This window comes from Ctenopharyngodon idella, chromosome 11 (genome assembly GCF_019924925.1).
Source record: "Ctenopharyngodon idella isolate HZGC_01 chromosome 11, HZGC01, whole genome shotgun sequence".
Taxonomy (NCBI): domain Eukaryota; kingdom Metazoa; phylum Chordata; class Actinopteri; order Cypriniformes; family Xenocyprididae; genus Ctenopharyngodon; species Ctenopharyngodon idella.
Genome location: NC_067230.1, coordinates 9,694,462 through 9,918,303, shown reverse-complemented (window position 1 = coordinate 9,918,303; position 223,842 = coordinate 9,694,462). Strand labels below are relative to the sequence as shown.

The window sequence follows — 223,842 nt, the reverse complement described above, 5'->3', positions numbered from 1 at the left end:
TTCAGATATCAAAAAATTATATAGAGTTACTACTTGGGTTGAAAAACAGTAAAGCAAAATGCACTATAGGTCTCTTTGTGAAGCTTTTATGTTATTTATATGATGATCTTATACCTGTTCTTTTTTCTTTTCTTTTTTTCCTGTTTTTATTTATTTATTTATTTATTTTACCTGTATTATTATTTATATTATACTGTACATTTTCTATTTCTTTGTTGTAGTTTATATTTGTTCAGTACTTGTATATTATATCCTGGAAATCCCCCCCAAAAAAAACAAACAAAAAAAAATCTCCTCCTCTATTTCACTTATTCTCCCTCTGCGCAGTACTGTTATAGGGGGGTTTAACTCGAAGCTCGAGCCGAGCCTCGGGTTCAAGCCTCCTTCAAGGACAGCAAGCCAAGTTTGTTTTACCATTAACCATTCAGACTGAATGGGCAGGTGAACTTGTGAATCCAGAATGGCAGCACAGCTGAAAGATTTGTTTGAGCTGCGCCCTCTACTGTATAGGTGTAAATATGCATTTCCTTCAGCCTGAGGCTTATTCATTTAATTTTTGGTGTGAAAACAAACAAGCAAGCCCAGCCCAGGTGAGAAAAAGTAACGCAAAAGTAATGGAACACATTACTTTTCATAAAAAGTAACTAAGTAACGCAATTAGTTTCTGTTTTAGGGAGTAATATTGTAATGCATTACTTTTAAAAGTCACTTCCCCCAACACTGTTAGTGATAAACTCTAGATTTCTAAACAGCCAAATTTCTGATTATATATTTCTAAACAAACAGACTTTCCCAGTCTCTTCCATAAGCAGAGAAAACTACTGAATACTGCTTCTCTTTCTCTAGATTACAGCTGCATGATATTGGTCATGAGACAAACTTCCTCTTTCTTACATTAGAGCAGCTGTTTTGATTTCTCAGCTCGGAATACTAGTGAAAACAACTTTCTCTGTTTTATTTTAAACAGGAAATATTTTATTCGCTTTGAATCACAAACTGAAATGTTCATGTTGTTTCAATTCTGTGTGTATATCTTGATGTTTTGGATCAGTTTCTCAGAGGCAGTGATATCCTGCTTAAATGAGGATGGCCAGCCGGTTGACTGGTAGGTTCAAATCTTTGCTTTAGGCTTAGTTTATGATAATGCATAAAGTGTTATGTACAGCAATGTTTTACTATTGTTTTGCTATTGTAACTCTCTTATGTTATTTTAAAAGGTTTGTTATTTACAAACTTCCCATTTACAAGATGGAGGTTAAGGGAAGTGGAGTTGATTACATGTATCTGGATCCGTCCGTCATGGATTTTCAGATGAGTAAACATACAGTCAACAGCAGTAAAGGAGCTGTAGGCAGAACATTGACACAGCTTTACTCTGGATATACAGTAAGAAGCTCTTTGGATACTAATTACAATCATCATCCATTGCTCTTTGCTGTTCCTAATGATTGTTTCAAAAGTTTATTAAGAGACACTACAAATCTTTTAATTCTTTCACTGGTGTTATACTGTATTGTGCATTAATAACACTGTAATGACACTGTACTGCACACAGACTACTGTACTTTCACTTTTCAGTCCAACAGATCAGTCTATATGCTTTACAATGACGCGCCACCAGTACTTAAGTACCCAAGCAAGTATGGACATACAAAAGGTACATTTATGTAAATACTCACTAATAACGTGTTAAGGTGGCAACATATATACAACGTATACACTACCATTCAAAGTTTTGGAGTCAGTAAGATTTGTTAATGTTGAAAGAATTGTCTTAAAAGACGGTGAAAAAAAAAAAAAAAACATTGTGAAATATTAATTTTAGAGTTTGGACGTTTGTCACTTAATACTGACCTGTCTCAACTCATTCAGAGTTATAGCACAAAGGGAATAAATTGTTTAGGACATTTTTTTTTAAAATCAGTCCTCTAAAGCAAGATGGCATTATTGCCATCAATCTGCAATCATATCATTCTCTATAGAGCACAGCTGATTGGTTCCTGTTGTATCAGTAGCCAATGAGCTCACTGCTCAACCTTCAAATACTTAGTCACCCTGTGCTGTAGCAGTTTGCAGGACGCTTTCAGATACCCTCCACCTTCCCCAGCTCCACCTGCATAGATCTGCGATAGGTAATTCATGTATGCTATTGTACAGCAGCAGCATGTCTGTGTATGTATTAGGAGTGTAACAATACATCGATATAGATCGATACATCAATCTAATGTCTAACGATACGATACATCGATGCAACGTGTAAAAAATCGATACCTGTGGGCTATTTATAGAGGCACCTTTGTTTTAACACTCTCCACATTTTCACACAATATCAGTCTATGCATTACTGCCAACGCGTGCATTCTCGTTTAAACGAACTTGTGAAAGACGCTCGGGACAGTAGTTGGAACTGTCACTGTCCCGATCGAGCCAGTGCTGAATCTTCACGAAAGTTTAAAGCCTTGCAAAATGCAGCGCGCACACATCTCAAACAGTGTCTGTTAGATCACAACACTGGAGAACAGAGCGCTATGAATCGTTCTTCACACACACTGTAACTGAAATTAAAACTGTTAAAAGAAAATGCTCAAACTGCTGCGTAGGAGCGCTGCGCGCTGTGATTCTGTGTTGCTTCAAGCGCATCATTCTGCACACGGGATGCGCATAAGTGCTCTGTGCCGCTCTGTATTGGAGCCTTTATAATACTTTTGCACAGTGAAAGAATATTAATAGCCTGTCTTATGCCCTACCTATAATATGTTGTTGCTTCATTACATTCGCTATACATTTAAAAGAAATGTCTTTTAATTTTATAGAATATAGGCCTATATACAATATATACACAATATATACAACATTTCCTTGTTTATCAGTTTTTTGACACAACACATTTTAGCACAGAACTAAAATACTTTCTTGAATGTTGTCATGTAATAAGCTGTCATTAGATTACTGTGTAAATTTTTTTTATTTGTGAATGTTCCAATCAGGGTGCAGGATGTGAAATTTTAAAATAATTGTTTATGTTATATAATTTGGTTGCAGTTGTGAGTTAATAAAAATGTAAGTGGTAGTGTAAAATAAGCACATAATATCGAAACATTGATCAATATACCCCTGAATCGAATCGTATCGTAATCATATCACAGAACTTTTTGAGGTATCGGAAAATATCCTATCGCTGGCTATGAGAATCGATATTGTATCGAATCGTGATGAACTGTCCGATTTACACCCCTAGTATGTATTGGCAGTAGCAAATCCTGTACTTGCTTTGCAGCAGCAGTGTAGCAGATCTATTCCACCAAGACCAAACATTAACATTGTCATATCTATACCATGCCAAACACTCTGAAAGTTGTCATGACAGAAATATTCTTACTCTTTGCATATTCTCAAAACCAACTTAAAGTGTCCCTATGATGAAAATCAAGTTTTTAATGTTGTTTATATGTCTATGTGGTGTTTTTAATATGCTGTAAGACAAACCATGTGCAAATTCATAAGTCATCACCATTGCTGAGCATTTTCTCTTTAAAACTGCAGTGATCTAAAGATCGTTTCAAAAACACGGTTTGAAATCGCTGGTGTTTGTGGTGTTTCACAAATTACTGTGTAACCAGTCGCGTCAACGTGCCAGCGGGCTTTTTATCATACCATTAACTATGACCACTCTGAAGCAGTGGAGTCTCAAGAGAAGCCAGGTTATCCTGGTATATTTTTTACAACACATTATTAGCAGTTATTGTTTGATAAGGTAGTCAAGCATATTAATTACCGTGATGTGTCTGACGTTGTAAAAAGTAATACCTATGTGCAGCGTTGACCTCAGTAAGTTGACTGAGTGGATCTCTGAGCTTGTGCAAGTGAGTGGAGGTGGGGCTAATTAGCATATTCATAGATCCATGTATACTAAATGAAGCAATTGTGTAGAGTTACATTCAAGCTATTTTAAGGCATGAAGAATTTTTTTCAACAGGAAAAAAATGTTTAAATATGTCATTTTGGTGATCAAAGATGAGCTTTAAGGGATAAAATTATTGACTACAGGGGGACTTTAAGTAACTCATTAAATACCCAGGCAACGTCATGCAACAACATGCTGAAATCTTTTAAAAAATTCTCCAGTCCAGTCCAGTCTGTTTTTTTTTTTGTTTTTTTTTTCAGACTTTAATCCAAATTCAAATTCACTCCAGCTCCCTCTTTTGTTTTACTAACATTAAAATAGTAGGCACGGTTTTGTGCAAAAACATGGTTTTGTGCTAGATGAAACATGTAAAGATGTATCCAACTGCATGAGGATTTAAGACTAACTGTATTGCCATGTGTATGGTTTCTGCAGGAGTGCTGATGTTTGACCAGTCTCAGGGATTTTGGCTCACACACAGTGTTCCTCATTTTCCTCCATTTCCAGAGAGAAATTACAGTTACCCATCTACAGGAAAATACTACGGCCAGACTCTGCTCTGTATTACATACAACTATACACAGTTCCCTCAAATATGTGAGCACATGCAATGTTTATTATATGTGACCCTGGACCACAAAACCAGTCATAAGTCGCACGGATATATTTGTAGCAATAGCCAACAATACATTGTATGGGTCAAAATTATCGATTTATTTATTTTTTTTTTTAATGCCAAAAATCTTTAGGATATTTAGTAAAGATCATGTTCCATGAAGATATTTTGTAAATTTCCTACCGTAAATATATCAAAAATGTATTTTTGTAAGTAATATGCGTTGCTAAGGACTTCATTTTAAAGGTGATTTTCTCAATATTTTGATTTTTTTGCACCCTCAGATTCCAGATTTTCAAATAGTTGTATCTTAGCCAAATATTCTCCTTATTTATTCAGCTTTCAGATGATGTATAAACCTCAATTTCAAAAAATTGACACTTATACTGGTTTTGTGGTCCAGGGTCACATATAAGATTAGTTTGATTTAAAGAGTGGTATCATTTAGTGCTCACAAGTCTGAAATAAGTATTCCTCTCTCTTAACAGCATGGCAGTTAGCATATCTTAATCCACGTATGTACAACTGCTCTGTACCTGTGGCATTTCGCCCAGATATTGCAGTAATGGCACAAATTTGTGATGGTAAGACACCAGCCTTGAAAAACAGGAAGAGTCTGCAGAAGCTGAAATCAGTTCGAGGACAAACTTTTTTCAGTTTCGCCAAATCACACAACTATGTGGATGGTGAGAGCTCTAAAATTCAAAAACTCTTCTACATATTTAGACTGGCGGCCCAACATAGCAGTTTATTGACATTACATTATTCCAAAGTTCATCACCGTGCGTAAGCAACTATTTACATTTATTATGTAACAATGTACATGACTCAAGTTCAACCTTTCATGATTTCTGGAGTTTTTTCATTCACATACATTCTTATAGACAGTATATTACTACAATGTTACACTACTCAACATCATGCTATACACACGTATTAATTTAACAGAAATATGTTTAGAGATATTTGCATATAAACAAAGCTGTTAAATATAAATCATATATTGTAGGTCTATCTAATGCTTTTATATTTTAACTAAACTTAAACTTAACCTTAAAAAAAATAAAACTGAAATAAAGTATAATGCAACACGGTTGTTGTAAAATCTAAACTGTTGTTACAATTATTCATGAGAACATATGCATTATAAGGTGCATTACAAGGCATACTTAATGCATTAAAATACTTTTATGGTGCATTATATATAAAGGCTTTAAGTAAAGTGTTACCTCTTACATTATGAGGGTAAATGATGACAAATTTTTTTGGGTTAACAGTTTTAGATTAACTATTCTTTTAGCATAAAACAGAGTTTTAGGATAATAAGACACTAATTCCATGCAAAATGTCAAACATTCTCTACAGATATTTACACAGGTTGGGTGGCTCAAGCATTAGGGACAGATCTGCTGGTGGAATCATGGCTGCACCAGGCACATCGACTCCCCTCTAACTGCTCACTTCCCCGGCACGTGATGAACATTAACAGAGTTTGTCTCCCAGGACCTCAGATGTTCAGAAGCTACGAGGATCATTCTAAGTGGTGTGTGTCCTATGCTTTCAAAGACCAGTGGACATGTCTGGGGGACTTGAACAGAGACAGTGGTCAGGCTGGCAGAGGTGGTGGGCTGATATGTTCTCAAAACTCAATAATTTATAAAGCTTTCCGTCAGGCCATGGCTGGGTATTATCACTGCTGAAAAATACCTTCAGTAGACTGAACCAGCTCCGGACTTTGGAGCATGCATTAAAATATGACAGGGGTTTTTATACTAGTTTTGACTTGAACCCAGATGTAATTATGAAAGTTGATAATAAAAAAAAAAAAAAAAAAAAAAATGGTACATTTAATTAGATGGGGATGGTAATTTTTGTTGTTGTCTCCAAACTCCAAAAACAAACAACAACAAAAAAGAAAATACAAATGTGACTATAAATGTTACAATTCCTGTCTCTTTTCCCATGTTTTGTGATTAAGGACTCTTATTTTGAAGCATATTTTTTCATTTCCAGTGTTTAGTTTGTTTCCATAGCTGCCTTGTTTGTTTCTATAGTTACCCTTGTTAAGTTTCCTTAGCAATTCCCAAATCCGGTGTTCCCAGCGCTCCCAAGTCTGGTGGTCCCAAGTCTCAGCACTTCCAAGTCTGGTGGTCCCAAGTCCAGTGATCTCAGCACTTGCAAGTCCTGTGGTCCCAAGTCCAGCATGCTTGGAGGTCCTTCCACTGTCATCTGTGCTGCCCGTGATGGCTACCGCCATTTTGTGTGTTTAGGGCACACAATGTCAGCAGTTCCTCCTGAGGCGGTGAGACCTACTGCAGCTCCTCCTGTCACGGCCAAGGAGGCCGTCTCTGAACCCTCTGCCTGCCCTGTCATGGCCAAGGAGGCAGTCTCTGAACCCCCTGTCTGCCCTGTCACAGCCAAAGACAGAGCTGGCACAAGCTCAACTGCCACTCTAGGCAAAACACAGTCATGCCACCCCCCACTTCACACTCATAATTAAACACTTTATATTAGGTGGCCTTAACTACTATGTACTTACATTTCAACTAATCATTTGATACAGTGCACTTATTGTGTACATACATGTTTTTACATTGTACTTATATTTAAAAAAAATACCTGCATGTAGTTACATCTGTAATTAATTTCTGTATTTACATTTATAATTACACTGTTGACCCTTCCCTTACACCTTAACTCACCCTTAAACCTACCCATACCACCAAACCTGTCCCTAACCTTACCCGTATCCCACCTCAATAGCAGCAAAAGTGTTTTACAGTACAATATGAACAGGGTACATTGTACTCTTACTGGCCTGTTCAGCTGAGCCATCCATTGAACAAAACAAGCCCTGAAAATTGATAAAAGAACAAATATTACACAGACACTTGATATTTAATCTTACTAGATGATTAGTTAATTGCATTTGATAGATTTTACTTTCAATACAACATTGCAAATACAACATTTGCAATGGGTTTGTAAAAGGTATTTTTATGCATGAGTTTTTGCATGGTTTTTGTTGTATTACACAGTTCTGACCATAGACTGTATAAAAAAAATAAAAATAAATAAATAAATAAAAAAAAAAGTAAGGTTCTGACCACCAGGGGTCACCAGCGTGTAGCGTTTCGAACGCTTCGGAACAGTGAATCACTTTGCGAAGCAATAGTTCAATTGATTCAAAGCTATTAAAAGCTTCGTTTCTCCCATCACTGGTAATCATATACCGTTGAAAAATGAAATTATGTATTTTATATGTCTATGCGCTGTGTATTATTGGTCCGAAATGATAAACGGTCCGTGAGGCACAAATGAGTAGCGTAGTTTCGTTCCGCTTTCATTTCGTTTGCCATTTGATGTTGGCCAACGTTGTGGTGGTCGCGCCAGCTCGACCGCTAACAAAATTTTGGTAGCACCGGCTGGGAAAATGACAGAAAAAAAATTAGCCACAGTCCGGAGCCCTGCATGGCCAGGGGTTGAGGAGGATGAATGCAGACAGTATTGTCGTGTTCTATTTCAGCCGTCAGGTGGCGATGACGATCTAAAAACTCATATTGTACTTACACAAAGATCGAAGAAGAAGAAGAGGACGAACCGAGACGGAAATAATTGTCCAAAATGATCGGAGATCTTCTAATTTTGGGGTAAATTTCACTCTTTTTATTAATGCAGGAATAGTTTTTTATGAAATTAAAAGTTATCTGTGATGTTCATATGTCTAGTATCTGAATGTCACAGTGTAACAGACGTTTGTTTCCCTGTCCACGTCACACATCTTACGTTTTCAGCACTCTGCTCATGAACGCTGGCGCTGTACTCAACTTTAAACTGTGAGTAAAGACACAAAAGTCATCTTACAGTTTTAGTTTGGAGGATTGCTTGTTAATAGTTGTGTCTTTGCGCAGAAAGAAGAGGGAAACACAGTCTCAAGGCTTTGGCGATGAATCTAGATCATCTAGCACTGGTAACAGCGATTCATTACTTAACGTTCCACTATGAAGTAATAGTTAATTTATTGCTAAAATTTAATTGCAATATTAATAATTCACTTAATAATAATTTACTAATGGTAAAACGCTTCCTCTTCAACATGCATTGTTCTATAATTTTTTTTTTTTTGTTTGTATTCATTTACCTTATGTGTAAACATTATCGTTATATATATATATAAATGTATATGTGTGTGTATATACGTGTGTGTGTATGTGTATATGTATATGCTTGTGTGTGTGTATAGATATAGATAGATGTGCGTGTGTGCGGAAAAAAAATGCCCATCACATACAACAAAAGTGTTGAGTGGTCTATGTTGTAAAAAGTATATAAAACTAGAATATTATGAAATAAATTAAATATTAGATAAAAGATGCTGCATTTCTGGCACCAGATTTTTTTTTTTTTTTTTCCAAGTAGCCCTGGATCATATTTGACTTTTATTATGCATTATTTGTCTTAAGGTGACAACATCAGAGAGTTTTTGCTGAGTCTGCGGTACTTTCGCATATTCATTGCCCTTTGGAACATTTTCATGATGTTTTGCATGATTTTGTAAGTATTGACTGTAAACATTTAGTTGTTCCTACTTTCATGCTGTCAAAAAAAAAGTCATGTTGTTTATTCAATATTGAAAGCTGTTTTGTGGAGAGTTGTTACTGTGTAATAGTGTGTGCTTTGTCATTTCTTTCAGGTTATTTGGATCATAATACATGGCTGTTACAGTGAGGATAACTACAGACAAAATATATAATGATTGGGCAGATTTCTTTTAATGGTTATTTTTAGAGCGGGATGTCTTTAAGTCTTATACATAGTCTTATCCAACGTCTTACAAGACGTCTGTATATTTTGTACAGAAGTGTGTATGATTAATATTGCTTTTACTTTCTTTGAATCAAATGAGGACAGCATATGGGAATTAGTTTTTGTTTTAAATAAAAATGTCAGTGTTAAATGCATTGAGGCTTCTTGCTTTCAGGTTAGGAACAAATATTGGAGTATCATGCACCACACTAAGGCAGGCTCACACTAAAAGATTTTTAAAATCTTACCAGATTTGTTGGCGCTGATAGCCTAGTGGTTAGTGCGCCGACACATGGCTCAAATGCGTTCACGGCGACTCGAGTTTGATTCCCGAGGTCCTTTGCCAACACTGCCCCCCCTCTAAAGGGATTGTTCATCCAAAAATGAAAATTCTGTCATCATTTACTCACCTTAAGCTTCAAAAAGTTCAAAAATAGATAATAAAACTAATCCATATGAATTGAGTGGTTTAGCCAAATTTTCTGAAGAGACATGATCGCTTTATATGATGAACAGATTTAATTTAGGCTTTTATTTACATTTAAATATTGATCAGTGAACATAAACAGCTCAACCGAACCTGCTTGACATGGAAGAATAAACCTCTTGCGGAGTCTCAAATGTGCTGGGTAACACATGAGAATGAATCTCATTGGTTCTCACACACGTCAAGCAAACATGCTTGAGCTTTCATTTATCATAACTGATGTGCGAGTTGATGAATGTTGCATGGTGAGTAAATGACAGAATTTTAATTTTTGGTTGAACTAACCCTTTAACATTTTTGTTCCTATAGTGTGTGTAAGTGCTGTGATGTGACCAAGACAGCACAACACAATCTCTCACAGTCAAACGTGACTTGAGTAAACAAACAGCCGAAGACGGGCTAGAAGAAACGGCAATAGTGTTTGTGCTGCTTTTTACTGAAAATTTGTGGGGCATCCGGCAGCTTGCTTTCTGATTTGGTATCATTTTGTTCTACGTGACAGTCAACAGCGTGTGCACGTTTGTCCTTGTGGTCCCCCCCCACACTAAACAGAATTCTTATTGTAAATATTAAACACATACATTTACAATTTGTGATTGGTGCTGCCCAACGTTCTTATGAACGCATACAGGTCACTCTCAACTCAAACCACAGAAAAATCTGATGAGATAATCTGTAGAATCATCAAGATAAATGGGACTTTATCTAGGATTGTTGGAAGTGGAGAATTGGGCCCAAAATCCCTGATTATCTTGTAGTGTGTGGGTGCCTTTAGTTTGCAGAAGCAGTGTCATTGTTGCTTTCAGCTAACAACAACAACAACAACAAAAAAAAAACCCACACACACACACACTCCAAAGCACATGTGATAGTTGGAGGATCTGACTGATCTTTTTATATTCGTTTTATACACCGTTAACTTCAATAGACCATTTCATGGTCAAAGATTTTAATAGCTTGTAGAAATCATTTGGCTCAATTTGAAAATATACATGGTTTTAAGGAAAAAAAAAAAAAAAAAAAAACCCACCAAACAAACCCCTACTACCACTTGGCTAAGGTCACAAACCAACCATTAGTTTTACTTAACTGGCCATTACAATATGACACATTTTCATAAGAATATGAGAGGTTGAAGGAAAAAAGTCTTAGTTGATATTTTGAGTTTATTGTAAAAACAATTAGGAAGTACAAGCTCCAGGGGAAATAAGTTAAATTATTCACTTAAACATCCTGGAACATTCGCAGCTCAGAATTAAAAGGCAACTGTTCTTTAAAAAAAAAAAAAAAAAAAAAAAAGCAAATCAGGTTCTTCCCCATTATTGGTAAATGTGGACTGCTTAGCAGAGAGCCATTATGCACTTCTCCATGTAGGTTTGGCACTGAAGGGCCTTCGGGGTATAAGTCTTTCAAAGCCCTAGAAGTATACAAGAAACCACAACACTCAATCTAAAATTACTGAATGGAAAAGTAGTTAGACAGAAAAAACAAAACCTCAAATACCTTCACAGGTTGCTGCCATCCATCAAGGGTCACTCATCATGTAAAGGGTCCTCTTGAATTACATAATTCTTCCTTTTGAAAGGGATGGGAAAAAAAGAAAAATACTTAACAAAAGCACCTATAACTTTGTATGTAAAGCAAGCCTGATGGTGCTTCAGATAAATTGGCTTAAAGTTTAGAGCAAGTTTCAACACTATCGATCTGCTGGGGAAAAAAGATCAGTCATCATGTGCACCAGGGACAAATGACAAACAGTGTCCCAAGAGAATATTGAGCCTTACCTGTTTGATTGTGTGTAAGACTTATGAAACAAAGCCTGATGAATGTGAAGTTATCCATTTGGTTCTGCATGATCTGTGGGGAAGGGAGTAGTAAAGGTAAATTGCCTTAAAGTAAACCTTGAATATCTAGTGGTTGCAACAGTCTGGTTGCTCAGTTCACTTGGCTTATTTTGTTTTACAAATGAAGTCAACAGAGTCGATCTGCTGGGGAAAAAAGATCAGTCATCATGTGCACCAGGTAAATGAAAAATTCAGTGTCCCATGAACATTTTCAGTCTTACCTGTTTGATTGTGTGTAAGATTTATGAAACAAAGCCTGATGAACGTGAAGTTCTCCATTTGGTTTTCAGCGTGGTCTGTGGGGAGAGGGGTAGTAAAGATCAATTACCTTTATATTAAAAAAAAAAAAAAGTCTAGTCTAACTGTCTGGTTGCTCAGTTCATTTGGCTTATTTTATTTTTAAAAGTCAACAGAGTCGATCTGCTGGGGAAAAAAATTAGTCATCATTGCTACCAGAAGTTCCAAAGTGGAGTTCTGAATCTGAACTCACCGAGATTAGAGTATGCACGAGAGCAAAGCTCCATTTTCCCAACAGCCCACATACTGTAAAAAACAAAATTAATAAAATCAAGTATATGGATAAAGAAGTAGGTAATTACAAATAATCTGCTACAAAGAATCTGAAATAATGGCCTATATGCAGCTACGATGAAACAATAGACTCACAATAATAGCATGTGTTTGTACATTTATTTACGTTATATGCGAGTAAACGTTACAATATTGTAATCAAGTTTCCAAAATCTAAAGACCCACCCGCTTGCAACGAAAACGAGCCACGTGGTCAGAGCAAAACTACACAAAAACCCTTAATTTTAGTTTTTTTATATATTTATATATTCCATACAATTTAAACACAATGCGTACTTTCCAATAACTTTATAGAATTTGCATTTATAAACACCTCATAGATAAATAGAAGTATATGCTGCTTACCCTGAAGAAAGAGGAAGGAACTGGGAAGAACGAACAGGCGAACACGCGTTATATAGTCCTTGCGCATGCGCAGTGATGGATTGTCGCGATAACAAAGACGTGGACAAGCTGTAAATCTAAAGGTTAGGCTATATTTTTGTATCATTTTAACCATTCAGCACGTGATGTTACACACAAAGCACCATTTGGTCCTTCTTTATATGTCATTGTGTTGTTATTTGTTTAGCATAAATTCAACATGCCTGGCGAAAGTGATTATCACAAAAAATATTTACAATGATCATGAATTCCAATATGCAATTATAGGCTAACGCTAAAAGCGTTTTTAAAAATACCTTTTTGTGATTTAAATTGTTAAATATAGGCTACTTTCTATAAAAAATCAAAGTGTTACTGTAGCTATGAACAGAGATGATGAGATCCAAATGTTCAATTTCCCCATAGCAACATAGCTGTAAAATGATTTTTACCTGAACTACATGGAATATTTTGGAAAAATACTTAAAATTTAACACACAAAAAAGCTGTAAATTTCATGGTTGACTATTCATCTCCTTGTTTTACCATAACTTCTTCGGAAGGTGGCAGTATAGGCTAAATTGGAAATGACTTTGCTTTCCTTTTAATAGGCCTACAGTTTTCCCCTCTGTATTCAATGAAAAAACAAAACAAAAACAAAACACACACACACACACACACACACACACACACACACACACACACACACACACACACACAACATCAACATCGCCAAAGAAAGCAGCTGCACATAAAATTGCATTTTTTTATTTATTTATTTATTTTTAATGTTTAGAATGTTTTTATCGCTCTTTCCAATAAAAAATCTAGCATGATACGACTTCATATAGGCTAGCCTAGAAAATGTAAGAAATGTTGTTTGCAAAGTGTCCAATAACTGTAGGCTACAGTTTCTTTGCATTGTATAATGTTATCTTAAAATAAAATTGCTAAACATAACCACAAAATTTCTGCCAGACAAAAAGTGGCATTCTCCCAAAATTATTTTCAATAACATGTGTCATATGACATGCTCACGCTTAAATTTAAATATTGTTAATCTTTGTATTATTAGGCTATAATTATTTCGCCATGTTATCCATGGACAAGCACGGGGGCAGATTGTGGTCACACTTTGAGACGCACAAAGTTGCACGCTCACTATAGGGCAATTAGCGCCTATTTGTGTGATTACATTAGCACATATCTTGTGTTTTGTAAGTCGAGTACATACATAGCGCTGGTGAATGTGTTGTCAGCACATAAGGGCGGCTCCCAGCTCTTTGTTTTAGCACAAAGAAACAAAAATCGCGAATTACCAGTCGTAGGATTATCTCCCATCAACAACTGATATTAAAAAGGCCCCTTCCCCCATGTGTCTCTGGTGCAAAACATCCCTTCAAAATGTGTGAAGCGCTGCTTTTAGTCTTGCTAAAAATGATCAATCACTTAAGGAATATATTTATTTTCGAAACTATGATTCAAACGTGATTTTTTTTTTTTTCACATATACATTGCATTTGATACTAAAGCATGTGTGTTTATTCGAGTGACTTGCAATTGAAAGCAGAAGCGATTATTCAAAAAAAATAAATAAATAAATAAAACAATACAAGTAGGCCTAGTGCTAACATTCTCAATTAAGTAGCCGAATATCGCAACAGGTTGGATAGCTATTCCAAATATGTTTTAAGAGCTGGTTTAAATGGTGGCTTATTGCATTTTCTGTAGATGATCGTGTTTGAGAGATCCCACCTGTCAATCACTTTGTTTGAGTACTCTGTTCGCATGTTAGCCTAATGTTGACTAATTTCTGACTTGTTTAACTAGAGAGAGGACTCAAGACTCAAGTCCCTGGGGTTAGTTGGTAAAATGGGAGGAAAACCATTGATCAAAATGAAAGGATTACCCAAATAACAAGAAAATGCATGTTTTTGCTAGCTATGATTTCTTCGCTTTCTTTTATTTAAATTTTTAAGCAGTAAAACCATATTGCAAAACCCTAAGGTGTCATATTTTAAATCATCAACATGATCTAAACTTTGCTGAAAAACTTGTTGTACATAATCTACTACATGCCTTTTGTCATCTGATGAAGGCATGATTTATACTTTTTTAGCTGTAAAAGGCTTTTAGTATTTGTAATTGTAATACACGCGTTATTGCGTCTCTTTTCTGTGAAATCTTTACTGTTATTTTAGAAAGTAAATGTATGAAGTTTTATATTGTTAGTAATATTTTACTTGACTGAAGCAACTTAGGTTTACTTGATCCATACATAATTATTTTTAGAAAAATCATGTTTAAATGTGAGTATTAATATGATTTTGAGGAAAGTTTATCCTCCCCCCATCCCTGCCCCCAATAATAAAAAACTAAAGAGCTTTGATCATAAAAGCATTTTAATATCTTAAGACATATTTTTGCAAAAAAGAGAGTAACAAATATATGCATTTTATGTTAGTAGTCTGCTAGACTGTTATAAAGATCTCAGCAATTTCACATTACTTTTTGGCTATGTAAATAACAACATATGCACCAAATTTTTGCTCAGTTTGTGCCTCTGGATAAAAGTGTGGCGTTTTTCCTTCTTATGGATGTATTTATGTATGAGTATGAGCTCCATATTCTCCTATATCATGCTCTATGAGCCATCAAAGCTTCAACAAACAATACATATGCAAAGGTCTAAAGATTCAATTAAAAAAAAAGTCAAATTTCCTGACTATTATATGTTAGGATTTACAGGTTTAAATCATGTTGATCGAAGTCGATGTCTTGTTATTCTCACGACGAATCCAAAAGAGCAATGCAATTATTTCCTGACAGTTTACATTTAATAAACACACAGCAGATCCTACCAATTGAAGTACACATTATGATCTCAAAAAGAGGAGAGGCGGCTTCAAAGAGAGACAGACATGTTTTGTTTTTTACAGTGAAACCAGCATCATGGATGTCTGCAGTAATTTTTATGGGTTGGCCCTTTTCTGAGGCTCAATGGGTAGGCTAACCTTAGGGGGCTGCCCTCATTGCAAGGCCCAGGACAACTTTCTGGGTTGTCAACCCCCCAACCATCATCCCTCACCCAACAACAGGTCTACAGAGGAAAAGTGTCTGGGAAGGACTAATAGTATAGGACAAAGAGAGTTGCTGGTGAGATCACTGGTGCCTTTCAGCATGGGCAAGTACGTATGAGCTAACCAGGGTGTGGGACTTGTTTGACCTTTTGGCTCAGGCTGGCGGGTGCACGCAGACTGGAAACACAGCAGGAGGGTGGTGCTGGTTGCCAGACTGCTGTCTCTGGGCTGCTCTCTATGGCATAGGGAAAAGGGGCCCAAACCACAGCAGGTGGTCAGCAACCTGGCAGATCACCATGCTGAAGCTTTCATTCTATTGACTTTCAGAGTCCCCAACAGGGTCCTGTCATGACTTGCCTGATGTTTGTTTCCTAATCGGACAGAGATTAAGGCAGACAGGGAATGTAACATGGTACCCTGTGGCGGGCTACAGGTCAAGGATGTGCTGGATGTTTTCATTGATCAGGTCAGGTGGTAATTGTGTGCTCAGATGGATAAAGCTACAATTATTAACCTTGAGAAAATAAAACAGAGTTCTGTTATGGCACTGAGCAAGCAATAGCGCTGAACAGTCAACTAAACTTACAAAAATGCATCACGGTACTGATAGTTTCTGCTAAAATACCACTGTTGTTACTACTGTAGAGCAATAATGCAGTAATATGGGATCTCATTATTGATTATTGATTATTATTATTATTAATTTATTTTGATAACTGTGGTGGCTAAAAGATACCCTCCTTTTATTGTAATAATAACTGTAACTGGTATTTTGAAGAAAGCCATGGCTGCCAAGTTCCCCATATGAACTAAATCCCATAGTATTAAAACTTATGACACATTTGTGACCAACATTGGTCCCCACTGACTGCCATATATCTATATCTATATCTATATCTATATCTATATCTATGGAAGTCAATGGGGAACAGAAACTGGTTACCCACATTCTCAAAAATATCTCCATCTATCTGAATATCTATGGTCACCAGAACTTCATACAGTTTTAGAACTTTAGGGTGAGTAAATTTTGACAGAATTTTTATTTTGGGTGAACTATGCCTTTAATGATGTTGTTTACTAAAAGACAGCCCAATGCATTTATTTATTTATTTTTTACAGAGTTGTCAACTGTGGATAAAAATGCTAATTGTATTTTTGTGCCTTTGTCTTAAAAAAACATTTACTTATTTATTTTTATTTGTTTGTTTGTTTGCTTGCTTATTTAATAAAAAGGACCAGCAATGACATCGAGCTATCACAAAGAGTAAAACTGATCCCTAATTATAATAACGTGGGCTACACAAATGTGCCTGTAGTAATTACGACAAAATTATGTTTATGCTGTTGTTTACTGAAAGACAGCCCATGTGCTCGGGCCCCACCCACGGTCTTCAGCGGGCTATTTAAAGCGTGTAGACATCAGCAGAAGCAATGAGACCATCAATGCAACATTACAGATCATGCTGGATTTATCTCCGGACTGGATTATTCAACACGTTCAGTATATTTGAATCAGCTCAATTTATGATAATCAAATGAAGTAGGCTAGCAAGACTTCAAGTTATCTGATCAACCGAGGACTTATTCTTTAGTAATATTTTTAAAGAATAAGTTATTAAAAATGATTCCAGTACAGCTGATCTCAACTTTGATAGTCGCGTGTGGTTGCAGTGTGCTCGCGGACGCAATGCAAGCTAACTTCACCCTGGATAATGACATCCAGTCCAGCTTCATCCAGCGGAGGCTGAAGAGCCAGGAGCGCAAAGAGATGCAGCGGGAGATCCTCTCCATCCTCGGGCTGCCGCACCGGCCCCGTCCGCTCCTGTACGAGAGACACACTGCAGCTCCCATGTACATGTTGGATTTGTATAACGCCATCCTGGAGGACGGGGATCAGCGCAGCGGGATTGTGTACTCTTATGAACCGGCGTACACGACCCCGGGACCCCCGATGGTGACCCAACAGGACAGTCGCTTTCTCAGCGATGCCGACATGGTGATGAGCTTTGTAAATCTGGGTGAGCACCTTTTAGTTTCAGCAAACCCTCTTCCTATCAAGAACCATTGGTTGTATTGGGTTATTAGGAACGATGACTTTGGTGATGACAATATATATATATATATATATATATATATAGTTTAAACCTTTATTTTATAATAAAGTGCTTTATAGTAAAAAAAAAAAAAAAATGTAAAAGGAATCATTTGGGATTATTTAGTTGTGAAAGCAATTTAATTAGTTTTACATTTTTTATATACTAAACTATATTTAGGAATAAATGACATTATGTATGTTATTAATCATAGCTCATATCTTAAATATCTTTAATATATATTTATATATATATATTATAAAAGTAAATGCTATAAATCCTTATAAAATAAAGGTGTTTATATATATATAAACATTTATTTATATAGTGCTTTATACAATACAGATTGTTTCAAAGCAGCTTTACAGTGATAGGAAAATGATTCAATGATACAAACAGAGTTCATTTCGGCTGTACAGCAGCTACAAGAAAACAGTGTCATTGTTCAGCTGAAGTTAGTTCAGTGTTGATTCAGTTGTAAAGTTGTAAAGATCATGTAAAGATAATCAATTATTAAATTATCTATAGAAAACAGAAAACAGTGATGAAATCATCCAGCTCAGTTCAGTTCTCATCCAATAGTGTCAGTGCAGTCAAATTTTCAAATGTGTTCAGCAAATGTATGCCCAAATCTAGGATAGCAGCTGACCATCAGTCATTTTTCATACAAATAATGTGTGTTTTGCAGTAATTTCTGCCATTTCAGAGAGATAAAAAATATATATATTAACTTTCCTTAAATGTATAGTTAAATATAAAGGCAGCAACAACCGTGTATCCAATTTCCACAGAATCCCCTCAAAGCTCTGAGACATGGGGTTTAATGGGGCTTTGTTTCGCATGACTAGGATTTAGGGAGGCATTTTTTGGAGAGTGCTGAGGGCAGTAGACATGGAGGGTCACATACATCATCCAAACACTCTTGCTTTCAAGACTAGACCTCTTGTATGTGTGTGGTCAAAAGAGATTCTGAATATTTAAAAGATGAAGCTTTTTTTTTTTATTCCGAGATGTGGACATGAATGCAGTTGGGTGAAACTAATGATACAAATGTGTTTGCCAGAGTGCGTATTTATTAAGTCCAGAAGGGCAAGATCCGGTCAGTGACTTCCTTGAACATTTCTTAAACCCAATTCCTGTCTTTGTTTCCCTTGGACAAGGAAAACAGTATTCCAGTGCGCTAGAATTTCATCAAATTAATTTAATCAAATGTTTTACACATTTAATGAGAGGGCAGGTTTATGATGTGTTTAGAATCGGTGTTGAACGGGGTGATCGGGCTGGTGTAGCACAGGGTGTTTTCTTTTTGATGACTGGCAAAATAATTTCACCCTGGAACCCACCCAGAACACCCTAGCAACTACTCAAAGCACATTAGCAACCACGTAGCAATCAGCTAGAACCTTTGCAACTACCTAGAAATCATCCTAGGAAACACTTTTAAAGGCCCTAGTAACTACCAAGCAACCAGCCTGTCAAGTAACCAATGTTGCAACCTCCATAGTATGTGTCCCTTCAAACCTGAAATCTCTTTTCAAACTACCAAAGAGTATAAGCACACAACCTTCAAACTTACACCTTTCTTCAATCTGCGCAATGTTTCTATAGCCTTCAAACTGTTTTAAACTTTCAGCCTAGGTTCAATCCAACTATCTGAATTTGTCTTGACAAACTTTTTCCTTTTCATATTGTCGAGTAAAAAGGCCTATATGGCCTTCAAGTTTTTACTTTCAAACTAAAATACATTTTAAAATCTTAAACAATGCGTTGTCAAGCTAACATAAATGTTTGATTTCCCAAACTTTCCTTTTCTAGCTTTAATTTATAAAGAGGTTGTGGTTTTCCAGCAACCTGGCTGTGACCTCATAGAGCAGCTTGTGGTAAAAATGACTCCCATTTTCCATGTTTATGTGTTTCACATGGAAGTTTGACACAGACACTGATGCTCCTACTAATGAAAATGTAAAAATCCTCCACAACCTTTCTTATTAGAATCAAGACCTTTTACATTATTTGACCTAGTACATTTAGACTGGCATGTTTTTAAACCAAAAAAGCTCAATTAAATGAAGTGTTTGACATGAAACATAAGGCTGCAGCAGACACCTAATCAGTTTACATTTAAGATAAATAGTCGACCAAGATTATCATAACCAAACAAAAATGAACAGCAATCCCTTATGTATGTGAATTGTTAATCCAAATTCCCTGCAACTCTAAACTCAAAGTGTTGCAGTGTACAAGCAGCGTACAAATCCACCTGTTTATGTTCATAAGCTGATTTTGAAGAAAGTAAGCAGATCTTACCTCAGATTTCTTGCTTCAGCATCAAAAGCTGATTAGACCCCCAATTAGTTTTTCAGCCATCTCAGAAAACACATTTGCCATTGTCTGATGTTTAGCATTTAGCCTAGCATTGAGATAATAGAATGTTCTCTTGTTAACTTCTAAAGCCACTATTTGTAAAGTTTGTTTTATTTATCTTTGAATCATCTTTTGGGGGCTTTTCTAAGCAAATATTGATATATGTGATTGATTAACTGATTGATTGTCATGTCATGTAATTAATTTGAGTAAAACCTTTGATTGATAGTGCATATCCCACAACGAAAAAGGCTTGCATCTGCGAGTGTATGATTGTTTTTACTCAACAGAGATTATAGCAATTAAAACTGTTTGTTCTGCCAAGTGTGTTGGCCCTCATTCCTGTCCTCAGATCGAGAATTAAATGTAAGAAAACAGCACATGGTGCAGCATGCATATCTGAGCGCAGATCATTGCATCATATGGTTTTTCACATAAACGCACCAAACCTTACAAGCAATTATTGCCTCTATAAAATACCCATGTTTTTCTTTCCACTGTTTAATTGCGGTCAAACAAATGACTCGCTATTTTGAGTATGCACATACCTCAGAGTTCTTCCTCTCAGAGTGCTTTCCCCAGTAATCGTGCTCTCGCAAGATAGTTAGCTGTTGGAAAAGTCTCAAATGCATCTGTTCCCTAGTACAAGATGTGCATGAAAAGATGAGAAATCATCATGACTGATTCCATGCATACCTGCAGGAGGTCACTTGAAAAACCTGGAGTGGGTGGAGGGGTGGTACTCAAGGACGAGTTGTAACAACAAGCATTGTAAAAACAGCACAATACCTCCAGGAAATGTTCTGCTCATGCCACCGTCAGACTGGAAATTCTGAGGACGACCTCAGCTGGGTTAGGGCTGGGTGGAAACAACACAGGGGTTAAGTCTGTGTCGGCCAAGACTTAATTATGATTTTTTTTCTCTCAGCATGCATGGAGATACTTTATTTTAGTCTCTCTTGCTGTTAATGGGTGTGGAATGTGGATTAACACAGATTCAGATGCCAACTGCCAACAAAAGGGGAAATTAGGCCTACCCCACTGAAAAGATTAGATTGGAACTGTTTGAATTTCCCGGCTGGTCCAGAAGGTTATTCTGGTATGGTTAAGCTCGTTTCTTTGGTGAAGCTAGTTGATCCCAGCATCCACAACCCAACATATGCTGGTGATATGGTGGTCTTTTCATCAGGATAGGAACAACCTTGTTCTAGATGTGGTCAGCCATGTCTAGAATATTTGGAACAAGCCAGATGCTACTCAAGACGGAATTAGATTAATTTACCACAGTTAACAGGTCTTTCAGGTTAGTGTTGCAAGGAGTCTCCATCTGAGCCACCAATATACTATCTGAATGTGCATGTGTATCCATTACGTATATGTATTTGTGGGGCACCACTGGTTTCCGGGCCAGGCATTTTACAGAGCTTTTCTTGTGGTTGGCACATGTGTGTGATTGAAGTCTATGGTGGGTGGGTGCAGGGCCTGTGGTTTCTCCCCCAGCTTCAGGCCCCGGGGTACCCAGCGCCCAGATCAATCACTGGCTTATGGAAGCAAACATTTCTTTTTTGGACACAGTGATGTGGGTGAGGCAATCAAGCGTAAGCATTCAGTGTGACTCCACTGGTGACTTATGCTGTGGTGTGAGTGTGTATACTCATTAGTTGGCAGCGCCATTGCGAAGTTAAATGAGACAAAAGCCTGTAGTTTACATTGAGACCAAACCAACTAGAGTTTTTAACCAACTCAACACATATTCTGACATTTTACATAGAAAACTTCAATGCAAAATACCAGTAAATATGAGGTCATGAAAACATTGATTGGGGGAGTCACTCCACAAACTCAGTATTGGTCAAGTCAAGTCAAGTCAAGTCATCTTTATTTATATAGCACTTTTTACAATGCAGATTGTGTCAAAGCAGCTTTACAGTGATAACTGGTATATAATTTTGGCTGCACAGCAGCTCTTAAAGAAAATGGTGTCAATGCAGGCAGATCAAAGCACTGTTGAATATCAAATGTCAAGTGTCCCCAACTAAGCAAGCCAAAGGCGACAGCGGCAAGGAACCCAAACTCCAACAGGTGACATCAGGTGGCAAACAGGTGTTAAAATGGAGAAAAAAACCTTGGGAGAAACCAGGCTTAGTTGGGGGGCCAGTTCTCCTCTGGCGAACAGTGCTTTGTTACGATTCAGATAGCTATCATAAGTCCGATGGGATCGCAACATTCAAAGTATTTATTCCAGTTCCATCCAGTTGAGGATAGTATTCATCACGCCGGTATGGACGGTTTGTTGAGGAACTGTGCCACTGGCTGTCGTGTCAATGAGGCCTTCACAGTGGATGATCTAGTTGACTCAATCTCTGCTGATACTTGGGGCTGCGTTATGGTCATGTCAAGGCGCAGGTCCTCGATCTCACCTGGATACGGCCCGGATCCGGTTGACTACGGTAAACCTCGGGATAAACAGAGAGACTAATATTAGCGTAGATGCCATTCTTCTTCTGATGTAACGAGTACATCTAGTGTTATAGGAAGTGTTCCCGGTTCTGTCTGACCTAGTTTATGCAGCCTAACAATCCTTTAACAGATTTGAAAATATAAATTGATAATGTGTTATGTGTATGCCAGGTTAAAGAGATGTGTTTTTGTCTAGATTTAAACTGACAGAGTGTCTGCTTCCCGAACAATGCTAGGAAGATTGTTCCAGAGTTTAGGTGCCAAATAGGAGAAGGATCTACCGCCTGCGGTTGATTTTGATATTCTAGGTATTATCAGCTGGCCTGAATTCTGAGATCGCAATAGACGTAAAGGACTATAATGCTTTAAGCGCTCGCTCAGGTACTGTGGAGCTAAACCATTTAGTGCTTTGTAAGTAATTAGCAAGATTTTAAAATCTATACGATGTTTAACAGGAAGCCAATGCAGTGTTGACAGAACTGGGCTAATATGGTCATACTTCCTAGTTCTAGTAAGAACTCTAGCTGCTGCATTTTGTACGAGCTGTAGTTTATTTATCAAGCGAGCGGAACAACCACCCTGTAGATTACTGTAGAGCGTTACAGTAATCTAGCCTTGAGGTCATGAACACATGAACTAACTGTTCTGCATTTGTCATTGAGAGCATATGTCGTAGTTTAGATATATTTTTAAGATGGAAGAATGCGGTTTTACAGATGCTAGAAACATGGCCTTCAAATGAAAGATTGGTATCAAAGAGCACACCCAGGTTCCTAACTGACGACGAAGACTTTCCAAAGCAGCCATCAAGTGTTAGATAGTATTCTAGGTTATTACGTGAAGAAGTTGAAAAAATCTCTGTTTTTTCTGAATTTAGAAGTAGGAAATTAATGGTCATCCAATTTTTTATATCATCTATGCATTCCGTTAATTTTGTGAATTGGTAAGTTTCGTCAGGGCGCGAAAAAATATAGAGCTGGGTATCATCAGCGTAACAGTGAAAACTAACGCCATGCTTCCTAATGATATCTCCCAAGGGTAGCATGTAAGAGTGAAAAGCAACGATCCTAGTACTGAGCCTTGCGGTACTCCATATTGAACTTGTGATCGAAATGACATCTCTTCGTTTACTACTACAAACTGATAACGGTCAGATAAGTAAGATTATTGGTGAAAAATTAATATGGAGTGTGACAAATAGAAGATAGACACCAATTAGATAATAAAAATAAATTAAATAGTATTTCTATCCACATAATGAGGAAAGTCACACTGTGAATAATTTCCACATTATCTTAAAATAGCTATAAAAAAACATTAAAATGCAGTTTGAATAGATAATTGTATGTTTATGTGCAGCTAAATTAAATTCTAATAGAATTTTTGTTCTTGAAGGACAGTTAAATTACATTTAATACATATTAACTGCCCATTAACTCCTTCATCTCCCTCTTTTTGAAGTGGATCCAGATGAAGACCTTCATTTGTATCATCAGCACCGTAGAGAGTTTCGCTTTGACCTCTCCCGCATCCCAGTGGGAGAAACCGTGACTGCTGCAGAGTTCCGTATCTACAAGGACTTTGTGCACGAGCGTTATGAAAATGAGACATTCCGTGTCAGTGTGTTCCAGGTGCTTCGACAGCAGCCCAAAAGGTATGTGATTACAAAATACATTTTGTAGCTCTCTCTCCACCCTCAATACCACAACTGAGGTGAGACCCTTGAGCAAGGCACCATACCCCCAACTGCTCCCCGGGCGCCGCAGCATTGGCTGGCCACTGCTCCGGGTGTGTGTTCACGGTGTGTGTGAGTTCACTGCTGTGTGTGTGCACTTGGATGGGTTAAATGCAGAGCACAAATTCCGAGTATGGGTCACCATACTTGGCCACATGTCACTTCACTTCACATTAGAAAAAAGAATTTAGCCATTCAGCCCATGACATCGCTCAGAACATTCCTTGTTCACTTGTGCATGATTCAACAGTGCATGCTATTCCAAAATGCAATGAATTGCTCCTTCTTGGAGGCTACTTTCTTTTTTGACTGACTTTACAAATCCCTTCTCAACTCCTCCCCTCCAACCTTCTGTTCCATTGTGGTATGTAACACCCACTTTCATGATCCAATCAATTACCAATGGATAATATCATGTCTTTCATTGAAAATCTGTTCTATTCTAAAATATGCCAGATTATGGAAGTAAAATGAGCATGGTGTTTCACGTTGACTTTAATTTGGATGTGCATCTGTTTGCCCTGGACCTTTAATGGTTTGGTTATTTATTGTGTGAGTAAAGGATATAATTTTTTAGATATGTAAAAGCTAATTCATGGCTTTGGTATGTTCAAGTTGGTTGGGTTTTTAATAGTGAAGTATGTAAATGCCTCTAGTCATAAAAAAAAGAACATTCTGAAATGAAACATATGCCACCACTCACACTTTAAGCCTAAATGTGGGAGGGATGGACCCACACACACAGAGAGATTTGTCTGCCCAACCATACATGTCTAGTGCCAGGGCTCCCACAGAATTCCTCGATCTGATTTACGGTGTGGCCGCTAACAAGCAGTGAGAGCAGCCGCCATTACAAAGCCATTACTGTCAATTATTGAGATGCAAAGTCCTAAGTGGACGGGAGGTTCTCCGCCCCAGACATCTGGAGAAACACCCCATTCCTCCACTCAAAATGATTTCCCCTTCAATCCCTCATCCTTGATCACACCTCTTTGGAAAGTTCTGATTGTGTCCATAAAGGGAAAAACCTGACAAAAACCTCTCCAGGTGAGACATGCTCAGACAGACTGTCTCTCTTAAGTTCTCCATTGCTTGTCCTAAATTACACGCACACTAAAGCATTATCCACCCCCGATGCACACATTCCCTGTGAAGACCACCCATTGTGAATCATCCTTCCTGCACCTCTCCCATTGTCATGCAGAGACGGTTCGCCCCGTTGATGCGCACAGACAGCAAGGCGACTAGACACCTAGTCTCCTGATGCCCTCAAGGTCTGAAATCCTACCTGTAAGTCAAGTCATTGTTCAGGAGAGCCATCTAGAAGCCCCCTGTTTTCATCACCGGAGGACAATCTGATATCTTTTAAGTAACGTCACATTTAATAAGAGAGAACTTTGAGCTGTCTTGGAAACATGTTGTTGCCTGTGCAGCGTCAGTTGTTTTTGAATTTATGGGTCATATGAGCCAGACCTCAAGTTCTTATCTCATGGAATAGAGCTTATTTTGTGTTATCTTTATCTGAGAAGGACAACAAGTTCTGGCATGAGATGGCATTTTAGCTTCTCATTTCCTTGTCTGCAAAGAAAACCTCATGAAGAATTCATGATGTTAATGCTAATGATGCTCAAAATCAACTGCATTACGAATGATGCTTTACATGTAAACTACACTGAAGAGAAAGTCTCATTGAGACATTTAAGATTTCTCAACAGGTTTAAGTTGGTCTCGCAGATTCGCTGCGTTGACCAGGAAGCTGCTTGTTTGAAAGTGACTTCTGTGTGAGCTAAGCTTAATACATTTCTACCGTGCTGAAAAATCCAGCATAATAATAATGATGGTCACCAGAATAAGGTATGTTTTGCATGCTAGGACCTGCATGGGATGCTGGTTGCTGGTTTGCTGGTCATGAGCAGGGGAAGCAGGAGTACCTGTGGACCAGCTACTCCAACTCAGTTTTGCTCGAGAGCAGCATGACTATGGTGGTCCACCAGCTAGACCAGCACTATACCAGCTCTACCCAGAATAAACCAGCTCAGAATTCATGCTGGGTTTATGCTGTATTTTTCAGCAGGGTACACTATTGACAATTTGTCCTCTGTATGTCATGTGCCCAGAACATTCTAGCAACTGCATAGCAACACTCAAAATATACTAGAATTGCATTTATATGTTTACATGGGCAAAGAAGACTCATTTTATTCAGAAAATGTAAAAAAAGATTTTTTTTTATTGTTTCAGTCATCATATCTACTTTTTTGATCGTAGTAAAGAGCTATTGACCCATATATGACCTCTTCTGACCCTGTTTAGGGAGCTGTACCTGCTGGACTCACGAGTGGTATGGGCGGCAGAAGAGGGATGGCTGGTATTTGACCTCACGGTCACCAGTAACCACTGGGTCATAAACCCAGGTCAGAACTTGGGACTGCAGCTTTCTCTGGAAACCGCACATGGTAGGTAACTTTAAATATCAAGATATCTTTATAATATAACCTGCCAAATTACCATCCTAAATGGTCATATGGCAGAAAAGCACTTAAAGGGATAGTTCACCCAAAAATGAAAATTCTATCATTAAATACTCACCATCATGTCGTTCCAAACCCGTCAGACTTTCGTTCATCTTCAGAACACAAATGAAGATTTTTCTGATGAAATCTGAGAGAGGATATAAATCCGATCTTCAATTACCAAGCTATATGCAAATTTAAAGGGACAAATGTGACAAATGTGAGCTGCATTTTATTGATCATCAGCTAATTTCAAAATCAAAGACCACAATAGGAGAAAGCGCGGCAATAGCACTGGTGACATTTAGTCTCATTGCTTTTAATAAAGATGATTGTGTTTTGAGCATCTGTGACTTACTTTCATTTTCATTTGCATTTGCGGCAGTTTGCATGTCAGCTTGCTGAAGAGATACTCATCTGCGGCCATGTGTGTTGTAGTAGCGCTGTCGTATCTGGCTATAACTTGTTATTTAGCCTATAACACGCTTGCACACATTTATTTTTTAGCATTATTGGGAGGAGTAAAATTAATATATGTCGTTTCAACAACCAGATGCCTTTAGACTTGTTCAGTTTGACTGGAATGCATCCCAGACCACCTCCTGAAGTGGTTTAAGCAATCTGATTTAAATCCGTCTCGAATGCGTTTCGGGGGGGATTTACACCTGGTCTTTTCACGAAGGGATAGCTATCCGATCTGAGAAAACGAAGTGACCAGGTGTAAACAGGCCCTTAATGAGGCAACATGAGTGCTTTGTTTGCACAAAAAACATAATTTACTAATTTATTTACAAAATAATGTAAATGTAAATCTCCAACAAAAGTGGTAAATAAATGGTAAATTTAGTGTTTTGCACAAAGCACTCATGTCGCTTCATAAATTTGAGGTTAAACCACTGGATTCACATGGACTACTTTAATGATGTCTTTGCTACCTTGCTGGGGCTTGAAAGTGGTAGTTGCGTAGGCCGTCAATGGAGAGACAGAAAGCTCTCAGGTTTCATTAAAAAGATCTTCATTTGTGTTCCGAAGATGAACACGAACGACATGAAGGTGAGTAATTAATGACAAAATTTTCATTTTTGAGTGAACTAACCCTTTAAAGGTATAGTTCTGGCAAAAATTAAAATTCTGTCATCATTTACTCACCATCGTGTAATTTCAAACCTGTATGCTTTTCTTTCATCTGTGAAACACAAAAGGAGATATTTTGGAAAACATCAGGTGGCTCCAGTGTTGTTCTGGACACCAAAAACAAACTACTGGAACAACATGATAACTCATAAGCAAAATATTTATCTTAAAGTCATCATGCAACTCACTGTCGCCCTCTGTAGGTGAAAGAATGAACCCAAGGAGAGCAGGTCTGGTGGGCAGCAGTGGACCTCAGAATAAGCAGCCTTTTATGGTAGCGTTTTTGAAAGCATCAGGAATCCACCTCCGAAGTGTACGCTCAGCATCAGGAGACAAACAGAGGGGTCACCACCGTTCTAAAACCCCCAAACCTGGTGTTGCACCCAGCCAGGTGGCTTTAAAGACAGCTGAGGCCACAGGTGACACTTTTTACATTAAAAAATGTTATCTTGTGTTAGTTCATTGTTTTAATTTTCAGCCTTATGCATTTTTTTTATTTTTTATTTCTACAATCGGACATACCATCATACTACCGAACCCTAATAAATATACAGTTCATTAACAAACAAATGTGCTACATATAATTATCCTTTCTCCTGTTCTCTGTAGATGGTGCCAGTGTAGACCCCAAACAAGGGTGCAAGAAGCATGAACTCTATGTCAGCTTTAGAGATCTGGGATGGCAGGTACCATGATGACCTTCCTGTTTCAGACTTCTCTTTCATTGTATGACTTTCTCTCCTCTAAACTTTCTCATCTTTCGTGTGTTTCCAGGACTGGATCATTGCTCCAGAGGGTTACGCTGCGTACTACTGTGAAGGAGAATGTGTGTTTCCTTTGAACTCTTATATGAACGCCACAAACCATGCTATTGTACAGACACTGGTGAGTCCCACAATCATTTTGTAAATGTATTAAAGGGTTAGTTCACCCAAAAATGAAATTTCTGTCATTAATTACTCACTCTCATGTCGTTCCACACCTGTAAGAGCTTCGTTCATCTTCACACAAATTAAGATATTTTTGATGAAATCTGAGAGTTTTTTTTTTATCCTCCATTGAAAGCAATGAAATTACCACATTCAATGTCCAGAAAAGTAGTAAAAACATCGTTAAAATAGTCAACGTGACTACAGTGGTTAAACCTCAATGTTATGAGTGACGAGAATACTTTTTGTGTGCAAAAACAAAACAAAAATAACGACTTTATTCAACTATTTTTCCTCTTCCCTGTCAGTCTGTTACGCAGCTGGTGCAGTGCTGCATTTCTGTGTTTACCTCAGAACGCCGGCTTATTATTGGCCGGCTCCTGCTTCAGCATCACCCGCATGCCTCGTGCAGCTCACGTGAACAGGCGTCGGCCAATGAGCCGCCGTTCGGACGTAAAATCTGTAAGCGCTGCAACAAAAATAGCGTAGCAGAATAACAGGGAAGAGACGAATTTGTTGAATAAAGTTGTTATTTTTGCTTTGATTTTGCACACAAAAAGTTTTCTCGTCGTAACATTAAGGTTGAACCACTGTAGTCTCATTGACTATTTTATCGATGTTTTTTACTACTTTTCTGGACATTGAATGTGGTAATTTCGTTGCCTTCAATGGAGGATAAAAAAAAACCTCTCGGATTTCATCAAAAATCTTGAACGAAGGTATTACAGGTGTGGAACAACATGAGGGTGAGTAATTAATGACAGAAATTTCATTTTTGGGTGAACTAACCCTTTTAAAATTTTGTCATCATTTACTGATCAACATGTCAGTCCAAACTTATATAATTATCTTTCTTTCATGATGATATATGAATGTTTCGGCTGTTTTTGTCCATACAATGAAAATCAACTGAGCAAAACAGAATAAAATTTATGTGGTTATTCACTCTCAAATCAAATCAAATTAATGATCAACTCAAGTACATAAAGCGCAACTCAAATATGGTGACACGTCAATAACATCAAACCTCACTGGTAGAAAATGTGTGAGTCATGGTATTCTAAAGGGCTTTTCACACTTGAAATAGTTAACCCTGGGCCATTCTAAACCACAGGTAAATGGAATCCTGGGTTATCTTGCTTCACGATTCATAATTTACCCAGGGTTAATAATTAATTAATCCTGGATATTCATATAATGATGTTTCTCACTGTAAATTCCTAAAACTTGGGTTAACATTCGAATTTGTATATTTGCTGTGTTAATATCATTGATTGGACAAATGCAGCACACAACTTGTTTGCATAAGGGCTCTAGCATTGTGGATCCTCAAATTACTGCTGACTTTACTATCAAGATTTTCCTGAATGGAGCACTCTAAAAAAATCCATAAAAATAGGACACAATGTACTGTATTCATTTGACGGAATTTTTCGTACCTGTATGTATTTTTTTTTTTTTTACAGGTGTTTTACCTGTATTTTGAATTTTGAACTTCATTGTGTTTTAGGGTTAACGGAAATGTCCGTAAAATTACTGGATAATGTCTGGGTAAAGAGCTGCCAGTACTTTTTCTGTTATTTTATGGATTTATTTTTTACAGTGAGCTTTCGAATTATAAAGGTAAAAATTACCAGTCTCTTCTCCAGTTGACTCATTTTCCATCACTATTTGACATTTTTCGCCCTCAAACGAAAAAGCAGGGTTTAGAATGACAATAACTCGGGTTAAGTGCAAGTGCCCTTAATTAAGCCCTTAATTGTGTGGAAATTTGCAGAGCTCTCTCCGTGGAGTTCTGTACAGGAGATGGACATTAGTAATAAAAGTTTAATTCAACTAGTAAACATTTATATACTTATGCTCTGCAGTTGTTATAATTATAATGTTTCACTTCAAATCATGTATTTCTCTGGTCTTCCTAGGTCCATTTCATAAACCCAGAAACAGTCCCAAAGCCCTGCTGCGCTCCAACTCAGCTGCACGGTATTTCCGTTTTGTACTTCGATGACAGTTCCAATGTAATATTGAAAAAGTACCGCAACATGGTCGTCAGAGCCTGCGGATGCCACTAATCATTACTTCTGCCCTTGGGATTCATAAAGGATGGAAAAAATATGGGATGCAAATACTGATTATTTTGACAATCAAGTGCCCAGGGAGGAAAGAGACTCATTACTGGAGCAAAACTGGACTTTTCTGTTAGAAGAGAATACCCTCAAAGCATACATTTTCATGTAAAACTCAAAACTCCTGGAATTGTATGAGGTTGACCACAGCTGAGTCAAGTGTGTGGTGTTCTGGCTTTCATTTCTGTATAGAAAGCCAAGTTTGGAGTATCAAAGAAGACATGAGCAGATACAGCGAGGAAAAAAAAAAAAAAAAAAAAACTGGCCTCAGAGATTTAACCACACTGATCAGGGAAGATGCAATTGATTTAAGCATGTTGCTCTATAGAGATTTAATTATAAAACCACTTGTACACACAATGGCATGATTTCTGTATATAATTCACTTAAGTAATTTCTGGATGTAAATCCTGCCATGACTAACCTTATCAATAAGCCTGAGACCACTAGTGAAAATGCTTTTATTTTGGTGAAATGAAAATGATTTTATTTTTTAATATTTTTACTTTAAAATTTATATTATAAGCATAACAATGTGAGTAAAAATTTAAATGAAAAACAAATATGAATTTGAGAATGTTTTAGTACTTGGCATGTCCCCCTTCCAGCATGATCTGAAAATAGAGCATCTTGTGTGCTTCAGTGGGAGAATTCATAATCTTTAATATTTATTTTTAAGTTTTACATCAAAATTTGTTTATTTCCAGGTTTAAATAAGATGTTAAATCACAGAAATTCCATGTGGTCACAGACTTTTAGACCCCACTGTATTTCAGCACAAGATCTGGTGTCCGTTACAATGAGTTGAAGCAATGTTTTCGCTCTTCACAAAATTGCACTATTTCAGGACACTCAACAAACCCTTTCACATATGTTTAGCACTCGATTAAACAGGACTGCAAAAAATATGAAATTCAGTTTCAGTCTTGGGTTTGTCTTTGGTTTCGTCACATACATGAAAGAACACATGTTTTCTCTCAGCAGTTATCAGTCATTCAGTCAATAAAAAGACATATGCCTGGATTTGGCCTTTCAGGCGTTTCAGAAGAGTCAAGCTCTTAGTTTTGTGTTTACAACTCCATTGGAAATTGATTTCATGTGAATATGTTTCAATTACTTTGGATCTCATTTATTAATAATTTTACATACTTTTGTGCACAGGATAGGTTCTCATGCTAAATTTCTGTCAGACTCAATATATGTGTATGTGCATACTTTGTTCCCACCCTCATTTTGCTGTTGGTGAATCCAGTGTTATACAAAAGTGTGAATGCAAGATCCTCATTCCTCAATACCTAATCAAAAACATCAGCACATTATCATGATATCTTGTTTATGCTAATCAAAAGGGCTTTTCTTAACCAGTTAGCACTCTATGCTAAGCTAGTAGGCTGTGCTGTTATCTTGCTAACCGGATGCTAACTGAAAACATTAAGAAAAGGAAATGTTTCATTGTACTTTAGTTATTATAGTTACTGTAATATAATATGTAATTTAAAACACAATAACATATTTTCTTGATTAAGACTAAAAAGATAAATGTAATTTCTAATCAGACACTAATAGAGTAGGCCTACACATTAAAAAAAAAAGTTTGAAGGAAACGTTTTTGGGTCCATTGGGGATAGTTTTCTGAAAAGATCTTGCACAACACCAAATCATTCTAAATGAGGGAACATGCTGAACCACAATAAACACCTTATGATAAATTAAAATTGATTAATAATATAAATAATCATTAGCTCAGTATAAAAAACTATTGCATATGGTAAGTCCTCATAATGAAGTGTACCAACATTTGTGTGTGTGTGTGTGTGTGTGTGTGTGTGTGTCTGGCAACTCATGTCATGTGTCAGTATTGCAGTACGTGTCCACCTGCAGTATCAGAGTCATCACTTAGCTCGTCCTCGCCTGTGAAGAGCGGCCAAGCCAGCAGGTGGGCGGTATCAGGGGAGAGCATTTGGTTATGATCTGAACATTGGGAATAAATCAAATGATAAAATGAAATGAATAAAACTGTCTAAAGAGGAGCAGGTGCGATAGATTTTGGCAGACGAAAATGTGACCCGTGCAGCTGTTCTTAATAATGTCGATACAATACAACATTGTAGTGGTGCGTTAAAGAGAGGCTCCAGTGATGGAAAAGATGACTTTCGAAACCAGATGTTTAGAGAACTGAAAAAACATATTATATGCCATACATTGTGTTTTTCAATGTTGTGCAGAAAATATGTTTTATCATTATGAAAATTGCAATACGAAAAAATCACAAAGTGACCCCTTCACATTAATCAAACAATGCAAATGTAAATATTCTATGAAATTATATGTTTTGTGTTGGTTTATTAGAGAGCTTTTGTTTATGGGGTGGACATGAGGATGTTAATGATTAACCCTCTAGGCATTAGGAATTACATAGACTCCCTTGTTAAGAAAAGAATACAAGTATACTACATACACCTATTTTCTGCCTACTATCTTTTACAAATAGGGTGTAAAACAGTATGCATTATGCAAATCGTTCAAGCAGTAGTATGCTACATTATTGTTATGCCCTCATTATTTTGCATGTTAAATTCAGCTATAGTGGCATCCATTTATATCATGAAGTCACGTACATCTGAACGGGAGAGCTAACAGATAGTTTCCCACAGATATTATAAACATCTGTGGGTTGTATACTATATACATGCTACAAAATTCAGAAATGCATTCTAGAGGGCATTTTATTGCACACACACACACACACACACACACACACACACACACACACACAAATGTATACACTGAGAAAGAAAATGATGTCATAAATATTTTCTTGCATATATGCTAAGTTTATTTTGATTTAGAAGTACACTAGAATATAGATTACCACCAAGCTAACAGAAATTAAGTCCAATGCCAAAAAAGTCAGATATTTGCACAGGGTTTTTAAGATTTTCTTTATACCAGTGTGTGAGCTTACAGGAAATTATACACTGCAAAAAAAAAAACAAAAAAAAAAACTATTGTAATACAAATGTTTTTGAAATATGGTATTTGTTGTTAGAAGGTCTGATATGTATTTTGTAACTAAATAAACTACCGTTCAAAACATTTGGGGTTGATAAGATTATTTTTTATCTTTGAAATAAGTCTCTTATGCTCACCAATATGGCATTTATTTAATCAAAAATACAGTAAAAACAGTAAACAGTATATTGTAAAACATAATTTTAAAATAATTATGTTTTATTATAACATATTTTAAATTGTAATTCATTCCTATAATGGCAAATCTGAATTTTCAGCAGCCATTACTCTAATTACTAATATGCTGATTTGGCTCAAGAAATGTTTCTTATTATTATTATCAATACTGAAAACAGCTGTGCTGTTTTATATTTTTGCAGAAATCATTATTTATTTATTTAAAAAAAATTTCAGGAATCTTTGATGAATAGAACATTCAAAAGTACAGCATTTATTTAAAGTATATGTATTTTTTGCCTTTTAAGCCTTTTACTGTCACTTTTGATCATTTTAATGCATCCTTGCTAAATAAAATATTAATTTCTTAAAAAAATATACATCTGGTCCCACTTTATATTAAGTGTCTTTAACTACTATGTACTAACATTTAAATTAATAATTTGATACTGTCACAATACTGAAGATTAAGACAGATGAAGACATATTCAAAATAAATGAGGTTTAATCCACAAGCAGGTGATAAGGCGTAACAGCGTGCAAGCATGTATACATACACAAATGACAACTGACAGTGAGCTGAGAAAAGAACGGAACTTAAGTGCAGATTCAAACAAGATATGTAGTCAAACACAGCTGAACCCAACAAAGTAATAATCTGTAACCATAGAAACAAAGGAGAAACGGGGAAATCACACAAAGGAACACAGGAGCTAATGAAAACAAACTAAAAGTCCATGAAAACTGAAACTAACTGAAAATAGCTGTGACAGATAAAGTGCACTTATTGTGTACAAGTTTTTACATTGTATTTATATTTTTAAAAAAACCTGCATGTGATTATAGCTGTAATTTATTTCTGTAATTACATCTATAATTACACTGTTGACCTTCCCCACCCTTAAACATACCCATACCACCAATCCTTACCTTAAAGGGATGGTTTGTCACTAATTACTCTCAGGTTTCATCAAAAATATCTTCATTTGTGTTCCGAAGATAAATAAAAGTTGAGGGTGAGGGTGAGTAATTAATTACAGATTTTTTTTGGGGTGAACTAAACCCTTAATCGTACTGTATCCCACCTCAATAGCAGCAAAAGCGTTTGCATACCACCAATCCTTACCTTAAAGGGATAGTTTGTCACTAATTACTCACACTCATGTCGTTCCAAACCTAAAACTTTCGTTCATTTTCGGAACACAAATGAAGATATTTTCGCACATCAAGCTAACATGCTTGAGCTTTCATTTACCACAACTGATATGTGAGTTGATGGAATGTTTATATGTGAATAAAAGCCTAAATTCAAACTGTTCATCATATAAAGCGATCGTGTCTCCAGAAAATTTGGACTAAACCACTCAATTCATTATGGTTACAATCTCTTTATGAACTTTTTGAAGCGTCAAAGTGGTAGTCACGTAGCTGGACAGAAAGCTCTCAGGTTTCATCAAAAATATGTTCATTTGTGTTCCGAAGATAAATAAAAGTTTTGGGGGTTTGGAACAACATGAGGGTGAGTAATTAATTACAGATTTTTTTTTTTGGGTGAACTAAACCCTTAATCGTACTGTATCCCACCTCAATAGCAGCAAAAGCGTTTGCAATACAGCATAAACTCAATAAGTGCATTGTACCTAACATTTTTATTTATTTATTTATTTATTTATTTATTTTTTTTTGGAATGCAAGCACATAGTAGTACAAAGTTAACCTCATATAAAGTGTGACAATAAATCTCAGTGACACCAAACTATTGAATGGTAGTGTAATTGATTAGGTAACATTGCAGTTACTCTGTACATACACATATATGCAAAAGATGGCAGTTACAATGTACACAGACTTATGTACAATAAAATAATTTCTTGAATGTAATTCTGATAAAAAACAAACAAACCTTTTGTTAAAATTCAACAATATATAATTCAGCTTTTCAATCTTGGATGTGGTGTATCTTGGAAATTTCCCTGAACTCAGGTGCTGTTAAGTGTCTCTTTCTTGATCTATCTTTTATCTGTGGTGTGGGCTTCTTTTCGGCATGACACTTCAGGACCAAGTGATCTCCACCCATTTCAGTTAGGCCCTGATTGGCAGGTTGTGATGAAGGTGCGGGCATATGCGTCAGTGCCAAGCACACGTCACCCACCTTTAGTTGATGGCATTGTAGTCTGCAGGATTGACTTGTGTGTTGAGGGTTACAGGAGGACCAGCCACGCCCACAAACGAAGAAAGGCAGCCCTTCACTCACCTCCAGAAACAACTGCAGAGAAAAAGTAAATATTTTAAAGGAATAGTTCACCTGAAAATGGCATTATAATTTAAAATAATTTTATGTCATAATTTCCATTTAGTGTTTAAAAAAAAAATAGATCCTTGGCAGAACACATATTTTATGTTCCACAGAAGATGGTTGGAATAGTAAGATTTACTTATTCCTCAATATGCTGCATATTAGGAGTATTTTATATGTGTTTGCTTACCAGTGAGTGGTCATGCTCAATCTCCACGTGCAAACAAGAGAGCGCAGGTGTGTGTGAAGGTGTGATCTTTAACACAGTGAAACGTTTCAGCATCAGCTCAGGATGTAATTGAGCACACTGCTCCAAATCCTCTGTCCTTAAATCCTCCACCCGCTTCAGTCGACCACCTTCAAGCTCCACCAAAGAGCCTTCTACAAAGCGACGGAGAATCCATAGGGCAGAAGAGGAAGATTTAGAGGGTGTGCTAGTGTTCGATTGGTAATTGTGTTTTTCTGCATCTCCTCTCCAGACCAGTAGGGGAAGCTCCTCTCTTTTATGCTTTTCACTTTGCCACTTTGATTCTTCAGGCACAGCATGAGTAGAACGGTTAAAATCAAGCGGCTGGTGATGGTTATACATTGTGTTTTGTTTAAAATGTTCCTTATTAGAATCTGTATATAGTAGAGAACCTAGCAGTGGGTTGTTTTTCACATAATGTCTCTCACTGTCTCTTTTAGAGCAGATTCTTTGACTTTGTGGTTTGTGGTACCAATGTGAATACCTCGGTCTCTCCTTTTGCATGCACATTTTGACTTCTTCAGTTGGAATATCTCTTTTTAGAACATCCCTAACAACCCCTGTATAGAAATATGAAGCTGACGACGGGTCGATTTGTGGATTTTGCAGCTTTCTGAAACCTTTGACAAGTCCGACTTCTGGAGTTAAATAACTCCAGTATGAAGTACCCCTTCCAATACTATGCAGTGTATTTGGGTCAGTCACAAATAATTTTGATGAAGGAGGCAGATATCTACAGCTAGTAGGGTTCTGACTCAGTGAAGGGTGGATCTGATTCGCTCCACACCTGTAATTATACAAGTTAAATGCATCTGTGACAGTATCAGGTGTGGATTCCCGGACATGTCTAGGTCTTCTGAATATTAATTCCTGATTCCAAAAGGGTGAAGGTGTTTTAAAAATGTGTTCGGATGACTGTTCATTGGAATTTGGTACAGAATCCCATTTTTCTAAAACTGAGAAGGAACCTGTATTTTTTGCCATGAGCACAAAAAAGACTACACAGTATCACATTTGACAGAAATAATCTGTTGTCCTCTTCTTTCTCTCTTTAAAATTACTTGCTTAGTCTTAGGAGACTATGGCATCACACTAACTGGAGAACTGTTGGGTGGCTTTCAGTGCTAAGAATTTCTGAAAAAGAAAAAAGAGAGAAAATGTAAATTAGCTTATGTTAGTGATTGATCTGTTTGTAGTGAAACCCACCTTTCGGCAACAGTTATACAATATCAAGTCTTAAAATGGTGACAATTACGCATGGGAATTTTCTACAACAGCAATGACAATGGCAATTTTAGCTTTTGTGTAATGCTGCATTTACACCAATAGATGTCAGTATAAATATATGACCACTGTGGTATTAGCTAACGAAAACAAACAAAAATGACTTTAAATTTAACATAAAATCAAATTAGACCTGCCTTAATGCATGTTCCTGGTCTCATGATTCATCAGTCATTTCATATAAAAAATGACTTTGTAAACTTTTATCAAAATGTAATAACTAAATCTGTCTGTGAAAGAAAAGACTAACTACAGTTTATCCTTCTTATTTTGTAATGCCTTCTCTCCAAAGACCTGACTCCGACTAACTTCATGATCCAATTGATTCAAATAAAATCAAGCCTTGTCTTACATTTTCTCTCTATGAATATCATGTTTCACTCAGAAATACATCAGATTACTTAAAAAGTGCATTTCAGGTTGATTTTATGCAAAAAAAAAAAAAAAAAAGAAACATAATATTGTTTTTCATGACTTGGTGGGTAGGCCTACTATCAAGGTATAGTGTTATTTTGTATAGTTATCAGCTGCTTTATTGCATGGCTCTTTCTTAATGTTTCTTAATATTTTCTTTAACTGCTGGATCATTTCTTTTTTTGTCCTAGTGTAACACTGTGGAAACGGTGCTCTATACTTTACAAGTGCCTCTTCACTAACAATTTGATAACTTAATGGTACACTAATAACAGCATTCAGCACCAGACGACCTGCCTCACACCAGCTTTTAGTCTATAAACTTCAGTCTGCCCCCGTATCAGGGTGTTTCTATGGCTGCAAATTTTCCATAATAGCAGTGCATGTTTGACTACTACAAGGGTTAAGAGTGAAATAACTATGACATAGGAAAGGTTACAAAGACACACCGTTCTGGAATGAAGTAAATTAAGAACAACTAAATATTTGCTCTCGTTTCTGAATGGGATACAATTGGTCCGTTTCTTTTGACTTTGAACCCAAATGCTGGACTTATGAAAGTTTTCAATTCTCACGCTGTCAGAAAAAACATTATACTTATCACATATTATCAATGATGTATGAACTGTGTGGAAAGAGGTATTTACCTATTCAAATTCCTCAGCTGTTTATTCAAATGAAATGACTAATACTGTCATTCAATATTTATAGCCCTCAATCTACACATACATTATACTTTAGAACATAAAGAGACCATTTTCAATAACACCCTCTTAGGTAATACTATACAAAACATCAGAACCAAATGGCTTATTTGAATGAGGGATATGCAAATACAAGAATTGCTCATTGCTGTAGGACAGCTAACAGCTGATTTTTACATGCAAAAGTGAATATTTTTCATGGAATTGATGCTAAAACTTAATCAGAGTTGCATAAACAACTGAATAATCTAAGAATCCTTCTCAGTTCTGCAGTTCATTTACAGCATGACTCTAGAATATCTGTAAAATGTAAGTCAGTGTTTATTTTTTTATTTTTTTTTTTATTTTTTTAAGTCTTCTATCCACATAGCTAGGACAGCACATAACCACAATATACCTTGCATATTGTTAAAGAGGAAGTTCTGGCAATATCATACTGCTCCCTCTAAAGCTAAATATGCAACTGTGCATTACATGCAAATGAAATAATGTAGGCTGACTTGTGAAAGCAAACATGTTATGAAATGTAATGTAAAACGAAATGAAACAACTGAATTGAACTATTTTTAAATAGTTTTAAAACAAAAACTTGTGCTTACATATATTCATATTACTGCAAATTAAAATTAAGGTTTATGAAACAACATTTTATAGTGCTAATTTTCCGACTATATAAAATGAATTATCAATTATAAAAGAAGTACCACTGCACCCAAAACACATTATTAAAGATTTATCTTACCTCTAGACACCCCTTGCTTTATGTAACATAAGGGTCTGTGCTGATGAAATGCTGTGCATCCAGTTGTGATGCTGACTTGCATATAAACTCTTATTTTCATTCCTCCTACTCTCTCTCAGTCTCTCCCACTCTCCTCTCAACTCTGTCTGACGCTGATGCGTGCTCTCTCTCTCTCTCTCTCTCTCTCTCTCTCTCTCTCTCTCTCTCCTGTTAGTACACATATTCTCTCTTTTCAATACATTTTATAGTTGATATGTAGCTATAGAGTTGCTTTACACTATTATTTACACTAATGGCGCCAAGTAGAATTGCAAAAATTACTTTTTGCATGTGGTGCTTGTCTGTGCAAATTATGTCAGTGTGTTCTGGGTATAGAACCCAAGGTGTTGTTACATAGTTGCTAAGGTGTTCTGAGTTTGTATACAGTTGGTAGGATTTCTGGGGTGTTAGGGTGTTCTGGGTGGTTTGCAGGATGTTCCTGTGCTGTTTCTAAGGTGTTTTGTGTGGTTGTTGGAGCAAAGCAGTTCTAAGGTGATGCCAATACATTGCTAAACAGTTGCTAGGATTTCTGGGTGGTATCTGTGTTGTAGGCAGTTGCTAGGGCATTTCTATGCAGTTGGTAAGTTCTGTATTCTGAATGGTTGTTAGAGCTTTGCTATGTCAAGTCAAGTCAAGCCAAGTCAAGTCATCTTTATTTATATAGCATTGTTATAACATTATACATTTCATAGCAGCTTTACAATAATAAACAGGAATGTGATGATCAATGATGCAAACAGAATTCAATTCTGAGGTAAAGCAGCTCTAAATAAACAATATATGCATCTTTAGCCATTTCTTGAAAGTGGCTAAAGACTCAGCTGCTTGGGTTTAGTTAGGCAGGTCATTCCACCAGCCAGCAAAAATCCAGGCCTGTGAAATAGATTTTTTTTGCCTTTTTGGGATGTCACTACAAGGCGCCATTCACTTGCAGAACAAAAGCTGGAGGGTACATAAGTCTGTAGTGAGTGGTGATTAGTGAGTTTAGGTATGGGGGTGCAGAGCCAGTGCTCATTCTGTAGGCAAACATCAGTGCCTTGAATTTGATGCCAGTGGCTATTGGCAACTAGTGTGAATTAATGAAGGTGTGACGTGTGCTCACTTGGGCTTGTTAAAGACCACTCTCATTGCTGTTTTCTGGATCTGTTACAGAGGTTTGACAGTACATGGTGGAAGGCCTGTCAAGAGAGCAATACAATAGTCCAGTCTGGATAGAACAAGAGCTTGGACAAGGAGTTGTGTAGCATGCTCCGATAGGAAGGGCCTGATCTTCCTAATGTTGTATAAGGCAAATCTGCAGGACCAGGCTGTTTTAGCAATGTGGTCTGTGAAGTTTAACTTATTATCAATCACAACTCCGAGGTTCCTGGCTGTTTTGGATGACGAACCTAACTGAATGAGGAAGTTGTGATGAAGTGTTGTGTTGGCCAAGATCACAAGCAGTTCTGTCTTTGCAAGGTTAAGTTGAAGGTGGTGGTCCTTCATCCAGTCCAAAATGTCTGTCAGGCAGGCTGAGATGCTTAGGAATGGGAGGTAGAGTTGTGTGTCATCGGCATAGCAGTGATAAGAAAAAACATGTTTCTGAATGACAGATCCTAGTGATGTCATGTAGATGGAGAATAGAAGTGGTCCAATCACGGAGCCCTGAGGCACCCCAGTAGCTAGATGTTACAAATTAGACACATCATCCCTCCAAGACACCCTGAAGGACCTACCTGAGAGGTAAGACTTAAACCACTGGAGTGCAGTTTCTGAGATGGCCATTGTCATGAGGATTGACAGGAGGATCTGCTGGTTAACCATGTCAAAAGCAGCAGACATATCCAGCAAGATTGTAAGTACTGATGATTTGGAAGCTGCTCTTGCCAGTCTCAGAGTTTCAATAACCGAGAGCAAGGCAGTCTCGGTTGAGTGGCCACTTTTGAAGCCACACTGGTATCTGCCTTTTCATTCAGCAGAACAAAGAAACTCATACAGGTTCAAATCAACATGAGGGTGAGTAAATGATGACAGAATTTTAAATTTTGGGTGAACTATCCCTTTAATTGCTATGCAGTTTCTATGATGTTCTGGGCTGTTGCTATGCATTAGATTAAGTGTTCTGACTGATTTTTAGCATGTTGCAATGCAGTTGCTAGGGAAGATGCCAGGGTGTTGTTAAATGGCTGCTAAGGCATTCTGAATTTGTATACAGTTGCAAGGATTTATGGGATGCTAGGCTGTTCTGGTGGTTAGCAAGATGTTCCTGTGCAGCTGCTGGGGTATTTTCTGTGGTTTCTAGCACATTGCTAAGAAGATGCTAGGGTGTTCTGGGTGGTTGCCAGGGCAACTACGCTGTTGCTAAGATGTTCTATGTAATTGTTAGTGTACTGCTATGCAGTTTCTATGGACAAAGCCAGGATCTAGTCATAAGGTTGCTAAGGTGTTCTGTGTTAATGTTAATGCCTTTCTAAACAGCAAACAGTTAAAACAGTACAATGTAGTTGTTGTGGGTTGTTGCCAGGATGTTGCTGTGCAGTTACTAAGGTGTTCTGAATGCTTGTTAGAGCTTTGCTATGTGGTTGCTTTTGTGTCTCGGTGCAAGAGTGTTTCTATGCGTTTTTGATAAGGTGTTGTGAGTGTTTGTTAGTTTGTTGCTATGCAGTTGATATAGTGTTCTGGGTGTTTGCTAGGGCGCTGCTATGCTGTTGATAATGTGTTCTGACTGTTTTTTAGCATGTTGCAATGCAGTTGCTAGGGTAGATGCCAGGGTGTTGTTATATGGTTGCTAAGGTGTTCTGGGTTATGTTAATGCATTTCTAAATGGTTGCTAGGATTTCTGGGTGGTATCTAGGGAGCACTGGGTTGTTGGCAGGATCTTACCACCATTACATTACTTGCTAAGGTGTTATGAGTGGCCTCTCATGCACAATATTGTCATCAGTGGTGAGTAAATGCAGAGATGAAAGAACCATTTCTTTCATTTTTTTTTTTTTTTTTTTTTTGTATTTCGCTATTCAGATATTGCAGTGGTTACTAGAGTGATGACACTTAATGTTTCTATGCAGTTGATAATGTGACCGCATGGTTTTTAACACATTTCAATGCAGTTGCTAGAGGGCAGATAGCAAAGGGTTGTTGTACAGGTGATTCAATGTTAGCACTTTGCTATGTGGTTATAGGGTTTTGTGTGTCAGTGCAAAGGTGTTGCTATGTGCCTGATAAAGTGTTGTGAATGCTTGTATTAAGTGAATATGCAGTTTCTGGGTGGTTTTCAGGATGTTGTGTGGTTGTGAGAGTTTTTTCAGCAGTTGTTAGTGTGTTGCTATACGGTTAGACAGGTTTTTTGAGCAATTGCTAACTTGTTTATATGTGGTACCAGGATATTCTTGTTGGTTGTTAGAGTGTTGATTTGGGGTAATCAGTGGTTGTTAGGGTGTTTTGGGTGGTTGTTGAGTAGTTGCTTGCTGTCCCGGTAAAGGTTTAAAGGCCAGGAAACACGTACTATAAAATGTATACATTGAATGCACTATAAACAATTTGCGTAAGTGTCCATCAAATGCGAAAATATTCTGCCATTTGGATCTGCTAGTGGTGCAGGAACTACACATTTGACCTGTTTCTACATTAAAATATTATTGTAGTTTGTGCACAGCAGATCTTTTTTGAGTGATGGGACTTCAAATCATCAAATTTTATGTTTTTCCTAACTGTGTGTTTTTTTTTTTTTTTTTTTTTTTTTAACATAGTTTTTTCCTCCATCAAAATTTAACCCCAAAATCAGACGTGTCAATATTATCACGGTAACCCTTTTTGCACATTTGCTTTATTTTGTTTGCATTTGAAACGTTAGTGACATGCTGCGGCCACAAAAACTGAAGTGAAGCCCACACACAGTCGCAAGGATTCTCTGTCTGAGTCATATAAGAACTCTATAACACCACACACCCCTCCAAACACACATGTCAGTCTGCATTGTAAAGATATGAGTGTGTGTGTGTGTGTGTGTGTGTGTGTGTGTGTGTGTGTGTGACATTTAGAGAGAACTAATGCTGATACAATCATGTTTTCCACACATCCCACACACTCATACAGCTGTGGTAAACTAATCTTCAGACGCAACAGAGCTTCAGCTGCACTTTTGAGGCTGTGTATCTTCTGAGGACAGTTGAAGGGCAGTTTCAGTACTAAACCGGAGAGCAACATTAACCTCAATTCTGATCCTCTCAGCCTCTCATGCACAATATTGTCACCAGTGGTGAGTGAATGTACAGATGAAACAGCCATTATTCGATTAGTAACAAAATAGAGGTGATTTTTTGTTGTTATTGTTTTGTATTTTGCTATATTTAGGTGTTGCAGCTGGACACTTGAGTGATGCCACTTAATGTTTTACACATTTTTAGATATATAGTTTGCATGTGGGTGTAGGGTTAGGGCTAATACTTACACAAGTGACAGATTTTAACTGTAAATTTACACAGTAACAAGCATCACAGTATTAAGTGTTGCACTTTACATCTAAATTTATTATTCAGGTCAGTATAACGGACAGCCTTTTTAATAAATAAATAAAAAATACACACCCTGATTTGACTGCTTTTGTTTCATAGCCACTAGATGGCGCTTTGTATGTAAAAACTAGAAAACTAAACTAAACTAAGTGCACAAAAAATCCCCCAAACCTAAACAATCTCTGTTGTACTTACAAATCATCATCATACCTTATATTGCAGCTGAAAGTGGTCCAAATCCAAATTTCTGCTCATATTATTATTCATATTTTTATTATTATTAACTTTGTGAGGTTATTTTACTACTTAAAACCCTTTATCTAGTTTGCAGCTCTGTATACTCTTAACCAAATGCATGAGGTACATCCCAGAATGAATTTTGAATGTACAACTAAAATTGAATGTACTGTATATACAGTATATTATAATATATATTGACTGCCTTTTATAGTTACCATCCAAAAACACACATTGAATGATAAATGTGATGAATGTGTGTATAAACAAATATACACATAAAATAAGTTTATATTTAATTTAAAATAAATAAGTTGATGGTCGAACTGTGCTTAGTGCACTTCATCAATTGTTAAAGAAACATGGTTCTCCTTTCATGGAATGACCTCTAAGACAAAGAGAGTTTGAGAGACAGAGCTGGCTATAATTTTCTTAGCACTTCCTCTCTCGTTACATAACCCCACCCTCCTTCCTCTGTCTGATCCCATCTGTAAAATTCGACTCTCCTCCTCCCACGAGGGTGGACTTGGTATGATCCACTTGCCCCAGACCTGAGGTCTCACTCTAAGCAGAGAGACACGGCCACTGGCGCTGCTGCAGAGGAAGTGCATGACTGAATCTACGGCCTAAAGTCTTAGAGACAGAGAGGAAGAGAGAGGGAGATGAGCTGTGTCAGAGTCCAGTCTTGCTCTGGGACGGTAGACTGACTGAAGCTGCCGGTAAAGCACTGAGTTTTCACAGCTGTGCATCTCCGTCACTCTGGAGTCATGAGCTCAAAGGGGACGAACCTCCACAACAAACGTCTTCCGTGTGAGTATTTTACCTTTTGTTGAATTGTTTTGCTCATAAAGATATGACTCTTCTTACACTCTGCCTGACAACAAGTATGACAGATGACCAGTCATTAATCAACAAAATAATCATTGTGTAATTGAAGAATATGTATGGCTAGTTGTCACAGTTTAGGTTTATTCTTCTTGATCATTAATTTCTAAAAAGATGCAAACCTTAAAGTCTTGAATACAAAAAAAAAAAAAAAATACAAAAAAAAAAAAATTAAAAAAAATCTTTGTTTCCCAAGTTTAACTTTTCTGACTGCATTCCCCACTGTTATTAAGCATGCTCACCTGTTATAAAATAATCATGAAACACAAAGCAATTCATGAAAAAGAATAAATGTAATATATATATATATATATATATATATATATTGCAAAATATGAACCACTGCATTTAAATATAAAATTACAAAATATAAAACAAATGTGACAACTTGCCCCAACCTGACATTTATAAAAAATACCATTGTCCTGAAAACACTATTTAACTTTGAACTATTTTACTACACTATTTAACTTTTGACTAAAAGCATATAACTTCTTGTGACAACCAACCCAGTCTCATCTACTTACTGTATGTGAATATGTGATAAAACATATTACCTATTATTCTCCTTGGAGTATCACCAATGACAACATTAAAAATGCTTCCCTTATTTGGACACTTCCTTGGCTGAAAGAACCAGGCATGGAGTCGAGTCACTGTTGTATTTATAACCTGAGCGTAAAAGGTTTTGCTTAGTTTCTCAAATGTATTTGTCTGTTATTTAGAATTTCTATTTCTAAAAAGCTTCTGTCATTGTTTTGACCAAACATTTAAAGAGCCATATTGACTTGATGAACCTGCTGAAGCTTACTTGATTCTAGATTTGTTTGGTGTAACCTGACTGAAATCCCTCTAAATGGGATTGTTTTTCTGCCATTTTTAGCAGATGGACTGTATACAATCCAAGTTCCCACACTCACTGGTCCCACACACATGCATGCTTAGAGGTTGAGATTGGAAATTAGATTGGCCACAGGAGAATTTGTCACACTATCTTTCAATTTTGCTCACATTATCTATGTCTGTCAAAAAGATTTGCACTCCAGATGTTTAGGATGGTGTCATTCAGGTCCAGAGAAATTACTCTTATCTACAGGAATGGCACTTGTACAAGTACTCTGTTAATTGTTTTCATTTGTGTGACTATAATTATGGTAATATTTCTGATTTGTCAAAGCAAGGCAACATGGTAAAATGAAATGACAGTTTGCCATAAAATTATATTTATAATTACATTTATAGAAAAACAGACTAAATGTATATGGTATGTCTTACTGGAAATCACACTTCTCATTTTAGCGACCATTAATTCCAAAAAGGTAGAAGTGCCTACTTGATTCTGTTACCTACTAATGCATTCAAAATCAAAATTGATTAATTCCGGGCTAAAATATACTTGGGTTTTATCCTTATAACTGTGTATGTGTGTGTGTGTGTTTGTGACATATCAGGACACAAATTTGTATAATGACATGGGTATGACTTAGGTATTACAAGGAGAGGGTGACTTATGAGGACATTACCCCATGTCCCCATGTTTCAAAAGGCTTATAAATCATACAGAATGAGGTTTTTTTTTTTTTTTTTTTTGAGAAAGTAAAAATGTGCACAGTTTTCTGTGATGGGTAGGTTTAGGGGTGGGGTAGTGTAGGGGGATAAAAAATACGGTTTGTACAGTATAAAAACCATTACGCCTATGGAATGTCCCCAAAATTCACAAAAACAAATCTGTGTGTGTTCAAGCATTGTGGCTGCTTCTGGGTTCATAGTTGCACTAATGGAGAGACTTTTAACAAATGACATTCAACTATGATAAAGACTGGAGTGAATCAAACTGACTCTACATTACTATCAAAAAGTCTTTGCCCCCTGTCTTTTTGAATTTATGCATAACTATACAGTATATGATCAGATGATAGTCTGTTGTGGATTCTATTCTGTTTTTTTTTTTTTTTTGTTTGTTTTTCAATTTAGATAGATAGTTCTTTCATACATAACTTGTAAGATGTAAATTGTTGTGTTTTTTGTTCATGAAGGGTAACTTTTATTAATTTGTATGTTTTGGTTGAAGATCTGACGCCATTCAGTGTAAAAAATAAAATAAAAATAAAAAAATACAGAAAATCAGACCATAACAAACTTTTTCACAGCACTCACTACATGTATCACTCACAAGAACCTACTGAACCTACTATCTTCTCACTTTCGGAGCTTGATTATAGTGTGGGCAAATGAATGTTAAAAAGATAAAAATACATTCCATTTCTTTTGGTCGACAGCACTTGCTATCTAGTTCTCTACTCCCTGCTTCATACTTTCCTTATGACTCATTATCGTGTCATTCATCTTCTAGAAATTCCATGTTCTCTGTGGTACTTTCCTGTGAATCTCGATGTCTCTGAAAATAGAATAGGTTGCTTTATTAAAGATGTGGCATTAAATGTCTAGCAGGTTACTGTAGCTTGTTAACAGTGACTTCTTTGTCAGATAGCTGGAGTTATTATGGGTGTTTCTGGGTTTCCTAATTTCCAAAACATACATTCCGGACACACAAAGGCATATATATACTCCCACTATTAACAATTCATTTTGTTCAGGAAACCACAGATGTGTATCCTACATAGGGCAAGGGGATTTCTCGGCTATGCAGTAACTATGCTTCTGTTATTTCTATAAAAGGGTTTATCAGACATTCAGAAATATGCTCTGGTAATACTCAGACACTTAAAGGTGCAGTAAGCAATTTCTAAAAAACACAGTTGATATTTGAAATCAACCCAAACAAATACACCCCACCTGCCTATGTACACAAGCCACACCTGCATATAATTATTGAATATTTCATATTTACCATAGTGAAAAGCTATAGTAATAATTAATATATAAAACATGAGGGATTTTTTTGTTGTTGTTCTTGTTTCTGAATTTTGACCCATGTTAATTACTGCTTCAAAGATGTTAGAAACATTCTTTTCCTTTGAAACTAGGAGCTGCCACCATGTTTAAAAAAAAAGTAATTTCATTACAACAGAAAAAACGAATACTTGCCTAACTAAGTAAAAAGAGTCCGCGACAAGTCCAAGTCCGCGAAAAATTGTACTCTAGTCCGGACTTTAGTCCGAGTTCGAGTATCCCAACTCTAGCTATAACATTATAACAACAGCTTGGTTCTGTGTAACAGCAAAACCAGTGTTACTCACGTATTAAGCAAAAACTATGCAACCTAGGCGTACATTTTCAGGTCTCTCCAGCTCTGGAAAGTTTTTTTTTAATATTAACGAGGGTTCTAAACCTCTTGTCTGATCATAAACCTTCTTTTTCCAGTGATATTCCTCTGATCTTTTCTCTTTTGTAGTGTCTCTCAGCAATCTCTCTTTCAGTCATTTTTCAAATCTCCCTCTTTCTCACTCTCTCTCCTCCCCCATCCTAAGTATACACGCCCCCTACTGCTGATTAGCTACAAATGTGTTGTGGTGCTTGGTCCGATCCACTTTCAACAGAATTTCTCAGAAATCACTTACTGCACCTTTAATTGTGATTATAACAAACAGCTAAAGTTAACTGATAGTGCCAAAGTAAATATTAATTTAAATAGTGATTATATCACATGCATGTCTTTTTGTCAAGAAGGATTTAATGTTTTAAAGTGAGACAAACCAACTAATAGGGTGGATGATGTTAAAAAAAGATGATTAAAAAATAAAAGATAAAATTATTACAAAATAAAACAATATTCCAAAGACAATATATTTTGTCAAGTCAAGTCAAGTCAAGTCACCTTTATTTATATAGCGCTTTTTACAAAGTATTTATTCCAGTTCCATCCAACTGAGGATCGTATTCATCACGGCGGTATGGACGGTTGTTGAGGAACTGTGTCGTGGCTGTCGTGTCGATGAGGCCCTCACAGTGGATGATCTAGTTGACTCAATCTCTGCTGATACTTCAGGGCTGCGTTGTGGTCGTGTCAAGGCGCAGGTCCTTGGTCTCACCTGGATACGGCCCAGATCCGGTTGACTACGGTGAACCTCGGGATAACCAGAAAGACTAATATTAGCATAGATGCCATTCTTCTTCTGATGTAACGAGTACATCAGGTGTTATAGGAAGTGTTCCCGGTTCCGGCTGACCTAATTTATGCAGCCTAATAATCCTTTAACAGATTTGAAAATATAAATTGGTAATGTGTTATGTGTATGCCAGGTTAAAGAAATGCGTTTTTAGTCTAGATTTAAACTGACAGAGTGTGTCTGCTTCCCGAACAATGCTAGGAAGATTGTTCCAGAGTTTAGGTGCCAAATAGGAGAAGGATCTACCGCCTGCAGTTGATTTTGATATTCTAGGTATTATCAGCTGGCCTGAATTCTGAGATCGCAATAGACGTGAAGGACTATAATGAATTAGGAGCTCGCTCAGGTACTGGGGAGCTAAACCATTTAGTGCTTTGTAAGTAATTAGCAAGATTTTAAAATCTATACGATGTTTAACAGGAAGCCAATGCAGTGTTGACAGAACTGGGCTAATATGGTCATACTTCCTAGTTCTAGTAAGAACTCTAGCTGCTGCATTTTGTACGAGCTGTAGTTTATTTATCAGGCGAGCAGAACAACCACCCAGTAGAGCGTTACAGTAATCTAGCCTTGAGGTCATGAACACATGAACTAACTGTTCTGCATTTGTCATTGAGAGCATATGTCGTAGTTTAGATATATTTTTAAGATGGAAGAATGCGGTTTTACAGATGCTAGTAACATGGCCTTCAAATGAAAGATTGGTATCAAAGAGCACACCCAGGTTCCTAACTGACGACGAAGACTTTCCAAAGCAGCCATCAAGTGTTAGATAGTATTCTAGGTTATTACGTGAAGAAGTTGAAAAAATCTCTGTTTTTTCTGAATTTAGAAGTAGGAAATTAATGGTCATCCAATTTTTTATATCATCTATGCATTCCGTTAATTTTGTGAATTGGTAAGTTTCGTCAGGGCGCGAAGAAATATAGAGCTAAGTATCATCAGCGTAACAGTGAAAACTAACGCCATGCTTCCTAATGATATCTCCCAAGGGTAGCATGTACAGAGTGAACAGCAACGGTCCTAGTACTGAGCCTTGCGGTACTCCATATTGAACTTCGATATGACATCTCTTCGTTTACTACTACAAACTGATAACGGTCAGATAAGTATGATTTGAACCATGACAATGCAATTCCACTAATGCCAACATAATTTTCGAGTCTATTTAAAAGAATATTGTGATCTATAGTGGTAAATGCAGCACTAAGATCCAGTAACACTAACAGAGAGATACAACCACGATCTGATGATAAGAGCAAATCATTATTAACTCTAATGAGAGCAGTCTCAGTATTATGGTATGGTCTAAATCCTGACTGGAAATCCTCACAGATACTATTTCTTTCTAAAAAGGAACATAGTTGTGATGATACTACCTTTTCTAGTATTTTTGACAGAAAAGTGAGATTTGAGATCGGCCTGTAATTGACTAATTCTCTAGGATCAAGTTGTGGTTTTTTAATAAGAGGTTTAATAAAAGCCAGCTTAAAAGTTTTTGGTACGTGTCCTAGTGATAAAGATGAATTGACGATATTAAGAAAATCATCAAGATGTTGTCAACAACATTTTGATGAGCCTAGAGAAAATAAAAAATTATGTGGATTATATAACTGATATAACCCTCCACCACCACATCCAAACAAAATAAATAATAATAAAAAACCAATACAAAACAAAACAAACAAAACAAAAACACATTTTAAATAACAATAATAAAAAAAAAAAAAATACATGCTGTTTTCTTCTGACGTACTTCTTACATGATATAACAAAACTGACACAGTAATGATATGACTAAAAAATGACCTCACCTCATATGTACTTACTTATGTCAGAGATGGTTTTTCAAAACTAAATTTGCAACTGATATAAAATAGTGTAGAGAGGACCAAAAATGGTAGTGTGAAGAGGGAGAAGCCAGGTCAGGAAAATCTTGCAAACCAGACTCAAAGTATCGTCTCACAGCTCAGTGTGTCAATACGTCTGTGCTAATCACTAGTCCATGGCTCCAACAGAAGCATGTTGTTTCTCTAAGTTTAGTGTGTAGCCTGTTATCAATTGGGAAACATCTTTGGGTACATCATCCTTCACATAATGAGAACATACTGCAAAGTGACGACTGCTATTTAAACCGAACACAGTGTGGCATGATTCTGTCTGCAGTTTGATGGATGACAGTTTGAAAAAGCAGCAGGTCAGAGATCAGTAAAGAAGGGAAACACTAATGAACAGCAGCAGTTCCAAATGACCTGACAAATCATGACATTGTTATGGCATGACATCTTTTATAACAGACCTGTGACATCACATTCTGCTTATGGGACTGAGTGTTACATAATGACCCAAAGAGTAAACAGATATGATAACAGACTGCTGTATGCCTGTTTGTCTTGTAAGATACATAGGTATAATAGATTGCTTTGCATTTCATCAGTATTAATACTTTAATGAATAAATGTATTCAGTATCAGTGTTGGGAAAAGTTACTTTGCACTTACAATATTGCGTTACTCCCTTAAAAAGTAACTAATTGCAGTACTGCTGGGTTTGTTTGTTTGTTTTTTAATAACAACAAAAAAGTTCTGTTTTTGGCAAATATTAAGGCCCTTTCACACCAAATGAATAAGCTTCAGGCTGAAGGAAATGCATATTTACGCCTGTACAGTAGAGGGCGCACCTCAAACAAACCTTTGAGCTGTGCTGCCATTCTGGATTAAAGAAGAATAGGATACAGTAGAAGGGATACAGGATACAGTCAACACTCTTATTTCTAAATCTAATCCAAGTAATTTTTGCTTACTAGTATGGTTGAATTAGATCATTGAAGGTCAGCAGCAAAGGAATTGTTTAATAAAGTGAGATTAAATACATAAAGTATATTTGTGTTATTTAATATAGTTAATTATTACAGGTTTGTGTAAAATTCATTGTAAAATGCATTTCACTGTTTTTATTCATTTTGAGGAAATACTGAATGTATTCGTGCAAGTGAGATGAGTAAATGCATGCTCACATTTAGTCTAGAACTACAATAACCATCATGCATACACAGCTTACACAATACCTCTGCACTTTATTTCTCTCAGTATGGGGACAGGAGAGCTGTCAGTCAATAAATGTGAAAAAGTAACTTGCGTTACTTATTTGAAACAGTAATTCAGATATTTTGTTGTAAATTGAAAAAGTAATGCGTTACTTTACTAGTTACTTGAAAAAAAAATCTGATTACATAACTCAAATTACTTGTAATGCGTTATCCCAAAACTGTTCATTAGCCTATTACATCCTGGATATGTATTTAAGTACCCCATGAGATCAAAACTAGAGTTTTGTGGCATCTTGGTAGCATGGTAGCATATTCCTTAGATGACAAAGCAGAAAGCTGCACCATAGCGAGTCTTCGTTTTTGTTTTGCATAGCAATGTTCTGTTATGTCAAGGACTATTTTCTAGCAGAATGATGCCACCTAATGCATTTACGTAATTAAATACTGTTTTAATGAAAATGTGTTTCCTTTATATATTTAATATGTAGTAGCATCCATTTTACAAAATCTAGAAGGCAGTCAAGTTTGTGCTAAATATTGCCATTGAATATACACTGTAAAGAATGATATGATCAATAAGTCACAACAACGTTTTTACATTACTTGAACACATCAAAATAAGTTAAGCAATTTTTAACTTTTTTGAAGATTCAGCTCATTTTTTAAAGTTGGTTTAAAATATTAAGTTGAAATAACTTATATAGCCAAGTTGATTGTACTTAAAAATTTAAAGCAGAAACTGAAGGTATAGTTCACCAAAAAAAGAAAATCTCATGTTAATTTTCTCACCACCAGGCCATCCAAGATGAACTGTGGTCCTCTGTGATTCATATAATGGAAGTCAATGGGTACCAATGGGTCACTGGGTCACAGTGAGATTAAAAAAAAAAACATATGCAGACAAAACAAAATGAATACCTGCGGCTCCTGATGATACATTGAGGTCTTAAGAAGTGAAAAAATTCGGTCTATTCAAGAAACTGAGCATTATTTATAACATTACTGTAATCCATAGCCTCTGCAAATGGTCCTGAGTGCATTCACGGCAGTCTGGAGCACAAGCTTCCTGTCGCATAATAATGTTTAAGCTCAAACGCTGGGAATCTGTGAAAGTCAATCTTCCGAACTGCAAGCGAATGTAATCGTAATTTTTTATATAGATTGCGGCATCCAGGATAAGTACCACTTTGATGAACAATACAACATACACGTCTTCCCTCTCTGTTGTAAACAAACACAGTGTCTGCTCACATGTAAGTTTGCTCCCACATATACGTCATTATGCGACAGAAACCTTGCGCTGCAGAATGCTGTGAACGCACTTAGGACCGTTTGCCGAGGCTGTGCATTACAGGTAATATTGTTGTAAATAATGTTCAGTTTCTTTCATAGGCCGATCGTTTCGCTTCTTAAGACTTCAATGTATCATCAGGAGCTGTGGGTATTAATTTTGTTTTGTCTGCATATGTTTTTTTTAATCTCAAAGTGACAGCACCCATTGACTTTCATTATATGAAACACAGAGGACCATGGTTTCAGCTAAAAATCCTCTTTACTGTTCTACAAAAGAAGAAAAATGTCACCTACATCTTGGATGGCCTGAGAGTGAGTAAATTAACAGCAAATTTTCAATTTTGGGTGAACTATCTCTTTAAAGCTGCTGTCCGTAACTTTTTTTGGTTAAAAATTATCCCAAATAAATTTTTGAGCAAATACATAACCAGCCAGTGTTCAAAACTATCTCCTTACCTTAGCCCGATTCACAATGGTAAACTTGTAATAATGTTTTCTAATTCAGGTGGTACAGGTAGGATTCCGCGGGAAATTCGAGCATGCCACCGTTCATCAATACACGTAGTCACGCAATGCTGATGTTGTTAACATTAACAATTTGAGAACAAAGTATAACAATAATAATAATTTGCACGGTTTGATGCAATATGAGCTAAGCGATCATTAGATTTAATCACCACTGGTTGCGCGATTTATTGTAATGCTTTTTTTCCCAATTGGTCAGAACAAAAGTGGCAGATTTGTTACTTAGTTGTTCAGATGACATCCTCCGCCGAAAATTCTTATTTTAATTCTTATACCCACGTAAAGATGATAATTCCACAAATAACTGCAATTGCAGGTTTCGAACAGAGATGGTGACAAAGAGGCAAAACTTACGGACTGCAGCTTTAAGTTTGTTTTTACAGTGTAGTGTCAAGCATGCAGTTTGAGCTTCCTTTGACCATATTTGATGTTCTCTATGTGCATTGATCAATGTTTACATGTGAAGAAGCAATCAAGCCTCTTCAGATGACTTGGATTAAACCGTTCAATTCAAATGGATTTCTTTTAAGATCTCTATGAACTTTTTGAAGCGTCAAAATTTTGATGGAATTATTTTTCAATGGAAAAACAGAAATCTCTCATTTCTGTATTGAAGATGAACAAAAATCTTATGGGTTTGGAATGTCATGAGGGTGAGTAAATGATGACAGAATTTTAATCTTTGGGTGAACTAATCCTTTAAGAGATTAGACAGCTGAATACCACATCCTGAACCCAATGTCTTCATTACTTTGGTTTGTGGGTCTGAAAATCCCTATTTCTGGTTTAAGGTTAACTTAATTGTCAAAATTGGGTAAAATCTGTTTTAGAGAAGCATTCTCTTGTCATTCTGCAATGAGAGAAATGAGCACCTGCTTTTTAGTTATATTTTTAAGGTATGGTTTCTTAGTTAGTAAATCAGGGCTTTTACTCTCAGTCCCTGAGGTTTAACACATGAACTTTTAACTCATTCATCTGGAAAATTCATTTCCCATGTCCTGTTTTTTTAAACTGTCCTTAGAGGGATGTGGTGGACTGGTTTTAGGTTGTTTTTTGGGCTGTAATGCTTCTGAAAGTCACCTCCTAGAAGAAAAATGTGTTTTGGTTAAGATGACTAGAAGAGGTTGATGTGTAGTTAAGAAATGTTTCTGCTGTGGTAAGAAATGACACAAACCTAGACTATTTATACAAACTGAATACATTCCTGTAAATGAGTCCAAGATCAAATCAAGAGCTGCATGAAGTGTTTATTTGTGTCTGAAAAGGTTAAGACTGTTGGCATGACTCTGAGAGTGCCTGTATGGATGCTGTGCCATGTCCGGAACCCTGCTGGATTATAATACCCAGAATGCCTTGGTATGAGAACCGCTGTGACAAAGAAAGCTGGGGTAGGGTGGGGTGGAAACAGAGCTTTGCCTTGTATAGAGGGAATGACAAATCAGTCCTTACAGACAATCCGCCTTTCTTCTGCTTTGATCTAACAAGTCTTGCTCACCCTCCCGGCCTGCTGCTGTGTGAATGGACAACACAGTGTGAAAAAGGGGGATGGAAGCGAGAAAGAGATGAGTCCAAGAGAGGAAAAGAAAAATAGAGTGATCTCATCCTCATGTGGTTGTTTACTTGCCTTATGAATGATCTTATTGGATGATTTGAAGCAGGGTTAGAAAGTCTCATGCTGAAGTCATTCACTTTAAATTAATCACTGATTCAGTCCGATTGGGAAACACTGGCTGATCAATTGTGGAACATACTACTCCACAGCACACTCTATCCACTACTGCACTGTTTCTTTAAGCTTCAACAACTGACAATCAAAATTAGCTATGTGGTTGTTAAGGTGGTTTTTGGGTTGTTGAATTGTGACAGTGGTTAGTATAAAGTTGCTAGGTTGTCGCCTGGGTGTTCTGAGTTATTGGTTTTAGAAGCGTTCCTACAAGGTTGCTTCTCTGTACTTTGTGGTTGCCAAGGCATTTCTATGTAGTTGCTAAGGTTACTGAGTGTTTTTTAGCTTTTGACCAGGTGGTTTATAGGTCAAGGGAAGCCAGCCCTTGAAGAGTTAAACTATAAGACAAAAGACCCACCAACTCAATCTCATGAGAACTGAGAATTGAAGTATTTTATGAGTTACCAATTTTGTATAGATTTGTTCAATCTGACTCTATGAAAACATACAATTTGTAGGTAAAATATCATGATGGAGGTCCACGCCTAACCACACCCCTAAAAGTAACCCTGGCATGAGCAGATTGTATAAAAACTTGAATTCGTACAAACATACAAATGCTATGAATTCCCTTGTGGAAAAAGAGGTGTGCTTAATTGTATTAAATATACATTCGCAGTGTAACTACTTCAAATCTAAAGCACATGACTTGTGCACTTGATTATAATTTTAACTGTAATGTGTTATTTGATATTACATTTAAAATTTTTAAGTAAATATTTTAAAATTTTAAAATTGCAAATTCATCATTACAAATGAGTAATCACAAATATACACTATATTGCCAAAAGTATTGGGACACCCCTTTATATCTAGAAGAATGGTCAAAAATTCACATAAACACACTCCTAAACCTTGTGGAAAGTCTTCCCAGAAGAGTTGAGGCTGGTATAGCTGCAAAGGGTGGGCCAACTCCATATTAAACTCTACGGATTAAGAATGGGATGTCATTTAAGTTCATTCGCACGTAAAGGCAGGCGTCCCAAAACTTTTGGCAATATAGTGTATTTAAATACATGACGTATTTCAATAGAAATTATATTCAAGTATAATTTAGTTTAACATAAATGCTTGTCAGTACATTTAACAGTACACTGACCATATTACAAAGGCAACAGAAGTAATTATGAAAAGATGTAGTCTACTTAAATTCTACTTAAAGGGATAGTTCACCCAAAAATGAAAATTGTGTCATCATTTACTCAAGTAGTTCCAAACCTGTATGAATTTCTTTGTTCTGCTGAACACAAAGGAAGATATTTGGAAGAATGTCAGTAACAAAACAGATCTTGCCCCCCAATGAATACCATAGTATTTATTTTTCCTACGATGGTAGTTAATGGGGGGCAAGATCTGTATGGTTACTGACATTCTGATGACAGAATTTTCATTTTTGGGTGAACTATCCCTTTAAGTGGGTCAAAAAAGCATTCATGTTTAAATAATTGCATTTAATATAAATTTAAACTATAATACATTTTCACTTAATTGACAAAGACATGCCCCTCTTAGTTACTTTTGCTTTGTCTGACAAGCCATGGCGCTCTCACACCACACATCATGTTCTCACAAAGCGAAAGAGGACACTGACAACGACAGACAAGAGAGAGCAGGTTACAAAGTTTCAGCTTTTTTTTTTTTTTTTTTAAAGAAATTCAAACAATAAATACCATTATGTGGCTCTTTAATATGTCATGACAGATCGCTGTAGCATCTCAATTCAAGCGGCACGTGAACCGATTATCTCTTCCTACTAGTGATAAACATAAATTAACATTAGAAGGTTGTTGTTTTAACCGCAGAAAAACATCAGTACACACCATTTTTTAAGTTCAGGTCCATCTATGTTAATTTATTAATTCTCCTGGTTTGTTTGTCGGACAATAATAATAACCATTATTAATATCTGAGCTCCAATAATAATTGAGCACCAAATTTGAATGATTTCTGAAGGATCATGTGACACTGAAGACTGGAGTAATGATGCTGAAATTTCAACTTTGCCATCAGAGGAATTTTACAATTATGTAATTATATTTCTACTCCAATTTGTTTTTTTTGAAATAGGCTACATTATTTAAATGGTGGCTGTTATAAAAACTTGACGGATTTATTCAAACATGCATTAAATATTGAAGAACATTATAAATTATAACGAATGTGTAATATGGTGCATATTTAGCAAAATGCTATTCTCTAGAGTTCATTTTTTATAGCTGACTAATGAGTTTATGGTCACTGAATATGGTTTTCATGTTTACAAGCTGTTTTATTGATGTCTTTCGCGTTTGAAACACTGATTGAGCTATTCCATGAGACAGGATACAGATTTCGGTAAGTTGTACTGTATCTTTGAACATACCTTTGGGTATTCATTAATGTTTGTTTCGCGCTGTAACTGGTATTAAAGCGGAGGAGATGATCAGTTCACGCGCACTTCGCGTTGCCGCCTCTCTTGATCTGAGGCTACAGCCATCTGTCACGCCACATGAAACAGCGCCAAAACGGTTATTTTTTGAATTTCGTAATAAAATAGACAGAATTTGAAATCTGAGACTTTGTTTCATATCAAAAGCACATAGCAAAGCACAAAGCTTATTGCCATTTATTAGATGGGAAGAGTGCTACAATGTTCTATTCATTCATCAACTGAAAACAGACTAGACTAATCGATTCTTGGGATTTAAGAATCGATATCGGTTCGAGTAGCATCTCCTCAACGGCTGCATAATTTGGGGTATCAATCATGTCTGTAGCACAACGTGTGCCTTAGTATACACCACAAATAAAATAAAGAGAATACAAAATGAACAGAATGTAGCTATTGCTGCCTACAAGTTGATATGTGACCCAGAGGTCAAGAACACTCATGCGCTCTGCCAGATCTGCCAGCTGACCTGAATAAACACCATGCCCACTGCACTGGCATTTTGCTAAGTGCAAGAGTGGCCAGGAAAATTTGTTTTCTAAGGACAATAGTCAAATCACATTTTCCCTGACTTGCTCCTTTCTCGATCATGTCAGAGAAAATGCGATTTGACTGGAAGGGAATACCAAAGAATAAAACAAACACTGCACCCCTGAGCAAAGTACTTAACCCTGTGTTATTTCAGAAGCACCAAGTCATCATTTTATTTTCACACACGCAAATATGCACATGGCAGATGTCAAGGACTGTGTCACACCACTCTGGTTATGCAATATCCATTCATGGCATGTCTATCGAGTTATAAGTGCCTTAACCTTTCTTAACCTTTTATACCGGCGTAAGTTTTAAATATTAAACTTGGACAAGGTCATGGAAAAATGGAAGAGGAGATCCCTGCAGTGTTCAAAGTGGCAAGTTTATGTGTTGAATGGTTTGACATTTGGATACCAGAATGCCACTGTTGGTGAATACTTTATTTTAGTCCCACTGTGATGAGTTCCTGCTACAAGCTTAGTTTGTCCCAGCAAGTTTAAAGGAATGTTCTGGGTTTAATTTACATTCAAGTGGACGTTTTCTAAATACAAGTCATTGATCTTATTGTGAACAATTCATCTATACATGTTTTATTTTTAAAGATTAAATCTCAAAATATTTAATCAAAATAAGTCATAAGTTGATCTTCACTGGTGACGTATGATGGACTTCCCCAATTATTTAGTCCACCAAAACCCCAGACCTTCTCATACAATTGACCGCAAGTCCACACCCACATTTTAAAGAACCAAGTCCCCACTTTACTTTTTTTTTTTTTTTTTTTTGATAACCCGTTTCTCTCAAATGTACATGAGTGAAACAATATGAGTCACAAAATGAAAGAAAATCTGTCGCTACTTTCATTTCATCGTAACTTTAATCTCTTTTGGCAGCCTCTGCGATGCTGTTGATTATCCAAAAAAAATAAAAAATAAAAAATAAATAAATAAATAAAATAAAATAAAATAAATAAATGTCCCTAGCCACCACTGTTAAAAGGATGATTTAGACAACTTTTCTGCTCAAATAACTATTTTTGTATAGGATAAAAACCAATATAAGCTCTGGAAGTAAGAGGAACAGTATCAGGGTACAACACAATCATATGGAGAATGTCTGGGGAATTTGAAGAACGTTATCCAACTGCTAGATCGCATGAAGGTTTTTTTTGTGACAATATTAGATCTTGTGATATTTGTAACAGTTTGAACTGATTTACAGAAATGAATAAAATTCACAAACTTTTAATACTAGTTTAAACTAGAGATTGCAACATCTCTGTTAATGTTCTTATACTTGCAATCACAAAACTGATTTAACAAAAGTACATTAAAAAGGAGCTTTAAAATCATTGCAATATTCATAATGTTGCTCAATTTTATATTGCACGATAAACCATCACAAATATATTTTAAATATTCAATTTATTGCCCAGGCCTAAGATAAACCCGTATACACACACTTTGTGCTGAGCCACACAGTACTGTCAGATGGAAACACAAATGGGACATCCGGCTCCCCCTTTGCCCATTCTGTTTGCAGTGGTCAGCTAGTGCAGATCTGATTAGTTACTCAGAGTGACAGCGCTGCAGCCCCTGGATGCCTCCCATCGTCCTCACTGCCACCACCAGGCGAGAGAGAATGACCCTGTCTAAATCTTACACAGCTGCCTACTCTGGCGGTTTGCCTGTCAAATGTGATGACTCATGGATTCTTTAACAGAAACAAAAAGAAAATGCAGTCATCGCTGTCTTACCCAGGTTCTCCATGATGCAAAAGTATTTTGCTACTCTAAGAGAACAATTGAGATATTAAAGTTTTTATTTGTGATCTTTCATTTTGGGAGATTCTAAAAGGGGTTGTTCATTCAAAAATGTAATTTCTGTCATCATTTACTCACCTAATGTCCCCCATTGACTTTAATGGTTTAAAAAAAAACAAAAAAAAACATTGAGACATTTTTTTAATATGTTTGGTATTCCACAATAGAAATAAATGCATACAGATTTGGAACTATATGAGACATCTGCTCAAACACTGGTGGTGGATGATAGGTCTCTGCACACTGTCTATAATGTAAACACGTGTTGGCAGTTGGTTTCGGAAAGTTACTGCACAGCAAAACCCCCAGTGTTAAATTAACACTGCCAGGGTTTATATAATCCAGATGGATTATATAAAAACTGACAGTGTTAATTTAACACTGGGAGTTTTTCTGTTTGGGAACTCAGTTGTACATCTTCAGTGATCTTTGCATTATGTGTTTTGCCCCACACAAAAAAACTACAGTGCTTTGATCATAAAACTAAGCATTTAAATATGAACATATTATTGGGATATATGTAAATAGATGTAATGTGTATGTTCTGTTTAGTCCCTGTTAAGCCTGCCTGAGTTTGTAGTTACATTATGTTTTTGATCTGCCTGCATTGACACCATTCTATGTGAATTGAACTGAGCTGGATGATGACATCACTGTTTTCTCCTGAGCTGCTGTATAGATAAATGAACTAAATTAATAACTAATGACCAGAAAAGCATAAAGGCACATCCGGAATGACTGGCGTTAGCTTCAAACAGCCGAAGCAAGTCGATCACAGGGATGCAGGAAGTATGGCAGGGCAGCATCTCGTTCTCTTCTCAAGGAACGAAGTTTACAGTCATAACCTGAGATGTTCACTTTCAAAGGAACTTGCGCTGTGTCATGGTATTGATGCTTTGGGATAATACCCAAACTGCCATGCTTACAAGTGCCTGTCTGTCTTAATACTGCAAGCACAATTAAGACCTAAACACCTGTGAACCCAGGGACAGAGCCCATTCCACGTTGTAAAACCTCACAAATGTGAGCAGAGAGGACCAGCCCACCGCATCACATATATCTTGCAGGACACCCCCAACAGTAAGGCCACTGAGGCTGCCATACTCCTGGTAGAAAGAGCTCTGACAGCCAGAGGTGACGGCTGGCCAGAGACCTCGACTATCCACTTGCTTAATGTCTGTTTGGATGCAGGAAGTCCTTTCTTAGGTGATCCAAAGCAGACACACAGCTGATCAGTTTTTCTCCACAGGGCAGCTCTGAGGACATAAGCATCCAGCGCTCTCACTGGACACACAAGGTTTGGCTTTTCCTGGTCCTGATCTCTGAAAGGAGGAGGGCAAAGGGCTTGCAAGATTATAGGCTGCGGCCTCAGGGACATAGCCCGGTTTTGGGTATAAGAATGCCTTAACCATCCCTGGTGCACACTCAAGGCATGTGGAACACCGACAGGGCCTGTAGGCCTCCCACTCTTTTAAGAGACATCATGGCTAGAAGGAAAACTGTTTTTTAAGGTCAGAAACTTTTCTGGAACAATCTCAATAGGCTCGAAGGGAGCCATATAAACCTTCTAGCACAATGGCCAGGTCCCAGGCTGAAACTCTAGTGCGACCTCAAATCACCACTGGGTTTCTCCCCAAAGATACACCACCTAAAGGGACATGGTAGGCAGCTATGGCCATGTACACCTTCAGTGTGGAAGGGGATAGCTCTGCGATAAAATGATCCTGCAGGAACTCCAGCACTGGACCATCCGGTCAGTTAACTAGATCCCACTGTCACATTCCACATTAGTAAAAACTCTCCACTTCAACGCATACAGTGTCCTTGTGGAGGTAGCTCTGGAGTAAAGTGTGGTCTCAACAACCTCAGTTTGTTGAGAGTCTAGGAGTTGTGCCCCCTCAGAGGCCAAACCCACAGCTTCCATAACTCTGGGTGGGGGTGAAGGATTGTGCCCCCTGCCTGAGACAGAAGGTCCCACCTGATAGGAATCTCCAGGGGAAAGCTGTTGAGGAGGGACACAAGGTCTGAGAACCACACTAGGGCCAGCCAGAACAGTGCTACTAGTAGTAGACTGACCCCGTCCTGGCGGACTCTCTCCAGAACTCCCTGGGAGCAGAGCGATCGGAGAAAAAAGCATACAGATGTAGCCTCGGCCATGTCTGTGCATGGCATCCAGCCCTAATGAGGCTGGATGTGTGAGGGAGAACCAAAGTGGACAGTGTGTTGTATCTTGAGATGCAAACAGGTCCACTTCTGAGAGCAGAGCATCCAAAAAGAAGGCTTTGTTTTTCTCCTTAATATCAGACAGATTAAGCCAGAGATGTCTCTCCATGGCCACCAGGGCTGCCATAGACAGGCCGATTTTTCTGGCATCTCCTTATACTGGGTACACACAAAAAGATTTTTAAAATCTTATAAGATTTTCAAAATGTGAGAGACCACAAACATGAGGACAAAAAATCCTAGATTTAACCGTTTTGCTCCTATAGTGTGTGGTGTGCTGTGACAAAGACAGCACATCACACACAAACAGATTTTCCACCAGAGTCCCGAGTGTGAACACGAGAAATCTCGCAAAATCTCTTGAGACATCCATTGCAGAAGCTATTTCTGACCAACTCTTCTCCTTGTCAATTCAATTGTGGTATGTTTTACAGGACATGTTGTATAAACACTTGTGCTGTTGCCACAAATCGACAAGCTGATGCTCCATCTCCATCCAAATCAATTTTACTTTGTGCTGCACCATGACTGTGTTTGTTATGCTTCTGTCTTCTGTCAGTTCGCTTTCTGATTGGATATTGTTTCGTTTCACGTGATAATCTCCAGAGTGTGTGCATGTTTGTCCTCGGGGTTCCCCACACACATCAGGATTTCTGATTTTTTATATTAACAGTTCGCGATTGGGGCGGCTCCGACGTTCTTCTGAGCAGATTCAGTCACTCTTAACACAACGCACACCACAGGAAAATCTGATAAGATAATCTGTAGAACTATCAAGATAATCGGGACATTACCTAGGATTGTCGGAAGGGGAGAAATCAGCCCGATTATCTTGTGGTGTGAACCCAGCATTAGTGGCCTGGAGAGTCAAATCCATGGCCCGATGCAGCTCCTGAATGCATCAGGCCCCATCCCCTCACCTTCATCGAGGTCTCTCAACATGTCGGCCTGGTACGCCTTCAGAATGGACACTGTGTGCAGACATGCATCGGCCTGAACTGCAGGGACGATGCCATGCTAGGGGACAGATAGCTTGCAAGCATCTGTTCCACCTTGAGCATTGCCCTATACTCGTGCTCTTTCAACCCCCTCATATCTGAATAGACATGAACCTGAGGGCTAAAGAGATGGGATGAGTATGGCTTATTCCACAACCTCAAAACTTCTTTGTGGAGGTCGGGAAAAAATGGAAGGCCCTGGGGTGGAAGTAATGATTTTGGGGATAGAAAATCTCGGCTGGTCAATAGATGTTTAACTTTGACACGGCACAAGCTATCACATCCACCAGCTCCTCATATGCAGGGGTTAGATGTGGTGAGTCTTCAATATCCTATGCCTCGATGCTCAGTACATTCACCTCCTCAGAGCTATACAGCTGAAGTACCAGCTCTCTCCTCGGGTGGAAGAAGCTGCAGCGTCTCTAACGAGATCCATTTGCAAACCACACAATCTCAACACGATCGCAGAGGGGCTGGAACCGCAAGGAACGTGAGCCTGAACATCCTCTTTGAAGAGTAACAGGTGGGAGCGCAGCGAGCGAAGCGGTAGTCTTTCACAATGCTCACAATCAGCCCCCTCGAAAGTTCATTGAGTGTGCTCCACTCCCAAACAAACAACTTACAAATTTAAATTTAAATGTCTGTTTGTTCACCATATTAATGTCTTTGCTCTGCACTATTTCGGGACAGTTTTGACACAGAATGCTTGCTGAAGCACAGAAGCTAATGCCGGTCATTCCACATATGCTTTCCTGGTCGTGACATTCCGTTTGGCCATTTGACTGATTTCACACGTGCTTCAGATGCAATCAAGCATAAGCGTTCCCAAATCATCAATACTATGATGTAGTGGGAATTCTCTCGAAAGGGAACTGTTCTATTTCCAAAAAGTAATTTTTTTTTTCTGACTATTGTTCCATATGTCAGACTTTACAGGGTTAAATACAGTTTTACACACATAGAAATGAAAAGTACTTATGAAATATGCTTACAATAATGTAGGAATGATGTATGCTATACTCACATGGGATGAAGAGTCCAGGCATATCAGTGGTCTAAAAAAAAAAAAAACTGGCCGTTTGATTTGATTTTATAATGGCAGTACCACCACATGGGCCTGCCATGTTAAGATCACATGACTAGCCTAAAACTACTCACTTTATTTTGAAGTGATGAAAATTGATTGATGACCAATCAAAAATGTCTGCGTATTACATTTATATATAGAGACTATATATATATATATAAAAATTTATAGTTTCTCTATAAACTGTTTTATAGGGAACTTTAGTGGGGCCCCCTTGTCACAGAGCCTGGGACAATGTTCACAGTTAACCCCCTTTTGACGACAGCCTTGTTCTACAGCACATCTGAAAGCAGCTGAATGGGATCAGCTCTCCTAGCACACACCAGATAATCTTCACATTATTCCTATTTTAGACCAGGTTTAAAAGGCAGATCCAATTATTTCAGGCTCAGCCTGTGCCTTCTAATTATGGTTGATTTGCGGGACACTGTCTCTGAGGCTGGATGTATTAATGACCTGTGAAAGGATAAGAATGCAATTCTCTAACACTTTAGATCTGTGGTGCAAGCTTTATGGCTGTTATTTCAGATGAGCTGATGCTTTCCCCGTGTCACTTTTCAAGGACAGTGAAACACAAATGTCAGGCTGAACATGTCATACTGGCAACCCATAATTAGCTCAATTGTTGCTGGTGTCTAATGTACAAAGATTCTAATGTAATGAAAAAATGCATAATGAATGGACTCTACCGACATCCTACCTCTATTAAGTGATAAAACTGCATCTGAAGAAAGCTGAAATTAAGTTTTCCACATTGCTTTAATTGCTTAGCTTCTGGGGTCAGGGTGGCAGATGACTCATATTGTCTATTTGAGATTGTTGTACATGTGCTAACACACATTGAGAGGTCTCCATATATAGACCAATGACTAACATCTCTGCTTCCAGGTCAAAGATCAGTTTTCTTGGCCAGCCAATATTACTTCCATAAATTACTGTCAAAAACACATTCATACACCTTTACATGTTTTTAATTTATGGTAAACATGTTTTTACTATCATTATCAAAACAAGACATTGACTTCCATGGTACCAGAATATGTGTTTACATGGCACTGCAAGATATATATATATATATATATATATATATATATATATATATATATAATACCATGATATTTCAAATAAAACTTGTTTTGGAGTAAATAAAGACATTATTTAATACTCTGGGGAATACTCTTCTTAGCAAATTTTGTCTCTATAAAACAGACAAGCAAACAAACATGTTTACATGCTGTCCTATTTTTAATTATATACTTAAGAGCCTTATACACACAGCACCTATATACATTCATTCCAGCTTGTCAAATAAGGCTTAAGTAAAGAAGGTTTATCAGCCCTCTGACTCATCAGTCATACTGAACAAACTGATGCAAGATGTAACACATTCTCGTATATTCCACAAATGTTTATTTTGTCTTAGCAAAGCATGTTTGCTTTCTAGCCTTTTTATTTTCATATTCTCTTTTCATTTTGCCACTCTTATTTACTATAGTATTGGCTGAAGTAAACAAGGCTCAAGACATTTTGTTAATTTAGAGAACCAACAAAAACTGTGAAACACAGGTCCAAATTGCATTAGAAAATACATGAGGTGATGGACATGCAAATCATGTTTTATACAGGATACATGTCTCTAAATTTGTTAGGCTCTGAACAATCAAAAACAAATGAGATAATAATGTAATGAGGCACAAACTGAAAATCAGATTCACTGAGTATAGAAATCTCAAGTAACTTATGCCCCCTGTTGGCGTAAAAATGTAGGTTTTTTTTTTGTTTTGTTTTTTGAAGGGGGTTCTAGAGTGTAGCTTGTTTGCTCAAAATATTGTACAACTAACTGTAGTATAAAAGTTTGCAAACGTGGTTTAAGCAAATATACTGTTAATGGGTGTTGATATAAAATGTGACTGAAGTTACTGTCTATGTTGTTGCTGATAGCGGAGACAGAACATACACAAAGAGTCCCAGACACAGAGTCTGCCCAGCAAATGAGGCTGAGAGAGAGACAACGATTCTTTGAGGAGGTGTTTCAACATGATGTGGACGTCTACCTCTCCTCTGCACACCTGCAGATAGATTATAAGAGACGTGAGTTTCAACACACATATGGGTGACTCTTTTCATTTTTTAAATCTACTTATAAAAATATGTGACAGCTTGAAGATCAACAGAGTAATCAATTTAAAAATTCTTAAACAAAGATCTGAAAGTAGATTTAGGAGTCATATAGACAAAATGTTTTTTTTTTATAAGTTCAAAGTTAATCAACTGAAAGCTAACTTGTGTTAGCTTCAAAAAGTAAGAAATGTCATTATCATCTCTCTCTCTCTCTCTCTCTCTCTCTCTCTCCCTCCCTCTCTCTCTCTCTCACACACACACACACACACACACACACACACTATTAATAGATCAATATCACACATTAAAGTAAAATCCACTTGAAAGTTGAAAGAATGTGATGCTACAGATGAAACATACTTTGAACAAGATTATAAGTAGCCAAATATGCCATATTCACATCATGTTCTTTTCATCTCAAATGTTGTGTCTGACCATCCTATTGCAGCTCCCTTAGGAAGCATCTCATCAATGGAGGTGAACGTCGATATGCTAGAACAGATGGACCTGATGGACATCTCTGATCAGGAGACCTTGGATGTCTTCTTCAGCGCCAGCGGAGAGGAAGGAGGACTGACATCTCCTCTTCCAGGTATAAATTCCACACCAGCCTAAACGGCTGTTCACACTGATGTGGGTTGACAAGTTTCTGTGTTGCTGTTACTGCTTGACTGCAATATCCAACATTATCAGGTGGCAGATGACATGGGCTCCATTGTATGCAATCCCATTTGGTATTTGCATAAAGTAGAACTCTGCTTCACTGCATTGCCTCAGTCTCTGTTGCTCATGACACCTGAAATTTACAACTTCTGGTAGCTTTGCTGCTGCAAATTGCTGGCAGTGTAAAAATGTGCATTGTCACCAGGTTACCAAGTTCCCTGTAGTATACAAAGTAGTCATTTTTATATCTTACTGAAAGTTAAATAGTGCTTGAAGTGATTGTTACTGCCAAAAAGATCATATTTTTTCCCCAAATATAATAGTATATGGAGTGGCAATGTGGAATAACATCTGAATTCGTCAACCTGTTCCCATGAGAAAACGTGACAATTTTAGGAGGTGGTGATTTCAGTTTAATTTGTATGATGTGATTTGCATGGGAAACATACAATTGTTTAAAAAAAAAGTAAGCATGAAGGTCCACCTTTAAACCATCAATTGACCATAAGCAGACTGTATGAAAACATACAAATGAAATCGTACAATTTCATATGAATTAGCCACCGATTCCTCAAATCAAAATGTAAAATAGTTACAAACTGCCATGAGAGTGTGTTGAATTTGTGCCCAGTGTGTGACACAACAAATATAGCAGCTTTGGATACTAGCATTCCATCAACAAAGCAACTTCATTTTCAGTGAGAGCTGACGATTTCAGAAGCATACCATTCCCAGAGTCCTTTGTTCCCCAGACGTACACTATATTGCCAAAAGTATTGGGACACCCCTCCAAATCATTGAATTCAGGTGTTCCAATCACTTCCATGGCCACAGGTGTAAAAAAAAAAACAAGCACCTAGGCGTGCAGACTGCTTCTACAAACATTTGTGAAAGAATGGGTCGCTCTCAGGTGCTCAGTGAATTCAAGCATGGTACCGTGATAGGTTGCCAAGTCCATTCATGAAATTTTCTCACTACTAAATATTCCAATATTGCCTGACTACATTGTGCCAAGTGTAAAGTTTGGTGGAGGGGGATTATGGTGTGGGGTTGTTTTTCAGGGGTTGGGCTTGGCCCCTTAGTTCCAGTGAAAGGAACTCTTAATGCTTCAGCATACCAAGACATTTTGGACAATTTCATGCTCCCAACTTTGTGGGAACAATTTGGGGATGGCCCCTTCCTGTTCCAACATGACTGTGCACCAGTGCACAAAGCAAGGTCCATAAAGACATGGATGAGCGAGTCCTGACCTTAACCCGATAGAACACCTTTGGGATGAATTAGAGCGGAGACTGCGAGCCAGGCCTTCTCGCCAACATCACTGCCTGACCTCACAAATGCGCTTCTAGAAGAATGGTCAAAAATGCTCATAAACACACTTCTAAACCTTGTGGAAAGCCTTCCCAGAAGAGTTGAGGCTGTTATAGCTGCAAAGGGTGGGCCAACTCCATATTAAACCCTACAGATTAAGAGTGGGATGTCATTAAAGTTCATGTGCACGTAAAGGCAGACGTCCCAAAACTTTTGGCAATATAGTGTATATGCACATAATGAACATAATATGTTCCTATAGGTCCTATGTTGTCCAACCATCTGTTTAGTTTCCTCAAGTCTAGGCCTATTATATTGAAAGCCATATAGCAATGCTGTGAAACAGAAAACTGTATATTTCATTAATTGATATAATTTTATAGGACATAGGACCCTTTTCATTTGTTCCTTGTGTCAGTCATATACATCTGGGACACAGGACCTTGGGAACATAGGACCCTTTTCATGTGTTCATTATGTGCCATATAAACCCTGGGAACATAGGAATGACCCTGAGGATTTCTGGTAAAATGACAGAGACCAAGGATGACAAGCGATCAACTATATGCAAATAAACAGTGATGCAATGCAGTGAGCACTGAAGTATAGACAAATGATTTGCCTCATACAGCTGCATACTGCAGTTGAATTGAAACACCTACAAGCAGCAGGTGTGTTATTTTAACTGGTTTGAGAAAAGGGGTGGGAGGTGACTACACCAGCAATTTAAACAATGTCAGTGTGAACACGGCTTAAGGCTTTCACAGAGACAGGTGTGATTTCACAGGACACCTATTTCTGCAATGTCTGCCAGGTGGTAGGAACATTTTCTATGCGTTGTTAAATAAAAATGGCTTACAGCACTTTTAACTGCTTTGCACTGAATTGCAAAACCCTTTTATTGTTAAACAATTTACTAGGAAGTGTCATAAGAATTAGTCACTCATTGTATGTTAAAGCCATGTGGCTCAGATCTGAGCATGACCACTGACAAAAATCTTGTAAAAAAAAAAAAAAAAAAAAAATTCCATAATGAACAAATAATCCATTTCTTCTCCAGCGCTTGGTCACACTGAAATAGAAGAGGATGGATTGCGGAGAAGTGACGTGTCCTTGAGAATTTCTGACACTTGTGAGATCAAAACACGTATGTTGTCCACTTCTTCCAACTCCACCTGTGACAGTCAGGCCTCCAATGAGGACGGATCAAACACTCCTGTCGTCCAATCAGATGATGAAGACGTGCAAGAAGATAGCCTGTTGCAAACAGGAGTGCGCACAGCCAACAATGCCGCAAAAGAGCCCCTGCCCTCTGCCCTCTCATTATAACCTGCCTTCCTATTTATTACTGACAGTTTGGAAAGTGTTTCAGGGTTGGGTTGAGTGGTTTTAGCCATAAATCAATCTACCAAAGACCTTCATGAAAGCTTGCGAAGTTCAACGCATTCAAGGCCCCTATTACGCCACACTGGGAGTGTCATGCTTCGACAGACCTGCATTTTTGTATTATCACTTGCATTTCATCAACATTTTACTATATCTTTCGCTGTTTTTGGGAAAAAAAATATCTGCAGGTATAGTGACACCACATACACACCACCAGTATTTTGCAATTTTCTTCACGAAGATTGAAGCTGATCTGTAGAGAGACCAAAGGCATCATTTTTTTTAAATTAAAACTGCTGAGGTGAGTTTCACAAAAATATTTCACCTCAAATATCAAAAGAAAACAAAATATTAAAAAATAAACTTCTCGTTTACACCATTAAAAAGCCAGTTCACATTTTCATTTTTGGTTTCATAATTTCATAATGAATAATTTAATCATATTCATTTTTGGTAGAACTACAGTATCCGTATAAGTATATATTTTTTGGCATCTTGGCATTATTTTAAATTCATGCATTTAGTTGACACTCTTTTCCAGAGTGTCTGTTGCATTGAATATATGCATTTTATCAGTTTATCCATTTCCTGGGAATTGAACCATGATCTTGACATTGTTAGCACCATGGTCATGCTCTACTTTTTCCCCTTTTCTTTTCTTTGTAATTTTTGTGAATCTTAATGTGTGATTCTCATTAAATTATTACTGCATTTTTTGTTATTACAATAAACATGTTTTTTAAATTTAAATCAACAAAAAAGGCAATACAACAAATACTAGCATGGTGTACAAATACAGTATTAATACAGTATAATAAATTCTTAATGAGAATTTAAGAAGAAATGTGCTTACTTGTTATGAAAATAATGTCACAATGCAAAAAAACCTTAATGGGCATTCATTTTATTTGAATGGTTTGCCTTTATTTACAAGAGAGTAAACAATAAAGTAGGGGTGAGAGGATGGGGAATGGACCCATAATTGAACCTGGGTACTATGAGCTCACTGTCATGTCATGACCTGTAAGCGTTTTCACTGAAAGAAGATGCAACTGCACTGATAGACTTCATTTTCTTTAAGCAAAATATAATTTTTTACCTCTGTTGGTTGTGTATTTTTTTTTTTTTTTAAATTGTCAGAATTGTAGCTTTCTTCTTCTTCTTCTTTTGATCATGTGCTGAGGATATGTCTTCCTCTCTGATGTCAACAACACCTTATGCTTTGCTATCAAAATAAAGCCAAATGCCAGTAAAAAGTATCGGTATTAATTACTTATTATTGGTATTTAATTATTTAGTATTTAATTGTTTATTTCCAAATATGAGTGAACAAGAAACTGATTGAAAATATGCAGGTCTGAGGTTAACCCTACCCTATGATTTCTTTTATGCAGTCAAGAGTATGGACGCACCTTCTCATTTTTCTTATTGTTATGTTCTACCTTTTAGTATATTAGTAAAGTCATCAAAATTGCTAAATAATATGGTTACAGTAAAGGTTAAAATGTTAAGGTAGCGCTAGTCATTTGATATGTTTTAAGCCAAAGCCTTTAGATCAAAATGCTCTTTGATGATGAGTAACAAATTTAGTCAGTGTGTCTAAAAAACTTGATGGCCTATAAGGACTTTTCATTGTAACTCTAATGTATGAAGTCCATGAAATGCATTATATTTTTTGCAACATCCTACTCTACAGTAGTGTTCAGACTGATCGGTGCATTCAGTTAACAAAAGCAAGAGAATGCCAAACATTTCCAAATCATTTTAAAGTCACCTGAGACTGCTCATTTAGACCTATAAGAATGACAAGCTAGCAGGTGTACCTGTAAAAAGTGACAGCATGTTCCTGAACAGTCTGTTAATGTGACTACTCTTTGCTGTCATGACCAAATACCTCACCAAAGGAATGCAGGGTGTCATTCAAGCAAATGTTAATAAAAGACGAGGGGGAAAAAAAGAAGAAAAAAAAAACATGACAGAGCTGTCAAAATCATATTTTGACACATTACAGTTGATTTTATAAAGGGTTGGGCTTACATTTTAGAAAAGAGGATTTTCATGTCAATCATAGATGTTGTTTAAGCAGTGACACCCATAGAGGGCTAGGAGTTGCAAAGGATCCAATTTTCAGTTTATACATCTGAAAATAAAAATGTAAGAGTAAAGAAAATTGTGGAATATCAACAGAAATAGCAATGAGTATGAGTTTAAAACTAAATGTGTGAGTTTAGGGCCATACATTTGTTTAATCTATGCTGAAAAAAGAAACAACTGTGTCATTATTTAAAAGTGCATTTTTATATTGGTTTTAACAGGTTTCCAGATTAAACCTGTTTTGTTCAGTTTGTGCAGAACACAATGGCTAGCTTTACTGACTGCAGAAATTACACAATGATTTTCACACTTTTTCCAAGTCATCTCAATAGCAAAAAGTGTCCCAATCACCCTGATTTTTATTTATTTTTTTTTTATTGTGTGTGTGCTTTCTTTTTGTTAGTACATACCATTACAATAAACATTAAAGGGATAGTTCACCCAAAAATGAAAATTTGATGTTTATCTGCTTACCCCCAGGTCATCCAAGATGTAGGTGACTTTGTTTCTTCAGTAGAACACAAATGATGATTTTTAACTCCAACCGTTGCGGTCTGTCAGTCATATAATGCTTGTCAATGGTAACTCCATCTATAAGAGTAAAAAAAAAGACACGCACAGACAAATCCAAATTAAACCATGCGGCTCATGACGACACATAGATGTCCTAAGACACGAAATGATCGGTTTGTGCGAGAAACCGAACAGTATTTATATAATTTTTTACCTCTAAAACACCACTATGTCCAACTGCCTTGTGCATCCGGTTGGTGAGGTCTGAACGCGCTCTGACAACGGAAGTGATGTCTTGCACTCATTGAAGTATAAGCGCGAGACATCACTTCCGTCATCAGAATGCGTTTTTAGACCTCACCAACCGGATGCGCAAAATACAGCGTTTTTTTTAAAAAACGAAGCATTAAGACATGTTAAACTGTGCCCCATAAACACAATCAAGCCAAGAAAAAACCCAGTGAACCACCCCTTTAATGCTAGATTCTTTTGTTATAAATTACAGACATGGCATATGTGGGCTAATTCTCATTTTCTCAGGTATTTTGCTTTATTTCCAGAGTCAATCAATCATATTTTGCTCAAGATAATTTATTCATGCAAACAACAAACTATGCTTCTAACCACAGGTCAGGAGCTGTATTTCCAACCGCACAAATTTGTGATGCTAATGTTCGTTGGAACTATGGTTTCAGGAAACACTGAGTCATTGAACTATGCTGGGGTGCTTTCCCATACAACAACTTAATGCGCTGCTTCACTACCATAGTACGATGCATCGTTGAACAAATCACCTAGCTAGTCACGACTGTTTCCCGAAACCGTATTGTCGCAAACCTGTCGTTCAGCCACAATGATGTCACGCAGGTGGTGGAGTAATAACTTCTTTAAATTAATCCGTTCGAGATTGAATTAATGCTAGATTTTTTTTGCTATAAATTGCAGACATGGCGTCTGAAGACTTATTCTCTTTATTTCCAGATTCAATCATAGGCTCATTCTTACCTACTAGAGCACGTACACACATGCGCACTCTTCAAAAACGGTGTTTCAAATCTCTTGACAAACTAAAGTATGTAAATGACATTTGTATATTTTCGAAATAAAAGCTATACATTGTACTTAATGTCAGCTTGCTTATTTTGCTCAAGATAACAATTTATTAAGTTTGTTGCGAATGTTCGTTTGAACTATTTCAGGAAACACCAAATCATTGAACTAGCAACGACGGAACTTGCGATGTTAGTTGGCTAATGATGCTTTTGGGAAACGCACCCCTGGTTTGCCGGAGTTCCCTGTTCTTTTAGTTTCCATAGTTCCTAATTAATTTACACACTTGTTCTGTTTTACCTTGATTACTTTCCCCATGTATTTAAGCCCTGAGTTTTCCTCAGTTCTGTGTTTGGTTTTGTTTGCATTTATGTTGTAAGTGGTTGTTTTTCCATGATTCTCCTGTGGGTATGGTTTTTATAATAATCTTTACTTAGTATGAATGTAAATGGGAAAATAAATGTTTTTGATTAATATTAAATCAAAATGTTTATGGTTCAAACCCTACATGACCTGACAAAAACTAATAAATTTGCCTGTAAGATATGTATATATATATATGTATATATATATATATATATATATATACGCTGCTGCAGAACAAGTATGACTTGCTTCTGCTAAATGCTTGGAACATAAGTTAAAATTAAATTTTTTTAAATGTTTCAAAAATCGGGCACTGAACAGGTTTGACATCAGTAAATGCAACATGCAATTTTGCATGACTTCAGAGTACTTGGACTAAGGCTCAAAAGTTAAGTGGTCTTTAAAGTGGCTTTAAATCATGGCAGAAGGTCAGTTAATCACATTAATGAGGTATGACTAAACTACAAAAATCTCCAGTAAAATAAATATTTCCAGTAAAAATATCTACTAGTAAAAATAGATATGGCGCAACTTTACCGACTCACAAGGTGTATGGAAACAAACAGAACAAAAAGAAATCCTGCAACACTTGTGGTGAAGGGAACATTTAATGATGTGTTTCGGCTTAAGAGACCTCCTCAGGTTATACAACAAACACAATACCGCAAACACAAAAAATAATTGTGTCTATTGTATACCCCAAGGATGGCTCAGGTTTCCCTTCACCACAAGTGTTGGTGGATTTCTTTTTGTTCTTATACAGTAAACATATCTAAATCATCCAAATGTCAGGCTTCAGATAAATGGAAGACTCAATTTCAGTGAACAAGTGAAGAAAGTTTATTTAGAACACTTAAGTACAATGTGAAAGAGAATGTGACAATGAGATGAAGTCACTCTGTATGGTGGTTCCTGTGCCCTCCGCACACGCACCAGCGAACACAGGGGCTGGTGAGACCACCCAGAGGATGCGATCCTAGGAGGACCAACTGATGATGAGCTTGAGTCCAGTAAGTGAAACAGTCCTACTGCAAACCTTGTCATAAGAATGTTTTGATATTTGTACTGAAAAGCAACTGAGTAAAAATCTCTCTCTCCTATAGATCCATATGTAATGTCTCTTTCTCTCTCTATAATGTCTACATGTGTACACTGCATACTGATTCTAACACTGCCCCAGGGTGTAGTTACCTGTGCTTCTGGTAGGGTACAGGTATGTGTGCGCTCAGTCCAAAGCAGAAGCAGGTCTGAGCGTACAAGTTCATGAGATTCCAGTGTTACTTCACTCTGCCTAAAATTATGAATTGACATTATTATGACTACAACGATGTTCAGCTCTTTAGTGCTTGTGGTAAGTACAGTTTGTGTTTCTGTCACAGTTATTCAATAGGTTAATTAAAGATTCAGTAAGATCTTTAAATCAAAATGTTTCGTTCCATACTTGTTTGGTATAGTTTACATTTTACATTGTTTTGCAAACGAAAGAAATACTAAATATGAGCTTCTGTTACAATAAGGAGCTATTTCTACCTCAACTGAACCTTAAATGACTTCTTCTCTTCCAAATACATAAATAAAAGTAAAATGTAACTAAATTTAATTAAAACCATTGATTCATGTCACATGAATACTTTTCTGTCTGTGTTTTTCCTTCAGTATTTGTTTTGACATTCTGATTTTTGGAAACTTTATAGTCTTGATCTTAATGAATAATCTGTGCAGGTGATTAGAATGATTATTATTAGACATTTTATGGAAGACTGTGTTTTTATATGTGCATTCCTGTAACATGAGACACTATCCAGGAGATTTTTCTGTCTTGGGGTCAGTTGAGAAAAAACAGCAACAAAGGAGAGTCAAGTATAACCTTTCCCAAACCTGTTTCACAACTTTGAATATTTTCAGGTAAACATACAGTACTAGCTCAAAGTGTTTCAAAACGTACGGAAAAAAATTATATGTCCTTTGACCCTGCCATAATGACAGAAATGGCTAAAAATGATCTGAATGTTAATAATTGAATGGCATTTTGAATGGTAAAGCAAAGTTTTTGCATCATAATCACTTCATCTAATGGCCTGCTTTTGAGAAACTTCTCTTACCTTTTGGTTTAGCAGATGGATTGTTTTGCGGCTACGACCCCATACACTTAACCCCATCTTAGAAATAAACAATGTCATGTCACGTTTCACTGCATATTACGTTTATTTCCAAAAGCAAATAAAATACTGATTTTGTCTGTGATTTGATCATATGAACTGCTCTTGATCAATATATATATATTTTTTTTTGCTTCTAATGTTTAAATCCATACAGTATATAACACATTGTTTGTGTTGAAAGGGAATTATCTGTCTGAGCAGCACAGAGCCTCTCAAACGCCATAAAAGAGCATGGATTATAGACTCGTTTGACATCGTGGAGGAACACCCGGGGCCTTTCCCTTATGAATTGGGGCAGGTATGTGTCAATGCTTGCAAATAATTTATTGCTGGTATTAAATCATAAACTAATACAAAACATTTTGATCTGGGATGGTATAGCCTTTTGGTTATTGCAGGACTCAGATTCACAAAACATTCCTAAGAATATTTGTTGTATTTAAGTATTGCAACATAACCCTTGTTATCTGAATTAGTCACACCAATGATTGATAACATAAAATGACTGTTCATGGTTGTGTGACGTGACTTTTTGCTGAATTCAAAATTTAGTAACAGCTTTACAAAAACGAGTCAAATAGGGACCTCGTTTTTAGCCTAATTAGGACATAATATTCGGCAACATGAAGCGCATGTGAGAGTGGTCACTGTTGGAGAGGAAAGGAGACTGCTTCGTTCTGGTTCTAACTATCAGCATTACACTCCTGGGGTGTTGGTCAGGACACGAATGAGGAGACTGGAGCTTCTTTTCAAAGTGTATTGAATATTAGTCTAAAAATAACAAAACATAACATTAGTATAAGTAAAAATAGGTACATAACAATTAAATCAGACATTTCTTATTCAAGAATACTAACATTTAAATAACAGCTGAAGTTTTAAATATGCAGAGGATTTGCAATTGGAGACAATATAACTCTTGGTCTGGTCCCATGAAGTGACTTCAGTATTAATAGGCAGTAATAAAAAAAAAAGGCAGTAATACTGGTTAATCCTTCCACAGTATCAAAACATGACCGATGTTGACTATATAAACTGTAACATCCAACTCTGTATTTAGCAGAAATTATATAGCATATCTTGTTTATCTATCGATGTCTTGTTTATCACATGAATCATTACATGTCCGTACATGCCTGTGCAAACGTACAAAGTTAAATAATACACTCAAACACATTTAAAAACATATAATGAAGAAAACTTACTTTATGGTCATGAACTAACATTTTGAAACACCAAACGCCAACAAACATCCAAATAACAGGCACAGCTGCCGCTCTCTTAGTAATAATACAATGACGCAGCAAGCAGGCAACCCTCACGGTCTTCCTCTGAGTCCGCACTTTCACAACGTAATGCCGCTTTGACTGCCGGGTAAAGTCCTCTGCGTAGCTCACAGTCTTGCGGGCTCAGCAGAAGTGCACATCGAGGGCGCATAGCAGCCACAAAGGGGGCACTCACGAGCACACTTCTTTAAGCTTAAATGACGAATGGGACACCCTATGGTCTTGTGGACTTAACGGACATGCGCACACAGCGGCCATTGTAAGTCCACAAGACCGAAAGTGCACATGAAGTGTGCCATTTGGGACAGGGACAGGGACAATGCCTGCAACATCCGAAGACACGTACCCTAAAGGCTTCGAGTTAAGAATAGTTTCCACCTCTAGGAGGACTGTCAGTCCTCTGACGAGCAAGCTGTTTCTGTAAGTCAGAAGCCATTTCAACGAAGGCTTCTCTCAGCTCTCTTTCACCCCTCTTTGAAGTTTGTTCCTCTGTCTGACCACAGTTCCGCTGGTGTTCCCCTTCGTGCAACAAACCGCCTAAGGGCCATTAGGAAGGAATCAGCATTCATAGTACTGAGGAGGTCCAAGTGTACCGCTCTAGTAGTTAAACACTTGAAGATTATCCCCCAGCGTTTTTTGTGCGTCTCCCAATTTGAATCAGCATTGGCCCAAAGCAGTCTACACCACATGAGTAAAAGGCAGGTTTGTGGAGATGGAGACGGGCAGAAGGCAAGTCTGCCATCTTAGGAATAGTTGGCTGTGCCCTCCAATGCTGACACCCTGGACACCCATGCTGGTGCCGACGAATGGCTTCATGGCGACGGATGATACAATAATAGTGCCACATTTCGGCAAAGACTCACTCAGGTCCTGGATGATGCAGCTTGCAATCATAATGCTTAATCAGTAGCCGGGTGACTGGATGATGAGCGTCCAATAAAATGGGGTGTAAGGTACATTCTTCTATGGACTCAGCTCTCCTCAATCAACCTCCCACTCGGATTAAACCACTAAATCTGACCAGTTCAGGAGCTAAGGTAAGGAGGTGACTGTCAGAAGACACTGGTTTCCCTTTCTCCAAATGCTGTATTCATTGGGAAAAGACTCCTGCTGAACTCGCTTGAGAACAAGGATCTCAGCTTGACGATAATCATCTGCATCAGGAAAGGAATGAGAGGTAGGGTTTACCTGAATTACCTTGGCAGTGGCATCCAGGAGTTCTTCCAAGAATCAGGGATAATGGATTGGGGTTGTAATGCCGTAGCTCCGCAGAAGGCAGACTTCCGTAGCTCCATGGGGTCATCTGTTAGGTCTGTTCTTGGCATCACTGGCCAGGTAGCTGAATCTTGGAGTAAGAATGGAGGTCCTTGAGACCATCCGTTTGTCTCTGTAAGGACATTCAGAGGTTTGCCTCTAGTGAGGTCATCTGCAGGATTGCTTGCAGAATCCACATAGTGCCAGGAACACTTCTCTGTTAGCTCCTGGATTTCGACGACTCTATTGCCAACAAAAACTTTGCAGTGGCAGGATTCAGAGTTCAGGTAAGGACAGTGGAAGAGTCTGTCCATAACACCATGTTCTCAGTCTGCAAGGTCAGTTCCCTCTGAAGCAATCTAACTAACTGAGCAGCCACAAGAGCTCCACAAAGTTCCAATCCAGGAATGGAATGAGAACGTTTGGGGGCCACTTGTGATCGAGCTACCATGAAAGACAGGTACACTTGGCCTCTCTTGTCAGTGGTCCTCATGTATGCCACAGCCCCATATGCCTGTTCTGAAGCATCTGAAAATATGTGAACTTCATGTATGGCACCATCCTTCTCCACCTCAGGAGGGACATAAGTCCTAGGGAGGATGATGCTTGGCAGGTACTGAAGTTCATTCTCCCAGACGCACCATGACTGCAGGAGTTCAGGTGGTAAGTTTGGATCATCCCAACCCCGCTGCTTATTCCATAGCTGCCTAATTATGACCTTGGCTTGGGTGGCGTAGGGCAAAAGAAGTCTTAGAGGGTCATATTGAGTGGCTAGGACCTTGTTCCTGAGGGTGGGAGTCTCATACACAACAGGTCGGTGCTTGTACGCTAGGGTATCAGTCTGCCAGTTCCAGCTTAGGCTTAAGATTGACTCTGGAATATCTGACTTGTCTTGAGCTAACCAAAGTTCCAAACTCTCAGCTTGAGCTTCTGTTGGTAAGTGACTCAGAATGCCGGGAACATAGCTGGCCCATTGTCGTATCTCAATTCTAGCCTTGGAAAGCATCTCTCTCAGTCCATTGACCAAGTACCTGGCTGCCTCAGGGGTGTCCAGACTCTGAAGACATTTGTCCACATAAAAACATTTCTCCACCGAGAACCTGACAGACTCATTTGTCATGCTGTGCTCTGTCACATGGTGCTGCAGATCATAAGTGGCACAGCATGGACTACACGTAGTACCAAATGGTAACACCTGCCATTCAAAGACTTTAGGGGTTTCATCCACTTTCAGATCATACCAGAGGAACCGCAGTAAGGGACGATCCTCAGGAAGGAGGCGGACCTGATGGAACATCTCCTTGATATCACCACTTGCTGCAACTGGATGCTCCCTAAATCTGAGGAGTACACCTAGCAATGATGCGCCAATTGTAGGGCCAGGCAATAGATACTGGTTGAGTGCCCATGATATTGGTGTGAACAGTTGAAAACAACACAAGATTTCCCATTATGACTGACAATATAGTGGGGTGTATACCAACATTCGTCAGAGTCTGTTGTCTCTTGAGTTACTTCCTGGACAGCTCCTGTCTGCATGAGCTTCTCCATCTCTGCTCTACAGGTTTCTGCTTTCACTGGATCCTTCAACAAATGTTTCTCAATGCTGCGCAGGTTAGGCATGACTGACTCCTTAGGGGCAGTGCAACTGAGGCATAACCTTCTGCCGTAGTAAGGGCGTTGCCAGTCGAAGAATGCCGTTCACTTCTGTGTGGATGGTCTTGGTTTCGAGTAACTGTAAAGCCTTCTGATCTTGTTTAGAACGAGTTACCTCTTTCTCATCCCTGTGTGGAACAGTTTCTATCTGCCATAGTCTTTGGACATTCTTGAAGAGCTCATCTTGAGGGGGAAGGACAGATGTCAGCAGGCATTGTTGAGAGAATGCAGGGCCCTGGAGGGTCCATCCCAAGCGTGTGTTGACAGCAGCAGAGCAGGTCCACCTGGATAACCTAATCTGATAGGCTCGATTGGTGTAATGAGATGTGGTTGATCTGACCCAATCAGAAGAAGAGGCTGAGCATCTTTCATGGGCAGGATGGGAAGACCACGTAAGTGTCTATACTTCTTCTGCAGTTGATACACAGGATAAGACTGTCGTGACAGATTGAGGCGATCTGCAGCAAAGGCATGTTGTAAAGGGTTAATCCTGTGAAGGGTTTGAGGCTTGTGGGTTGGGGATACTTGAAAGGAGATAGATGACCCATGAAGAACTTCAATGTCTTGTTGCACAGTGTGCAAAGGGAGATCTTCAGGTGTACCCTGTATGCCCAGGGCTTTGACAGCAGATGGGAGCAGAATGGTTCTCTCAGAGCCATCATCCAGAAGCGCAAATTTTTCTGAGGTACGGTCTTCATAATGGACATGTACAGGTACTACCTTGAGCATGACACGGTTCCCAACAACAGGTTTGTCCAGGTAAAATCTGTCTGGAGAGGAACTGGTAAGGCAACTCTTCTCGGCACTGACTATATCCTCTTGGGAGGATCTGACATGTACTTTGTGCAGAGGGCAAAGATGCAGGGCTTTTTCAGGTCACACTGATCAGCATGATGAGTCCTGGCACAGCGCCAACAGCAATTATTATCTTGAATCCAGTATCAACTGGTTTGGTCTGTTGAGTAGTACCCTTCTGAGGGGACAGGGAAGCTACATTGTGAAACTCTCCAACCCCATGAAGAATGGCTACAGTCTTTTTACTTTGTCTGTCGGTCTTGAACTCCTTGTGAGGCAATCTCTACATCAAAGTCAGGCACCAGGCTTTGTAGCGGAGCCAGTTTGAGAGATCATGCAGAGTAGGTACAGTTCCGGGTTGCCGGATATGTGACGGTGGAACTCAGCTCGCTGTTCAGAAGAAAGTTTGCTCAAAAGATGTGCAACATGTGACCCACAATTCAGTTCAACGTCACCTTCAGGTCCTAAAGTCTTCAACAAACCCACCGATGACTGTACCTGAAGAGCAAACTTCTGAAATGCAACAGTATCCCCACGCTTTACATCAGGGGCTTCCAGAACACTGGCAGTTTTCCTTAATGCTAGTTGGTGGGGCTGACCAAACTTCTCATGGAGGGCCACCATGGTGTCAGTTAACGGAGTAGGCGAGTTCAGAAAGGCATCTGCAATCAGCTTAGCTTCATCCAACTTTAAATGGTCCACCAGTATTTGATATTTAAAGAGTTCAGTCCCATCTGGAGGAAGCAGATTCTCCAAAGCAATTCGAAGTCTGGCAAACTCGCTTGGATCTGGCTAGCTGAACTTGGGAATAGTAGGGATAGGCCCTCTATACACATAATCTGACCCTGAGGTGTGGGTTAATTGTGGTATGTTGGATTCTACCTTAACTGCAGGTGCTAGATGACTCGACTGAGCTGGCATGGGTCCACATCGGGGAGAGGAAACTGGAATTTGGGCCAGTGAAGGTTTCCAATATGAGGGCTGTGCAGCTAAGGATAACAACTCTCTGAGGTTTTCAGGTGTTGGTGGCAGAGATAGCACATCTGGACTTTGCGAATAATACTGAGAAGGCCGATATGCTGGTGAAGGGTGAGACTGGGAAACCTTGGAGTACCTCGGTACCTCTCGTTGGTAGGTAGCTGTGCTGGGTTTTGATAACTTTAAAGTCTCCATACCCCTTCTCAGTTCTAACTCAGGATCAGGCCAGGGTGGAAGCTCAGGCCACTCTTCATCATCAGCTGATGTGGCCAGCTCTGTCTGATCTACGTGGCAGGAAGGACTGGATAGCAGTTTGGGGTCTGGTCGCACTGGAGGACTGTCATGGCTTTTACTTGGACTGAGCTCTGCTCTTAGGGTTTGAGCAACTTTAACAAGTTCTTTGAACTCAGTACGAACTGCTTTCAACTCCATCAGGTCAGCACGAAAGGCTTGGTGTGACAGCAGCAACTGTGCATTCTCTCTGCGAATGTCTTGGAGTTCATTATAGTATTCAGGTTCAGGGTATCTGGGCTGCTGGGCTGACATGAATGACTGAGGTAGGTTTTCACTGCACTCTGTCTAACTGAAGCTTGGTGATCTCAACCGAGGGCCTGTGCGAGGAGCAGCATCATCATAGAGGTAATCAGGATTGTCCCATGATGACTGGAGAGGTGTCACATGGGCAGGTACCTCCCGGGGGGTGGGACAGCATGTTCAGTTACAGCTCTTCCCCCTACATACTGCACTTCAAAGTCTTGGAGTCGGACTGGTGGACGTGTTTGGCGTTTTGGTCTGGCTGCCCCAACGATCTCCTCATCAGATTCTATGGTACCAGGAATGAACACTGTCTCCGGCTCGAAGGACCAGTTGTTGGAGAGGAAAGGAGACTGCTAGGCTCTGGTTCTGACTATCAGCAGTACACTCCTAGGGTGTCGGTCAGGACACAAAGAATGAGGACTGGAGCTTCTTTCCAAAGTGTATTGAATATTAGTCTAAAAATAACAAAACATAACATTAGTATAAGTAAAAATAGGTACATAATCACAAATAAATCAGACATTTCTTATTCAAGAATACTAAAATTTTCAGTATAATATTTAAATAACAGCTGAAGTTTTAAATATGCAGAGGATTTGCAATAGGAGACAATATAACTCTTGGTCTGGTCCCATGAAGTGACTTCAGTATTAAATATTGAGCTGTTTTATCCAAGATGGTTTATTCATTTAGACTCCGTCTGTTTTACTCTCTTTTACTCTCTCTCTCTCTCTCTCTCTCTCTGTAGTGAATGCGTCCTGGCTATGTGAGTTTGCAAGCGCTGCCAGAGTGACTGTATAAAAGGCTTCTGGAGAAATTAAGTCTTTTTTTTTGAGGGACACCTATTTTGATAGTTTGTAGAGCATTATTGTTAAAGTTTGCTGCCTGCTGCGTCATTGTATTATTACTGAGAGAACGGCAGCTGCACACTTAGTTTTTCCTGCCTGTTTTTTGGCGTTTGGTGTTTCAAAGTGTTAGTTCATGACCATAAAGTAAGTTTTCTTCAAATTCTATATGTTTTTAAATGTGTTTGAAGTGTATTATTTAACTTTGTACATTTGCACGGGCATGTACGGATATGTAACGATTCACGTGTGATCGTTCGATAGATAAACAAGATATATTATGTAATTTCTGCCAAATACAGAGTTGGATGTTACAGTTTAGATAGTAATCGGTCTGTAATCAGTCATGTTTTGATACTGTGGAAGGATTAACCAGTATTACTGCCTTTTGATGATGTTATCTGGGAAAATTGCATTGTTTGTTAATGCACCTGGATTTATTTATATATATTAAGTTAAGAAACAAAGTTTAAGTAAGCTTTTTATTTTATACTGTTACATATTTATAGTTTTTTATATATTTGAGTTAACTCATTTACACATTTAACTTAAAATTATCAGGTTATCTCAACGTAAATATTTTGCTTGCTATAACAAACTGATTCAGAAAATGCCAACTTGCTAATTTGCTAACATGTTGACATTAGCATGGTATAACACTTACTGAATGCGTACAGCAACTTAAAACATGTAACTTAACCTGCTCTCAAACCAAGCAGTATGCGCCACTTGTCACCATGATGGTAACTCTCCAAAAACCCACATTAAAAGAAACTCTCATTAGCATAACAAAACATTAATCACTAATAAATGTCCCTTACCATTAATCTTGCACAAAAAAAAAAACAAAAAACATTATATAACACTTTAATTTTAGCATTTACTCTCCCTTTCGATTGCTGTGGGCAAAGCATGCTGGGAAATAAAAAATCCCAGTTTCAGTTAAACTTAAGTTAGTCTAAATTAAAAGAAATTACAACTTCTTACAACTCAAAACAATGAAACAGTTTAGTTTATTTGAAATATGTCAGTCCTGTGAACTCAAAAGAAAAATAAAGTTCTAAATACTCATAACAGTTAATTTAACTGAACTAATTTGTTTAATTTAAGTTTGTCCTACTAAAACCAATTAAGTATTTTGAGCGTTAGGGTTTACAATAGTGACACTGAATATTAATATCTAGGGCAGGGGTGTCCAAACTTTTTTAAAAGGGGGCCAGATTTGATGTTGTGCACACATCTGGGGGGCCGGTTCCTTCTCTATTATATATATATATATATATATATCAGGGGCGCTTCCTCCGAGGAGGCAAGGGTGTCTCCTCAAAAAGAAAAAAAAAAATATATAGGATGAGAAAATAATCCATATTACGTATAAAACAATACAAATATTACAAATTATGACATTAAAAAGAGCGCAAGTCACTCATATTTCTTAAGGAACACTGCCCAACAGCGACACCCGCAGGTAAAGTTACAGCAGGAGTCATGCCTCCCTTTCCACTCATAGAAAACCATATATATATATATATATATATATATATATATATATATATATATATAAATATATAAACCACATATGGCACCTCACTACATGGTAAAAAGTAAAAAATATTGTTTCTATATCTAGAATGGCTTTATGGAATGTAGTATTTAGTATTTAAATACGAATGCACAAAACTGCAAGTTTATGACAAAAAACAGTCTGTAATTTGGCCTTTATTACTCATTTAATACATTAAAAATGTAAAAAAATAAATAAATAACCTACATTTCTAACAAAATACCACAGTTACAGGTAGTGTTACCACTGTAATTCCATGATAAATGTTGTTGAATTGTTGGTTTAAAAGTATTCTAACTGGATCGGCTCAATGCTTCTACTGATTTGCACGTTAGTGTTGTTAAGTCAGCGCTGTTTCAACTGACTTTAAACTGAATTAAATCACAGAGAGATTTGCAGCTTGTACCTGAGACCTCTACGCCGAACTCGAACACTTCTCGCTGTCTGTTTAGTGGTCGTGTGATCGAGACACTCAGCAAGTAAACACATTTGTAAACTCGTGAGTCGCGCCCTGTGCGGTGCGCACAAGTAGCACTGTTTCGTTCCGCTTTTGGCGCGTTAATGTTTCCCTGGCCTAAATTCTAGTACTGCCACCTTGTGTTGACATTGTGAAACTGCACGATTTGTAAATTATGCATGGCGGGCCACGTATAATAGATTTTAATAGACAGGCTGCGGGCCGTTTGAAATTCATACCCGGGCCGTAGTTTGGACACCCCTGATATAGGCTAATGTTTTTATTCATGAATATCAATGTTATGGGTAATAACATGACATACTATTAAAAACGACATGAATTTATTTGAATTTTGTTCAATTTAACTTTGCTACTTCAATTCAAATTTTACAAAATTCAGGAATAAAACCGGAAACAAATATTCAGGACATTTCATTATTAATGAAAAGGCAGTGCAATAGTTGTAATGAAAAATGTAACCTAAAATTCTTGCATTAAAGGGATGTTAATTAACAAATTAATTGTTAAATGACATAAGTAGTTATCCTTGGGCCACAAAAGGTGCCATAATGTTATAAAACTTGCCTTCCTGAGAAAATTTCTTTACCCAAATTCTAGATTAAACTGGACCGTAGCTATTTAGTGGAGTTCATGCTAAAAGGCAAAGGTGTGGATGAAGACCCAAAGGGTGTCCTGTCTATTGATTCGAGCACAGGAGTCATTAAAGTCCACCGTAAGGTCGACTTTGAGCAATACAGTGTTTTGATGGTAAGAGGAATCAGAATTTTTTTTTATCAGATGGTAGGATAAAAAGGTTATAGGTCTAAAACTAATCTCATTATCCTTTCAAAGCTGACCTTTCAAGCAAGAAATAAATCCAACTTGGCCATAGACACACAACTAGGCATGGAGGTCAACATACTGGACATCAATGACAACCCGCCAATATTCCAGAGAAAAGTTTATGATGTCACTATAAATGAGGCAGCAAAACAAGGTCAGTATCATTGCTTAACTGTAGCATTTTCATCAACTGAAATAATGGGCATTTCAGATTTGATTTACTGCACATTATTATCTAAATCCTATATGGCTGTTTTTTCCAACTAAGGACATGTTTGGTCTTGTTCACTTTTAAAAGTTAAACTCCCTTGAAACACTTTTCATAGAATGACTAGTTTAATGGGTCTACCAACATCATGCCATTCTGCCATTTTTGTAATTTTTCTGAACCATTTTCATTTCTGCCACATCCTACATTAACATTCATTTTGTGATGATAATTATAGTGGTGGAAATGCGTTTTTAAACATTTGAGTCCTTTGTAGGCTACTTTTGCTTGAATTTTGTTGCATCCCATACACACAATAAAATCATATATATATATATATATTACGTTATGCTATATCATCAGAATTGTTAAAAAAAAAAAAGGCATTTGAAAACTAGTATGGTGAAAATAATATTTTAAAAAATGATGTATTTGCAAGCTCTTATTTATAAGCTCTCATAAATATTAATCAGCAAGGTACAAATACTATGGCAAATATGTTTACATAGTGTATTATTTACTCACATTCATGTTATTACAAACCCTTATAACTCTCTTTCTTCTGTGGAACACAGAATTTTAAACAAAATACTGGTTGCTCTTTTCTATACAATTACAATGAATGGGTATTCAAGCTTAAAAAAAAGAGAGCACAATGAAAGTACAATGAAGGTGCTCTATATGACTTGTATGATATCTTTTAAGCTTTTTTCATGCCACACAAGCTTTTTGTGACAGTTTAAGTTGTTGTTCATTGAAAATGTTGAGATCAGCACTAAGAGAAGTAACTAGGTCGGATTTGTGAACAAATGTTTCATGCGAGTCACATATTTTTAATAAATCACTTTAGCCACATTTCTGAATAAGTTATTCTACATTTTATCAGTTTCCATAATAATCAGATCCATGTGTTGCTGAAACCATGCTCTACTGTTTGAACTACATGAACACTAGATGTCCTTTTGCATCATTTTGAAGCATAATCAGTCCATATTAATTGTAATTATATGGATGAAATACGTTTTCATCTTGGTCACAGATGAAACAAAATCTTATGGATTTGGAACGCTATGAGGATAAGTAACATATTTTAATTTTCAGCAGATCTATGAACAAAGGAATTAAGTAATTTTCTTTATATTATCTGTTTGCAGGTAGTTTTGTTGTTGGTGTATTAGCAATTGATAAGGATGCAGCGGGAACTCTGAATTCCACCATTGATTACAAAATCATTTCCGTAGCTCCAGCCACTAAAAATACGGAATTCTATATCCAAGACAGTGGTGCAATATCGTTTAAAGGATGCTTTGATTATGAGGTAAAAAGCACAAAGAAGGCATAATTTGCAAGTACATGGATGATTACTCAATGCATATATTATTACTTTATTCTTACTTGCACAGTGTATTCAGGCCATAACATGCTATGGCCTATGGCATATATATGCCCGTAAAGCTAACATTGGAATATTGCTGTAACAAGACATGAGCCATCATGTTAGTGCCTGACAAACCAACGGGAATTAAAGTAACATGTGAAAACATGTCTTTAAAATATCTTGACATTGCTGGTGAACTTTTTGAGTATGTATATGAGAGTAGGCTATAACCGGTTTTATTTTTCAGGTGGCTAATAAATACACTATAATAGTTGAAGCAAAGGATCGTGGAGAAGTTGTAAAGTTGTCAAGCACAGCAACCATAATTCTCAACATTCAGGATGGCAACAACCATATACCAGTTATCACAGGGCAAACGGTTAGTGTTAATCTGTCCAATAAATAACTGTTACGAACTGCTTCGAGACTCAAAAGGTTGGAGATCCAAACGCAGCTTTTACTGAAGGGACAATCCAGACACTGTGACAATATTTCAGATAAATGCATACATTAGTTACTCAGAAGAAAGTCACTTTAAAAGAATAATTCAGTAAGAAATAACCTTCATCTTGTTCCAAAACTGTATGATTTTCCTTCTGCTGCAAGACCCAAAAAGATATATATATATATATATATATATTTTTTTTTTTTTTTTTTTTTTGTCCTTACATCGAATGACTCATTGTATAGGCAAAAAAAAAAAAAATCTCTTTTTCTGCGTGTGTTCCACAGAAAAAAAAAAAGTAAAAGAAATGAATGCAGGTTTGGAAAAAGTGTGTTAAATTGTGGTGAACTTTTTTTATGATTTATTTAACTATTTATTTATTTATCATACACATTCAGGGTTCAGGGTATGTGGTGGAGGGGACGAAAGGTATCTCCCCTCTCAAAATACACACAACTGATACTGACACCCGTCTCACTCCAGCATGGAGGGTCAGATACTCCATACAAGGGGATAAAGGTGGTCACTTCTCCATTCACACTGATCCAGACACCAATGATGGAATCCTCACAGTGATTAAGGTATGTGTACTCACTGTAGGCTATTCTGTAAATATCATAGTGTTAACAATCTCATAAGCACAAAGAAATAAATTATACTAAGTCATTTAGAGGCCTTACATTTTTTCAGAGATTCCACAAAATCTCATCTCAACACACTTAATATATGGCTACACTTTTCTTAATTTTGTCATTTCATCTGAATATCAACATTTGTAAGATTCAGTTTTGTGTCCCTCTAAATGTAATCTATGTAATCTAATGTAATCTGTCATATTATGGTGAATATCAAAGGTTTTTAATATAAATTTATTTATATTAATAACATTATTCATTTTAGAAATTTAGGATTAAGCTTTTTAGTATTGCTTTTGTGATGTATTTATTTTGAAAATGTAAATATTCATAAATATGTTCTAGAAATGATCTTTATTGCAGTGTAATCTTGACAAGTTTATTTCTTAGCAAACAACAAGCAAACACCTGCTATACTAATATACATTATTGTTTTTTTCCTTTTCCCTTTTTTTTTTTTTTTTTAATTCTCTGCATGCAGCCCCTAGACTTTGAAAAACAAGCAGAACAAAAACTCACCATCTTTGTAGAGAATGAAGAGCCTTATTTCTTTTGTGAGGTGAAGGCTAAACCTGCAGATGGCCTCTGGACCGTCATCACAAATCCATCAAAACCATCCTCTATTAATATTACCATAACAGTGGAAGATGCAAATGATCCTCCATACTTCCCAGATCCAAAAAGGAAAGTAAATATGGAAGAAAATGGTGTTATTGGAGCATTTGTGGACAGAGTGACAGCAGTCGATCCTGACACTGGACGTCCTCACAAACTAGAGTATGTTTCCCATGTGTTCGATCATCAGAATCATTTAACTCCATTTGAACTCTAAAGCCACAGTTAAAAAGGTGTGGAGTATCAAACCACATGAAATTTATTTAAAAGATATTTAAAATTAGTACAACAAAAGTTAGGTTTGAAATGACAAAACAATAGATTGTATTAATGTAATGAACTATACCTGTAACTATACCTTTTGACTAACTTAACTGTCCAAAAGTGTCCAAAAACCTTTTGATGCCACTCTGGGGATCCAGCTTGTTAAAATTGTTTCCTCCCATCAGGTATTCTATTGAACAAGATCCTGCAGGTTGGTTCAGAGTAGACAAAACAACCGGGGAAATCTTTGTAAAAGAGGCATTGGACAGAGAGTCAAGTCATGTGACGAACGGGACTTATACAGTCACTGTCCTTGTGACAGAGAAGGGTAATACTATATGGTTGTTTTGCATTTGGCAAAAACTACATCCATCCATTTTCCAAACCGCTTGTCCTATGTAGGGTCTTAGGGACACTGGAGCCTATCCTAGTGTCTCAGGCCAAATGCACAGAGAACACCTACATAGTTTACTAAAACTATTATCAGCTCTATATAAGTATTATTTCATGTTTCACTTTCAAATTACTGATTCTCCACACCAGATGACCATCCTCCAATGACAAGCACTGCTACAATTCAGATCCACATCGAAGACAAGAACGATAATGTCCCCTTGTTAAAGGAGAACATGGTTTCTGTCTGTCAGTCTGATGAAGTGTCAAGTACAGAGATCACAGCCTATGACCCTGATGGGGATCCATACAGCGGACCATTCAGTTTTGAAGTAATAGGAGATCATAAGGATAAATGGAGCTTTGACCCCAGCCATGGTAAATAAAACCTTCCCATTGCCACTGTCAGCTTCCTGGATGATGATCGTAATCATAGTGTACTCAACATTTGGTTAGTCTTTTACTAAGCTCTTGATGCAAAACTCATAGTCATCACATTTCTTTTTTTTCTTTTTTTACTTTGTCTTGTAGGTAACACAGTGCATTTGGTGAAGGATAAAAGTGTTCATGCCAGTCTGTACACACTGATTTTGAAAATCTCTGATAAACAGGGCAGGTTTGTCCTTCAGAATCTCTCTGTTGCCGCATGTGATTGTGCTGTCTCACCAAACTGTCTGCTGCAGCGCAACACACAGCAAACAGTAGGAAGTGGTGTCATAGGAATTACCATCTTTGCCGTGCTGATGATTTTGGGTAAGCAATGGATTCTGTCCTTTAAATTCCCCATAAAAGGATTAAATAAACACAATTCTTATCCTGTGTTGCCCTGTTATTATTGGGGCACATTAGGGTACAACCAGGATTTGGTACTTACTAGTACTTGTGGGAGTGCACTAAGATTTCAAATATTTGATGTTGTTTGTAAGAAAGTTAAAAGATCTTTAATCTGAAAGCCATTTTTCCTATTAGCAAGCCTGTTGCTGTCCCTAACTTGCTCTTGTGGGACTGTGAAGTCTCTGGTGGAAGTAGACAATGTCTTAGAAGATGCCCTTCTGCCTTCTAACATTGAGAAACCTGGCACTGATTGTGTGGTAATATGTGACTAAGATTTCTTATATAAAAAAAACTAAACAAAGCTTTCATAGTTTTATTTTGTTTTTGTTGTTCCTAAGTCAATTCTACAAAGATAACAAATGACTGTTAATCTAGTATTTACATTCATAAAGGTCCCGACTATTCTACTGAAGAAAACATCTGTAAGTCAGTCAAAGGAAGCAACTCTTGTCAATAATGGGGTTCAACAGACATCTGACATTCAGCAGGTATGGTAAATATTTCAATTTGTTGCATAATAAGGTCTTGGAAACACTAAGAAGTTCATATAGCCACTGTCCTTCATTACACTAAGAATTGTATTGTTTTCTTTTTCTTTTCTTTTTTCTTTTGTGGCCACAGGTATCTAGCAATGTTATAGCCACTCAGAGTCTCCCAGTTCAAGTGGATGACCGTTGGTCTAGAGGCAGATCACAGTATTCTAGTGAGGTAATACAGCAGAGTTTGTTTACGAAATTGTCACAATCATTTAAAAAGGACTAATATATATTATTAATTATTCAAAATAAATAATGTAATGATTCTTTTAAAGTGAAAGTGGAAGTTCAATGTTTACTGTACTGTCTTCTGTACCTAAGAAACAGGCATGGATGCGGAAACAAATCCAGTATCAGAGTGAGAACCACTACCAGGTAAATCTTAATCATTTTAATATGTTTAAACTTGTTATTGTTCAGTAAATAGTTTTTTCTTGTGAAATCTTAAAACCAGTAATATATAGGGCTTTCCTTATACCCCTTAGGGTTCAACATTTAGCAGGAGGAACTCACAAAGAAGAAAGAGTGCCTATTTCATCACCCGATCGACTCTACAAAGCTTGCTTTCTCAGGTAAGTTCCCAAGTAGCCAATTCAGCTTCAGTTTTTCACAGACAAGCAACATATAAATTCAACATTCATTCATTCATTCATTCATTCATGCATTACATTCATTTAATTGTTTGTTTGTTTATTCATCCGTTCGTTCACTGAACATATTTCTTCCTCAACTTTCAGAGGCTGCATTCAATACAGTCCCAGGAAAATGAGTTGCTTGATTACGAGCCTCAACTTTATACCTTTGAGGACAACTCTGAGAACTTTGCAGACCTTGACCCCATAGACCTGCCCAGTAATGAGTTTGATCCTGAGCTTTTCTCTGACCTTGGACCAGCATTTAAGCATCTGGCTTCTATCTGTAACCCAGGGACAATGTCAAAAACAGAAGTGATGAAGAATGGGACTAGATAGTCTAGTGATCAGGGGATGGATTCACAAAACATTTTTAACAATAAAATGTCCCATGTTTTCCACATGGACATGTCGCCATGTTTCACATATGATCACATGGATTTCACATGGAAACTGTTCCAAAACCACGTTTTACATATGCAACGTATGAATTATACATTTGATCTAAATGTGTTTTTTCACATGTGTAATTCGTCGCAATTCAGTAACGACAACTTTACTAAAAATAGTGTCCTTGTTTTTAATTTTAGACATTTTCGTCAGAATTAACATATGGGAGCGTTAATATACCGGACACGTTCACAACGCTAGACACACACACACACACACACACACACACACACACACACAGAGATAGGCTACAGGGTGCAGAGATCACAAAAAGAAAAAAAAGATGATTTAAAAGTTTAAATCATGAATGCAACAGACCGATCCATTATGAGACAGACTCTTTAAAAATAACTAGGCCAGTTTAAATACACAGGGCATTAAAAACGTGATGCCAAGTACTGAACTCCAGTCAAGGTGGTCGCGACGAAATAGTGTGCACACTGATTATGATTGATTATTAGGGTAGCCTAATCTGCGAGAAGAGCAAAAAAACACGGCCTTTAAAGTGTTCTTCAGCAAGAATCACCATTCAGTATAACACCAAAGTCATTTTCTTTTTACGAAAAATATGTTCATAAAAAAAAACATTTGACAACTTTAGATTTTTTAAAGAAGTGCACTCAGGAATATTCTTATGAACTTCATGGAATTTATCTTGAAGTTAGCATAAATGGAAGTTTTGATAGTCCTTCATTCCCTATTGTGACATATATCCCAGTGAAACATCTCGAACAAGAAAAAAAAAAAAAAAAGTAGGACGGGACTTAATTGCATTGATTGGATCTTCGTTGTTTTCTATTGCTGCAATCTCATGTGAGTAACAGGTTGTCCCGCCCTAGTAAAAAACACATCATCAAAACTATCATTGTGACTTTCACAACGAAATGTCAAAAGTTCTTTCTTAAGAAGGCTTTTGTGAATCCAGCCCCAGGATGTTGAAGATGTTTTACATTCTTATACAGGACTGGTTATTTTGAACAGAAGGGTTAATTGTTTCAAAAGAAAAAAAAAAAATAGTGATAATAATTAGAGAGATTTTTTTTTTTTTTTTAATGTCCCTCATAGATAAAGTTTGATTGGTATTGGTATTATTATTATTTCACAATAGATTTTTTTTTTTTTTTTTTTTTTTTTTAATGTGTGCCTGAAATAGGATTGTGTGATTGCATTGTTTATTTTGTAATTTCTATGACAAATGGCAAATATTATATATAAGCATTCACTTGTCTATAGTTTTCCAGGTTATAAAAGAATGTTCAGTGCATACTTTTACAACCTAAAATTCTCAATTTGCCACTTATGCAAATGGTCTCAAATCTTGACATTAGAGATTCAAGAAAGTGAAATTCACACTTTGAGTTTGAAGCCAAAATAGTCTTTTTTCAAGTACAAGAGATGTCACCTGCAAAGATAGCCTATATTTCAAGTGTGAGTAAACTGCACCTGCAAAGAAAAGTTATTACTACCTCAATTTGAGGAAATGCAATGATCTTTATTTTGTTTTTAGAGTGATTGTTTACATGTCAAAATATATGATGCAAGTAAAAACATTGTACTCAGGGTTACATAGAATCGTATCCTTAATCAGTTACTGGCATGTTTTGTAAGATGGTTGTATCTTAACCATTGAAAAGTCTTTTTGTACGCATCAAAAAGTAGAAAGTACACATCAAAAGTAGAAAGGCAAAAAATCTACAGAAATGTAGAAGAAATCATGGAATGTCAAAACTTACCTGTAACAATGTATTGTTGCCTTTGACCCAGTGCTTAAGTGGGAAAAAATGTGATTGTTTCTTACCTTATTCTCTTACTTAAAATGTTTGTTTAGTAGATGTTTTCTTGCTATCTCTACAATCACACAATTGTCTGTCTTACATTGTTGTGCTGTTCCAGCTGTCATGTATTCTTTTAATTTGTGAAAATAAAGATGATTTTTCATGATCATACTGGACATGGAGTAGTAATAAATGTCAGTACCAATCCATATACTTGTTTAAAATAAAGCTGCTGAGACACTTGTTGCACACTGCAGTAAGCTAGATCGATATTAGAATATCATATTAATAAATGCTGGTTGGCTTGTGTTGATAAATGGCAAGCAATTAATTTTAAAACATATTGTATGACGGAGAAAATGCTGTATTACTATTAGTAAAAATAAACCTGCATCTGATTATGCTATGTTAGCCACTTGACAAAATAGTGTTTTTCTCTGAGGCACAGTGAAAACATGCAGTTGCAAAAAATCAAGAAAACGAGATTCAAACAAAAAGACTAAACATGTTGAGCTATATAACAATAATTAGATTTGTCTATGTATCCAAACAGCTGTTCCCTTTGTCTAATAAAATGTCTTTGGTGTTTCCATGGTTTCTACAATCAAGGGTAAGACAGGTATGACATCATTAATAGGCGACGCATGGACACGGTCCGTGTCCTGGTTAAAATTGCTTATTTCTCCGGATTTAAACATTCAATGTAAGTACACAAGTCAACAAAATATATAACACTGTTCTAGTGGTTTTTGAATATTTTAATCCAAAAATCTTACATATTGTGCCTTTAAGACGAGTATATCGGCGGTGACAGGAAGGATGAAGGAATAGGTAAAGAATTTTGAAAGAAACATCAGTAAGCGTATGTGCGGTGACATCACATGAGCATATTGTGGAGAACTGAATTTTTATATTGAAAAAGCTGTAGAATGTAGAATCACAGGGCTGCTGTAATCAATAACGTAAATCTCAGAGACTGGGCTCTAAATGAGATTGGTGATTCAGATCAAATAATGATTATGTTAAAACAAACAACACCACCTGATCATCTTTCATCTTTGCTTGTCTGGCTGTTATAACTCAGTTACAACAGCCCAAACAAAATCTAAAATAAAAAGTCAAGGGACAAGAGCCCAACTAAAGCAAACACAGATCTCCATGATGGTGACTTAAAAATTGTGATTTTCTCCTTGTTAACTTCAGTATCTTCAATAATGGTCAATCATCACTCAATTAATCACTTAATTAACACTGGAGTTAATAGGCTTGTTCGAGATGCATCGGCGCTGTGCAGACCGATCGCCGTATGACATTTAAGTACCGCGAGAGCAATTCAAAAGCATAATGAGTCGTTTGCTCACAAAACGCTCTCGTGATACTTTGATGTCATACGCCGATCGGTCTGCGCAGCTCAGATGCATCTCGAACAAGCCTTTTGCTGTGTACCTTCTGGTTGAAAAACTGTGCTAATTAGCAAATCCAGGAGACTGGAACAAAATACTGAGGAGGTCTTTTACTTTCTGAACCTGGACTTTACACCTCTGATATTAGTACCTTTTTGGAGTAAAAAATGTACAAAAATATCCCTTTAAAGGTACTGCCCCAGCGAGAAGCTGTTGTACCCCTAAAGGTACAATTTTAAACCCTTTTTTTCTGTGTGTACTAATAGCTATTTTATATTTAATGTAAATAATAGAAGCAATTGCAGGATGCAATGCAATTGGGGTGCAGAATGTTGGTCCTGGGAATGGGGATTCAGATTTTAGTTGATAAAACTATAAATTAGGGGGACATGTTGCCTGACAGGAATAGAGTAGCAGGGTGTAGACCAGAATTCCATTACAACAGTATAGGCTGTTAGATGAGATTTAGACTATGGATGTGCAGGCAGCTTATGGATCAGCATCAAAAAGATTGTATATAAGCGCAACTGACCAGATGTGTCACTGAACTTTTAGAATAGCCCCTACAGCATTGCAAGTATAGGTAAAATGAAACAAGGCAAAAAACTGTAGAAGACTTTACACAGACATAATACTGTATATCCCATCAAATGAAATATTGAAAGGGTGTCTGGAAAGGGTTCCAAAAGGTATGTCAAGTTTTCAGTGGCATTCAAACTTGATATAGAGACCATAGTGGCAACATTTACAAAAACTAAACAACCACAACAAAAAAGTTTCAAGATTTATATACTTAGATTTTGTATCCCAGTAGGAAATATCACTTTACATTTCCAAACATTTCTTTTGCCATTTTTGCCAAATTTTTGTATGCAAACACTCATACAGCCGGTTTGCCGTTGTGTGTCTCTCAGAAATCACAGCTTTGACAAGAGTGATATTAAGCTAAGATACTACATCATACACATTTTCTACTACTTGATATGTTTATTTAAATGGTTTAAACCATTGTATGATATGTCTCACTCCATCCCTGAAATGGCAAGCATTTATATACTTTTTAATTTGTTTAAATTTGCATTTGTGTACATAGTAAAAGTTGCTTAAGCAATTTTCAACCACTGAATATTTTTTTTTAACTTCCATGTTTTCTAATCAGCTATTTTATATAGCGTTCTCTTATTTGAGGTTGTGAATGATTGTCCTGAAGTAACTCTGTAAACAAAGCTCCTCTGGTGAAAAAATACATTTAACATTTAGTATTATTATTTTAATTTGAAGATATTTCAATACATTTTTTTGATTATAATAAGAAAGAATTATTTTATGAGTTATTCAAGGCATATTTGTTAAATTAAAACTAAGGGAACAGACTTGCGTTTAAAACTTCTGGTTAAATCTGCCTACTTCCGGATTTATCAGAATAGATATACAAATAATTCTGAAATTGAAACAGATACAGATACAGACATTCGCTGCACACCTCAAGATGGTATGGTTCACACAGAGATCTAATCTCACTATCATCGAGTCCGTCTGGGATTACATGAAGAGACAGAAAAACTGACACAGATTAAACCCATACAAAGTGGCTATATATTTTCAAGACACCTTACACTTGTATGGTTTTGGAGAATACTTTAAACAAGCTATTCAAACATTATACAATGACTGTAACAGCTCAATTAATCATATGCAACAACATCAAGGTTTAAAATCAGTAGAGGCATACAACAGGGCTGCCCCATTTCACCTTTTCTTTTTTTACGTTTAACACAAACTATGGCTAAAGAGATACAATTTGTGGAATTAGACTTTTGGAGAAAAAGCTTTAAATTTACTGCCTTAATATTTTCTCATCTGTATCTGGTTTGTGTTTAAACATTAAAAAATGTGTACTGTTCCCTTAGAAAATGTGTACCCATAAGAATAACATTCTACTAGTGAAGGAGGTGGTAGATTATTTAGTTATTAAGATCTGTAAAAATCAAAAGGAGAGAAATAATTTGACTTTTACACCGATTTATTGGAAAAATTAAACTATATATATATATATATATATATATATATATATATATATATATATATGTGTATATATATATATATATATATATATATATATATATATATATATATATATATATATATATATATACAGTGCACAGCATAAATGAGTACACCCCCTCTGAAACTTCTGAAAGTCAGCAATTACTCAATTACTTAGAAGACATGTTAGGGTTCTTTAGAGATATAATGTTCCAGCAAGTCTGCTTAATCAATTACCAAAGAAGCATGTCAAAATTATTCAGGAAAATAAGATTTTCTTATCAAGGTGGTAAAATGTGTAGCAAAAATGAGTACACCCTCCTAAAAGTTACTAAATAAAACTAAATAAAAATTTTCTGGTGTAAGTTTAAGGCAACGTTTGATCAACGGGTAAGTATGTTAAACCAAAACATTTAAAGAGAAGTCATTTTGTGACAATTAAAAGTGTTATATAGCCCACTGAATCATTCTCAGACTTAATGCTGACAACAATGGAACTACTTGGGAGAGAACTGTCAGGAGACTTATTTCTTAGCACAAAAGAGGATAGTGGTACAAGAGGATTACCAAATCATTGTTTTAAGTGTGAAAATATAGCAAAAGTAACACAGAAATTCAAAAACAATGGACTTGTGACAAGACCCCTGAAATAATCAGGCCTTCATTTTAAGCTTTCATTTAGTGATGAGGGATTTTTTTGCTAGACAAAGAGCAGGAGAAATACCAAGTGAGTGTCTCAGAGCCAGCAAAAGCTATGAAAAGAGTGAATGTTTATCTCACAGAGTAAGATGCAGCCTGCAGAAATGACATGCATGGTTGTTGTTCTCACTGGAACTACCTACTGTAGCCAAAGCACAATAAAGTCAGTTAGGCATTTCCAAAACCCATTTTTACAAAATATAGATTCTGGTAATCAATACTCTGGTCTCATGAGACCGAATCAACCATTTTGGATCTAACAGCATCCAAAATGTTATAGTGTTGCTAGAGGAGGAGTACAATGAGAAGTGCTTGGTTCCCACAGTAAAGTTCAGTGGTAGTAAAGCTCTTATATAGGGATGTATGAGTGCTGAAGGTGTGAGGGAGTTGTGCTTTATCAATGCTGTCATGAATTCTCACACCACTGTGTAATTTAATACACAAACTTGAAACAGAAGATGTTACCCTTTCCTCATTCCCTGCATTGTTGGGCATTTTTTCAACATAACAATGAGGATATGCATTCTCCCAAGGTGAAAAACCTTCTGTGGACATGTATTGCACTCAATCTTAACACTCTTGAGTGCCTATGGGGGATTCTGTAGAGACAAGTTGAGCAACACTCCCCATTAAAGATTTAAGGGCATTTAAGGAGCTCATCATCCAGGATTTAAACAGGACAGATGTGACAATTTGTCATGAACTTGTACACTCCGTGCCAAGAAGGGTCAGAGCAGTATATTCAAAATTATGGAGGGCATACTAAGTGCTAGAATATTATACATTTGTTGAATTAAATCTAGGGTGTACTCATTTCTGCAATCCTTAATTTAAACAAAATGGGCTAATTTACTTATTTTATGGCTATTAATGACATATATTTCTCAGTTTTTATTATGTATATGTTTAATACATTTTAGTTTTGCCATCTTTCCATGAATTGTATTAATGATCATAAAGAAAATACATCTTTGTATTTGTTCAGAGGGGGTGTACTCATTTATGCTGTGCACTGTATATATATATATGAAGACTTCAGATGCAAAAGCCTCTAAGTGCCGTCTGAAATTTTCTTCTAAAATTAGCATTTTTATCAAGCTCGTATGTTTAGGTTCAGTAATTTCACTTTAATGGCAATTAATAGGTCCTTTTCATTGCCATTAAAGTGAAATAACTGAACATAAACATAAACAAAATCTTTTGTTCTTTGAAAAGGACGTAGCAATAATTAGGTGCCAATAATTGTGGCCAATGTGAACTAGAGAAAAACATTTATTTCATAATGAGCTTTTCCCCCCATTTTCAATTGTTTTACTTAAATGAAAGGTTAGAATTTTGTGATTTTTTTAATGAAAGATCAAAAGGATAAACAATGCAGATTTATTTTCACAGCCACCTTTGCTCATATTTACCAAGGGTGCCAATATTAGTGGAGGGCACTGTATATTCAAGGTTGTCAATAAAAGATAGAATATTAGGCTACTATCCAAAACTGAAGGGTTATCATGCTTACTGTATACAGCTCTTGCATTAGATGTTCCACAGTCATAAAAGCAGAGGATACTAAAACTATACTGTTTAATCACATCTGGAAGAACAGACCGCACTATACTGTATATAAAAAACAGTTCTATGCAATCCAATTGAAGAAGGTGGTCTAAATGTACTTGATTTTAATACTGACAATTGCGTATTTAAGAATAAATGGATAAAGAATTACTTAAACTTTAAAGGCAAAACATGGAACATCATCCCTGAATTGATTTTTGAAAGGTTTAGAATTTTGAAAGTGTAGAAAGTTTAGAATGTTTAGATTTTTTTTTTTTTTTAGATGTAATTTTGACGTAAATAGGGCCCATAATGCTTTCTTGTTTTCATACTTTTTTTTATTTTATTTTATTTATTTTTTTATGGATGCTCATTTTTAAGCATAACTTCAAATCTTTGATTTGGAACAACAAATATATTATGTTTAAAAAGTCCTCATTTTACTGAAACTGGCACTATAATGGAATAATATTGGTGAGACAATTATTTAAGAATAATGGTGTCACATCTCAGTCAGTTTAGTTTTCATGGACTTTTAGTTTGTATTTCATTAGTTCCTGTGTTCCTTTGTTTGACTTTCCCCACCTCTCCTTGTTTCCATGGTTACAGATTAGTTTGATCCTTTCAGCTGTGTATCGTTAATTACCTTGTTTATGTTAGTACTTAAGTTTTCAAATTGAACCAATTTAGGGATTTTGTCACTAGTTTTAGTGACTTCCCTGCCTCTTTTGAGACTTTTTTTTCGAAAGTTTAGGGACAAATCTAGCAACTTCTTGGACAGACCTTATCTAGATTCTTATTTTGCCCACTGATCTCTATTCATATTTATATAGATCAATGAATTTGCCATTATGATGTCATTTAGTGACATTTAGCTACCAGTTTTAGTTACTTTCAGTTGAAAGCAGTTGGCAACACTGCTTACGTTCTTCCTGTTCCTGTGTTTAGTGTCTGGTCTTGTTTGCGTTAGCATTTGTGTTGTAGTACTGTCTTGCCTTGTGGATTGTTGTTATTAAAACTTTGTATTTTGAACTTAATCCTGATCTTCACCTGTCTGTCTGCACCTTGCTAACAAATGGACATTTAGTTACTGTGAATTCCTTTATTATAAGATCCATGTAAAAAGAGTTTGCAATAGTATTTGATGCCATTCCAACTATTATCATGGTAATATGTTCTCAGAGTCTATCTTCCTATACTAATCAGTTAAGTATTATGGTGTGAAGAATAGGCCTATAGATAAAAATATAACTTTTTTTGCAGAAATATATCCTAAATGAAAACCATTTTGAAATTCAATGTATAACCAGATTGAATGAAAAGAGCTCTGGAGTTTACCTATTTTTTTAAAATTCCTTTTTAATGCAATAAATAAATAAAAAAGAAATCTACTTGCAAAGCTACATACAGCATACAGGTTACTGTGCTCCGTTTCGAAAGGTGGCGCTAATGTTCCGAATGGTGGTAGTGAATCGCCATTAGACACATAAGAAGTAGCTGTGAGACGGAAGAAGAGTTTATAACGTAATAGATTGAAACAAAATTGACTACGATGGGACTAGAGTCTATTTATTCACTTATGATAAAGCGCATGATGGCAGTGGCTGATGAAATATTCGACTCTGTAAAAGACAGTATAATTGAATATGAGGAGGAGATAGAGCGTCTAAAGCAGGAGAACTGTTGTCTGAGGAGCCGAAAGTGCAGCTGTGCAGAAACACGCCATGGTCAGTTACACATTCACTATAATCTAATAATAAACAAGAAATATATCCCTCTCTAATTACTTTCTTAAAGAGAGATATCCAATGTATTAACAATATTGAAGTCATATTCCTATGGATAAGAAAAAAACGTTGTACACAAACAAAAACTACCATGGTATTACTATGTTTTTATTTTGAAGTGGTTCAGTTGCAATACCATGCTTTTTGGGCATGAAAAATTTTAACTACTACCAGTGTATTTTTGAAGTACCTTAGAATAACTGCTAGTTACTCCAAGGTTTCCAAATAACGATATATACAGATATTTATCAATACCAACAATTTTAGTATTGTCAATTATTACACTGTTTTTAGTTTAAAGATGAATAAATAAATATTATGAGTAAAGACAGAATTTTTAATTTCTCTTAAAATTTTCTTTAAAGTAAATTTATAAATGAAGTCCACTTGACTTTTGAATTTCTGTTCTAAAGGTTTAACAAAACAAAAACTTGAAATTTTTACAATGGAAAAAAAAAAAAAAAAAAAAAATTGCTGATACAACATTTATTTACTAAAGGAACTGTTTGCCAAACAACTGATTTGATAATATTGTTTGTGTGTTGTGTGTGTGTGTGTGTGTGTGTGTGTGTGTGTGTGTGTGTTTGTGTGTGTGTGTTTGTGTGTTAATGAAAGTCTTCAGACATCAGGTCTGCAATGGTGCTCCCCATCTATCAGTACATAAGAGGCGTATCAATCCCTATGAAGACACACAACAGAGACAGATATAGAGGAGGTTAGCCAGAAAGCAGCTACACAGGTGGCAGTGAATTCATTAATTGGCTATTCTAAAGAAACAGTAGACAATTAAGTTGTATTATCTGATTGAATATTTGATGGTAGAATAAAGACAAACATTGTTATTCATAATGAATAGGAGATGTTCATACAAGGCACCAGCATGTTATGGGGTTGAACTGAATTGCCAGGTAGCTGTTTCATCAGCACTTCTTCTTGCCTTTGTGAGACAGAGGCTATTAGTCAGCAGTATGGGAATGAATTTTGCAAGGATATCACATTAAATGGTAAATTAATTCACTTGTAATTTATTGCACTGCGGACACATACTCATTGCGAAAAACAGGATAAAACAAAAAGTATCCCAAACCTAAATATTGAATCTGAACTTATTCTGAAAAAAAATCTGTTCTAAATTTTCAAAGATGCTAACTTCATGAAAAAAGGCTCCAGAAGGTCTTGGGGTCAGCTAGTGCTGAATGGTGAGGGGCTTTGCAAGCTGTTTCATCTGCAGACCTCCGTCCCTTTGCCAACCACGAGCTTATATAACTGTGTGGATTGAACTGCTCTAATGGTGGTCAGGAAAACCAGGTTGGACAGTCTTTACAGCAAGAGAGTTCCTTTTGACTGTAAGAACATCATTTATGCAACTGAATGCTCTTTCACATTCACTGGTGGATACTGCAATGGTATGGACAGCTTTAAGAAGAGGCTTGAGGATAGCTGGGGTCTGAAATGCCCTCGGATCCTTGTAATCCCTGGATGCTTCCTCTTCTCTCTATTTTAAATGTGTCACATAAACGAAGCACCTCTGCTTCCAGGCAGAGTTTCTGGTTAAACAACCTTTAGGTCTGTCATCAGTTTGTTCTCACCTTTATGTGAGGAGCTTTCTTGGGTGCTGACATGAGAGGAAGTTGTTTTAGCCGTCCATGATTTCATATTTTCGGCCATGCTGTAAAAGAATTGTACTGCATTGATCTTCACAATCTTTTGATTATCATGCATGTATATGTTCTGGAAAGATTTCTCCATTTCAACTTGAAGAACAGTTTGTGTGTGGGGGCCAGGTGTTGAAACCGTGGACTCAAACACCCGTATCTATTGAAACTGCAGCTTCTCTGCTTCAGGTGGTGTGGTTCCTCTCTTGCTGAGCATCCTTGAGAGATCGCTAAGTTCTGTTAAGGCATCATACATAACTCCAAGATTAAACACAAAGGACTCAGAGGTGAGAACATTATTGAGTCCCTTGTATTTTGCTCTTTCTGTTGAATCCCTGGTTACATCACCAGCAGCATTAGAAAAGTTAGTCTGAAGCACTCTGTAGTTCTCCCAAACAGCTTTGACAGTCCTCTCACTTAAAGCCACCCAGCAAATTAACAAAACTCGGCCAATGACAAGAATACGCTGCCCAACACTCTGCATATTGATCCAGTTCTCTTTTGTTTTTGGCTGAGACTTGATATAAAGTGTACAGCTTATCAAAGAAAATCTTAAAATGATTAAGTCCACTCACCTCCTTGAGAACATCCCCAAATTCTAGATGATGATTTAAACAGTGCCACACAAACAAGTCTGGGAATCTGGCACATAGTTGTGTAGCCATCACATACAAAGCATACATGCTCCATCACATACAAAGGCCACAAAACACTCACCCATAAAGTAGTCATCAAATCCATATTTGTGAAGGCATGACAGCAATATCTCTGTGATAATATCTGCTTTGGTCCCATTCAGGTCTAGCAGCAATAGCTGCCCGAAAACAGACAACCAACACAGACTTGCCACTGATTGCATAATTGCACAACACGCATAATTTTCATTTTCGGTTCTGTTTTCAATGATGTCATTGACCATCTTTTTTTCATCTCTGTTGCGATATGGTCACTATATCAGCACACGTCAGAGTGAAAAACTCGGCCCATGTTCACTCCATTTAACTCTTGCAACATCACATTAGTTCGCATATCTGCGAAAGGATGCCCACGTTTACCGATTTTGTACGCTGTTCGGAACACACGGCAAGTTGTATCGTGTTCAGCCCTGTGCATGGCTTGCAGTTGCCTATCGCGGGACACCATGTTAACTATCTCTGCTGCTTTTAAGTGTGATTTCAAATCTCTATGTTCCTTTAGTTTCTTGCGCAGTGAGTGTTGCTGTTTAGCCTTGTCAGGACCAAAAGCACTAATTAAACACTCTCTCTACTCAGTTGACAGCCTCAGTCCCTGCTCTTTCTGGACAGCGAGTGATGGAATGTTGCTTCATATTTTGCAGCCAAGCTTATAGCCTTTGAAAATCAGCCAGTTGTTCTGTGAGCAAAAATATGTCATTTAAAAAATACATTATTATTAACATCATTATCTGTGGTAATAGTAGCAGTAACGTTAGCTGCTGCTGCCGCAGCAAATTGCTCATTAGTACCGTACCGCTGGTGCGGGTTGGCTTATTTTACTCGAGGGTAGTGTTTAAAATTACTTTCTCTCTTTCTGTTTGTTGAAGCTCTGACTCACGCATCCTTTTTGTCCCCTTCTGAAGACAGGCTAACATGGTACAGAATTCCGTGTACAAGTCGATTAGCTTTTACTTGTCAAAGTCATTCATTCGGGTAAATTAGCATCATAACAGACTTCCGATAGGGTAGACCGACTCCGCTTGCATTCACGTGATTTGTCAAAATGAGAGAAAATTCGCATAGTGCCTCCTCCCTGTATTGTGATGTCATTACTTATCACCCAGACACTGACGCTTTGACTCTGAATGAATGGCAGCTGGCAAAGTGTCAAGAAGTATCTTGCTTGAAAAAGACAGTACACAAGAAAAAGTGAGGGTACACTAAAGCTTAAAATATAGAAGTGCCGGTACAGCAGCGGCCCACTTCGACCACTGCAAGTCCCCCTTGTTAGGAATTGCTGTCCTGGTTCATTCAGAAATACATCAGATTACTGAAGTAAAATGGGTTGCAATCTGTATTTCACGTTAACTTATTGTTAACGATGATGTTTATTGTTTCCCTGTTTTTGCAGTTGAAAATTAATCTTATGCCTCATGTCATACAGATACTAAGAGAGATGGAGGTCTGCAAGGTCCAACGGGTTCAGAACTGTCAGAAATACAAGTAAAGTTGGAGGTTGCCACCGTGATGTGTCATGAGCCTTTGAGTCAAGCTTCTTCCAGTATTTCTCCTCTTTCTGAAGCGGTCCCAGGACAGGAACCCCATCAGTGCCTCTCACTTCTGCCAGAGGTGATGCTGAAGAATGAAGATATTGGTGGTACAGATACAGAGTCATCAATCACAGTTAAGTCAGAGCTGTGTGATAATCAGGCCAGTGAATCAAACTCATCTGCAGTGCAGTCTGGCAGCGATTGTCATGTTGAACTTAAACTAACTGAACAAGACCCGTTATCTCTTCAACTTGAACTTGAAACCTTTGAAGAGGTGTTACAAAAGGCAAGGCGAAAACACCAGAATGCATTATGCAGGATATGCGGCAAGTCTTTCAGGAACAATGGACGTTTGCAGAATCACATGGTAGTACACCAAAATGAGAGACCTTTTTGCTGTGGTTCTTGTGGCAGTCGTTTTAAAACGAAATCCAGCTTGAAAGAACATGAGAGACTTCATACAGGTGATTATCGCTACAGCTGCCCAAGATGTGGAAGGGGTTTTTCTCGATCAAATCATGTCAGAAAGCACCTTAAGGCAGCTTATTGTCATAAACCTTAATCCTCACCATTTCCACCAAAAAAATGAATTCTAAATTTTAATTCTTTATTAGATATACGGCATTACAAATTAAAATATCAAAACAGATATCTGAGAGAACTCTGCTTTACTTCTGAATGATGTAATATTGTTATATGAAATATTGTTTAAACTATTTTGATTGCTTTGCATGTAACTCCAGACAAATTAGGTATTATCTAGATTCCTTTTTGAGATGTCCATATTTCAGGCCCTAGTACAGTCCCAACCATATGAGGCTCTCAGTCTGGCTTTAAATTATATTCTACACATTTTCAAAGGTTAAACAGCAAATGTGGGTCACATGACACAATGCTAGTTTTTCTTATCCAACAAATCAAAGGTCAGCAATGCCTTTATTTATTCAACATCAGTTATAAGCAATAAGAATACAATTTTTGTATTTTGAGGTGATGATAGCAGTGATTCTAGTGCATATTCTGTTATATTTTCTGTTATACCCAATGGCAGTTTATATTTATATGAACTACTACAGCATGCCTATGTTAACAAGACTGGACAGGAAATACTGTCATAGAAATGCTAATAGGCCTACTTAAACAACCAGGTTAAGAAACATAATTGAAATGTATATAAATATAGTAAAATTGAACAGGCCCATACTTATAAAAAAAATAAATCCCTTTTATATCCTTTGGAAGTGCGCGTTCTGAAACTATATTATTCTGGTAGTTTCAGTTCTATCAGTGTAATAAATTCAACAACTTTGTATTGAAACATCTGTGTTCTTAATACTATCATATTTGTCTAATGACTGGATGTTCACATAAACTGCTTTAAAATCACACACGAGGTTGCCTCATTTTAATTTAATCTTAATTTCAACACACGAATTATATTAATTAAAAACTTCTTTGTCAGGTTAATGCACAATTAAATTCTGTACCACAATGTGTTAACCGCACACTGGCTTTGTTGAAAACCTTGTGAGCTGCCTTATTTTTTTAAGGTAGCATTCTAACTAAAATGGAACCTTATAAGCAGGCTAAGAGGAAATATGTGTAGAATGCATGACTTTCCAAGCTATTCTTATATCTTTAACATAGTGGTGAAATAAGAAATTTCAGTTCTCTTTCTGAATCACTAGGTGGCAGCAATATGCTAATGGTTTCTTCATCTTGTGCAAAGGAAACAGAACTTCTAGGGAGACACACTATCAGGGTAGATTTGGCAGAATGTAATCAAACCCTGAGGTATTGAATGAAACGTATAAAGGATTTCATGAATGAGGGCTTTAGTCCAAAAACATGCAAGTAGTTTGCCAACGTTGTGTTTTTAACCCATCACCATATTTGAAGACTTCATTACACTAACATTTCTTTTCCTACAGAAGCACAAGCAGAGGATCGGTCAGTAGAACCACTGGACTCACAGCTCTCGCATGTGGAAATAATTCTACAACCAGACAGTGTAAATGTGGACACAAACCCACAGCACTCTACTAAATTAAGTCTTTCTGATCAGATCCCCGGGAAATTTCACAAGATATGTGACAGGCCATTCAAACGTCATCAGAGCATGAAAAACTACATACGTTTGCCAGAAAGTGATCGAAAATACCCCTGTGCAGTTTGTGGTAGAAGATTCTATAAGAGATGTCATCTCATAGAGCATTTAAGAATTCACACAGGTGAAAAACCATTTGGGTGCAATAAATGTGGAAAGTGGTTTGTTCAATGGAATCAGGTAAAGGCACATATAATTAAGCATCATGAAGGAGATATGTCACAGATATCAAAGAAAAAAGCCTAAATTTGTAAAACTGGTTTTATCATTACCAAAGAATGTAGAATAATGTTAGTTGTGAATTTCAAATGTACATTTCTAAATGTATTTGTGTTTGCCACAAAGTGAAAAAAAAAATACCCCTGTTAATTTTTTGGTAGAAGATTCTATAAGAGATGTCATCTCATAGAACATTAAAGATTTCACACCGGTGAAAAACCATTTGGTTGTGTGTGTGTTATTACATAGAGCTTTACAGAAGAATATTGCAGCGCTAATATATAAAAATCCATAGGTTGTCATTGAGCAGTTCAAGCTTCATAAAACATTATGCCTGTATTTGTCCTTATACCCTCAGAAAGTAAGCCAAAGGTGACTTCTTAATTATACACGATGGTAGAAAGTCTTACATACTGGAAATGAAATGAAATGTGGAGTGCGTGTGTATATGAGGATGTTAAATGTGACAGGATAATTGACAGGCCAGGTTATGGTGACAGGATGCATTCCGTTAGACGTTTATGATGTGCAATGTCGCAAAACTTGTATATTCTTCTGATACCCATTCAATGTACCATTTCACCACAAAAAGTCATCACAACTTTTAGTGCGTAGTATAGGCGAATTGGGATCTTTTAAGGGATTGTTCATGCAAAAATGCAAATTTTTGTCATCTTTTACTGACCCTGAACTTTTTACTGTAATTCCAAAACTGTATAGCGTTGTTTGCTCTCTGAAGAGCGTCAAAGGTTTCCAACATGTTTTTGCAGCGTTGAGGAATAGTCAATCACAGAGATGTCTGTTGATTTATTGAATGCAATGGCCAATCAGAGGTGTTTAAGTTACATTCCAGTCAACGCTCACAGCCAAAGATTTTGTCCAGTGCTAAGTTATGTATGCTCACAAATCCTCTCATTATAACAAAGTGTAGACATTATGTAAATGATAGATTCATTGTGAATGTGCAGTGTAGACAGCTTCATTGATTAGGCCATATCGGAACTTAGTGAGAGTAGCCTACACGTCATCGGGGAAGAAGAGAAAAGAAGAAAACTGACAATTAGCCTAATAGAATGAACATTTATTAGACTGAAGCAACTTTTTTTTAGTTTACTGGATTATCCATACATTAAAAAAAAAAAAAAAATGTTCTGTTGTCATGTTGGGTATGACAACAGAACATTCAAATCTGCGTTGGCGCTGCCACTGACCCAGAGAGAGCATATCATTTTGATTGCATAGAATAAATAAAGCTTATTCTTCTTTTATTTAAGATTCATTAACTTTGTTTATTTATTTATTATGATTTTTTCATTATGTATCTCGAAGTACCTCTTTCACTTGACAAAATAAGATTTCGGAAGGTGGCGCTATTGGTAATGGTAATCTCCGTTAGGCATAAAAGAAGAAGAAGAAAAAACGGAAGAGAGATTTTATAACAAAATAATCAAGATGGGACTGGCATCTATTCATTCTATTTTGGTGAAACGCATGGCAGCAGTAGCCGAAGAAATATTTGACGCTGTCAAAGACAATATAATTGAATATGAGCAGGAGATAGAGCGTCTAAAGCAGGAGAACTGTTGTCTCAAGAGCAGACTGACTCACAATCGAAACGGCGTTTGTGCAGAAACACGCCATGGTCAGTAAAACATTCACTATAAACTATTTTTATTTTGACATGGTCAATAGGAATACCATGCTTTTTGGTTATGATCAATGGTAGTGCTATGGAATTATCTGAAGTACCTTGTTTTAGGTAACCTTCATGTTATGACAGTCAGTCAGTACACGCTGTATAGCCTATTACTCAACGCAAAATCTCAAATGTGTTGTTCTCACTTTACTCGTATTATAATGGATGCCATTAATGATGATATATTGTATTTAAATGGCCATTCTTAATTTTTTTTTTTTTTTTTTTTAACCCTGTAAAGCCTGACATTCTCTCTCTCTCTCTCTCTCTATATATATATATATATACACACTCACACACCCAAACTGAGCAAAAATATGCAATTTTTGTGCAGATGTTGTTGGTTATGTGGCCAAAAGTTAAGAATATTATAACTTGCAATGAAATAGATTTTTATAACAGTATAACAGACTAAATGCATATATCAGCGTTCAGTCTATATCTCCCAGTATGTCTTAGTAAGATGTTATTTTGATCAAAGGTATTTTTAAAAATTCAATTCAATACAATGTGCAATGCAGTGTAATGATTGAAAAATGTACAAATAAACAATCCTCAAATACCGGTTGCATCATATTTGATGCACCTTACCAGAGCTGCATGATTCTGGATACATTGTGAATCATGATTTTTTTTTTTTTTATTATTATTATTTTTTTTTTTTTTTATGATTCTCCCACAATTCTGAATAGTCAACTAAACAAAATAACATGTCATTTACAATTACTTCGAAAAGGGGATCTGCTCTATTTTGATCTCTACTGTAGACATCAGTGTTTATAACCAGACTTTTAATAAACTTTTATCCCCTTACTTCTCTGATAATTTGAACTTGTGTAACAGAAATAATGATACTGTGTGGATGAAAAGATTGTTTGTTAAGCTGTTTTATACCTAAACATGACAACTGCTCTCTCTGGGTCAGTGGCAGCACCACCACAGATTTGAATGTTCCGCTGTCATAGTACTTGTCAAAGATTTAATATACCCCAATCCTGGTTATTAGGAATGAGATTGTGTGGGTGTTTGAATCGAGATCGCAATCTTTTAACAATTAATCGCGCAGCTCTATTCTAAGTTGATTAAAAAAATGCTAATCTAGTAAACTAAAAAAAAAGTTGTTTCAATCCAGTAAATGTTCATCTTGAAATGAACCCTTTTCACAGACTAGGATGACTCATTTCCACAGTTAATCAGCATCGCAAATCTAGTGAAGTTTTTCATAATTTCATTTTTATACACATTTATAATGCTATCTTTTGTGTTATATTACCTTGGCAATCAATGACAAAAACAAACCAACACAGCTGTTAAGGCATTTCTAATTCACAACAAATTTGACATCTTTAATTCCAACATAATCAGTCTCTCAATAAAGAGGTTTACCCAATTACGACAACTTCTGAGAACCCTGGAAATTAAGGGTCCATTCTAATAACAATATAAAAGTTATTCTTACATTTACTTCATTAAAATTTCACAGCAAAAGACACGTGTGCCACAACCTGAAGGTGGACTTATTTATTTATTTATTTATTTTGTATGTGTTTTGCTAGGAGACGCATGACAAAGGTAAGCAATATGTGGTCTAAAATCAGCTCTCAAAATATAAAACATGATTGTTGTCCTCTGACTGGATAAAATTCATAATCTAAATTAAAAAAAAAAAAAAATCAGAAGTTGTGTTCATTATACACTTTTCAGTTTTATTTGAAATGCATCAACTTTGACTTCCCAAACTCTGCAAACTGGCTATTACCTTTGACAATTAGCGTTGACTCCAGACTGTAAATCGGGGCAAAAATCTGAAAATCTGTGTAGTGTATTCCAGCCTTTACCAAAGTGAAATAGGTGGTGAGTGGCGTTTTGAATTGACTTGAGCATTGTTATTTTGTGTTTCCCTGTCTTACAAGTAAAAACTAATTCTGTGCTTCATGTCACACAGATACTCAGAGAGATGGAGGTCTGCAAGGTCCATTGGGCTCAGAACTCTCAGAAATCCAAGTAAAGATGGAGGTTGCCACTGTGATGTCCCATGAGCCTTTGAGACAAATTTCTACCAATACTTCTCCCCTTTCTGAAGGTTTTAAATGGCAGGAACCCTCTCACTGTCTCTCACTTCTGGTGTCGAAGAATGAAAATAGTGGTGGTACAGATACACAATCATCAATCACAGTTAAGTCAGAGCTGTGTGATAATCAGGCTGATCATTCATACTCTGCAGTGCAAAATGGCAATGATTGTCATGTTGAACTTCCAGCACCTGAACAAGATCCGCCCTCTCTTCAACTTCACATTGAAAGTTCTGATGAGATGTCACAAAAGGCAATTCAAAATCATCAAAACACATTCATTTGCAAGATTTGCAGAAAAACTTTCAGCACTAAAGGACGTTTGCAGAGACACTCTTTAGTGCACCAGAATGAGACCTCTTTCTGCTGTGGTTCAAGTGGGAGTCGTTTTAAATCGAAATTCCACTTGAAAGAACATGAGAGACTTCATACAGGTGATTACCACTACAGCTGCTAAATCAAATTTTGTCAAATGGCACCTTGAGACTGTTTGCTAGACTTAATTCTTAATCATCATCAAAAAAAAAGAAAAAAAAAAAAAAGAAGAAATAAATAATATTTAACTCGCTCTGTGTAACCCAACAGTTGGGTTGCTGTAGTAAACCACCGGTTGGGGAGCCAACAGGCTCAACCCAGCATTATATTTTTTTTTAGTGTAATAAACCCGCTGCTGTCTGTCATTAATGTTAATCAAAAAACAAAAGACAAACTGAAAAGTACTCACTGCACTTGACATATAAAAAATGATAGCTTTCAATTATACTGTAATGTTGAATGGCTATAATTAATGGTTAAAATGGTCCTCACTGCAGAACACAGGGGGCGGGGTTGGATCTAGATCCAACTCCTCCCACTTTACATATCCCTAAACCTACCCATCTCCGCCCCCTAGATCTAAACCTACCCATCTCCAAGCCCTGGATCTGGATCCATCACCTCCCACTTTACATATCCCTTAACCTACCCGTCTCTGCCCCCCTGGATCTCGTGTGTTCCGCAGTGAGGGGCAACTGAAAATTTAGGGAAAAAAAACTATTTAATAGAGATATTAGTATCAGTACTGGTATCAGTTATACTGGCCTTCATTCATAGTACTTAGTAAAAAAAAGATGCCATTAAAGGGATAGTTCACCCAAAAATGAAAATTATCCCATGATTTACTCACCCTCAAGGTGTATATGACTCCTTTCAGACCAATACAATCGGAGATATATTTAAAAAATATCCTTAGTCCTCCAAGGTTTATAATGTAGTGAATGAGGGCCCACATTTTGAAAAAAAAAAAAAAAAAATGCATCCATCCATAATCAAAGTAATCCATATGGCTCCAGTGGGTTAATAAAGGCCTTTTGAAGTGAAGCGATGCATTTTTTTTTTTTTTTTTTTTAAAGAAAAATATCCATATTTAAAACATTATAAATTCAAATAACTAGCTTCCGGCGGATGACTGTAAGCATACTGCACAACTCGACTTGTGCCAAATGAGTAACCCGTGACACGATGTATGACGCAGGATGTAGGATGTAGGAGTATCGTAAGCTTAGACTTCTCTCGCGGTTCAAACAAATAGGGCTGTGCAACAAACTCAAGCTCCTCTTCTCTTATATCAAAATCCTCCGAAATTTTATTTTAAAATTTCTTGTTTTAGACTTCTAATTCTTGACCGGTGTTTTAATTTTGCGACCGGTGTTTTAATTCATGACCGGTGTTCATCATTGCGTTCGGGTCAAAGGTTGCTCTTCCGCCCAAATTGACTTGCACAGTATGCGTACGGTCATCCGCCGGAAGCTAGTTATTAGAATTTATAAACTTTTAGATATGGATATTTTTCTTACAAAAACGCATTGCTTCGCTTCAAAAGGCCTTTATTAACCCACTGGAGCCGTATGAATTACTTTGATTATAGATGGATGCATTTTTTTTTTTTTTAAATGCGGGCCCCCATTCACAACCATTATAAACCTTGGAGGACTAAGGATATTTTTAAAAATATCTCAGATTGTGTTCGTCTGAAAGAAGATAGTCATATACACCTAGGATGGCTTGAGGGTGAGTAAATCAATAATTTTCATTTTTGGGTGAACTAACCCTTTAAACAAATATTTAAAATATACTGTCTTTATGTTGTTTCTACATTATTTTGGAGATTCAATGTGAAACTATTAGAATATAAAAATATATTAAAAACTTTAAAAATGTGTTTTTTTTGGGGGGGGGTTTTATAGCACGTTTGACAGCACTAGCTTTTAACTGATTATCATATTTGTAGACTTAATTACAATACCATTTATTTCCCTACAGAAAGGAGAGCAGAGGATTGGTCTGAAGAACCACTGGACTCACAGCTCTCCCATGTGGAAATAATTCTGCAGCCAGACAGTGTAAATGTGGATACAAACCCACGAACCTCTACTAAATTAAGTCTTTCTGATCAGGGCCCTGGGAAATATCCTTTCTATTGTAAGATATGTGATAGGCCATTCAAACGTCACAAGACCATGAAAAACCACATGTTTTTACACCAAGGTGATCGAAACTACCCATGTAAGTTTTGTGGCAGAAGATTCTATAAGAGCTGGCATCTTGCAGAGCATTTAAGAATTCACACCGGTGAAAAACCATTTGGCTGCGATAAATGTGGAAAGTGGTTTGTTCAGTGGAATCAGGCAAGATCACATATAATCAAGCACCATGAAGGAGACATGTCACTGTTATTAAAGGAAAAAGCCTAAACCTGTAAATTGTCTCTTGTTATCACCTCTTGGGCAAAGAAATTAAAATAGTACTGTTAATTTTGAAATGCAGATGTACATTTCTAATTATGTTACACAGAGACATTTATCTTAGGTTTTATAGATGCACATACTCCTAAATCCTAAATCTCATGTCTGTCATTTTTAAAAAGCCATTTTGATTACATTTTATTTAATATTTTTTACAGCATTTTACACAATGTACATGGTTTCAAAACAGCTTTACAAAACAATTTTTTGAAGTACTGATATATTAAATTTCTTAGGTATTCATTGTGCAGTTCTTGTTAATGCTTCATTAAACATTATACATTAATATTTGTCATTATTCCAGCAACAAGCAAACCAAAGGCAACTTATTTAGGTTGTACTCACAATAGGAGATCTGAACCATGTCCAAGCAAGTCTGACCCCCAAAGTCCAGTTTGTTTGACTTGTATGACTGCTTAGTAACAAGCGGGGGTCCCGAGGACAGATTTAAGAAGCACTGCTCTAGTAAAGTGCAGATGTAATGTGTATGCAATGGCTCCACCATAACAAGGATGTAGCAATGTACAAGGAGACATTTAAGATTATTTACATGTAGAGGGCTGTCAATGGATTAAAAATTTTAGTCTAATTATTCGCACATGAATATTGGCTGTGAAATTACCTCTGAAAAGATTATTTAAGGTCATTATTGTGTTAGACGAGCACTGAATAGACATTACAAAATTAGCTTTTATTATTATTTATTATTGAACATAAGGCCTATCACCTAGGCTACAATGGCCATGACATGCCCTCTTCTTTTGGACAATGTTGCCAGCCAGTGAAAAAAGTCCTGGTACAGAAGTTGCAGGGGTGGCCAGATATGTGAGCTAAGGAAGGCAGCCCCTCAACTGTCAGCCTCTTTTTTGAGCATTGACATAAAAATGCACTGTCCAATTGGTTCACCCAAAAATGAAATTTCTGTCATTAAGTACCCACCTTCATGACGTTCCAAAACGGACAAAAAGTATTCTTGTCGCTTCATAACATTAAGGTAGTCACGTTTACTATTTTAACAATGTCTTTACTATTTTTCTGGACCTTGAATGACGGTAATTATGTTGCTTTCTATGGGGGATAAAAAATTTAAAAAAAACTTGGTGTAGAGAATTAACTCAAAGGGAAAATATTAATAATTATTCATAACTCATGATTATTAATTATAATTATGAATATGTGAATCAGTTAATCAGATTAACTTGATGTAGCTACATTAAAATTAATATTACAATCAATTAACCTGTTCGGCCAGTGAACACTCAGTGTTAATTGTTTATTAATTCTAAGAAATGTTCATTTCCAGGTTATGGAAAACCAACATTCTTATTGTACAGTACTACTCAGAGCATGTAGTCAAGATCTAAATCATTTAAGAGGCAATTTATTAGCAGACGGAGTCAGAACCAAACCTGTATTGTGCACAATCTTTATTAACTATCTCACAAACACATAACTAAACTAACAAACACATAACATACACGGAGGTCTCACACATATACGTAGGTAAAAATTAGCAATGATAGAGTTGAACCGGAAGTGGGACCGGAAATGGAGCTATGGGAAAAAGTCAAAGACAATCTGGAAAAGGATCATCAGTCTCCTCAGTAATAAAACACCTTTGCTGACACAGGTGGTTTACAAATTAATACTAAATCGCTGTTTAGTGTTCAAATGTACGATACTTGCAAGATGCCTTTAGGTCAAGGAGCATCGGATTTGCAGGCTGAGGAGTCCTTGATAATTCGGTCCAAAGTTGTAGTCAGTATCTTCTGCGTTGGATGAAGTAGTATGAAACAGCTTAAGCTGTTAATTTGACTCTTAGTGGGGAAAGACTTCTTTCTCTCTCTCATAGATGAGCACATGGCTGGGTTGCAGGCCTTCCAGGCCCACAGGCCTTGGCCTGAAGAGGCCTGGAACAAAAGGGGGTCTCTTCAGTCGTCCAAGAAGCAAGAAGGAGAGAGAAAGGGGCGTTGTGCACTGGCTTTTAACCTCTGGTCAAAGTCACACCTCTTAGGGTTGACCTGACCAATGAAGATGTTATATTTCCGGGCGCCAACACGCCTCCTGTCAGGGTTTTTACGACCGAGCAAGATTAACTGGCTGAGTTTTTGAAGAAGAACTATTAAAGATTCTTGTAATACTAATGTGTTGCATGAGGTATCGACATATCGCATACACAAGCATTTAAATCTTCTCGATACGAACCCATAGACACTAAACATGGCATAATTGAGGTTATCTTAAATGTATTATAAAACATGTGAATACACTACTGAGTACAGTACAACAAACAGTAATAATGGATACCATTTCCTGGGGATTTGCATGTTAGTTTATAGAACAGTCTGTCTATAAATTAATGCAGGAAAGTCTGTTTTCTGTGGGAAAGATGCAGGTTTTCTGTGTGTCTCTTTGTCTCTGCTTTTCTCTGCTCTTCCATGTGGCAACCAACATTCTTTAGCGCAATAAAACTTGTAACTGAGAACTTCTCGGGGGATGGGGGACAGACCATTATTGGTTAACTATAACAACTAATTGTGTCTGATTTGTCTTAGTCGTTACATGGATTTAATCAAAAATATCTTCATTTGTGTTCCGAAGATGAACGAAGGTCTTACGGTGTAGGAATGACATGAGGGTGAGTAATTAATGACAGAAATTTCATTTTGGGTGAACTACTCCTTTAAATGCTTGTAATTCACGAATGCTTTGGAATACAGACCTTAGGTTGGTCTCTTTTTAAATAAGTCACATCGCAGATTATTGCTGAAGTGAAAGCACTTTAAAAAAGCATTTTGAGCACTGTTGAGCTGATTCTTAAACACCTCTGATTGGCCATTGTGTTCACGTGCTCAACAGATATGTCTGTGATTAGCTACAGTGATCAACACTTCAAAAACGTACACGATTTATAAAATCACCATATATGCACAATTACAGTCAGAAAGATACAAACTTTCCAGCTCCCCAAGTATACAGTGTCAATTTAATACAATTTTGTTAATTCAGCCAAATGAAAGGAGCTAAACTGCATTTGAAATCTCATTTAGAATATAGTAATATGTACTATTAGGGGCTGAACGACTTCAGATTTTTTAAAGTCGACGTTGACTAGTCGATGATGATGTCATTATTGAACAAATAATGGGCCTTTTTTCCATTCCAATGCGTAACTTTTCCATTGTTTTTCTATGTAAATACGCGCTAGATGGACGTGTATATGACCATTGCGCTCGTGTCTTGCGTCTTTTGTAGCATCTCGCACATGACACACATGATGTTCTAAAAACGTGGCGCTCAAGTTAAAATCAGTTCAACTTTTAAAAAACGCATCTCGAGACCTTGCTTTTTTTTTTTCCTATTCTGCTGCCCGTGTTTCACGTTTTTGAAAGCAAAAATGCATTCTGTGTGAACAACCTCGAGCTGAGACTGGAACGCGGGGTGCCTTGTGCACAGCTATGGCATATGACAGCGCTTCCCACAAGCCTGTTTCTCCTACATACGTTTATTTTATCAGTTCTTTTGTCTTTGGGTCGTTATATTTCTCACAGATTTCTGCTCGTTCTGAATCAGATACAGATGAAGTAGCACAGTAAAGATTATATTTACTGTATATGAATGCATTAGTGAGAGAGTGATTGCATGTGAATTAATTCTACCTGGGAGCGTCTCTCTACTAATAGTGAAGCTGTGTGTTTTCGTTACTAAGAAGTATATGCTAGAACGTACTCGGTTACTAACGTAACCTCAGTTCCCTTAGATACGGAACGATTAGTGCGTTGTTCGTCTTATTATTCAATATAGTTTATTAATAAGACAAGACGCTATGGGGAAAACTCATTTTTCTCCAATTCTGAAGCCTTTATACAATCATGCAGTGTGAACTGCTCGTGCATTGGTTCGTAAAGTTTATGAAAACGAACCAATGATGGTGCGGAACGCGCGAGCCAATGGTGAGCGAGCCCGCTCGAGCCCAACAAAAGGGGCGGGGACTTGGGCTATATAAGCGGTCGTCTCACCATGGCAAATCGATTATATTCGACTAAAGCGACGGCATGAGGTGTCTCAAGCGCGTAGCATGGCAAGAAACGCAGTACTCGTTCCGTATCTAAGGGAACCAAGGTTACGTTAGTAACCGAGTACGTTCCCTTGTGATGCTACACGAGTACTGTGTCGTTCGTCTTATTAATCAATATAGTTTATTAATAAGACAAGACGCTAGACAAAATGATATAAATACTGTTCGGTTTCTCGCACAAACCGATCGTTTCGTGTCTTAGGACATCAATGTGTCATCACGAGCCGCAGGGATTAATTTGGATATGTCTGTGCATGTTTTTTTGACTCTTAAGATTGTGTTGCCATTGAAATGCATTATACGACTGACAGACGGCAACGGTTGAAGTTAAAAATCATCATTTGTGTTTTACTGAAGAAACAAAGTCACCTACATCTTGGATACCCTGGGGGTAAGCAGATAAACATCAAATTTTCATTTTTGGGTGAACTATCCCTTTAAGAGTTCCTTTCACTGGAACTAAGGGGCCAAGCCCAACCCCTGAAAAATAACCCCACACCATAATCCCCCCTCCACCAAACTTTACACTTTGTACAATGCAGTCAGGCAAGTACCGTTCTCCTGGCAACCGCCAAACCCAGACTCGTCCATCGGATTGGCAGACAGAGATGTGTGATTCTTCACTGCTCTAGAGTCCAGTGGCAGCATGATTTACACCACTGCATCCGACACTTTGCATTGCACTTGGTGTTGTAAGGCTTGGATGCAGCTGCTCGGCCATGGAAACCCATTCGATGAAGCTCTCTACGCACTGTTCTTGAGCTAATCTGAAGGCCACACGAAGTTTGGAGGTCTGTAGCTATTGACTCTGCAGAAAGTTGGCGACTTCTGCGCACTGTGCGCTTCAGCATGCACTGACCTCGCTCTGTGATTTTAGGTGGCCTACCACTTCGTGGCTGAGTTGCTGTTGTTCCCAATTGCTTCCACTTTGTTATGATACCACTAACAGTTGACTGGAATATTTACTAGTGAGGAAATTTCACAAATAGACTTACTGCACAGGTGGCAACCTATCACGGTACCACGCTTGAATTCACTGAGCTCCTGAGAGTGACCCATTCTTTCACAAATGTTTGTAGAAGCGGTCTGCATGCCTAGGTGCTTGATTTTATACACCTGTGGCCATAGAAGTGATTGGAACACCTGAATTCAATGATTTGGAGGGGTGTCCCAATACTTTTGGCAATATAGTGTATTTGTGTATTGAACATTGTCATAATGTTACTCTGTGCATTTGCTCGACGGCTACTATGAGACATTTGTTGCACACTGCAGTAAGCTAAATCGATATTAGGCACGGTAAAACATGGTACTCACGGTAAATCAAGAAAAAGAGATTCAAACAATAAGACTCACTGTGTTGAGCTATATAGCAATGATTAGTTTTCTGTCTATGAATGTATCCAAACAGTTGCTCACCTGTCTAATAAAACACATAATATACTAATGCGTCTTTGGTGTTTCCATGGTTTCTACAAAATAAAACCGGAAATCGAGGGTAATGCGGCTATGATGTCATTGATAGGTGGCGCACGGACACGGTCTGTGTTCTGTTTAAAATTGCTTATTTCTCTGGATTTAAACATTCTTGGATACATTTTGGATAATGTAAGTACACAAGTCAACAAAATGTATAACTTGTTCTAGTGGTTTTTGGATATTTTAATCTAAAAATCGTACATATTGTGCCTTTAACTGGTTGCATATGTCAGATTTATTGCATGACTCGGGCAGAAAAAAGCTGTTGCTATCAAACATTGTTTACTTAATCAACTGAGTCAGTGTAATGGTGAAGGGATAGATCAAATAGGCCAATTGATGGAAGGTTTGCAAAGAAATTTCATGCTGCCTTGTAAAAGTACTTATTTTTAAAATACAAAAATACAGTAGTTTATTTTGATACATGGTGTGGCTGCTGTATTTTGTAGTTTATTTTGATACATTTAAAATTAAGGTATTTGGTATTTTATTTTACTAAATTTGTGAATATGGACCATCCAATGTCAAGACAACTTTATGCCAGTAATCACTGGGAAACGCTTAGCGTCAAACTTTGCACATTACGTCCATATTCTGAGTCCACCTGCTTGCCTGTAGCCTATATAGTATAGTATAGGTGCGAGTTCGGCGGTCTTTTATATCACTGTATTTAGTCTTTAAAGATAAGTTAAGCGTTCTATATGTCCCGACGGCAGGGGAATCCTGGAGTATGACGTGTGAGGGAAACCCCAGTACTGCAGCACAGCCGCGATATAAAGTTAAAGGGGACCTATTATGCAAAATTCACTTTTGCATGGTGTTTGGACATAAATGTGTGTTGGCAGTGTGTGTACACAACCACCCTATAATGATAAAAATCCAACCACTCCTTTTTTTTTAATCCCCATAAATCATAAGCAGTGTCTTGGAACAAGCCGTTTCCAGATCCCTGGCAATATGACGTCACATTAGCCACAGGCCCCACCCACGAATGTTGACAGATGCTGCCGTTTTAACATAGAACCACCCTGAGTGAGTTCACAGCGAGTTGTATAGTCCGCCATTGCTGCACTGACGAGAATGTCTCCCAAGCATTTTAGGTGTTTTGTAGCTAGATGGATTAATCCACATAGCTCTCTCCATTTACTCCCTAAATCTGAGCTGCTGAAGACAAGGTGGATTAATTTTGTTTTCGAAGAAAATGCTCCCTCAACTCTACCGAAATTTGTTTATGTCTCCACGAATCATTTCACACTGGACTTCTTTGTGAACGAATGTCAATACAAAGGGACAATACAAAACAGAGATTGTGCTAAAAATTTGTTACTCAACGATAGATCAGTAAACTGTTCGTGATCCAGCTTATAGCCTCCAGAGTGATACTGGATACGGCAGTAATGAAGGTGAGAGCACTTTATTTCAGTTCATCAGAGCTGATTTACGGATATAAAGTTTACCAGTTTATTAAGCACCACCCGAAAAGGCATAAGGTCTTTATATATTTGTTTACTGTTAGTTATACTGTTAACGTTATAATCTTGTTCACTGTAGAGAAAGCTGCTTACATGTAGGCTACGCAGGGAAAGTAACAGTAAAGACACTGAATTAAATGTAAACAACTTTTGTGTCTTTATCAGCTTTTCTGCATATATACTGGCCCTGACAATCATCACACATGCACTTACCGCTTGCTCCATTAATGTAAATCCGTTTTAATGAATGAATGACTCTTGCTACCCATCGCTCTGCTCTTCGTCAACATGCGCTTGCACCACCTGCTGGTGAGGTCGACTAACAGCAGATGGAGACTATGCTAGGTACTCTACTGCTTGTCCTGCAGTTCCTGGATGTGAAATGTTGAAATTTGAAACACTGAATTTGTGGGCACGAAATAAAATGGACAGAAAATTGCCTGCTGAATATTATAGGTTGTATTTTTAAACAGAATGAATATTTTGGAAGTGAAATCTGAAAGGTGAATATGGATTATTGAATTTTTAACATTGAAATGTGTGTAAAATGTTTTGAATTGAAATATTCACAGCTTAAATATACAACCTTGTTGAATTTCAGCCCACAAAAATGCAAGCCCTAAAAATACAGTGCATTAAAATACAAGCACAGTTAATGCAATGCATATTTTTTCAAGTAGTGCAATTCAACAAGCTTTTTATTTCAAAAACATATGACATTATTTTACTTCCATATTCTCTTGCATAAAGCCCAAAACGGACTCGTGAAAGTACTAACTTGTGACGCCCCAGGAAATCCCTTATATGGACAAAGGCATCCAGCGGTCACTGGATAAAAAAAGCCTAAATGTTTTGACTGATAAAAAAAAAGGTGAAGACAATAAACACACGATTGCAAGAATAACCATCTTCTTTGTGCATTTTCATAATAAAATATATGAATAACGCAGTGCTAATTGACTTTTTTTACAGTATAGAAACTATAAATTATATTTTCTGCCTTATTCTGACTGTCCCTGTTTTTATTGTGTGTTTTACAGTTATGTAATACTGGAAGGCTTTTTTTAAAAAATGTATTTACAGCTACAAATATTGTGAGAATACAAATAGGCCCAAAAACAATGTAAGGGCAAAGATTAACAACCCTTTTTTTATTTTTATTTACATTTTTAAAGTCAATAAAAAAAATTTAAAAAAAAAATTATAACAGCAGTGCAATTGACACAATCTAAAATAATAAACCAAAACAAACATTTATCACAGTAGTGCAATTTCGACAAAACAGCCTAAAAAAAATAAAATAAACCAAAACAAACATTTGCAGTGCAATTTTGACATAACAGCCTAAATAATAATAATAATAAAAAAAACACATAAATTACAAGGTAAACTTACTATATATATATATATATATATTACATTACATTTATACCTGAAATATTTTCCCAACAGAGGCATGCAGCAGAGGAAACAAGCAGTGAAGAAAAAACATGTTTAAAAAAGATTTTAGCCAAGATTTTAGAGATTTTTTTAGAGAACTATTATACATTTTAGAAGCAGCTGTCATTGTTGGAGACCTGTAAATTGCTCTATAATGCAAAAATTAACTAAATGAGTAAACAAAAAATAACATGTGCTGAAAGAGCAATTTTATGAAGTTGGAGGGTTGTCATTTCCTGGCTTTTTTTTCTCCTATAACCTCGTTCCTCCAGCACAGCCCTCCATTCACCATATGATTGAGTCTCAGACTCTTTGCAGTACCAGTTACCAAAGTACTGAAGATGTGATGGTGGCTTATTTTTTTTTATTTATTTATTTTTTTTAACACTTTTTTTTTTACAAAGAATGACATCTGTCTTCCTCACATATTTTCTTGTGACAGTTCCAGTGTGCTCCCTCTCCTGTTTTCTCTTTCTGTATTGCTGAGTGGAGTAAGGAACACTCTTGACTGGATATCTGTGTCTGAGCTGATGGTGGCATAGCTGAAGGTAATGGGAGGTTGAAGAACATCACCTGTGAGGTACCAGGCACTGTAGAGGATGGCGCGCATGCGTCTATCACTGTAGGAAGCTGCACAGATGGTAAAATGAAAGGGAGAGAGACGGGTAGTGTTGGTGCAATAGGACGTGCAATGACAGGAAGTCCTTGACGTGATGGTGGAGGCTGGGAGATGGCCTGAGGTTGCGACCTCCCCTTGAGTTTTGCCTCCCCAGCAGTGTTTGGTGGCAGGATAAAAAGGTGAGGCTCAGCCAAATTGCTTGAATAGAGAGTTTGTCCTTTCTGTATAGCCGCAGGAAGCTTCTGCAGGTCCTGCCATGTGGGTGTCTGGGGCTTGGATACCCTGCTTCAAAACCTCCTGTTCCTGTGACTTGCAACGCCTGCTGAACCTGGGAAAACATAAAACAACCAATATTAATAAACATTTAAGCAATAATACAAAAGATGGTGTGATCAACTACTATTTGATCACGACTATGATGCAGCAGCATGATACAGCTGAGATCACATAGCAATTGATCACACCCTCGTCTCATGTATTATTGCTTTTGTAAAATGGCTACTTCATTGAGATTACCATTGTATTATGGATTATGGATTCTTGCAGTCTGTTGAAGACCATGTCGTGAGCAATAAATCTTATCTTTCATTATGCAGAATTGTTTATTTGTTTCTAGACCTGTCAAAGCAGCCATAGTTACATTAAGTCAACTGCGTCAATTACTTGAACCCTCTGTGTAGCCCTCAGCTGCTTTAAGTTTAGGCTTAGCGGTAACAATGCTTATTTACTCACCATTGTGTGACTGTTGCAGCGTTCACTTCTGGGAGCTGGATGGTGGTCTCGCTCATCACCTTAGCATTGGTGAGGATGCACTCTCGGATGTGCTTGTAAGCATGTGCTACCATTGTGAAGCGGGACACCCTCACTCCATCACAGCGCACTGTGTTTTTGTAGAGAACACAGAGCCTTGTAAAGATGGCCTCCACCACTCGGTTTCAGTCAGGCCACTGTGCAGGACTATGAGCCCCAACGAAACACCTGCAAATTACAACAGAATACATATTTTTAATGTAGGATTGTTTTCAATGTGTGATCCTGTGGTAGATTTTCCCCTACGCACCTGACTTAAGTTAAACAGAGTGTCTCAGACAACTAGGTGTCCCAGACACCTATGAATTTATACTCTACTAAGCGTACTTCAATACCTGTTCGAGTCAGTCAACGTCTCTACCCTTTTTGAACACTATCACTTGGGACTTGGGAATGAGATCTTTAGTGCTCCACTAAACACTATCACTTGTGTATGGAAGTAAGATTTTTTAGTGTCTAGTCTACTGCGCAGCCTAAAAACCAAAAAGACTCCAGACTATGCCTTAGAATATGCTTTATTCACGGCCAGAGGACCTTATATCAATCACAGAGAATCCCACCAGCAAGAAGAACACAACAGTTTATATAGGATAGGAGCATGGCAAAGCATTCTACAATATGATTGGTTCTTCATATGTCAAACCCTTCTGTTACCAGGTAAAGCAAGATCTGCCCAAATCATGTGTTTATTAGTTTGTTGGTTACTCAATATCATGGGGCTATTATATTTAGATAGTTGTCTAGCTGTCCCTAAATTTCATTTCCACTTTTCTTATATTTGGACATGATTCAGACACACACTGACTTAGGCCCAAGGTGGACTTTTAGGTTTAAAAAGCATATAAATGTTATTCCTGCAAGGAAAAAGAATGTTAGTTATGATTAATTAAAAAAAATTCTATCACAATCCTTACTCTGTTATTCTGTATGTTTTGCTTTGTGTTGTCTAGATGTTAATTTTTAATATCTGTGCTTAGTCATGTTGTCTTGTTTGTTTTCTAGGTCGATGTTGAAATATCATATCAATAAATTTGGTCTCTACAATAATGACAATTGTGACATTTAAACAACTTTTAGACAATCAAGACCCTGTGTTTGCTAAATTTAAGATACCTTTTGGTGCTCTCCTGGTGTCACAATCTTCTTAGTGGCCCTGAATCATCCGTGTTTTAGGGTGGTTTGATGACATGGTGGGTAAATGGTTTTCTTCTTGTCATACTCCCCCAGTGCCTGCCATAGGGTGATGATCTTGACGCACTCTTCTCCAGTCAAAGCCAGACAGTGGTCTCTGAAGCTAACCAAAAATTCTCTCAAGTCCTGCACGGCTCCATACCCCTCAATATTATCAGGTCCAACAGAATCCTAAAATGAAAGATAATTTAGGAACTTTTGATAGCAGCAATGAATATAAATATTCACATGAAAGCACGTCCAACATAATCCAGATTTTGTTTACACACATGTACATGTACATTAAAAAAGAAACTGGGCCCTTATGTTCCACAATAATGACTGCACATTATTTCCGTTATTACACAGCTACTTACTAAAAGACAAATAATTTGACACAAAATATTGATCAAAAATGACTTTACTTATTAAGAATTATTGTGTTGCTTCTGCTAAATAAAATAGTCCGATGTACGGTTGGAACTGTGTCCATAGCAATGTAACTTACTTAGCAACAAAGTCAGCATTAAACGTAAAACACAACTAATAAGTTATGTTATAAGTAGGTTTGAACTTAACATTACTGCGGCAGTGAAGGCGAGTTTAGACAGAGCTGAGCTCCTGAGGGAGCAGAATTGACATCACTGCTGCAGCATTGGAGAGAATAGCCAGAGGAACTGAGCTTCTGCGGGAGCCGAGGCGACATCACTGCTGCGGCAGTGGAAAAATTTAGCCAGAGAAACTGAGCTCCTGCGGGAGCCGAGGCGACATCACTGCTGCAGCAGTGGAGAAAAAGGCCAGAAGAACTGAGCTCCTATTGTACTGTCGTTGTCTGATGTTGAATGATCATCAAACAGCAAAGTAGCTACAATCTGATTTAGATGATCATCCGTTCTTTTAACTGTTGCTGGTTTGAGTCACATGCACCTTCATTTAGTAAAGATCAAAAGAGACTGACGTTGTAAAAGACAAAGAGCTTTGCATAATAAAAATGTGCACCTTGAATTTATTCAATTGTGTTCAACAATCACTAAAGGATCACTAAAATTTACCATGAACACGCTGCTTGTATGATTTTATTTATTTATATTTATTTTTTTCGTTTTCTTTTCCATCCAGACCTGGAAATTACTCAAATCAAATTCCATACTTTTCCAAACTACGTAGGAACCGTCAACATAATAGTTTATTCATCAGTTATCTGTCAATTACGGAGCCCGGCACGTCACCTAGGAGAAAAAAAAAACAATCCGTGCCGACGGTTTTGCAATCCGTTCCCTCAGTTTATAAACCGTGCTCACGAATTCTTAAACTGTTCCCTCGCTTTAACAAATCGTGCCCACGGATTAATAAACCGTACCCACGAATTTCCAATCCGTGCGCTCAGATTTTGCAAACCGTACCTTCGGTTTTTAAATCCGTTCCCACAAATTCATAATCCGTGCGCACGCTTTCGCAAATCCGTTCCCACGGATTTGTAAAAACTGTACTCACGGATTCATTTTAGAAGAACAGCAAACTCCCCCAGGTGAAAAAATACTATAGTAAATATTAGTGTTTTTGAACCATACTATAGTACATTGTAGTATACTGTAGCCTATATATTATGGTATTTACATTGTTAATGAATGCTACAGCATACTGTAATATTAACTATAGTGAACTGATCAACTGTTATAAATAGTGTGATGAATGCTGGGGATTTCTCTTTTTGTTTGACTTTGGCCCCGCCTATTGGAATTTTTATGCAGCACGTTCTCTTTTCATTGACAGGATACGGATAATTGAACTCACCTAGAGGACATTTAAGGGACAACAGGTGAGAGAAGTGGGGGGGCAGAGTGAACTTGACTGGCTTTTTGCGCTCAGGGGAATGTGGGGACGCTTTGTGTTGTTCGAGATCATTAGGGTTTGTCCGGCAACGAAGATAGTCAGATAGATCGTATGTGTGTAGTTAGATAATGGTGGGGGGTGTTTAGGAGCGCTGGCCACATGTTCCAGAAGCGTTTTAAAGACACTTTATTACTCCAAGAGGATTGATCAACAGCTATTACAGACATTGTGATTTCTAAAGAAAATTGTGCTGCCACAAAGGACTAATTAATGACCAGTGACGTTGTGATTAATTGCCGCTCTTGCGGGACTGGAACGAAGTGAAAAAGAGCGCGTGCTGTCTGTGAAGACACTGACCATCCAGCACGGCTGATTCCTTTCCCTAGACCTCGGGGTGGGGTCTTGTTTCCTGGAAATGGGGAAGTGTTTTACATTTTAATTATTTTTCATGTGTTGTGTGTATGTGTGATTGTGTACGCTGTAGTTGTGAGTTTTACAGTTTTATGAACATGATTACTCTGTGTACGGGACGGGGGCGGCGCTGATCTTTTCACTTTCTAAATTGATTGCTGGATCACGATTTCTAGTGTGCTGTGTAGGGCTGGGAATAACCACTAGAGTGCAATGTAGTGCAGTGTTAAAGTTTCACTTGTGTAGCGCCATTTGTCCTAGTGAGAGTGTACCGAGTAAATGTTCGTTGAACTAATTTAAATGCTTCTTTATATAAGGGTTATATTTCTTTGTATACAATTGTCAATAAAGTAATACATTTCTATAAAGTCCTTGTGTTGTAATGTACCCTCTGTCCTTCATTAATTTGATTAAACCTCTTTAAGTTAAATCAGATATTTATTACAATACTGTAGTATACTTTAGTTCTTAATACAGTAAACTCTAGTGTATATTGTAGTATAATATACCCTTATAAAGTTGTAGAAAACTTAGTACAATATTGGGTAAAGTAATTTGTTTATATTACTATAGTTGTTATATTATCACAGCAACTATAGAATTACCACAATAAATTAATTCATGTACTTTACTATAGTATGGTTCAAAAACATAGTATTCACTATAAATTACTATAGTATTTTTTTTCACCTGGGCCAGGTACGTGTTAACGAATCTTATTGTTTTATTGTGTATTACTCATCAAATTATATTAACTGCAGTGATTCTCTATCAACGGGTAGCGGAATACAACGATTTAATAAGAATTATGTGCATCAAAATCTTGTGTTTATTTGTGATAATCTTAGCACTTTATTATTATTGCCTAATAAACCTGGCATTGTGTATTATGACTGACTTTTAATTTCTTTGTTCCTCTTTTCTTCTTCTAAATGCATGTAGCCTAAATGCAACAATAGGCTAATAATCAATAATAATAATAATAATAGTTATTATTTATTGTATTTATTTTTTAAATGTATTTATTTATCAATTATATATATTTATGACTATAAATGAGTGCACTTAAGACAGTATGTTTATCATAAAATAATTAATGAATGCTTTATTTAAAAAAAAAAAAAAAAAAAAAAAAAAAAAAAAAAAAATTGTACAGTTCTTCATTCTTAACATGAAGACTTGTTTTGGTGATTTTATTATACTAAGCTTTTTGCCCAAAATGGACTTTAAAAGATAAAAATAATGGAAATTCTCAAATGAATTCTTAATGGAAGTTCAGGAAATTCTCCATTTTGTAAAATAAAGTTTACTTATTTACAATAGCCTATGCATCCCGCACCTAAATAGGTGGCCTGGTTGAATCTGCCGGTAAAGATTGGAGGCGGGGCCACAAATCCGCGAGTACAGTTTTTACAAACCCGTGGGAATGGATTGCGAAAGCGTGCGCACGGATTGGAAATTCGTGGGTACGGTTTATTAATCCGTGGGCACGGTTTGTTAAACCGATGGAACAGTTTAAGAATTCGTGAGCACGGTTTATAAACTGAGGGAACGGATTGCAAAACCGTCGGCACGGATTGTTTTTTGTTTAGTATATAAATAGATATATACTATGACTTTAAGTTTCTAAGCGATTTTGTTGATAAATCGCGGGACAGCGATGACAATAAGTTCCGAGTTTCAATGATTCTGTATGCGACTATGCGTGCGATCTGAACGTGATATACGAGCATGTAACAGCTGTTTGCGCGTTTAAACAACAAGGAAGCAGCACGTTAATTTAGAACGGCAAATCACTTGTACAGAAACAGTTTAAAACGTGAATTCCCCCGATCAACATTGATCCAGATGGCATAACTGTGGAAATTCAATCAGGGACAGAAGGATTTTAACTGTGCTCTTGAGGGTAGAGCCGATGGGGTGGAGAGTGTGAGCTGGCTGGGACTGAATCTGCGCTGCGGCACGGCTCTGGCTTGCTGAATTGCCTGCTGTGGCGGCCTGACGCTGGAGGAAGGCCCGTTCCTTCGCGGGAAGAGGCGGCATTGCCCAAGACTCGAGCTTGTTGCTCGACTGCCTTGTTGTCCATTTCTCTATGGAATGATTGAATGGGCCGGACTAGGGAAATACATGGAAGGAGATTGCAGATGTTTCGTTCGCATTGACGAGGGTAGGCTTCGGCGTCTTGGCATGCAGGTAACTCCGCGTGGGATCGGCGGCGGTGTAATTGCTCCTAGTAAAGCCAGAGGATTGTGACAAAGATTCCTTGAGGACGAAAGATTCTTCATCGTACGCAGAGATTGATTTCGGACATATGTTGGGAATTTAGGGCGGGCCGGATGCTGTAAAACTGTCGAGGAATATGGGTGAGTCGATTTTGTCTATATATATATATATATATATATATATATATATATATATATATATATATATATATATATATATATATATATATATGCTTTCACTCATGCTGATTGGATATGTTGATTACTGATTACTAACAGCTGGCTAAAAATGACATGATTATTAGTCAGATTATTTGAACATTGCTCCTCCCGAATTTTGTTAATAAAACATCATATGTTGGAAGATCAGTTTCTGCGGATACTTGGTCCACTGGGACTACATGAAAAGGATAAATATTTAGTTTAAATTTGTATTTATGTCTTTCAAATGTACATTTAGATTTAGTTTGACAACAAATACCGAAAACTCTATGAATACTTTGGCAAAACTCACAGCTATGTGCTACAGGAGAGAGTGCTGGCTTTGATTGAGTGTGCAGTGAGCTGGAAACGGGAGATGTCGCTGGTGATGGAAGGGCCACAGACAGTGATGTGGAGCTGGAAACAGGAGATGTCACTGGTGATGGAGGGACCACAATCTGTGATGACGTGGGGCTGGAAACAGGAGATGTCACTGGTGATGGAGGGACCACAGACAGTAATGACATGGGGCTAGTTGCTGGAGGGGTTGGAGATGATGCTGCAGATGCTGCAGACACTGATGCTTGTGAAGAGGCAGCAGGTGTCCGTTCTGTGTCAAAGGTGGGGATAGTGATGTCCTGAAACTCCTCAAGTTCAGCATAACCTTCATCCTCCTCTATAACAACCTCAGTGGTCTCTAACTCTTCAATGGCCAACTTGTAGTCCTGCAGAATGTTACCAGTTTGCTGGTAAAGGTATTCCACTCCAATAAGCTCACCTTTAAAATATTAAAACATTGACAATTAGATAATATACCAGGATATTATATTATAACTCAGTGGTTAAATGGTATGTGTACACTTGAATGAAACTGTCACCAAAAACAACAAATAGTTATCTACCAGTGTACTTTCTTTGCCCAACATAAGGGATGATTTTCTTGCCCATAACCTTCTCTGCAAGAGTATTAACAGCATGACGCAGAAGATGATTGTAGGAATGTGGCTGCTGCTCATCAGTTGTTGCTGCCACAGCCCGGTCCTCATTCCACCTTGCAAGTCCATCCAAAAGATACGCCTGGAAGAAGGTGTCACTAGCCAGCGTACCTGTAAATTCAAAAAAAAAAAAAAAAAGACCACAAAAATTTCATATAAATACACAAATAGCTGTTCTTGCAATTTTCATTATTATTTCAATATATAATTAAATCAAATCTTATTTTAATAATTCAGTTAAGTCACTTTTTTTTTTTTTACCTGGGATGAATCTGTTAAGGTGCAGGTGAAATGACTCAAGCGAAGCGGAACCTCTGGCACAGCGGTAGGTTGGCATACGGTGCCCTCCCTTCACTACAGTGCCCGTCTGCATGTAGAGCTGCACACCTAGAGGATCCTGGATGCAGGCCACATGCTTCCGCTGGGACTTTAAGATCTCTCTCATCCAGGCTGAGTTTATTATTGGGACTCCCAGAGTGTCAAGACCAGCATCTCCATCAAAGACCTGAATATGGCTCTCAATCATCGCCAGGGTCTCCTTGGTTCCGTGGGTGGTTCTCCTGCAATGTAGGGCTAGCTCGCTACGGCTGATACAGCGCAGCACATCAGCCTCGGATGATGGTTTCCGGTCAGCTTCTAGCTCTGCACGCTTCGCCTTCTTCAGGGCTGTCAGGTCCCCCTGGTCCCACATGAAAATACAGTGGCTGAGGCAACTCATAAATGTGGCATACAACTGGTGAGAGTCGGTGGTGCAACCCACAGCAAACCTCCGCATAAAGTGCCATACATCTAATCGGATGGTCGCTCCCACTCTTCAAACATCCTCCTCAGAAGAGTGTTGCCACAGCAGTCTCGGTCGACATACAATACCTCAGGAGGAGCCACCCCAGCCACTCTGTAACGCTTGATGAGGCCTTCAATCATTGGTCTGAGACCATTGCCAACATTGGTTGCCCAGGTAGCTGTGCCATAGCTGCGTCCTGCTAGTTTTCTGGCCACTTTTTTAGTAGAATCCATTTTTAAGATCCGACCATATTGTCATGTGATAGAGGCCTTGATCTCATCCAGCCTTTGCAGGACATCCTGGGCATACACCTGCATCAGCCACCGGTTCTTAGGGATAGAAGGCATTGAAGGAGAAGGTTCAAATGTCACAGGCAGGATCAGGCTTGACGTGACAGCACTGGCAATCCCCATGCAATCTGTCAGATACTAGACTGTCTTTTGCAACCAGACCTCAGCATGACGCTCCTGCAGCTTGCGCTGGATCTGGCTGCTGCTGTTTCCCAGCCCTGGTTGACGCATCAAACTTACTACCTCGAGGTTACATACAAGTTTTGATGTAAGAATGCAAGGGAACTGCACCCTGTGGCCAATGTCGAGTTGGGAGGCCAGGCACATCTTCGACAGGCCAGGTACTCAGATGCCACAAAGTACATCTTACCCAAGGCAACCACCTGCCTGATCTTTTGATGCAAGCCAGCTGAGGTCAGAAGGTCTTTCAGAAGGTCTTTGATGTAGTGATTTTTACTCCATTCACTGGTGACGTAGTGATTTTTGATCATGTGTCACTTAAGGTGTGGTTATGAGTGTATCAGATGACCCCTCCATCTGATACACTCCAAAAGAGCTGTTCAATAATTCAGAATTAATATAAACTAAAGGGAGTCGGTCAGCTGATTTATCTGAAGGATTTGTGAGAGTCTGGCCAACTAGTAGAGTCTTTGATCATCAACACAAGGAAGACACAGTTATAATAAAATCAATGAAATTTATTAACAATAGACATGCAAGAGTAAATACCACAACGATTAATAATGAAATAATGAATATGCACTTCTAAAAGATAGTAAAATAATAATCAAAGGAGAATACTAAATTAAATTAAAGAAACAAATAAATGAAGTGAACACAGAATGGATAAATGCAATGCTGTTGAACTGAATGTAGAATGGAAGAGAATTGTATGGGAATGCTTCTTATGGAAGCCACCTAATGGCTCTGGTAAAATGGTGATAAATAATTGCTTATTTATCATTCAACAAATAATATCCCTATTATTTGTACCAAGCTGACCTCAAGTAACTGTTATCTAAACAGGTTAGAAAAACATATGCTGCATGTATAAACTAATGCCAGGGTCTCTAGAAAGAGGTTTGGTAAGTTTATATTTACGTTCCGCACAGTTGGGTGATCAATCCTGTAGCTGAGATGTCTTCCACTGATGATGCAGGCTGCGTGCAGTGGGAGGGCGCGGAGTTGCGATCCAGTAGTCGTGCCACGCTGGGCTGGAGGATGCTGAACTTTGGTTGCGCCAAGATGGTCCTTTAGGATGGACTGGGCAGCTGGGTCAGATGAATCTTCACAGGTTCCTTTGCAGGCTGGCTGCGTTGTTGAGGAGCCGTGTGGTACAGGCAATGTCTGCCGATGCAGAGGTCCTTTACGAACTGGGCTGCGCTGCTGTAGGAGCCGTAAGGGTCAGTTGAAGTCCCTCAATGCTGGGGCCCTTTTTGCAGCTAGAGTGCAGCTGGAAGCAATGTAAAAGGTTTTGCTCGCAAAAGCTTAACCTTAACTGTCTCTGAACCTTTACTGTTATCTGAAGCAGCCCCGGTGTTGCCCACCCTAGTGTGGAACTCATTTGCATAGCATAAAGTACAGTGATAAAATAGTGTCTTTAACATTTTACCCATGCATTATTTCTTTACCAAACCTATTTCAAATTATTAAAGGCATCGTAGGGAACAGAGACACCAAACACGATATGAAATGGTTAAGTCATCGTCCATGCATTTGTTTGTCTGTTAACAGGTCTGTCCCATGACCTGTTGTTTTAACAGTCAGTAACCATTAACATAAACTGTGCTTTGCATGAAGATGGAGTGGATGTGATGCAGTTTAAATCAAATTAAGGCCTCCAAACATATTTGGTCTTTATTTCACTCACTGCTGCTCCATCCAGGGGGTCCTGAAGGAATTTTTATGGCAGTCCTTGCCTAAACCTTAGGAATGAGTTTGGTGGTTAGAGCCAATGTGTCGTCCAATGAGGAGTCCTCTCCTTGGTTTTGGTGGGTGCCGAAGGTTCCCCTTCCTGCTCTGGAAGAGGTGTCTGGCAGTTGTCCTAACATCTTATCTGATGTTGCTGAACATTTGTTTATGTTCATTCACCAAAAATCCAATCACAGTGTGGCACATCTTATTACACACCAGCAGTTAGAGAGGGGCCCTGTCGTAATCTGGTCCCTGGAATGCCATCTTAACTGTTGTTCACAACAAGGGAGAAACGGAAGGCTCACTGGAGGGGGACGTTTATGACCCGCAAGGAACCACTCATCCAGTCTGCCTGGAGCAGATTCCTTCTTTTCTGCTGTCCAATCTATCTTAAGTTTGGCCTTGGCCTGGGTCATAACATCCATCAACTCCTCATTCGTGGGGGTGAGGGAGGAGACGGGCTCACTCAAAACATCTAGCTCAACTCCCGTCTCTTTTATCTCCTCAGAACTAGACCCGGCCAACAACATGCCAGAAGAAGCCGCAGAGGGGGGTTCCGGATCTGGCATGAGAGCAGCAAAGCTAGTGAGCTTGAGAAAGGGACAAATGTGTCTCAAGCTTCTCAGCCAGCTCCATCTGCGATCCCACGATTGAAGCCGCCATGCCACCTCAGCAGCAGCGGGACCCGACCCACCGGGGTACAGACGCCTGGCTCCCATCACCGTTAAAAAGAGTCAGGCAAGAATGGATCTTTTGCATTGTGCAGAAATCACAGTAAGCATAGCCAGCCCCCTCGAAAGCTGACCAAGTGTTCTCCGCTCCTAAACAGATAACCTAAATCTGCTAGCCATGGATTCTTATTCATTTCAAACACAGAAACGCAGGGAAATTCACATGCACAGACAGACAAATGGCTTCCTGAAGACATAGAAGCTGAAGTTTGACATAAAGACTGTGACATGAACCGCACCTGCATTAAATCTACAATATCAGGTAGACAAAAGTTATTTTCTTATGTAACACAAGCAATCAAACCAACATTAGGCATTTTGAGTTAATGCATTTAAGAAAAATGGACAGACAGCCCAACAAGGTAATAATTAACAGAAAAAAAAAAAGTGAAAAGTTTGCTTACATTATGTGAACAAATTGCCCATACAGGCTATTTTGAAAAAATGTGCTTAAATAGGCTATACAGGCTATATAGATGCCTAGAGCTCTCCATAAATTAAAAGAACATAGCCAAATATGAGCCTTTACTGTCATATAATATTGGAGATATTTTAGCGGATTCACTCTGCATTTAAAAATGGAAGTCTATCCTGAAACTCTGCAGTGTATACGTGGCTGTTGGTCCTCTTAGCAGCATGGAAAATAAAACTTTTATTCAAATTGTGAATAGATTAGAAAGCGAGCAAAGAGCTGAAGCTGTCAATTACTTCAGTTGCACCGCGATTGGCTACAGTGCGCAATGCTGCAAATCGCGTTGTAAATAGAAACCTTTGACGGTCTTCAGACTACAGAGAGTGAACACAAATATGCACTGGACCATTTGAAAGCAGATGCCTATCAGTAGGTACTGAAACTGAGTCGAAATAGTCTTGGCTATTAGACCCGCTGTTATTGGAGAAATTTATTGATCACTTGAAGAATTAACAGTAGAAGTAGTCTATGTTTTAATATTGAGAAAAACCAGGTCTGCTGCTAGAAAAGCATGCGGGACTCTGCCTTCCAGACTTTTTGGTACCACCATTGAGATGGTGGTTCAAAGGTTCAGGGAGACAAAGGTTAAGTCAGCTGCGTTCAAGAAGTACATTCCCTGACGTGGTCAAGGTCCTTCACATCCCTCTTCTGACCCTGTAGTTGGCATTAGCTGGAGACAGGATCAGAAGGCGAGTGTGGCTGCCCGTGCACCACCTCCCAAGAGTCAAGGTTCAATGTGGCGACCTCACAAGAAGACTAAGAAGGAACTTAGGGAGGTTATTTGGGCCAAGACGCAACATAAGCCAAACCCCTAAGATCTAAGAACCCCTAAGATCTAAAACTAAGACTAAGATTAAGATCTAAGACTAAGATAAGAAAGTTTTCTAAACGGTCATGAAGAGTAATGGGATGACAGAGAATAAAAAGTGGACATTCTGTCGCAGTCAGCAGACCACTCTCTGTCCTCCTTGCTAGAACTGTAGGAAAGGGCAACCATCAACCAATGAGGGCCATATAGTAGGGAATAGTTTGGAGAGCACTACGGTGCCCCGCTCTCTCAGTAGCTCCTTCGGTGTACGTTGTACACTGGAGGTAGTAGCCTGATGGGATTATGTTGGCTCATTCTCTAGGTGACCTGACTATCAGGTAATGTGCTTCCCTAGAGGTTCGGTGGTGGAAGTCTTTCGGTAATAGGTCCTCCACTTTGAAGAAGTGGCTGTTATCGCCACAGGCATCCTTCTTTCTCTGTGGCCCCTCTAGTTGTGGAGGTAGGGTGTCGACAGGCTAGTGTCAGAGATAGAGAGCAAGAGGGTGTGGAAGTTGCCATAGACGCTCCACTCTCGATGCTCTGTGGCCAGACTTCCCAAAAGCAATGTTGCTATTTCTTTATCAGGAGGTTAAGGAGGGGGTGTTTATTTCTATGCTCCCTTTGGTTAGGTTGTCCCTTAGAGCTGATGGCCGAGGGTTCGGACGGTCGGGATAGCAATACTTTAATCTGCCTTCTTCCTATTGGGAGTTGCTGGTGAATGCAGTGACGCTGCGGTCTCACTAGCTAGCTCTGCCCCCAAATCAGTTATGACCGGATAAGAAATGAATTTCAGATTAAGTAAACTGGCGCTCCAATTTCTTGCTTTAATTTTTTGTGCCCCCACAGCTTGTCTGGCCTTCCCTCTGGTCTAGTGCCCTGGGCACATGCCCGGTAGGCCCGTGTTAATCGGTCCCTGACGGCGAACCTGTGACGTCACCTGACTGCAGTAGCTGGCATGTGTTCACACGTGCTTCAGACACCGGTTCACGCGGAGCCTTCCCATAGTGCCAACACCATGACACAGCGTCTCATTCCCTTTCTCAGGGAACCGGGTTACATATGTAACTTAGACGATTTGAAAAAAAATGAGAGTGAGTAAAATGATTATTAAGGTTTACTTATCCTTTAAATATGATGAACAGTTTTTCAGTTGACTACTGATAGGATGTGACTTATACATGATTTTAAATCTTTTATTATTCATAAGAATTAAAAAACAAACAGGTAGCATTATAAAAAATAGTCCCTGAATAGTCACTATACTGTGGGATTTTTATTTTCGTAAAAACACCCTAATGAAAAGAATAAAAGCAAAATTTTGCCATTTGTATTTGTTGACTGTAAATTCACACAGATCAGTCACAATGTGGAATATTAGATATACTATATATATATATAAAGTATTAGAATACTAGATATAAAATACACAGACAATGTTGTTTACCTACTAATGTATAATTTTAATGACACCAACAATAAAATAATAATGACAATAATAATAAGAAAAATTAAATAATGATCTTCATATTTTCCTGTAAATGCATGCAATAGTACATCTTTTGTTTCACATTACATGTGTAGAGGTAATTTGCTAAAACAGTTTTGTTTTAGAAACAGTTTTTACATCCAACAAAAATTTGTGAGACACTTTTCTATGATAAATTAGTTGCTTGACTATTGATTAAATTGGCTCAAATGTAAATTAAAGCATGTCACCATGATCAAAATTGACAATTCTTGTTTTTTAAATGATATATTGCAGTATTTATTACAAATGATTTATGTTTGCAGTCATTATCTTTTTTTTTTTTTTTTTTTTTTTTTTAATTCATGTGCTCGCTTAATCTTTAATCACAATAATTTCCCCTCCCTCTTGCAACAACATCTTTCTTTGAGGATATGTTTACTAAAGTGAAAGTGGGACAATCTGTCACTCACATGAGACAGCAATAGCCATTTTTCCACCCTGCATTTTTTTTTTAACAAGAAGCCATTTCACTTTGATTTACGTCACAATGGGGAAGAAACGACTATTTCAACTTCTGTTTCATGCCGGCGATTGCTGAAGACAATTAAAAAAGATTTCACAGTAACAATCACAGCTATTCAAAAATGCTCAACATGTATCCATAAGTAGGCTGTGACCAATCCTGCAGTAAGCTAAAAGAGATTTTAAAACTTGTGCTGAGTTGTCTTTCCATCCATGTTTTTACATTAAATCAGTAAGCAATGCCACATTAGGAGACTTGCACTACCTAATGTAATCAAAAGGATCATCTGTGATGGTTGTGCTGCCCCAGAATTATTTAAAATGGCAGAGGTGCACCAAGTGATACTTGTCATTCCTCCAGTACAGCTATAAAACGAGTTACGGGAATCCATTCTGTGATAAAGTCCATCTGATCTATTTGCACAGAACTGACTTCCCAATGCTGGAAGAGAGCTGAGAGTCTTCACACATGTTGGCGGTGAAGATCCCTTCCCAACTGTTGCAAAAGTGTTGTTGGAAGTGCTGGTGCTTGTAGCCATGGAAGCAAACAATTCATCTTTTGCTCCTGTTGCAAATAAATAAACATATTTCAGATCCTTATCATAAATAACCATTCAAAAAAGGCAAAGCAATGTATTTAATCAAATCTCACCAAGTATTAACAATTTCTTTAGATTGTTGACTAAAGGATAATTGCCTTGTCCACAGAAAGATCCAGAAAAGTCATCCAAGTCTAGAGCCCATACAAACGCACCTCCAAAGCTATGTTCCTGTAAGTATTTTATCTTAACAATATAAGGCAGAGCTGTTATTTGTCATGTAAAATAATCTTTAAGTTTAGACGTAGTATTATGTGACTTAATCGAGTTTACCTTAATCTCAAAGCTCCTCAGATTGTCAAAGCCCACCCAGTCACTGCCTTTAATAGAAAAAGGAACGTTCTGGTCTTCTATCCACTGTACTATGCCACCACGTATGAAAAGACATATCTTGAAAAAAAGAAAATATTCCTTAACTATCACTGACAAGCATTTGCAAGCCATTTTAAAAATGTCAAACAAAAGTTTCTGTCCAGAAAAGATGTTTATGCCATTTACTTCAAAGTAAGACCACAAGCCCATCTCTTGTGTATAAGGTCCAGGAGAAGCAAAGTTATTGGCTGGGGCACCAACTCCATTCTGAGAGGAGGTGAGGATGAAGGAACGTCCATATGTGGCAAAACCCATCAACAACTTCTCGGCAGGAGCTCCCTGGAATCTCCAGTATTGTAGGGCAAAATCCTGCATGAAAGATGAAAACATGCAAACAGTACTAAGTTAAAGTTACTTACTTGTCTTGAAGCCCATGCTTAAATGATAGTGCTTAATGTCAATCACTATGCTTACGGTGTTTGAGTTGATATTTTCCTCATCATGGACGGCACTGTACAAAGGACTGTGATGTCTCGCAATGCCGTCTTTAAACGTATGAAAATCAAATGTCTTGACACTAATAAAGTCCAAATACCTAGAAAAAATGTTTCCACATTTTAAACTTTTAAACTGCCATTTTTTAAAACTATCATAAGACAGGATTGACATGTGATGACATGTTGCTCTTACTTTGAGATCTCTGGAATATTGTAGCTCCTTTCAATAACTTCTTTCTGTGCTGAAACAGTTGCTGTTAGAATCAGTCTTGCATCTTTGTTTGACATGCCTTCAGCTAGAAATGCTTCCAGAAGTTCCTAAAGTTTCACAAAAGGTGTTTTTTTTTTTTTTAAAACAAGGGTTTATTTAGTCCTTTAGCATTTTTTTTTTTTTTCTTGTTTTAAGCATAAACCTCAATAAATTTGGTAATATTTGTGCTTATATAACACAAATGCTGTTACTTTAAACTTTCTATTATCCTATAGGCCTAATTCTGAAAAAAGTATTATGGTTTCCACAATAATATTAAGCACAACTGTTGTGATAATAATATGAAATATTTCTTGAGCACCAAATCAGAATATTAGAATGATTTCTGAAGAATCATGTGACACTGAAGACTGAAAATTCTGCTTTGCCAAAAATATTACAGACCCCAAATGTTTGTATGGTATATATTTATCTGACATGTACCACTAAAATTTTACAAAGATGAGGTGTCTTTCTGACCTGATCCATTGGAAAACTCTTGGAACCCTATTTGAAAACATTTTAGTTTTAACCTTGCACAGTAGAGTGAATTTCAGCTTATCTTCTGGACGTGTCTCTGGAGTTCCCTTGTGTTCCCAGTCCAAATCCAGCCCGTCAAAGTTATACTTCCTCAGAAATTCTATAGAAGACTTAATGAATGTCTGACGGTTTGTCCAGTTGGACAACATAATGGAGAATCTGGTGTGAACAAGAAAATGTATGGCTGCTTATTTCACTGGTAATGTGGCTTACAAAAATTTCAGATTAAATGCAAAATTGTCATGATCTTTGTGGATAAGCCATGTTTTTAAAAAAAAAAAAAAACTTTTAGAAGATATAAAAATGGTATGTTACCAGTAGAGGGCAACTTTTACTCAGAAACAGAAGGAACACTTACTGGCTTGAATCCTGGTCTCTGACAGACAACAAGGTTTTCAGCTGAGGATTTCTTTAGAAATAAAACAAACATTTTATGTGAAGTCTGTCACACAGCAGAACATTTGACAAATCAAATATAAATACAAGACTAGAAACACACAGCACTGAGCTACAAACATGCGTACTTGTTCTTAAGTGCATTGAAGGTCGAATACAGGGCCACATCATTCCACTCACTGCCTGCTATGTTATTGGCAAAGTTTATAATGGCAAATGCATAGATCAAATGAGTACACAAGTACGGGTCCACATTCTCGGGAAGGTATCTAGCAGTTCCTGCTCTGTACTGAGACCAGTTTGTGAAGTAACACACCAGTCTTGAACAGGTTACTGAGAAAAAAAGTATAAAGACACAAACATATGTCAGCAGCAATTTTTTGGTGATGTAATTTGAATGAATAATCTTTCATGCAGTGGATTGAAAATCACCTTACCAAACTGAAAAAGCAAATTCAGGCCTAACAAAAATGGAATAAGATCATTAGTAGATGCTTTTACATGAGATTAATATATTAAGAAACATATTCAAATACAAAAATAGACAAAAAATACCTGTTAATTGCGTTATTCCCCTGTTCATTTTGTTGCTGCTACATGTCCCTTTAGTTTTGAGTGGGGAACTCCGCATGAAGTATAGTGAGGGGTGGGGAGAAAGACAGGGAGGGCTACACATGTATAACATAACACTAACTTCATCTAAGATTTTTTTTTTCTGGCCTATACAAAACACAGAACTTCTGTCAGATTTGGCCAATCAAAATTTACCCAATTATAGTAACAGACCAATTAAGATTCATTTATTTCACAATTTACTTTTTTTTAAATGAAGATTTTTTTTTTCTTTGACAAACACAATGAAGATTTAGTGTGTCTCTCACGGTGGAATCAATGGTGTGTATATCCATCCCTTGAGGCTGTTCACAATAGAATGAAATGGAATGCTATTCAAAACACTTGAGAATACAATGAAAACTTCAAGCCACTTTATTGACCTGAGAGTGTGAAGAAAAATGCTAATGCATATAAATCTTACAAATAATTTTATTGTATATAAAAGTGTGCTAATATATTTAAAGCTCTTTACATTTAAACACAAACACCATAAATATGGTCTACACATCTTATCTGGTCAGATAGTCTTGTTGTCTTATCTTAAAAAAAAAGAAAAAACAGATCCTAAATGACCTATTTCCAGGTTCACCTCAAGCTCTGTACTATTATTTTTGAATATGAAACTAGAAACTCTAGGAGTGTAACTAAACTGCAGTATCGTTGCTTAAGTCACAGAATTTGTCATCACCAACATGATAAGTTTCAGGCCTGTGGAAATTTTACCTTGTGGATAGACAAAGATTTATCACATTATCCTCAACAGCTGTAGGACGAACTGACACATTGCTTCTGTAAGATCATACAGTGGTGCTATGAGGTCAGATCTCTATCAGTAACTTCAAGCTATTATTTATGATAGTATATACCCAGTGTTGTGTTAAGACAGTTACATCAGGTGTCTGATTATACTGTGTTCAATCAGATAGGGGTACATTTGTTCTTTTTAGTGTGCCTTAATTTTGGTGACGGTTGTGTCCAGACAAAGACAAGGGTCTAGAAAGGGACAAGGGTTGTGCAGGTGCACCCTGTGAAAAAATAAGCACATCAATAAAATTCAGAATAAAATCACTTGAGATAGCACTCCATGACTTCATCTTATCCAAACAAGTAGCCTATCAGTGGGATCTCAGCTCGGAAATATACGCTAATGTTCATATTAAGTTATGAAACATTATTTCTGAATGTTGTCCGAATGTTCAAAACATCCAGTTTTGTGCTAATGTTTAGAGAACATTATTAAACACCAGATAACTTTGAACAAACATTTTATTAACATTACTAGAAGAACGTTTGTTTATAACTTTGAAAGAATCTTGCTAGAACGTTAATCAAAGTTCTGATAACTTTCCCTTTTAGCTTGGACATTATAAAACTAATATTAATAAATAATAAAACATTTCTACCATATACCATGTTTTGTGTGTTTGATATTGATTTAGTTTATTCTTTATGTTCTGATTTCATCATACCTTCCTCTTTATTTTGATTTATATTTAATTATGAAGATGCAGATATATTGACATATTTATTTCATTAATGGCAATGTGCATTTTAATATAACAAGTGCTGTTCTCAAACAGTGATTATCGGTAGCACATGTTGTTGGTTCAAATTATACTTTCAGATTCAGGTTTGTTCCATGCCGTTTTGTCCCATGGCCCATGAATTCTTAACAACCATGTTAAGAGAAATGTATGCATGCAAGGGATTTTTTGCAGTATATTATTTACATGTTGTATTATTTATTAGCATCATATTTAACATGTTTTATATTACAGGCTCCAGTACTCATTTAAAATTATTGGTATTTTCATACAGACACAATATTAAAGTCACCATGAAATCAAGATTGACAATTCTTATTTTTTATACAGAATACTGAAGTATATATTATAAATGATTTATCCTTGCACATCATCATTGTTTTTAATTCATGTGGCCTCATAAACTTTAATCAAAATAACCCTCCCTCTTGCAGCGACTTCTTTTCTCTGATGATGTGTTTACTGGCGCAACAACATGTCACTCACATGACATCACAGCGATAGCAAACCACAACCATCCAGTCACTTCCTAATGGACAAAATCAAGTCCCACCCTACATTTTTTCTTGTTTCACTCAGATATGTCACAATATGAAAGAAAATACTATCACGTAATAACTATCAAAATACTATCATGTAAAAACGTAATAACTTACATTTCACACAGACTTTAAGGCCTAAAACACTTTCCACAAGTAAGTGAACACAAATGGGATGATGCCAATATAGAGGACTGGAGTGACACTTAAAAAAACAAATGAAGGAATAATTTATCAATTTAATAATTCAAACATATATAGAATATTTATTCTAATTCCCACTCAAGTCACTTCGCTTTGAGACTCCAGAGACTCAGTTTGAGCTCTGAGCTAACTTAGATTATTATTAGAGAGTTAGATAAAATAAGGATATTGAAGAGGGAATCCGCTTGTTAAATCATGACATACTGAATACTGATTCCGTGTCCAAGTCTCCACTCTGAGCAGTTTATGAGCACTATTCATTTATAGCACACCTTTAAACTAAGCTTTTAAAAACTCACACTCTGGGCTAACAGTGTCCTTGACACCAATATTTTGACAATGCTGAAAGATGTTGTATGAACATAAAGGTTAGGATCATGATTTTTCAGTAGTTCTTCCAGCACCACGCTTGTTATTGTTATGTGCCATCACATTTCATCAGAAATAAAAGACTTTCTGTGTGCAGCATTTTGTGCAACCAAAGCCAGGCCTGTAAGATAAACGACACTGAATCCTCTTGAATCAGGCGTTTTGCTGCTGACAGTTTGACATGAGAAGAAAGCAACACAAAAGAGGGGCATTCTGACCTCATAGTTTCATCATGCAGTAGTGAATCAAAACAAAACAGAAGTAGGTAGTCAGTGTATAGACGAACACTAATGGTGGTTATTTTTAGATTTTAGAACCAGAGGGAAAGTAGAGTATAGGCCTACCAGTGGGACGTTTATGTATTAAATGAAGAATTCTATCTATCTATTCTATCTATTTAATAAAACAAGTCAGATGACAAACGTGTTGGGTGACAGCCTAAATGTTGCAATTACATTCATGCTAGCTGTTTGTTGCCCAGATTCAGAGATTGATGCATAACTCCTTATCAACAGACAAAACTGAGCTGGACCCTTTAGGTGGGCTTTCCAAAATATAATCTCATTTCAATCATTAGTAGTTTCTGTGATGGAAGTGGTTTGTTCAGTTCAGGTCATATTACAGCCAAGAAACTAAAAGTCTAACTTTTTTGAGCTGTATGTCCACATTATAACCCTCATCACAGGGATTTTCACAGGGTATGATGACTTTCTTTAGGCACTGAATATATCATTATCTTATCTATCCACATCAAGGGTGCCACCAAGTTACTTTTTATCAGTCATCCTTGCCTCCTTGGTACAGAAGGTTAATTATGATCATTAAATCTTTTCAGAGTTCAAAAAGTAATTTGTCATCAAATTCAAGGTCAAATTATTGAGAGTCTACAGACTTAATTCATGCAATGAAAGCATGACATTCATCATATTCAAATTCCTAGTTAAAGTGAAAGCTGATAATGCAATTTACAGTGAAATCCGCCCGACAGCTCTCAAATATAAATCGTTATTAGGTTTATCAAAGTGTATTTGGATAAAGTCATGTTTAAGTTTAGAAGATTTGTTTGCACTCTCTCGTTAATGACATTTTGTTATCTGTGTAGCTTTAAGTGACATTCCAAAAGGATGTGGATTTTATAACTCTATGTCATGTATTTATGAGCATATGACTCATTAGCATATGACTCATTCATTTATTACCATGTAATATTTTAAATTGTAGGTCTCATCAACACTTAAGTTAGACAAATTAGATTAACTGATTGAAACATCTTAGATAAATTATCTTTGTAAAGACCTCTGCACATAATTTTGACTCCATAAACATTCGATACACAGCATGGATACCTTTTATTTAGAGGCCAAATATTCATTAAAGATTAGATATCAAAGCTTAAGTAACATTTTTTTTTTTTTTTTCATTTGGTTTGGTTAATCATTATCATTTCAACTTGATGTCATGGGAATACGTGCGTATTTTTACGTGAAGTATGGTTCTACCACACGTACATTTACTTGGGTTTTTATACACACAAAAACGTACAACACTGGCGTATTTATAGCACTAAAACATAAAAATAATTACGTATTAACAGCAAAAAATGGTAAAATCATTAAATGTGTAAGTGTAAATGTGTATGAATTACCATGTATTAATATTAAAATCGTGGCATTCATGTTTTAAATCTGTTGTATTCAGTCGAATTTATTGAATGCAGTTTACGCATCTACTTAATATGAAATAACATTTATTTTCGTGACTTGTGCTGCAAACTCGTTTCAAACCATGTTAAACAAGACTACACTTTGAAACCTTAAAATGAATAAAATTTCTCTAATTGTTTAGCAATTTTGTAATATTTAGTTTGCTGTGCGACACAGAAAGCGTTTTCTCCTATGCAGCGACTGACAATACAACCATAAGATACACCAAACCAAAGCACAACATATATTCACAAATCACATCAATTTTATTTGTTCGCTGTACTCCAAATCTTTAGAATCCATATGTTTGTAAGGAACAGATCCAAATGCAGCCCTTTATCCGGAAAGCTTTATCTTCATTCTCTGCAGCGACCGTCACAATCAAAGCCCACGATCGTAATGATTCAAATTTGAAAGTTGCGCCGCCCTCGCGAAGCTTTACGACATGGTTTACGGCACTGATATCGAACGCTCACTGGTTCTCACCTGCTTCGTCACAGATTACGACATGCTGTGTTTCAGTGGATTGACATTTGTAATGAGTCAAAGAATATACACTAACAAGAAGCGACACTCAATAGAACGTTCCATTGCAACACCGGCGCCCAGCAGCAGCCCTGCATTTCCGCCATTTTGGGGTGAAAGCGAGTCGGCAGTCCACTAGTTTCTATGGCAATATCAGCTGCTTTGTTAAAAAAAAAAAAAAAAAAAAAAAAAGTACATTAAAGCTGAAATCCAATCTGAATGATGACAACACAGAATAAAATACTATCACTAGTGATCATCAAATCCTTTTAACAGTTTATTTTACAGACTTTGTGTTTAAGTCTTTTTTTTTAAACTTTTTTCACAAAACCTTTGTTCTCTAGAAACCCAGTCAGTTTGGGTTAAAATTCTTTGAAGTTCAAGTATTAGCATTATAAACACTGAATTAATACAACATATGAATTTAAATTAAGGACATGCATCAGAAAAACTGGGAATGTTGGACAATAAATATGTGAATATAACAGCTTGCTTTTGCAGTGTTGTCTAATGTCCATTAAAGCAAAAGTGTCCAAAAGTAGGAATTATGCGATAACGGACACAGCAATGCATCATGTATTATAAGATCTTTATGTTTGTAGCGTGATCCATTAAAACGTACAATATAACCTATTTCAATTCAGACCTAGTGGAGTGATACTATTATTACAATTACTCCACTAGGTCTGAAATATATTGTTCACTGCAAACATGATGATCTTAAATTTATTAATTATTACTATTAATAAATGTGTAAACTTGCATAAAATGGAAATACTCAATAAAGTAGGCTAACTATGTTACCTCAGATGGATGAATGGTTGGATTCCACAACTGGTAAAATAAAACATATATAAGACAATACAGCATTTACTGTAGGTGCCATACAATTTACTGGTGACTTAATTAAAAAAAAAAAAAAAAAACTGTTCTATTGCGCTTCTGATTTGGCAGTGAAATTCGCCGATTTTGGGTGCGTAAGATGTGAAGGACTCTATGGGCCAGTTAGTATTTTCACCCCATAATGGCGGCCGCGCTACCGGAGCGCCATCTAGTGCTGTTGCCCAAAAAGTATCAGAGTGTCGCCTCTTGGGTTCTATACTCTTTGAATGAGTGCACGCCTTCACGAAGCGAAGGCGAATTCATATTTTAATGAATGAATAAATTAAAATCTGCTCTGTACCCCATAAAAAACTAATACCGCCAGAGTTTATCTACAAAACAATAAAAGGGAAATTATACATATATCTTTATGACATGAAAGGTTCGTATTGTAAGTTATATTTTATTTTTACGTTTTAGAGCTATAAATACATCAATATTGTATGTTTCAGCACCTTTCTAAACGTACAAACACGTACGTTTTGTGTCTTTGAAGGTTACGTATTAATACCTACGTATTAACAATGAGACCAGGCTGACTATTTCTAGAAATAAGTTTAGGAACATCTTCACACACCAACATACCAAGCCGTATAAGTTTATTTTACTTTCAGAAGGTTCACAAGGTTACAATATGCCTGGGATATGTGGTGCTGTTAGCTGTTTTAACAGTCGTCAGAGAAACTGCAATTTTATTCGATTCCTAAGGAGTTAGATCGGCGGAATTGTTGGCTTCAATCAGAAGGGACCACACCAATGGCAGCCAAACAGCAATGCACAACATTAATAACTGCTGGGACTGTCATTTACATTATAATGAGAACACTATTGTAATAAAACGTTGTGAATTCTCTGTGTTGTTGTTTCAGTGTGTTGTTGTGGGAAGTGCGCGTCTGGAGTTAAACATTCTGATTAGCACATAACTTAGTTCAAGCTTCACTTGTGCATTCGCGTCATTTTGCGCAGATAAAACTCGTGATATTAAATTTATGTAGTATAAATATCTGATTAATCTCATAAAACATTAATAACTATGATTGGGACTGTCTTCTTATACATGACATTATAATCGTATATACGTTGTTCTTTGGGCTTAGTTGTGTTTCGGAGTTACAGGAAGAACGCATCCACAACAGGAGCTACATTATTGACTACGTTACTTAGTTCAAGTTCATCTGTGCGTGATTTTGTGCAAATACTAGTTGTATTATTATTTTTATTTTGTATAAATATCTGAATTATCTTATGTGTTCTGTTGAGTTAATTAACCTTCAGTTTATGGGTTTTGATTCTCTTCAGTTTCAGCATGCGCAGCTCAAACAATGATTAACAGTCAATGATTAACAGTCATTAAAAATGTTTACTACTACTGTAATATTAAAACTGTTTCATATTTTTTTTCAAAAACATTAATGCATTATTTTTAATTACTAGCACTTATATTCTCGTATTACTTTAATCAACACATGGTTTGATTAAAATAATTTCCTTATTGTCCGTTCGGAGGCTATTTAATTTTATTTATCCATGGCATATGCATTTTGTTTCTTTATAGTCTAAATAATGTTGTCAAATGACTTATTTGCATTTAGGTATTTTATTTATTTATTTATTTTTTGTTAATAACATCATATTAACATATTTTTTGGTAACACTTTCTCCGGTGTATGTTTCTCGTGGCATACTGTAGAAATGTCTTTAAGGGACAAAACACAGTTGGAGGAAATAAAATAAGGATCACGAACAATAACAGATTTTTTTTCTCAAACCATCTCATTTTGATAACAACATTGCTGTTTGAGCTAAGCGCGCTGAATGAACACCTGTAAACTGAAGCGCTTTGCTAGAAGGTTAATTAACTCAACAGAATACATCCTATATAGGGTAATTCATATATATTTTTACAAGATAAACATACTATTACAACTTATATTTATGTATATTATATCAAAATCATGCACGCATGAACTTGAACTAGTAACGTAGTCAGAAAAGCTCTTGTTGTGGATACGTTCTTCCTGTAACAACACGCCGAAACAGAACAACTAGAATTCACAACATTTTAATACAATAGTGTATACAATTAAAATATTATTAATACGACAGCCACAATCGTAGATAATGTTTTGTGTTGCTGTTTGAGCGCTGTGTTAGTTGCCATCTCGGACTCAAATATGGCGGCGGGCATAGCGGAAGTGACGTCTTTGAAACCCATGGATACAGAGCACATGATTATGAATAAATATGAATACTTATGATCTTGGCACAAAATTATAAACAAATATTATTCTTATATGTCAGTCAATGGCATGAACTGTTCTTTATTTTATCAAATAGGCTACACGATGCAATAATTTCTACAAATCTGGCTTCTGCTAAACATTTTAAAATGTGTTAAAATGAAATTGCTAAATCCATGTTAAAAATAGCAGACATACTGACATTCATGCACATTTTACCACAGCAGTTCTAACTGTACATCTTATCTATGAAGCTTCACATAAATTGTGCCGAATAGGACAAAGGTTTTTTTATTTCCACATGTTTTTGTCATTTCAGTCCATAGTTTAAAGGAGATATCATATCTTACAGCATCATAATAAAGCATCCCATATTAGGATGACCTAGACAACACCCAACTCCTATAAAAACCTTAGGTTTTGATGTTCGTCCTCACATTTTCTTGAGGTACCCCAGGTATGTACCCATCAGGGAATATCTATATTAAGAATTCAGCTTAAAACATTATTTATTGTAATTAACAAAACTGAACTTTGTTTCTTATAGAAAATTGGCAATAAAATGGGGAAGCTTTCACTTATAGCAGGTAAGAAATAATGTACACTTCAAAGTGGAATTTAAAGTACGCTAGTATGTTTTAGTCATTTACCTGATATTATTGCATATTCTAGGTTTTGGCTTGGTGCTCTGCCATGTTGGTGAGTCATTGAGTATTTATTAGATCACATAATCATATTTAACTTTTCTTTTTAAATGAAATATCTATATTTGATTGCAATGTTGAGAAGAGAGATGAGATATTGCAAGTGCATGTCTTGTCCTAGAGCTTCTTTGTGTATCCATAACCAGCTTTCTCCATGGAAATGGGCTGCTACTTCACCAACTGGTCCCAGTACAGACCTGGAATTGGAAAGTATACACCTGCAAATGTCGACCCTTTCCTTTGTACACACCTTCTCTATGCATTCGCAATGATCAACCATGCCAACGAGCTTGTCACATATGAGTGGAACGATGAGACTCTCTACAAGTCCTTCAATGAACTCAAGAGCAGGTATGTATTAGTTGAAATATCATGTTTAACACTGAAAACACAGCTGAAATTCTTGAATAATTTTTTTTTTTTTGGTGAGATTGTAAGATATTGTTTTTTACAAAACAAGTACCAAAAATGTAAGAAATTAACACTATAGTTATACACTCTAACATAAAATCAAAATATACTGTTACATATTATGGAATCCTAAAATATCTCCATCATCGTCACAGAAATCCCACTCTTAAGACTCTTTTGGCTGTTGGTGGATGGAACTTTGGTTCATCACAGTAAGTGTTCTGTGTTTTTTTGTTTGTCATATCATGATCATATATTTGAGCAGCAGTTAAATTGGTCAACTGAAATGCAATCCAAAATTCATTTCAGGTTCTCCATCATGGTGTCTGATGCAGCAAACCGTCAAACCTTCATTCAGTCTTCCATCAAATTCCTGAGAACTTACGGATTTGATGGTATGGACTTGGACTGGGAATACCCTGGATCAAGAGGAAGTCCACCTGAAGACAAACAAAGATTCACACTTCTGTGCAAGGTGGGTCCATTTGTAATCCAGTGTCTTTTAAACAAATATTGTAGAACATTTTCCTAACTTAAGCTCTTTTCATTTTTATTTATCTTTCTCTTCACAGGAACTTGTTGAGGCATATGAGGCTGAGGCCAAAGCTACTGGCAAACCTCAACTGATGCTGTCTGCTGCTGTAGCAGCTGGTAAAGACACAATTGATGCTGGATATGAGATTGCTGAAATTGCCAAGTAAGTATGACAACACTGAATCATGACATTTGCAAATTGGCAGAGCACTGAGGTGAAAATATGCAGTAGCATGAGATGTTTTAAACCTCTCCTAATTTTTGTCTCAGGTACCTGGACTTCATCAATATTATGACTTATGACTTCCATGGAACTTGGGAAAGAGTCACAGGACATAACAGCCCCCTGTACCAAGGCTCAAAGGATGAGGGAGAACTGGTTTACTTCAATACCGTAAGAAATGATTTACTGTAACACAAAGAAGGTGAAAACAAATAAGTAAACTAATTTTTGAATTCCTCCATTTTAAAATGATAACTCTCCTCCTCTTTCAGGATTACGCTATGCGCTACTGGAGGGACAACGGTACCCCTGTAGAGAAACTCAGAATGGGTTTCGCAACATATGGTCGCACATTCGTCTGACATCTACAGATACTGAAGTTGGAGCCCCAGCTAGTGGACCGGCTTCAGCTGGAACCTACACTCGTGAGGCTGGATTCTGGTCTTACTATGAGGTGGGAGATTTGGAAAAGCCATTTTGTGTGAATGGAATATATTCATTCATATTCAAAACTGTCTTTCGAACAATCTCAAAATCTAATACTCTCAATGTCTTTATAGATCTGTGGCTTCCTAGAGGGAACAACAATCCAGTGGATTGATGATCAGAAGGTGCCCTATGCCACAAAGAACGATGAGTGGGTTGGATTTGACACCAAGGAGAGCTTTGAAATTAAGGTACTTTTGAGTTTATACTGGAGTTGGATTTTGTTGTTACCATTTTTCAGCAACTGACTAACAACTCACTCTTTTCTTCTCAATTTATAGGTCCGTTATCTGAAAGACAAGAAATTTGGTGGAGCCTTCGTGTGGGCGCTTGATCTGGATGACTTTGCTGGACAGTTCTGTAATCAGGGAAACCATCCTCTCATGGGCCATCTGCGCAATCTTCTGGATATCGGTAGGAATATATTCACAAATCGTCTTTGCAAGACTGGTTGTATTTCAAGAAAAGAAAACAATAAAAATTAATGCTTAATTAATATGCTTTTTCCAGAATTGCCTCCAGTGTCTTCAACCACCACCCCCCAACCTGGACAAACAACCATAAAAACCACCCCAACTACCACCACCACTACCACCACCACCACCACTCATGCTCCAGGATCAGGATTCTGTAACGGGAAGCCAGATGGACTCTATCCTCACCCTGAAGACCCCAACAAATATTATAACTGTGCAGCAGGCACTACTTACATCGATAACTGTGGCCCAGGCACTGTGTTTGATGACAGCTGTAAGTGCTGTGCTTGGCCCAAACACTAAGTGATCACTATTGGAAAACCTTCTGAAAAACAACACACAAATGACACAAAACATCAACTATTTCACGTAAAGGAGCATTAGTGTAAACTGAACATATTTCTCGACTGTGTTACGTCTTCATTCCATCTGGGTGTAGTTTGTAAGTGAAAGTACCTCTTTTTAAATGACTCCTTTGTAAATCTGTTTCTTGTTCATTTTCTCCTTGCTTGGAAGAAATGAATAAACTGACTTGTCATCTGAGGTGAACTCCATGAAAATTGTATTTATTCATTTATTTTTGTTGCAATACACTGCTCCACAATCATAACTTAAAAACTCACTTAAATTTAAAACAACACTCAAAATCAAACATTTATCAAAGCAAAGCAGCAAATAAAAAACACAGGCTACATAGGCCACTGGATGCATGATTGAATAAGTTGAGTCATTGTTCGATCGGTGTGAAGTACAGTTTCATCATAAATTAATTTTGAATGGGTTTACAGTGATACTGTTCCATTATTAATGAATAACTATACAGGAACAAATGGGTAAAACGGTAGCCTTTTAATATTTTAATAACTGCTATTAACTAATAAGAAATTCTGATTAATGAATTACTAAGTAATAACCTTCAGTTGAATGAGGTAGTTCACTATTAGCTAATCAGTAGCTACTATTTTTTCATGCCTCCCAGAACACCACTAATAACTACTATATATACAGGTTCATAATTAATGTGAATAATGCATAATGTATAATTAATTCTAAAGTGAAAATCATGTAATCCACTAGTAATGACTCCAGTCTTACTGCATCCTTTTAAAGAAATTACTAATTATTTGGATCAGTATTCTAAAGTGAAGATCATGTAACCAACTAGTAATGATTCAAGTATTACTCCATGGTTCTAAAGGAATTAGAAGTTATTTGGATCAATATTCTAAAGTGAAGATCATGGTAACCCACTAGTAATGACTCAAGTGTTACCAATTCTGTCAAAAGCAATTACTATCCAAAACCTTACAAAAATCTCAAATGCTTGCACTGAATTCAGTCATTATTAGAGTGTTATCATGCATATCACTTTAGAATACTGATCCAAATAATTAGTAATTCCTTTAGAAGGATGTAGTAACACTTGAGTCAATACTACCATGATCGCCACATTAGAATTAATCATATTATGCATTATTCACATTAATTATGAAGCTGTATTCTTAGTAGTCCTCTGGGAGGTATGAAAAAAAAAAAAATTAGCTAATAGTGAACTACCTCATTCAACGAAGCACTAATTACTAATTTGTTAATTAGAATTTTTGTTAGTTAATAGTAGTTACTAGAATGTTTATATTCGAAAGTATTCTAAAGTATTACCAGATGTTCTATTAGCACCACAAATATCTACCATATATGGAAGTTTTTTCCTAACAAAATTAAAATGAAAATTCAAATGCTTAAAAAGATCAAATAATAAATCGAACTCTCAAACGGCTGCTCTGATGATAAATCAAATGCTCAAATGCAATTTCATTTCCTCATTCGGGGAAGCATGAAGTGTATGAAGAATCAAATTAAAACTAATTTGTATTTGATTTTTTAAATTTTCATTATCAACCCAGTATAAACCTGTCATAATTAAATCTATAATGAAATGCTCAAATCATAAATCAAATGCTCAAATTATAAATCAAATGCTCAAACCGACACTGCAAATGATAAATCAAATTCAAATGAGACATGTCAATTAAGTGGTGTGTGGGCAGAGTTTTGAGGCGGAAGAGGAGACTTTCTTGTGTGCAGTTTGGATAACTGCCACACTTGAGTAAAAAAATATGATTCTGTAAATCATAATGAGAAACTCTCATAATTATGACATTTTCTCATAATAATGACTTAGTTTCTCAATCTTAGGCCCTATGCAAAAACAGTGTGTAGGGGCCCCTTTGCCATTAAGCATCCAATGATCCACGCTATTTATCACACTTTTTTAAAAATAATGTACAACTTTACACACAGCACTCACTGATAGAAAAACCGTTTTACTGTATATCATGTATACAGTTGTTACGGAGGGACTGCTACAAGAGGCGTGCGGATCCATATGAAAGAGCTTTTAATTTACAAAAACATGTTAAGAACAGGCAGGGGTCAAACGGAGTCAAACAGGCATGATTTGGGCAAGACAAAGCATTCCAGGCACAGGCGAGGGTCAACAACCGAAGAACGTAATCCAAAGGGCAAGGCTAGAGGGTAATCCAAATATCCAGGCTAGGGTCCATGGGAAACCAGGCAAGGATCAAAACACAGGGCGACTAGACTAGACTAGACTAGACTAGACTCTGTAAAGTTGCTATCTGCTAGACAGTGATAAATGCTAACAATACTTGGCAGCCGGTGAGCTTGTGAGTCAGTGCTTTATAGTCCCTGTGATAGACTACAGGTGTGGAATGATTAGGGCAATGGAACATGGGAAATGTAGTCCGAATTAACCTGTAACTGTGTGTGCCTTGAAAAAGTCTTAATGGTGAACGGGTGACCTCTGGTGGTGAGTAGACGTAAACAGCAGGCGCAGAATACGTGACAGAGTGCCCCCCTGGGACGGGCTTGAAAACCTCCATGGCAGAGCAGATGACCTCCACAGCAGTGCAGTCAGGGCTGAAGACCTCTGCGGCGGAGCAGATGACCACCACAGCAGTGCAGTCGAGGCTGAAGAGCACCTCAATGGAGCAGGTGTGATGTAAGACCAGAGCGGGACTGAAGACCACCACGGCAGAGCAAATGACGTAGAAAATCACCACAGCAGAGCAGAAGACCACCAGAGCAGGGCAGAATACCACCCCGGCAGAGCAGACGGATCAGGGACCCATGGCAAAGACTGAGACCTAGGGAAAACTGAGACATAAGACACAGAGAGACAATGTATTCACGGCCCCAAGGGCCGAGGCAGGAAATGCAATGCAGTTCGATCAGAATCTCCTTGAGAAGTGACTGGATAGACAGACAGTTCAAAATCAGATTCATGAATGGTAACTAGGCGGATAGGCAGTTCAAAATCAGACTCATTGGGAAAAACAATAGGAAGACAGTTCAGAATCACAAGCATTGACTGAAACTAGACTGACTGACAATTCACACTCAGACTCATTGAGGAAAACTGGACTGGCAGAAAACTCAGAAACAAAACCGGACAGACTGACAATTTGTATTCAGGTCCATTAGTTGAGATGGTACAGGGAAAAGGTTCATTTATGACCTCTGTGGTTGGTTCAGGACTGGGCGGGAGTTCATAGATGGCCTGCTTGGCCAGTCCAGAACAGGTTGGCAGTTCATAGATGGCATCCTCGGCCGGTTCAAGACAAGATGAATGTTCACAAACAGCCTCCATGGCTGATTCAGGACAGGACGAGAGTTCATCAGCTGAGAGTGCATCACAATTACAGAGGGACTGTGACAAGAGGCGTGCGGATCCATATGCAAAAGCTTTTAATTTACAAAAACATGTTCAGAACAGGCAGGGGTCAAACAGAGTCAAACAGGCATGATTTGGGCAAGACAAAGAGCATCCCAGGAACAGGTGAGGGTCAACAACCGAAGAATGTAATCCAAAAGGCAAGGCTAGAGGGTAATCCAGATATCCAGGCTAGGGTCCAGGCATGGGGCAAACAGTATCCTAACAGGGCAAGACGAGAAAAGTAATCCAAAGCAAGCAAGAATCCAGGGAAGGCAGAGGATAGGCAAAAACATGGGAAACCAGGCAAGGATCAAAACACAGGGCAAACAACCAAAAGCAAGACTAGACTAGACTAGACTAGACTAGACTATGAACACTAGGATAGGCTCCATAAAGTTGCTATCAGCTAGACAGTGAGAAATGCTAACAATACTCAGCAGTCGGTGAGCTTGCGAGTCAGTGCTTTATAGTCCCTGTGATAGACTACAGGTGTGGAAGTGATTAGGGCAATGGAACATGGGAAATGTAGTCCGAAGAAACCTGTAACTGTGTGTGCCTTGAAAAAGTCTTAATGGTGAACGGGTGACCTCTGGTGGTGAGTAGACGTAAACAGCAGGCGCAGGATACATGACAACAGTATAACACTGATGTTTTTGTATGAATTGTGCTTTACTTAAATAGAGCACCCCAGCATCCCCTTAGACATAAAAACGACAGATTAACAATATTTAATTGGAATTGTCTTATTAACAGACATTGTGCTTTGTATTTCAAAACATTACAATCTTTCCAAACTATTAAACAGTGTAGGTACCTCTACAAGCATGATGAAAACAGGATTGATATTACCCTGAGCCATATATTATATGTTTGATATTTATGCTACCATCAGTTACATGTGTATAGTTTAAGAATAATAGCTGCTGAATAGTATACATAGTAATGATATTACTACACTTTTATATTTTAAATATTTTTGTCATTTCTGTAAAATGTTGAAAGTGTATTGGATTTGTAAACAATAGGCTAGTTGCCTGACTACACTCTATCTTCACTCATTCTAGGACCTGCAGAATTTTGTGTTTAACGTTTAACGTTGTGTTTAATCGTTTTTGATTCACATTTATTGTTTAGTTTATTATCATCATGCCATTCTAAAATTATATGACCAAGTTTGCTCATATTAATATTTTAATGCAAGATCCACACAAACATTGTTTACATATTGTTTTCCATATTTACAGTTTATATCTAAAGATTTGTCACGCACTTTTCTTGTTACTTCTGTGATTAGAGTATGATAAGAGCATTTATCACCAACTTAGAAACAAGTTGTTTCTCATTATGTACACAGCAAAATCCCCAGAGTTAAATCAACTCTGCTCAGACTACATATGGTCCCTCTCTAAACATTGTTAAAGTAACACTGAAGCAGAGTTAAAGTTAATGAGATAATTAAGTGATTAAGTTATGATTGAGCATTAGTGATGAACACCTGCTGTTAACAAGCAGAATCACTGAAGAGAAATAGAATTACTACAAATGACTTCCAGCCACAGCCTTAGATGAAATCAACTGAAGATAAAAGACATTAAATCTCTCAAGATCTGAATAAACAACTCCACAAAAAGTATATTATCTCATTAACTTTAACTCTGTTGCAGTGTTATTTTAACTCTATGTAGAGAGGGACCATATGTTCTCTGAGCAGAGCTGATTTAACTCTGGGGATTTTGCTGTGTAGGAAAATGCAGACTCTCATGCAGGAAGTATCTATTTACACAACATAAACAGTACCATGCGCATGATTTATAAATAGAGGGAACGAAATAGTAAATCGTGCGCACAATTTAGTAAATCAAAGGAACGAATTAGTAAATCGTGCGCACGGTTTAATTTTTTTTCTTGCATGTCATGTGCGGGGCTCCGTAGATTTGGCTGTGAGATTCTGCGATTTTGGGCGCGTAAGATGTGATGGATTCTATTGTCCAGTTGGCATTTTCACCCCAAAATGGCAACTGCGCTACCGAAGCACCACCTAGTGGCTGTTACCCAAAAAGCATCAGAGTTTTGCCTCTTGGGTTCTATACTCTTTGGTATAAGTTCTTTGGTGCAGTTTCTCAAGAGGAGCTGCACAAGCTCTGATGACGACACAGCTGTTTCACGATTGGCCAGATTCACGCATGACAACAATCACATGTGTTTCGTGTTTATTGTCATGCCTTCAGTTCCACTAATGCTCACAAATCTGTATTTTTATAACAGTTTAAGCTCTTTTCATGTAGTCGCAATGTTATATTGTGTCATGTTTATCAAAATAAAACTGATAAAAAACGTAGACCCCACTACATTGGTAATTAAATAATATATGCTTGTGTTGAACTTTATTCTTGTAAAAACAGACGCTGTAAGCAGTACATAAAGTATTGAATGAAAATGTCTCTGAAACATCAGTGTACTAGTCAAATATTGCATTTATTTCAGTTCAGCTGTGATAAAGTATGCAAATGCAGCACGAGCATCACTACGAGAAGCAGAAAGTGTCTGACTTCACGTCTCCGTTTTCAGCTCCTCCCTGTCTCTATGCGGCTACTCTCGCCGATCGGTTGCATCCAGCCGCAGCCAATGTCGAACACACCTAATGACACCGCAAGTATGCAGATAAGGACTTTAACCCGGGGTTTAGGAATGTGCAGTGTGAAACAGTAGCTTATGAATACCAAGGATTAACTGTTAACCCCGGGTATAGTATGAGCAGTATGAAACGTGAATAAAGATAACGTACTCGGTTACTAACGTACCCTCGGTTCCCTTAGATAGGAACGAGTACTGCGTAACAGACGCAACAGGGAAACTCCTGTTTTCACCGATTTCTGAATCCTTTTTCAATCACGCAGTGAAACTGCATGGCCATTGGTTCGTGGAGTTCAAGTAAACGAACCAATGACAGCACAGCAGAGCAGTGCGAGCCAATGGTGAGCGAGCCCGCTCGAGCCCGCCAGAATGGGCGGGGTATCGGGCTATATAAGCGGCCATCTCACCTTGGCAAACTGATTTAATTCGACTGAAGCGATGACATGAGACGTCCTACGAATAGCATGTTAAAGTACGCAGTACTCGTTCCGTATTACGTTAGTAACCGAGTACGTTCCCTTTCGATACTACACTCATACTGCATCGCCATACTATGAAGGGGGATGACAGAGCATTCGAGCGGAGCACTAAGAAGGGCTTGCAGCGGATGCACATAGTATAATGCACTGGGGGACACTGTAGTCATCCTCCCATTCCCATACAGCCTAGGAACCCCATGGGGCCTAGAGCATATATAGGGAACAGAAAAATACATAACTACCCGGACTTGGTCAGACAAGGTTCATAAGCTGGTCACATTGGTGAGACTTATGCAGAGAGAACCTGCGTTTGCAACGCAGGAACGTCTAGGTTATAAAACCTGGACGGCGTATAAAAACGTGGACGGCGAGGCCCAGCCGGCCACCTCACAGATTTCCACGATGGACACGCCAGTGGACCATTCCCAAAGAAGAGGCCATGCCTCTTGTGGAGTGCGTTTTAACACCTATAGGACATTGCAGGCCTAAGGAGGAGTAAGTGAGCACTATAGCACCGACTATCCATCTGGACAACCTGGGCTTCGTGACCATAAGACCTTTCATGCGGCCACCGAAGCAGACAAAAAGTTGTTCTGACTGGCGAAAAAGAGGCAGAACGATCAAGGTAGGCCCTCAGGGCCCTGATTGAACAGACTAGGTTCAACTCCTGATCATCCTGGGAAGGAGGAACGACCATTCCTCCGAGGGAAGGTTGTTCTGGGACAACATGTCTAGAGCGAAGAGGGGCTTGGACGAGAGCCCACAGTGGCGATTTATGTAGGACACCACTGTCATGTTGTCTGATCTGACCAAGACATGGTGTCCCGCCAGGAGAGGAAGGAAAGACTGGAGAGCTAGGGATGTCCCCAGCCCATCTTGGAGGCATCTGTGAAAATGACTTTCCTCTTGCACATAGTCCCTACAGCCACACCCTGTTTAAACCAGCGGAGGTTCATCCAAGGAGCCAGGGTTGCAACGCACGCCTGGTTCACCTTGAGCAAGCAACGACCGTGCTGCCAGGCTTGGGGTGGGACCCGCGGTTTCAGCCAGAACTGCAGTGGGCACATACAGAGTAAACCCAATTGCAGGGCTGGTGATGCTGAGCTCATGAGACCTAGCATTTTCTGAAATGCTCTGAGGGGCAGAGAGGTTCCGGGCGTAAAAGTTTCCACAAGCTGCTGAATGGCCAGGGATCGCTCTGGCGAGAATTATCCCCAAATGAGATACGTTGGCTGGGTGATAATGAGCTCTTGGGAAAACTGACCCTGAGCTCCAAGCACTCTAAGTGGCTGAGGAGGAGGGACCTGTGTGACAGCAGCTTCACCTCCGGCTGGGCCTGAATGAGCCAGTCATCGAGGTAATTGAGTATGCATATGCCCATCTGTCTCAGAGGGGAGAGAGCCACATTCATGCACTTCGTAAAAGAGCGGGGAGCCAGAAGTAGCCCAAACGGAAGGACCACCCCTTTGAAGGCGAATCTCAAGAATCATCTGTGATGGAGGGCTGTCTGAATGTGTAAGCATCTTTCAGATCCAGGGAAAAGAACCAGTGATAATTTTGAATGAGCGCTTTATTAGGGCCCAAATCAAGCATCTGAGGTCGAGGATGGGTCTGAGACCTCCATCCTTTTTTGGAACGAGGAAGTATCGGCTCTAGAAGCCTGACTCGCTCAATGTCGGGGGAACCACTTCTATGGCTCCTTTTGCCAGCATAGTGTTTACCTCAGAGTGCAGGACGTGCACGTCCTTGCTCTCTACAGAGGTTTGGACCACTCCGTTGAATAACGGGTCCCTTTGAGCAAACTGGAACATAACCTCGATTTTTTACACCCAATACCCATTTTGACACTCCAGGGATGGCCAGCCAGGCCTCGGCCCGTGTGGCAAGGTGATGGGTCACTGCGAGGGGACCCAACACTCGTAATCTGGTTGCTATGACAGCAATTAATTGCATGGGCGCGGGAACTTGAGCGGGCCCAGTGCTAACAAATACGTTGTCTCCAGCACCCGGAACAGAACGGGGTGTTAGGTAGCATAAAAATTCATGAAGAAAGCTCTTTAGACAAAACAGTTATATGAGTCTCCATTTAGTTATAAGGGAGAACGTCATACATTAACGAGCTGTTAGCACTGCATTCAGCTGACTGCTGTCAGTACTATGCTTGCTCTCATAGCGTGCATAGCTGGGGAATCCCCTTGCTGCCGGGAGGATGAGACACATGGCAATAGACAGGCGTGAGCTCACCTAGCCCTATTCAATCAGTTTTGTGATTGCATTGTTCTTTTTTCTCAAGCCAGAGATAAAAAGAACAGTGGAGGTCAAGGGGAAGAGCCGTCTTCAGAGAAGCGGTCTGTGAATGCCGCGAGGCAAGACTCGCGCTCTCACGGTGAGCGCGTCCATCTTCAATGGAGGCGGCTTGCGGGGGTGTGGCCGGCAAGTGATGCACTCAGAAACTCACTGCATTTCGAAACAAACACCAGTGAGAATGTGCTTTAGTAAAATTAAGCTCCTTGCGCACCTGACAGAAAACGGCAGGCTGGATGAGCTGAAACAGGTGCTCTAGGACACTGAAGGCGGCTTGTGAATGGTGTGATCAACTGATGAAGAGCAAGCGCGGCATGTTATATTCGCCAGACCGTGGCAGGGGGAGCGCTGACGCAAGCGCTGTCATTGCGAGTTGGTCCGACTGCTGCAAAACACCAGGATGCAAGCTTAACAAAGCTGCAGGCTGCTCATGAGCGGCGAGCTGCTTGAGAGTGGCGAGCAGAGGAGAGGACGAGCTGATCTTGCTGCTGCAGAGCAGCGAGCTGATCAGCGGCGAATTCCAGCTGCTTGCAGTTGAAGGTGGCTTCAAGTCTCGGATAAAGTGAAGGGATGTGATCTGCGTCACTGAAAGAGAATGAATTAGTTTGCCAAGGTGAGATGGCTGCTTATATAGCCCGATACCCCGCCCGTTCTGCTGTGCTGTAATTGGTTCGTTTACTTGAACTCCACGAACCAATGGCCATGCAGTTTTACTGCATGATTGAAAAAGACTTCAGAAATTGGTGAAAACAGGAGTTTCCTTGTTGCGTCTTGCCTAAAGGCAGACGACGCAGTACGAGTGTAATATCGAAAGGGAACCCAGGATTCTATTTGCCAGGGGTTTACAATGACCCAGGGTTAACTATTCAAGTGTGAAAAGCCCTATTGTGTCTGCTTAACTCAGGGGTGTCCAGTTCTGCTCCTGGAGGGCCATTGTCCTGCAAAGTTTAGCTCCAACCCCAATTAAACACACCTGAACCAGCTAATCAAGGTCTTACTAGGCATACCAGGGTGCATCTCAATCAGCTCCCTAGTTCAATAGTCAGGGCACTGATCAGGGAGTTGACCATTTTAAGGACTGTCTCAATCTCAAAATCCTTCTAGTGCACTGAAATGCCCACAATGCACAGTAAAAATAAGGGAGCATCGAAGATCACTATGGCTGTGTCTCATTTCGAAGGCTGCATCTTCCGGAGGTCGCATTCAATGGTTGCATATACGTCATTGAGGCTGTATCATTTCAGAATAGTAAGACACTGCGAATGCGACCTTCTTTCACAGGAATTTAGAGGATGCATGAGGTGTATCATTCGCTGCTGCAGATAGTCCAAAATTCTTTGTGTCGCTGTTAACAACCGTCATTTATTTAAAAAAAAAAAAAAAAAAAAAAAATGGCGGCATCGGCAGATGTACATACAGGCAAAGATGTGTTTAAATGTAAGAAGTTTCAAGCTTGTTTTTGTTTTAAACTTTGTTCTTCTTAATATCCTCCTTCTTTGTCTCTGTAACAGACATCTGTTGTACATGTGCCAGCTCCTCAAGCATTAACCAAAATAAAACAAGTAAATACATTTTCTTTTCAATTTACTTTAGAAATTTATAAATAATTTTCATTCATTTGCTGAGAGCGCAACGAAGTTGCAGTTGAACGCGTAGGCATAGCAACGTGATACTTCCGGTTTCCTTTCCTGCCTGTGTGTCCTACGAAGGAGGTCTTGTTTAATTCTGGTTAAGGACACTCCGTATACTGCATCCTTCACAGGATGCGTCCTCTGGAGGGTGCAGCCTTCGAAATGAAATGAAATGAGACACAGCTTATGTTCCCGTAACAGAAGTTCTGAAGCGTGAACCAAAAATCACGTGAGCAAACTCAGTACATATAATGACCTTTTTTTAAACCATTATTTAATTATTTTTCAGCATAAACATACATCGGGTAATGGACATAAAGTTGCTAACATTTATAATTTATTTAAGAAATGTTGCACGTATATGTAACAAGCGAATTGTTTATCATAATGTATTTTAAATAACATTAAAAAATAATTTCAGAAAGATATAAGTTTTGCTGTTGTTCATAACTACCAGTAGTGATGTTGTACAATGAGAACGTTGCCATGTCGCCAGAAATAGTCATTAAATAGTCAATGTCCCAATTTAGTGAGTCAGGGTCCTTACTGTGCTTACCAGTGCCCAAATTCATGTATACAATATACTGATTCACGACCTCAGAAGCTATGGGAGCTGATTGAGACACACCCCTAGAAACTTCCATGCATGTGTGTTGAGTCAAGTTGGAGATAAACTCTGTAAGACCCTCCAGGACCAAGTTTGGACACCCCTGGCTTGACTGAATACATGGTTTACTAACCACATAACTTTTTTTATTATCGTATAATACTGCCATATGGACATTACTTTGACACGCACATCTCTGACTGATAACAGAATACTTCCTTGTCACATTGACACATGCATTTTCTGTGAAGCTGCTTTGAAACAATATGTATTGTGAAAAGCGCTGTACAAATAAACATGAAATTAATTGAATTAAACATAACAAAAATTGTAAAATAATAATTTAGCTCAATGCTTTTGAGAATAAATTTATTCTAGTTAAATGACTTTGTTGTGGATGATGAGCATGAGTCAGTTTTTTCATATTTTAGACTACACTAGAAGTCTAATCAGCTAGACACCTCAATTAATAACATCCATTTTCTGCTTTAGATTAAACCTGATTAGATCATAACTTCATGAAGGAAAAATAGGTTACTTTGAACTAAAAGGTGAAATGCTGTGGATGGATTTCATTTACATGCTCATTGATGGCATAAAAAGGGTTCAATATAAATTAACAACAGTTATTATGGGGTCAGCTGACGCTGGGAAGTGCAGAAGGTATGGTCAATAAAAGCAACAGATTATCAAGGTATATTATCGAAAGAGTCTTGGATACCAGATAAATAGCATGTTTCACATAAACAGGACAGAAACTGGAGATGTAAAAGGCAATAAATTTAATCTGACTAGAGAGCTTATTACTTCACATTAGCTCAGCTATACTACTCGGCCTATTTTTCAAAGTAGGTTTATGACTTTTTTTATGATATGAAGCATATCATCTTTTTATTTATGAACATCGGCAGTCTATATCAACAGGTGGGAAGTTGTGAGAGGTTGTTGGGTTTGCTGAATTTTAGTTTTAATTTTGTTCCTTTTCATGTTTCATGTTTCTTTTATTTTGATGTTGTGTTTGTTGTAAAAGAGCTGTTCAGTGAACTAACACTACTTGTGTTTTTTTAAAAGACAGCAAGTTCATATTTGAAGTTTGTAATGACTGTTTGTAATGGACCTTTTTCACATTTCCAGGGTTCAGAAGCGGAAGTCATAGTTGGATAAACTTCAACAGTGGTGAATGGAACAAATATATATATATATATATATATACTACTAGTCAAAAGTTTGGAAACTATTACTATTTTTAATGTTTTTGAACAAAGTCTCTTATGCTCATTAAGGCTGCATTTATTTCATAATAAATACAGAAAAAAACAATAATATTGTGACATATTATAACAATTTAAAATTATGGTTTTCTATTTTAATATACTTTAAAATAGAATTTACTTCTGTGATGCAAAGCTGAATTTTCAGCATCATTACTCCAGTCTTCAGTGTCACATGATCCTTCAGAAATCATTCTAATATGCTGATTTGATACTCAGTTATTATCAATGTTGAAAACAGTTGTGTTGCTTAATATTTTTTTTGGAACCTGTGATACTTTTTTCAGGATTCATTGATGAATAAAAGGTTAAAAAGAACAGCATTTATTCAAAATATAAATCTTTTCTAACAATATAAATCTTTACTATCACTTTTTATCAACTGAACACTTCCGTGCTGAATAAAAGTATTAATTTCTTTCAAAAAAAAAAAAAAAAAGAAAGAAAAAAATTACTGACCCCAAACTTTTGAACGGTAGTGTATATTGTTACAAAAGATTTCTATTTTAAATAAATGCTGATATTTTTTAACTTTTTATTCATCAAAGAATCCTGAAAAAGTATCACAGGTTATAAAATAATATTAAGCAGCACAACCGTTTCCAACATTGATAATAAATCAGCATATTACAATGTACAGCATATTAAATTTCTGAAGGATCATGTGACACTGAAGACCGGAGTAATGATGCTGACAATTCAGCTTTCCATCACAGAAATAAATTATATTTTAAAGTATACTAAAATATATATATATATATATATAAATATATATATATTATAGGAAATTATAGTATTTATACAGGCTTTTATACAGAAAACGGCTTTTAAATCATACAAAGCTATATTTTTATAAAATGTAAAAATGGGGGGTTGACCGTGTGAGGTTTACCGCGTTAAGTCTACCGCGATTAAATAGCGAACGGATTTCCTCATCGTTAGAAGCGTTTTGAGTCCAGTTGCCAGTATTTTGGCCCATACACGCATTCGCCAGCGTGTTTATTAATTCGTTCTTACTTAAAATTGTTGCTACTAGATTTCGCACAGACTCGCTTATAGTTCAATGTCTGAACAATCACAAATGAAAAACACAAGATGGCGTCAGTTTTCATTGACTATAAGTTTCATTCCATATATTCAGACTTTCATTCCATATATTCAGAATTTCATTCCATATATTCAGACTTTCATTCCATATATTCAGGTTTCATTCATTATATTCAAGTTTCATTCCATATATATATATATATATATATATATATATATATGAGATGTAATGGCAATGCAATGCAACACAAAGTAGTTATAAATGTATATGATTTTTTTTAAATAAAACATGAACACATAAAATACTTTGCTAGATTTACAATGTTAATAACTGTAGATAACACACCTTCTGTAATAAGGGTCCATTGAAGTAAAATGTGAAAGTCTCTTCAAGTAATATTACCCCAGACTTCCATCTGCTTAAAAATCCAAAACAGCCACTCTAGGAAATTCCTGAGGATACCCAAGGCTGGAAGCAAACAGAACAACTTTCTGAAGTTTACTTCAATTTTTTTAATGCAGCTCTGTTAGAAACACATGGCATGTATCTGGACCTGAGGGAATAGTAGGCCTACTATTTATGCAGTATGACTCAGGTTTACTTCTAAATCATTGAATGAGTCATATCTCATGCGGTTCCATTTTTAGATTGTAATATCACTTGATTAACTTGACTTCAAAGCATGGACACTTCTGTGGCTTCACATACTTTAATCAAGCACATCAACTGTTAACGTTACCAAAACATTACTAAAAATACCTGCCAGTGTGTTATAAATACAACTATTCAGCAGAAAGGCAAACTCAGAGATAATTATTATAGGCTATGTTAAACAGTGATAAATAAACCAAGATTTGTAATTGTAATCCTCTTATATGAAGATCTGTCAGTTTAAAAGTTCTTTTTTAAAAGTTTTTTTTTTTTTTTTTTTTTTTTTTAATTTCTTGCCCTAAATTGCAGATATTCTGCTTGGACTGTTTAAATCTTGATTATTGTTAAAACATATAAGTTTGTACATTTAAGAACTTCAAAATTGAAGAGTGGAGGAAGATTACTTAGTTTATGGAAGAAATTTAAATTATTAGAAGACCCTGACGTAAAAGTTTTTATTTATTTATCTATTTATTTATTTATTTCCCCCTACTTTTATTATTATCTTTATTTCTTTTTTCATTTTATAGAGTTGTGCTCTGTTCTTTATGAAATTTACTATGGTTTTGTATTGCCTTATTGTAATGTGTTTATTGCAATATATATACTTATGCTATGGTGAAATAAAATACTATGGTGGAAAAAAAAAAGTTAATTGGTTTACAGAAAGTTTCCGTACTATATACAGTGAATAATTGTAATAGATCTAACCATACATTTAATTGTAATTTTACAGTAAAATACCATTACATTTACAGTTTTTGGAAGTGAAAAATAACAAGTCATTGTATAATTGACAGTAAAAAAAAAAACGTAAATTGACATTCCCACAATTCCCTGCGTGACACTTCATATTTGATGTATTTTCATTGAAATAACTCTGTTTCTCCTTAGTTTTTTTTTTTTTTTTTTTCTAATCAGTTATGTACATTAGAGTTTTATGTTACATCTAATGGTACAGGGGGCTGTTGTGTCCTGTGAATCTTTCCCAAGTTCCATGGAAGTCATAAGTCCAGGTACCTGAGATAAAAATTAGGAGGGGTTTAAAACTTCTCATGACACTGCATATTTTCAACTCAGTGCTCTGCCAATTTGCAAATGTCATGATTCAGTGTTCTCATACTTACTTGGCAAAAAACGTAAATTGACATTCCCACAATTCCTTGCGTGACACTTTATATTTGCTGTATTTTCGTTGAAATAACTCTGTTTCTTCTTAGTTTTTCTTAGGTTTTTTTTTTTTTTTTTTCTAATCAGTTATGTACATTAGGGTTTTATGTTACATCTAATGTTGTTAAATTAATGTTTATTGCATTTTTAACATTTCATGTGTGTTACCTTGATGGTGTTTAGTGTTTGTGTGAATGACACTGTATGCACCTTCTATATATTAGTATTGTCCTTCTGAGCTGGTGGAAAAGCTGCTTGTGATGAGCTTTGATTCATCATGTGACTTTCATCACCACTGTGTTTGGTGGTTGTCAGTGTATTACAAAGGTACAAAACAGATATTAGTACTTCAATAGGTTGGTAAATTAGCATTATATCAGTTAATGAAATATGGTTTTTTTTACTGTAAATTTAAGCCAAATTTGTAGAACCTAAAATGATGCTACCATATTTTTTTAAGGTAAATTTCTGTCAGATCTGTTTCTGTGTCCTGTGCTCTGTGGGACTTTTATGTTGACGTTTCTCTGTGCCTAGTTTCTGTGTTCTTTCCTGTGTCCTGTTTCCTGTGGCCAGATTGTAGTTTTGTAGTTTTTTCCTTTTTCATTAGTCTGCTCCAGCTGTGTTAGTTTACCTTGTTTAGCTCATTAAGTTTAGCCCTCTGTATAAAAAGCCCTTGTTTTCTCTGGTTCTCTGTCTGTTGTTGTTTGATGTCATGCAGGTGTGATAATTGTTTATTTTCATTAAATTCTCCCTGCATTTGGATCTTCACCTCTGCCTGCCATCTTTAATTCCTCCATTTCGTGACAGAACGACCGACCTACCAAATGGATCCAGCGGGGAGATTAACGCATCTCCATCAAGGAGAGAACAGCACTGAGGACTATGTGCTGGAATTTATCAGGTGGGCTCGTTTGACTAAGATGGATGAAGTTTGCCTGATGATCTTCTTTCGGTGGGGGATTATCAGAGCCGCCCCCATTCACGCATGCCACTATGGGACGCTAACTGGATTCTGGAATGCTACATGGGTCTTGCATTGGAACTGAGCAGCTCAGTATTGACTGTGGGAATCGATACAATAGCAGTCATGCCAGAGTCTTCAGCCGTCATGGACACCAAGTCACAGTTCCTAGTAGCCGAGATCGTTGCCGATGAAGACATTAGGGTGGTCCATAGGTATTTAAGACTGGCATCGAGTCTGGAGGACACACCGCTTTGTTCAGTGTGAGCTGCTGGTGTCTCTGTGATGGGGTCAAGTCTGGGGGCTTCAGCCAAAATGGCCGCCACGCCTGAGTCTTCAGCCAGAATGGCCGCCACGCCTGAGCCCTCAGCCAAGATGGCCGCCACGCCTGAGCCCTCAGAGATTGCAGTACTGGCCATTATGGCCACAGCCATTTGGTGTGTGTGGGCTGCGCACACATCAGCTCAAGCCCATGAGCTCGCTCCTATCCATAAGGCTGCTCCAGCCCATGAGCCCACTCCAGTCCATGAGTCCACTCCAGAGTTTGCCCTGGTCCCAGAACCCAGCCTCGTGCCCTATGAACTTCTTATCTGCCCTGATACAACCACGTTGGTCATCCCTGAGTACTCTGTCTGCCCTGATGCGACCACAGAGGTGGTTCCTGAGTTTCCTGTCTGTCTTGACACGACCGTTGAGGTCGTTCCTGAACTGTCTGCCTGCCTAAACAAAACCAGAGAGGAAGTTCTTGATAGAGCCTTTGAGGGTGTTCTTGAGCCCCCTGCCTGTCCTGTTACGGCCCTAGTGGCCAATGCTAACCTCTTTGTGTTCAATGTTTCAGTTTTGTCTGATCAGCTGTGTTGGTCTGTAGATCCACTGGATCCACAGTGGAGGTCTACAACACCATCTGCATGACTGTGGTGGTCATCTGCTCCACCATGGGGATCTTCAAACCCGTCTGCACTGCTGTGGTGGTCGTCTGCGCCACCGTGGAGGTCTACAAGACCCTCTGCATGACTGTGGTGGTCATCTACTCCACCGTGGGGATCTTCAAGCCCGTCTGCACTGCTGTGGTGGTCGTCTGCGCCACCATGGAGGTCTACAACACCATCTGCACGACTGTGGTGGTCATTTGCCCCACCATGGGGATCTTCAAGCCCGTCTGCACGGCTCTGGTTGTCATCTGCTCCACCGTGGGGGTCCTCACGCCCATCTGCACTTCCGTGGTGGTCGTCTGCTCCACCGTGGAGGTCAACAAGTCCATCTGCATGGCAGTGGTGGTCGTCTGCTCCGCCGTGGGGGTCTTCAAGCCCATCTGCACAGCTGTGGTGGTCTTCTGCTCTGCTGTGGGGATCTTCAGGCCTGACTACTCAGCTGTGGTGGTCATCTGCTCTGCTGTGGAGATCTTCAGCTGCAACTGCACTGCTGTGGTGGTCATCTGCTCCGTCGTGGAGGTCTTCACCCAGGCCACCTGACCAGCCTGCACCACCCAGGCCAACCGACCAGTCTGATCCACACTGGCTACCTGATCTGTCGGCCTTGCCCTGGCTACCCTATCTGCCTCAGTCCCCAACCTGCTTCCACTCTGCGTTCCTAACCCTCCATCCCTCCCCCTGTTCCGCCGCCGCTTCACCTCCCTTCAGGACCACAGATCTGTGAGACATTTATGTTGATGTTTCTCTGTGCCTAGTTTCTGTGTTCTTTCCTGTGTCCTGTTTCCTGTGGCCAGGTTGTAGTCTTGTAGTTTTTTCCTTTTTCATTAGTCTGCTCCAGCTGTGTCAGTTTACCTTGTTTAGCTCATTAACCCCTCTGTATATAAAGCCCTTGTTTTCTCTGGTTCTCTGTCGGTCGTTGTTTGATGTCATGCAGGTGTCTGTGGTTCCTGTGTTTCCTTTGTTTTTTCTCAGTGTTATTTTGTTCCTGATTTGTGATAATTGTTTATTTTCATTAAATTCTCCCTGCATTACCGTAAATTTAACAGATTTGTTTTTTACAGAGTGTAAAATAAACAATTATGAACTGTAATTATTACAATATAAACCTTTAAATGATACAGATTTGAACTGTATATTGAACTGTATAATAGACTAAGTGTAAACTAAGTGCTAAAATGCTAAAATGTTGCTACCGTATTTTCATGGTAAAGTTCTGGCTGCCATTTTTTTTTTTTACCATAAATTTTACAGATAAGTATGGAAGACTACATGAATAATGTCTTTTATTGATCCCATTCTGTTTTGAATGCAAAATGAATGTAACCAGAATCTTTTTTGGTGGTTGCATGTTGTTTATTCATATGAGGTTTCATTTTTTTTTTCTTTAAAGTGCATTTTTACTCACTAGTAATATTAACAGATTTACAGACTGAGTTATTCAAAAAGAAGCAACAAAAACAAGCATTATACACTAATAAAATACACTCAAATGGAAAGATACAGCACAAGGAATTATGTTCAGTCTACACAAATTTCCTTTATATAAAATAGTTGTAGTCATAGATGTTTAGTTTGGATTCATTTGTGTGCTTAAGCATATTTGCAGTGTCCTGTTTCACTTTTCGTATATGTTTTTTCACATTAATGGTCCCTTAGTGTTTAGGCCAGCCACAGCATTTACAGCTATCATCAAACACAGTGCCTGGGCCACAGTTATCGATGTAAGTAGTGCCTGCTGCACAGTTATAATATTTGTTGGGGTCTTCAGGGTGAGGATAGAGTCCATCTGGCATCCCGTTACAGAATCCTGGTCCTGGAGCATGAGTGGTGGTGGTGGTAGTTGTGGTAGTTGTGGTGGTTTTTAAGGTTGTTTGTCCAGGTTTGAGGGTGGTGGTTGCAGGCAGAGGAGGCAATTCTTAAAAAAAAAAATGTATGTTAGCAATAGCTAGGGGCCAAGCACTGATTTGGGGGTCTCCCACTTGAACCCTCTTGTGTCACATTCAGGTCTAAGTTTGATTTTCTTTTGCTTATAATTTTTAACCCTTCTACAGGTGGCAAAACGATATCAAAATATAACTTAGTAGGTGCTATTTCAATCTTGGTCTGAGTATGCCAATGAAGTTTGGTGGCACCACCCCTTACTGGTTAGATAAGGCACAAATTTCAATAAATATGCTTATAACTTTCCAACATTTTGGAAAATTCAAGGAATCAAAAAGATTCCTATTGATCACAATTCAGACCCTACAGGACCCTATATATTTGTTTGTTTGTTTTGTACAGACAACTTGTGAAAATACCTACCGATATCCAGAAGATTGCGCAGATGGCCCATGAGAGGATGATTCCCCTGATTACAGAACTGTCCAGCAAAGTCATCCAGATCAAGCGCCCACACGAAGGCTCCACCAAATTTCATGTCTTTCAGATAACGGACCTATAAATTGAGAGGAAAAGAGTGAGTTTCTAGTCAGTTGCTGGCAAATAGTGACAATGAAATCCAGCTCCAGTAAAAACTCAAAAGTACCTTAGTTTCAAAGCTCTCCTTGGTGTCAAATCCAACCCACTCGCTGTTCTTTGTGGCATAGGGCACCTTCTGATCATCAATCCACTGGATTGTTGTTCCCTCTAGGAAGCCACAGATCTATAAAGACATTGAGAGTATTACATGTTGAGATTGTTTGAAAGACACTTTTGAATATGAATGAATACATTCCATTCACACACAGTGGCTTTTCCAAATCTCCCACCTCATAGTAAGACCAGAATCCAGCCTCACGAGTGTAGGTTCCAGCTGAAGCCGGTCCACTAGCTGGGGCTCCAACTTCAGTATCTGTAGATGTCAGACGGAATGTGCGACCATATGTTGCGAAACCCATTCTGAGTTTCTCCACAGGGGTACCGTTGTCCCTCCAGTAGCGCATAGCGAAATCCTGAAAGAAGAGGAGAGAGTTCATTTTAAAATGGAGGAATTCAAAAATAAGTTTACTTATTTGTTTTCACCTTCTTTGTGTTACAGTAAATCATTTCTTACGGTATTGAAGTAAACCAGTTCTCCTTCGTCCTTTGAGCCTTGGTACAGGGGGCTGTTATGTCCTGTAAATCTTTCCCAAGTTCCATGGAAGTCATAAGTCATAATATTGATGAAGTCCAGGTACCTGAGACAAAAATTAGGAGAGGTTTAAAACATCTCATGCTACTGCATATTTTCACCTCAGTGTTCTGCCAATTTGCAAATGTTATGATTCAGTGTTGTCATACTTACTTGGCAATTTCAGCAATCTCATATCCACCATCAATTGTGTCTTTACCAGCTGCTACAGCAGCAGACAGCACCAGTCTGCGTTTGCCAGTAGCTATGCCCTCTGCCTCATATGCCTCAATAAGTTCCTGCAACCAACATAGACCAACATAGATAAATATACATAAAAAGAGATTAAATAAGTAAAGTGCACCATCATATTTGTTTAAAAAGACACTGAATTGTAATCAGACCCACCTTGCACAGCAGTGTGAATCTTTGTTTGTCTTCAGGTGGACTTCCTCTTGATCCAGGATATTCCCAGTCCAAGTCCATACCATCAAATCCATAAGTTCTCAGGAATTTGATGGAAGACTGAATGAACTTTTGACGGTTTTCTGCACTGGACACCATGATGGAGAACCTGAAATGAATTTAAGGAACAATATTTTTGCATTTCATTTGACTAATTTCACACGATAAAACAAAACTTCATAATTTTTACAGAATACTTACTGTGATGAACCAAAGTTCCATCCACCAACAGCCAAGAGAGTTACAAGATGGGGATTTCTGTGAGCATAATGGAGATATTTTAGAATTTCATGATATGAATTGGTCTTTTTTGGTATCTTACAATCTCACACCAAATGATTGTAGAATTTCAGCATCTGAAAAGCGTTAAACGTGGTATTTCAACTAATACACACCTGTCTTTGAGTTCATTGAAAGCCTTGTAAAGAGTCTCATCGTTCCACTCATATGTGACAAGCTCGTTGGCATGGTTGATCATTGCGAATGCATAGAGAAGGTGTGTACAAAGGAAAGGGTCGACATTTGCAGGTGTATACTTTCCAATTCCAGGTCTGTACTGGGACCAGTTGGTGAAGTAGCAGCCCATTTCCATGGAGAAAGCTGGTTATGGATATACAAAGAGACAAGATATTTACGCATTCTCCCTGCAGTGATAATTGTCTTTAATTTGTCATTAAAATGAATGTGAAATGATTACATGATGCAATAAATACTCATTGACTCACCAACATGGCAGAGCACCAATCCCAAACCTAGAATATGCAATGATATTATATAAATGACAAATTTAAAAGAATGAATAAAACTCACATAGTGTAGTGTATATTATTTTGACATATTACCTGCTACAAGTGTAAGCTTCCCCATTTTTATTCCGATTTTTTTCTGTAAGTAACAAAGAAGAGTTTTTCAAATGACATTTAAACTAATAGCAAAAGTAAAGATATTAAGCTGAATGACATTCTGACATACCTGGGGTAACTCAAGCTTGAAAAATGTAAAGAGGAACTTCAGGACTCCTGCTTTTTATAGGAATCAGATGTTCTCTAGGCCCATTTAGGATGTTTTATTAGGATAGTGTAAGATATCGTATCACCTGTAAACTATGGACTGAAATGACAATAAAATATGTAACTGAAATACCTTTGGCCTAAAATCATAAAGATGAAAAAATGGGACTGCTGCAATAAAATGTATGCAACGTGCAAATATGTCAGATACAGTTTTAGCACGGGATATGTTAACTTGTACAGCTGAGACCAGATACAATATTATGTATTTACTTATTAACTATAAGAAATGAAATATAGCAGAGTCATTATGCAATATGTAGGCCTAAAAGAGGAAATGACAATGTGCAATAAATATATAGGAAAATAACTACTTTATAACTCTAAAACAGTACATTTATAAGACATTGATTATTTCGAATAAATGCCAGCTGTGATTTTGAATAGCTATAACTATTTGGGATATAATTAAATGGTTTCCATGCAGTTTGCAGCAGATCAAACTTTTATGGGGGCAGTATTAATCACATAGGCTTATATAAGAAATTTATCTTTAGAAAGATAATTTTCTTATATAAGATTGTAGTGCAATCAGAACTACATAATAAACTGTTGTGGTGCTTTCAAGCTTATCACACCAGAATTGGTATAATATTCCCTCACTGTTTTGGAAACCAAAACCAAACAACAGACATGAATTGTGCTTATTATTAAACTTTGGCAGTGTCAGATTCAGCCTCATTTTGTCACATTCAGGAGTGCATTAACTGTATTTATATGCTATATTTATATTTTTAATTTGATGATAATATTCTACATATATATATATATATATATATAAATATAGCATATAGCATATAAATACATAAAAGGTTTACAATAACAGCTAAGCTGTGATGTTGAAGAAGAAAATGTTGTATTGCTCATATCTTATCACATGTGATGTTATCAGTGTGAAAAGAAGAAAGAAAGAACATTAAGAACATTCTGGAAGATCAAAAATATGCTGCAAACAACAAATTGTGCCTGTTTAAAGGAATCAATACTTTAAAAAGTTATTTAGAATTTACATTTTAAATTTCACACTTTGAAATCTTACATACACGTTCATACGGAAGCCCTGAATGGTGGGGGAAAAAAGAAAACGTATCTCATTATTTCGACATAACTCCTTATTTCGAGATAGTAAGTCATTTTCAACATAATATCTCATTATTTTGATATAATAACTCGTTATTTCAACATAATGACTCGTTATTTCGAGATATTAAGTCGATATTTCGACATAATATCTCATTATTTCGAGATATTAAGTCTTATTTCAATATAATAACTTGTTATTTCGACATAATAAGTCTCCAGCTATATTGATCAAAAGTTAAAGAGATTAAGTGTTTTTTAATCAAATAATCCAGAAAAAAAAAAAAATGTATCAGACTTTCCACAAAAACACTGAAGAGCAAAACCCTTTTCAATATTTCAATATCAGTAATGATTTCTGAAGGATCATGTGACGTGAGTAATGGCTGTAGTAATATAGTATATATATAGTAATAATATTTCACAACACTACTGTTTTGGTAACACTTTACAATAATGTTTCATTAGTTAACATGATCTAAGAATTAACAATATTTTAGAGCATTTATTAATCTTAGTTAATGTTAATTTAAACATTTACTAATACATTATTAAAATCAAATGTTTTATTTATTTGTTAACATTCATTAATACACTGTAAACTAACATGAACAAACAATGAACAGTTGGATTTTTATTAAAGGGATAGTTCACCAAAGAATCAAAATTCTGTCATCATTTTTTCACCCTCAAGTTGTTCCAAATCTGAGTTTCTTTCATCTGCTGAACGTAAAAGAAGATATTTTAAAGAATCTTGGTAACCAAACAATTAATTGGCCCCACTGACTTCCAATGTATTTTTTTCCAATCTATGTAAGTCAATGGGGCCCTGGGCTTGTTTGGTTACCGACACTCTTCATAATATCTTCTTTTGTGTTCAGCAGAAGAAAGAAATTCATACAGGTTTGGAACAACTTGAGGGTGAGAAAATGATGACAGAATTTTCATTTTCTGGTGAACTATCCCTTTAACTAACATTAACAAAATGAATAAATACTGTAACAAATGTATTGCTCATTTTTAGTTCATGTTAGTTAATGCATTAACTATAAATGAGACCTTATTGTAAAGTGTTACTACTGTTTAACTGTATTTTTGATTAAATAAATGCAACTTTGGTGCGCATAAGATACATTGTAAAAAAAAAAAAAAATTGTAAAAAAAAATAAAAAATAAAAAACGGTCAATGACTGTCAGCTACGGCTGCCAAACAAAATATTCTAATTTAAATAAAGTGCAAAAAACATTACGAACAGACATTTTCATTAAACTTTTGTACAGGAAAAACACTGTTATTTTACAGTTATTCCCTGAACAAGTATCTACTCTTCAGCACAATGGTGACCCACAAAACAGACAATACAGAAACCCTTTAAATCCCAACAGAACAGAGAAAGAAAAGAAAGAAAAGAAAAGAAAAAGTCCAGAGAAAGTTTTTAGTGATGATGTAATCATGAAGTGGTCTAATCTTTGATTAAAACAGTTAGTAGTTAATAATTAGTGGGTAATTTCACATGCCAATAGTGCTGTGACACTATAAACTATTTTATGAAGTCATTATGCAGAAAATGTTTTGACAAGATCACGCAGACGCACACAGACATCAAGAATCAGTGTATGAATCTCAACAATGGTGACAATTAAGAATAATACACTCTGAAAGTTACAAAAAAGCTTTGTTGCTTTTCACCATTGTTGAGATTCATATGTTGATTCTTGATGTTTCTGTGCACCAAAAATAACATACAGCTCAAAACATTTTCTGTATAATCTCTTAAATATCAGAATAGCAGGTTGTCATAATACTGATGCCACAATATCACAAGAATACAGTAAAGCATGTGAAATTAACAGTTAGATTTGACATCAAGTGCTATCAGTGAATCAGGCCACTTCATGATGATGATGATTATTTCATCAACAATAAGCAGCCAAAATCATCTGATTAGACTTTCTCTTGCATTTGTTGCCATAACAAAAGTGTCAAAAACACATAGTTACAGCAGTCAGAGAAAAACTAACATGAAAAAGTCAAGGGTCAAGAGTCCAAAAAAAAGGAAACACTGACCATAATGGTGACATCGAACTTTTTTTTTTTTTTCAACAAGACATTAACATCTAAACCTCTGTTAATTCTCATTAAGAAGTTTTGTATGAAACAAATAAAGTCTGGATTGTAATAAGTGAAGATGCTGAGATCTTGAGAGCTCTGTTAGTGTTTAATGTTCTGTTGTTGCCTGTCAGTTGAATTAAATCAGAAAATACCTGTAAAATAACAGTGTTTTTTAACATTTAAAGAAAAATTCTTTTTGCACTTTATTTAAATTAGGATATTTTACTGTAATTTTAAGTTTTTTTGTTTGGCAGCCGCTGCTGCCAGTCATTTGACTGTTTTTTTAAGATTTTTTTAAAGTGAAGGTATTTGATAGTAATAATTCAGGAAGTACCTGTAAAATAACAGTGTTTTTCGGTTTATTTAAATTAGGATATTTTACTTTAATTTTACGGGTTTTTTGGCTGCCATTCATTTGAACGTTTTATCATTTAACTGTTTTGTTGCTGTTTAGTTACAGATTATTTTTGTAATTTTACATACATTTGTTTATAATTTAAGAAAACAGAAAAAAAAAATACTGTATAAAAAATACAGCAATGTTTCTGTATAAAATATGTGAATTGCTGTAATTTTTCATTAATGCCATAATACTTAAAATAACAGCCAAAATTGTTTGTAATTTTACAGAGTTTTGAGTATAATTTAAAATAAAACGACCATAAAACAAGCACAGTTATTTTCCGTAAAATTATTTTTTGGGTTTTTTTTTTTACAGTGTACTTAAACATTAAAAAACATACACCTAACCCCAAACTTTTGAATGGTCTAAGTTTAAATATGATTATGGTTGCGCTATACAATAAGGTTTCATTTGTTAAAGGAATAGTTCACTTTCAAATAAAAAATTTCCTGATAATTTACTCACCCCCATGTCATCCAAGATGTCCATGTCCTTCTTTCTTCAGTTGAAAAGAAATTAAGGTTTTTAATGAAAACATTCCAGGATTATTCTCCTTATAGTGGACTTCAATGGTCTCCAAACGGTTGAAGGTCAAAATTACAGTTTTAGTGCAGCTTCAATGGGCTTTAAACAATACCAGACGAGGAATAATGGTCTTATCTAGCGAAATGATCGGTCATTTTCTTAAAAAAATCAAAATGTATATGCTTTATCGTAACAAAGCACTGTTGGCCAGAGGAGAACTGGCCCCCCGACTAAGCCTGGTTTCTCCCAAGGTTTTTTCTCCATTTAAACACCTATTTGCCACTTGTCTGCCACCTGATGTCACCTGATGGAGTTTGGGTTCCTTGCCGCTGTCGCCTTTGGCTTGCTTAGTTGGGGACACTTGACATTTGACTTGACATTTGATATTCAACAGTGCTTTAATCTGCCTGCATCGACACTATTCTTTTAAGAGCTGCTGTGCAGCCAAATAATGTACCAGTTATCAATGTAAAGCTGCTTTGACACAATCTACATTGTAAAAGCGCTATATAAATAAAGATGACTTGACTTGACTTGACTTTATAGGCACAAATGATCGCATCACAAGTGCTTCCACCAGAACGCGATTCCGTATTCTTCAAAAAGCTTACGCTGAATGTCCTACGCCTTCCTTATTCAACTTACAGAACGAACGCGGTGCCAGTTCCGTTTTTTCCGTAAGTTGAATAGGGAAGGCATAGGACATTTAGCAGGAAATTTTTATTTGAAAGTGGACTAATCCTTTAACACTAGTTAGTCACATGAGTTAACATGAACTAAGGACTACAAAGCCCCTATAGGACATGGTGAAGGAAAAAAAAAAATGAGTGAAGGAAAAATATGAGATGGAGAAAAATTTATTTGTAAATGCTTTTACATTCTCTAGCAAATATTTTTGGAAGCAAAATATTTGGTAGAAATTGACTTTTATTTTTCTTCCAATCTCATATTTTTTGTATCTGTTAGCATTACTTAATGCACTGTGAACTAACAGCAACTAACAGCTAACAGCAATATGTTTTATTAACTAACATTAACAAATGCTGTAAAAATATATTTGCTCATTGTTAGTTTACCATGATGGTTAACTGATTAATTACACATTTATTCCACTAACATTACATTTTAGCCTAAATGTATTGATAACTATTGATAATGCATACTTTTATTAATGAAAAGCATATTCTTTCTTAAACTATTTATTTTGTCACTGAAACTACTGCATGAGGATTTACAGATAAAAAGGACCATTATGTGAAATGTTTGTATACCACATTTTAGCGTGAAAAATTTATCTAATCTTGTGTCAAATCAAGTGTCCCAGATATCTTCCGGTACTTTATCAGCTCAGCTGCAATATAAGAATATCTAGGTCCTTATGGTTGTGTAACATTATCAGAACAGTGGGTCTTTATGATGTGGCAGGCTAATTTGTAACTGTATAACTCTTCAAGTTACTTTGGCAAGCAAAATTATGCCAGAGGGAACACTGGGACCTTATAAATCTGAGAACATGCACATTATATTCATTGGGAGTCAGATGGAAACTCTACTTTACTGTATGTAATGCAATACACAAATTGATAATGCATTAAAATACTGGTGATAACCTATTCTCATAAATAAATTAAGATTATTTTTGGAGAAAACTGGTTGAAGATGTGTCTGATGGGTGGTGCACATACTATGAATGATGGTACTTCTGTCCTTCCTACCTGTCCTGTCTATAAAATCCTTATTTGTGAAACTTCACAGTTTCATAAAGCTATTCATACATAAGGTCACTATTTTAGATGATCACTTTAAAGAAGAGTTAATAAGTCAGATTGCTATAAATATTTTTATTGAAAATTAAAGCAAAAAGTGGACACCGCACAACAAGAGAAAACTATACTGTATTGAACAGGATATTATGTAAAATTTGAGTAAAAATATGACCATGACAACTCCATACAGCTATGCATACATTTTTTTTTTTTTCAAATGATGAGCATTAGATAGTTGAAATAAGAGGTACATCACAACAATAGGAGACTCCTGAACAGCTTTATTGAACAGGAAGAGCAGATCTGAATTTGCGCTCAAGGCCAATCACAACATTTACAAGCATCAACAAAGACCAGACCAGTCTGGCATTTCTGCAGGTATGTGTTTCCACGGAAACATTGGAAGTAAGTGGTCTCGTCAGTAGGGTTGGGGTACAGCCCATCTGGTTTACCAGCACAGAAAGAGGTGATGGGGTCAGCGGTCGTGGTGGGACGTGGTGTAGTGGTGGGCTTGGGTGGGAAACCTTTGAAAAGAGATTTAGCATCACATTAAAACATATAACAGAAGACAGAATACATGTTATACTCTTTATGGTTTAAAGTTTTTACCAAGTGAGTTGCGCAAATGGTTGACAAGAGGGTAAGCTCCATTGTAACAGAAGCGGCCAGCAAAATCATCTAAATCCAAAGTCCACACTGAGGCTCCGCCCAAGTTTAAGGAGTTAAGGTATTGTACCTGTTAAAGCAAATATTAAGAAAAATTTGTTGGAAGTTCACCAAACATCACATTGCCTTAAATTCTGGAAAACAGCAGTTGATTTACCTTAGCTGTAAAGCTTTCATGGTTGTCAAATCCGACCCAAGCCTTTCCTTGAACTGCATAGGGCACCTTCTGCTCATCGATCCAGTTAATAGTGACACTTGATTCCATGGGACAAATCTGTGAACCAAACAACACTCTTTATCTTTTGTCTCCCAAAGTTTACATAGATTGTGCCATTCACAGTGTGTTTTCAGTGGTAAATTACTGGCTGCCGAGAGCATAAAATATTTACAATTCAAGACACATTTAGAAACCAAACACTCATATTGCTAGTAACTTTTTCTATTTCTGCTACATCAATGGAAATAGTTAAAAAAGCACACACAGCACAGTCGCTGAGTAACAAAGTAATGGTGTTTTTGAACGAATTGGTTTAGCGACTGATTCAACGACTTATAAAGAAAATCACTTGTTTTGTTTCTAAAAAAATTAGTGTTCTTAAACAAATTGTTTGAATGAATGATTCAATGACTCTGAATGAGTCACTGAATCATTAGTTCAAACAATTTTGAATAGTCACTTGTCGCCACCTGCTGGTGTATCAATGCAACCTGCAGAAAGAGTCACTAAAGGGCCAGAACTAACGGTTGTGTAATAACCATTTGACCTTGATAGTAGTTATTCACTTAAAAATATATATTTGTATACAAAATAATATAAAACGTATTAAGTTTACAAACTGGTGGTGAATTTAGTGCCACTTAAAGTAAGTAACAAAGTATTTTTCTGAAGTAAACCCAGTTGAGAATACTTGTTTTAGATCAAAGTTAAAAGTAGCATGTTGAAACCTCATAATAGGACCAAAAGCCTTCTTCGCGTGTGTAGGGGCCGGCATCAGCAGGGCCACTGGCTGGGGCCCCGAGACCTGTTTGTGAAGTAGAGAGCAAGAATGTGCGTCCATATGTGGGGAAGCCAAGAAGCAGCCTGTCAGCATGGGCTCCACCGCTGAGCCAGAAAGCCACAGAGGAGTTCTAATTAATAGAAAAACAAATGTGTTAAGAGATCTCAGATTACATATGATGGATTTTTAATTGATGGGTTTTGAGCTTACAATATTGTGGTGAATGATGCTTCCACTGTCAATGGAGCTGCGGAAAAGTGGGCTGTTGTGCCCTGTCTTGGGATCCCAGTGGCCATGGTAGTCATACGACATGATGCTCAAGAAGTCCAACAAACTGTAATGACAGAAAGAAGGAGAAAGTAAAACATTTTTCATAGATGGATGTTATTGCAGTTTGATGAAACTACCAAACTTACCCTGAAATTTCAGCGATCTCATAAGCTTTTTCAATAGTGGACTTGATGCCGGACACTTTGGATGAGAGCAACAGAGGAGTTTTCTTAGTGTCTATGGCCTCCTGTTCAACAGCTGCTCTCAGTTCCTGAGAAATTCCACACAACAGAAACATGGTCAAACCCAAAGTCATATGCTTTATCAATGGAAATGATCATATTGTCATTCTAGTCTTCCTACCTTGATGAATGTAGTAAACCTCTCCTTGTCATCTGATGGGCTGCCATTGTGACCAGGGTACTGCCAGTCAATGTCCATACCGTCAAATTCATGTTGACGCAGGAACAACAATGCTGAACTGATGAAAGCCTTGCGGTTCTCTGGAGTTGCCACCACATTAATGTACCTAAATTGCAAAGAGAGACATACAGTACAAAATATCTGAAGAACTAAAACATTTCAATTTATTAAATAATATTAAAATTATTGTTTTATTGGAATGAATTAAAAAAAATATTCTGCTCATATAATTATTATTTTGTGTATTTTAGTTCATATTATAGTGTTAGGTCATATTATTTATGACTTGCATAGATGTATATTGTTTTCCACTTACGGACTGACGCCATTGACCAATCCTCCAACAGACAGCAAGGTCTTCAATGCAGGATTTCTATAAAAAAATAAAAAAAATCAAACAATATGAAATCGATCAGTTTAATTGCAGTCTCAAAAATGGATGAATTCATTTGTGCAATTATGGTTTATAATTTATTGTGTATATTGTATATTGCTCACACTCTTTTCAGGTCATTGAGTGACTTGTACAGCACTTCATCATTCCATTCGACGGTCGTGATTTCATTAGTGTTGGTGATGCTTGCCAGAGCGTAGATCACATGAGTGCAGAGGAACGGATCAATGTTGTCTGGTGTGAACTTCCCATTGCCAGGTCTGTACTGGGACCAGTTGGTCATGTAGCACACCAGCTTTGTAGAGGCCACTATCAGAAATTATGATATTATTAACAGCTCACAGTCATATTTGTTGTTATAAGGGTGATTGGGACACTTTTTGCCATTGAGATTGGCAAAAAGTGTCCCAATACACCCTATTCATCATCCAGGAATATTTATTATGAAAGATTATGCATTAATTTATAGGCTATATGTTTGACATAGATATTTGGGGTAGTGAAAAAGTTATTAAAGGTCCTTACCAATCTGTAATGTAAGCAAGATGCCCAGTCCTATGCAAAAGACAACATGATTATGCATAAGAAATAAACTAGCATATTATTTATAGTAAATAAATATTTTTACAAATCAAATTAAAATTAAATGAATTTTAATATATATGCAACATACCTGCTAAAAGAGTTAATTTAGCCATTTTGGTCTTAATCCAAATCCAAACCAGTATTCTTCAGAAACAGAGCTGTAAAACCCAACAAATAAATCAAATTGCATTAGCATGTTGAGTTTTGCCATAGTGTGTGCATATAAATATTATTTATAAAGAGATGAATAAAACATAGGAAAGCTGGTCTCTTTACCTGTGTCAGCTGCACTGAGAATGGGCAGTTTGGTGAAAACCTGTCCATGATCATGTATACTTATACATTATTAATAGTTCCAAAGTACAGGTGATAAGTGCTAACTTGACCAGAATTGGGCAATAAAATTAATAACGAGTCATATAACTGGCACATTACGGTAAGGCGGTATTATCTTTGAGGTTATTATTGGCTAATAGAAAAAAAATAGTATTTTATAAAGTGTATTCTCTCAATTAAAATAAAAATATTCAGAACATATTCAGAACATATTTGTTTTTTATTAATATTTCATGGCATTGTGCTTTATATATGATTAATATGACCCTATATATTCCATATACATGGTATATCTTAGTCAGCCGTGTACATCTGTATGCATGCATGCACTACGCCAATCAATAAAAACCAAATGTTTCTTCAAATACAGTCAAAATGTTTTTTTATTGAAGAATATGTACAAGTGCTGCATTATTCACATTCAGTCCACAGTGGACAGGTTCAACCTTTACAACAACCGGGGTACATGGTAGTTCGAAGAGACAACTTGACATCACAACCTGAGTTACCTTCAGAGTGAAACTGCTGTATCAATCGACTCATGTAAGCTCACATACAGTCATTTTGTAACATTGTTTGTTGAGTTGTGAGCGACAAAGCCCTGATTCAACACAAGAGGGCAAACTACACAACGTGAAACACAGCAATGGTTTCAGAAATTAAGGAAACGATGAGAGAAAAGAAAGTCGTGGAATTGTACATAGTGCACTCATAATGCAATTAAAAATCACTTGAAAGAGAAGTACAAAACAGATGCAAGGACACTAGTTTTGGTTTCATAGTCCTAATATGAATTTTGAGTGCGTCTACATTCAGAAAGTGTGACATTTAAATGAGTGCTACTAGAGTTTGGGACTAGAACCACTAAAGAGCTACTGATGATGCTGCTATGTGTCACAGCTTTTGGCTAAAAGTGTTTTAAATTCCACTGAGTGATCATGAATCATAATTTACAGTTAAAATCCCACGGACAAAATATGAAATTATTGGATATAATTATAAAGAAGGTGTTAGAGAAGCTGTAAAAAACAAATTAAAGGGTTAGTTCACCCCAAAATGAAAATTCTATCATTAATTACTCACCCTCATGTCGTTCTACACCCGTAAGACCTTTCATCTTTGGAACACAAATTAAGATATTTTTGATAAAATCCGATGGCTCAGTGAGGCCTCCATTGACAGCAAGATAATTAACACTTTCAGATGCCCAGAAAGTTACTAAAGACGTATTTAAAACAGTTTATGTGACTACAGTGGTTCAACCTTAATGTTATGAAGTGACGAGAATACTTTTTGTGTGCCCAAAAAACAAAATAACGACTTTATTCAACAATAAACGAGGCTTTGTTATGCCATGTAGTGTTTCGAAATTTCAATGTTTCACCACTGGGGGGCGTGGCTTTGGCAGTTTGATTCCGAACCACTGATTCGAAACAAAAGATTCTTAAAGCTTCGAAGCTTCATGAAGCAGTGTTTTGAAATCGCCTATCACTAGATTGAATAAAGTCGTTATTTTGTTTTTTGGCGCACAAAAAGTATTCTCATCGCTTCATAACATTAAGGTTGAACCACTGTAGTCACATGAACTGTTTTAAATATGTCTTTAGTAGCTTTCTGGGCATTTGAAAGTGTTAATTATCTTGCTGGCAATGCAGGCCTCACTGAGCCATCGGATTTTATCAAAAATATCTTAATTTGTGTTCCAAAGATGAACGAAGGTCTTACAGGTGTGGAACAACATGAGGGTGAGTAATAAATGACAGAATTTTCATTTTTGGGTGAACTAACCCTTTAAGGAGCTCAAACTATCTTCAGACACAGAAAATGGCAATATTTACATTAACAACTCAATGAAAACAGTATGTTAAATAGAAAATTAAATACATTAAATAGAAAAAAATATATAATCACAAGGAAAATCACCCTGTTGAACAGGCACTAATAGAAAGCAATGTAGAGGAGAGAAAAGAAAGAAATATATACAAAATTCAAGCATAAATCAGACATTTTACCTTCTTGATTTCTGGTAAGACTGAAATTAGATGGTGTCAGACTGAAATTAGATGCAACAGCTTTAAAGAACTGTAGAATTATGCACATGGAATGATTTTAAATACTGTCAGATTTGACCTGCTACACTGAAAGTGCATTTCAGTTTGTACTTTATTAGTTGATGCCACAGTATTGAAAGAATTTTTAGATTAGTCTTAATTAATTAAAAAAATAATAATATTAACATAAGTAAGAAAAAAAATCTATGTCTATGTTGTTTTTTAAAGGCAGAGCTGGACTATGGACCAGGCAAGTGTCCTGGGACCTCAGACTGTCAGGGGCCTCCAAACACTATAAACAGACCCCAGACCCCCAGAAACCCTCACTAGGACCCACATAATTTAATGTTAGCCATATGTTTCCTAATTCCTTAAGCCCAATGGAACCTTATTACTTAAAGTATAAGGATTCCACCATTAGTGGCAGCCTCCAAGACAATGACTCAGTCCTTGGAAGAAAACAATACCTTATAATAAATTATGATATTATAGGATAATAATTAACTTGTTTGCCCATGAATGTTATCTTCAGTATTGATCAATGTCCAGTGTCTTGTAATGTGACAAGAAAGAAAGTAACAGCCCATGAACGTCATTTTTCTGTAAGCCTTGAGGAAAAAAGGCAATAATAATAATGAATGAGATAACAGAGTGATAACTTTGGCAAGCCAAGCCCACTTTAACAACCACACAAAAATCAGCTTCTGTTGTACCGCTGTGTTCATGAGACCTTTCATCTTTAAAAACTAGAACACTGAGGGAAAGGCAGAATGCTACAATCATTCAACACAGATACAAAACACTGTTAATAAAAATCATGATCCCCTCTTGCTTCCAATTACATCGTCACAAAAAATTAAAAGAATAAATAAAAAAGGTAAACACTCATTTGGATCATTTTGCAGTCCACATGCTGCCATGAAGTAGCAACAAAGTATTAAAAAAGGTTTTGTTTTATCCAGTATGGAATGTCACCAATACATCTATGTGTATTTACACCTATGAGGAAATCAACAAGTCAGAGCTGTTGTTGGATTTTAGAAACTACAACCAAATGCTGACAAGACCACCAGTCAAGTTTGAGTTTCCATAAGGCAAGCATCTAAAATTATAACACAATCAAAAAGTCTTCCACAACAACTCTCTTGGTATTCCACAATGACCAGTCATCCTTGTAAAAAAGCCTTTTTATACAAAAGAATCCTCTACCTCTCAAAATTTCTAAAACTTTGCACCCCACGCAACCATTCTGACGTCCCTCATCAAAATCCCCACCACCCACAGCCCAGCCCCTTCTGAGGAAAACCTGCTCCATTCTCTGTGATATTAATAAGAAATGCCTCATCATTGGCTAACATCACAGTCCTGACGAGCCAATGAGAACGAGTGCAGTGACCACCAGAACAGACGTGCAGAGGGGTCCTGAAGTGCCAGCGCTTTTCTGGACCATCATTCCAGTGCCTGTGGATCAGACACACACATATTTAGTACTTAAACACTAGCTCTTGAGTTCCTTTACTGAAACCAGTACTCCTAACTATTCTTCGTACCACATACCTGAGTCTCGAGACACTATGGTCTCATGGGCTGCTCCATCTCCTCCATCTCCCCAAGAGCGGATCTCCAGAACCACATAAGCATTGTCCTTGGGTAACGGCAGTCTGATGGAGGTCTTGCTTTTCTCTAGTATCTTCAAGGCAGACTGCCCTTCATGCTTGTAAAGGACCTGCACAAATAATATAGTACCAATTTGTACTCAAAAACAACTATTTTTTTGAGAATGAAATTCTCAAGACAGCAGTGTAGTATTCCAAATCAAGTCAAATTTACTTGTATAACGCTTTTCACAATACACATGGTTTCAAAAGCAGCTTTAGAGAAAATCATGATGTTAATGTTTATAATATCTTAATATCTTCATGCCTTCAGCTGGGCAAAAATATAGTTAACATTTTGTGACCATACAAACAATCAAGCAGTTGAGTTTTGCTATATAGTATGTATCGCCCTAGGCGAGTATACTGTATGTATGCGGATAAAGTTGGATAGACTTACATGTCCAACTTTATATAAAGATCTTTATATATTCCGCAATTGTGCTTACAGAAGTTCTGTAAAGAACTGAAATTAATTAAAAAAAAAACATAAATAAACAGCTCTGAAATGTATTGTAAACACTTGCAATTTTTCATTTTACATATTGAACTGGCTCTCATTTCTGTCTTTCATAGTTTAACATGAGACAATTTGAGTTTCTTCTCAAATCTACCTCAGATATCAAGAGTCATAACAAGAAATAAAGCTGCAAGCAGCGATGAAAGGGCCCTCGCACCCATGCCACTGCCACCTGGTGGCTTTAGTAAAACAGCACAGTGGGCAATATGCATTTAAGTACATAAATATAGGAGGACAATGTCAGTCATTTGTATTTGCCACACTTTCTGCTTCTGCTATGACTATGACTAAATTTTGGTGTGTAGATGTCTTCAGGCACTTATCAAACATGTGAAGCTTGAGGCAGATTGGACATTGTATGCTCGAGTTACAACAACTTACTATTTCATGACGATAATAGCATGATTTAGAACTCAGCTAAGTGTTGCTAGCATGTTTTAGAATGTTTCTAGCATGTTTAGTACTCAATTGCATATTTTAATATGTTGCTAGTAGTGCATCACAATGTTAAACACATCACTTCCTGTTGCCAGTGGGTGGCACTATTACTATAACTGAATATTGTCATGTAGATGTGTTCAGGGCAGGACTGTTCTCAAACGTGAAGTTTGGGGCTGATTGGACATTGTATGCCTGAGTTACATCAACGTCCTGTTTGATGGCGAAAACTCAAGATCTTTGCAATTTAACATCACTAAGGCCTTAAGATTAGACTGACCAAATATAATGTTCTTCTGGTTAAATCTCAACAAGGAGTTAATCACAGTGTAAAACTTAATTTTTTCTGTTGCCTGCAGGTGGCGCTATGACTGTAACTGAATATTGGCTGCATTGTTACTCTGACTTCCTGTTGGGTTTTCAGATTTTGCACCCAGGGACTTTTTTGTAGGTACTGGGCTGTTACATGTGTCTACCGAATTTCATACCTGTACGTGAAACATGGCACGAAGGGCACTTCATTGAAATTTTGTAGGTGGTGCTATCAAGTCATTTTGCCACACCTAATTCTGAAACCCATATCAGACGTAAATTTTCCCACTTCTGATGTGTGTGCAAAGTTTCATGAGTTTTTGAGCTTGTTTAAGCCCTCAAAAATGCGATTCATTTCGGAGAAGAATAATTGACTGAGCAATTACAATAGGGTCCTCACACCATCAGTGCTTGGGCCCTAATTAATCTCCAAATAAAGAGCAAAGTTAGATTTACAGGTTATTTTCTGATAGAAGTTACTTTGATGAACTATATCCTAATGGAGTGTTTCCCAAATTGTGGAGAACAGTGAACATGCAGACTCTTGTAGTGACTTTTAAGGTTTCTGGGAATCTGTATATGTTCTCTTGGCTGCATTGTTACTCTATATGTACTCAAGATTAACATGAGATGGCAGAAACTGTGTGTGATACCCCCCCTTTAAGCTGGTCCTGAGCTGGAGCTAGTTGCTTAGGACCAACTTAGGACCAGCACTTGACCAGCTTAAACCAGCTCATGACCAACTAAGGACCAGCCTAAACCTGCTCAAACCAGCTCCTATGCTTCAAAAAATAACTAAGCAGCATAAGCTGTTTTTTTCAACAGGGAAATCAGATATGAGATATACACAACTGGTTTAAATGTTTATTCACCGTTAAAAGGCACATAGGGTTGGTGGTCTGGTTTTCCATAAGAGACAACACGTGTTCTCTTCTCACGTGATATTAGGACACCATTTATTAAATTCTTACCTCAGAGGTATGAAATGATACCTTATGATATCTTGCTTTTGATTGAAATGACTGAATCTGAGCAAATATTCTGATTACATACAGTTGCTGACAGGTGATCCAACACAAACGTACACAACAAACAGATAGCTGTAGTGTCCAGTGGCGCTGTGTGTCACTCACTTTGTAACCCAGAACAGCAGACTCATTGTCCATGGATTTAACATGATCCCACCTCACAGTAACCCAAGAACCATCAACTTTCCATGAGACATTACCTGGAGGACGGTTGGGGGCTAGAAATGAAGATATGAGCAAAAGTAAGTCCACAAAGTACACTGGCTTTCACACAGTTCTCAGTGACAAAGACATTGACAGGAATTGCAAATGTCAAGATGTGATGTACATATAGAACTGTTGGTGTCATTAGAACTGTTACGGAAGTGACAGATTGTTCTAGTTATCAGTTTTTAGTGGAAAGCTTATTACATTTCTAGGATAGTAACAGCAATCTACAGAAGTAGGTCAACCTACTTGAACAGATCAAGTGACACTTTATTTTCTCAATGGAGGAGGATGAAAATTAATAGAGGCAGTTTTGAGTCAACTGTAAAGATGGCGACTTACAGAATGAAAAGTTAAGAAAATTCAAAATATCACGACAACGTGATGCAACAAGATCTTTTACTTCGCTCAACTTTTCCACCATTAAGTAACTAGCTTATGCAAGTTGTACATGAATTACCCTTTGTTTTTCCTGGAACAACATTCTTATCACCCACTGCCCTCTGATATAAAGGGTACCCAGTTGGAGTTATTCATGAGCGATTTAAAGTCATGGATCAAGGTTAAATCACTGTTAAATTTAAAATTTAGGAAATCGAATCAAGTCTTTATTTTTTCAATGTCTTTTTGTACAGATCCTTAACTTCAGCATTGATTTTCTAAGTATTTTGTTAACCTGTTTACAACATTTAGCATTAAACATTCTTTTAACGTTGTTTCAACATTCTTTCAAAGTTAAAACACCAACTGACATTCTTTCAATCACATTTCAAAGCTGAAGTTCGGTCATGTGCCGGCTAGGCAGCGTTTGAGTGAGGACTGATAGGAAAGTTGTTCCAGAAGTTTCCAATAACATGTTCTACTCCAGGTAAATCACATTTCAACTAGGCTACCAGTGCTCCATGAGCCTGAAAATGAGGTCTTACGAGGTTTCTTGGTGATGACAGTAGTTCTCGGGGAGGGTGGGCCAGTGCCTGCGCTGTTGTAGGCCAATACGGTGACGTGATAAAGAGTGTTAGGCCTCAGACCCGTGACACGTGCCGTGTTCTCCAGCCCTGCAGTTCTCACCCGGTCTGCAGCTGCCTCACGTTCATGTTGCCGCCAATAACGAATCTGTAACCAGAGCAAGAGGACAATCCTAATCCTGTCCCAATTTTAATCCTTAATCCCAACCTTAATCCTTAAATAGAAACTTGTTCATACTGAGAAAAAAAAAAAAAAAACAGAATGTGAACTCTGTACTCAAAAATAACATAAATAATGGAATCATATTTTGCTCCTGCAAAATTATGAAAATTATTGTCATGTATTAGCCTATTCAATTAAATATAAACTGCAAAAATACCCTTTGATACCAGTGAATTTCAAAGCATGGTTTTATCTAAGAGGCGTCTTATCTAAATAATGTGTTTAATGTTCCTTGATCTGATCTAGATGTGCTGTTCATAAAAAGAAAGTAATGAGATAACAGCATCTCTATTAGTTGCTCGCTCAACGGGCAAAGCTCACATATCCAGACGTGCCACCTCAGGTGGCCAACAATGATACACAATGTTCAAAAAAACATCACCTCTGTCATGCTATTTATTAGGGATGCACCGATACCATTTTTTAAGGAAGGAGTACGAGTACCGATACTTTTTTTCTAGTACTCGCCGATACCGATGCCTATACATTTATTAATTTCTCTCTCTCTCTCTCTCTCTTTTTTTTTTTTTTTTTGGTGATGTTGCAGTTTTCCAAGCACAACACAGTGAGACTAATGAATGTAGGACAGCTTCTTTATTATTATTCTAATGAAAAAAGTAATAATTTTTATGTGCTTGTCACAAACTTAAAGAACAATTTCAGTGTCCAATAACCTTCAAAGGGCATAATTACCAATATATACAATTGTTGTTATATAAAAAGAAATTTACCAACAAATTACAAACAATACAACAAATACTATAGAGATACAAATTAAATAAACTTGTTTTTCAGATACAGTAGCCTAGGATTATTTACCATGTATACATTTATTTAACATATTTTGTTGTTTTATTAACATTAATGACAAATATAGGCTACGGTCCCTTTAAGACCGAATCCATGGATACTGACACATATCCTGTTTTCACCCAAATGTTTACGTCCACTTAAGCCATAACCGACTGTATTTACGTGAGATACTCCACACCATGGACATTTTGACAACTATGTGTGTATTTGACCATTCAGGCGCAGGGAGAACGGAACGCGCGCAAGAAAGAGAGAGAGCGCGTGTGAGAGAGAGCGCTTCTGGTCTGTGTCATTCAGCGCGATTCCGCCTATGCCGCCTTCACTATAACGATAACGAATTGTGATTGAAAGCATGCAGTTCGCAATGTGTGTTTTGTCATCGTTAATTTGAAGTATTTCCACTCCCTTGAGGACATTGTTTCTGCTGCTGCCGCCGGTGTCTCTGTGCACAGAAAATTCTGTCAGTTATGTCACGTGAGGTATCGGTCTTTGGTATCGGGGGTATTTTTACGAGTACGAGTACAAGCACATGAGCTTGGTATTGGGCATTCCTACTATTTATGTTTATCATTCCAAATACAAATGCAAAAAGAGATGTGACAGATATTAAAAGAATGGGTCTGTACTGACCTCATAACCCCGAAGAACTCCATTAATGTTCAGATGTTGAATGGGGTCCCAGGACACCTGAATCTCAAAAGCTGTCAGAGCAGTGGCGTTAATCCTTCGTGGGGACACAGTAGGTTCTGAGGAAAACATGAAAACATAAAGATGATCAGTTATGAGGCATTAAAGTGAAAATACCATACATTTGTTTATCATTTAATCTTTTGAATTCATTTTATATGGTAAAAAAAAAAAAAAAAAAAAAAATTGTCAAATAAAAGTCATAATTTAGTTGTATATCATTTTCCACCCTCTCTCTGATGCTTTGAATTCTGTAAACTCACTCTTCACGTGCATATTGCTGCACTTACACACGAGTTGCATGTTTGATGTTGTCATTAACAGCTTCTTTTCAAAGCCAACATTACACTATGACACGTGCATAAAATAATCTAGGCTCAATTGTGCCACACAAATGGTTCTACGAATGATGAGGGACCTTGTTAAAATAAACTTCGAATGTATATACAGAGCAGTTTAGAGTATTTTCTCATTTTAATGTTATTATCAATTCTTGTGTTTCTAACTTTCACTACCTCAGTAGCGGAACACTAAACATTCATGTGTAAATGTGAGTGGTTGTGCGTCATCTGTATGACATTGTAGAACTTCTGGGCAAGAAATTATTGCAGCTTTGTTTCAATATTTTTGGGAGGAAATTTTGAGTGCTGAAAGTTAATATGCTTTCATAGCACAATAAATTCACACTGTAATAAATTATCTTACTTAAAATGGCAGAGGAAAATTTGTTTCCTCATTATATGACCTTTTTAGACATTTCTTTGACACGTTTCTTCATTGTCTGCCCTCTAGTAAATATAATCCTTCGTAATATTTCTCACCCTCTTCTGCAGAGTGTACTACTGCAATCTGGCTGAAGGGACCTTCTCCTTTCTTGTTGTAGGCCTTGATTCTGACCTCAAAAGGGCAGTAGGCTGACAGACTCTCATTGCTGTAAACATATCGTGATGACTCCACATGTGGCACCCTCACCACCGTCCATGTTGGCATGCCTTGCTTTCTGAACGCCAGGATATAACCAAAGCCATCTCCATTCTGATACTCCCTGACCATAGGCTGTAATTCATACCAGAGGAAATGGTTTTTTTATGTAACAGAAGGTGAGGGCTGAGTAATAAAGACACATTGATCGACCATCTGTTAGCAACTCTATATACAGATTAAGGTATAAAGCAAATCTTATATGCAATTAGAGCAACCATGACACTTACAGTCCATGTAATGATAAGTTCATTACGGTTTCCTCCACCTCCACCAAGTCCGCTGGGCGCCACAGTCGGTGCTGCAAGACAAAATAATAACCAACTTATATAGTTGGAAAAAATACCCTAATATCTACCAAACATATTTCTATGTGGAACCAGACCAATATTTTATGTCAATTTGGTTCTAATTCAGTTTAATTTTTGTTCAACACAAACAAATTTGTAATGGTTCTGACCTGCTTGTTTGGTTCGGACAGGCTGGGAGGGCATACTTGGTTCTCCACTTCCTAGGATGTTGCTAGCAATGACCTGGAACTCATAATCCATCCAGGGTCGAAGATCTATCACACGTGCAGATTCAGCATTTCCTTCTATGTTTGCAGGGTCTGGAGGATCCATTAGCACACAATGACAGGCAAACATTGAGGATGACATCATGTATGCTATAATACAAATAAATTTCTCAAACTGGACGGCTTTTATGAAATAGCCAAGGGGGTTGTAAAAAGTTTAAATAAATAAAAAGTTTAAATAAATAAATAAGTGATGTCGGTGCAATAATGACAGAAATAAAAAGGGATTAAAAACTGGAAAAATATCAGGTTACCAAAAACTAGGGCTGGGTTAACCTTTAATATCATAGTAATGTACCAACTTGGGTTCCCTGTAAAGCATCAGTTAAGATATATTTTTTTTTCCTTGAAAAATATTGCCATGTACTGTACCTGATACATACCCCAATTAACCAATATTGAATCAAATCGAATTGAATCGAAATCGGAACAGAATCGAATTGAAGCTTGTGAATCGAAATCTAATCAAAATGTGAAATTTGTGTCAATACCCAGTATAAAAACAATTATTAGATATTGTAGATTAATGTAATAATTTAATGTTTAATTGTAATATATGTAGTAGTATGTAATGTATATACTGTATATGTAGTATTATAGTTTAATGTAATAATGTATAAATGTTTCATGAACTAAAATATAAATATTATCCATTAAAATACATTTTAATACATATTACAAAATATTCCAAAATCTAAAAAGTTCATGCTGAGAATGCAAGATTGCAAAGTTGACTGACAGTGTGGGAAGACTGATTTGATAATTTATATAATTTGCAATGCTTTATGCAAATGAGGGACTGTGAAGCGTTTTGTGTTATAAACAAATAAAAGTTCAACAAAGTTTGAGAAACCCTGATGAATATATGTATTCATAATTCATATGCTTGATTTTAAGCATCCTTGTAAAAATAATTATGCAAAAATGTTAATTCTAACATTATGCATGCAAACATTGTGTTTGCATGACACCTAAAAGACTCGTAACCTCACCTGTCCTCATCCTCTTCCAGTCATGAGCCTGTGACGAGCGGCCCAGGATGATATACTTGCCAATGGGACTGTGATTGTCATATCCACGGCTCCATCTCAACTCAACCGATGTGTCGTTGACACTAGTCACCACTAAACCTCCAGGAGGTCCTGGTGGGCCTATAAAGAGAGAAACATTCAGCTTTTCAGTTTTTTCATACATTCATATTAAATTGTTAGATTTGGGGCTTCTTTATATATATATATATATATATATATATATATATATATATATATATATATATATATATATATCTGTATCAAACAGGCTTATGGAAACCAAACCTCAAGGATATAGATCTGCTAAATTTATATTTCATGACTCTACGTTTCATCAGTTCTCACAGGGCTGAGTGCCAAAAGCTGCCTGGCCAAAAACGATCAAGCTGAGGTAAAACACAAGAATGGGGCAGTGAAACAGCCAAAGGCCACAGGCTGGTAAACTGAGTTTTAATAAGGTCTCTGTCACTGCTCAGCCAGCTGGAAGCCCTCACCCCTCACGACTAGCTTGGCCGAGGCCACCGCACTGTCCACCACCGTCTGGGCCGTGCAGGTGTATGTCCCAGCATGACTGAGCTGTCCGTTCATAATCACCAGGTCACCGATCGTCTCTTTCTGTATAGAGTGACAGTGAAAGGAAAACTTTATTAGAAAGGAGTATTAGCCCACTTTAACTTTTTAAAAGCATTTATTATGTTTTTTTTTTTGTTTTTTTGTTTTTTAAGTGCCTAATCTGTCGAGGCTTCAGATTTGGATTTTAAAATGGACTGTATCATGTCTAAAAGGGATTTACTTTGAAGTGAATCCTATTAGAACTAATCTCAGAGTGTGAGAGGAGCCTGCTGCTATTGGAATACAAATTCAGATGGTTTTACTAATCTTGCTAATTTTAAATATTAAGAACATAACTAGATTTTCACATTTTATGAAGAAAGTGTAAGTGGTATTTGTCTGCTAAGTGTTGTGGGTGGTTGTCAGAGAGCGGCTATGCAGTTTTTAAAGAGCTCTAAGTTGCCTTTAGATGAAAAAAAAAAAATGTTTACAGTTTAGAGTTTTTAAACATTCTTTCATGCCAAGTGCTCACCCCCTCCATGCGCCGATAGTGTCCATTTGGTTCCTCTAGGTCCAAGAGAACTCCATTGAGGGCCCAGGTGAAGGTGAGGTCCATAGTAGGGTCATGTGATGCATGGCATTGCAAAGTGACATTTTCACCCTGATTGATGTCAGCATTAGAGGGTGCTAGTGTGATTTTTGTGGCATCTGTTTGACAGAACAAGGTGAAAAACATAACTTTATACACTGAACGCATTTGAGTCCACAATAAAATGCTGATGACTACTAAAATTAGCATTTTAAAGGTTTAGACGCAGATCAATAAGCTGAAAATGCACTCAGGCATGATATTGAGGCATAACAGAAGATATGTGCAGAATGAATGTGCAGACAGACAGATGATAAAGGTGTTTACTTGCAACTAGGCTAAAAAGTCTAGGCGTGTCGAGAAAAGTCCAGATTTTTCTTAACCGTTAATGACCTTTCCCCATAACAAAACACTGTTTATTGGTTTTACGTGATATTACACATTTCCAAGAGTAATCTGTGCAAAATTGTGGATGTAAACACATTCGCAGCTGTTATAATTCAATTCAGTTCAATCTCAATTCATCTTTATTTGTCAATTCTACTATATGTTTAAATGTGAAATTACGTTTCCCTCAGACCCACAATATAAATCACCAACATAACACAAAACAAGACTGAAAAATAAATAAAATAAAATACAATACAATACATACAAAAAAAACATATTACATAGGAATTTAAATATGCTTACATTATAGTGCAACAGTATGCAAAAGAGAGAGCAGCAATTTATAAAGTGACTAGTGCATTTTGTGATTAGGTGTGTGCATGTATGTTAGGGGATGGAAAGTTACAGTTCAGTGCATCTGGGAGCAGAAGGCAGAGAGGGTAGAGAGTTCAACTTTCTGACGGCCTGGTGAATAAAACTGTTCTTCAGTCTAGTGGTTCGGGCCTGGAGACTCCAGAACCTCCTCCCAGATGGCCAGGTGGGTTGAATCGCCCACTATGCTCATTGCTTTCCGGGTTAATCGGATATTATAAATATCCTTGAGGGAAGGTAGTGTGGCACCGACAATCTTTTCTGCTGTATTTACTATGCACTACAGGGATTTCTGGTTGTGGATAGTGCAGTTACCAAACCACACAATGATGCAGCTGCTCAAGATGCTTTCAATAGTGCCACAATAAAATGAACGCATGATGGGTACCGGAACTCTGGCTTTCCTCAGTTTGCGGAGAAAATAGAGGCACTGTTGGGCTTTCTTCACCAATGATGCAGTGTTTACGGTCCAGGAGATGTCCTTAGTTATGTGCACACCCAGAAACTTGGTGCTGCTCACCCTCTCCACAGCAGCACTGTTGATGGTCAGAGGGGGGTGCTGAGTGCGTACTCTCCGAAAGTCTACCACAATCTCCATTGTTTTCTCTACATTTAGAGATAGACTGTTGTCGCTGCACCACCTGGCCAGTTGGCATACCTCATTTCTGTAGTTTGTCTTGTCATTGTTGCTGATGAGACCCACCACAGTTGTGTCGTCCGCAAATTTAACAAAGTGATTAGTGCTGTACATTGGTGTGCAGTCATGGGTTAGCAAGGTGAAAAGCAGGGAGCTAAGAACACATCCTTGGGGTGCCCCTGTATTCATTGTGATGGTGCTGGATGTGTTTTTGCCAACCCGAACTGCCTGTGGTCTCCCAGTAAGAAAATCCAACAGCCAGTTGCACAGGGAGGTGTTCAGGCCAAGTCGGTCCAGTTTTTGTATTAGCTGCTGTGGGATAATGGTGTTAAATGCTGAACTAAAGTCTATGAAAAGCATTCTCACATAAGGATCCTTTGTTTCCAAGTGAGAAAGAGCTAAGTAAAGAGCAGTAGAAACTGCATCATCAGTGGACCGGTTCGCCCGATATGCGAACTTGAAGAGGTCCAAGGAGGGAGGTAGGATGGTTTTGATGTGTTGCATGACTATCCGTTCAAAGCACTTCATGACAATAGGAGTCAGTGCAACAGGACAGTAGTCATTGAAGACAGATGGAGGTGGTTTCTTGGGGACTGGTATAATTGTGGTAGCTTTAAAGCATGTTGGGACAACAGCCTGGCTCAAAGAGATGTTAAAGATGTCTGAGAGGACATCTTTGAGCTCTTCTGCACAATCCTTCAGCACACGGCCAGGTTATCTGTTTGGCACTAATATTTAGTGCCAAACAGATGACCTCCCTGCTGAAAAATCCAGCTAAAACCAGCCTAAGCTGGTCAGGCTGGTTTTAGCTGGTCTCCCAACCTGGTCATAGCTGGTTTTAGAGGGGTTTTGGTTAGCTAGGAGACTGAGAGGTTGGGAGACCAGCTTAAACCAGCTGAACACCAGCTAACCCAGGCTGGGAGACCAGCTAAAACCAGCTACTTCCAGCTTAAACCAGCTAAGACCAGCCAACCAGCTTAGGCTGGTTTTAGCTGGATTTTTCAGCAGAGCTGAGACCTTTAAAATAGATAAACCAAAAAAAGTAGGTTATGTTACCTCTGACAGACAGGTGTCCTGTGCTGTTGGCCTTGCCAAGGTAGTTTTCTGCAAAGCAGGTGTACTTCCCCTCATCTGCACGACTGATGTTGAAGATCCACAGAACCCCATCTGGAGTGACTGTTATCCTGGACAGAGTTCATCATATGGTCTTTTTGAGATCACTATACTCAAAGCATCTTCAAACAAACTCACAAACCTTGAGTTTGAAACATTTAGGAGGTCTTTGAAACACTTCATTACTGGATTACCTAGTACTATTGGTCAGTAGCTCTGTGCCACGACTCCAGAAGAGAGTGGGTTTGGGAGCCGCCCGAGGTTTACACTCCATTTTAACCTGTCCACCACGGGCAGCAGGGACCAGCTTACGCACTGGATTTAACCTGAAGTCCGGAGCCTGGACTGAAATAGGGTGACAGGACGGGGCAGGAAGGGAGATGGGTAACCACACAGAGAGGATTTAAACACAGATCATACTATAACTGGGGTTCAGGCATGACTGGATAGGCAGAAGGGGATCTGAAGTGCATTAAGGTAGATAACAAGACAAACATGTTAATGTTTATCAAATAATATTCTGATTTGTTTTCATGTTGCGATTCAGTTGTGCTCACCTTGAACTCTGAGCTCAGCGTTTGAGTAAATGGTGCCGTGTTTGTTTTCGGCCACACATTGATACATCCCAGAATCCTCCAGGGCGAGGTTACCGATCCTCAGACGCCCGTTATTCACTTCCACACGGTCCTGCACACAGTTATGTTTGTGTAAGTGACATGATGCACATGCATATTAATGCCAGCAGAGGGCCACACAACATTTCTCTTGTCAATCTACCTACAGCTGAAGAAAGAAAATGAGCAGGTTATTCACTGTCACATCTCACTGCCTCCAAGACATGAAGAGTTTTCTAAAAACAAGTTAACATATATCAGTCTGAGTCTTGACAGCTAGAGGTCCTGTTCATTTCTGATAACACACACATTGTCAGATGACAATCCAGCTACAGTGTGCTTGTGTGCGTGTGTGTGTACATGGCTGACCTGTGTGATGAGGGGCTGTCCGTTACGGAGCCAGCGAATGGTGGGTCTTGGTTTGCCCGCAGCGGCACAGCTCCACTGTAGCTCTGAACTGATTTCCACCTCAGAGTCACTCATGACCTGAAGCCACTCAGGCTGGGCTGGAAAGCGAGAACACACATCAGTACACTTATTAGACAAAGAAGTATTCATTTAATTTCTTATACACCAGTGTATTATTTTAGCATTATTTATACATACTATTATAGTATTTCTTAATATTTTAATTTAGCTATTACTTTAATGTTTTCAGTTTCATTTCATTTTACTACAACCCCATTTGTTGAAAAAAAATGTAAAATGCAACAAAATCAAGAATCTGTGATTTGTTAATTCTTTTGAACCTTTATTTAACTAATAAAATCATAAAGAAAAGATTTCCAATGTTTTCACAAAGCAACTTAATTGTATTTTGTAAATATAAACAAATTTTGATTTTGATGGTCGCAACACACTCGAAAAAAGTTGGGACAGAAGCAGAATAAAAGTGAAAAGATTATAGAATATCCAAGTTATGTTTTGAAACAGTCCGCAATTAGCAGGTGAATTGGTAATGATAGGTGAGTGTATTGTGTTTGGGTATAAAAGGATCACTTTTACTTTTAAAGGCTCCGTCTTTGCAAGCAAAGATGGCTCACCACTTTGTGCCAAATTTCATAAGAGAATTGTCAGGCAATTCAAAAATCACGTTTCTCAATGCAAGATTGCAAAGAATTTAGGTCTTTCACCATCTTCCATACATAATATTGTTAAGAGATTCAGGGAATTCAAATAAATCTTAGTCCGTGTAGGACAAGGCTCTGTTGAATGTGCGTGACCTTCGAGGCCTCAAATGGCATTGTATGAGAAACTGTCATGCTGGTGTGTTAAAAATAACCACATGGGCTCTGGAGTACTTTGGAAAACCATTGTCACTTAACCCAGTCTGCTGCTGCATCAAGAAATGCAACTTGAATCTCTGTTACGCAAGGAGAAAGCTTAGCTATACATCAATTCTATGCAGAGATGCCACAGAGTTTTCTGGGCCACTTTAAGTTTTTCATCTAATATTTATGTTTTATTTTATTTCAATGAACGAAAACAATTTTTAATACTTTTAGTTAACAATAACAACACTGTCATACACAACATTTTATGTCACATCAAACTTCTACTAAAGGTAATGAGAGGAAAATCTTTTAGAAAATATCAATCTAGTTCTGACGTCATGCCTACCTTGCACAGAGATGCGTCCCTGGTGTGTCTCACGGCCCTCTAAGTTGTAAACCTCACACTCATACATGCCCTCGTCATCAAAATTCAGCTCAGGAATAATTAGGATGGGTCCTTCTACACTTGCTCCGACTTTAGGGGGCAAAATCCCATCCACCTTCCTCCAGCGGATTTTAGGAATGGGACTAAGAGCGAGCGAGATGATGTTAGAGAAAAACATTCCATTTTTATAGCTGACTGAGTTATGGATTATGTTGAACCGATGTAGCAGTGATCTCCGAAGGGAAGTGGGGAGCTAAAAGGGACTTACTTGCCATAGGCAAAACATTCCAGCTGTGCAGTTTGTCCTGATAATGCGTATGTCTCAGCAGGAAAACGCACTCGGATATTCGGGGAGGCTTTCCTTGGGTTTGCTGTACCAAAGGAAAAAAACAAGATATAAGATGTATTTTTATAAAATGTCATTTTGATAACAGCAAGTAGCTGAGCTTGTTTCATGTTTCAGAGGGAAATAGAGCTTTGAACTAACCTTCAGGGTAAACAGTGAGCTGGACGGCTTTGCTGAAGATGCTCTTGGTGCTGATGTCCATATTGATGGTGGTGAAGCAGAAATAGTTGCCCGTGTCATTGGCTTTAGCATTAGCAAGGTATAAGTTACCCGTCACCTGAGAAACAAACCATCTGCCTGCCTCTGGCTGGATGAAGTTGGGGAACTCATTGATGAACCAGCGGTAGGACAAAGCTTGGTGGTAGCAAATTGATGCAAGATGTAATATTAACATTTGAGGAAATAAATATACTGATCAGGTTAAATACAGAGTGAAATGTTTTGCTAACTGATAGTGTGTCTGTGCATACCTGGGTAATGAGCTGGTGGCTGGCAGGCAAGGAAGGTTCCCATACCCTCATGGACCGTCTGAGGGCTTCTGCTCTCAGGAGGAAAATCATGGAGATCTGAAAAAAAAAAAAAAAACACAACAATAATCCGCAGCGGTAGTGTGCAATTTCATCTAGATGCTTTTATCCAGAAAGGCCTAATTTTCACACTTGGACAACGGTAATTGTTTGAGTTGTACTCACAGCCGAATTTGAGGTTAGCCACACGGCTAACAATGGTGCCACAGCGGTTGATGGCGAGACACTGGTATGACCCACCATCTCGCCCATGCTGAGGATTATTGATCACAAGGTTTCCTGCGACCTGTGTGTACTGCGAATCCTCAACAAATGCTATTTCAGTGCCATTCACACGCCACCTGTGAGAAATCACATATGAGATCTAACTTCAATAGCCAGGAGATGGTCAAAAAGTGGATAATCAATCATTTATTTATTAGTGGCAAACAAGTAGTACACTTTGCAGACAATGTATTTAAAAATAGTTTTTTTAAGGAGTTTTTTAAATACTTAAGAAGCAAACTTGTATATTGAAACATTTTTTCAGAGAATATATCTTGAATCAGGTTTATTTTTCATACCCCAGTGACAAATAGTTTTGTTTTGTTTGTTTTTTTGTAAGCATAAATTTGTGAGAAAAATAACTTAAAGGGTTAGTTCACCCAAAAATTAAAATTCTGTCATTTATTACTCACCCTCATGCCGTTCCAGACCCGTAAGACCTTCGTTAATCTTCAGAATGCAAATTGAGATATTTTTGTTGAAATCCGATGGCTCCGTGAGGCCTACATAGGGAGCAATGACATTTCCTCTCTCAAGATCCATAAAGATACTAAAAACATATTTAAATCAGTTCATGTGAGTATAGTGGTTCAATATTAATATTATAAAGTGACGAGAATATTTTTGGTGCACCAAAAAAAACAAAATAACAAATTATTTAGTGATGGTCAATTTCAAAACACTGCGTCAGGAAGCTTCGGAGCGTTATGAATCAGCGTGTCGAATCCGCAGTTCGGAGCGCCAAAGTCACGTGATTTCAGCAGTTTGGCGGTTTCACACGCGATCCGAATCATGATTCGACACGCTGATTCATAACGCTCCGAATCTTCCTGAAGCAGTGTTTTGAAATCGGCCATCACTAAATAAGTCGTTTTTTTTTTTTTTTTTTGGTGCACCAAAAATATTCTCGTCACTTTATAATATTAATATTGAACCACTGTACTCACATGAACTGATTTAAATATGTTTTTAGTACCTTTATGGATCTTGAGAGAGGAAATGTCATTGCTCCCTATGTAGGCCTCACGGAGCCATCGGATTTAAACAAAAATATCTTAATTTGTGTTCCGAAGATCAACGAAGGTCTTACGGGTGTAAAACGGCACGAGGGTGAGTAATTAATGACAGCATTTTCATTTTTGGGTGAACTAACCCTTTAAGTCTCATTATGTTAAAAAATTACATTACAAAAGCTTGGGGTCAGTAAGTTTTTTTTTTTTTTTTTTTTTAAGAAAATGATACTTTTGTTCAGCAAAGATGCATTAAATTGATCAAAAGTAACAGTAAAGACATTTATAATATTACACACGATTTCTATTTTTAAAATAAATGTTGTTCTTTAAAACTTTCTGTTCATCAAAGAATCCTGAAAAATATGTATCACCGTTTCAACAATAATATTAAGCACCACAACTGTTTTCAACACTGATAATAATAAGAATTGTTTCTTGAGCACCAAATCACCACATTAGAATGATTTCTGAAGCATCATGTGACACTGAAGACTGAAGTAATGATGTTGAAAACTCAGATTTGACATCACAGGAATAAATTACATTTTAAAATATATTAAAACAGAAAACAGTTATTTTAAATTGTAATAATATTTCACAGTATTACTGTTTTTACTGCATTTCTGATCAATAAATGCACCCTTTCCGAACATAAGACTTGTTTTATAAACACCACAAATGTTTTTAACTGTAATGTATTTATCTTCCAGAAGTAATCGTATCTTGTTTTAAGTATGTTTCGATTTTTTAAATACTTTATTTTTGTACAAATACTTTCTACAATGTCTGCGTTAAAAGGACAGGTCATACTAAGTACAGTAAGTAAAGGTCCTGTTTTGTTCAATAAAGTGTAAGTGACAAAAATCTGATCTGAGTACCGGTAAATAGCAGCAGGGCTGGCGCGAGCCTGGCAGCTCAGGGTCACCTTGCCTTCTGGCATCCCCTCAGGGTAAATCAGACTATATGGCTGCTCTTCAAACACCGGCCCACTGTCATGACCTGACACACACACATCCCCACCTACAAAGGAAAGTGCACACAAACACTGTCTGAGAGAAACATTTCAACAAACATGGTCACATTTTTACCAAAAAAAAAAAAAAAAAAGAGGTTTTTTTTGTTAAAACAAAACAGGACTCTAGCTTGTAGTGTTAATGGCCTTTTTACATGAAGATCATTCTTCAAAGGGTTTGAACCAACAACCTTCTGGTTATATCCCCAGATTATTAACTACTAAAAGCACACTAAATAAAAGTCAAGGGTATAGTAAAATATCCTTGAGAGTAATGTATCTCAAGTAGTCTTGTCACGCTCAGGTCTTTTGTACTGCCTCTTTTGACAGCTAGAGTACTATACCAAACAGACAGATACGGGGGGCCATGCGTGCCTAACAACTACAGTGTATTTGCACTCAGTATGGGAGTGTTCTCCACCCGGGGAAAGTCAGCAGGGGATACAAGCTGTCAGATATAATTGCATGCACTCAGACAGAACGGGGGAATGGGGAGTTTGAAGACATACAGTAAAGTCTTCAGGTAGCCGTGAATGCATCTGATGCATTATGAATTGGGTCAAGAATGAGTTTGGATTATTTGGGAACTTGTCAGTGTGCGCATCTGCATTTGTAATTTTGCTTTTTTTACTCTTAAAGAAATGTTTTTTTCTTATGGATTTGGGACTGTGCAGCTTGTGATGGATTTGAGTACTACAAAAAATAATCAGTATTTTTGTCTTGTTTTCCAGTGAAAGTATATAACATCCTTAAAACAAGATAGATTTATATTTAGTAAATTGCATAAGATATTAAGACTTGTTTTCAGAGATGTTTTACCCCACTGGCAAATAATAATAATTAAATAAATCTAACAAAATTGAACAAGGTTTATGAATAGTAAACAGAATTTTTAAGAAGAAAAAATGATCAAAACAAGTTTTATCTGATGGATTTATTTTGTTTTCCAGTAAAACATCATTCTTAAACATACTTAAAACAAGAAAAAAAATACTTTTTTAAAATTGAATAGATTAAGATTTTTTTCAGTGACTGTGTGTATGCTTAGATTTATGAATTTGTAATTTAAAATTCATTGGAGATCTACATGCACAGGCGTGTATATATATATATATATATATATATATATATATATGCATGTGCGTGTTCAAATGAGTGTGTGTATGCAGTTCTAGTGAGACCCACAGGAATGTAGGGCAATAAGAGAGAGGCAGAGGAGGACAGATGAGTTGAGAAGGGGAACCAGCTCCCCGGGAGGTTTTCTGCTCTGAGATTACAGTGAAATTCAGTGGTGTGTTAGCTGCTTCCAGTAATGGGGATAAATAGATCCAAACTGCCACTTAAGTTCTTTTTCACTGAAGTCTCTCAACAGATCATCACAGTTTCTATGTGTAGTTACTTCTGTGGACTAGACTGAAACACAGTAATTGTGTATATTCTCACATTATTTGTTCCTTTCCATGCCCATTACACAGTTTTTGCTGTTTACACTGACAATTCAGTTTTTTTCTTTCATTTTAAGAATCATGAAACGGGTTTAGTCCAAATTTTCTGGAGATGTGATCGCTTTATATGATGAACATATTGAATTTAGGCTTTTATACACATATAGAAATATTGATCAGCGAAAATAAACAGAAGCTCAACTGTACTTGCGTGATGCGCGAGAACAAACCTCATTGGTTCTTGCGGAAGCTCAAACATGCTGCGTAATACACTAGAATGAACCTCATTGGTTCTTTCATGTCAAGCAAGCATACTTGAGCTTCCGTTCACCTCTTTACAAACTTTTTGAAGCGTCAAAATGGTATGCGTGGACTGTCAATGGAGGGACAGAAATCTCTTGCGTTTCGAAGACCAAAGAAAGTCTTATGTGTTTGAAATGACATGAGGCTGACAGAATTTTAATTTTTGAGTGAACTGTCCCTTTGACATTTTACAATGTTACAGTTTAACTGTATTTTTGATCAAATAAATGCAGTCTTGGTCTTTTCATAAGACTCTTCTTTCAAAAACTGCACTGAGTACTGAACCATACTGACCCCAAACTTTTAAATGGTTGTGTATGTACTATAACTGAACAATGAGCAATACAGGTCTAGCAAAAAGGTCTGTGAAATAGGTGGTACTTACAATTTTTGTATAAGCTTACATTTCTGCTAATTTTGTTTTTCCTAGTCGCATTGAAACTGCTAATCCGGTATTTTTTTTTTTTTTTTTTTTTTTTTTTGTGGAATCAACCATTTCAGATAAAACATTGCTTGGTCACTTATGTCGGTCAGACAGCAGTTCCTGGCCACAATTTGCTGCAAAGTGGACCACATTTTATGTCTGTGAGACTAGGATAACTTTGACTAGAGTGCCGTTTGCCAAGTTAATAGCATTATGGACAAAACCCCATTTTTATCAATGTTTAATGGGCCCTGGATTACTTCAGCCGACAAAAACACATCTCAAGTAAATCAAATCCCTTCTGCCCACTGATCTAAGATAACACAATGAATAATTAATTTGAATTTGTGGCCCCCCACTGATGCACAACCCTAAAACCACACATCCCAGACACCATCAAAGTGACAACGTACATTTCAATGATGTTTTAACAAGGAAATGCTGGAGCGGGGGGAATACAGAAAAAAAACAATGTGTGAGTGGTAACGAAGTTTGGCTAATGGGGGAAGGGCTAAGTATGTTTGCAAATGGGATCTTGAATGAGATGAGATGATGGAAGACATCAGATCACATCATACTTACCCAATGCGTAGCTCAGAGCCAGAGAGCTGAGAGACAGCAGACACAACAGAATCCTCATCCTCTTACCGCAACCACACCCAGACGAGAGATGCTTTCAGGGAAAAACAGGGAAACCTAGGGAAAAAAAGAAACCCAGATGACACTCCAAAAAAAAAAAAAAAAAAAACCTTGGTTGAGATTAGAGATGAAACGGCACACACTGAAATCATTTCATCATGTGAAGTTGTTTTGAAAACCAGCAAATAGCAGCACTATGCACTTTTTGTTTGCATGAACATTAAAATATGAAATTGTAATACTGTCAAAATTTTTATCGTGGTTTATCATCAAACCGTAACAGTTTCATCCCTAGTTGAGACTGAGGCTGGTCTGAGATGAGTTTCGTTCAGCAGTATAGGCTTCTAGTTAATAAAGCTTGCTGTGGATATATTCTGTTTTTCTTTGTCCTTTTCAAACCTCACAGCAGAGGAGAATCATAATAGCCTGGTCTAACCAATGTGAGGATGCATGGCCATGTGTTTTCAATTGGCGACAGATTCTGAGTTATTCTGACACTGTACTCTTCTGACACCATGAAAACCTGTTCTACACTGTCATATTCACCCTGATGTGTCACCTGCTGATGCACGGCTCGGAGCCGGGGCTAATAAAACAGGGGCATGTTCCTCAAATTGTTTTACGGCTAAATTGACAAGAAAGCGCTGGGCAGCAGCTGTTTTGCACCATTCGCCATCCGGTCCTCACATCTGCAGGATTGTTTCCTCCACTGTGCAACATAACCCCCCACCACCAGCCCTGTAATTGGCAATTGCACATCTTTTTCTTGGCTCAAGTAATGGCAATCGCAGCAAGGGCCGCTGCTCTGCGTCTCCCGCAAAGTCTGCAGGCGAAGTCGAAAACCACGAAGCACCAGCACAGATGTGCTGTTTGTGATGTGAACAGTCCTCTAGAAGCATCCCAGCAGTCGTTTGTAGAGGTTTAAAAGAGAGAGAGAGGGGCTTTCATCAGAGAAATTTCTTAATTACACCAAACAAGACTCTGATTGCCACCTGACTGCACTCAAATGCTTGTTTTATAAGCACTATTTAGTGTGTTGTCACAGTCTTTTCAACCGCACTCTACTTAGCATGGTATAGTGTGCTGGCTGCCAGGATGTGGCTTCTTTCTTCATGCCGCAGTAGATTTTTGCATGAATATGAGAGGAATGTTTATCAAGGAATGCACAAATCACCAATGCTTCAAATTTGAGTGAGTTCTCTGTTACACTTTGATTTACAGTATATGGCCTCAAACACACATAGCTAATAACATTTCTTTGCAGTCCGTCTTCCCTTCTCTATCATCAGTGATAGCCTGGGACCCGAAAACAGTGCAAAAATTCCCCACTATCACATGCTTATAATTCAAAATTTTTTTCACTATATTCCTTTAAATAAAATAAAATACGTATATACTATATTTAAAATAAAATTCTATTTTTTACAGTTTGCTATTTTTATTTTTTTATTCTTAAATTGTTGTTTTAATATTGCAAAATCAACACTTTAAACAACAAAATTATACTATAAAAAAAATTCAACGTTTAAATCCTGGAAAAACATGCTTATTTAAAATAATCTAAGTAGTGGGGGTGCATTTGATTGCATTTTGAAACCAGTTATCCAGATCTTTGTGTATTTCTCAGGTTCACACCTCCCTACAGTGAATCATGCCTCTCTTTCAAACACTGTTCTGTTAAAATCTCTTATTTTGCTGTGTCTGTTTCAAACCTCAGAGCTGAGGAGAATCATAACAGCTTGTCCAGCCAGTATGAGGGAGCACGGCTGAGTGCTTTCAGTTGGTAACAAATTCTACACATAGAAACAGAGTGAGCATGACAATGTATTTAGTACTATCCTACTGATAAAGTGAATTGAAAAACGTGTTTTTCTAAGTAACTAAGTAACAGGATTGCAATTAACTTGATTCACATTACTTCTACTGAACATTGCTTGCAAGAACGTCATGAAATTTTACAGCAATAATGATGCAACATTGGTGCTGTGAACTTCACATACTTTTGAAAATCCAGCATAAAATTGACCCGGATAAGTGCTCATTGTAACGGTTGTAAACAAAATGGCTTTCTTCTGCCATAAGAAGAAGCTGTCATGACAGCTTTGTATCTGGATGCACTGGTATAGAACGTGACACACATCTTCTGGAAATTCTGAAGAATTCAACCAATCAGATTACGACAATTCTGTGGCATATGCATCAGACGTTCAGCCAGCGGTCCATGGGTGTGACGTCTGAGGCTGAGACTACCATCGTTGCAGCTTGTATGGACCAGTCTGTGAGTTTTTTCCTCCCTTTAAATCCTATTATATATTTGCTTTGTAAATGTAAATTGGTTTGGACATTCTGCCCATGAGAGCCCATCTGAAAATGTCCTAGTGTTCCCTATGGCCATTCTATCCTTGCCTACCATCATACATTCATCTCCAAGTACTTCCTTTTCTCTATAAAAAGTCAAGTTTCTTGTAGGACTCAAGGACTGCCTAGGGCAATGACTCTTTTACTGCCGCCCTGACATCTGCTAATGGGACAAACCCCCCACTCCCACCCCCCCCAAAATGGATATTTCCCAGCAGGTGGCCTATTTAAGTCAGACGTCCATGTAGAGACTTCACAAGAAAAAAAAAACATATCTAAAGAATTTTTTATCAGTCTACATACCTTTATGCTTAAAAAGTCTACAAACAGCCAAAATCCTATATATTTCAGCTGATACAGCAAGAAATATCTAGAGGGTCTTAATATATCCCTAAAGTAAATCAAATTGGTATTCACTGAACCAATCCAAGACTGATCTAAAATGTACGGCTCAGTGTCCCGAAGTCATGGCCTTGTCACCGAATAAATATTCAGTGTTTGCAATCCGAGTTTGCTGATAAAGTTAGCACTTGATAGTTAGGGCTAAAACAGCAATGATGGGAGGAATTATAATGATGATCCATGCAGAAAAGGCACATCTATATGTTTTTGAAAAAAGCAGATGTCAAAGACACTTATTTGAAAACTACGTTGGTTTACCGTGTTGCATTCACAGGTGCCTCCCTTACCAATTATCTAACAAGAAAATAAATACTTATGTGACTTATGAGTCACTCCACAGCAAATCTAAAACCACAGGTCTGTGGATTCAACACCATGAGGATCCTTTCATGAGTATTCATGCCATGATTAGCTGTTTGCTGTGATTGTTTGCTCAGAGCAGTGAGTCATCTGAGTGAGTGTCTGAACAGTGACACAAAGCTCGAACTTACTGTTTTCAGACTGAAAGTCCTGGATACATTAAACCCAATCATTATAACGACTATGCCATTAAGCCTAGAATCTATGAACCGTGACAATAAAACAAAGAGCATAATTAAAGTGTAACTGGCAATGTGTAATTAACAGATACAACCAAGAGATTACCCGAGCTTACCGTAGCCTTATTATGTTTCTATCCAGACATGTACTGAAATGAAACACAGGGGCATAAGGTTGTTTATTGGGTCATGAATGGGATACGGCACACTTGCACATGAATACTAACATCTTGTGTCAACCATGACATTTTCCATTGCATTTTTTATTCTACTCTGTGCAGCCCTATAGACTTGCATGAAAGCTAATTTTGTCATTAGCTAATCATTGTCATTACACATTCAGAATCAAAATATATATATATATTTTTTTTTTTTTTTTTACCATAATAAGTTTTAATTTAAACCAAGCACTTTTAACAAAGTCTTTAGTTTTTTATATGTTGTAGTGGTTCCCAATGATGACAACTTTAAGACTCTACAAATCCTGCAAGGGCTCATTGACTCTGCTGACATACTGCCTCTTAGGCTTGTGCCATGCATTATTTAAGTCTTGCCTTTCTCAATATTTCACCTAGCTGTCACTCACTGAAGCGGCAATAATCAAAAGAAATAACAAATGAGGTTTAAAGAGATGCTATCCAAAAAGAAAGGAGCATGGGTTTTATTGTAAACTAAAGCCAAGGACTCAATGATGCTAATTAACAAGTGACATATTTGACTAATATGAGTGTGGTACCTTTCATTCAGAAAACTATACCAGCAATTTAAGTTTGCTTGTATTGAACATTGTGTGGCTGTCCATGGCCCATATATTGAGCTGTCACCTGCTGATATAATGTACCTCAGGACTACCTTACTGTCACAGTCACTCTAATTGGAGCCACCAAAATAGACAGGAAAGCACAGATGCTAGGAAAGTGCTGAGGCTGGGTACAGCATGGCAGACGGTGGTGAAAAGAATCATCAGCTTAATATGCTGTTTTTGCCTTGGCTTGTGTGAACATCTGAAACTAGATCTCTGCTCAAGTTGGAATGGCTCAGATTTCACAGATCTTAAGACCTGTGCTAAAATTGCTTAGTCTAAACAATGGTATGTTTCATTTGCAAATATGATATTTTCACTAAGCAAAGCTTGATCCTCCTAATTGGTATTAAGCTGCACTGTGGCACCTCTCAATTTGTATTTCAACAAGTATTTCTAATTTGTACTGCAGATTTGCAATGGACTTTAGGACACATATTCAAGACTTAATACGAGTGATTCTTCAGTTTGGTCCCCTACAATGATTGTATAAATACTACATTGACCAGAATTTCATTATTTTGGGCCTATCTAATGCGTTAAAAAGTAAAAAGAAAAAAAAAAAGAAAAAAGTAATTTCAGTCTGTACAACATTTTTTTTCTCCCCAAAAAATGTTTTATCATGAAAATAAGAAAAAGGCAGGTCACTGCAATGGTTTGAAGATCAAAATGTCATTAATTTTAAGATTTCTGTATGATGATCTGAGAGTAGCTTTATTTGGTGTCATAAGTGGTCAGAATTTGATCATATCATTTTAATTAAGTTTCATTCTTCAAGATTTCAAGCAGTCAAATGTGGCCCTAAATGAAGAATCACCCATAAACATTAAATTTGCATGATGCACACATTCAGTATATAAAACTACAGTGGCAGCTTGTGCACCACCTGTTTCAATTGTCCTTATATGCATCCACACATTTAACGGCACCTCATTTCCTCCCCGTGCCCTGCAGATGGTACATAAGGTGGTGCCAGTCTGGGCCCTGAAGGCCACGGCAATGTATCAAACTCACAAGAGAAAGTGTGTGAGGGCGGAAGACCTGAGAAGACAAACAGCCTCATGTGGACCCACTAGCCCTCCTGTAACTGAAATATCAACATGATAGTCTGTGAGTGTTGACAGCCCGACAAGACGAAATGTCCTGTAATAGCTTGGCTCACTTCATAGAGTATGATGATATGCTTGTCTTTTTGAAGAGGGAAAAGGCTGAAATATGGTGACCTTCAAAAGGCAGATTATAGTCTCTTCTTGTCCCATATCTCAAAAGGAACATTCTTTGAACAGTTTAATTTGAGGAAGAAAAGTTAAACATTGACAGATCTAATTCCTGATTTGTTGTTCTTATTCATGTGTACTCACTAGCCCTCCTGTAACAATATGTACAATATATTGGCACCATATCAGTTATGAACTATTGTTGATAGTGGATGTTTATTTGTTCATGCTCATGTCCCCTACGTTATATTTTCATTACTTTTACCATCATCTAGGGTCGTCAAACGTACAGGTACTACCGGTCAGTACTGAAAAACTGACGCTGACGGTACCAGCATTTCTGCAGTACCGGTAGTACCGAGTACCAGGTATATTCCTCCGATAGACGCTGCTTTCAATTGAGCATCAAAGGTTTCTATATACAGTGTGCTGACCATTGCAGCCAATCACAATCATATCTGATGAACGCGTAAACGCAATGGTCTATCAGAGGTGCTAGTCAGAATTCACTTAACACAGCTGAAAAGCATGAGGTTTTGTTTTGTTCATTCAACACGAGACGCACACTCGCCAATCCTTTCATTATAACCAAAGTGTAAACACAATGTAAATGTAAGAGATTTATTGTACAATCAAGATAGCTTTTTTGACAGCCTTAGTGATTATTAAGGGAGGGCTCTTCTCTTGCTTTCTATTTATTACCCATTCACAATCTCAATACAAATTTAGTTGTTCATGTTGCTAAATACACTGCAAACTGTGCAAAGTTTCTGGATTGACAACCATATTTAAATGCACGACTGAATTTGCAGAACTGCGATGATTGAGTGATAACCAACGGACAAGACAAAACGGGAAGTTCTTAATTCAGCAGTTGGTCTGGTACCCAAATTGGTTCCGAGAATCGTGAAATTTTACTGGTATTGGTACCAACTACTGAAATCAGGTAACCTGACAACCCTACCATCATCTAACTGTCAGGACTCAGGTTTGATCGCTCCTTTTGTTTTCTTTTCTCTTGTTTTGTTTCTGTCTCTTTAACGTGTGACTGTGCTCTGCAATCAGCGCAGCTGCTCGTTATTGCTCGCCTGTTTCTCAATTTCTCTGCTATATCCTTTGTTTCCCTCTGCTCTCTTCTCTGCCAGTGTGTTTTGTGTTTCCAGCCTCTTTTCCCGTTTGGGATCCCTGTTTGATTTGTTTAGTTTTTTTTTTTTTTTTTTTGCTTACGTTTTTCTTTTTGTGTTGCCATGGCCTGTGTGCCTGCTAGAACTCTCCGGTCTTGGACAGCTTTCCTGGTTTTGACCATCTTACCCGGTTCTGGAGTCTGGATTCTCTCTCAGTACACTGCGTGCCTGCTTGGACTGTCTTGCGGTTCTGACTATCAGTCTGATCTAAACTGTGAGGTTGGATTTCTCTGCCCCTTGTTTACTCTCTCTGTTTGTCTGACCTCAACTCTCACCTCACTATGGGATATTATATGCTGATGGACTGATCTGGATTTCTATCCCAGCCTGTTTCCCTTTGCCCATTGCCCAGAGTTGGTTCGGAGCCCAGTTTTTGCTCGCACTGTTTTTTGTGTTGTAACAAAGTGAAGTTGAGCATTTTTCTACTTTTGGGTCCTTCCTTTAGGAGAACATAACACTAACTCACAGTTAATCTTTAAAAACACTAATAATATGATAGCATTGTTAAATGTAACCTTTAGTAAATATTAAATTAAGGCCTTCTGAAGTGAAGCGATGTGTTTGTGTAAGAAAAATATCCATATTTAACAAGTTATGAAGTAAAATATCTAGCTTCCACTAGACAGCCTTCCATATTCAACTTACGAAAAAGCATAACTGACATCGCGTCAGTTACACTTTTTTCGTATGTTGAATATGGAAGGCGTAGGACGTAGTGTAAGCGTTTTGAACTGCGAGAGGCGTTACACTTTCTTCCTAAGTTGAATACGGAAGGCGGTCTGGTGGAAGCTATACTTTAGCCTATAGCTTCTTAAATATGGATATTTTCCTTACACAAATGCATCGCTTCACTTCAGAAGGCCTTTATTAACCCCCCGGAGCTGTGTGGAGTACATTTATGATGGATGGATGCATTTTCTTGAGCTTCAAAATCATTGCCCCTGTTCACTGCCATTATGAAGCTTGGACACATCAGGATATTTATTAATATAACTCTGATTGTGTTCATCAGAAAGAAGAGAGTCATATACACCTAGGATGGCTTGAGGGTGAGTAAATCTTGGGCTAATTTTCATTTTAAAGTGAACTAATCCTTTACAATTAATATTTTAACTGTGAACTGTACATTCATTTTGTGATGCCTAAATTCACTTAACATTTAAAATGACTAATTTTAGATTTTTATTGTCTTTTTTTTATTTCAATGAAAGAATATAAATTTAATATCAGCCTTTTATCCGTTATCACAGGAAAATAAGTATCAGATTATATAATATGAAGATAATTATTAGCTTATTTGTATTAGCCAGAATTTTAAAATACAGATCCTCCCAAGTTTGATGATATGGAAATTATATATATTACGTTTCAATTGTTTGTGGTTGGTAAGATATATATATTTATATTTTTTTTGAAAGTCATATATGCTCACAAGGCTACATTTCCTATTTTACATTTCTTAAACATTTTCTGATTTAATATATTTTAAAATGTTATTTTTTCCTGATGGAAAAACTAAATGTTCAGCATCAATTACTCCAGTCTTCAGTGTTACATGATCTTTTAGAAATTCTATTATGCTGATTTGGTGCTCAAGTAACATTTATTATTATTATCAATGTTTAAAACAGTTGTGCAACTTAACATTTTATGCGGTGTTGATAAATTTTTTCAGGATCCTTTGATGAATAGAAAGTTCCAAAGACCTGCATTTATTTGAATATAAATATTTGTCTTTACTGTCACTTTTGATCAATTCATTAAGTCCTTGCTTAATAGAAGTATTAAATTATTTAAAAATCTTACTGACCCCCCACTTTTGAATTGCATATAATCTTGTAATACATTTGTAATCAATTCACAGTCCTTTATTTTAACCATAATATCGTTAATAATCCAGCTAACTATTCAACTATTCTTTTGACTGAAACAAATGTTACTGGTCTCATAGTGAAGAGACCAGGACAGACTGCAGGGAGAACTCTCTCTTTAACACATTTACTGTGATAAGACCCATTAAAACAGATGATACTGGGGCGGTGGATGGCCGTACCGAGGGAGAGACGGCAATTACGATGCTCAGTGACTTCAATTGGAGCATGGCATGTTCTCACTGACAGATACGGCATCTGCAGCAGCAATGCCTGGATGAGAACAATGACCACTCTATATCCCAGAAGTGCTCATTGCAGGACACAAAACAGAAGCTCATCTGTACTTGAGCACTTCACAGTAGAGATCAGAGAACTGAGAAACTCCCCAGTCCTCCTCATTTGCCACCTCCGCCCTCAGACACAGGACCATCCATTCTCTCTACCGCCATATCTCAACGAGACCCCCATAACCCAACAGATGTGGAGGTCCTTGACCTTTATCACCCTCTGACAAAGACATCTGACCTTGTGGTCTCTGACCTTCCCAGTGAACTCCCCCTCTTTATTTGATCAGATGTTTTTATTGGCACTCCCAGTGAATGGGTGAACTGCTAAAGGCACTCATGACCTGGATGTGTGCAGTTCAGGGTTAAGTAAGTACACACTCTTATGGATGAATGAGTCTTTCAAATATATGTGATGCTTCAGTTCAGATTCACTTGGCTTCAGTTAAAACTTATCTTCAGTTAGCACATCATCCTGACTGCCTGAGTTCATGGCTTCAATGCTCCTGCTCTCTATAGGATCATTTTTCAGCAGCTGGACAGGAATGTACCAGCTCCTATACTAATCTAATTTCATCTCATATTAACACAGATTCTCACAGTGCTGCGGATGCATCTCATTCTCACTTCATCCATGATCCATAAAAGGGTTACTGGGTTACTTTAGCTTTCTAGAAGTGTCTTTTAGCTACCACTTATGAAATGTGAATATAGAAAGAAGTGTTTAATAATGATATTGTAAAATTATATTTAAAGCAAAAATGTGTAATTATTTCAATTTTAAAATGCAGGGGTAATTATGAGACCTGTTAAAAAAAACAGCCATTTGTTGCCTTACTGAGCTAATTTCTAGTTTAAAAATATTCTTTCTGTTATATTAAATAAATAATTTGACTTGATTAAAACATGTTTAATTATGTTACCACATAAAACACATTTTAAGGGTATTTGACAAAGTATTTGACAAGAGTCATTCAAACACTTCACAACATGAACAAATTAATCATGTGGACTAGCTAAAAGTTTGCCAGCTGCCCAGTTGCAGAAATAGGTTTATTGATCAGAGCTGAATCACAGGTCCTAACCTTGACATTTCAGTAGCAAATCAGCTTGGAAACCATTATTTTTTGAGGCACAGAATATCCCTCAGTTCTTTCAAGTTTTTGGGAGTAAACAGCAAGCAGCGTAGCAACAGATAGATTGAGACAGACTGTTCTACGAGTAGGGACTGACTAATAAAGCATTAATAGTGAGTGGGTGATTTAGGGCCCACCTCAACTTAATTACTTAGCTAAAGGGGTGTGTCCAAATGACCAAGCCACCCAAGAAATTTGATTGGTCAGCCCAGTTGCCACTCCAAAATGCAAAGCTATGATTGACCAGGAAGGATTTTGAAGTGTGCATTTAAAATTTAAAAATATTGAGATTTTGAGGTGTGCCCTTAAAATCAAAAAATAATATATGTGACCCTGGACCACAAAACAAGTTGCACGGGTATATTTGTAGCAATAGCCAACAATACACTGTATGGGAAAAAAAATATCGATTTTTCTTTTATGCCAAAAATCATTAGGAAATTAAGTAAAGATCATGTTCCATGAAGATATTTTGTACATTTCCTACTGTAAATATATTTATTTTTGTGAGTGGATATGCATTGCTAAGGACTTGATTTGAACTTCGATTTTCTAAATATTTAGATTTTTTTGCTCGCTCAGATTCCAGATTTTCAAATAGTTGTATCTCAGCCAAATATTTTTCTCCTAACAAACCTTAAATCAATGGAAAGCTTATTTATTCAGCTTTCAGATGATGTATAAATCTCAATTTAAAAAAAATGGACCCTTATGTCTGATTTTGTGGTTCAGGGTCACATATTATATTGTATACAAATACAAACAGTAAAAACATATTTTTGACTACTTTCAGTGTTTAAAATTGCACATAATGATAAGAAAAACAGTGAGGAGCAATTCAACAGCCAAAGATATTGACAAATAATAATAATAATAATAATAGAGCACCCTGCATATTCAAGTAGACAAAATACACAAAAATGTCAATTAGCATATGGTTTAATATTTGTAATGCTTAATTTCAACTTCCAATGAAAAGTCAATGTGAAGATATTAATCATGTAACACTAAAACTACCATTCCAAATTTGGAGTCAGTAAGATTTTTTATTTTAAAGAAATTTTACTCGGCAAGGATGCATTGATCAAATTGAAATTGATCGAAAATGACATGAAAAACATTAATAATGTTACAAAAGATTTATATTTTAAATAAATGCTGTTCTCATCAAAGAATCCCGAAAAAACGCATCACGGTTTCCACAAAAATATTAAGCAGCACAACTGTTTTCCGCATTGATAATAATAATAATATTCATTGATAATTGATAATAATCTGAAGGATCATGTGACACTGAAGACTGGAGTAATGATGCTAAAAATTCAGCTTTGTATTAGTATTTTATATTAAAATTCTAATTATTTTAAATTGTAATATTTCACAATATTACTGTACTGTATTTTTTACCACATAAATGCAGCCTTGGGTAGCGTAAGAGACTTTTGAACGGTAGTTCATGCATATATTGCTTAGCGAGGTTACCTGTTCTGTTGCTACACATTTTGCAATATTTTGGGTATAAGAAAAGCACATTATAAATTGGATGTATTATTTTTATGAGGCATGTTGGGCTATTTTTTTCTACATCACCAAAGAATGAAATGACCCACAAGGGCCACACCGGTCAAAAATATCTGAACACACCTCTGCCCGGCGGTATGAGTCTACTCAATCGCTCAACCTCATCTGCTTCTGAAAGCATGGGGATCTTGTAAATGTTTTATGAGCCTGGGTGGATATAGCACACGCCCTCATTCCAGTAGATTGTGAAGCTATATTTACATGAATTATTTTATAAAAAATTCTAGGTCATAAGTCTGCCAAAATCAGAGTCTGCCAGATTTTTTTTCCTTCTCAGTCTCTCACTGTTTCGCATTTTTGGTTCTAGCCGCACACCTGAGCACACTGATGGGGCTGCTGCGGGCCAGCATTAGCAGTCCATGGTGTACTTTTCCACAGTGCTTCACTGAGCTTTAATTTGCTGGCGCTGCTTGGTCTGTCACTATCAGGTTTAACCCCTGGCCATGACTGTCCCCAGCCTCCAAAACGCCTCTGAAATGTTCTCTGTCACCAATAAACCTGAGTCATTGACCATTTATATACTACCTCTATTGCTTTGCCCAAATTACCTTGACAGTTTTCAAAATACAGCTTGACTAAAATCAGGACTCATTTATGATGTGAAAGACCGGTCAAGTTCAGTTTATGGTCATGCTTATTAGATCTAACTTCGATACAATACTTCTGGTGCTTCAGATAGCATGAAAGAGGCAGGCAGAGATTAAAGAGCTCAAAGTGCTTACAAGGAAAACAGAGTGAAGAACAAAACTCAAAGGGAAACCCACTGAAAAGCATGGTGCAAAATGCATGATGAAAAACATGCCTAAAATGATTCAGTTGGTTCTCAGTAACAGGACATCTTTTCTGAAGTACTGCAGATTCAACTGATAAGAACAGAATAAAACCCCGATACATGAGCGAGAATTTCGTGCCATTAGGCTGAGTCACAGAACAAGGCGGTTAGTATTGGGAGATACTGACCTTGGTCAGCTTTTGTGTATGATCAGAATTTATGAACTGGAGCAGTTTGTTCAGACACGGGTCTGCATTCTTTACAACATGTTGCTGAAGGCGACTTACAGTAAATGCCTTTATTGTTATCCTTTAATTTATTATTTCAACTTCCTGAATAATTTTTCAAGGCTACGGACCAAATTCTTAAACATGTATAGTTTATTTCTGAAAGAAAATTTCTGTATAGATACATACCTACATACATAAAAAAGCTATTTAACATTGTAACAATTATTGTCCATGGAAAATGATTGTTATAGGATTTTTAGCTAAATTAAACTATTATGAAACAAAAACATTAATGAAAAATTTATTTAATTTAACCCACATGGAGCAACTTGCCCCAGTAATAATAACAATGTGACAACCTGTCAAATTTTGCACAAGGTGTCTCAAACCAAGATACAAAAACACTGCTAGGCAAACCACACATTTGTGTAATTGGACATTTACCTCAAAACTTCCTTCTGTGACAACTAGCCCCGGTCTCCTCTCCACATTATTAAGTAGTTTTTAATTCAATACAGAACGTTTTAGTGTTACAATTGCCACATGACTTCATTATAATAACACTTCTGGTAATGGTATATAACAGACTTCTTTAAACAGTAGCCTAATTTAGGTTGACTTTGGCCAGTTGTTTGCACAGGTGATAGACATGCCTGTCTATCAGCCGCTATGATTTCAATGAGGGTCGTCACTCCCGTGTAAACAAAACGCCGCCACTATCCGTTTACACCAGTTCGCCACATTATTCTACAATAAACGTGTTTATTCCATATTGGTCTCCTAATAACTGCAGTGTGACACAGATAACCTAAATATTACCAAATAATAATATTTCCGCTATACAGTATTGCGCAATCCCTTTCAAATAGATTATAATGGGACGCTTCAATTCTCAGGGCAGACTATAAACACAACGCGTGTCGTCCTAAAATAGTCCCTCAAAAAAGCCAAACATCAATTTGAAGGCAATATAAATTAAATTGTTAAGTGAATTATTACGGTTTCGTTTTTAAAAGCGCTTTCTTACCTTTGTAAAACAGCTTTAAATGAGGACGTGCTCGCGTCTCTCTTCCTCCACCAGTGACGCTGCTGATGCCGCGCGCTGCGTCAATAACGGCCACTGGCCTTTTCTAATGTTACAATTTTTTCTCTCTCTTTACCAAGCAACTGCAGCCCCCGTTGAAATAAGGATGCTGTCGTCTGCACGACACGATCCCTCTTCCTCACTCTGTCTCTATCTTCCTTTCATGATAGCCTAAATCATTCCCCTCCCACTCCCTCTCAGCTCTCCCTCTCCCCTCCCTCTCACGCTATATTTGATTCAAATGAGGGAATACGATTAATGCAAACCAAGTAAATTAACCTCTTTTTTATTTTAATACACACTGAAGGTACACAAAGAAGGTAGAAGGTTTCCTCAAAAGAGGTAAAGTGTTCCCTTCCCCCACCAGTCCACACACACAAATACTACACTAACACACTCCTTCACACCTCTGTAATGAAACCCCAGTGGCACAATATGCACACGCTCAGATCTCAAGGAAAGCATACCGTCTGTGTTCAGATTGTTATTTATTCCCACCGCCACTGATTCATAAAGATGCTGAATAATGTCTGAATAATCTTACACAATGCTGCTGCATACAAATACTTTTCTCTCTGAAAGTAGAATTGAACATTTATGCAAAACAGTAAGCCACAGAAAAGGCCTACTTGTTTTATTCTAATGGACTGAAATTAGGTTTGTTTCTTTCCACAGAAAAATCACGAATGAGGTCTTTTCAATATCTCAATCAACCTGATCTCATGAGAAAACTTAACTAGTTAATGAGGTGGCGTATGATTTTGTACGCTGTCATTCATATGGAATGGTAAAAATGTTAGAAAGAGCGAGTATAGGCCTATAAGCAGATCGAATGAAAACATAAGAATTAGATCATAAGAATTAATATGAATTAGGCATGGTCACATTAGCAAAATTTGCGATGTATGAAGCACAATAGTCAAGTGCCCACTGCGAAATTTATGTGCGGAAATTTTTCACCTTTGTGCGAAATTCCCGAGCATGTTGATTCTTGACTGGATTTTGGGGGCAAAATTTAGCAGAGCAATGGTAAATGTGACTTTTTTTTTTCTGCCAAAACCAATTTGCCAATTTTGTCCCATCAATTTGCCAAAACTTAAACTGCCATTAGAGTGTGTTGGTTACAACTGTTTAAATGGAGAATGGGCAGCAATTTTTCAGATGTTACTTCTGAAAAAGGTTAATAATCCTCTACAGCATAGAAGAGATCTTAACAGTGTCTCAAATTGTGCTCAGTTTTGCCAAGATATCAATAGTCTTAAAACATAAAGGTTCTTTATTGGTTCCATGAAGAGACTTTCCATTGCACAAAGGTTTTATATAGTGTAAAACCCTTCTTTAGATTGTTTAAATGTTCTTCACACTAAGAAAAACAGAGTTTCTTCTAAGAATTGTTCACTGAAAGGCTCTTTGGGGAACCCAAAATGGTATGTCTATGGCATTGCTGGGAAAAAACCCCAGTTGGGACCATTACTTTTAAGCGTGAATCTACAATGACAAATAAGATATCTCAATATGAAGACCAAATGATATAATTCTAGACTTAGGCCTACTGTATGTCAAAATTTGTTTAAAATGTGTCTATCCTCTGGAGGAATTAAAGGAGAAAGTTTTGAAAAAAGTTGATACTTTCATGAAACCTAACTCAGTTAAAGCTAATGAGCAATAAAAGTGCAACATCCAAGCAATAAAATATCTCCTTTGAGATTTTCTTAACCTTTTTATTGGCAATACTTGTATTCACAAGAGATCTGTAAGAAAAGACACATTATAGATTGAAAAAATTAATGGCTTGACTCTGAGAGAAAATTTCTTTTGAAGAAATTTTGTTTTAATACTCCAAGCCAAACTTCAGAATATCACTCATTTGATAAAATGCCAAAGGATGTTTTCTTTAAAGAACAAAGATATACAGCATATGGATATGACATCCAATTTCTTTCTCTTGTATAATTGGTTTTGAAAAATTGGACAGTGGAGCACAAATATACAGGCATAAT

At 37.3% G+C, this 223,842-nt stretch overlaps 11 protein-coding genes, 3 long non-coding RNA genes and 3 other non-coding genes across 22 annotated transcripts; 7 read left to right on the top strand and 10 right to left on the bottom strand.

The window, feature by feature from the left end:
- Window positions 1-817: 817 nt before the first annotated feature.
- On the top strand, window positions 818-9,481 carry smim7 (small integral membrane protein 7). Of its 4 annotated transcripts, XR_007932589.1 has the most exons (10): window positions 824-1,105; window positions 1,218-1,386; window positions 1,579-1,657; window positions 4,340-4,501; window positions 5,009-5,206; window positions 5,886-8,170; window positions 8,273-8,356; window positions 8,432-8,490; window positions 8,984-9,074; window positions 9,214-9,481. XR_007932589.1 is itself a non-coding variant. In XM_051912405.1 (5 exons), exons 1-5 carry the CDS (start codon window positions 8,145-8,147, stop codon window positions 9,227-9,229), a joined length of 234 nt encoding a protein of 77 aa, XP_051768365.1. In that variant the 5' UTR covers window positions 8,014-8,144; the 3' UTR covers window positions 9,230-9,481. The 4 variants fall into 4 exon arrangements, 1 of the variants encoding a protein (XP_051768365.1); XR_007932590.1 differs by having other exon boundaries at window positions 8,315-8,490; XR_007932591.1 differs by lacking the exons at window positions 4,340-4,501; window positions 5,009-5,206 and having other exon boundaries at window positions 818-1,105.
- A 1,484-nt stretch (window positions 9,482-10,965) lies between these two features.
- LOC127522433 (uncharacterized) lies at window positions 10,966-12,689 on the bottom strand. Its single transcript, XR_007932592.1, has 6 exons — window positions 12,594-12,689; window positions 12,148-12,200; window positions 11,879-11,953; window positions 11,598-11,670; window positions 11,317-11,388; window positions 10,966-11,230 (listed from the first exon to the last, which is right to left on the bottom strand). It is a non-coding gene; the product is annotated as an uncharacterized LOC127522433 (long non-coding RNA).
- Window positions 11,462-11,555, bottom strand: LOC127523078 (small nucleolar SNORD12/SNORD106). Its single transcript, XR_007932818.1, has one exon. It is a non-coding gene; the product is annotated as a small nucleolar SNORD12/SNORD106 (small nucleolar RNA).
- On the bottom strand, window positions 11,748-11,836 carry LOC127523079 (small nucleolar SNORD12/SNORD106). The gene has a single exon (XR_007932819.1). It is a non-coding gene; the product is annotated as a small nucleolar SNORD12/SNORD106 (small nucleolar RNA).
- LOC127523077 (small nucleolar SNORD12/SNORD106) lies at window positions 12,023-12,114 on the bottom strand. Its single transcript, XR_007932817.1, has one exon. It is a non-coding gene; the product is annotated as a small nucleolar SNORD12/SNORD106 (small nucleolar RNA).
- Window positions 12,690-16,626: 3,937 nt separating the features above from the next.
- Window positions 16,627-34,587, top strand: bmp7a (bone morphogenetic protein 7a). 2 transcript variants are annotated; one of them, XM_051912491.1, is made up of 7 exons: window positions 16,627-17,712; window positions 24,073-24,265; window positions 26,660-26,802; window positions 28,197-28,412; window positions 28,603-28,679; window positions 28,768-28,878; window positions 30,845-34,587. In XM_051912491.1, exons 1-7 carry the CDS (start codon window positions 17,316-17,318, stop codon window positions 30,992-30,994), a joined length of 1,287 nt encoding a protein of 428 aa, XP_051768451.1. In that variant the 5' UTR covers window positions 16,627-17,315; the 3' UTR covers window positions 30,995-34,587. The 2 variants fall into 2 exon arrangements, with proteins under 2 accessions (XP_051768451.1, XP_051768452.1); XM_051912492.1 differs by lacking the exon at window positions 16,627-17,712 and adding an exon at window positions 20,184-22,601.
- A 137-nt stretch (window positions 34,588-34,724) lies between these two features.
- On the bottom strand, window positions 34,725-40,064 carry LOC127522475 (uncharacterized). Its single transcript, XM_051912490.1, has 3 exons — window positions 39,925-40,064; window positions 36,724-37,914; window positions 34,725-36,503 (listed from the first exon to the last, which is right to left on the bottom strand). Exons 2-3 carry the CDS (start codon window positions 37,762-37,764, stop codon window positions 36,177-36,179), a joined length of 1,368 nt encoding a protein of 455 aa, XP_051768450.1. The 5' UTR covers window positions 37,765-37,914; window positions 39,925-40,064; the 3' UTR covers window positions 34,725-36,176.
- A 5,161-nt stretch (window positions 40,065-45,225) lies between these two features.
- LOC127522477 (uncharacterized) lies at window positions 45,226-72,070 on the top strand. Its single transcript, XR_007932607.1, has 4 exons — window positions 45,226-45,503; window positions 67,272-67,421; window positions 67,900-68,043; window positions 70,486-72,070. It is a non-coding gene; the product is annotated as an uncharacterized LOC127522477 (long non-coding RNA).
- Window positions 72,071-76,161: 4,091 nt separating this feature from the next.
- Window positions 76,162-95,489, top strand: cdh27 (cadherin 27). The gene is made up of 17 exons (XM_051913489.1): window positions 76,162-76,185; window positions 77,178-77,294; window positions 86,987-87,136; window positions 87,221-87,365; window positions 88,574-88,737; window positions 89,045-89,176; window positions 89,641-89,823; window positions 90,359-90,654; window positions 90,942-91,084; window positions 91,300-91,527; window positions 91,681-91,902; window positions 92,119-92,240; window positions 92,376-92,471; window positions 92,605-92,691; window positions 92,841-92,894; window positions 93,005-93,091; window positions 93,257-95,489. The coding sequence occupies exons 1-17, from the start codon at window positions 76,162-76,164 to the stop codon at window positions 93,488-93,490; spliced, it is 2,484 nt and encodes an 827-aa protein (XP_051769449.1). The 3' UTR covers window positions 93,491-95,489.
- A 7,056-nt stretch (window positions 95,490-102,545) lies between these two features.
- On the top strand, window positions 102,546-109,286 carry LOC127522788 (zinc finger protein 808-like). Of its 2 annotated transcripts, XM_051913086.1 has the most exons (3): window positions 102,546-102,799; window positions 106,633-107,202; window positions 108,670-109,286. In XM_051913086.1, exons 1-3 carry the CDS (start codon window positions 102,625-102,627, stop codon window positions 109,089-109,091), a joined length of 1,167 nt encoding a protein of 388 aa, XP_051769046.1. In that variant the 5' UTR covers window positions 102,546-102,624; the 3' UTR covers window positions 109,092-109,286. The 2 variants fall into 2 exon arrangements, with proteins under 2 accessions (XP_051769046.1, XP_051769047.1); XM_051913087.1 differs by lacking the exon at window positions 108,670-109,286 and having other exon boundaries at window positions 106,633-108,124.
- A 1,167-nt stretch (window positions 109,287-110,453) lies between these two features.
- On the top strand, window positions 110,454-115,901 carry LOC127522787 (zinc finger protein 888-like). Its single transcript, XM_051913085.1, has 3 exons — window positions 110,454-110,706; window positions 112,706-113,266; window positions 115,134-115,901. The coding sequence occupies exons 1-3, from the start codon at window positions 110,517-110,519 to the stop codon at window positions 115,562-115,564; spliced, it is 1,182 nt and encodes a 393-aa protein (XP_051769045.1). The 5' UTR covers window positions 110,454-110,516; the 3' UTR covers window positions 115,565-115,901.
- A 10,460-nt stretch (window positions 115,902-126,361) lies between these two features.
- LOC127523038 (acidic mammalian chitinase-like) lies at window positions 126,362-141,663 on the bottom strand. The gene is made up of 7 exons (XM_051913488.1): window positions 140,936-141,663; window positions 140,720-140,840; window positions 140,432-140,614; window positions 140,207-140,323; window positions 139,987-140,119; window positions 131,845-132,128; window positions 126,362-126,367 (listed from the first exon to the last, which is right to left on the bottom strand). The coding sequence occupies exons 1-7, from the start codon at window positions 141,028-141,030 to the stop codon at window positions 126,362-126,364; spliced, it is 939 nt and encodes a 312-aa protein (XP_051769448.1). The 5' UTR covers window positions 141,031-141,663.
- A 9,433-nt stretch (window positions 141,664-151,096) lies between these two features.
- LOC127522931 (acidic mammalian chitinase-like) lies at window positions 151,097-153,926 on the top strand. Its single transcript, XM_051913302.1, is given in 12 exon segments — window positions 151,097-151,136; window positions 151,222-151,248; window positions 151,400-151,604; window positions 151,820-151,876; window positions 151,974-152,139; window positions 152,237-152,361; window positions 152,469-152,592; window positions 152,694-152,775; window positions 152,778-152,875; window positions 152,982-153,098; window positions 153,189-153,321; window positions 153,418-153,926. Coding segments are annotated over 12 exon segments (1,428 nt in total). The 5' UTR covers window positions 151,097-151,111; the 3' UTR covers window positions 153,687-153,926.
- Window positions 153,927-155,764: 1,838 nt separating this feature from the next.
- On the bottom strand, window positions 155,765-158,496 carry LOC127522932 (uncharacterized). Its single transcript, XR_007932775.1, has 2 exons — window positions 156,922-158,496; window positions 155,765-156,550 (listed from the first exon to the last, which is right to left on the bottom strand). It is a non-coding gene; the product is annotated as an uncharacterized LOC127522932 (long non-coding RNA).
- A 13,642-nt stretch (window positions 158,497-172,138) lies between these two features.
- chia.2 (chitinase, acidic.2) lies at window positions 172,139-175,357 on the bottom strand. The gene is made up of 12 exons (XM_051913391.1): window positions 175,336-175,357; window positions 175,206-175,248; window positions 175,089-175,115; window positions 174,759-174,963; window positions 174,565-174,621; window positions 174,307-174,472; window positions 174,073-174,197; window positions 173,842-173,965; window positions 173,558-173,740; window positions 173,335-173,451; window positions 173,112-173,244; window positions 172,139-172,722 (listed from the first exon to the last, which is right to left on the bottom strand). Exons 2-12 carry the CDS (start codon window positions 175,228-175,230, stop codon window positions 172,460-172,462), a joined length of 1,425 nt encoding a protein of 474 aa, XP_051769351.1. The 5' UTR covers window positions 175,231-175,248; window positions 175,336-175,357; the 3' UTR covers window positions 172,139-172,459.
- A 6,023-nt stretch (window positions 175,358-181,380) lies between these two features.
- On the bottom strand, window positions 181,381-184,980 carry chia.1 (chitinase, acidic.1). Its single transcript, XM_051913373.1, has 12 exons — window positions 184,933-184,980; window positions 184,745-184,814; window positions 184,597-184,626; window positions 184,176-184,380; window positions 183,994-184,050; window positions 183,618-183,783; window positions 183,401-183,525; window positions 183,195-183,318; window positions 182,932-183,114; window positions 182,144-182,260; window positions 181,930-182,056; window positions 181,381-181,844 (listed from the first exon to the last, which is right to left on the bottom strand). Exons 2-12 carry the CDS (start codon window positions 184,767-184,769, stop codon window positions 181,636-181,638), a joined length of 1,368 nt encoding a protein of 455 aa, XP_051769333.1. The 5' UTR covers window positions 184,770-184,814; window positions 184,933-184,980; the 3' UTR covers window positions 181,381-181,635.
- A 2,499-nt stretch (window positions 184,981-187,479) lies between these two features.
- On the bottom strand, window positions 187,480-222,056 carry cntn2 (contactin 2). The gene is made up of 23 exons (XM_051913176.1): window positions 221,786-222,056; window positions 208,323-208,436; window positions 205,435-205,576; window positions 203,445-203,620; window positions 203,223-203,318; window positions 202,894-203,106; window positions 202,675-202,777; window positions 202,368-202,549; window positions 201,117-201,253; window positions 200,691-200,820; window positions 200,328-200,478; window positions 200,077-200,204; window positions 197,565-197,740; window positions 196,975-197,095; window positions 196,442-196,600; window positions 195,333-195,482; window positions 195,103-195,173; window positions 194,713-194,947; window positions 193,835-193,950; window positions 192,130-192,316; window positions 191,102-191,214; window positions 188,601-188,769; window positions 187,480-188,504 (listed from the first exon to the last, which is right to left on the bottom strand). Exons 2-23 carry the CDS (start codon window positions 208,378-208,380, stop codon window positions 188,401-188,403), a joined length of 3,117 nt encoding a protein of 1,038 aa, XP_051769136.1. The 5' UTR covers window positions 208,381-208,436; window positions 221,786-222,056; the 3' UTR covers window positions 187,480-188,400.
- Window positions 222,057-223,842: the final 1,786 nt, after the last annotated feature.

What these genes read in the sequence shown, in the direction of transcription:
- smim7 (XM_051912405.1), top strand. Translation starts at nt 8,145, where the DNA reads ATGATCGGAGATCTTCTAATTTTGGG. An exon ending in GGAGATCTTCTAATTTTGGG is followed by an intron (nt 8,171 to 8,314) that starts GTAAATTTCACT and finishes TTACGTTTTCAG; the next exon opens with CACTCTGCTCATGAACGCTG. An exon ending in GCTGTACTCAACTTTAAACT is followed by an intron (nt 8,357 to 8,431) that starts GTGAGTAAAGAC and finishes GTCTTTGCGCAG; the next exon opens with AAAGAAGAGGGAAACACAGT.
- chia.2 (XM_051913391.1), bottom strand. Translation starts at nt 175,230, where the DNA reads ATGGGGAAGCTTACACTTGTAGCAG. An exon ending in GAAGCTTACACTTGTAGCAG is followed by an intron (nt 175,116 to 175,205) that starts GTAATATGTCAA and finishes TGCATATTCTAG; the next exon opens with GTTTGGGATTGGTGCTCTGC. An exon ending in TTCAATGAACTCAAAGACAG is followed by an intron (nt 174,622 to 174,758) that starts GTGTGTATTAGT and finishes TTATGCTCACAG; the next exon opens with AAATCCCCATCTTGTAACTC.
- LOC127523038 (XM_051913488.1), bottom strand. Translation starts at nt 141,030, where the DNA reads ATGTCAAACAAAGATGCAAGACTGATTCTAACAGCAACTGTTTCAGCA. An exon ending in GCTTGTGGTCTTACTTTGAA is followed by an intron (nt 140,324 to 140,431) that starts GTAAATGGCATA and finishes CTTTTTTTCAAG; the next exon opens with ATATGTCTTTTCATACGTGG. An exon ending in TGAGGAGCTTTGAGATTAAG is followed by an intron (nt 140,120 to 140,206) that starts GTAAACTCGATT and finishes TATATTGTTAAG; the next exon opens with ATAAAATACTTACAGGAACA.
- chia.1 (XM_051913373.1), bottom strand. Translation starts at nt 184,769, where the DNA reads ATGGCTAAATTAACTCTTTTAGCAG. An exon ending in TAAATTAACTCTTTTAGCAG is followed by an intron (nt 184,627 to 184,744) that starts GTATGTTGCATA and finishes TCTTTTGCATAG; the next exon opens with GACTGGGCATCTTGCTTACA. An exon ending in GAGATCGCTGAAATTTCAGG is followed by an intron (nt 183,319 to 183,400) that starts GTAAGTTTGGTA and finishes CTGTCATTACAG; the next exon opens with TTTGTTGGACTTCTTGAGCA.
- bmp7a (XM_051912491.1), top strand. Translation starts at nt 17,316, where the DNA reads ATGATTCCAGTACAGCTGATCTCAACTTTGATAGTCGCGTGTGGTTGC. An exon ending in GATGAGCTTTGTAAATCTGG is followed by an intron (nt 17,713 to 24,072) that starts GTGAGCACCTTT and finishes CTCTTTTTGAAG; the next exon opens with TGGATCCAGATGAAGACCTT. An exon ending in TTAGAGATCTGGGATGGCAG is followed by an intron (nt 28,680 to 28,767) that starts GTACCATGATGA and finishes GTGTGTTTCCAG; the next exon opens with GACTGGATCATTGCTCCAGA.
- cdh27 (XM_051913489.1), top strand. Translation starts at nt 76,162, where the DNA reads ATGTTCAGCTCTTTAGTGCTTGTG. An exon ending in TCAGCTCTTTAGTGCTTGTG is followed by an intron (nt 76,186 to 77,177) that starts GTAAGTACAGTT and finishes TTGTGTTGAAAG; the next exon opens with GGAATTATCTGTCTGAGCAG. An exon ending in AGACATCTGACATTCAGCAG is followed by an intron (nt 92,472 to 92,604) that starts GTATGGTAAATA and finishes TTGTGGCCACAG; the next exon opens with GTATCTAGCAATGTTATAGC.
- LOC127522787 (XM_051913085.1), top strand. Translation starts at nt 110,517, where the DNA reads ATGGGACTGGCATCTATTCATTCTATTTTGGTGAAACGCATGGCAGCA. An exon ending in TTGTGCAGAAACACGCCATG is followed by an intron (nt 110,707 to 112,705) that starts GTCAGTAAAACA and finishes CATGTCACACAG; the next exon opens with ATACTCAGAGAGATGGAGGT. An exon ending in ACATGAGAGACTTCATACAG is followed by an intron (nt 113,267 to 115,133) that starts GTGATTACCACT and finishes ATTTCCCTACAG; the next exon opens with AAAGGAGAGCAGAGGATTGG.
- LOC127522788 (XM_051913086.1), top strand. Translation starts at nt 102,625, where the DNA reads ATGGGACTAGAGTCTATTTATTCACTTATGATAAAGCGCATGATGGCA. An exon ending in CTGTGCAGAAACACGCCATG is followed by an intron (nt 102,800 to 106,632) that starts GTCAGTTACACA and finishes CATGTCATACAG; the next exon opens with ATACTAAGAGAGATGGAGGT. An exon ending in ACATGAGAGACTTCATACAG is followed by an intron (nt 107,203 to 108,669) that starts GTGATTATCGCT and finishes CTTTTCCTACAG; the next exon opens with AAGCACAAGCAGAGGATCGG.
- LOC127522475 (XM_051912490.1), bottom strand. Translation starts at nt 37,764, where the DNA reads ATGGCAAAAAATACAGGTTCCTTCTCAGTTTTAGAAAAATGGGATTCT. An exon ending in TTGAGCATGACCACTCACTG is followed by an intron (nt 36,504 to 36,723) that starts GTAAGCAAACAC and finishes TTTTCTCTGCAG; the next exon opens with TTGTTTCTGGAGGTGAGTGA.
- cntn2 (XM_051913176.1), bottom strand. Translation starts at nt 208,380, where the DNA reads ATGAGGATTCTGTTGTGTCTGCTGTCTCTCAGCTCTCTGGCTCTGAGC. An exon ending in AACTTATCATTACATGGACT is followed by an intron (nt 194,948 to 195,102) that starts GTAAGTGTCATG and finishes TATGAATTACAG; the next exon opens with CCTATGGTCAGGGAGTATCA. An exon ending in GAGTTCTTCGGGGTTATGAG is followed by an intron (nt 192,317 to 193,834) that starts GTCAGTACAGAC and finishes CTCTGGTTACAG; the next exon opens with ATTCGTTATTGGCGGCAACA.